This window comes from Hypomesus transpacificus, chromosome 15 (genome assembly GCF_021917145.1).
Source record: "Hypomesus transpacificus isolate Combined female chromosome 15, fHypTra1, whole genome shotgun sequence".
In the NCBI taxonomy this organism is placed as follows: domain Eukaryota; kingdom Metazoa; phylum Chordata; class Actinopteri; order Osmeriformes; family Osmeridae; genus Hypomesus; species Hypomesus transpacificus.
Window position 1 is genome coordinate 11,769,772 of NC_061074.1, and position 230,000 is coordinate 11,999,771.

General features: G+C 47.1%; 17 protein-coding genes across 24 annotated transcripts in view; 8 read left to right on the forward strand and 9 right to left on the reverse strand.

Moving 5' to 3' along the window:
• The window catches only part of dscamb (Down syndrome cell adhesion molecule b), a 44,978-nt gene extending 23,694 nt beyond the window's left edge, over positions 1-21,284 (reverse strand). Inside the window, exons 1-3 of the mRNA XM_047036038.1 lie at positions 20,575-21,284; positions 7,426-7,743; positions 6,992-7,138 (exon numbers count right to left, since the gene is read on the reverse strand). Coding sequence (XP_046891994.1) covers positions 6,992-7,138; positions 7,426-7,743; positions 20,575-20,617 — 508 coding nt within the window. The 5' untranslated portion in view covers positions 20,618-21,284. The remainder of the gene's footprint in view (positions 1-6,991; positions 7,139-7,425; positions 7,744-20,574) is intronic.
• An 8,526-nt stretch (positions 21,285-29,810) lies between these two features.
• Positions 29,811-40,080, forward strand: bace2 (beta-secretase 2). The gene is made up of 9 exons (XM_047036652.1): positions 29,811-30,373; positions 32,862-32,950; positions 33,214-33,430; positions 34,510-34,641; positions 35,176-35,310; positions 35,941-36,042; positions 38,179-38,328; positions 38,539-38,707; positions 38,929-40,080. Exons 1-9 carry the CDS (start codon positions 30,083-30,085, stop codon positions 39,171-39,173), a joined length of 1,530 nt encoding a protein of 509 aa, XP_046892608.1. The 5' UTR covers positions 29,811-30,082; the 3' UTR covers positions 39,174-40,080.
• On the reverse strand, positions 39,959-45,564 carry LOC124477961 (transmembrane protease serine 2-like). Its single transcript, XM_047036039.1, has 14 exons — positions 45,125-45,564; positions 44,913-44,958; positions 44,552-44,699; positions 44,233-44,319; positions 43,973-44,083; positions 43,662-43,789; positions 43,405-43,538; positions 43,227-43,270; positions 42,430-42,592; positions 42,059-42,231; positions 41,737-41,832; positions 41,450-41,592; positions 40,691-40,840; positions 39,959-40,610 (listed from the first exon to the last, which is right to left on the reverse strand). The coding sequence occupies exons 2-14, from the start codon at positions 44,925-44,927 to the stop codon at positions 40,551-40,553; spliced, it is 1,452 nt and encodes a 483-aa protein (XP_046891995.1). The 5' UTR covers positions 44,928-44,958; positions 45,125-45,564; the 3' UTR covers positions 39,959-40,550.
• A 603-nt stretch (positions 45,565-46,167) lies between these two features.
• On the reverse strand, positions 46,168-67,195 carry atm (ATM serine/threonine kinase). Its single transcript, XM_047036650.1, has 53 exons — positions 67,060-67,195; positions 66,880-66,981; positions 66,469-66,703; positions 66,181-66,312; positions 65,845-65,970; positions 65,660-65,749; positions 65,330-65,531; positions 64,980-65,173; positions 64,679-64,761; positions 64,390-64,545; positions 64,204-64,279; positions 63,965-64,095; positions 63,741-63,858; positions 63,394-63,564; positions 62,794-62,969; positions 62,329-62,572; positions 61,895-62,013; positions 61,500-61,626; positions 60,859-61,058; positions 60,508-60,685; positions 60,168-60,326; positions 59,766-59,898; positions 59,471-59,566; positions 58,647-58,818; positions 58,133-58,274; positions 57,810-57,989; positions 57,521-57,698; positions 57,216-57,324; positions 56,964-57,122; positions 56,747-56,855; positions 56,527-56,615; positions 56,189-56,291; positions 54,252-54,400; positions 54,029-54,133; positions 53,705-53,824; positions 53,244-53,478; positions 52,721-52,894; positions 52,451-52,570; positions 52,030-52,250; positions 51,071-51,278; positions 50,509-50,634; positions 50,113-50,253; positions 49,648-49,786; positions 49,134-49,216; positions 48,818-48,958; positions 48,148-48,264; positions 47,827-47,976; positions 47,528-47,693; positions 47,292-47,378; positions 47,014-47,128; positions 46,795-46,858; positions 46,568-46,713; positions 46,168-46,381 (listed from the first exon to the last, which is right to left on the reverse strand). The coding sequence occupies exons 2-53, from the start codon at positions 66,912-66,914 to the stop codon at positions 46,198-46,200; spliced, it is 7,413 nt and encodes a 2,470-aa protein (XP_046892606.1). The 5' UTR covers positions 66,915-66,981; positions 67,060-67,195; the 3' UTR covers positions 46,168-46,197.
• A 4,924-nt stretch (positions 67,196-72,119) lies between these two features.
• LOC124478368 (serine-protein kinase ATM-like) lies at positions 72,120-73,588 on the reverse strand. Its single transcript, XM_047036653.1, has 4 exons — positions 73,188-73,588; positions 72,716-72,860; positions 72,505-72,626; positions 72,120-72,273 (listed from the first exon to the last, which is right to left on the reverse strand). Exons 2-4 carry the CDS (start codon positions 72,785-72,787, stop codon positions 72,120-72,122), a joined length of 348 nt encoding a protein of 115 aa, XP_046892609.1. The 5' UTR covers positions 72,788-72,860; positions 73,188-73,588.
• Positions 73,589-76,010: 2,422 nt separating this feature from the next.
• prss16 (serine protease 16) lies at positions 76,011-86,272 on the forward strand. The gene is made up of 9 exons (XM_047036395.1): positions 76,011-76,374; positions 76,474-76,655; positions 76,963-77,195; positions 80,319-80,454; positions 82,716-82,830; positions 83,922-84,123; positions 85,367-85,457; positions 85,531-85,733; positions 85,945-86,272. Exons 1-9 carry the CDS (start codon positions 76,165-76,167, stop codon positions 86,064-86,066), a joined length of 1,494 nt encoding a protein of 497 aa, XP_046892351.1. The 5' UTR covers positions 76,011-76,164; the 3' UTR covers positions 86,067-86,272.
• Positions 86,273-87,581: 1,309 nt separating this feature from the next.
• serpine2 (serpin peptidase inhibitor, clade E (nexin, plasminogen activator inhibitor type 1), member 2) lies at positions 87,582-92,762 on the forward strand. Of its 2 annotated transcripts, none has more exons than XM_047035542.1 (9): positions 87,582-87,851; positions 88,523-88,805; positions 88,990-89,217; positions 89,361-89,558; positions 90,613-90,808; positions 91,221-91,318; positions 91,670-91,756; positions 91,895-91,978; positions 92,193-92,762. In XM_047035542.1, exons 2-9 carry the CDS (start codon positions 88,544-88,546, stop codon positions 92,228-92,230), a joined length of 1,191 nt encoding a protein of 396 aa, XP_046891498.1. In that variant the 5' UTR covers positions 87,582-87,851; positions 88,523-88,543; the 3' UTR covers positions 92,231-92,762. The 2 variants fall into 2 exon arrangements, with proteins under 2 accessions (XP_046891498.1, XP_046891497.1); XM_047035541.1 differs by having other exon boundaries at positions 87,583-87,851; positions 88,528-88,805.
• A 101-nt stretch (positions 92,763-92,863) lies between these two features.
• wdfy1 (WD repeat and FYVE domain containing 1) lies at positions 92,864-100,729 on the forward strand. Its single transcript, XM_047035540.1, has 12 exons — positions 92,864-93,088; positions 94,097-94,164; positions 94,253-94,326; positions 94,535-94,589; positions 95,638-95,788; positions 95,889-96,001; positions 96,497-96,623; positions 97,065-97,170; positions 97,485-97,586; positions 97,697-97,827; positions 97,999-98,107; positions 98,284-100,729. The coding sequence occupies exons 1-12, from the start codon at positions 92,952-92,954 to the stop codon at positions 98,341-98,343; spliced, it is 1,233 nt and encodes a 410-aa protein (XP_046891496.1). The 5' UTR covers positions 92,864-92,951; the 3' UTR covers positions 98,344-100,729.
• A 56-nt stretch (positions 100,730-100,785) lies between these two features.
• On the reverse strand, positions 100,786-106,986 carry dhrs12la (dehydrogenase/reductase 12-like a). Its single transcript, XM_047035543.1, has 10 exons — positions 106,881-106,986; positions 104,945-105,078; positions 104,612-104,694; positions 104,432-104,527; positions 104,198-104,279; positions 104,045-104,106; positions 103,455-103,559; positions 103,139-103,229; positions 102,549-102,686; positions 100,786-101,736 (listed from the first exon to the last, which is right to left on the reverse strand). Exons 1-10 carry the CDS (start codon positions 106,982-106,984, stop codon positions 101,621-101,623), a joined length of 1,011 nt encoding a protein of 336 aa, XP_046891499.1. The 5' UTR covers positions 106,985-106,986; the 3' UTR covers positions 100,786-101,620.
• Positions 106,987-107,440: 454 nt separating this feature from the next.
• Positions 107,441-110,505, forward strand: ap1s3a (adaptor related protein complex 1 subunit sigma 3a). The gene is made up of 5 exons (XM_047035981.1): positions 107,441-107,563; positions 108,374-108,552; positions 109,232-109,340; positions 109,752-109,889; positions 110,067-110,505. The coding sequence occupies exons 1-5, from the start codon at positions 107,561-107,563 to the stop codon at positions 110,100-110,102; spliced, it is 465 nt and encodes a 154-aa protein (XP_046891937.1). The 5' UTR covers positions 107,441-107,560; the 3' UTR covers positions 110,103-110,505.
• Positions 110,506-110,991: 486 nt separating this feature from the next.
• LOC124477878 (secretogranin-2-like) lies at positions 110,992-114,384 on the reverse strand. Of its 2 annotated transcripts, XM_047035947.1 has the most exons (3): positions 114,308-114,384; positions 112,867-113,372; positions 110,992-112,818 (listed from the first exon to the last, which is right to left on the reverse strand). In XM_047035947.1, the coding sequence occupies exons 2-3, from the start codon at positions 113,362-113,364 to the stop codon at positions 111,349-111,351; spliced, it is 1,968 nt and encodes a 655-aa protein (XP_046891903.1). In that variant the 5' UTR covers positions 113,365-113,372; positions 114,308-114,384; the 3' UTR covers positions 110,992-111,348. The 2 variants fall into 2 exon arrangements, with proteins under 2 accessions (XP_046891903.1, XP_046891902.1); XM_047035946.1 differs by lacking the exon at positions 114,308-114,384 and having other exon boundaries at positions 110,993-112,999; positions 113,039-113,201.
• A 13,375-nt stretch (positions 114,385-127,759) lies between these two features.
• On the reverse strand, positions 127,760-128,899 carry kcne4 (potassium voltage-gated channel, Isk-related family, member 4). The gene has a single exon (XM_047035575.1). The coding sequence runs from the start codon at positions 128,863-128,865 to the stop codon at positions 128,341-128,343; it is 525 nt and encodes a 174-aa protein (XP_046891531.1). The 5' UTR covers positions 128,866-128,899; the 3' UTR covers positions 127,760-128,340.
• Positions 128,900-129,762: 863 nt separating this feature from the next.
• Positions 129,763-151,033, reverse strand: acsl3a (acyl-CoA synthetase long chain family member 3a). Of its 2 annotated transcripts, none has more exons than XM_047035573.1 (15): positions 150,880-151,033; positions 146,797-147,336; positions 144,666-144,843; positions 141,872-141,981; positions 141,188-141,326; positions 138,815-138,965; positions 137,948-138,071; positions 137,613-137,684; positions 135,798-135,937; positions 135,306-135,478; positions 134,204-134,278; positions 133,519-133,710; positions 132,881-132,995; positions 132,530-132,687; positions 129,763-132,226 (listed from the first exon to the last, which is right to left on the reverse strand). In XM_047035573.1, exons 2-15 carry the CDS (start codon positions 147,160-147,162, stop codon positions 132,069-132,071), a joined length of 2,151 nt encoding a protein of 716 aa, XP_046891529.1. In that variant the 5' UTR covers positions 147,163-147,336; positions 150,880-151,033; the 3' UTR covers positions 129,763-132,068. The 2 variants fall into 2 exon arrangements, with proteins under 2 accessions (XP_046891529.1, XP_046891530.1); XM_047035574.1 differs by lacking the exon at positions 150,880-151,033 and adding an exon at positions 148,839-149,108.
• A 3,502-nt stretch (positions 151,034-154,535) lies between these two features.
• On the forward strand, positions 154,536-162,864 carry farsb (phenylalanyl-tRNA synthetase subunit beta). The gene is made up of 17 exons (XM_047035641.1): positions 154,536-154,655; positions 155,237-155,292; positions 155,393-155,547; positions 155,696-155,768; positions 156,065-156,180; positions 156,611-156,761; positions 156,855-156,963; positions 157,053-157,123; positions 157,219-157,280; positions 157,494-157,545; positions 157,640-157,701; positions 158,028-158,232; positions 158,319-158,399; positions 158,499-158,591; positions 159,184-159,301; positions 159,415-159,567; positions 162,251-162,864. The coding sequence occupies exons 1-17, from the start codon at positions 154,598-154,600 to the stop codon at positions 162,400-162,402; spliced, it is 1,767 nt and encodes a 588-aa protein (XP_046891597.1). The 5' UTR covers positions 154,536-154,597; the 3' UTR covers positions 162,403-162,864.
• A 541-nt stretch (positions 162,865-163,405) lies between these two features.
• sgpp2 (sphingosine-1-phosphate phosphatase 2) lies at positions 163,406-173,846 on the reverse strand. Of its 2 annotated transcripts, XM_047035643.1 has the most exons (6): positions 173,684-173,846; positions 173,506-173,550; positions 169,243-169,395; positions 166,272-166,451; positions 164,499-164,588; positions 163,406-164,135 (listed from the first exon to the last, which is right to left on the reverse strand). In XM_047035643.1, exons 3-6 carry the CDS (start codon positions 169,249-169,251, stop codon positions 163,590-163,592), a joined length of 825 nt encoding a protein of 274 aa, XP_046891599.1. In that variant the 5' UTR covers positions 169,252-169,395; positions 173,506-173,550; positions 173,684-173,846; the 3' UTR covers positions 163,406-163,589. The 2 variants fall into 2 exon arrangements, with proteins under 2 accessions (XP_046891599.1, XP_046891598.1); XM_047035642.1 differs by lacking the exons at positions 173,506-173,550; positions 173,684-173,846 and adding an exon at positions 169,852-170,197.
• On the forward strand, positions 170,455-173,672 carry LOC124477686 (E3 ubiquitin-protein ligase RNF182). The gene has a single exon (XM_047035644.1). It carries the CDS (start codon positions 171,267-171,269, stop codon positions 172,029-172,031), a length of 765 nt encoding a protein of 254 aa, XP_046891600.1. The 5' UTR covers positions 170,455-171,266; the 3' UTR covers positions 172,032-173,672.
• Positions 173,847-180,756: 6,910 nt separating the features above from the next.
• pax3b (paired box 3b) lies at positions 180,757-202,957 on the forward strand. 4 transcript variants are annotated; one of them, XM_047036594.1, is made up of 9 exons: positions 180,757-181,188; positions 181,808-182,043; positions 182,252-182,309; positions 182,834-182,977; positions 194,763-194,962; positions 196,317-196,482; positions 196,759-196,976; positions 199,893-200,177; positions 201,245-202,957. In XM_047036594.1, the coding sequence occupies exons 1-9, from the start codon at positions 181,104-181,106 to the stop codon at positions 201,260-201,262; spliced, it is 1,410 nt and encodes a 469-aa protein (XP_046892550.1). In that variant the 5' UTR covers positions 180,757-181,103; the 3' UTR covers positions 201,263-202,957. The 4 variants fall into 4 exon arrangements, with proteins under 4 accessions (XP_046892550.1, XP_046892549.1, XP_046892548.1 ...); XM_047036593.1 differs by having other exon boundaries at positions 199,893-200,172; XM_047036592.1 differs by having other exon boundaries at positions 182,252-182,381; positions 201,245-202,955.
• Positions 202,958-230,000: the final 27,043 nt, after the last annotated feature.

The window sequence follows — 230,000 nt, forward strand, 5'->3', positions numbered from 1 at the left end:
TACCCATTTTCGTTTTGGGTTTCTAGGTCAGGCAAAGCTACCGTACATGCCAGTGAAATGAAGGCTACTGTTCGGTTGACTATGGATGACAGCACATTTTGTTGGATGCATTCTTTGCTACACAGGATGAAAGAGAAACAGTGACACACTCCATGTGATTAGTTTACTTCAGTGTCCTTAATACCTTGACTGGTTCCAATCTGGGCTGAGGGACCAAGTGTTGACATAATGGCACTGGTATTAGTGTGAAAGTTTAAGGGGCTCAATGCGATTTACTGTATGTTTTCTTCTTCTAGATTTATTACACTGAGTGGGGAATAAGATGATGCCTTAATCTCAGATTGGAAGGGGGGTTTGGAAGGTGGAAAATCCATTTGGTCAGCGAGCTTTTGGATCTTTAAGTGACGTTATTTCTTTTTCTAAAACACACATTTTTAAGATGGGATCAGACGCTGTTGCATAAATGTGTCCCTTTTCTTCTTCACTGTTCATCCAAAGCTCCTTCTGGGACACATGGTTTCTGACCTGCCACCTGGTCTTTCAGCCCCGCAAGACACACTTGCCCCAGGGCATCATGGGTAAACCCAACCCTCACATCTTGGGGAGTTTATAAACAGAAAATTAATTGCTTGTTCTGCCCGTAATTAGCTCACACTGTGCTTATTACTAATCTGTTCTTTGGCCCGCAGCCATGTTGGGTTCTGGACCAGTTCCAGACCAAACGGGCCCTGTCATCCATAAACCCTGTGAAGGGGGCCTGTTCAAACGCCTGGCGCCAAAACTAAAACGCACCACCTATCCCCCACTTATTATAGATGGAACTGTCTCTTACTCCCACAGCGCAACCACAGATCAACGCCTAATCATTCTCCTCCCCAACGCGCCTAATGGCCGCCATATTGCTCTTATTTATCAGTAAACATTGAAGTGAAACCGGCTGGCACCGGCTTTGATCAACAGTTGTTTGTTTTTTCCGGAGGCCGTGTGGAGCAGCAGGCTGGAGAACAGCCACTATGCCGGCCTGATATCTGTTGCTTTATCTCCTCCAGAAAAAACAGGCCCGGATACGGTTTGACTGATTTTTTAATGAAGTATTTGATGTCGGAGATGATTGTCTGCAAACCCTTATTTATAAATGTGGGGGAGTACGTTTTCCTTTCATTGTTTTTATGATAAGAAAAAAAGGAATTCTAGATGAATTCACCGATTGTGAAAAACATACCCTATAAAGTCTGTATCATATTCTCTGTAGCGGTTTGATAGACAAAGATGAAATACTTTTCTGTGCAATTAATATACAATTCTGACAGCTGAAACGCACACAAAACGATAACATTTGACTTCAACATCAGAACAAAAATCATTTCACACACTATTTCTCAAGAATACACACGACACACCCTTTTTCAGACACAGCTCACATTTGCAGGATTCTCCGTCGAGTAGACAAACGGAACTTCCCTCAGTTCTTCCTCACACAGTCATAAGAGGAAACCAGTCTCCCGCCTTAATTCCCAAAACTCCCTATTTTTTCTTCACAGCACTCACGCTGCAAATGCACAAATGCATCCTTCAACTCATGTTCCCATAAGTCACTCTGGCAGCCGAGTGATTAATGCTCACAAGTATTGATTTTTCTTGGCTCTTTTTTTTCTGGACGGTATCCTCCTACACCACCATCCCCCATCAACACATTCACACACGCTCTGTCACTCACTCACACCTGCACGCACGCACACACACACACGCACGCACGCAGGGAACATACATGTACTAGAGCAAACATGCACCCAAACTGTTTCTTGCGGGAGCACGTTCAGGAACCCACACCGCACAGAGATGGGCAGACGACACACCCGTAGACACACGCGCACACGTGCGTTCTTCTTAGCCGACGTGCATGTGTAGACTAGGAACTGGGACCTTGTGAAAGATGAGGGTCAGCATTTCCGTGGCTGCTGCACTGACTGGAGCAGCAGCCGAGTGATGTGCTGTGTGCTTTCATAAGGCTTTACCGCAGGGGTGGGACCCACTCATTCGCCAAGGGTTGCCGCCCAGTTGCTATGTGGTGAGATGAGGATCGTGCACTACCTTCTGCACCCGGTTAGTTCGAACCCCAACCACAAGACGTGTCAATCCGTGTGAGTGTATAGTGTGTGTGTGAGCATTTGCGTGTGTGCCATGTGAATGATGTGCTTGTGTTCCTGTATGTGCATGCGACGGACGGACGGGGGGAGGGGGGGGGAGAGAGAGAGAGAGAGGTAACAATGCAGCCTGCACGATGCAGTCTCCTGTTTACCAAAAGAAGAAGACTTGAGCCTCACCCACTTTTTATCCTCTCCTCGTCTTCCTCCTCCTCCTCCTCCTCTCTTTCCCTCCCCAGTAAAGAGCTTATTTCTGCAGCTCTGCCCTCCTTCCAAGGTTGCCCTGACTTTGGAGCTGCGATCCGAATGGAATTTACTGCTCTGTCTGTGTCTGCCCGTAGGTGCCCTCTCTGTCAATCCAAGTGAAAAATGGAGAGGTGCCACATAGCAGCCTTGATGAATCCCAGTTATGTGCTGGCTCTTTAGGGACACCATGGATATTACTCTGATTGAGCCAGTGGCTAGCTGTAGCTAAACAAGTGAGATCAGAAAGAGAAATCCCAATGACCAAGGCTACAAACTAGCTTGTCCTAAACTAGTCCCTACTTAGCGACAAAAAGGAGGTGGACTTTGCAAAGGTTCAGTGCCCGAATTATGGGTGAGGTTTGGCCCCAAGCAGACCAATGACACAAGAGATTGTTAGAATGTTTGTTGTTTTCTAAACAGTTTGGGATGCAAAGGGTGCAGCTGTCAAGCCGACCCCTGTGAAAAGTACGAATATTAACGAAAACATATCCAGGGATGTTGGAACAACATACTGTGCCCGTATTAGCATAGAGAAAAGAAAATACTGTGTTTTTGCAGCCAGCAGAAAATTGACTCGGGCCCTGGCCCAAGCATATTGTGCAACTTGGAGGAGGCATTACAGTAACAGTCAAGGCCAAAGGAATGAAAAGAGGCAGGAAAGAGAGAGAGAAAGAAAGAGATAGTTTGAGAGTGTGTGATAGATAGACGGAAAAAAATCGAAAGCAGGAAAGAAGGAAGGAAAATAAACAGAGCTGACTTGGTAATCACCCAGGACACTGACTTAAGCTTGTCTTCCTAAAACACTACAAGGCCTTCTCATTTCCTTGACCCTGCAACGGAGGTTTGATGCCGGCCAGTGCAACGCAGGGTGTCCTCATATTAGTGCGTTGAAATGTGAGGTAAAGAAATGATGAGAGAGAGGGAAGATGCACACCCACACAGCAGAGAGGACAGAGGGAGAGAGAGTAGTGAGAAAAGAGAGATAGAGATGAGACAGAGGCAGACACCGAGATCGATATAGAGATAGAGCATGAGCGACAGAGAGCTGAGCGCAAAAGAGAGGGGATGGAGAAGAGAGAGAGTGAGGCTTACAGTCATTCTTCTCCCTCCAGCCTTGCAGTAAGCCTGTGCCCTAAATGCTCGAGGAACAGCTTCCCCACCACCATCTCCAGCTTAATCTTCAGCTTGAAAAGATGAAAGGCGTGTGTGTTTGTTCTAATGAGAAAGCCCTATCTGCAGGCAGCAGATGACCCAGTTCTACCTCCTCGCCCAGCAACAAGCAGCCCCAGACACTGGCTGTCTCGCCCATACACACCCCCGGGTCCCTCCGTCTGTCCCTCTGCCTGCCTGTCTGTCTTCCCGTCTGCCTGTCTGTCTTCCTGTCTGCCATGACTGTCTGCCTGTCTGTCTTCCTGTCTATCTTCCTGTCTGCCTGACTATCTTCCTGTCTGTCTTCCTGCCTGACTGTCTGCCTGACTGTCTGCCTGCCTGTCTGTCTAACTGTATGTCTGACTGTTTATCTGTCTGTCTGTCTGTACACTCAATAGCCTTGTGACAAAGATGTGACGTGTCCGTTGAGCATGCAGCCACGAATCGTCAGACGCAAACCCACGTGTGAACACACATGTAGAACCACATGCAAATGCACCCAAATCGATGTGTCAAAGGCAAACCATCCATAGTGTAGCATGTGCTACCACAGAGACGTCCGACACTGTCAACCACCCAGTAAAGGCTACAGTAGGCGTTAAATGAATAGGACTGTGATGAACAGCTGATGGTGGAAAAACAGCCCTCTTAGCCCTGTGGAGCCAAGATGAGACAGATGAGAATGTCTACCCACTGGATTCATAATTGCCCTCCACGACCCTCACCCCTCCTCCGCAAATAGGAGCATACACCTCTGTATGACAACATGCTGTACGAGCCCCATTGAAGAGTGGAGAGCCCGAGTTTTGATCAAGGCTTTTCATCGCATCAAGGACATCTCATTAAATTGGCTCACATGTGAAAGGTAGACAGACAAAAGCCGGGGCAGATGCAGGAGACAAAACAGATGTGCCTCCCTGTCCGTCCCCATTCAACAGCCCAGACACTTGATACACACACACACGCACACGTACACAAAACCAGAGATGCATTAGGCCTGACATACAAAAGGCCGCTACATTGTAGAACGTTGCTGCTCCCCTCATCTATCCTTCCGATCCTTCCTTCCTTTGCTCTCTCCCTCCTCTCCCTCTCTCCCTCTCTCCCTCTCTCCCCTCTCCTCCCTCTCTCCCTCTCCCTCTCCCTCTCCCTCTCCCTCTCCCTCTCCCTCTCCCTCTCCCTCTCCCTCTCCCTCTCCCTCTCCCCCCTCTCCCTCTCCCTTCCTCTTCCCCTCTCCCCCTCTCTCTCCTCCTCTCTCTCTCTCTCTCCCTCTCCCCCAGTCCTCTCCGCTCCTCTTTCATCTCTCTATTAGCTCTGTCAATTGTTTATCAAAAGCCGGGGGAGAGGGCGAGGCGCGGCAGCGCATTTGAACAAGCACATGCGGCGAGGTCCATTTTAAAATGCATGACGGGTTAATGGTAAGTTAGTGGCGACATTAGGGCACGCGAGTGGCGTCGCTCTTTCACATTGAAAACAGGCCGCTTCAAATGACTAGCGAGCGGTCCTTATTCTGAGAGGTAATTCATATTGTAATTAACTTTTCAATCACAGTTGATTAATTAAGACGGGGCCTTGTCTGTAATTATGCATCTCTTCTCCTTCCCCACATGAATCACTGGAATAATAATGATTTTTTTATAAAATAAAAAAGAACTGTGCTTCAAGTGAGCTCCTTGTTCTATGAAAAGCTTTTTTTTAAATCAGTTCATGTAAAATGCTGCTTATTTGATGGGTTCGTTCGGAAAATGATTCAAGGAGCTGATAATTAATCCGTAAACCTACTGTAAGCACACATATTTTGAGCTCTATTTTGACTTAGAGTGTCGTGTACAAAACCATCCGTGTACAGAAGAAACTATCCATAGACGGAACGCTCAGCATTTGGCTGAACGCTTTCAAATGTTGCAGCCAATGTTTTGAGACGGTGCATTGTGATTCACAATGGAAGAGGCATGGATGTGGGCTTGATGTTACTGTACCGCTCCCAACAAGAACCTAGCATTAATAATTGAGTGTGGCGGTGGGATAGCTTTATTTTGCGTCCACCGAGACCAACACTTCTTTCATGAAAAATTGAAAGAGCGTGGCTGCAAAATCCTCAAAGACGAAGAGTCAGAAAACAGGTGGGGTCAAACTAATCAGCTTTTCCATCGTCATCGTTGTTGACTAACCTTATGCCTTTCTCTCTTCATCCTCTCTTTGTCCTTCACTGTCTCACGCTCTCTCTCTCGCTCTCTCGCTCTCTCTCCATCTCACACACTTCTCCCGTCGCTTTCTCTCTTTCTCTCTTTATTTCTCTCTCTCTTTCGGACACACGCACACACACACACCACACACACACACACGGATACAATTCCTGGCCCTGTCTTTGGAGTAAACACACCCGCTCCATAACACTACGAGGTGCATTTGCTCATGCAGCACAATCCATCATCTATTATTTATCAGGAGGAGAGCAGTGATTCTGACCGTGCTCATGGTCTTGACAGCCCCAGTGTTACACACTGGTGTCTAGAGCTCGCAGGTTTTCCTCACTCGCTAAAACGCTCATTTAGCTACTTACTGTAAACTGGAAAACCGGGGTTTTTCCTTTTTCTCAGACAGCAGATGAAAGTGAATTAGCATTATGGCTGATGACACTGAGAACATTCTGAGTAGGCTGACATGGGTGACCCCAACTGTGAATCAAGCAGACATGGATTCATGGGAAGGAAATCCCAGCGGGAATACGATTTGTCCCCCCCCAAATATCACTTGCTGTAATTTCAACATGAATAATATGCAATGAAGGCACTAATTATAGACGCAAGCATTTTAACATTTGACGTTGATGTGGTACAGCACAACTTTTGCTGCCCCCCCCCCCCCCTCACCCCCCCCGTAACTGATAACATGTCAATGTAATTGCGCCCCCAAAAGTTGATATCCGATTTATGCCCCTGCAAGGAATAAAGACAACCTCTACCTACTTGGAAAGACATATCTCCCTAAAACATGCCCCGGAACTTGTCCTTGGTCACACAACAGTCTCCTAAATGCTCCATAGGAGATAGAATCACCCAAAGGGTAGGGGAGAATGGCAGAGAAAGTTCCATTTAGCATTGACCACCAAAAAAATCTACCTGTGAGCTCAATGGTTTCAGTAGAGAGGGCAAGTAGGTCAATAAGACCATGTAAACTGTCCCACTTTACTGAGCTAGAGATGGATGGATGTTTGGGGCGGAGAGAGGGAGGGGGCAGGGAAGTAGGGAGCTTGCTAGGCCACATGGTGATTCGATGTGACAGACACTAACCTCCTCTGGCTAGCAAGAGGACTGCATAGAGCTCCAGTAATATCCACCATGGACAACAAGCAGATGAGTCCGAGGGAAGAGGGAACATTGGCCAGAACGATGCATCCATGCATGTGTTTACAAAACCTTCCGAAAATGGAAATGGTGATAGTGCCTTACCTGAGGTGAGAGAGACCGTGTCTTTCTCCCAGGATACAACAGTGACGTAGGCCTCCACGGAGGCAGGGATAATGCACTTGAAGACCGCTATGTTGCCTCTCATGGCCTTCTGGTCCTCCACGCGGACCGTGTAGGGTTCCCGAAACACTGAGGAAGAGAGATGGCTTTGTTTCAGGAAGATGGTTTACACGCAACGACCGACCACCGCTCCCAAAACTCCTTCAACGCTGCACCCTTGCCACCTGCAATCTAGCATTAGCGATGTGTAGCTTCGCTCGAATGACGGCGACTCGTTTAACGACAAAGACACGACCAAACCACTCCGTTCTGACTTATTTCAAATCATCTTCCTGCACTGCCCATTTTCTTGGGCATGTTCAACGGTACAGCATCTATCCAAGACTACCCTAGACAACGTTTTCAGTTTTGCTCACCGGCTTTGATGTGGACATCCTGGCTTCGTATCTTCCCTGAGGGGTTTTCAGCAGTGCAGTAGTACGTGTTGTCGTGGATGAGCTTGCTGAAACTCGAGGGCAGGAAGTTGAAGATCTGGAGGGTGCCATTGGGGTGCACGTGCCGTATCCCGGGCACATCGTAGATCTCCTCGCCCGTGGCCAGGTACCAGCGCGGCGAGGCGGGGGCCGCGCCCGCGGCGGGACAGGGCACCGAGGTCCCTGTGGTGCTGGCGAACACTACCTCTTGCACAGATGCATTGACAAAGTATAAGCTGGAATGTAGGTCTTCACTGGAAACTGGCAGAGAGGGAGACAAAGGGAAACAGACCGTTTAGAGAGAGAGAGAGAGTTCACTTCAAAGTAGGAACCGCGTCACAGAACATCCATTTGGGCCAAAATCGAATCACAGCGTCTGCGTCTTTCATGGTGAAGGCCCCTTGTTTGTGTGGGCTAATGACACCCAGCTGCCGCACCATGTTAACTGCTCCAATAAGGTCAACTACTCAGACGGCGCTTTGATCGCAAACCACACTTCACGGCGAACACGCAAGAGAGGATGGCGGCTGATGATGAACAAGTGTGTGCCGGAGCGTTTTCCTTTAGCTCGTTATCGAGAGGGGGGGGATGTATGTGTGTGTGTGGAGGGGGGGGGGGGGGGGGGGGGGGGGAGAGAGAGACTACGACAAAGTGGGACCAATTAGCATCAGTCGGCTCAGTGCTAATTGCTAGGTGTTTGATTTCTGAGTGGTGTAGATCATTTCTCTTGGCTGAGCAGGGCCCTGTGTGTGTGTGTGTGTTTGTGTGTGTGTGTGTGTGTGTGTGTGTGTGCATGTGTGTGTGTCTACCCCACCACAGTCTCAGTCTGATGACAGAGCCACAGCCCCTAGCAGTAAATGGCTTACAGTACCACTGACAGCTGGCTGGATCCCCCTGGGAGAAAACATTTTAGCACTTCATAAATTTCTAACAAGGTTTCCAATCGCTGCGGTTTCCAACCCCACCCCCACCACCCCCACTCACCCATCCCACATCACCTCCCCCACCACCTCTCTCTCTCTTTCTCTTTCTCTGCCTCATTGGCTTTGAACCGGCAATGAGACACAGATTCACACACATGCAAACACACGCACACAAGCAGGTCTCTCGGCATACACAATCATCATTAAAAGAGCAAAAGAGCAACGGCAAGTGTCGAAGGTTCCCTTTGTTTTGGAGAGTTTCGTCACAAAAAGGCATCCCATTGCAACTGTTGTTACACGGAGCAAAAGCTTGTTTATGCAGTTTGGAAGTCACAGCAGTGACAAGCAACAGGGTGCGGAACAGTTAGACCTTTTCAGACCTCAAATAAATATGTATCGTCATGAAAACGTGTTGTTAGTAGTCAGTACCACTTCCCATGCCGATCAAATAGGGCAATCGAACCAGTGGTTCTGGGATGAAAAATAAACCAACAAACGGATGGTGCCTGGGAACTCCCTCTCTAGCCTTGTGTCGTAATACGACACAGCAACTATCAGTCTCTGTTGGAAAGCACTGAACCACGTGGGCACATGGGACTCAGCCTGGCACTCAAGGTGGCAGAGGCGGTAGAGAGAATCCCTGCCTGTTCACTACTAAACAGGCAACACAGTCCCGACACCTAGCTCCATATTAGCCTGCCAGAGAGATACAAGTGTGAATGGCAGCTAGCGAGCTAGCTAGCACTGGGCAGGACAGGCCACTGAGATGAGTCATGATGAACACACACCCACACGTTCTCTTTCCGACACCGAGGGGGCTGTCGTGGAAGTAACAGCTTAATACCAGGAGAGTCCAACGGCACTCCCCCCTTCTCCACCTCAGGCCCTCCCACTCTGTCTCATTCCATTCATTAAGATTTGGTCAATCTCTAATATACAGGAAGGCAAGCATGCATTTATAGTAGACCTGTGGGCCATAAAAAGTCTCAAGGTATTCATCAAATTCATGTCTTGGCTAGTTTTTTGGTTGCGCAAGTTAACAAACCTTAGCTCACCTCATAAAATGGAGTACGAAAACAATGAGAGCTCTACTTCTTCATTCAAAATAAAGCTGTCTATTTGATTGGTGGGGCAGAAAAAAGAATATAAAAAAAGTTCTAGACCACGTGAACAGCTTCTTTCTCTGTGAGGGTCTTTGGCGACTAGATGAAAATAATACATCAAAGTCATATTAAATTCTAATTCATTCCCTTTTCCAGCTGGGGCATCCAGTCTCACCCTACCTAGCAGTCTATTGATATTACAGCCCAGAGACATGGTGAAAAGATCAAAACCCACCTTTAAAGCAGGTGTGCTGAATAACATGAATCCAAAATCCTCTTTGAAATCGTTAATGTCTGTGTGTCTTAAGTCGGTCATCAATTATTGGCAAGATTCTTCATCTTCAAGAAACATGTATGTCCCTATTGTATTGGTCAAATGTGAAATTGGAATGCGATCAAAATGATCACCTCGTCTGCAAGGCTGAGGTGAGATTTGACTGATTCTAAAGAGAAATTTCAACCCATGCGTGAATGAGAAAACGGTTTAGAGGACTTAACGTTCCGAGAACGAATGAGACTGAACACATAATTTGTAGTCATCTCACAGCAATCTTTAACCCCCACTAATTAAAGTAAAGCCACTGACAAATACACTTCCCAAACATCAAAGCCCACTGAAAAATGGGATTGGAGTACTTAGCTAATTGACACTCAGGAAGCAGAAAATGCTACAATAGCAAAATATGGCTGGAGAGAATCTGTGAAGTTTTGGAACACAAATATAAATATGCTCCTGTCCTGTGAGCGTATCGTGACATGATAGATTGGAAAGTGTGGTTATGGTTTGACTAAATACCCACCTTAAACGTAAAACAGTTCTGAAAATTGGTTTAATGAAGCTACTCGAACCTGCCAACAGCAACCAAGGTTTTCGTGTATCTAGCTATACTGGATGGCATGCCACTGCACTTACCTACCCAACCCTGACTGCACAGGTCATTGGTACTTTCCCTAAAAAGGCTTCCATGAACCGAAGTACACCTTCTCTTCAATTACCTCACAGAGAGATCATGCTTGTCATGCCCAAACAACTCACCTCAAAACCAGAACGCTTTCAAGACCTCCTGGTGAGGAAATGTATAATTGGCATAATTGATCACAAGCTGAACGAGGCGAAAAGAGTGACACTGTTCAATAATGTATTAAATGCATCTATAATTAACCAAGCTTTCGCTTTTTCAATTGGCAAAGCCAGGGGCAGAAGAAGGCCATTTTATCTAAACCTGTCTCTTGTAGAGAGAGAGAGAGAGAGAGAGAGAGAGAGAGAGAGAGAGAGAGAGAGAGAGAGAGAGAGAGACAGAGACAGAGACAGAGACAGAGACAGAGACAGAGACAGAGACAGATACAGTAAGAAACTCTGCAATTACGGTATTGTTTGCTCATCCAGAGTATGGTATGAATGGCCAGTCTCTTGAAGGCATCTTGTGGTTCTTGAACATCTAAATGTTGCTGTGTCGAGAAGCTTATTTGGACAAAACTGACGTGCAGTGACATTAAGATAACCACACTGAGCAGTAAGCATGTACAAACAGCATTTTCTGTGGATAATAATGCCAACAGTGTGTGTGTGTGTGTTTGTGTGTGAATATGTGTACGTGTATGTGTAGAGAAAAGACCAAATGTATATCTGCCGAACATACCATTGTGTCAGCATATAGTCACATAAATATTTTTTCAGTAAACAGGAATGCAACCTTCGTTTTCAGAGGAGGACTGCCTATACAGTATGTTGCACTTGTTCAAATGTGTGTAGAATTAAGGTTGGATCACTCTTTTGAATGTGTGCTACGATAATACAATTAACACAATAACTTAAACTGATACAAAGTCATGCAGTAAAAGTCTGTAATTGTAAAAGCGTCCCACTTCTTAGAGTCAACAGCCTTTTGCATTGCATTATCAACTTATGTTATTGCTGTAAGCCAATTACTAACAGGATCTTCTACAGTAGCTGTTGATAGTCACACTCATTTGAATACAAATATCATTCTCTATTGTGATGAGAATGCTAATTTATCATGGATTGAATGAAATCAATAACAGGAATATTTGTCAAGAAATATTGAACAAGGTCATGTGGTTTGCTCATATTTGACATTTAAGTATGGCATTGAACACCTTGACACCGCCTCGAGTACAGTAGCATTAAGAGAGCGATCCCTCGAACATAATGATATTCATCACCTGACAGTGTGCAACCAACCATCACCCACTGCTTTCAGAGCTACTGAGGCGCGTCATCCAGGAAAACGTGCAATCGATGCTGATGGAGCAAACACCAGCCAAATGAATGCTTGCTTTAACCAATAACGATTCTACCTGAGACGCAGCCACACCACACCAACGGCAGGCAGTGCACTCCCTTCAAAGAATGCTTCAACCCTCGAAGACAGTCGAAACCTCACATGTTTTCCTTCGAGCCGGTCACAGCCCAGAGGTAGAATCAAACACATCCAGACGGAGAGGATTTTGAGGGGAATTTACCAAAGGAGGAAAAGGAGGGCACAATTCCGCCTGTCGTCCGTTTTGTCATGAACCCGTCCTGACGGGGAGACAAAGAGCAAGCGAGACGCTGGGACGGGTGAGGGGGCGAGAAGCGGGAGGAATCAGAGAGAGAGAGAGGGAGAGAGAGACCTCGTGGGCGTGTGGGATGGATTGGGTTCCCATATGTTATAGGGTCCTCGTGTCACATGGGGGGGGGGGGGGGGGCATGTAGGACCACAGTCTGAGTTGTCAGCCCCGCGCGCTGGCTCCCAGGACGTCTGCTGCCTGCCCGACAGGCTGTCAGGAGCAGGGCGTCGTTAAGGCAGGATTCTGCAGAGTGCCTGCAGGGCCAACTGCCGGGCACCTGGAACTGCTACCTGGTCTCGCAAGCGTCTCTGTGGATGTCAGGTGTTAACGGGCTGCTATTTAAACAGAACCAGATCACGGCGTTTCAGATGCGACTGCTGGTTTAGGTGAATAGGCTTAGGGAAAGTGTCGAGGCGACGTCCTCCAAATGTTTTCGGCAAAGAAGCATTTGGGCAGAATTGCGAGTTAAATGTTGAATAAAGATTACAGTAATATCAGTCGAGGGAGGTGCTGCTCACCAATGGGAGGAAGCGTTCGGTTCCACTTGGCCTACAGGCTACAGTGCAGTGTGCTCAGGAACTCGCCAAATGACTGTCTCCCAATTTGCTCTCATGAATATAAAGCAGGACATGACAGGGGGAAGCAGGTCTCTCCGCCTGCTCGCTGGTGATCTGCTCCGACAGATCCCTCTTCTGATGTGAGAGCGGGAGGGGCCCTCTCCCATGCATGTGGTGCGGCTTCCCATTCTATTTTCATGTCTTAAACGGGCGAGACTGGCTGTCTCATTAAAGAGCGAGAGAGGGGCCTATCTCGGTGGGATAAGGTGAGCTGCGGCAGACGTTGATGTCTGAATTAGGGCCATTGACGAGCAGGAGAGTGCCGGCGTGATGAGGGATCATGGCTAAGGCAGCTCCCTCTGCTGCAACCAAACAAGTCTAAAACCTACCCAGGGTGCAATGGCAAATGACTGGTCAATGATGGAGGTGAACATGCAGAATATTGTTGTTGTTGTTGCTTTTTTCAATTTTCTACATGACAGTTGAGGAATAGAGTGGTATTTTTAAAGGCAACTCCTACTCGTTCATTTGTTTCTTAGAAAAGGTGACTATTTTTATTAGAATATGATATTATTGAGACAAACTGACTGTATGACATATGGATAATGGAAAGCATTATTTGGCACTCTTGGCAAGTCATTGAAAGTGGGGCATTTGTTCACTGGTTGACTGGGCACAACTAAATACACTGACATTACAACAACATGAAGTATTCAAGGCACGCTAATGCTAAAGGTGATGCTAACACTAATCCAGTAAAACAGCTGAGAGATGACAGGGCTAAATTTGGGGGTGTATAAGTTAGCTCCACGCAGCCAAAAACTAAAAGGCTTTAAATAAATACAAGTGATTTAAGGACAACATGTGCATGACTTTGTAAAGTCTGACAAGATTCAAGATTCAAGATTCAAGCTGCCAACGACCTGCTCTGAGAACCAGTACAACTAATATACTGAATGATACTGAATTATGTGAGTCATTTTAAGTTTATTACAAACCGTGCAAAAGGTACACTATTTTATACTTTCAAGTCTAAAGGTTGCAGGCTAATCCTTAAAGTAAAAAAAAAATCCTGTTCACACTGGATCGAACTAAAGGGGCATCTGTCTGACTGAAGGAGGATGACTTGAGTTACATTGAGAAGGAATGTGAGCAACACCATGAATACTGCATGTCACAGCAATGCAACACGGTTGAGGTGAGGCTAGCTCCTAATTGGACAGTGTTCTTACCTGCCCAATATTGGCTTACTACCATGAACCCTTATACTATCCTATTATCGATGTCAATTAATGATCCGATGAGTTATTTATTAACCCTGTCCAACGCCTCCACACAGGGTGGTATGAAGAACAAAGAAATAAGGATGGAAATGGGTGCGCGCAGAGAGGGAGAAAGATGGATGTGGAGAATATTGATTTTGAAACAGTATGGGTGATCTTGTTAGCATGTTTTTTTTATGGTCAGATTTCTAGTTGACATCTCGCTATCCTGGTGCGTTTGCATGTGGTAGATTCCATGTAGGGCCAATGCACCTTATAACAGAAGGCCTATGTAACCCAAACATTGAGGAACTAAAGGCCATATGATTGTGACTGTTCCACACAAAGCCTTCTGTACCCAGACGTCGACAACCACCATGTCATTGCGAAGACAACGGAAAGTTCAGGGACGTCGACCGCACACGGACCACGTGGGGGAGAGCGCTATGCCTCACGAAAGACGAGCAAACGTCGAGCTGTTCGCCGTACCATGTCTGTTTCAAGGCGTTGACAAGATGTCACGGTTTGATCCTCGTCACGGCGATGTCGGCCGCGACGTCTGTTGATGAGCAGCTGGCGAAGTGTGTCCGAGCTGATGTCACAACAGCTGGCCCTCTCTGCTCTTATTAGCACGGCCCGTAATCAGGGCCCCTTAAGAAGCTACTGCATGCCACACTCACTTAAACACCGCCACCACGCTGGACCTTCTTTAAGGACTTATCATATTAAACATTTATCACAGCCAATCCGTTACCCAGAGCATGTTTATTCAACACTTATGGAAGCACTGCATGCAGTCTGCCAAAGGCCCCAAGACAACACCCGCCCCCTCCTCTCTCCTCCTCTCTTCTCTCCTCCTCTCTTCTCTCCCCCTCTCTTCTCTCCTCTTCTCTTCTTTCCTTCTTTCCTCTCCTTCTTCCTCCTCCCCCAGGTTTGCCTTATGCCCCATGTCTCTCTTCCCGAAGACACGCCTCTACAAAAAAATGAAAAAAACTGTTCCTTCTCTTCTCTCAGGTCATCCCTCTCTCCTGTGTGCTGGCGGGGCGACAGGGGACAATTGCTGTGTAAAGCTAAGCAGCCAAGCAGACCCAAATGTATTCACAGCATTTAGTACTCTGGATTAATCGAATTAAAATTTAATCATCTGATCAAACAGCAATTAGCATAATCACTTCTGGGGAAGGCCTGATAGAGGGAAAGCAACATACTGTATAATATAGGCTTGCAACATTATAATGAGAAATTTGCCACCATTCAAACTGTTCCATGTTCAGGGAGATGTTAAATGTTCATGTACTGTAATTTTCTAATATTTCTGCTACATCCAGCTACAGAAATACTTCCTTTAGCATAGTGAATTAAATTCTTATAACACCTTACTGCAGGAAGGTGTGTATGTGTGTGAGCGTTTTTGTCAATATGTGCCCGTAGGCCTCTTTGTGGATTGATGTGTGTGTGTGTGTATGTGCTGGTGAACTCGAGGGATTCTACAAAGTGCAAATATATGGTCAGTGAGTGGTGCATATGGAGAGAGCCAGCTGTCTAAGAGGTCGATAAGAGGCAAGGGGAGCATCAATCTGCTCGCCGCACACACACACACCTACTCACACACAGTCACACACACACACACCTACTCACACACAGTCACACACACACACACCTACTCACACACAGTCACACACACACACACCTACTCACACACAGTCACACACACACACACCTACTCACACACAGTCACACACACACACACCTACTCACACACACACACACCTACTCACACACAGTCACACACACACACACCTACTCACACACAGTCACACACCTTCGGACGGACGAACACACACACCTACTGATGCACAAACACCCCCCCGCACATGACACACCTTTTCCTCAACCCAACAAGATGACAGCACTTTAAAAATGGCCGGCTAAAAATACCAGCCACTAACTTGGTCTTAAATCTTACCGTCTGTGCCAGGTTTAAAAATAAAACACAGTGTCGAGAAACCAAGCTGGACCCATTTGTCTTTCTGTCACTCCGTCTCTCCATCCCTGCCTTGCTATCCCCTAGCCTACTTTACTATTTGCACTACGCATGTGAGGCCTGGGGAAGCTCTGCAGCACCGAGGTAAGAACCAGTCTGGCACACCCAGGGACCACACTGCTGGGAAGCAACCAGAAGGAGGAAAGAGGGACTGAAAACCATGCATCAACGGGTGGTGGCGGGTTTTGGAGAGAGACAAAAAAACGAGACGAACACGTGAAACACGAGAAGGAGGCTTGGACACACGTCCTGAATGACAGTCTCCACGGTGATCCAGAACCCGAGCATGTGCCATGTGCGTGGTGGATCGTGGGATCAATCCGACTCTGGCTCTGGGGTGTGGGAGTTCAAAGCATGGCCATGACAACGTTCAGGGACTGGATTAAGCAGCAGAATTTATGAGGTGCAAAGTGAATGTTGGTCACTGAGGATGACGAGCAGCAACACCAGGCACACCTCCAACCAGTCTGGTCATCTGTCGGCTACAGTCATTTAAATATGCATTTGAAAGATTATTCAACTGATATCACTCTGCTGTAAGAGAATACATCTATGGCAGAATTTTCTTGAACACAAATTATAAGTGACTAGGAAAATCCTTCTGAAAAAAAATATAAACACGTCTTTGGTTTCTCAAATAATGCTGTGTTTCTCTCATAGCCTCACAGTTGCACTGTAGTAATATGACATGTCACATTTTTAGGTGCTTACTGGATTAAATAAATCCATTATAGTCGCTTATATGTCAAGTAGGAAACCCTTGTGCCAGATGTACAGTACGGTGGCATCACGCCTCAGGCATGATCAAACATACATCTGGGGGAGTTTTTTCCAATCTGATGCTAAACGATATTGTTAACATTTGAATGCAAAACCCATTAACATGGACTCACCCAATTACGTTGCTCTGATTCAGCAGAATCCGTGAGGACACAGTGTGATTGGTAATTAGATTTCACATTGAAACACACCGTACATAGTCTCAGATGCCCCTGCTACTAATTAGAGCACTAGGCTTCAGCAGAACATCTTCAGTAAGTATCTTCATTATGTAGTCTGGATGTGTGAACCAGGACTATCCATTACTACAAATCAGGGTAGCTATTACCCAGAATTAGGGACTATTCCTCTGGAATAACAAGGGAAGAACCTTCTTTCTACAACCGGCCTCTCAGATTGAGCAGAGACACACAATACAACAGAAAGATGTCAACATTTGGGAACTCACTCGGATCAGCTGAACAGGAAGCGGAAGTACAGCATCACGCTGGACAAGCTTGCCGTACGATATCCTCTAACACAGACAGATTACACAGACTCTAATACCCAGCAAGTGGAAATAAACCCTAATTGTTAAATGGACTTCCGAATCGCTTTGTTAACTCTAATACTACTGATCTGATTTGAAGAGACTGCCAAGCCCTCATCCAAAGCTCGCATGAGGCGAATGCTACAACATAAAGGCCTGCAGCTCTTTAAATAGATATGGAGAATTCAAGGACAGAAGCCTCGCAAGGGGAGCACCTCACCACTAGGAACAGATGGGTCCCTAATCAGTGTACTGCCTTAATTGCCCCCAGTAGATTGACTCCCAGGAAAACTCAGGTTCCCACGTCCAAGTTTAGTGAAATAAATTAGCTCGTCGGGCTCCTCATCCCATTCTCCCTCATTTTCCATCATCCCAGGTTGCTAATAATGTAGCGTCATGCTAAATTGGCAGGCTAAGTGATGTTGGCAGCTATTTACAATACTGCAGAAGCGCTGAAAAAGGGCTTTCCTTGATGATGGGGGCTCGTTGAGCCTGCGTATCTCTTTACTTTGAAAAAGGTCAGGGTTGATTGAGATGGAAGTGATTTTTCGACGTGACCTTTCAACCTTAATGTAAATCAAGTGGAAAAAAAAATGATTTTTTAAATAATAATAATGTGCAATATTTCCAATGTTTGAGTGAACCAGTAGGAGCTTGCATTGGTTTTGCCTAAAGGCATCTGTCAGGAAGCCAAATTAACCCTTCTACTTTGCTATCCTTTAAGAAACGAATGCCTCTTGATTTCATTTCAATTTTAATACAAGGTCTACAATGGAAGTATAATAGTATAGTTAATAGCAATGAGCCAAGTAACTCGTCATGATACGGATCTTTCCAGGCATCCTTTTGAAAAGATATAATCTGATAATAGTGATGGTGAAATGTTGTGCCTGTATAAATGCCATCAATGTATTTATCATCAAGTTATTGGGTGAAGCAACAGAAGAGAGATAGTGATGTACTCAGCTCAGAAAAGGCTTCAATTTATTTGTTCTAATTCCAGATTCAGATCATTATCAATATGCCAGGAAAGGTGTGCTGGGAGGTCACAGGAAGTAATGAGATCAAGAACTTCTGGGTCACCTGCTCAAGCATTAAGCCAGTAAAAAAACTCGTACCTCCCCATGCCTCCCCATGAGGTTTCCATAGAGACAGGCCAGTGAGCATGTGATAGACCTAACAACAACAAAAAAGCAGAGAATTTTCTAGAAAACCAAATTGCTCCGCCGTGCACAAGGTTATTCATTCTGACTCAGATCTGATTCTGTAAGCTCAGCCAATAAACTGCTAATTTTCCTAATAATCAACATCTTCTGGAAGCAAAGCAAAGACTTTGTGACTGAATACAGGAGTGAACAAAATACAAGGCTAGAGAGCAACATTTTTACTTATTTGCACACAAATATTGTATTTAATATCAGCTGCCATTCACTGTCTACATCCCGTGCAATAAATGGACACTGTCTGGCATGGCAGTTAATCTAATGTAACTTCAGGATGATTACGATTAACGACAAATCCTTATTGTTCTTTTATGAGTTTCCACAGAAGCTGGGCTGAGGGCGATACCATTTTATATGGAGTTGAGAAGACATACCCCTGAATGTCAATAAACAGCAGACACTGATTTGCCAAAGCAATGAAAAAGGAATAATACTGAAACAAGAATTAGTTTCCCATTCTCTTTTTATCAGCCAAGGACAGAACACATTGATGGTGTATGTATGTTTTGGGGTGCATAGGTTTGATTTCTGTTCTCTGTGTCGGTTTAAAATGCCGGTCTTTTGATGCTGTAGTGTTCTTTCCAAACCCAGGGTTTCAGTGTCTAATGCAGAACATGTTACGACTCTGAGTACATATAGCAGATATCATGTTGGCCAACAAATCAGTAAAATATATTTCCCCAAAATCATTCTCTGAGAGATATGTTTCCCTTTTTCTTTCCTTCCGCCTCCCTGTGCGTTTCTTAAGCTCGCCGCACACACCCAATCTTGTCATAATCCCCTCCCATTGGAGAGGATTCGACCAATAAGTGTTTGTTTATTTGAGAAACACATTTTCTCTTTTGGTTCCTAAACCTACTTTGAGCACATACTTATACAGCTTATCAACATAGATACAACCAAAAACATTAAACAAAGACCACTGATAAGTGACAAATCCAATACCCACATTCACACACTCACTCATTCACACACTCACCCTCACACACACTCACTCGTTCACTCACTCATTCATTCATTCACTCCCACCCCCCGTCCTCATTCCAGTCCCACCCTCCCACACACATACACATTCTATTTCAATCACCTTTTTCAATTGTATTTATGTCCATGGAAATAACCACTCACTTATATTTTTGTATTCATATGGATGTATGGGCTCTCAAATCTACCGGGCATTCATTTGTATAAGAGCATTTCTCTCTCATTTTTCTGGATGCTATGACCAACATGGCCTCTTCTGGTGGACAATTTCTCTTCCTCTCTCTCTCTCTCTCTCTCTCTCTCTCTCTCTCTCTCTCTCTCTCTCTCTCTCTCTCTCTCTTTCTCTCTCTCCCTCTCTCTCTCTCTCTCTTATTGAGAGCAATGCTCTGATTACAGCAAATATACAAATCTCTAAACCACAGTGTGAAGAACAAGACATTTCTGCAAATCATGTTAGAAAGTTAAAAAGCAATAATATATTTAAAATAGATTATTTTTTGATGCATTAATTAATTGGATTTGTTTTTAGATTTTTCATTGAATGTTGGACCTCAGTGTTCCTTAGGTACCTGTCCCTCATATTCGTTTGTCACACATTGATCTTGGAAAAGGCACAACCCATGGGGGAGGGGAAGGGTGTTCAACCAAATGTTCAGTTATATCAAATACGTCACTCACTATTAAGGGGCATAGATATTAATAAAATATAAATATAGGCCTAAACCAATCAGAGGCAAGCTAAATACTGGTTGTTTGAATTGAAAACAATTAAGACTTTAACCTTAAGGTCAAATCTATTCATATATGATCAAGCATCTTGACAGTCCGTTTATGAAGCAATGAATCATATCCAATTTGAAGTATTTTTATTTTGCGTGTACTCTAATAATGTGAAGGCCAACGTCAGCTTAGATGCGAGGAGGATTGCTCTAACGATTAAAACGCAGTTCTTGCCTCGCCCGTCCCTCTTTTCCTATCACGGGTGACATCCTAAAGGCAACCATAAAATGTTCTCATGTGTAACACAGGTGACCTCCATCCCTCTCTCTAATTTACGTTCCATGATATATTACCCTACTTGCATCATGAATATTAAATTGAGCAGATAAAACTTACCATTCAAGATGCTCTGGAAAAAGATAAAAGCCAATATCCACATGCCCTGCTCCGTTCAATCCCCCAAGCTATGCTTTCTCGTCTTCCTCCGCACACTTTGACCGCTGCCTCCCTACAATTCTCTTCTCTGTGTCTGTTTTGAGGTTAAACATTTGCCACTATATTGGAGAGACCCGTCCAATTATTCGCTGGTAATAATGTGTAAACCGTCTCCTCTCTATAAAACTCCTTTGCGCATGGAGGAAATGTGCCTCTGTGATTGTCTTGTTAAAGGCTCTGATTCGACTCTGCGCGGTACACAGTGCCTTGCTGCTTCTCCCAGTTCATTCAGAGGGATGCTGGCGGGGGATTCGGCGCTCGCCTGCAGCTCAGGTGTGATGCTGAGTCAGGCTAGTGGCGGAGGGGCAACGGCAGGTCCTCAAATATGTCCGATGATATAAAACGTTTTCTATTTAGCTTTTTAAAATGTGAAATCCCAAAACATCAAGTAAGAACTAAATTATGAAGCATGTTTGAAAACAAATTATTAAAAAAAAGAACTGAAACAAAGAGTTAGGTGGTCAATTCAGCAAGAATTAAAAGCAAATACGAATGAACTGAAACGGCAGAAATATTTGGCGTCCAAAGTCAAACCATCTTCACCACCTCTCTCCGTCCAGCAAGAGGCAAGCACGCGCATCTTCCCACTGCCGTTTAATCGCATTGGTCCTTGCGCTAACCCACACTGCCTCAGAGCATTACAGAATAACCCTCTTCCTGCCTCTGCAGCCGTTTTAATTCCTCATTGCCTTAAAGGAGCAGAGGCGCCAGCCAGTCCTCACAGGCGTTGTAGGTGAGAGCGTACACAGCGAGGGCGTATTTGCATAAAATAAATTATCTGCACCTGACGCGCGGTTTGCCAAGGATAGCATTTTACGCACGGTGATACACTGGCACATAGCCTTCATTACGCGCGTATGTTTGCTGCCCTTATTAATAAGATAAACAGTGAATTTGTTATTCAAAGGTATTAAAGTTAACTCCGCATTTAACAACGAGTCCCTTCTAAATTACAATCCAAAGTTTAATTCCTCTCCGTCTCATTCCAGTCATAACATTTAAAACTGGTCTGCATAAAAATAGATCAATTTATATGGGATTTTTAAGGCAAAATTATGTTAGTAATTAAAACGACATAATTTTTTTTTTAATTAAATCTAATTTGTATATAGGCTAATATACTTTAACAATTTAAAGATTGTAAAAAAATGCATTTTACCCAGCTAGAATAGGGTTAAAATACCACCACCTTTCCATACACCTCTTTCACCCTTCTAACCCCTTCATCAAGGATCCATTTTTATGTTTGCCTCGAAGTCAAGAGTATGTCTCTGGTCACCTGTTCAGCCAAATGCGTTTCTTATTATTATTTGTTGGCAGGATAGTATGACAATGCAGTATACTTGTGAATACTTAGATGGCTCATTACTGAAAGCATAAAATCAGATTTTCTCTATAATACAATTTATATGGCCAAATGAACCTTATACCTTCAACTCTGGGACTAATAGTCTAATGACAAAAATCTCAAAACGAACATGGAAATCTCTGATCTATTTCGAAATGCTTTGTTACCATTATCAGATGATCATCACAGAGTTGGTATTTACGAATGTGTCTGTGTGGATGGCAGACAGACCTGGACTGGCTCTGGGTCCTCTCCACACCTCCTGTCTTGGAGCAAGTCAGAGAAGCTTCACATCCTCCGCAGGAAGCAGGAAAGGCCCCTTTGCTCAGTCACTGCATCGGAGAACATGAGCCGTTCGTTATCTACATTGTGTTTGCTGGTGGGGAGGGTGGGGGTGGGGCTGGTGGTGGGGGGGATGGGGGGAAGGTAGACTTGGCAGTCCCTGCTCCAGATTGCTGTGTTCAGTTCATCTCAACACTGCTACTGGACATGGTCTTCCGGTCTGCTCACAGAAATGGTCACATCAGCCCTTATCTGTTCAGTACACTCAGTAATACATTCTACATATTGTACACAGTTCAAATTCTTCTGATTCTGGCAACACCCACAATATCTCAATATCTTCATAGCTTGGTATCTTTTTATGCAATGTCATTTTTACTCACTGTTGCACACACAGTGCCTAATGTATGTGATGATAAGGCATCTTGATCTGACAGCGTGTTTGTCGGAGAATCTTAGCATCCCCCTTTCCACTGTCACCCGTGTGCCTTGTTATTTGGTCGGGTGTGACATCACTGCAGAACATGTGGTCTCAATCGGAAAGCAATTTTGATCAATGATACTGTCAGCCATGAACATTTACCTTTGCATTTTTAGAATCAGCTCCAGAACAACTTTAGAGGCCAAGTCTTTGCTGGTGGAACTTACTCCTCCATCTGTCACTGGAAGCATAGATCCTTTCAACCAGCATCAATTGGCAAAGGATGGAGAGGATGACGGGCAGAACTCCAGTTCAGCGTCATCCACAGGAAGACACGTCCTTGTGGATCTCACCAATGACACCTTCTCTTGGTGGTAATGTTCAGAGGAAATGAACATTGCCAACCAATGTCCCTTGGTCTCCCTTGGACTATCATTGAACCTAACGTGTGTGCATCCCTGTAATTGCATAAAAACACGTGCATTGTTTCAGTGTAATGGTACTCGACTGTTAGGACTGTATACTGTAGTCACTACCACACCCTGTAATGTGTGTAAGGCCAGTATTTGACAAACAGGACTTTGGCATCTCTAAGTAACACAGTTGCAAATGAACATACAATGTCTCGCAAGCTTCTAAACACTTAAAATGATTTGAAAGGATTAATATTAGGGTTTTCACGTGATGTTTAGGCTACTGCTAATAATTCCACAATAACCGGCAGTAGGACCCCGCCTCTCCACCATCACAAAACGTCACTGTCCCGACTCACCACCTATGATTTGTCTATAAATAGTGTCTGACATATGGTTAGCAGGGGGTAAATTGGCCTTTCACTTTGAAGGCTATAATTACTGGCATAATTACATACGTCCCTGGTGTACTTAAAAATGTCACAAGTTCTAGAGGAATTTGGTGAGTGGGTAATATGTATAAATATCAAATGTTGCCTCCATGGCTATGTTGGAACTGAAGCTGGATTGGTCTACAGAGCAGGTGCATTCACAACATGCAGAGTGGCTGCTGTACATTTCAATGACGTCTTCCATCCCATTGTGAAAGACAATACCAGCCTTCACACGTTGAGAACGGGGCCCTTGGAACGTATGCCGGTCCCTTAACGGTACAATGGCGGTCATTCTGCCTTTGAGAAGCAACATGAGAAAGGCATAGGTTTAACCATTTACATTTACATGAGCAAATGACTGTAACACAAATAGGCATGTTCCTGTACAACCTCCCCTGTGGATTTTCTGTCCCACAATTAAAACATACATCCTTCTGTTGTTCTTTTTCATGTTTTGAACGTTACAGCCTCTATTTGGTTGGGGGATGGGTTGAGTTTGGGAGACTATTTGATTCCCGCTAGCTAGCAAGTGGCCTAAACACTGGTGAACAAACCTGACTATGATGCCCCTGGGCCAGTGGAATGCTGCTGCTGTTGTTTGGTCATGGTGGGGGGCAGAGAACAGACAATGGAACTGAGACAAACACCCTCCATATTCAAGGTCATGACTTTCCTAAACACACACTCACTCACACACACACACACTATCTATACTCTCACAGTATGGCTCAGTATTTGGCATTCTAGAGTTTTTCTTACAGAAACAGCAACACCCAAATCTTGCACATAACAGTACCTGACCATGACACCAAAATGAGTTTTTTGTGTCTGTGTGTGTTTGTGTGTGTGTGACAGACACACGCGGGGGGAGGGGGGGGGGAGTAATCCCAAAGGCCAGCCCCGTTGTTTTGACAACTCCTCCGAAGCACGGTGTCTCTTACAACAAAACACAGACTCGCCTCTCGTCAGCAGACTGTCCGACCAGCCTTCTTCTCAGCCACCCAGAGTGGGATCAGGTTGCATGTGCACTATGTGACCCATTAACTCAGAATAGAAACAGTTCACAACATGGGGTAAAGGATCCCCTTTGTGAGGTAAGACAATGAGACTGATAAGAGCCAGGCTGCTCCCGCGGCTCCACAGAGGAGTGTGTAGAGTTACATGTTTGGCCGGTCTGGAATGGTGTGACACCTAGCAGAGTGTCTGTGGTCTTCTGTTACCGCACTGCTCCCAGGGGGGAGAGAAGGTCGGCAGCCACTCCCCAAGCAGAGCCCTCTGCAGCGTGGAGGCTCTGGATGATTTGATACTCTGATGCTTCTGTGTCTTGTTGTCATTCAGAAGGTTGAATATTTCGTTGAAGACGATGGTCGAGCTGAGGCCTGTTGGTGTGGGCGACGGATCAGACAGGGTGGATTCATTTCAGGCAGGAAGCAAATTCGAAATCGGGATTCAACTCACACTAAAACCAGAATCTTGATACATCTCCCCTTTGATTCGTTATTTGAAAACGATCTGGAAACAATGAAAAGAATCATGTCCTACTGGATGCGTGACAGTTCCCTCTTTCTAACTTTACATCCATTCTCCTCCTGCCTCCTCCCCTCCTCCTCTCCTCTCCTCTCTTCTTCTCCTCCTCTCCTCCTGCCTCCTCTCCTTCTCTCCTCCTGTCCTCTCCTCCTCTCCTCCTGCCTCCTCTCCTTCTCTCCTCCTGCCTCCTCCCCTCCTCCCCTCCTCCTCCTCTCCTCCTCTCCTCCCCTCCTCCTCTCCTCTCCTCCTCTCCTCCCCTCCTCCCCTCCTTCTCTCCTCCTCTCCTCCCCTCCTCCTGCCTCCTCTCCTCTTCCCCTCTTGCCTCCCCTCCTCCCCTCTTCCTGCCTTCTCTCCTCCCCTCCTCCCCTCCTCCTCTCCTCCTCCCCTCCTCCCCTCCTCCTCTCCTCTCCTCCTGCCTCCTCTCCTCCTCCTGCCTCCTCTCCTCCTCCCCGTGTCCTCCTCTCCTGGTCTTTGGGAGCTACCCAGTACCCCTTCTGGATGCCGACTCCCCACCCTGCTATGGCAACCGTAGACTGTGTCCTATTGGCCAGCCCCGCGGCCCAGGGGAGTACGTCTGTAGCCAACCTTGACGTGGTGAACTGGGGCACTGAGGGGACTGGATGGAGAGGGGGGGGGAGGGGAGGGAGCTGGAGGGAAGTGAGTGGGAAGGGGAGGAGGACGAGGGAAGGGAGGAGAGAGAGCCACAGGGTCTGTATTTGGTGATTTGGTTCTTACATCTACACAGCCTGCTCTCTCTCTCTCTCTCTCTCTCTCTCTCTCTCTCTCTCTCTCTCAGCTTGAAGACCACAAAATCAATATATTCTCACAGCATGTTTTTTCTCCTTAGATGGCATTAGCATTATCTCAAAATAACAGCAATGTGTATTAAAAAGACAAAGTCATTATCGTACACGTGCGAGAAGATCATTTCACTGCCACAACGTTATAACGCTGTTGCACGTACTGTAACGATATCGATCCGATATTCTAGCTACGGTTTAGTTCCCATTAACAAGCAGCACAGCTATTTTTCGGGTCCGAGTCCACAGAGCTGCGAGGCGCCTGCTTGCTTGTTAACAGTGGCAGAAGCTGCTCTGTAATAAGAAGGTGGGATTTGACTTCTCGCCTTCACAACTCAATCCAACACAGGGTCGCAGTGTTGCCTAGTAACGATGGCACACAACTGACCTTATCTATGTGGTCATAAAAATGTATGAAGGGCCCCCATTCCATCCCACCCCCTCCCACCACCACCCCCACCCCCTCCCTCCCACCACCCCACCCCACCTCTATATTCTTTATCTCCCCCCTCTTTGCAGCACAATCACTAGCTAGCAGCCAGGGGGCAAGCATACTCTGCAAATCTCTTACTCTGGCTGGGGCAGCACTGGGGAGGGTGCGTTTGCCTGGGAGCTCCATTCTTTCATTATGGAGGGGGTCTCTGAAGCAGAGAACATATACTACACTGGTGGGCGGGAGATGGTGAGGATACGGATTGTACGCTGAGAGACTGGCAGGGCTATAAGCGCAGAGACATGGAGAACGGCAATACCTCCGATAGTCCACACTCTACCGCAAAGCTTGTTGTTGCATTGTTCTTGTTCTCTCATGTACATTGTTGTTTCTAGGAATACGGGATGGAAAGAGCACTTCATTGCCTTGTTGTCTCAGCTAAATGAACGGTTCAAATTAAAGAATCATTTTTAGTCGATAACAAGAAGGAATGGGGAATGCAGTAGAAAGGGATACATTTGCTGTATGCAAGTAGGACTTATTCACCTGGCCTCAGAGCAAATATATCACATGGTACTTTACTGCAAGTGTACATCCCATATGTCCTTTGGAATCACTACGCAACTCTCTCACCACCCCACATGGCACGCAGTACTGTATAATACACCATACACACAGACCAGGACTGAGCCACTAGCCCCGCCCACCCGCCACCATGGGAACATCTGTGCCCCTCTGCTGTGCACATCTGCCAGGCGCCGTGGCAGGGAGGGGAAACAGATGGAGTGTGTGGGTGACACCAGCGAGATGAGAGAGGGTATGGGTTGGGCCAGGGACATGAGGCCCTGAGGGCAGCAGGGTGGCAGGCATCATGACTCCCACAGTGAAAGCTTTGACTCATTCTGCATCCCAGTGCTGCTCATAAGAGTCAGTCATGACCCTCTACTCTGAAAGTAGCTAAATGTTGCCCGTGGGAAGTCTTAGTCACCAGTGTCTAGAGTATGTGCACCATACAGTATCTTTCCCCATGAAATGTATATGATGTATCCTCTGTTGCCAGATGTCTAAGCAACCAGGGGCTGAGATATTAAATTAATGAATCAAAGTCAATTTATCCCTATAACGGTATTGTGTTATTGCTGTGCGTGTCTGTCTGTCTGTCTGTCTGATATCCTATCTGTCTGTGTATCTGTCTCGTGGCCTGAAAAGTAATGAACAAAAAACAAAGTAAATAGTGAGTGAATAGTAAAAAACTCAAATCACACTGACTACAACAAGAGGCTGCGTTGCTAATGCAATTTTGGATCAATTACTTCAGTGGCAAAGGTTGTTTTCCCATTCTCCACTTGTATGTCATGGCAGAAACTCGTGCATTGACCTCCATCACCACACTGACAGCCAGAAAACAAGACAATTCCATTAACCATCCCCCTAATCAAAGGAGTCTTGGGGAGCATTGGGGCGCGGGGAGAAAATGAGATTTGCTCCAGAAACATGTGGCCAGGTCATTATAGCCTCCCCCTCCCCCTCCCCACCCCCCACCCCCCTTCTCCCAACACCCCCCAGCCCTCGACCCCTTAATCCTTGATTGTCCAGCTCTTCCCTGGCTGAAATGACACGGTATCCAATATCGCATGGAAATGCCAACAGATGCACTGTCTCAGATGAGCATTATAGACTTAGCCGGGGAGCAGGCATTAAGCCTCCGCGAGACCTGCAGGATCGGGGCTTGGGGTGTGCCGAGATGACGGGGTGAGGTGGACAAGCTCGGAAACAGTCGGGCAACTCGGGGGCGAATGTGATCCCATGAGCAGGTGGAAGCATTCAGACGCCGCCGGTGTTCATGTCAAAGACGAAACAAAGAACACGAACGTCACACGTCAGTTGGTGTTACACTGTATCGAGTGGAGACATAGGTGTGCCCTGACAACAACAAAGGGGGGGGGGGGTCTGGATGGAGATGGAGGGATGGTAAAAGGAGGCACATTTTCCACCTTGTCGTCTCTCTGTCCCTCCACTCGGTCGTTGGCAGGATCCCACACGTGTAATCACGTTTTGAGAGCTATAAAGGGATTACAAACCCAAACTCCCAGTGAAGTAGCCTTGCCCTCCAAACCGTTGGACTGTTCATATCACACAATCAGACGTATGTTTTTTGCGCCAGTATGCCAAGTGTCATTGCTTGAGATCTGAAGAAGATAATGGCAAAGAGTACCCTCTTATGGACACTAGTGGAAGTGCATCTAAATGAAAATCAGTGTGAGAGCTTTGTTTGTGTAGGGCTAGGCCTACATGTTGCTAGAGGCTGTCAGAAGCTATCTACTGCTCCGGGTCTATACAGGCTGACTAAACCCTTAACTTGTACTGGTAACCAAAGCTGCTACATGATATGTTCATAAAACCTGTTATAAAAGACGGGGAAATCTGTCTGACCGAGATTTCTTTTTTTGACCTTGTCTCATATGCAAAATGGAGAAACCTTTCTGTTGATTGTTCAAGTCCTGATGAAGGAGGTTCAGGGGAAATGTTTATCTTTGATTGTTATTATACTCCAAAAAAGAACACAACCAATGTCAACAACGCAGATCCTATTGTATGTCAGTCGGTTTTTACGATGTGTCACTTGAGGACAGCATTTCGTCTCGCATTGAGACGAAGGTCCTCAATTCTGATGCCGTTTCCCAGACGATAAGGTCTAAGGTCTAAGGAGGGGATCCTTGTTGAGAGAGCATGTGACATTAGAAGTGTGGAACACATGGGGGCTCTGGAGACAGAGAACAGTAGCTGCCTCTGTGCTGCGAGGAGAGAGGGAACTGTGGAGATTGTGGTGTGACACATCAATCTTCTTAACCGCAGGGGGCTCATTCCACCCTCACCACAAACACACACACACACACACACACACACAGAAGCCTTCCAAAAGACTTGACTGTGTGGTAGTCATCCCCACACCACACCTTTACAGTCACGTGGGCGAGACAGCTCTTGAGGGGCCAGTTCAAGAGGTTTCAGAGTTGAGGACATTCGGATAGAGATGTACTGAGAAGGCAGTGATGAATAACATGATCTTCTTAATACTCATACACAGTTTGTCAGCACCATTTTGATGGTTTGACCTCATTGAACATACCACGCTTCAGCTAATCCACACACAAGGGTAGTTTCTGTTACTATACACATATACATTGGTTGTTAGGGACTCCTAGCTCGATAGGATATCCTCATAATATGTATGCAAGTCTTTTTCTCAAGCAATTAAGCTTTTTCACGTCATACATAATGCTTATTGTATGAGAATATTTCCCATTTCAAATTAACGGCGAAAAAAACGACAATTTGTAAATTGTTGCAAAAAAATGTATATCTTACAGTAAAGAGCACTCCAACTCCAATGGAGAACATGCAAACGAGGTGTAGCGCTGGCACTTTCTGTGAAAGTTCTGTGAAGTCGTCACATCCGACCTATGGAATTCAGGAAGTCATTTATGCTGCAAAGTGAAAGAGAGCAGAGGCATAACATCAGTTGAGAAGGGCGCTGTGACTGCAGAAAGTACTCTCTTCTTCAGCAGTAGCCTATCAATGATCATTTCTCATGTTTCTTCTACTGTTCGGTAGGGAAACGGCCAATCCATGATGCTAATCACTGGAGTGGAGTGGCCATGATGGCCAAGTTTAAAACTAAGGAGCAAACTTTGAACAAGTCGGAATTGTAATACGGTTTCATTCGTCCTGGGCGCAGCCAACATTTGCAATGGCACACTTTAGCAGTTATATTCCCATTGGGACATTCCTTCTCATTGCCTGCTTTGGAATGTCGAATTGTTACTTTACCGTTCCTCTGAAAATTTTCACGGGAAAGTTTAATTCTTCAATGGATTTGGACTTGACTCCTCTTCAACTAAAGCAAACCTCTGGAAACGAATTGGCTTTGGCATCTGATCCGAATGGAATCGTCAACTTTTTGGACATGGTCAACAATTTGCAAGGGGATTCTGGAAGAGGCTATTACATGGAGATGTCAATCGGGACTCCCGGTCAGAAGGTATTTTCTTTCAGCATTTAAAATGAGTGACCCGGCACAGCCTCTTTATTTAGTTTTATTATAATGTTTCTACTCATGGAATTCAATGTCAAGAATACAAACACAGCTGAACCATATTTCTATGAATTCATAAATGAAAAACTCTACTGTGAGGATGCATTAACCTTCCTGATATTCTATTGTCTTCAGTCACAAAGACAGGTTGTCTCAGCCAGCATGTGATGCAGGGAGAGATTGAGGAGGCAGTGGGCCCTAGGGCATGGGGCAGGCAGGCAGGCAAGTGGGGCATGTGGGGGAGGCTGCATCCAGCCCTAGGACCTGGGCCTTTGGGTAAGCCCCTACTCACATGAGCTCACATGATGCAGTCTGAGCACCACCAGAGCTCCCCTAGCCGAGCAGCTGACCAGGATTAGCTCGGACAAAGTCTCCGTGAGAGCAGCCTCACACAGAACCCCTCAAAACAACTCGCCGAATCTGTGGGGGTGTAAAGCTTCAGTACGGTTATTAACTGTACTTGCACGTTTAGTGAAAGGTTGAAATGTCTCTCACATGACGTGTTACAGAAAATATTAAAAGGTCGGTTTTGTAGTCTAAGAACTGATGACAGGAATTGGTGAAGGCATCAGCTTCCTTGAGGTGTTCCTCTGAAACAAGCTTAAAACATTAGTTAATTAGTTAATCAGTAAAATGCCCTATGGCACATTGGTCTTTGGACTAAGGGTTAGACGATTTGGGGCTTTAAGACTTAAGGGTTTCAGCTTAGACTATTTGGTTCCCACCAGCTTATCGGGCTCATTTCTGCCTCCTCACTGCCTTGTGGCCTATCACAGGCATGTGTGCACGCTGCACAGACTGCCGCTAAGTCTGACATCATTAGCTTACAGCATCAAACACTTCCCCTGCTACACTCCTGACTATCAACAGTAGGGTGGGGTGGGAGATACAATATATGAGAGAGAGGGGAGAGAGGGGAGAGAGAGAGAGGGAGAGAGAGGGAGAGGGAGAGGGAGAGGGAGAGAGGGGGAGGGGGAGGGAGGGAGGGAGAGGGAGAGAACACAACCTCCAACACAACCTCAAACAGGCCTATCAGTGATGTAATTAAGGACCTCGGCGTTAAACGAGGCACTATTCAAATGAGCCACTAATTGCCACATCTGTTGGCTGGCGTGGCAGCCCGACGGGCTGAGGTGTCGTCTGGAGCGCCTCACATCTGCTAAGTGCTACAAACAGGTAGCAGATGCACGCCGCCGATGTGCCTCTGCCAATGACGACGGGAGAAAGCTCGCGCGGGGCGGGGCGGGCGACCACATTGGCCGGCTGACAAGGAGAGGGCCGGAGGACGCTCTGGGGTCCAGGAGATGGGAGGTAGAGGAGAAATGCCCCGGTCCCCCCCCCCCCTTCTCTTCCTCCCGCTCCCCACCACCACCCACCACTCCCACCCCCGCTAAGCTCCGGCTGCCTGGGTTCTGGTGGTTTTGGCCCGGCGCGCGTAGAGACGTGCCATCTGTGTGGTGGCTGTGGGGGGTTTCGGGGATGGCACGGTTACAAGCGCTGGGACCGGGGCCAGCCCCGACGAGGAAGCACACTCAGATAGGGCGCTCGGTGGCTCAGTCCTGGCCTCGCAGGACCAGGAAGCAGATGTGCTGGGTTTCCCCGGGGACGACCGTGTGTTATGTTGTTGTTACTGATGTTGTCTTTATTTTGGAAGACCGCAACTTCCCGCTCAGCAGGTTGTGACACACAAGGGCTCCCCGCAGCAGAACCAGGGAGAGGGAGAGCAGGAAGGGAATAGGCGTTCTAATGCCCGACGTTTGGAACTCGTTCTGGCATCAGCCACAAAGAAAGACTTGACCGTCTCTTGAGTTGAGCTGGTTATGGTTAAACCTAGCTATGTCGAGCTATGGAACAAATCAAAACTCCAAAAATCTGTCCTGTTACATCTGCCGTAGGGTGTCTATCCACCTGTCCCCAAGCAAATAAGCATCTCCCTGCTTCACGTAGGCTACAATATTCAGTAAATAAACCAGTTTGGCATGAGTGGTGGCACTGTAGAGGACTAACTCATGCCCCCCTAAATGATGACACTAAGTAATGACCCTTGTGTGCCTGTTGCCGAGGTTACAGAACACTGTTATCTCATTAGTTCCCCGTCGTTGACTTGACGCTGTGAGATAACATTAGTTCAACTGATGCTAGGCACGCACGCACACATACACACACACACACACACACACTGGTCTGGTAACACACAGGTGACAAATACCAGGTCAGGTCTCTACACACAGGAGAAACATGTGGGAATGGTCACGTTTGCCCAGGTCTTTAATTAAAACCCAATGTCAGACATAGACCCATAGAGCTTAGCCTGAGTGCTAAGGAGCTGTCCTTTACCGGTATATTTCTGTGTCCTGTGTGGATGTTTGCCTTGCAGGGAGGGGTTGGGTTGTGTTGACAAATGACTAATAACGTTTTCCCTTTTGTCAACCAGCTGAACATCCTGGTAGACACAGGGAGTAGCAACTTTGCCGTGGCGGCCTCAGCCCATCCCTTCATCACACACTTCTTCGACACGACACTGTAAGTGTGTGTGTGTGTGACAGATCCAGGCCCCGTGATCTCTGTCTGGAACGTCAGGTTTTGTGTTAAGTTCAGAGAAGATCACCGCATCAGGAAGTCAAACCAAACTAAAAGGGAAAGCATCGATTAACGTCGACAACAACAATGAGTCGGCCTGTTTGACCGAAATGTGCATTTATGTGTGAACACTCGTTTGACCGGATATATATCTCGCTTTGTCTCTGAAAGGCTGGTTAACCCTGCTTCTCCAACCGTGTGTCCAGTTCTAGCACGTACCAGACCGCAGGCAGGACGGTGTCTGTGAGGTACACCCAGGGAAACTGGGAGGGGGAGCTGGGCATCGATCGGGTTTCCATCCCCAAGGGCCCCAACGGCACCTTGAGCATCAACATCGCCGCCATCCTGTCCTCTGAAGGGTTCTTCCTCCCCGGGGTCAATTGGCAAGGCATTCTGGGACTGGCTTACCCCTTGCTGGCACGGGTAAGGCTGGGAGAGGGCACGCCTCGCACCCTCTGGTGCAACCTTGATATGAATCAAGGTGATACGATACAGACTTGCCCCAAGGTTTCCCTGGGCCCATTGTGCTACTGGATGTTATCACAAAGCAGACAAACCCAAGCGGAGTAGGTGCACGTATGATATGGGTCAAGGAAGGTGTCTGGGCTGACTTGAGTTTAGACTTCGCCGACGGAGGACTTTCGCGGATGGTAGCGATCCAGGAGTTCCTCGGTCGTGGGCCATTTCCGACCTTAACGCTCCGCTCGCTGCCCAGATAAGATCGGCTTTCGTTCAAGTTCTGACATTTGTCACGCGTCACATGCATGACTCTGACCCTAGACGTGACCATACAAGGTTATGAAGATTTGTCGGAAATGGTTCAGTCATGGGAGGGGTGGGGAGGGGGAGGTAATGGCGCGAGTTATTCCTAGCGCTCACGGGAGTTCCACGCTTCAATTTGAAAAGCACAGCTATTTATTGTGTTGTCTGACCACAGTGGCCCTACGCAGGGTTTCCCGCTGCACTTTTCAGTTAAGGCGGCCGCCTAAGCAACACTTGCCTGCCGCCTTAACTACGTGGTAAAAAACGCGATAGCCGCCGTTGTCCTGTTTTCTCCCTTCTATTACAAACCGTGACCAACGCCAGTCTCCCTTCTCTGCAGTACTCATTAGTCTATCGCACCAACTAGGTCTCCCGGTCTGAAAGCAAACCTAACCCTACCACCTTAACAAACATATTTTCTGCGGGAAACTGGCTTTTAGCCCTATGATTGTTGTGGGGGAATTTCATTTGTAAAACGCAAACACCTTTGGTGGTTATTGGTGTCTTAGTTTGGGTGTTGTTCTGACTTAACTGAGCAGTTGTTGTACATTTGCTCCAGGCATTTGCCAATTACAAATACTGTATAGCAGTATACTAGTCTTCTTTTAGTTCACAAACAGAAATACTAAAACAAATGCGTACAGATTGAGCGATACCATTTTATGGAACGTCTTCATGTGACATTTACATCTGACTCGAGCAGGTCAGGGACCATCATATCTTCTTTCCCGCCTTTCCAGCCCGATTCGTCCGTGGAGCCTTTCTTCAACTCGGTGGTGCGACAGACGGGCATTCCAGATGTCTTCTCGCTCCAGATGTGTGGAGCTGGACTGTCGGCCAGCAGCTCCGCCGACCCCGTGGGGGGCAGTCTTGTGAGTAGTCAGCAGGGCTGGGGGGGAGCGGGGGGCGACGACGACGACAAAGGAGGAGCTGTTGAGTCCCACACTAGATGTGAACCGAGGCTGTTCCCTCCCAGGCACTTGAGGCAGAGGCAGAGGCCCTGCTGCCTCCAGATCCGGTTAAACCTTCCAGGGGAAGGATGAGGCTTGCTTGAGCAGCTTGATGCTTCTTGGAAACATGATCGCTAGCTGCTCCCCCTGCCTCCCCAATGTGCTTCCTCTACAGGACGCCCAATCTAGTTAGCAAGTGGCTAATGAGGCTAAGATCGCACCCTGCCGACAGCAGGTCTGTCGGCGTCGCGGAGCCGCCTGCCGCTCGCCCGCCACGTGACCCAGTGAGAGCGGCAGATGGGCGAGATGGCGAGATGCCTCGCAGGGATAAACCTGCTCCCCCCCCCCCCCCCCCCCCCCCCCCCCCCCCCCCCTTAAAAAAAAAACCTGTCCCTGTTGTTCTTGCTTGCTATCTGCTGTTTTCACCTAGGTGAATGACGGTCTGCTCTGTTTCAGGTCATGGGAGGTGTTGAACCAACTCTGTACCAGGGGGCAGTGTGGTACACCCCCATTAGACAAGAGTGGTATTACCAGGTGGAAGTGTTGAAGCTGGAGGTGGGCGACCAGAACTTAAACCTGGACTGCAGAGAGGTATGAGAATATCCGACTGAGCTCCGAGCAAAAACGATTCCGTTTCACAGGGTCCAAGGTTATGATGTTGACTCGTTCTATAAATCCAACTTGTTCTATAAAGCCAACCGACAGCCATTTTCAATGGAGAATAAACGTGTTTTTTTTTCTCTTTCTTTCTTTCTTTCTTTCTTTCTTTCTTTCTTTCTTTCTTTCTTTCTTTCTTTCTTTTTCTTTCTTTCTTTCTTTCTTTCAAATGTATAACTAAGACTCGTAGATGTTTGGGAAATTGGATTTTAGGTGCCTTGCATACAGAAAAACCAAGGTGGATTTCACAAGACATCTGGGCAGTAGCACTTTGCAAACTGGAATGTTTGCTACATGTTTTTACTGTGTTAGTTATTGATATGTACAGTATGTTTCTCTAATGCATGTTATGCTGCGCCAGAATTGCCCTCTGGAGACAGTAAATATTCTTTGAATAGAAAAAAAAAATCGAATCGTTGTTTGAAGAGATATGACAGGAGTGTTTGTCAGCCCTTCCAGGAGGAGGGTCATTACGCCTGACCAAACGACTGCTTGTTCCGTCAGGGTCGTCTGAGGATCCCAACAATAACATGCCCTGTTTTTGCGTCTCACCCTGTCTCGCAGTACAACATGGATAAAGCCATAGTCGATAGTGGAACCACTCTGCTGCGACTGCCTGTCAACGTGTTCGATGCCGTGGTGGAAGCCATTTCCACCAGCTCTCTGGTAGGTCCGCGGTGGCCATGAGCAATCATACACACAGAGAGAATCAAACGGCAGGTTCTTTGTTGGGCTGTGAGGACGAGGTTGGCTGAGGACAACCTTTGAAGCTGTTATCTTTAACAAAACGCCCATGGTTGGTACTTAACAGGGTCTAAACATTCATATATATATATATACTGTATATATATATACTGTGTATATATATATATATATATATATATATATATATATATATATATACAGTGCCCTCCAAAAGTATTGGAACAGTGAGGCGAATTCCTTTATTTTTGCTGTAGACTGAAAACATTTGGGCTTGACATCAAATAATGAACGTGAGACCAGAGATCAACGTTTCAGCTTTTATTTCCAGGTATTTACATCAGGATCTGATGCACAACTAAGAAAATATCACATTTTGTTTGAATCCACCCATTTGTCATGTGATCAAAAGTATTGGAACAGATATACTTAAAACATATTTAAGTGAATAAGACTTAATATTTAGTTGCAAATCCTTTGCTTTCAATAACTGCAGCAAGTCTGTGACCCATTGACGTCACCAAACTTTTGCATTCTTCCTTTTTGATGCTTTCCCAGGCTTTCACTGCAGCCTCTTTCAGTTGTTGTTTGTTTTGTGGGGTTCCTCCCTTCAGTCTCCTCTTAAGCAGGTAAAATGCATGCTCTATAGGGTTTAAGTCTGGAGATTGACTTGGCCAGTCTAAAACCTTCCATTTCTTGCCCCTGATGAACTCCTTTGTTGTTTTGGCAGTGTGTTTTGGGTCGTTATCTTGCTGCATGATGAAGGCTCTGCCAATCAGTTTGGTTGCATCTTTCCTTAAATTGGCAGACAAAATGTTTCTGTAGACTTCCGAGTTCATTTTGCTGCTGCCATCATGTGTTACATCCTCAATGAAGATTAATGAGCCCGTCCCAGAAGAAGCCATGCAAGCCCAAGCCATGACATTACCTCCACCGTGTTTCACAGATGAGCTTGTGTGTTTGGGATCATGAGCAGTTCCTTTCTTTCTCCAAACTTTAGCCTTTCCATCACTTTGGTAAAAGTTAATCTTTGTCTCATCAGTCCATAAAACTTTGTCCCAGAATTTGAGGTTCATCTCTGTACTTTTTGGCAAATTCCAGCCTGGCCTTCCTATTCTTCTTGCTAATGAGTGGTTTGCATCTTCTGGTGTAGCCCTTGTACTTTTGTTCATGAAGTCTTCTGCGAACAGTAGATAGTGATACCTTCACTCCTGCCATCTGGAGGTTGTTGCTGATCTCACTAACAGTTGTTTTAGGGTCTTTCTTTACAGCTCTCACAATGTTTCTGTCATCAACTGCTGATGTTTTCCTTGGTCTACCTGTTCGACGTCTGTTACTTAGTACACCAGTAGTTTTCTTCTTCTTCAGGACATTCCAAATGGTTGTACTGGCTATGGCCAATGTTTCTGCAATGGCTCTGATTGATTTTCTTCTCTAAGACTCACAATTGCTTGTTTTTCACCCAAAGACAGCGCTCTGGTTTTCATGTTGTTTTCACCTCTGAATACAGTCTGCATAGACAAAACCTATCTTACCCAATCTGAACCTGAGTGTAGACATTCAGTGGTATTTATTGATTGAATAATGTATGTAATAGGACACACCTGGGCAACAAAACACACCTGTCAGTCACATGTTCCAATACTTTTGCTCACGTGACAAATGGGTGGGTTCGAACAAAAAGGTGATATTTTCTAATTTGTGCATCAGATCCTGATGTAAATACCTGGAAATAAAAGCTGAAACGTTGATCTCTGGTTTCACATTCATCGTTTGATGTCAAGCCCAAATGTTTTCAGTCTACAGCAAAAATAAAGGAATTGGCCTCACTGTTCCAATACTTTTGGAGGGCACTGTATATATATATATATATATATATATATACTAATAGCCGACACTAATTCACCTTATTTCTTATTAATGAAGATACCTAATTTACATGAAGCCTTTGAATCACGTCGAAGTACAATAAGTAGATTTTCAGCACGTTCATCGATGAACGCGAGTACATTTCAATGACAAATAGACGGCACGTTTTTGCCGCCCTTATTTCTCCACTGTCCCTCACGCCCCCCTTCACTTCCTGCCTCTGCCGTCCAGATCCAGGATTTCTCCTCGGGGTTCTGGTTGGGCACGAAGCTGGCCTGCTGGATGAAGGGAGAGACCCCCTGGAGGTTCTTCCCCAAGCTGTCCCTCTACCTGAGGGCCACCAACACCAGCCAGTCCTTCCGCATCACTATCCTCCCCCAGGTGAACGCACTACCACGCTTCGTCTAAGTTTCCCCAGGCTCAGAACAAATACATTGACACGCGCAACTCATATTTATGTGTACCTTATTTCTATGCCTTTTGTCGATATCTATTATATGTTTGTGTGTGTGTGTACCACTGAGAAGCACAGTTGAGCAATGACGATAAAGGTATTGATTACATCCGCGCTTCGGCCTGCCCCTCCCCCAGCTGTACATTCAGCCAATCACAGACGTCGACGGCACGCTGGACTGCTTCCGATTCGGCGTGTCGTCTTCGGCCAACGGCCTCGTCATCGGAGCCACCGTCATGGAGGGCTTCTACGTGGTTTTGGACCGCGCCCAGAAGAGGGTGGGCTTCGCGCTCAGCACCTGTGCAGGTAAAGACTCGACACATTCATCTGAGTCCTCATCGTCCTGGAACCAGAACATCAGAGGCACTGTCTCTCCGGAACCTTCTGGTGTCTATGTTCGACCTCGGAAAAAAAAGTGACGCCCTACGGATTTGGGGGTTCTGCATACGCGTACACGCTGCCTAACGTTAAATCTCTGCTCTTGCTCGTCCCTCCCTTCGGTTCGTTTTTCTCCCTCCCTTTCACAGTGAATGGAGGGGTGGCTGTGTCCGAGATTTCCGGACCCTTCTCAGCGGAGGACGTGGCGGCGGACTGTGCCGCCGGAGGCCTGCTGAAGGAGCCCTTCTTCTGGGTGATCTCCTACGCTCTCATGGCCGTGTGCGGCCTGGTCCTCCTGCTCCTGCTGCTCCTCCTCGTGCTGCCCTGCCGGCGAAGCGACCGTCCGGGGGAGATCACCGACGAGTCCTCACTGGTCCGACATCGCATCAAGTGACTGAGACGAAACCTGGGGGGTGGCGAGTCGGGGGGGACACCGCCCGGGCACTCTGCGGCGCCGTCGTCGGAGGGGGCGATGGGCTCGCACTGACCGATGAGATGATTCACTGGATATTTTTGGGACGGGACTGTTGGCTGGGATTGGTCAGCTGGCGGTACTTCCTGGTTTGACGAGTAAAGACAAGAGACTAGATGCATATTTATTCCCCTTGTGCCCCATCAAAACCACAACCACCTTAATCTGTGTTTAGAGGACAATACAGGAAAGAAAGATAGGAATAGTTAAGTAACTCTGAAGTACATGCCTTCCCTGTTGAAGTCTGTGTTGAGGAGCTGAATATCTTGCTGTACAAAGGCCAAATCCCTGTTTCGTGACGGTCCCCTCCAATGTCCTAGCTATGTATTATATAGGAAATATGTGTGTGAGATCTTCTGTTCAAGTGCACTTTGTTTTTCTAATACTGATCACAACATTCAAATTCACAAAGATCTCAATCACTCAGTGTGTAGAAGGATGGAGTATTTTGAAGGAAGACAATTTGTTTGTTAATTATGTTGTGTACAATTACTAATATATATACATACTGTTGTTTAAATTCATTCATGTTTGATTGCACGCTACTACCCCAATACCCTGATAATGTACGACACTTAAAGGTTGTTTGTAAGGACACATATTTATATTTTAGTATTTTTATTGAAAATCATTGAATATGTTTGTTAGCTATTACAAGCCAAAGTCCGTAATGGTCAATCAAAGATGTACTGTTATTTACTGTGTCTAAAACAACGTTGTTACAGGTACAGAATGCTTTGCCATGTTCATCTGGTTTATTTTTGTGTGTTTATATGTGCTGAATTTGTGATCTGTACATACGTAATTATATGAACCTGATTAAACATAACATTCCTCTTGCAATTAATATGGATATTTCATATGCAATCATTACAAAATATATAAAATGTGAGATGTGTGTGCTTTGAGTGACATCTAGTATTGAAATGTAGTACTTCACCTCGAGATTTAGGATTCATGCAGTGGAAAACATCCGGAAATGTCCATCCGTCTCCCTTAATGATGGGATTTCCAAAGATAACGACAAGCGCTACACTGATGTTCAGTACTTAGAGATAACTACACGTTCTGTAGTAAAGCGCAGTAGAACATGACCAATAAATAAGGATAGCGCTGAATCATTCGAAAGCAGTAGCATTTAGACATTACATTTACATTTAGCAGACGCTCTTATCCAGAATTTCCCAAGGACACAACGTCATTTTGGCTTGGCGGGGAATCGATCCGGCAACCTTCGGAATACTAGTCTGACTCCCAGTAGCATATGTCTTTGTACCGTAGCTGTTCTGATATTTGTCTTCATTCAAATTCAAAGACGTATTGACCTTCATCTTTGTGTTGTTCCTCATCTGGATATTTCTGGAAAGGAGAACAACTGGTCCAAACTTCCCATTACACTATTCATGTCCACCTGTTTTAAACAGGCGTGTCATCAATACCTGCATCTGCTCATAGAGCCACTGTAGGTAGAAGGTGACGTTTCCATAGGCTGCCGGGATGCCCGAGACACATCCGTACGCCCAGCTTCTGTCCCCAATGAGCCACCATACAGAATCCTCCTCTGTCACCAGGGGGCCACCTAAGTCAACCTGAGAAAAAGAGTCCATAGTGACAGAATGGAACTATAACACTCATAGCTCTGGCAGTTGGTTAGGGTCACGGTAAGAAACACATCTGTTATTTGCTGTGCCATTGCCCTGGTTTTGCTTGGAGTAGATAAGATTCCTAGATAAGAAACGTAGATTAAGATAAGTGGATTACTCCTGGTCATTATGTCACATACATAAAGGTTACTTTCAAGCCCGAAGGCACGCACAATGGGGGTTTTGTTTGGCCACGATCTGTTACATTTGAAAAGCCTCATTCGACGATTATTAAAGTCTTCGAATGTCAATTGCTATGTATGCACATGAAAAGCTGAATTGTATGAATGGGTGTTTCGACAGGCTGACCGATAAGCACTGCGGCGTTCAAACCTTTTCTTTTTCCACTTCTCAGCCTTACCATTTTCCAGTTAGGGCAACACTGAACGAGAATGCAAATATGGGCATGCCACACTGCACAGACTTCTCTCATCCATTTCCTTCAAGTTTCCAGTGTCTACAACACATCCACAGAGTGCCCATCGGCTCTGCTCTACTCAGTTGGAAAGGCGGTCGGCGAGCGTTTCAACCACGACTGCGTGTCTTCTGCATTACCTCACACGGCTTCTCCACCGCCCCCGGGGTTCCAGCACAGACCCCGTCCCGGGCGGAGGCCCCATCAGAACCTGGGAGGTCGCGGCAGGCCGCGGGGTCCAACAACGTCACCTCCGCCTCCATCAGGAACTCCGAGCCGCCATCTTCAGAGGAAGGACGCGAGGAAGGAAACAAGGAAGGGAGAATGAAAGAGGAAGGGACCCGACGGATGTGAGAAATCCAACAGGAGACTCCCATGAATTATGTGTCGTTTTCCAAACCGATGAGAAAATACAGTTGTGACTTACGCTTGAGTTCTGTGCTGCCAAATCCTGTTGTCCAGCATCGCCTGGAAGCTTTGAAGTCGAGCCCGACATTGGTCAGACACACAGGCCTGATATTACCTGTGTGCATACAACCCAAGGGTTAGTGTTGAAAGCGAGTGATTCAATGGGACGTCAGAGCTAACCTTTACTCAGCTCTGGCATCAAAAAGGAACAGGAACACATCAAAGCAAGTGAAATGATGTTAATGAAATGATAAGAACTAAAAACCATGTTTACAATTGTTTTATGGTTTGCTGCTATTGTGACAAAATGGGATGAGAAAATAATGACGTCACTTCCTCACTTGTCATCACGAGTGGTTTGGTGAGCCTCATCAGAGCAATGTTGTTCCTCCCAGTGTTGGCTTGAAAGGCCTCGTGGGCCAGAATGTGGCTGACTTGAAAACCATCATGAAACGCAGTGGTCCAGGTATTTACTACACCTGCAAACACCTTCCAGGCCTGAGGGCTGGAGTCCCTGTCGAGAAAACGCAAAACAAAAACAAAAAATGTCGGTTCCGGTTCCGATTCACCCATCTTCCCCGATCTCTAGAAGGTCTGGACAGGCACAAGCAAGATGGAGGACGCTGGGTGCTACTGCATCCACACGACTGGGCTTGTTCACAGCTCTCCGTTCACAGAAGAGCGGACAGGGACAGGACATCAGGAGGCTCACGTCTGCACGCAGCTAGCTGCCGTGACGATCCAATAGGGGCTGATGATGGTGCCGCTGCAGGTGACGGAGCTGGTCAGCAGGGCGTGCCAAGGCCACGCCCCCAGAATGGCGGGCTGCTCCTTCGCCGTACGGCTAGACGCGGAGGTCACTCTGGTCCCACAGTCTACAGAAAGAGAATGGTGTTTCCTTCTGTGGTGGACCAGTCTACAAGGTACTCTGGTAACATAGTCTAGAGGGAACAGCCCCTGTATACCAGTGTCTCCTAGAGACCGTGTTAACAACAGGGGACACAAAACATTTTAAAAAGGTGACGAAAGCAAGGTGCAGTGAAAGCTATGCCGTAATGAATCAGCACGTGTGTACATTGAAAACGTGATCGCCATTCGAGTGACCAGGGGCGAATCTAGGTTCCCACTTTTGAAGGGGGCTAAGCCCATAGATAAAACCTTATTATTTTTCCTGTGACCCAGCAAAACTAGGGGGGTCTGAGGGGCATGTTCCCCCAGAAGACATTTTTTGAAAATATCCTTTTAAATATTGTCCTCTAGTGGGTTTTAGGAAGAGAAATTAACAAATTTAGATTTAAAATATGAAAAAGATTAATCTTAAATTAGTTTTTTTTTTAATGAAAACAATTTGGGGGGGCTAATGTAACTTTTGGGGGGGGGGGGGCTGGATACGCCCATGCGACTGACTAACTTGTCAACTAGCTTTTCATCTATTCAATCCGGTCATGTAACCAGATCACTTTGGACGGATACATATTGAGAAATCCGAAGAGCTGAAGTTTGACTGACCGACGCATCGCAGAGTAACGCCACTCCCACTGGAACAGTTGTTGCTGAGGAGCAGAAGCAAAAAAAAAACACCAAGATGGCCGTCACTACCAACCACACTGATCGCCCGGCATCACTAACCACCATGGTCACAAGACCCTCTAAAACAGGGCTGGGCTGGTGTTGCCTCAGGTCATACCTGTTGATGAACAGCTTCAGTATGTTTGTGTCTGGGCTTGACCCCGTCTTCACCTGGGGGAATCCGTTACTCGCGTTGATCTTCATTTGTCCAGACCGCGCTGAGGTGTACCTGTTCGTAATACTTCGGTCAAGTTAAAGTATGATCATTTTTCTCCGGAACATGCTCCACTTAAAAATGCACATTGGGTACAGTGGTCCACAGCAGTGCCACGACAGGAATTTAAAAAGCTTCTGTATAAACGCATCATCTCAAACACTGTATCCGATCCTCTGGCAAGCGGTTTGCCCGAGGTTCGTAGTCCAGCCTTCTGAGCACACTGGCTTCCAGGAGCGGTCCTCAGACCTGTAGATCTGAAGGAGAAAACCAGAGCCAAACACCCTGACTGCTTAAGCACACACACACGCACACACACACACACACAATTGGATGTATTAGTGTCCGATAAGGACAAGACCACAAGACTGTCCCCCTTGACTAAATAACGTGAGGGCACAAGCCTGTGACAGACGAGTGTAGGCCGAATCTCTCATGTGACATGTGGCCGTGGAACAGGAGGGTCACCTACAGCACGTGGCTTCATCCTCCCCCCCGGGGCAGTCGGCCACTCCGTCACACCACTGGGAGTGGAGGAGACAGACGTCATCCTCGCACCGCACCCCAAAACACACGGAAGACACTGGAAAACAGTGTGAGGGTGTGTGTTTTTAGGTTGATAAGAGACACAAATAGACAGCCGTGATATATTTCCTAGCAAGAAATACGAGTTGAACTGCTGCCCGTTTAGGGACGCGAAGCAACGTGTGACGAGAGGCTGTGGTTCCGTACGGTGGTAGCCCAGGAGGATCCCCGCCACCAGGAGAAGAAGCAGGGCGCTGACCGCGGCCGTCACTGCCAACCTCCTGCAGTTCCTCCCTGCTAGGACAGATCCACACTGATGAAGCGCTCGACACCTCAGCCTCAACCTTCTCCATACGTCCCAGCAGTCGAAAATCGACGTCAGCGTGTGCAGATTTACCCATTTAAACAGCAAACACACCCTCAAGCATGTACAGCGATCGATGAAATTATAATCCAAACTAAGAGCTAAGGACAAACTATCCTAGTTCGTCCTAGTGTAGTTGATGGGTCTGGAGAGCCGTTCCACCTTTTGGAGGGAGGGTGGCAGGGGTTTGTGGTGGGCTGGGAGGGTGCAGGGCCACCTTGTGGACGTACTGGGGCTCCACAGGGGGGTTATCAGGTGAAGGTCTCCCCATCTCCTCCGAGTCGCCATAAACACACACAACACCAGGGTCCTGTGCATCCACGAGTGTGGAGTATGAGGAATAATTCAGATAACATCACATATACAGATGTTGGAGTTCGGCAGTCTCTCTCCTGAAGGCTAGTATGAGACGGGTATAATAGCTTTACAGGAGGTATTCAGAATAGAAAGACATTGTTAAATACAAATGTATAACGCTCTGAACTTCACATAGCAATTCACTACAGTAGGCAACATAACATACCGAATTGGCAGACATTCTTCCTTTCAAGACACCTTGGGCTCGAAGTCTACATGGAAAGCAAATGCATTGTCATCCTATAGAGCATAACAATCACACAGCATGCCTCGCTAAGCTTCAGTAGATATGCTTACGGCTTACAAACACAACAGTGACCATTGAGTCAAAAAGGACACATGGATATAGTCCAGAAGGCATGTACGCAGAATACTCACAGTTCATATAACTTCCACCTGATCGAGCTCACATCTGAAGCTCATTCCATGGTCCTCACATGCACGCCCTTTCCAGGAGAGCAGACTGGAGCAGCCGTCTGTGCCTGGACACTCCTTGGTAGTGGCTGTGGGTGGGAGGTTGTTTACCCTCTCACAGAAGCTCCAGGGGTGACGGAAGAACACTGCCCTCTCAGCAGGGGGAGGTTAACCCCTCTCAGGGTTCACTGGCACGTTTTTTAGTATTATTCTGAGGTTTGAGGTGTATTAGGAGTCTAAGTACAAGTGAAAGAATGGTAGTCACTCTACTTTGCTTGAACTAGCTGAATCGACTGTACAGGCGGCGATTTGTCACTACGTAGCTAAGTGAATTTTCATGTCGATCTAGTTTTGGGCACACAAACTTCAGCTCTCTGAGAAGAATATCTAGTTACCCCTGTGGCGTAAGACTGTTTGTCTTCTTGAGATGTGGTCATACAATTTTCCAAAATGTACTAACCTATATGACTTCCCTGTAATATAATTTAAGTGTAAAAAAAACGTTATTCATGACTTTGGCATAACCATGTGTTTTATCATTTTTATGTACATATCATATTTATATCTTACAGTTTATCATGTGACAGATGATGATGAACAAAAACAAAAGACGGATTCTAAAATATTCAATATCAAAATGAGATAAGAAAGTCTGTGAATGTGTGTCTGGTTATGCATCAATGTAATGTAGTAAGTATTGTAAGTATTTGATTGCATCATGCTCCTAGTACAGTCAAGTTCAAACACATGCATCCCTCGGACTAGAGTTCCAATCCAGCACAGAAAGTCAGGACATAATAATACAGTACATCCTTAATTCCCTACAGGTCATGGCATAGAATGACGACGGGTCACATTTGTTATGAAACTGCGTAGCCTAAAAGTAAAGTCTCTTCGGTGACTTTTGCATATTCAAAGCCGTGTTGATGTGAATCCACTGAAACAGACCCCTCGTCTTACTCCTCCCTCCGCCCCCCAAACCCTTTCCACCATCCCCCACGCCCTCCAGCCCCCCCCCCCCCCCCCCTCTGGGGACCCTACACCCAGGCCTGCCAGCCGGGGAAGAGGCGGCTGAGGTTGTTGGGGTCCAAGGCCTGCTGGATGAGCAGGTTGACCTGACCCCCCACGCTCAGCACCGCCCCCTCCTCCACCCCCTTCAGCTTCTCCTGCAGGCGCAGCAGGACGCGCTCCGCCACCTTGTTGAAGCTCTGGCTGTCGCAGCTAAACAGCCGTGGTGGTGGAGGAGGGGGGGTTCCGGAGAGACCGAGGGAGACAAAGAACAAGGGGGAGCGGTTAACGCGAATCGAGCGTTCGTCAAACGAGGGGGCTTAAACCCGACACTAATTCAAACCGGCGAAGGAGCGCCCACCGGTGACCGGGGAGGGGGAGGACGGGGAGGGGGGGTACCTGGCCTTGCGCTGGGCGTCCGGCTCGTCCCCTTCCAGGGAGGCGTTGAGCGTGGCGTTGAGCTCCGCCTGCTCCTCGTGCTGCTGCAGGTAGAACGCCTTCAGGGGGTTCATGGTCCAGTCGAACAGGGGGTCGTACAGCAGCACCTGCCCGCACGCAAGCCCAGTGTGAGTGCGTCTGTGGACGACGGCGCGTGCGTGTGTTTGTGTGTGTGTGCGGGTCGCTACCTCCACAATAGTCAGCAAGGCCTCCTGAGAACCTCTCATGACCTCCATGGTCTTCTCGCAGCATCTGAGCACAGGGAAAGCAAGAGTCAACGGCTCGATCTCCCCCACCCTCGCTCCTCACCGTCACGGTCCAAAACAGCCACGGTGCCAGCAGACTTGACTCGGACCACCGTCGAGCGATTTGAAACGTCGGCGCGCTCCCGGAGCGTGGCGTCTCACCTCCTGAAGACGCCCTCCACCCCGGTGATGCCCATGCCGTCCACAATGTCCCGGGACAGTCTGAAGGGGACGGTCTCAGGAGTGGGAAGAATCTTGCCCTGCTCAAAAGCAACCCCTGCCGAGGTAGAGACAGAGAGAGACAAAGAACGACAGATAGATAGAAACGGTTAGATGTATGGGTCGAGGCAGAAATGACCTGTGACAATCCATAATGTCCCGTTCCAAAGTGAACAAAAAACACACACGTTTATCCCGACACCCTGTTGAGCAGTCCTTACCCAGGTCTATATGGACCAGCTCCGCCGTCTGTTCATCGATCAGAATGTTCTGGATGTGTCTATCCCCCAGGCCCACAATGTAGCCCACTGAAGAGACACACACACACAATCATTTCTTTGCGACTTGTGATAGTGCCAGGTCTAACTACATGTTGTTTAATCGGGGTGGGTTTGTGACGATCCGTGAAGGGTATGTTAAGATGCAGGACTATGTGTGTGTGTGTGTGTGTGTGTACCAATGGAGGAGGTGGCCACACTGCGGGTGTAGGCTAGTCGTTTCTCCAGCCACACGGCAGGATCCAGGAAGCGCTCCATGCAGAAGAACCTGAAGACCGGCCGGAAGTTCGCACACACCTCGCTGAAGGCCTGGACCTTCTCCTCGAAGCCCTGCCGCTGAGCATCCTGGGAAACCACACGCAGACGGGACAGCTCAGAGAAAAACGCTCCGTGGGCGTGCGGCTCGACACGTGCGCGTTTCGACGCGTCGCGCCGGGGGTTGGTTCTACTGGGGAGGGTGGTGACGAGGGTGGCTCACCATCATCTTCCTGCGACAGGCCATGCTGGTCCAGTCCTGGGGCCGGAAGCGCTTGTGGGCGCCTCTCTGGGTGTCCACCAGGAACTCTCCGATGGGCACGGTGCCCGAGCACCACTCCAGAACCCCGCTCCTCTGAGAGAAGGGCACCACCTGGGAGGGGGAGGAGAGAGGAGAGAGCGAGGGGAAGAGAAACAGAGATCGAAAGACAAAAAAGGTCAGAGTCCAATCCCCTCTCATTGTTCGTGCACAAACCGACCGTATGTCCCCACGCACAGAATCGTTGTCTTGAGTCTGGTGTGTGTGTGTGAGTGTGTGTGTGACCTTGTAGCGCCGGATGTTGAGCTTCCTCTTGCGTGTCTCGGTGTTGCGCTGCAGCAGAGTGGAGCACATGTGGAACACCTGCTGCATGACGGCATCCTGGCGAAGGTCATCCTGACCCTGAACCACCCAGAGGACAAAGGTCACACGAGGAGAGCATACGTTCTCGATGTTGTGTCATTCAGATTTGAACACTTTGCTCTTTGAAACACTTTACAACATATAAATAGATGCATTTATTTTGACCGATGATACTGTGCTTGAAAACCAAGAGAAATGAAACTTCGGAGGACACAAAAAAAAAAACAAGCCCAGTTGATTCCCTGTTAAAATGTAATCGCACCCTTTCATTTCGAATGGAGAGGATTAGAGCTGAAGAACAGGGCTCCCTTGATGTGATGATGAATGACCAGCTTGGTAGTGACACGTACTCAGGCACAGAAACGTAAACGTTCCCACAGGAATGTTACCAGGAACAAATCAAACAAAGTGTTTGAACCTTTTTGTTGTTGCACAAAGCCCGGATTAATCATTAGCTCCGAAACCAACATGGAAAATAACTCTCATTGAACAGAACTTCGAATCATTGGTTTGGTATGGAGATGGAAGGGAGATGTTTTGAATGAAGCAGGCACGCACACACCCACCCACACACACACACACACACACACACCTTGACCAGTTGTCGTCTGCTCTTCCCATCCGAACCCACACAGTCGATGATCTTGGGCAGGTTGACCCCTCCGGCCAGGCGGTAGTGGGGCATAAATGACCGGACGGTCACCAGGTCGTCATAGTTACCGGAGGGATCCACCTGGATGAAGACAACCAATGAACACGAGGATCAAGACGCGCACGTGTCGCTCAAAAACACCAGCCCGGGCTGGTGAGACATTAGAGACGCACGGCGCGTTTAACGTAAACATTCTGTTTCGATTCTAGATCAGTGGCCCCGTTGAGAAGGCATTATGGGATGGCCCCTTCTATACCCTGATCTCCATGGTGGGAATGACGACATCATCCAGGTCCTTGATCTTCATGATGGGCTGGTCAGCAGGGATCGGGATGGCCTCTGTCACGGAATGACAGCGGAACCATGACTAAGCATATTGGGAGTCTGTCTGTTAGCATATATACAGTCATATAGTCACAGAAACACGCCCGCTTAGATGTTCATGTTGTCTTATTTTACGGGTTACATATACGGCAGCATAGCAATGGGATGCTCTACCAAAGCACGAAACCGTGTGGGTAGTCTGTATGCTGATTGAGGGTTTTTAAGTGTTTCTACGTAGTGCAATGTAGCGTAGCATAGCGTTGTGTCATAGTTCAAGTATCATAGTGTGGCATGGTGTCATGGAGCCCAGGCTACAGCAGAGTAGCCTAGCCTAGTCTAGCCTAACCTAACCTAGCCTAGCCTAGTTTAGCCTAGCCTAGTTTAGCCTAGCCTAGTTTAGCCTAGCCTAGCCTAGCCTAGCTTAGCCTAGCCTAGCGCCTCCTCACTCTTCTCGGCCTTGTGGCGACTGGCGTCCATGTAGGCCAGAGTGATGTAGGCGTCACACAGGAGCTCGATGCCTCGGATCATCGGAGCTTTCCTCTTCCTGATCTCGTTGATGATCTTCTTGGCCACCTCCGACCGCTCCTGGAGGACAAAAGCAAAAAAACGACATGGCATGGTAACACATACCAAGTCTCTCAGCGAAGGAGGAATCTTGCTACCAGTTCAAACTCTGTGTGCCCTACACTTCCAGTTCCTACTTCCTATGCTGTTCTAGACCCAGTTCCTACTTCCTGTGCTGTTCTAGACCCAGTTCCTACTTCCTTTCCAGTTGTATACAGAAGAACCAGAAATACACAAGAAGGGTAGACTGCCCCCTCAGAAGAGGCTATGAGAGCAGGGGTGTGAATATTTGCCTGTGTGTTGAGAGTGCGTGTTGAGAGTGTGTGAGTGTGTGTGTGTGTGTATACCATGTCTAGCTGGGAAGGCTGGCGCGAGGCGGTCTTGGACAGGCGGCCACTGGAGAAGCTGTCGTCCATGTTGGCGTTGACCAGGGCCAGGATGATGAAGAGGGTGTGGTGAGGGTGCTCCAGAGACGACCGGCACATCAGCTGGAGGACAAGGAGGAGCTGAAACATCTACCCTCGGACCAAAAGGAAACTCCCTGAAGTGTGGGGGCCTTTGGGCTGTATCCAAGTCGGGTGGTCGGTACGACAGGTCGGTAGGAAGGTATGGTAGGTTTCGAATTTTCAGCAACATGGTACCATGTGCCTGAGGAATATTAGACTATCTGACGGATGAAGCTAACCGTTTTACTAAAGGGACACAACTCGTTCCTAGTAGCTCCTGCACACGTGCTTGGCTACCTGGTTTAGCACCTCGTGGAAGCCCACATCTTCTGCCCCGCCGGCCGACATTTTGGTGCCCATCCTGGCCGCCAGCTGGTACATGAGGGGCAGGAACTTGTAGGAGGGGATCCTCTTAATGCCCGCCTGGGGGGGGGGGGGGGGGGGGGGGGCAAACACAAACAACCAGGGCATGGAGCTAGGCATCAAGCCGTGTCAAGTCTGATCTTAAAATAAATGACTGGGACGTTTGTTTTCCTTTTTCTTTCTTTATATAACCTCCCCCGTCGCCCCCTCCACCCCCCCCCCCCCTTGACTCAACCACCCCCTCGTCTCCCTCTCACCCTTTTCCCTGTGTCCCACTCCGCCCCCTCTCATTCTCCTCTGTCTTACAGCCCCCTCCCTGTCTCCCCCTCCTCCTCCCTCTCCCCCTCCTCCCTCTCCTCCTGTCTCCCCCTCCTCCTCCACCCCCCCCTCCCCCCCTCCCACTCCTCCTCCCTCTCCTCCTCCTCCCTCTCCTCCTCCTCCTCCCTCTCCCCCTCCCGCTCCTCCCTCTCCTCCTCCTCCCCCCTGGTCTCCTCACCCTCATCTTGTCGTTGACCTCCTTGACGTGGCCGTTCTCCAGCCAGAGGGAGGCCAGGCGGAACACCCAGGCCTGCTGCTCCAGCCCCTGCTCCAGGCACAGGATGTAGTTCTCCACGGCCTTGCACAGGAAGCGCCGCCGGTCCGCCTGCAGGCTGGAGAGAGCCTTCTCATCCAGCTCCAGCTCCCGCTGCACCTTCACCGTGTACCTGAGGGGGGGGGGGAGGCACTTTATTTGCGCATTTCCTACACAAGGCGGACAATATGCTTCACATAAAAACAAGGCCTACAACGAAACTGGATTTTAAAAAAAGAATGCTTGAAAAGACATTTCAATGAATGGGTAGCGTTAGCGGTCCCATTATCGTCCACCAAGCTCGCGACGCTCGTTAGAAATCTTGATACGATACAAATTAAAAACGTTATGTTACAGCATGGTACTTTAACATATAGATACACACCTATATTATAACATTCCGGTTTTAAAATCCAATAAGGATACGCCTAGAGACGTTATTTTCCTAAGAGCGCATTTACATACTCAAATCTCAAAGTAAGAAGCTGTAATTTGGTGCGCAGGAAATGAAGGTGTGTCCATATCAATGAGAGACTTCCTTTCGTTGCGGCTGCATATCTCCTTTAAAAAATGAACGGAAGAACCTGTCGCGGACGATAGAGGGTTCTGGAACGTTGGCGAGTTTGAACGGACAATAATGGGGCCGCTCACTATAAATAGAAACCAAACAAGCTCACCACCAATCTCCAATCAATCAATCGGCAATCAAGCACTCAATCAACCCAGCGCACGTGGGATAAACACACACAGACACAAACTCAATTTGGCTGGCTCACACGCACGCACACCTCAGCGCACACATACATCCCCCACCCCCACCCCAAAGCCCACACAAAAAAAACCCTCCTCCCTCCGGCCCGCCGCGCCCAGCCTCCTCCTCTGACCTGTTGATGCCGACCTTGCACTCCCTTATCAGGCCCACCTCCTGCTTGGCCTTGTCCAGCAGCGCCTGTTTGGTCTCAAACTCGGACGACTTCATGTAGTTGTCCATGCTCTGGTACTGGGCGTCGGAGAAGCGGGCCAGGGACAGGAAGGCCCGGGTCCTCTGGCTCTGCAGGGGCCCCGCGGGGCCCTCCACGGCCTGCTCCTCCATCACCTCGACCGCCTGGGCGCCGCACACACCAGAACACACACACAAGAACACACACACACACAACAAACAGACACACACCATGAGCGGAACGCACGCCAAACGGTCCCCCTTTGGGTCGTTCTTTCAACAGGCGCCAGCGCCGCTAAAGCGCTCCCATGTTCAGCCAGTCAGACGGTGTTGTGTGGCGCAGAGCGGGCCGAGGGGCGGGGCACCTTCTCCAGGTACTGTTCCAGGACGACTCCGGGGCTCTCCAGACACGTCTCGGCCAGCCAGGTGCCGCACAGCCTGAGGCCCTCAGAGAAGACGGGCACCAGAGCGGGGTTGAAGTCCACCTGCGGAGGGCAGAACACAGGCTTGTACCCTGCAGGGTGAGACACTGGGAAGAGGCAGAACACAGGCTTGTACCCTGCAGGGTGAGACGCCTATGGGAAGGTGACGGGGCATGGGGCGTGCGTGCATGCGCGTGTGCGCGTGTGTCCGACCTGTCCCTTCAGGTTGTGGATCATCCCTCGGAGCAGGTCCAGGGCCAGACCCTGCTCTCCCTTCACCCAGAACACCTGCGCCTCCTCCAGCTGCCAGCGGGACGCCGCCGCCGCCCCCGCCCCCGCCCCCCCGCCGCCGCGCTGCCGCATCTGGAACACCGCCCTCTCCGCCAGCTGGGAGGGTTCCCGCGTGCACTCATTAGTCATTAACATGAGTTGTTACCTTACATTTTCATTTTTTTGGTCATTTAGCAGACGCTGTTATCCAGAGCGACTTACAGTAAGTACAGGGACATTTCCCCCCCCCCCCCCCCCCCCCGAGGCAAGTAGGGTGAAGTGCCTTGCCCAAGGACACAACGTCATTGGGCACGGCCGGGAATCGAACCGGCGACCTTCCGATTACTAGCCCCATTCCCTAACCGCATGGTTGATACCATTTAGTGATACTGAACATGAAGAACGCCGGCTACTTACGGCAGTCACACACACACACAGTCACACACACACAGCCACACACACACACCTGCGTGTTCCCGGCTGTGCGGGCCAGCTGACAGACATCCATGAGGTGGTCTGTGAGGACGAGGCTGAGGTACTTCTTGGTGTCGGGGTCTCCCTGCCGAGCTCTCAGGGTCTCCAGGGCGACGGAGCGCAGGGCCAGGATGGGCTCCACCAGGCTGAAGTCACTGTCCAATAGGAGCTTGGAATGCTGTTGCCATTGGCTCCACACCTCGGTCAGCCCTGCGTCTGTGACGGGCCTATCAGGGGAGGCCAGCCCACACACACGCACCCAGTTACACACTCCACCACTGTCTACGTCACACAGCGCGCTGGACGCGGGTGTAGAACGCAAACATAAAAAATATATAACAAAAACAGTTATGCAATTGCTTGTTGCAGGCTGAATACGTGTGTACAGGGTAGGCATGTGTGTCCAATGACAGTGCAGAGGACGAAGGGAGAGACGGGGAACAGGACGAGCACCTGGAGAACAGCTGTCGGAGGCCGTCCAGCTCGCTGATCCTCTGCAGGTTGCAGAGCGCTGGGTAGAGCGAAGACACGGCCTCCAGGCTGCCTCTGCACAGCTCCTCCACCTCCACACCCCTGGGAACACATACCACACACACACACACACAGACACACACACAAGAACACACACACAGACACACACACACAGACCACACACGCACACACACCCACACACAGACAGACACACACAAACCCGGTCAACTTTCTTTTACTTGTGCAGTGGCTTGTGTACTGGAGGTTGTTGAGTAAGGCGTTGTGCAAATATTCCATCTTATTTACCTCGCATATTTCAGGGTCTGGTCAAAAGTCGAGAACTCTTTGTCTCTCAGAGCTTGCAGGGTACAGTACACAGACTCGTTGAAGCCTGGCTTGCATTTTTCGGAGCTGTGACAAAAAAGTAGGCATGAATATGATGTCAAATCTGGGGAAAAGCACAACAACAACAAAGGCCCATTCCTTGACAGACGAGTGGACGAAGTGAAATGAAGCCCCTCCCCCTGACCTCTCTGATAGGTCACAGTCCCACTGCATGTTCCTCCAGGCCGCCTGGAACCTGAGCTCCCGCAGCTCCGCCCCCCACTCCACCCCCTCGCTCTCCAGCCCCCGCAGGTAAGTCGCTAGGACGCCGCTCAGGCCAAAGTTCTGCAGAGCCTGACCGCCCAATAGGAAGAGACAGAGAGAAAAAGCTTTGGGTTCCAAACGATAGGGTACATACACCGTAGTGTACAGTGCCCTCCAAAAGTATTGGAACAGTGAGGCCAATTCCTTTATTTTTGCTGTAGACTGAAAACATTTGGGCTTGACATCAAACGATGAATGTGAAACCAGAGATCAACGTTTCAGCTTTTATTTCCAGGTATTTACATCAGGATCTGATGCACAAATTAGAAAATATCACCTTTTTGTTCGAACCCACCCATTTGTCACGTGAGCAAAAGTATTGGAACATGTGACTGACAGGTGTGTTTTGTTGCCCAGGTGTGTCCTATTACATACATTATTCAATCAATAAATACCACTGAATGTCTACACTCAGGTTCAGATTGGGTAAGATAGGTTTTGTCTATGCAGACTGTATTCAGAGGTGAAAACAACATGAAAACCAGAGCGCTGTCTTTGGGTGAAAAACAAGCAATTGTGAGTCTTAGAGAAGATGGAAAATCAATCAGAGCCATTGCAGAAACATTGGCCATAGCCAGTACAACCATTTGGAATGTCCTGAAGAAGAAGAAAACTACTGGTGTACTAAGTAACAGACGTCGAACAGGTAGACCAAGGAAAACATCAGCAGTTGATGACAGAAACATTGTGAGAGCTGTAAAGAAAGACCCTAAAACAACTGTTAGTGAGATCAGCAACAACCTCCAGATGGCAGGAGTGAAGGTATCACTATCTACTGTTCGCAGAAGACTTCATGAACAAAAGTACAAGGGCTACACCAGAAGATGCAAACCACTCATTAGCAAGAAGAATAGGAAGGCCAGGCTGGAATTTGCCAAAAAGTACAGAGATGAACCTCAAAAATTCTGGGACAAAGTTTTATGGACTGATGAGACAAAGATTAACTTTTACCAAAGTGATGGAAAGGCTAAAGTTTGGAGAAAGAAAGGAACTGCTCATGATCCCAAACACACAAGCTCATCTGTGAAACACGGTGGAGGTAATGTCATGGCTTGGGCTTGCATGGCTTCTTCTGGGACGGGCTCATTAATCTTCATTGAGGATGTAACACATGATGGCAGCAGCAAAATGAACTCGGAAGTCTACAGAAACATTTTGTCTGCCAATTTAAGGAAAGATGCAACCAAACTGATTGGCAGAGCCTTCATCATGCAGCAAGATAACGACCCAAAACACACTGCCAAAACAACAAAGGAGTTCATCAGGGGCAAGAAATGGAAGGTATTAGACTGGCCAAGTCAATCTCCAGACTTAAACCCTATAGAGCATGCATTTTACCTGCTTAAGAGGAGACTGAAGGGAGGAACCCCACAAAACAAACAACAACTGAAAGAGGCTGCAGTGAAAGCCTGGGAAAGCATCAAAAAGGAAGAATGCAAAAGTTTGGTGACGTCAATGGGTCACAGACTTGCTGCAGTTATTGAAAGCAAAGGATTTGCAACTAAATATTAAGTCTTATTCACTTAAATATGTTTTAAGTATATCTGTTCCAATACTTTTGATCACATGACAAATGGGTGGATTCAAACAAAATGTGATATTTTCTTAGTTGTGCATCAGATCCTGATGTAAATACCTGGAAATAAAAGCTGAAACGTTGATCTCTGGTCTCACGTTCATTATTTGATGTCAAGCCCAAATGTTTTCAGTCTACAGCAAAAATAAAGGAATTCGCCTCACTGTTCCAATACTTTTGGAGGGCACTGTATGTAAACCACAGTGCGTAGGGGTTTGGGCGAGGTAAGATGTGTACCGTACCTCCACGATGCCCACTTGCCGCGTGACCTCGGGGAGGTTGGCGTGGAGGTCGTACGAGGTCAGAGCCTTCCCCCACGACGCCTCGTGCTCGTACGTCCTGATCCTGAGGACGTGGCACACGGCACATGACCTGGTACTGTCTGGGTACACTGTAGGACTAGCACGATGGATGCTTCCTATCTATGGGATGTCAAGTTCATACGGGCTAGAGATAGTCAGAAAGACACATGACTTTTACACTGATTCGATTAGATGAATGAACCAACAAACCAATCCTAGCCAGCGCTGGAAGGTCAGTCAGAAGGGTGGTGGGGAGGGGGTGGGGGGGGGGGGTTTACCTGGTCAGAGGGCTGGTCATCTTCCCTCCTCCACAGCCGTACAGACTGTCTGGCTCTCCGATGCTGCGGTACACCTCGATCAGCAGGTCCTACACACGGGTCAGAGCGAGCGGCTGTGAGGGGGAGGGAGGGCTGCCGGGACAGGCCGAGGGTGGGGGGCGGGGGAGGGTGGGGTGAGGCGGGGGTGGGGGAGGGTGGGGACTTGGCGGAGCGCCGTCACCTGCAGACTGATGCCGGTGTCCTCCAGGCTCTTCTCCATCAGACTGGAGAGCGTGACGTTCTGGCTGCCGTCGTCAAACGCCAGCCTGCGAGACGCTCTCGCCTGGGCCCTGTGTCGACGGGAAACGGGGGTGGGGGGAGAGGGAGGGGGAGAGGTCAAATGTAAATGTGTTCCGAAAGGGGTCCATGAAAAAACAAACTCCATTTCCCATGAGTACCGGCGGCTCTCCTCCATGTCCGACTGGATCTTGTCGACGTAGACCTCGGCGTAGAGCAGGGCGGTGAAGTGGGCGGAGCAGGCCTGGGCCGCCCTGGCCACCTCCAGGTAGTTCAGCTCCAACCAGAAGTTGGAATCGCACACCGTCCCACACAAGTCCCTGACACGACCACAAACACACTTGGATAAGGATCTGCAGAGAAACAGCGCACGTCCAGTACCCAGACACTCGAGAAATGGATTTTGCACAAACCCGTCCCCGGCTATTGGCCTCTGCTGCTGTCTTAGATAGTCGACGACAGACAACATCGTACGCAGGGAGGCCTTGTCCAGGGAGCCCTGGACGCCAACGTCCGTTTCCCCTGTTAAAAAACACAAACAACGCCAAATGAGATCCAGATCTAAAATACTGGCGGACTCACTGCTAGTGGGATGAAAGTCAGGGGAATTAAAAGCACGTTTCAAGCTCGGACGGCGCCATGGAGGGTCTAGATGAAACCATCCAGATCATGAAACGCGGGCCCCCCCCCAGACCTCTGAGCACAGCTGGGGACCCACCTGAGTCGGGGGGGAGCGGGGTGGCGGGGCGGCTGGCGGCCTGGGCGTGGCGGGAGCAGTGGGTGAAGAAGTCCTGGATGCGGGAGGACAGCAGCGTCCTCCAGGAGCCCTGCGCGTCGCCCCGCAGGATGTCGTGGATGATGAGGGGCAGAGCCCGCTGGCAGAAGTCTGTCCTCACCTGGCAGCACGGGAGGAGGGCACAGAACCGGGGCTTAAAAAGTGTGTGTGTGCGTACACACATCCATACTCCAGCATATCAACATGAACATCCTAAGAGCCACAGCCTCACCAGACACAGGGGCCGAGAGAGCAGCAGGGCCTCGCTCCTCACTCCCCCGCTGTCCAGCAGGGTGGAGCACAGGGTCCTGAGCCAGGCCTTGTCGCCCCCGGCCTGGGGCACCCACAGCTCCTGGCTCTCCAGCTGGTCCCGGGCATCCGAGCTGGTCTCGGCAGGCAGAGCTTCCGGCTGCTAGGGAGGAGAACACGTCCGTTCAGGCCCTCAAACACACACACACACAGGACACACACACAGTACACACGCACACAGGACACACACACACACAGGACACACACAGGACACACACACACAGGACACACACACTCCACACCCACCTTCTTCTTGGCGGATCTGAAGGGGTTAAGGTGGGTCAGCATGGGGTCACGGTGGTCTTTGTGCAGGTCCCAGAAGTCAGCCCCAGACCGCGTGGCCAGGATGTTCTTGACACACTGAGCCGCCGCCTTCCTCACCTGGATACTGACGAGCCACAACACGACCCGCACATTGGTTACGTGTTCCTGCGGGCGCCCGGCTAGCTGGCGGGATGAGTGCGCGGGGCATGTAGGCTGAGGTCTCATCGCCGCGGCCTGGGTTCGAATCTGGCCCTTGTCTGTACCTATCGCTCTCCCTGTCTTTCCTGTCACACTTTACTTAACTAAATAATCGTCTCATAAAGAATTAAAAACCTCCCGTGGGAGTCCACTAAGTGGCGGTGTGGTGGCTGAAAGTCTGCATGGCTACTGGACAGTACAGTCATTTGAGTATTATTTAACGATCGGAACATGTATTGACCTCCCGTGATGTCCCGTTTAGCGGGGCAGTTTATTTGGGACGGAGGTGTGTGTTTACCTGTGGTGTGTGAGAGCGTTGTTCATGCAGTTGAGGATGATGAACAGGTTCCGGGGCTCCACGGAGGAGAAGAGCGAGGCAGCCCTGGTGTGGAGAGGATCTCTGGCCTGGAGGAGGGCGATGGTGGACAGATCGACGGGGCCCAGCTCCCCCAGGCAGCTGCCTGCAGCCTCTGCACACACACACACACACACACGCACACACAATCAGAGAAAGGAGAATGGGGGTGTTTCATCCAGCTGACCCCGTGTGTGCTGAAGGTGAGGTCCAGCTGACCCCGTGTGTGCTGAGGGTGAGGTCCAACTGACCCATGTGTGCTGAGGGTGAGGTCCAACTGACCCGTGTGTGCTGAGGGTAAGGGCCGGCTGACCCGTGTGTGCTGAGGGTGAGGTCCGGCTGACCCCGTGTGTGCTGAGGGTGAGGTCCAGCTGACCCCGTGTGTGCTGAGGGTGAGGTCCAACTGACCCATGTGTGCTGAGGGTGAGGTCCAACTGACCCGTGTGTGCTGAGGGTGAGGGCCGGCTGACCCGTGTGTGCTGAGGGTGAGGTCCAACTGACCCGTGTGTGGTGAGGGTGAGGTCCAGCTGACCCGTGTGTGCTGAGGGTGAGGGCCGGCTGACCCGTGTGTGCTGAGGGTGAGGTCCAACTGACCCGTGTGTGCTGAGGGTGAGGTCCAGCTGACCCCGTGTGTGCTGAGGGTGAGGTCCAGCTGACCCGTGTGTGCTGAGGGTGAGGTCTAGCTGACCCCGTGTGTGCTGAGGGTGAGGGCCGGCTGACCCGTGTGTGCTGAGGGTGAGGTCCAGCTGACCCCGTGAGCCGCTCACCTAGGATGTCGGCTCCTCCTGGATGGTTGGATGCCAGCTTGCACAGCTGCAGCAGGTTGAGGACCAGCTGCACCAACACACTGTCTGCTGGCTCCGCTGGGAGGGGACAAGGCAACACGTCATTTCACCTCAACACACACACACACAAAACACTCTAAATAGAACGCGGGGCACTTGGTAAGTTCGCATCTCAACATTGTTGTCCGTTTATGGTAATATGGGTAATATGCATCTTCGATGGCGGTCGAGAGCGGGCGTAATCCCGTGATGAATCCCGGGGGGTCAGCGTCCGTACCGTGGCACTCCCGAAGCAGCTCTGCGACGTGGGCCTTGTTGGTGCGCAGCTGTCGGCTCAGGTCCTTCAGCCCCTCCAGTCGGGTGAGAGGCAGCGAATCACAGGAGGCCACAGACAGGAAGTGGACTATCTCCTGTGAGGGAGAAAAGACAAAGAGGATTGTGGGGAAATTAAAAAGGAGGAATTCAATTCAAATTCAATTAAAAAAGAGATACATTTTTACTTAATTGTCCATCCCCATAGGAGTAGATCATTGACTTTTCGACAGAGGCTCAAACATAAGTGTCCAAAAGTTGAAATATTTTTTGTTTCGGTGTTTGGTCACGTGGAGAGAGGATATGTACTGTTTTGAGTGTAAGTGTGTGTGTGTGTGTGCGTGTGAGTGTGTGTGTGTGTGTCCACCTGTCGGAGGGTGAAGTTCCCGGCGCTGTATTTGAGTGTGCGCTGGCCCCCCCTCAGCTCTCTGAACTCGGGCCGGTCGGGGAAGGGCTCCAACCTCTGGATGGCGCTCTTCAACTTGTCCCGACTCTCCACGACCAGGAACTTCAACAGGCCGAGCACCTGACGCGGAGCGACAGACAGATACGGGCGAAGAGAAAGAGTGACAAAAAGGGACTGCAGCCATGGAGGAGGAGGGCGAAAAAAAAGGAATCGAGACGGGAAAACGACCAAAAAAGGAAGACGAGACGAAACTCCTCCGCGTTGGGCTCCGCGAAGGTTCCCGCGTGGTGCCCCTTCCTACCTGCTGGGAGACGGCAGGGTCCCGCTCCGTCACCTGGGCGGTCAGCGTGCCCACGATGACCTGCAGGTGGCTCTCCAGCGCGTCGTCGCAGAACTGGACGGCCGTGCGGCACACGGAGGCCAGCAGCTGGCAGCACAAGGAGAAGGTGCGTCTGGACACCTCCTCCAGCTGGGCAGGCCTGGGGGGGGACAGACAGGGGGACAGCTATTGGGGACACCCCGGCTGGAAAACCACGACGATAGCGCGGCGCGGGGATGTGTCGGAGCACTGTGACCCAGAGCAGAGAGTTTGTGTTCAGGGGGGAAGGCAAGATGGGGATGTGTGTGTGTGTGTGTTCCACCCTGCTCCCACCTGCCGTTAATGTGGTGTATGAGCGTGTAGGTGATGTCGCGCAGCACGAAGGCCCAGGCTCCGCCCAGGCCGTCGCGGACCTCGCGGAGCAGCAGGCTGACGAACAGGTGGTACATCAGCAGGATGCGGTGGCGCTCGTAGGGGTTGGTGGTGTCCGCCGCCCTCTCACACACTGCCAGCAAGATACGCTGGATGGAGATCTACAACAGAGTTCACACACTGTGACCGGGCTTGTCCAATTAGAATCATTACAATTCAATATTCCAAACAGACTTTTGGGGTCAGATGGCTGAGCGGTTAGGGAGTCGGGCTACTAATCAGAAGGTTGTTGGTTAGATTCCCGGCCGTGCCAAATGACGTTGTGTCCTTGGGCTAGGCACTTTGCCCTACTTGCCTCGGGGAGAATGTCCCTGTACTTAGTATAAGTCGCTCTGGATAAGAGCATCTGCTAAAGGACTACATGTAAATGTAAATGTCTTCAGCTCCCACACCCAAAAGAGAACCAATGCGCCACGGGATAAACGAGCGACGGGCACAATCTGATACGTGCTGCACAACCAATACGGTAACGGTTTCAATTGGACTCAATTGGAGCCAGATTAGGGAATCTTGGACTCGACTGGGCGCGTCAAGCTACTTACCGGGGTCTTGGACAAGATGGCCACCAGGGACTTGTGGTTGGTGCTGTGACACTTGCTGAGGTAGTCCAGCGTGGCTTTGATGACGTAGGAGCTGAAATAGGGCGGGTTTGGGGCCGGGTCCAGTTCCCTGAGGAAGGAAATGGAACGGCGCTTGCTAAATGTGACATGGTAGGCTGATATGACCTTATGGCATTTAACGCAGGGTGTTACACTCTGTGGGGACAGGTGACAGGCATGGCCAACGAGGAGAAAAGTAGACTGGCGGTTAACACTAACAAAGTTAGAACTTCATTTTGCTCTCTTGCGGTGGTGTCTTATTAAGTCTTAAGGGGGTCCGGGGCTCTTTCCTGCCCCCCCTTACTGTGAACGTTGGCTGTGTTGGATTTGAGCGTTACCCTATAAAGGATCTGAGCTCTCCCGAGGGCTCTCCCTCAGTGCCCGCTCCTTCATACAGAGTCATCAACAGCTCCACCACGATGTCGGCCAGGTTACTGTGAATCAGGCTGTCGATTTGCTGTGGGACGTGAACGAATATTTCAAAACGTGGATATAGCTGGCAAACGATAATGTTCGAATTTCAAAATTGTACGAGAGACAGATACTAGACTGCTACTTTACAGCACATCTGCCAACCAATTCAAGCTAACTCTCTGTAGGTAACTTAGCATTAAGTTAGCATGTAGCGAAGGATTTGCTACATGCTAGCAGCCAACACCATTGCTAGCATCCACCTTGCGCTAGCATCCACCCGCCATTCTACCGTAGCACCCACCCCCTTCGCTAGCACCCCGTGCTATGTAGCACCTACCTGAGTGCTAACATCCCTCACCTGTTTGCCCAGACAGTTGGCGTCTTTCAGCAGGTCGTAGACCCGGTGGGCCTTCTCTCGCCGCTGGGCCACCTGGGCGTCCTGGCTGGACAGGGCGAAGTAGGGCAGGATGTTGACCACGATCCTGGGGAAGCAGTCGGCCAGCAGGCCCTTCCAGTCCTTCCCCAGGCGCTCCCCGATGGAGCGGACCTGCTCAAAGTCGTCCAGGAACACCAGGTGGGGGATCAGAACCTGGTAGGAGCAGCTGGGAGCGACATGGCACGCGAGGAAAAAGAAGGAAAAAACGATTATATCGTCGGTGAGATGACAGTCTGGTAGGAGGGAGGTGGAGAGTGGTGTGAGCATTTTTACAATGATGACACAACGATATCTTTAATGAAAGAGCCAACGTCATCCAATATGGCATTTCTAACGAGCCCGCGTTCTCAACTGAAATGACCCCGTGAGGTCGGGTCGAGCGCTGACCTGTAGAAGTGGGTGAGGCTGGCGTGGTTGAGGAGGGCGTAGGGGAAGGACTCCAGCGTGTAGCGGGTGTCCTTCTGCCTCTGGCCCAGCCACTTGGCCACCAGGAAGTCCAGGTGGGAGGAAACGAAGCCGTCCACAGTCCTGTAGCCCAGCGCCCTCGACACCCCGCCCAACACCTGGCGACAGAACAGGGGAGCGGACACGCTCACTTTCAGAGGATCGACGCTGTTTAAACTTGGAGGTCCTTAAGGGCTAGGTCATATTTACATTTACGTTCAGTCATTTAACAGACGCTCTTATCCAGAGCGACTTAAAGTAAGTACAGGGACATTCCCCCGAGGCAAGTAGGGTGAAGTAGACAACGTCGTTTGGCTCGGCCGGGAATCGAACTGGCGACCTTCAGATTACTAGCCCGATTCCCTAACCGCTCAGCCACCTGACTCATATAATCATGTCACAGAATTCTTCGTTGGCCACCTATCTTTAGCGTCTGAAACTACGACTTATTGCCATCGGTCTCTCTGCGGTAGCAGACCCGACGCCCTGACAAAGGTGGAACTGCGATGGAACGGTGACCAGACGAGTGAGAACATGGAGCACCTTCTTGATGAGCCGCTCCTCTACGTGGTTCTCCTTGTAGGACTGGAACAGGGCGAAGAGGGCCTGCTTCTCACACACGGGGCTGCAGCGCAGCACCACGGACAGGCTCCTCAGCAGAGCCGCGTGGCCGTTGACCGTCTCGTCTCCCTGCTCCTCCGTCGAGCTGCCCCTCTACACACGCACACAAACGCACAAACAAAATACGATTGTTTTCCTCCCCACGACTCGTTCTGAGATCCGCGCGCGAGACGCGTTAGCGTCGGCACGCGGCGGGGAACACGGCGGGAGTCGGAGAGGCGCGGACGACCGCCCGCCCGACAGCCAGAGCTGAGAGTCGCGACCTGTACCTGGGCTCTCATTCCCTCCTGGGCCTTCAGGTAAACGTTCTCGAACGCCGCCTGCTGTCGTCGCAGAGGGAGCATCTTCCTCTTCCCCGAGACGCCCGGCGTCATCTCCAAAAACAGCCTGAACGAGGACAGACGGAAGAGCGGCCGACACAGGGGGGTCAACTCAGGAGGCGGCAAACAGCGCGGACACTCTCGCGACGACGCAGCCGGAAGCGCGCACGCACCTGTCCACGGACGTGGCGGCCAGCATGCGGACGTGGTGGTGAGAGTCCGCCAGGCTGCAGGGCAGGAGGTCAGACACGGCCAGCTCCTCCTCCCGAAGAGTCAGCGCCGCCCACTCGCCGCCGGGGTCCACCTGATGGGCAGAGAGGGGGACGGCCATGGAGTGCGTCGTCCTATCGGCAGTGTGCTACGGATGGGGGAGGGGGGTGGCCTCTTAAGCCCGACGGTCTTCAAAACTCACCTCCAGCAACGCCAGCAGACAGCGGACCAGCGCGGCCCTCACCGTCGCCGTGCACTTCCCCGTCCTGCCTAGGATGCTGAAAGGTCGAAAAGGTCAAAGTTCAAATCCCTCCCCCCCGTTCGCACAAAAACGTCATACCCCGCGACACTCGTTTATCGGGGGGAGTCCCGGAAGCGGCGCCCTCACCAGAACCCGGACAGCACTTGCAGCAGACTCCCCTGGACGTGCCTCATGTCCTGGGCCGAGTCCTGGCTGCGGCCCAGGCTCCTGATGGAGGGCAGCAGGCCCAGCAGCACGGCGGCACACACCTCCTGGTCTTGACGGTACAGCGAACACAGGTCCCTGCGCGGCACAGCACAGCCGTTAGCGGGAACCCCCCACCCCCTCAATCCTTCCCAAAGGACTCCCCCCAGTCATGATTGAGCTGAGCAGGGATATTATTCTGTGAGGAGTAAGAGAGGAAGTTGCTTCTCACGCCAGCGGTCTGAGCAGAGAGTCAAACTCCTCGGGAGGCAAAGACGCGTCTTCAGAGGGCAGCTTCGTGAGCAGGACCAGGTACTGGGAGAGACGACGGCAAAAAAGACAAGGACAGAGTTCGACCCGAGACCAAGTCAAGCTACTGCTCACGAACTGGGACGTTGGCTCCCAGTTTGTGCTCATCGGAAACCATCGCTTCCTGCTTGGAAACGGCTTGCAGCGGGGCACCAATAACAGCCCCACCCCACCCCCTAAGCCCCCCGTGACCCCCTCAGCCCCCCGCAACCCCCCCCCCTCACCATGCGGAGGTGGAGCGGCTTGGTGAAGTCGACGTGCTCCACCAGCAGCAGCAGCCTGTGTCGCACCTCGGCCGGCTTGAAAGCGAGGCCGTGGCTGGGGGCGGCCGAGGAACACGCTGCCAGCGTCTCCAGCGTGTCCAGGAGTGCCCAGTCCTGCGCCCGCAGCCCCTCCTCCGCCAGCGGGCTCTTGGCTCCTGCGGGAAGGGAGAGGACATGCTGACGACATCTTCAACCCAACCCCGCCCACGTAGTCAAAACAAACAGACCCCTCCGCTGACCCGGTGGGGATCGAAAAGCAACGCTAAATCGACAGATGCCGCCCACCGGGCCGGACCTCCCCCCCCCCTCACCCGGTCCACTCTGCCCGTCTTGGGAGGAGTCCCCGCCGGAGCGGAGGGGGGGCCGGGCGCTGGCGTGGGCTCCGTCCCCGTCGTCAAACAGGTCGATGTCCCCCGCCTCGGGGGCCTGCTGGGTGCGGCTCCCGGTCCAGTCCTCCTCGCCCTGCTCCTCCTCCACCGCCGCCCCGCCGCCTGCCTTCCCCTGGCTGAGCAGCTGGGAGCCACGGCAACCACGTGAAGAGGAGATTTACCAGAGGGGAAAAGAGCAGGTTATTCGAGACGGGCAACACCGGGGAATCATGTGACGTGCGGGAAGAGTACGGGGGGGGGTCTGCCGTGTACCAAGAGTTTGCAGATTTCGGCGAGCTCGCTCAGGAGTCTGGCCGAGAGAATCTTCAGGAACAGGCCGGAAGCGACGGCGCTCATCTTGTTCTGAGGAAGACAGACGTGGAGGAAAGGCGCCCGTGTCGAAGTCGACCAAACATGCCTGTCACATAGGACGAAGATAATGATGACGACGCTCTTACCGTGCCGCCGCGGCTGACGCACGCGGTGCACAGCCTCATGATGGACCTGAGCGTCGCCATGGTGCCGTCCTCCGCCATCTTCACCTTGACGGTCGACACGTACTCGCTGAAGTCCTGGGCCAGCGACTGCCGACGCGAGACAACACAACACACACCCGTGGATTCGAACCGTATACCCGTCATCCGGTCACATATTTAAGAGGAGTCGTAGACTGACAGGTGTGTGAGTGTGTGGCATGTACTCAAGTTATTTGCTTGAGAAAAAAAACAAACAAGACGGTCTGGGAGACCTCTCGGGGGAGTCTGAGTGTTCAATGAGAGACGAGAGAAGGTCACCTTGGCTTTGAGGAAGAGTTGGGAATGGCAGGCGTCTTCCTCGCTCAGGAGCCCGGTGGTGACGTACCCGGCCAGGAGCCCGGTCAGCAGGGCACAGCAGCGGAGGACGCACTCTGGGGGGGTGGTCAGAGACTGTGTGTGTGTGTGTGTGTGTGGGGAGGAGGGCGGGGGGTGAGGGAGGGGGGAGATGAGGGAGTTACAAACCAGACCAGAGACTGCTGACTGACTGACTGACTGACTGACTGACTAACTGACTAACTGACACACACACACACACAGAAAGCTCACATCCGGGGAGAAGCAGTTGAGCAGATTGTCGGCCACAGCCAGCAGCGCCTTCTCCATCTGGTCTTTGAGGCCGGCGACCACGGTGAGCTGGGCCTCGGCTGGGCCCGCCGCCCCGCCCTGCACGGGGGCCGTGAGCTCAGGGGTCACGTCGTTGAAGGTGAACTGCAGGTAAAGGCCCTCGACCTCCCTCAGGGTGGCATCGGCCCCGGGTGACACTCGGTAGCAGGTCGAGGCACTTTGTAGAGGGGGAGACAACACTCAGAAAACGCACTACGCTTTTCGATTCGACGAAACCCGCTATGTCGTTTCGACGATGGCGAGGACAAAAACACGACGAAACACATTTCACGAAACACATTTCAAACGAGAGGAGAAGGGCCTGAAATAGAAACGAGATGTGATTCCTCCCACCACTCAGTCTGTGGAGCTCCGGAGAGGAACCTCATGCCAGCTCGCGTGTCCTTCAGGGTCAACGCCACCAGGATCCTGGGCACCAGGTTGGGAGGAAGATCCCTGCACAGAGAACCAAACAGCCATCATGAACCACGCCAGGGAAGCACCGATCGTACTAGTCAATGAATAGGACTGCACCATGAAAGACTTCCAACACTGATCTACGTCTCGTCTATCGGCATCCGTCCATCCGTCTTCCGGACAGACTTGAGTTGCTGTCGATCCGCAAGAGGTGCAGTAGTCCTGACCTATGTGCCTGTGTAGTCTTTTAGCAGATGCATTTATCCAAAGCATTTACTGGGGGGGGAGGGGGGGGGGGGCAGCAAGGCCTTCTCTGCTGGCCTAAACATACTCAGAAAAGTACATATGTAAATATAATTATAAGAAAATGTTGCGGTTATATATTTTCTCTTCATCATTTCCCCCCATATTAATGTCATTCAATAAATACACTGACATAAATAACAAAACAAACTAACAACTCTCCATAGTCTGTTCTCCATGTCATATTATATCCACTTGGTTGAGCTGCTGAAAGTGTTGTATATTATGGTAGTTTTTATCCAATCATATTTCAGCGAGCTTGTGTTGTCAGGTTCTATGGAATCTGCCTGAGGCCTTCAGAATCAACAGAGCAGGCTCCCGTGCGCTGTAAGTGAACGGAGAGAGTCAGATGCGATAGCCAATCAGATCTCGAGTCTGCGACACCAAAGGCCAGCTAGAAAGGTCTTACCAGAGAATGTATAATAAAGAGAGAACTCCCACTCTCGGGAAACTTCCGGGTTTTGAACTGGTTGCAGTTCCACTCAAGTTCCATATGAGGGCGCTAACGGTCGAGTGCAGAATGAATGGAGGTCTATGGAGCTATACCCCTCAAAATCCACTTTTCTCAGGATTCCATTTTTTGTCTGGTAATTTGAATTCTGAAATCGAAAGGGGAGGCAAAAAAAATACACACCACTGGGTGTTAGATTTTTTTTAAAGTCGCCTTTCTATTCTAAAAAGCCTTTGAAAATGGCATTGACGTCATACACATCGTACGACCAGAGCTACTGCTTGACGGCAAGCTCTGGTTACTTCCACTTTACAAAAACTATAATCAAATCTGAGATTTATCAACGACAATCAGGCGAAAGAGACAAATTTAGCCGTTTAGCTCCATAGACTCCCATTGATTTTGCACTCGACCGCGATCACTCCCAGTGGAACTCTGGTGGAACTGCAACAAAATTCGGTACAATGGGGCTTAATAGGTAGTGGGCAGGCTCTCCTTAAACAGGCTCTGGTCTTACGCTGAACTTGACATGTACTCGTCCTGTGATTGGATAAGCACCCGTGAGAGCCTGAAAGAGGGCAATCCGTTAGCGACAGAGATAAATAACGTGGCGCATTGGCACAGCTGACACGTTCGATTGTTTTGCTGTTGCATATTCTCAAAAACAAATGCAAATAAAACGTAGATTTTCAATGAATAGTTTGTTTTGTTATCGTCTCGTTGGTGCCTTATATCAAACGGCGACAATGCACAGTTTATCGGACAAACTTTTTTTTTAATCTCACATAGCGTACTTTGGGTGGACAAACTTGGTTGACTCGTCTCTTAAAATCGCCTTTTATTTTTGAGTTTCGACAGTATCCGTGATCATAGGTTCCTACTCTTAATTGTGAATGCGAGCATATCGATTTGAAACGCTCCCGAAACGAAGTGTTGCTCGACAAGCCTATATTAAGGTGATGCAATGTTTAAGAGTGATTCTGTATGGATTCTCGAGCCGCGGTGTCATATTGATGCTATGATGAGGTGTATCCATTTAGGTAGGACTAAGTAAGACGTCAGTGAAGACCTAGGAGTGAAATGCACGGCCCGCCACTGGATTTGAACCTGCCACCTCTTGCTCCGTAGCCCAGATGCTCCACCACTGAGCTATCCCCGTCTCTAATGCCCATCCCCACCAACACCCATCCTTACTCCCCCTGCCCACCTGCAGATGATGGGGTGAGGCCTGAAGCTCTCCTCGGCGTCCTCGCTCTGCTCACTCATCAGCAGCCAGTTCCTGATGCTCTCCTTCAGGTTGGGGGGCCCACAGCCCTCCGCTGGCCCCGGGGGCTCCCAGCCCCTGCCCAGGCTCTTAGGGACCGGGCCCTTCAGCAGGGCCTGGGCCAGACAGAGTGTAGCTGCCCTGCACACACACACACACAGAGAGAGAAAATGTCAAGTCATGTCACTCCAACGTACATTCAATCAATCTCTCCTCCATGCCTCCCAATGTCACTGAGGTCTGAGGGGCATCAAGCGCATCAGAACAGGCAGGAAACAGTCAACGCGGGCCCCCCGTAAAACCAGCCCCCGAAACCCAGACTCACGGCGAGGGCTTGCAGGCGGACCCCGAGAACAGCTTCCAGAACTCTCTATCGGTGGGGATGAGCCCCCCCTGGACGACGGTGGCCAGCAGCTCCAGGCTGAGGGCCTCCGTGTGGGGCGAGCTGACGGCGCGCAGAGCCAGGGCCCACACGCGTGCCCACAGCCGGCCCAGCTCCGCCCCACAGGCCCGGGAGCGCTCCGGGTGGCCGGCCTGGCAGCGGGCCACCTCCTTCAGGCAGCGCAGCACGTAGGGGCCCCTCTCCCCGCGCTTCTGCTCCCCCAGCAGCAGGAGCAGCAGAGACAGCAGGGGCACCAGCTCCTGGCTGGGCACCATGGATGGGTACTTGGAGGTCAGAACCGAGGTGATCTGTAACCTGTGAAACGGAGTGAGCCGCATTGAACAACCAGGTGGAAAGGTCGCGAGGCGAAGTTTATCGTCCGCCTGTTTGGGGTTATCGGCTTTGCTGAGGGGAGGCACACTCTGCTCACCATGGAACGATGTCGAAGTCGTTCTGGTTGGGCTGCAGGTGGTTTCGGAGGACCTCCCAGCCCAGCTCGATGCGCCTGCGCTTGCTGGGCGTGCCCTGGGGGCTGTCCTTCTGGGTGGCAAGGAGGTACGCCTGGGTCACCTCCATGATCTGGAGGTTGGAATCCTCGCTGAAGAGCTGGAACACAAGTCATTTTCCTTTTGGTTCATTTGGCGGACTCTTTCATCCAAAGCGACGTATTAAACGAAAGTACAGCAGAAGTATGGTCAGGAGTTCGTAGGAGTACAGTATTTTGGAGGTCAGAGTCAAGGGGTGGTCTGTATTTGCGGGCCACGTCGCACAAACTGGACATTCGGTCAAGACTGAGTTACTAGTGTGTTGTAGGGTACAATGAACACTTTCTTTGACATAAGGATGATTCTTATGTCTCACCTGTACTGAAAAAAAAAATAATAATAATTTTTAAAAAAGAAGGCAATTGGATCAGCAGTACCTTCGAATTAGTACGTCGCCATTTTAGACTTTGAAGCCCTTCTTCTCAGTTCTGCTCACAGAGAAACACCTGCCCTTTTACTTGGAAGGGCAGTACAATCGGTACAGTATCAGGCGGAGGTTAGCTTAGCTTACAGACGCGTCGCTACCTGGTGGCAGATGTCGGCGGTGAGCTCGATGAGGTTGTCCTTGACGGCGATGTGGCGTGACCCTGTGGCATATTTCCCCCGGCTGCCGATGTGGCTGATCTCCCTCACCAGCGCGTCGTACAGGTTGTACAGCAGCCTCGGCCACCTGGTCCAGTCCTCGGCATGGGCCCCTGGGCAAGGAGAGGGTGGCACAACCTGAACACTGGAGGAACCTACAGTACTGAACTACAGATGCATATTCAGACACCTACATGTATCTTAACCCTTGTGTTATCTTCGGGTCGTTCTGACCCATTGGTCATTGTGACCCACCCTCGTATTGCGACAACTTTACCGTATGCAAAGCATTTTCTTTTAACAGTTGGGCTGTCTCAGACCCCCCACATTGCGAAGGTTAAAAGAAAATAATTGTTATTTGTTTTTGTATTGGGTAAAATTGGGTAAACACAATGATGGTTCGTTATGAACCTTTGGGTCATGTAACCCGAAGGCAGCACAAGGGTTAAATAGTTTGCGGGTCTAAAGAGGCATATTATTTCCCATATTAGGGCTATCAGGTACTAGGATTGGAAACTATACCCTTTGCTAATATATATATATTTTTTTATGGCAACATTAGGCAACAAGATGACAGCTGACATTCATGTCCCAAACAGGCCACCGTACCCGTTTCTGCTGTCTTGGCACCGTGAGGGTGGTGGACACCCAGCTGCAGGTTGAACAGCTCCACTAACTCCTCCTTGAGGGCGGAGCTGGGCCTCATCTCCGTCCACACGTAGAGCGCCGAGGGCAGCAGCTCCTCCCCCAGCCGACACACCCTCATGCGACAGTTCATGGCCGCCGAACGCAGGAAGACGTTCAAAGCCGCGACCAAGTGCTCCACCACCGCCAAATGTTTCTCGTGCCTGCGTGATGCAAACCCGACCAATGACCGTTTACTCCACGAGGAAACGGATAGGCTTGTGTCGTGGCTTTTTCACCGGGCGTGTCGGCGAATGGTGGTACCTACCTGGCGTTGAGCAGTGCTTTGGAGAAGAAGCTGAAGAGCATGCTTGTCATGCCGTCGGTTTGCACACAGCAGCCCAGCACGGCCGTGTGGATGATTCTGCTCAGCAACACACGGTTGACAGCCTGAGTGGTGCTGGTGAACAGGCCACAATACAGCTCCAACAGGCCTACAAGGACAGCACATGACATGAATACAGTGGGTATTTTGTGGGGTTTTGTGCGCAATTTGTCTCATGTTAAATGTGAAAAGCACGAGGATATCTGTATTGACTAAATAACAGCCTGCTACATCATATGCATATTCATAACAATACCACAGCCTAATAACAAACACCTGAACACTTACTGTGCCATTGCTGCTGGGTGAGTTCACACCAGTACTTGCGTACGGACAGGAAGTCTTTGAGGAGGATACTGCTGTAGTCTTCTCCATAGGCGGAGCAGCTGAAGGAGACACTCAGCACCTCCATCACATGGTTCAGGACCTCACTGCACTTAAGGCGAGGCCCTCCTGCAGAGGGAGAGAGCAGATCCCCTCAGGACTACACTACCCACAATGCCTCCAGTAAACACCTTCTAGATGAAACTACAGCTTCACGTGAATAGAGCACATCGAGGATAGGCTTGGGAATCATGCAAGGAATCAGGACCAGGCTAGCGAGAGGCAGACACTGTGGGAGCTCAACGGATCTTTCTAGATCATTTACTTTTGTTGGCTGAGCGGATGAAGTATTTGACGAGGCTGCTGATCTCCCGCATCTTCCTCTGCCGGATGGTCAGCGTGGTGGCCGACACGTTGGCCTTGGCACCCTTGAGGAGCTCGGTCTCCTTCTGAAGGTACTTCTGGAGAAACCTGAGCGCACAGGAGAGTTCATCGCTGGCTTTGTTACAGGTCGAGTCATGGCGTGTCGATTGTAGTTAATGTCACAGTATAACAGATCCGGAAAGTTCTGACATGCAAACTTGACTCCATGACTATATTAAGTATCATATACAATCAAGCAAAATAAACATATATATATATATATATATATATATATATATACATACATATATATACATATATATATTAGCATGTTTATACCTGAAGACAGCATCCCAGGTGAGCTGCCTGGAGCCTTGAGCTGCTCTGGTACCGGAGGTCCGGTCCAGCTCCTCCACAGTGTCACTGGACCGAATGAGCCTCTTGAAAGTCTCAACTTCCCTCTGGAATTGTTGACAAAATATGTTGCTCAAGTCAACATGTTGTTGATACAAATAGCGTGTTGGGGTGCATTGTTGACAGACTGCCTCACTTTTCTCTCTGTAGCCTTGTTATTTTCCAACCCCCTGCAACACAGCAGCAGTTCGTGTAGAGCCAGGCTCATTGTAGCTCGGAATGGGAGGTGGGTCTCTCAAAGTAGGGGGGACGAGGGAAAACTCCCATCAACACAGAAGCATCTGAAAATAAGAAACTGTGTTGACAGGTGTCATGAGATACTAAAGTTACTGTAAGTAAGATGAAACATCAACAGGCAACATGTCTCGGTTATTTGTACAGTACTCTGACTTTCATGAAATAGTAGATTGGCTACACTGGCAAATTTTACAAATCACATCACAGTCAAAGCTAGCTTGCATAGTTAGCTAGCTAGTTTGCTTCTAATGCTGAAACACAACAGGAAAGTAACAATGCATAAATCATACTGTACACGCATACATATAACAGAAACGTTTCAAAGCGATCACAGAGCGACATTGGAATGGCCTGTCTGATTATTGTCAAACCTTGTTGTGCAGCTATTCTTGTTTGGAAAATGAAACTTATACAGGCATGGGGAGGGTAGAGATCAGGATGGAGAAAACGCGCCACCCTCTGTTGAAAGTAAAACATCCCATCCGGGTTCCGTGCGTCTTCTTCGTCAGCTTTGAAGATCTAATGTTTGGGTCAATCTTTTACCGCCACCAGCCGGATTGGCATGAATGACATATAATGTCTAATATAAGACAGATTGATATATGCACAAATAGCAAGACTGAAATGTGATCTATACTGATTGATTACCACGAACACATAATAAATCAATTGGCTTCTCCCCTGAAGGCAGGTCAGCTCCGCCACCTTCCTGGAGAGCTGCGGCGTGGCGAGATCTAGGGATGGGCGAACGATGCCTTGTGAAGCTTTGGTGGTTTCTTCCGGATTGTGCCGGCCCAAAGAGCCGAACTATCGGCGCATTGAAAATGAACAGCGTCATCTAGCAGCCGCTTAAACTGGCTGAATGAGGCGTAGTGGTTGTCTCCGACGGTAGACTACCCTACGTTATTCAATATTTAATTAAGGCTACATGTGTTCATTTTGATCTGATATTAGTTCTCACACATTAAAATGTTGTGATACATCCGTAGGCCTTTAGAATTATGTCATTTTCTCACAGTAAAAGTTAAAGAATGTCGTACGAGGGTCCCTGCATTGGGGCGCGAACTCAGGATTCCAGATTCGCATTAACAATATGTTGGCGTACAATGCTTTAACCAACTACACCACCGAAGAAATCATTACTTTTTGTTGCGGGTGGACGTAGTTTATACGATATGATCTTTATATCAATTAAACTAGATAACACCCATTTTTTCTTAACATTTGTGATATGTAGGTCTATTGTGAACTGGGGGAACTTTATTTTTACAAATTATTATTACTGTTGACAATGTTGACGAATCATCAACATTTGTTTTCTGGGCACTGTATAGACCTACCTAGTCCTATCATGTTACGTTTCATTTCAATAAAATAACACAACACAAATGCACGGATTTATAATTATTACTATACGGATTTGGCTAAATAATAATGACTGATGGAAGAAACTCTAGCGATGCCTGGTGCTGCTTCTCTGACAATGTGAGATTTGTCTTTAACAAGAAGCGGTGGCTTCGTTCCTTCCATGGCTCTGGTTCAGAAGAGCGGCAAAACTTCGAACCAGTTCGTGACGTTTGAAGCACTGAACGTCATCTGTCAAGTGGTTTCGTAATTTGATACAAGCTCCAAAACACTTTTTCGAAACTGTGCGTATTGGTTTTGCGACACAAGCATCGATGCGTCAGTGCCATACGTCCCATCCCAAGCGAGATCACCTGGGGCGAAATCAGCTGGGGAGTCTGAGGGTCCCCCCTGAAAACATTTTACGTTTAGTTTATGAATATTATTACATATGTTATGATAATTTTGGACAGCGTGCATGGTTGCCTGTCGTAGCGTAGCACATTTATATTGCATTTTATAATTGTATATCAATAGGTATGGGGGGAAGGGGGGGGGGGGAGGGGCATTTTGACCAGATTTGAATAGCCCAAAATCTATAATGACCCTGGTGTTGGTCTATTCATAAGGTGCATTCGACATGGACTGCGGATACATGAAACGACCGGCGAGAGTAGCCGCTTGCAGTTGGGTAGGAGTTAAAAAAGGCTTTGTGAAGTCGGACATTCCAGCTTCTCGTGGCTTGCTGCGTTGACGTCAGTCACGGCCGATGAAGTGCTGTTTGCTTATTTTACTTTATTTATAATTAAACGTAGTCTTTCCGTTAGTGAAAAGGGGGACTAAAACCCTTTCTTCAACTGATTTTTTATTCAGTTAAACTGTTTGGTCCGGATTTGAGCATTGGCGAAACTGAAGGTGTCAGAATCAGACAAATAAGGTCTGTTTGACTTCATGCAGCACCTTGAAGCTGCAGCCATTGGCTGCTTCAAGTCAGCTGGGTTGCAGGCGACGCCGGCGCTGCATGAAGTCGAACGCACCTATTCCAGAGCCTGTTTAAGGAGAGCCTGCCCACTCCCTATTAAGCCCCATTGTACCGAATTTTGTTGCAGTTCCACCAGAGTTCCACCGGGAGTGATCGCGGTCGAGTGCAAAATGAATGGGAGTCTATGGAGCTAAACGGCTAAATGTGTCTCTTTCGCCTGATTGTCGTTGATAAATCTCTGATTTGATTATAGTTTTTGCATGTTCAACATGGATTACAGGTCAAAAGTTGAATGAACGAGTATTTATATCCTTTCGACTTCTTACGGGGTAAGTCGTTGTTGCCCATAACACACTAGCATTCTGCTAACGAATGTTGATTGGTTAGTGAAGGACTGACTACGACCAGAGATCCCGCTTGATGGCATCCGAAGCAGAACCAGAATGTCAGAACATTAGCAACATTAGCAACAACATTAGCAAGCCAAAACTCTTTCTAGCATTTGTATTGACAGGGAGAGCCTAACCTGTCAGCTGTGTTGTCGATGCCTCGAGAGTAAAGTGGAAGTAACCAGAGCTTGCCGTCAAGCAGTAGCTCTGGTCATACGATGTGTATGACGTCAATGCCATTTTCAAAGGCTTTTTAGAACAGAAAGGCGACTTTAAAAAAAATCTAACACCCAGTGGTGTGTGTTTTTTTTGCCTCCTTTGAATTTCAGAATTCAAATTACTAGACAAAAAATTATATCCTGAGAAAATCCTTATAAAATCCTTATATCCTGGATTTTGAGGGGTATAGCTCCATAGACCTCCATTCATTCTGCACTCGACCGTTAGCGCCCTCATATGGAACTTGAGTGGAACTGCAACCAGTTCAGAACCCGGAAGTTTCCCTAGACTGGGAGTTCTCTCTTTATTAAACATTCTCTGCCAATTCTCTGGTAGAAGGCTAATCTGGATGTTGAATTTGTCACATGATCATATTCAAAAACAAAGTCACATGCCTCTGTTCCCATTTCCAACATGGCTTTTCTACATTCTAGGCACCGTCTATCTTATCCAGTACTTATTGTCGCATTTTTTGCATGTGGAACTTGTGTGGCTAGATTGAAAGGATTTCGCAAATTTACCAATGTGCTAGATTACAAAACAGATGTCGGGGTATCCGATGAACAGTGGTTTGTTCAAAAACTAAATCACTTCAACGGTGCAGACAGTCGAGAATGGAAACAAGTTAGTATCTTTCGTTAACATAACAGCGCAGGTGTGTATATTTTTCAACCGTGTGCGTGTGTAGTATATTTTCAATGAACCACACTATTTATCTTTCAGAGGTACTTTGTGAACGACAACTTCTACAAAGCCGGTGGTCCGGTGTTTCTGATGATTGGAGGAGAGGGTCCTGCCAACGCTGCATGGATGCAGACAGGGTCCTGGCTGACATACGCCAAGAAGTTTGGTGCTTTGTGCCTGATGCTGGAGCACCGCTTCTACGGCAAGAGTCACCCCACAGCGTATGTGTTGGTTTAGCTGGTTTAGTTCCTGAGAAGAAGCAGGAAACTTAAAGTAAACCTTAACGTTTACAAGTTACCAGTCATATAAAACCTGTTGTGAAGCCTACAAGTCGTCATGTGCACTGCCTGTCAGCAGGTGGCAGTATGTTTTGTTGTGATACATAGGCCTACCCTCATCCCTAATTCAGAATATCTGCTATTAATGGAAATGTTGAGCATATTTCAAGAAGATCTCTGGACTCTCACTTTGGCATTTATAAAGTCTGTCTAGTCTGAGTAACCCGATGCCTCCTGCCTCCCTGCCCAGAGACCTGAGCACTGAGAACCTGCGCTTCCTCAGTAGCCGCCAGGCCCTGGCCGACCTCGCTCACTTCCGCACCGTCATGGCCGCCGGGCGGGGGCTGGACAACAGGAAGTGGGTGGCGTTCGGGGGCTCGTACCCGGGATCGCTGGCTGCCTGGTTCAGACTGAAGTACCCTCACCTGGTTCATGCTGCTGTTGCTACCAGTGCACCTGTCCACGCCACGGTCAACTTCCCAGGTAATGCACCAGTACAGTACAATACTACATAGTATAGTATTACAGTAATTATATACAGTAAGCAGGACATGGTATACATCACACAGGTGGCGTGTGACGGCACATTGTTTGTGTGACTGTTATTTAACTTCTAAGATATATTCTCTGCTTTGACTCCCAGTGTTGCCATAGTTCCACATAGAATGTGAATTAATTTATTTATGTCTCTGATATTTCTTTTCATTTTCCATTCCTTCGGAAAAGCACAGAACTCAGCCCTCCAAAACCGACCCCCGTTTATGCACTCCCTCAAACCCTCAGTTAAACTTCAGGGATATCCATCTATCCAGTTAGGAAGCATAACTGATTGTGAATCAGTGTCACCTGTTTTGGGGCAAATGAAAGTGACCGGTGCGGTGCACTGGACAGCCAACCGCAAGACAACACCCAAAAAGGGAGTGGTTTAGCAGCTGGTGGGCACAGACAATTTCTCTCTCCTTATCCTTCCTGACTGAGTCTCCATAGTTTTGTGTTTCCTTGTCACTACTGGTAGCATGAGGCGGTACCTGCAGCCCACCCAGGTTGTACAGGTAGTCCAGCTCCTCCAGAATAGCACACCCATACGTGCCGTCAGACGCAGGTTATGCTGCTTCTCCCAGCACAGTCTCACGAGCATGGAGGAGATGCCAAGAGGCTGTTCATCGAGGAGAGTTGGACAGGGCTGTAGAAGGAGAGCTGGACAGGGCTGTAGAAGGAGAGCTGGACAGGGCTGTAGAAGGAGAGTTGGACAGGGCTGTAGAAGGAGAGCTGGACAGGGCTGTAGAAGGAGAGCTGGACAGGGCTGTAGAAGGAGAGTTGGACAGGGCTGTAGAAGGAGAGTTGGATAGGGCTGTAGAAGGATAACTGGACGGGGCTGTAGAAGGAGAGCTGGGCAGGGCTGTAGAAGGAGAGTTGGACAGGGCTGTAGAAGGAGAGCTGGACAGGGCTGTAGAAGGAGAGCTGGACAGGGCTGTAGAAGGAGAGCTGGAAAGGGGTGTAGAAGGAGAGTTGGATAGGGCTGTAGAAGGAGAACTGGACAGGGCTGTAGAAGGAGAGTTGGACAGGGCTGTAGAAGGATAACTGGACGGGGCTGTAGAAGGAGAGCTGGGCAGGGCTGTAGAAGGAGAGTTGGACAGGGCTGTAGAAGGAGAGCTGGACAGGGCTGTAGAAGGAGAGTTGGACAGGGCTGTAGAAGGAGAGCTGGGCAGGGCTGTAGAAGGAGAGTTGGACAGGGCTGTAGAAGGAGAGCTGGACAGGGCTGTAGAAGGAGAGTAGAAGGAGAGCTGGACAGGGCTGTAGAAGGAGAGTTGGACAGGGCTGTAGAAGGAGAGCTGGGCAGGGCTGTAGAAGGAGAGCTGGACAGGGCTGTAGAAGGAGAGCTGGACAGGGCTGTAGAAGGAGAGCTGGACAGGGCTGTAGAAGGAGAGCTGGACAGGGCTGTAGATGGAGAGCTGGGCAGGGCTGTAGAAGGAGAGCTGGACAGGGCTGTAGAAGGAGAGCTGGGCAGGGCTGTAGAAGGAGAGCTGGACAGGGCTGTAGAAGGAGAGCTGGACAGGGCTGTAGAAGGAGAGCTGGACAGGGCTGTAGAAGGAGAGTTGGACAGGGCTGTAGAAGGAGAGCTGGGCAGGGCTGTAGAAGGAGAGCTGGACAGGGCTGTAGAAGGAGAGTTGGACAGGGCTGTAGAAGGAGAGCTGGACAGGGCTGTAGAAGGAGAGTTGGACAGGGCTGTAGAAGGAGAGCTGGACAGGGCTGTAGAAGGAGAGTTGGACAGGGCTGTAGAAGGAGAGCTGGACAGGGCTGTAGAAGGAGAGCTGGACAGGGCTGTAGAAGGAGAGCTGGGCAGGGCTGTAGAAGGAGAGCTGGGCAGGGCTGTATAAGGAGAGTTGGACAGGGCTGTAGAAGGAGAGCTGGGCAGGGCTGTAGAAGGAGAGTTGGACAGGGCTGTAGAATGAGATCTGGGCAGGGCTGTAGAAGGAGAGTTGGACAGGGCTGTAGAAGGAGAGCTGGGCAGGGCTGTAGAAGGAGAGCTGGACAGGGCTGTAGAAGGAGAGTTGGACAGGGCTGTAGAAGGAGAGCTGGACAGGGCTGTAGAAGGAGAGTTGGACAGGGCTGTAGAAGGAGAGCTGGACAGGGCTGTAGAAGGAGAGCTGGACAGGGCTGTAGAAGGAGAGTTGGACAGGGCTGTAGAAGGAGAACTGGACGGGGCTGTAGAAGGAGAGCTGGGCAGGGCTGTAGAAGGAGAGTTGGACAGGGCTGTAGAAGGAGAGCTGGACAGGGCTGTAGAAGGAGAGCTGGACAGGGCTGTAGAAGGAGAGCTGGAAAGGGGTGTAGAAGGAGAGCTGGACAGGGCTGTAGAAGGAGAACTGGACAGGGCTGAAGAAGGAGAGATGGACAGGGCTGTAGAAGGAGAGTTGGACAGGGCTGTAGAAGGAGAACTGGACAGGGCTGTAGAAGGAGAGCTGGACAGGGCCGTAGAAGGGCATGGACCCAGCTGCAGGAGCCGGATCAGCTCCTACGTGTGAGGAGTCACAGGAGGAGCTCTGCCAGAGCCCTACAACATGACCTCCAGGGGGCTACTGGTGTGCGTGTTTCTGACCAAACTGTCAGAAACAGACTTCATGAGGGTGGCATGAGGGCTAGATGTTGTCAGTAGTGCATGCAGGCACCTGGGGGCCACGCTAGTCACATCACGAGTTGCCGTGATGAAATTCAAACAAGTTGGAACAGCTTTGGATTTCAACTGTTGACTTTGATTTTCGGTGGGAGTTTAGCTCCAGCCCTCAATCGTTGGTTATATTGGTTTCCATTGACAAATGTTACATCATTTTGTTTTCATTGAATTGCACAATGTACACTCAAGATTTGGTCCTTATTAATATGTTTTCTTCATCAAGACCCAGTGTGTGATTTAGGTGTTCCCTTGATTTAGTTTGAGCAGTGTGTGTTTGCCCAACCTTTCTTGATTGTCCTTCAGGATTGAAAAGTGAAAATAAACATGGCTTGTTTGGTACGGTGTTTTGCTCAGTGAATACAGTCAAGAGAAGTTCACGAACAGAGGATGTATACCTCTATGGACGTTTTTTCCTTGTTGTTTTTTTTCCTCAGAGTATCTGGAGGTGGTAAGGCGCTCACTAGCCTCGGAAAGTCCACAGTGCCCCCTGCTGGTGAAGAGGGCATCTGACACGCTGATGGATCTTCTCAAAGACCCCCTCAACTTCCCCAACATCACCAAAGACTTCAAGTATGTCCACCATGCCCATACACAAACAATTACACGCACTGCTTACAAATTGTATTCCTAAGTAACTGTTTGCACTTACATTGTGATGACGTCCAAAAAGATTTGATGTCTTGACTCGTATAGTGTTGTATGATACTGTCTATTGGATAACATAAATAAAGAATAGTGGTTTATATACCCTGTTATGTCATGGTTCAGGGCAGATAAGAGGGGTATGTTGGTAAAACGACGGAGAAAAGGCTGTTCTTGTTGTGATGGGTGGAGCTAGGGATTTGAAGGGCTAGGGTGCAGGTGGCTCGTTTTAAGAGCTGGTGGGTTTCCGATTGGCTTACCTGCTCTGGTCCTTTTTGGATCAGGCCTGACATATTGGATTGTCTGACATGGCCTTTGAATGGGTGGAAATGCCGTCTGGTCCTGTCTTCTTGAGGCTCACTGGACATTTTAGTGCACCCACACTAAAGAATCGCAACATCTCATTCACCGTATTGTCTTTTTTCCTTGCCTTATTTCTCATCTACCTTATTTAAGTCTTAACAGTACGTTGTTTTTATTATCGTTTGTCTTTCGGCTCTCAATGTGTGTTCTTTGTATTGTTTTTTTTGTATGTATTTTTTGTGTGGGTTTATATAAGTGGCATTAGCTTTTTTGTTCACATGGGTTGTCATAGTTACTGCAGGGTCATTTATAACGTTAGAGGGGTGGGGCCCGATCTGTTTTACAAGTCTGTCTGCAGAATATGATGTCACACAAACACACAGACCATGGCTTTGTCTCTGCACTGTTCCGACCGCACTGGACATCTTTCATCTCAGCCACTCATGCACACGCACACGGAAGCACACGCATACACCACGTCTAGAGCTCCAACCACACTGTCTCTCCATGTCATGGCCCAGCCCAACCCCTCTCTCTCACACACACACTGTCTCTCCATGTCATAGTCCTGCCCAACCACTCTCTCTTACACACACACACACACACCAACCACTCTCTCACACACACACACACACACACACTGTCTCTCCATGTCATGGCCCAGCCCAACCACTCTCACACACACACACACCCATGCTGTCTCTCTATGTCATGGTCCTGCCCAACCACTCTCTCACACACACACACACACACACACACGCACACTGTCTCTCCATGTCATGGTCCTGCCCAACCACTCTCTCACACACACACACACACACACCCACACACACACACACACACACACACACTGTCTCTCCATGTCATGGTCCTGCCGAACCACTCTCACACACACACACACACACACACACACACACACTGTCTCTCCATGTCATGGCCCATCCCAACCACTCTCTCTCTCACACACACACACACACACACACACACACACTGTCTCTCCATGTCATGGTCCTGCCGAACCACTCTCACACACACACACACACACACACACACACTGTCTCTCCATGTCATGGCCCATCCCAACCACTCTCTCTCACACACACACACACACACACACACACTGTCTAGGTTTCTAACCAAACTATACATCCATCAGGCACTTGCCCACACACACACTTAGGCCCAGAGAGCCAACTTGTGACCTCAGAGGTAGTGTGCAAGAATACTTAAATAGACACTTGGATATGTTTAGAGGAACAGTGGGGGATGATGAAGACATATTGTACAGCAGTAAAGACAGAAAACACACATTGTGTGTGCCAGCATACAAAAAAACAAACTGGCAACCACTCACAGGATGACACACTTTGCCTTAACCGCTGCCCTCTTCACACAAGCCCAATTCCAGCTTGTTTCAAATGTTTTTATTTTATTTTTTTATCTTGCTATGTCCCTCTCAGTCAAAACATCAAGCCATTCTATTGACACATCCTAAAAGTGTCTTCCAAACTGAAATGCAAAAACACTGGTCAGCGTTGCTAGTTGTCCTTGTACAGTGCTAGTTGTCCTTGTACAGAAGACGAAGCACAGCCAGAGGCAACCGCACCAGCTGGGAAGACCTGTGCTTATATTGTACATAGGCCAAGGACATTTAAACCCAGTGCTTCACTCAGTGATATTTGTGAATATTATCTCATGGTCGTCGGTAACCCGCTTGTTCTCTCTTTGTCTCTCTTTGTCTCTCTTTCTCTCTCTCTCTCTCTCTCTCTCTCTCTCTCTCTCTCTCTCTCTCTCTCTCTCTCTCTCTCTCTCTCTCTCTCTCTCTCTCTCTCTCTCTCTCTCTCTCTTGCTCTCTCTCTCTCTCTTCCACTTCACCCCCACCCCAGTCTGTGTTCCAAGCTGCAGATCCAGTCGGACATGGACTCAGCCTACCTGCTGGAGACACTCGCAGGGAATTTCATGGACGTGGTCCAGTACAACGAGGACAACCGAGAATTTGAGGTGAGGGAGAGTGTGTTTGGTGAAGAGTGAAGGTGGAGAGAGGCCAGGTCGACCTTGTGGGGGGAGGGGGCGTTCTGAGGTATGAAGTGGGGTGGGGACCGGGGCAGGTAGCTTATTGAATCCTTCCAAGGAGGACACAAGGGCGCTGTTGTTCCCAGTGCAAGAGGCCCTGCAGTGGGGTCACCAAAGAGAGGTCTCTGGTGGTTCACGGATTTGTTTTACACCATGCAAACTCAATCCGATATTTGCTCCGTTCCCCCTACACCCGTCATAAGACGAGATGGGTTTGGGCTTGTTATGTCCGGGTTTGTTTTTTCTTTTCTTTTTCTTCGTCACAAAAGCAAGCCCTTCGGTCTATCTCTCTTTCTCTCTCTGTTTTTTCCCCCATTGCCCTGTAGTGGCGTGAGTCTGGTTACCAATAAGCTGGAGTGAAAAAAGCAACAAAGGGTCTTTTGGACCGCTGACAGGCTTTGGTTTCTACCTCTCCTCCTCCCCCCCCCCCCCCCCCGGAGGGGGTGCACACTCCCCCCCACACCTCACATCTCAGAGCTGAGAGCTTCTTTTAAACAGGTGGGGGGGAGACATGAACAGACACCCTTGCCTGGCCAGAGAGAGGTGGGGTGGGCCGGCCGGCCACCAGGGATTTCAGGTGATTCCAGAAGAATGTGGATGAAGCGTAGACTGGACAGGAGGACATGTAACAGTAGCCTGACAACCAGTCTGTACGCCAGGGACGAGAGGGCGGCCAAATACCCCCTCTGTGAAACAGGAAGGAAATGATAGAATGTATCTTCTGAAACGAGACACCCAAAGTTCCAATTTGCCCCTCAAATGAAATGAAAAAGATACTGCCCATCCTAGTGTTAGTTATTAGAGTTGTATGCGTAGGCCTAGCTAGACGAAATCACTGCTCAGTATTATAAACTCTCTGGCCACCTTGATACGTGGGACAGCAGTAGGCCTTCTGTACCAAACACTTCAGTATATCGTCCTAAAGGACGCATTCTCATGTGAACGGACACCCTTTTCCTCCGTTTGGAGAAGCTCCCGTTGGCGTCTGCCTAGCATGGGTGTCACTGTTTCCTTGGCAGGGTGCGGTGGGCACCAACATCACCATCAAGGTGCTGTGTGGCGTGATGGCGGACGCCTCGCTGGGCGAACCCTACGCCAGGTACGCCTCCGTGGCCCGGCTCCTCATGGACACCTTCTCCGTGAAGTGCCTCGACGCCAGCTACGCCAACAACCTGAGGGACATGAGCAACACCTCCTGGAGCGGACCAGCGGCCGGCGGAGGTGCGTGTGTGTGTGCGAGGTGTGTGTGTGCGAGGTGTGTGTGTGCGAGTGTGCGCAGGATTATTTGTAGCAGGGGCGTCGGTGGCATACAACGAGGCCTCCGGACACTCATCCTCTCCCTCAAATAGGTTTTATTGTGAAGCTTCCTAATCCAAATATAACGATCAGAAAAATCCACATGCTTCTTTTGATTATAATCATACATGTAACATACCCCCCTGTCCTCCCAGACTATCCTCTCTGCCCTCCTTCCCTTCCAACCAAACCCATCCAGGTCCCCTGCTCCCCCACTTTGTCCCTCCCCACAAGTGCTACTCCAAGTGTTTTCCCCTTCAAGGCCTCCAGTTACATCCTAGTGAACTCGTCTGGTTTGGCTCCTTTTATCCAAAGTGTGTTTTATGGGCCAATTAACAGTGTTATTCAGCCATAAAGCTCCCTCCGTGTGTGTGTGTGTGCGTGTGTGCGTGCATGCGTGTGCGAGTCATTTGTACATTACAAGGGTGACGCAAGGATAAGACCAGAGCTTGTTTTCCCATTGATTCGTCTAAAGAAGGAACTGTTTGAACTCCCTGGAGAAGTGCATTTCACAGAACACAGCATTGTATCCAAACCAAGTTTTGTTTCTTAGTTTTACATACACATTTGTACCATTTTAGGAGCTACTATTGTAAGTGAAGCTCTTACAAACTAACACCAGTGAGAAAACAAGATAGGTTTACATAGCACTACTTTTGGGTTGAGTTATACAGTCTTAGCTGGGAAAGAAAACGTAACATTTCAGGAATTACTGCATGTTCACTGACAAAAGCTGTTTTGTCAGTTTCCATGGTGCTCCTTTGCCTCTGGCTGCTGTTCTCTTTCCCAGATCCGCCTTCCTAAACGGAGGGGGCTTATTGGTTTAATAGGGATCACTGGGACAGGAAGTGGGCTTTTAAAGAGCCGCAGGGGTGCATCTGTGTAAACGGTCCCCTTCTTTGCCTTCCCTGGTGGATTGGGTTCCTCTCACTTTCTTTGTCCTCTCCAGGCCAAAAGAAAATAAATATTTATTTTCCTTGGAACAACTATCTTTGTTCTCATTGTTGAAAATCACCTGTGTTGTTGCAAGTTTTGTGGTCACTGGCAAACCAGCATGTTGTCTCAACACTTTTCCTTTTTGGCTAATTTAGGATTGTTTCAAACATTGTTTCCAACATTTCAAAATGTGAAGTATGAAAAATGCTTATGCGTGTTATTGTATACACAGGGAGACAGTGGGTGTATCAGACCTGTACTGAGTTTGGGTTCTACCAGAGCACAGATTCCCCCGACCAGCCATTCGGTGGTTTTCCACTCCCGTGAGTACAAAACGCCAAAGAGGTGTTCATTTGGTGTGTGTGTGTGTGTCTCATGCCTACACGTCCATGTCAGGTACCATGTGAAACAGTGTAGCGACTACTACAGCGTGAGTGCCCAGACTCTCAGAGACGCCGTGGCGCAGACCAACGAGTACTACGGAGGCTACGGCATCCACTCCTCCAGGATCGTCTTCCCCAACGGCTCCATCGACCCCTGGCACGCTCTGGGGATCACCCGCGACATCTCCGATGACCTGCCCGCCATCTTTATCAAGGGTGAGCGAACCAGAGGTGTATACTGTATAGATTTCCACAGAGGGAAAAGTTTGTAACTTAACGTTTCATATTTTTCCGTCCGCTAACATGGAATCCCAGTGTCTGTGTCTGTGTAGTCTGTCGTAAATATAATAATGGGGAAAAATGTATCTGTATTGGTGCGCATTTTACGCGTGACTTTCAAGGATGTGTCTTCCTGTGTGCGCTGCAGGGACGGCCCACTGCGCCAACATGTACCCCGCCAGGAATCAGGACCCTCCTCAACTGACCCTGGCCCGGGACCATGTCCTCATGCTTCTTCAACGTTGGCTTAGTGAAGGGCAATTACACTGACCAATCAGAGACCTTGGAAAACAGTTTTGATCACCTCTGCGTTCAGTCAATGACTTTGGAGTGGAGCTAATCAATTTGCCCAAGCACTGACGACTCGATTTTTCTCCTGAAAAAGGCACTTTAACCACTTTGAAATGAGTATGCTGTAAGAAAAGCTTTTTGTCAATAAGAAAAAATAAAGATTTTTCCTTACAGAAATACAATGCAATTCCAGTTTCCTTTTCGTATGTTTTGCTCCAACATAGGCAGTAATGAGTCTTTCCTCTATCTTTGTATGTTCTTTATCAGTGTCATTCTGGTGACGGACTACTGTAAATCATAACCCCCATGGCTCCTCAACAATTGAAAAACCAATGATATCCACACAAGCATTGAGACACACGGAACGTCTTGAAATATGGTCATCCACGAGGGAACGTGCAAACAATGAAAAGCACATCTTGCTTCCCTGCCCCATCTCAGCCTAGGTCGATAGTTAAGGGGTTGGATTTAGTGGTTGGAACTCTTGTGGTTCCAAATACCCTGTACAGGCCATGATCCCTACACAGCTGTGTGCTTGTTTTGATTCTCTCCACACACAAACACACACACACACTGTATTTGCCCTCTACTGTGTTTATTTTCACAACTATTGCCTCTCGGCATCCCAGCTGGACTAGCAAGACCCCCCTCCAAGCCTTAACAACAAACCCCCACCAAATCCTGCCCTGGGTTCAACCCCCCCCCCCCCCCCCCCAGTGTTCATGAAAGAAGAAGTCTGACAGCTTCAATAGCCCACATAGAAGCATAGCTGACTACATGACTGTATTGGTCTATTGAGTCTTTTCTCTGGCAAGCAGGAATTTAATTCAGGACAGCATGTCTTCCCTGTCTGATTTAATAAGCACATATGCTCCCCTTCACACATGATTACATGAACACTCTTACTTAATCTCCTGTAACCCAAACCCCTGTATATCTACTCCTATGTAATCCTCTCTAGAGCATGAGAGTAGGATGTAATCGAGCCTCATCCCTTCACATTGATGTGTGTGTGTGTGTGAGTGTGTGTGTGTGGGGGGACAAAGAAAAAGACAGAGACCACATAGATGAACGCAGGTGGTCCTTTTGTCCAACGTTTCTGTCATATAAGGGGCCCGTCAAGGGGTAACAGGTGGGCTTGACCTTGTGTCCATAGCAGCAGTGCACTGCTATGGACACAAGCTGTTGGCATTGTCTATTGCGTCATTTAATTTCCTTTGCTCTTCTGCGACTGCAGTCAACACACTCCTTACTGCTTCATTTTCTACGTCTTTAAAATGTTTGTTGGAACACGTATTCACAGTTGAAAAACTCCGGTGGTCTTAGACTGTAGTCAGACAGGTCATAGAGTAAAAATAGACAGGGTCACTCGAGTCTTTAGTACTTTGTAAAAAATAATTCAGCTCCAACGCTCATATGTAGCGTAACATGTTTCAAGGAACTGCCTCTTCCTGTTGACATAAACAGCTTGCAAGTTGCAACTTGGAGTCCACGTTTGTCATATTTCAACTCAGTGGCAAATTGAGCTTGAGTTATACGAGAGGGCGGAGTTCAACTAACAAAACCCCTCCGTTCAATAACATTGGAGTCAGTATAGCCTACCTGCAACTTTGATAAGGAAACACAACCGCTTCGACGGAATTTCGTGCTTTTCATTGGATACAATCTATGCATACATTGCACATAAGGACAACAGTGTTTTTTTATTTGTCGACTGACGCTTCCGCTGAATGCTGAAAGATATTCCTCATCCAAATCATTTAGGTAAGAACATAACAGAAACCTATTTACACGTATAACGGTAAAATTAATTTTAAGTGAGTAAGCTTGAGTGGTAAGCAGTTGCTACATTGTATCATGCGTACAATTCACCTTGTATGCCAACTAGTTAAATGGGATCCATTCATTAGTTCTTAGGTATTACTGGAACACTCCACATGTGGAAGGCTTACATTTAGTTCAACTTCTTCAAATATAAACATTGGACACACGCACACACACAGTAGACTAGTAGGTAGACTACTATCTGTTATATTTAAATCGCTGTGAGTTAGAGAACTGCATGTCAGGACTTAACTTACATAGCCTTATGAAGGCAGTGGTCTGTCATCACCCGCACATTCCTCTACAGCAGAACAGTGTGACAGAAAAGAAAAGGAGAAACAAAACTATAAACATAAAAAAGCCACAAATGGCCCAAAACAAATAACCACGCACACACATTCTTACTTGAGTTCTTGAGTTTCTGTTAGGGGCTGTTAGTTGTTCTGGAACTGTCATAGGCATTTAGCACCATTGCTTGTTAGGCAGTGTTGAAACCTCAAGGTGCAAACACTTAACAGCTCCACTCCTTGTTTCTTTTTCTCTTTTTTTTTCTCTTCCAATTTTTCTTTTGTCTTCTCTCTCCCTCGTTCTTTTCCTCTCATGTGTGCTAGTACAGTCAGAGAGACCTAACAATGGGACGCCTCTCCATTGTGTGTCTATGTGTGCTGTTGGCCCTGTGTGGCCACCCGGGGGCGCTCTCCCTGGCCCCCTCTTATGGCGAGCGGGGCTCAGACCTGGGTCTCCAGGTGTTCCAGCAGGTGGTACGTTCTAGACCCCAGGAGAATGTGGTGATCTCTCCCCACGGTGTGGCCTCCGTCCTAGGCATGCTAATGCCGGGAGCACATGCAGAGACTAGGAGACAGCTTCTCACTGCACTCCGCTACAAGAAGAACGGTATGAACGATTTAGATATGCCAGAACGTATGCGTTCCCCACTATTGTTTTTAAATGGCTAACATTATTCATATGACTACCATGTCAGTCTGAATGCAGCTTTACAAGAATGTCCATCCTGAATGATTCAAGGTTCATTTTGGAACCAGGGTTTATGTTCCGCTGATTGTTTCTCTTCCTCCAGGCCCTTACAAAATGTTGAAGAAACTCCACAAGACTCTGACATCCAAGTCCAACCAGGACATTGTGACCATCGCTAACGCCATGTTCACCCAGGAAGGTTTCCCCATGATGGGGGACTTTGTAAACACCAACCAGGAAAACTTCCAGTGTGAGGCTAAGAGCATGGATTTCAGCAACACAGAGAGGGCCGCCAATATCATCAATGACTGGGTCAATAACCGTACCAAAGGTTTGACATATCAAATTGCCTAGTGACTGTTCTGATCAATGAAAGCAGGATGATTATTTGAGGGATGCTGTTGGATCAGTGTATCTGTATAGTCATCATGCATGATCTCTTACTTGGTTGTATCGTTTGTATGTTTCCCACAGGCCTAATCCCAAGCCTGTTGAAGCCAGACATGTTGGACGGAGCCCTAACGCGTCTGGTAGCGGTCAACTCCATTTACTTCAAGGGCCTGTGGAAGTCTCGCTTCCTGCCTGAGAACACCAAGATGAGGACCTTCAATGGAGGCAACGGGAACACTTACAAGGTCCCCATGATGTCCCAGTTGTCTGTCTTCAATATAGGTCAGTTTCCAGGGGTCTTCTGTCATGGTCCAATCTCTACAGTCTTTAGAACTGGAGAGACGTGAGACCATAAAGCATTCGCATTACTTGGTGTTTAGCTACATTTTGTCATTGTCACTGTGTCTGACAGTTGGGCTAAAATGTGTTTCCTCGACTTATTCCTTGACCAGTGTGGTTATACTTGCAGTATGTGTCATAAAGGGAAGTTGGTACAGTACATGTCAGTATTGTGTTTAAATGTCATAATTCCCATGGTGCTTTGCTCTGGGCTGTTTGAGGGTTGTGGATGACTTCCTAGTTGCTGGTTTGGATTTATGAATGACTTAAGATGGCTTCTTAGAAACAGATTAAGCTTTGTACCAGACTAAAATGACTTCCGATAGAAGATTTTCATCTAAGATACTTTGAAGTTCAAGATTAGGCTGCTCAAGTATTTAAGTACCTGGGTGTATATTTAACTCTTCAATTTCCAGCTTCTCTGAAATCAATAAATCTTATATAAAAAAAGCATTTATCTAAATCTTTAAAACCTCTATAACACAAATGACTGCAATAAAAGACCTATGAACTCACAGATCAAAGTAATTAAATTCCTCAAGTGATTTACAGAGAAATCCATACAGCCAACTTTGATTTACTTTACATTTATATACAGAGTTGACTATTTATTAGTTTCCATTGCCATTTGTTTTAGGTATATGCCATCTTTGTAGTTGATGGATACATGTTGCACTCTGATTTTAGTCTTTTGGGAATTGAATGTATTTAAGTCGAGAGTTCACTCTGACAGTGCTGTGTGGATTGATATCACTGTTGTTTGGGTGTTAGCCACCTCCGCACCACAGCGAGTTATTGGCAGGGCATGAAAACTGGTCATCCAGGTTGTAACCAAAGCCAAGCAACAAGGATGTTGGAGAATAGCAAGTCACTGTGGAGCAGTTGCATTTACATGCATGACAAAAGTGTTGTTGTGTTTGAACACAAGCTAACTAGCTTTAAGTCTGAACGTTACCAGTGACCCCCTGAACTTTGGTCTGATCCCCTTCTCTGATAGGTCTAGCCAGCACCCCCCAGGGCCTGAAGTACATGGTTATTGAGCTACCGTATCACGGCAACAGCTTGAGCATGCTGATAGTCTTGCCCTCCGAGGATGTGCTCCTTGCAGATGTGGTTCCACACATCAGCACAGCCACTGTACAGAGCTGGACCAAACTGCTGCACCTGGGGAAGATCCGCCTCATGCTTCCTAAGTAGGACTCACATACGCACAATCGCACATACACACATTCATGTTTGGGCACAAAACATTTACACAAGTAAACAAACACACACTCACTGCCGTGTCATAAATGCCCTGTAATTGCCTCTCGTGATGTACAGTACACGACACGTAGACTCAGGATAAAACAGTGAGTCACTTTAATCTTTTCTGTTTAACTTTCAATGGTTTAACATTACGCAACCCGAAAAACTTCTTGCATAAGTGAATACGGGTGGAATATGACGCTGTCAAATTACCTCATATATTTCCACATCCTCTTTGAACTGATTGTACCCCATTTAAATGTTGTCTCCACAAAATAATAGCGCTTAAATGTAAATAAAAGAGCATTTAAAATCCGCCTACCTGAGAATTTGAATGCTAACTTACTATTTGTGTAGGTTTACTGCAGACGCAGAGGTGGACCTTGGAGCTCCCCTTTCGGCACTGGGGATAACAGACATCTTTGATGAGGGCAAAGCAGACTTCAGACACCTGAGTAAGTAATGTTGGCGTCGTAGAAGCCACATCACTCGCAACGGATTTGCATCAGTCTGAGTCAGGGTGTCGATGAAACTGTGACTGGAGCCAATGCGAAATTCCGTTTCACTGCTTACTGTGATGAGGGCTTCAAATAGCCATGAGTCATGTCTCGCTGTGCTCTGTGAAGTGGTGAATCATTTTCTGGTCATTTCCTGCCCTCTAAAAAAAACTCCCATACCCTGATTGAGTCAGCAGATTGAATGGTCCTACATTTTAATGGTTGTCTTGCGCTACTTTGTGGTATGTGTCATTTACCGATGGAATTTTACACCACTGATGATGATTGGACACAAAACCTCTCCTTCAGGTTCCGAAGCCGTGTATGTATCAAAGGCTCTCCAGAAAGCCAAAATCGAGGTCAATGAGGATGGAACAAAAGCAGCCGCTGCCACTGGTGGGTAATGTGTGACTGTTAAGTAAAATGTGTATTTTAGAATGGCAGTTGTGTGTCTTTGTACCATTTTTATCAGCTCTGGAGAGTTTTACTACATGCTGTATGTTTTACTTTTGGATTTCCTCCTTCTCCCTGTAGCGGCCATATTGCTCGCCAGGTCCTCTCCACCTTGGGTTGTCGTGGACAGACCTTTTCTCTTCCTCACCAGACACAACCCAACAGGTATGCCCAAACTCCAGCCTGGCTAGCCTCTCACTGTGCTCTGCTGACCCTAATGCTTCCTAAAGACTGAGAGACTTCTCAGCTCACGTAGGTGTATGAACCATGTGCACAGGCTTTGGAATTCTTTACACTTTGTAACTTGTAAGTTTTGTAACTTTGTAGCATTGTTTAGCAAGTGTGCAGTAAAACTGACCCTCACTTCCTTGTATTTCAGGTACTATTCTGTTCATGGGTCAGATCAACCAGCCTTGAGTTTGCTTGAAGAGATGACCCTCACTCGAGTGTACTTTCTCAGCTTCACAATAACAAGCATATAGTATACAGGAGAATCTGACTTAAGACTTGCCTACTTGTGCAGTTGAACGCGAGTTCAACACCTTCATACATGCTTTTACACATCTGAGACCACACACAAACCTTTTTTTGCCTGAAAACTTGTGGACATATATTCAAATAATTATTTGTTGTACTAAGACATTTACTTTTGTGTTGTATATTGCCTTTGTTCTTTTAGGAATGTGTTTTATAACAAGACCAGGAATGTCATATGTGTATATTATATGGAGTACATTTGAGTTAAAATTAATATTGGTCCTTTATACAGTTTGTGTTTGACAACACTCCAAGTCTAAACTTACACGTATCTGCTGTGCAACAGTTAATTTTCACAACGCCTTAAGAAGTATGAAGCGGCAGAGTTATGAATATGAGTTAGTTTACAAAATTATGTTTGTATCACAATTGCATACTGCACAACACGAATAAAATACACATGTAAAACGTGGGTTTGCGACCACTTTCAATGGCAGAGACATTTGAATGGATTTTCAACCTTACACAAATAAAAATATTTTAGACATTACGGTAATCCTTGACAGCGCCTCTGGGCTCTAGCTGGCTAAAAACTGTCAGCTGAGTTTTCCTTGCAAGTCTACAGGGAAAAAAACACAGCTCAACAAAAACACGTCAAGCCATGGCAGCGGAGATCCATTCAAGGCCCCAAACATCAAGACCAGTTCTTCTTAACAAAATCGAGGGACACTCAGATGCTGTCAATGCTGCTGTTTTGATTCCAAAAGAGGACGGAGTCATTACGGTTAGCGAGGACAGGTAAGCAGGCTGGCAGCACTGGCTGTGTTGTTGCACGCCATCTAGTTAGCTAGCTGGCTAGCAGCTATAGCTGGTGGATTGGCCGAATTTCTAACATTCCATGGAAAATGTAATCGACTGGTCTAAAGTGATCTTTACCTTATTCGTAAACAAGAATACATCATTCCTGTTACCTAGCATAAAAGGCTTAGCTAACGCTACTAACGTAATCAATAATAAACAACATTAGTTATTGGAAAATCTCAGAACAGAAGGCTTGAATCCTGTCTGTGTCAGGTACTGTAGACTAGCTAGCTGCTATAGTTTCATTAATATAACTCGTACAGTACCAATCTCTGTAGCAAGATGTGGACTGTTACTGTAGCCAAAAGACGTTTTGTTGTAGTGCTACAACGCACTTAGTTGCCTGCTTTCCCTGCTTGCTTAGCTACGTAAACTGCTTGCATCTAAATGTTAGCTACTGTAGATTAGCTATCCAGCTAACAGTAGTTGCCAAGTGAGTGACAAAAGACAGACTGGAATCGGCTCACAAGAATGTGTGTCCTCAGGGCAATGTATTTGATGTGAGTGAAATGCACGTCTACAGTAGCTGCCATTTCTGCATGCCAGACAATTGTACATATTAGAGGATGTGAATCGAGGTAATACTCTAATATCAGACAGTCAAGTAAGGAAAGTAAGGAAACGTCATTACTAATTTGAGGAAGCTCCTTCAGTGTAGGAAGGACTTAGCCTACGACTTTTGAAAAAATCGACTTGAGTGCTCATGCTTCTTTTACCCAATACTAAGGTTGTTAATTAACCAGGCTCAATAAATGTAGTATCCTGACTGAATAACGAGGCACAATAAATGTAAATAATTATATTTATGATGTCATGATAACTTAATGGTATGACTATGTGGACAGTTCTTGACTCGTCCATTAGCCTATCCATATCATTCCATTGTCACCTCAGTCGTTACTAAGGCATGTTGAAGTATGAATATGTAATTTCCTGTTTCACCAGAACAATCCGGGTATGGCTCAAGAGAGACAGTGGCCAGTATTGGCCCAGCATTTATCACACCGTCTCCTGTAAGTATAACATTTGGCTGAAGTAGCTTGTTTTGAAAAAGTTGATTTGAAAGTTTTTTTCATGTGTATGTGTGTGTGCCTATACTAGCGCCATGCTCCTGCATGTCCTACCACCATGACAGCAGACGCATCTTTGTAGGCCAGGACAATGGTGCTATTGTGGTGAGTGTAATATGAGCTTACAGTGAAAATACATCTGTATCAGAAGATATCTTTGAGAAACCCAAAGGCTAAATATGAAAACTTGTAATACTGGTTGTCACTGACCCCATGTTTGTTCTGTTTTGAATGACAAACCACATGTCTACATTTCATGGGCAATGTAGAAAAATCCAGAATGAACTTGCTGTTGTTTTGGTTCTATTTGCAGGAATTTCTCATCTCGGAAGACTTCAACAAGATGAACCTTGTCAAGACATATCCAGGTGAGATCGGAGGGCCTTTCCTGCCGTTCTGTAGCCATGGGTAGTTGTGACGAAGTGAAAATGTGTCGAATTATGTTATTGTGGTGTGGTACGCGTGCTGGAGGAGACGTCTTGTTTTGAGAAGTCCCACCCTGTCCCATGAGAAATCGTGTGGTCAACTCCCAGCACGGCACTGGCGAGCATTTCTCTCCTCTGTACAGGAGGCAGAGGCTAATGTCACTGAAGCACCAGAACCAACACACACACAAAGAAAACCCGTTCCCCCAAATTCAAGCGGATGAGAAGTCATCCAAGATTAGGCAAATCCCCCGCTAGATTACATGCTCCCTCAAATTGGCATATTGGGTGATTTTGATCCCCCCCCCCTCACCACTGTGACTGACGCTCAAGCCACTCAGCCTGGTTTCTTCTCTCATCAGTGGAAAAATTCTGCTTTGGAAGGTATTAGAGCCAGAACACCAGATATCCCTATAGAAGTTTCCATTTGCTTTGGGAGGATATGTGCTCCAATGATTCTCCTCCAACTAAATGAATCCAAAATGGCTCCTCCGAGTGATTCATCGTATTTTTGATGCTGAGACGTGAAGAGTGAGGTTGAGAGATGATCCAAGAGGGTGAACCTCTCTAGGGACAGAATCCTTGACCTAGATGAAGCCTTCTTCTTCTATTAGAAACTGCAAGTGGCAGCTCGGATCTAAGACGGATTTGAGAGACCGCAGATAGAGTGCGGCTAGTTTAGTTTGTTATATGTTTTTGTTGATTTTATGTAAAGCACTTTGAGCTGCAATTATTGTATGAAAAGTGCTATATAAATAAAGTCTTACTTACTTACTTACTTCTGTAGAACTAGGAAAACATCTTCAAGGTTCAATCTCCTTTAGATGGCAAATGAAGCCTTTTTCTACATTTTGAGGACTTCTCTTTGAATCTCGATTTAATGGAAGAAAATAAGGATTTAGCAATTGTGTATGTTTCTGAATATTTGCCTTATCTGTACACAAATCATTTGTGCTTTTTCTCTCTCTCTGCGTGTGCGTGCGTGTTGCAGCCCACCAGAATCGCGTGTCAGCCTTGGTGTTTTCTCTGGAGAGTGAGTGGGTGGTGAGCACCGGACACGACAAGAGCGTCAGCTGGATGTGCACCCAGAGTGGCACCATGCTGGGACGACACTACTTCGGCTCCTGGGCCTCCTGCCTGCAGTATCCTTCCGTCCGTGCGTGTGCGTCTGTGCGTGTGCGTGTTTCCTCCCTCCGTTCTTTGTTCCTCCTCTTCCAGCCTTTCCTTGACCTCCATGTCCAGGTATGACAACGCCACGCAGCATGCCTTCGTGGGGGATTACTCCGGGCAGATCACCCTTCTGAAACTGGACAGGCAGTCCTACTCTACCATCACCACACTGAAAGGCCATGAAGGTAACACCGCACGCACACACACACACACACACACCCACACACACATACATACTCACAACAGATACTGCGAATGGAAACCCCAGAGCTTAATGTTATTCAGCTGATCAGTTCGGAAAGGGAAACACTCAGTACAGTCTCTAGTATACGGCGGACTGCGGCGCGCCGTCCTGCTACTACCGCGTCAGACGGTGTGAGACGCACAGCTTGCACTGTGTGGTGCTGGGGTTCTTCTTCCATCACAAGGTTGGCTTGTGATGTGCCGCTCGTTTGCCCGTGACTCACCGCAAGCCTCCATCCATCACATGACTCCATCCCTCACGCTTTACCTCGCACTCCCCCTCTCTTTCACTTCTCTGTCTCCCCCTCCCCCTATCTGTCTCACTCCTATTTCACTCTGTTACTCTCTCTCTCTCTCTGTGTGTGTGTGTGTGTGTGTGTGTGTGTGTGTGTGTGTGCGTGTGTGTGTGTGTGTGTGTGTGTGTGTGTGTGGGGCAGGTTGTATAGGAGCTCTGTGGTGGGATCCTGTTCAGAGTTTGCTGTTTTCTGGGGCGTCAGACCACAGCGTCATCATGTGGGACATCGGCGGGCGCAAGGGGCGCACACTACTTCTGCTAGGACACCAGTAAGTCCGGTCTCTTTGTCGGTGTGTGTGTGTGTGTGTGGGTGGATGAGTTGTCTACACAAAGACAAAAGGTCCAGCATGAGAGGGAAATAAATCCAGTTTTATTAGCAGCCTTTGGAACGGCAAACAATCTCCTAAAGTTATCTGTGCTCACCCTGCTTCTGTATGTTCCACACCCTTGTCGTTTCCCCGACCTCCTTCCTCCTACGTTTGTCTCCTCGGCGAGGCTCCTCCTCTCTGCCAGTCGACGGCTAGCGCAATCCATACCAAGCATTATTACTATGCTGAGCATATTTCAGCGAGCTCTTCCTCTTCCCACGTGTCAACCCATGTGACGCGTGACTCCTCCCTCTGAGTCCAAGTCCCCCTTTCTCACACGCGTCACGCTTTCCTCCCGTGACCTCGGCCACGTCCCAACACGGTGTCCCTCTCCGTCCCCAGCGAGCGCGTGCAGGCGGTGCGTTACCTGCAGGTCACCCGGCAGCTGCTGTCCTGCTCGGCCGACGGAGGCATCACCGTGTGGAACATGGACACGCACAGAGACGAGGTAAGCCCCCCCCCCCCCCCCCCCCCCCCAAGGCACGCTGCCCTCTCGCCGGCCGACCGGCTCAGTCGCGCGCACCACACTCCATCTCGAAATCGAGTTTTCAAAGTGGCTGCACCCTGACGAGGGAGGACGTGAAAGGTGGTGGGAGCTGAGAAGGTGTCCCTTCGGCGGTCACTGTGCGGGGAACGCGGCGCTTGTGGCGCTGCCTGGGTTACGTGGCTGGCTGCTCGCTGCTGCCCTCTGGTGTTGGACCGGTGGGGCTGGAATTTAGTGAGCGTTTTGAACACACTGCTTTCCGTTCTTTCCCCTCCCAGGCTCCTCAGTGGCTGGAGAGTGACTCGTGTCAGAAGTGCGAGCAGCCTTTCTTCTGGAACATCAAACAGATGTGGGATAGTAAGACCATGGGGCTTCGGCAGGTACGGACAGCTGGGATCTGTAGTCTTACTGCGATGGTTAGAAATACAGTGGTTCCCTTTGAGGTTAACACTGAACCTGAAACGTGTGTGTGTGTGTGTGTTATATGCAGCACCACTGCAGGAAATGCGGCAAGGCGGTGTGCGGGAAGTGTAGCAGCAAGCGCTCCACCTACCCCGTCATGGGCTTTGAGTTCCAGGTGCGGGTGTGTGACGCCTGCTTCGACACCATCAAGGAGGAAGAGTGAGTAGTTAGACAGGAAGTTCCCCTCCGTGTTCTGGTGTCCTCGAAACGTCTCCGCCGGCGCGTCGCTTCCTTAATGCTCCTGGCATGCGTTCCACTCGATCCAGCGGAAGGAACGCTTGTTCTCACGACATGCTTCCTTGTGCGTGCTTGCGCGTGTGTGTCTTCTAGTCGGACAGCCCTGGCCACGTTCCACGAGGGGAAGCACAACATCTCCCACATGGACATGGACCCTTCCCGAGGCCTGATGGTGACCTGTGGCAGCGACCGCATCGTCAAGGTCACGCTCTTCACGGGTTACACATCACACACACACACCACCACACGCACATTCTGCATGAGGAATGCGGGTATCGCTGGCATCCTTTGTCCGGGTAACTTAACGACGGCAACGTGTTTCCCACCTCTGTGTTGTTTGACTTAGTTTGTTTTCGGTTGGTTTCTTTTTTTCGACAGATCTGGGATATGACACAGGTGGTTGGCTGCAGCTTAGCAACGGGTTTCACTCCTCGCTGACTGGCCCCTGCCCCCCTGTTGGTCCCAAGACTCCGCCCCCCCCATTCAGACCAGAGAACTGCAGTCGCCATGGAAACTATCCTCTCATCTGTCCGACTCCTCCCCTTCTGCTTGTGCTTTTTTAACCCAATCTGGACGTATGGAAGAAGTAGTTTGTGTGTGTGTGTGCGTGCGCATCCTTGCATTTCAATTATGTGTGTGTACGTGCGCCTGCATGTGTGATTGACATGGGTCTCAGGTCTGATTTGCAGCGTGTATTTGGCTAATCTTATTCTAAGCACAACGTAAGTTTGCGAACGGCTGGTCGTGTGTACGAACACGTATGACTGAGTTTGCTGTACAGTACTGATTGGGAAGATTGATATTGATTGTGGTTTTGTTTGGCTTGTGTTTGGTTCTGTCAACATAGTTGGTCGGCCCTTATTTCTCTTGCACTGTAACGTGGGAATGGTAAAGCGACCCAAATCCACCATTCCCCTCGAAACCATTCCTCGCAGCAGCATCCATCTTTTAGCATTCACTAAACACTACCTGGATGTAGTCTTTCCCGGCCACTGTAACGTAGAAACACGACGTCCGTATGCCCTCGTGTGTGTGTGTGTGTGTCATGTACACTGCTCGGTGTTGTCCCCTTGTTTACGTCTCCCACGGAGGGAAAGAGCGTTGGCTTTTGCTCTGCGCTCCCTCGCCGGTTCTCGTTCTCTCTTTCACTAGTCGGCCTTAAAATCTCGTGTTCGTCTCAGGAGGCAAACGCAGAAGACTCTTGTCAGAGGGCGGAGCCAGATGTGTCTGCCATCGGCCCACTCTGTTACGGTGTTTTTTTCATTTATATATATATATTTTCTTTTCTTTTTTCTGTCAACTAGTCCACTCTCACCCCGCATATGTACAGACACCACGTGTAGCACGGATAAGTCCACTCTGCTGCCTTTTGTGACAAGTTGTATGAGTATCCTGTCAAATAAACTGCATTAAGGTTTGCTCAAGAGGGTTTTCTTCTTTAGACAGGCACTTGGTCATTGAAGCGGTACGTTCTATTGTAAATGTAGCACTAAACATGGTCATACTCTCTTTCTGGTGAAGTCATTATTTGCTGTGGAACACGAGGCTGTGTGTGTGTTTCCTCCGGGGCCTTAAGATCTCAAGCCTTCTAGATGTTTCTAAACGCTCAACTCACGACTGTTCACGCGCACACTCACTCCACTCTCTAACTGAATTTTTTTGGGGGGGTTGGTGGGGTGGTCATTTTCTCAACCTTCTTTTTTGAAAGGTTGACTCATTAATCTTAGTGCTGTACCGTCCCCATCTCTCCGTCCTCCTCTCTCCCTGGCATGGCTTCCGGAAGGCTCTCACCTGCACTGAATGCACATTTGGTGTTTTGTTTTCCAGGACACGTTTTAACACCATTTAGATTTTGTTTCCTTTAAGGTGTATGTGTCTTTAAGGGTGTCAATGTTGGTTAACGTATGATAGGATAGACTCACACTTGTTCAAGGTAAAAAAGAAAAGAAAAAAAAAGAGTTCAGTTTCGAGAACTTTGAACTGAAATTCCTGATAGCAGTCACATTCCAGTTTGGGTCGTGTAGTGTGTGTTTATATTTGTAGAGATTTGTAATTATGACGATTGTGTTCATGGTATCCGTTTGTTGATTTATACTGTGAGTAGGACAGGTGCAGGATGGTCACATTGAAAGCAGTTTACTGTCACCCCCCCGCCCACCTCCCCCCCACACCACCTCACACAACACCTCACACAACACCTCACGCAACACACACCACCATCAAGGATGTTCAGGGTTCTTGGCCATACTTTGCTACAGAACAATCAGGAGCTCAGTTGTTTGTTTTTTGAATGATCATCTTATCCCAAGTTCCAGTTCTCTTTGATCACAAACTGTGGGTTTACGCTATGAGGAGGAGCCATTAACCAAAAGAGGTCTGTGTAGTTTCCCTCGCTGAAACCTCCAATTGAGTTGAATAATCTGTTCATCTGGAATTAAGTAGGTAACTCAAACAGTCTCCCTTGAAGAATTTATACCTTGTCGTTATTCTGTCCATGTCAGCTTATAGATTTTTAGGTCAGATACATTTTGGTTCGTTTTTTGTTTTGTTTTTAGAAGCCAACAAAGATGTTTTGTAACTATACTTTGGCGATGCCTCATACAGACACCATACCATGTACGTTTGTAGCTTTGTTTCCCTCGTTTTCATCATGTCATATCTGTTCGTAAAAGAATCTGTCCACAATGTTGTATATCTCTAATAATTGTATTTTTAAACTGAACCCTTGTTGATATTACAATACTGACTTTAGCCTCCCTGTGGCTCATGTCAGCTTACGGGGAGGAATTAAATAAAAGCTTAATAAAGATATTATGACCTGTCATGTTTCGTTTTTTTCTTTCAATTTGTTATCACATTCAAGAATAAAAAAGACTTGGAGGCTTTTCTCACCAAGGTGTTTTTATTCAAGCTTGGACGCCCAGATAACACTGCAGCATGTCACAGTAAGTAACAGCAAACCATAGAAGTGCTTTTATTATGAATCCCTTAAGCATAGTATCAGTAGTTAAACACATAGGCCATTCTCATAATGCACACGTCAGGTCATACTGTAGGTTGGCCCTGTCTCTGGTCAGAGGGGCATGTTGGACTGATAGAGAAGCACTTCTCAAGAATGGGCTCAATCGAAGATGCGCTGTGACTCCTACTGTTTTCAGCTCCTGGCTCTCATCATTAATCACAGTTGTATTTTTAGTATTGTAATTTGTGAGGAAAACACATACAGTTGCCATAGTGAAGGAACTTTCAACACCAGCCCACCCAGGCAAGTTAGATTGAGCCCAATCGGCCAGTGACTGCATGCGATTGGTGGATAGGGTGAGTGACGTGACTTAGGTCAAATCAGATTCCCATCTGAGTGACAGCTTCCATTAAGTCACTGTGTGAAGGGCGGGATACAAGTGTTCTGTCAGTGTGAGTGCTTAGTCGAATGCGTAGTGTACTTTCAAAGAAGTGCTTCTTCCATCAGCAGTTTGACCTCATGACCTCTGAGCAGAAAAGACAGAGACGAATCAGTGTCACCATCACACCGTTCATTGGCTGTAACACAAGATTAATAACGCATTAAAATACTCTCGAATGAATGCTACAATGGGCCTATAGCTGTTCACAAACAGCAAGATGTGTTAAAAAGAGAGTGAGATCGAGAAGTGTGTGTGTGTTTGTGAAAAGGGGGGGGGGGGTGTTGGGGAGACTGTTGACTGGATCGGGCAGCTCAGTGGGGTTGGAAGGTCTTGCCAAGGTCCTCCATCACACTCATGAACTTCTGCTCCTCCATGGGGGAGCAGTGGGTCCAGGCCAGGGGCAGGTGGGCAGACACCATCTTCCGGTCTGACACACACACACACATATGCACACACACACACACACACACACACACATGCATTCAAAACAGATCAACTGTCAAATGTATAAAACAGTGGGCTGTATCTGTGCACAAACACAGTTCCTGACATTCATCCGTTTACCGTTTATCTAGACAAAGGTGTGGTGTTTGTTTTTGCAGTTTCCGTGGTGCTTCTCTATGGGGAAGGTCACTGAGGTCACACATTGTGTGTGTCCGTGCGGGTGTGTGTGTGTGGGTGCGCGCGCGCGCGCTCGCGCTCGCGTCCGCTGTACTCTCTGGTAGTATCTGGTACCGAGAGCTGTGCACTCCAGCTGTGGTAGAGTGAGGCCAGCGCACGCCTCTCTACAGCCCCTTGATTCACTACACCGACAAACCCTGCACAGAGCCAGCTCTCTTCCCTCTCATACCCTCACACAAACACTTCCAAACACACACATACCCACACACAAACACCCATCCAACCTGACTTGAACACCCTCCCGCCCTCAATCGTATCTATTTCCCCTCATCTCTCTCTTTGTCTGTTTTTACTCCGGCCACCATTAGTTCTTTGCGCTGAGAGGTCCACTGTGCTGATGAGACTGTTCGTCTTAAAGAGCCCTCGTTTCTCTCCTGGAGCTCTGATGGAGAACTCGTTGTGAGGATAGAAAGAGAGAGGTTGGAGAAAGAGAGCGAAACATCGCACTCCACTTAAACTCCCAACATCCAAGGCTTCAGACAATCAAACAACGAACGTGTCACTGTCCATTCAATCCTGGAAATACCAACTGAAGGGTGTACAGGGACCCGGGCCTACCCTGGAAGAAGCGCCCACTGGGCCCTGCAGCAGCCGCCTCAGAGATGGCCAGCCACACCACGGTGTCGGCCCCTTGCTCCGGGGCCCTCAAACTGTCCTTCATGGACCGATGGAAGTCAGGCATGGCGTTGGCCACCGCTAGAACCACACACAGGGAAAGGGAGAGAGAGAGAGAGAGAGAGAGAGAGAGAGAGAGAGAGAGAGAGAGAGAGAGAGAGAGAGAGAGAGAGAGAGACAGAGAGACAGAGAGAGAGAGAGAGAGAGAGAGAGTAAAAAGGGAGAGAAATAATAAATTAATACACAGGTTATGTGTGCTTTGGAAAATAATAAACAGATGATATCCAGTTTGGCAACTCTCTTCTAATCTTCAGATCATAATAGTAATGATCATTGTTGATCATTACAGTTTACTGTAATAATAACATTTATTTTTATATAATTACAGTTACAACATTTGTAGTAACATTACTTATAGTAAGAGCAATTATAGTAAGAGGACTTATAGTAACAGTATTTATAGTAATAGTAATGGTGTAATTACAGTAACAGTAATGATAGCAATAATAATGGAGTACCCATTTGTAAAGTACCTGGGGTGTCCACCCAACCAGGGTGCATCACAGAGAAGTGAATGTTGGTATGCGCTTTGGCCCACTGCTCTGTCATCACCACCTGCTGCCTCTATAACACACACACAAACATGCAGACACATGCACAGACACGCAAACATTTTGGTACTGTTTCAAACTTAATATCCACACACAAACCAACAAGCTACGCCAGGCCATGTGATCGTGTACACCTAGCAGTATATCCCCCTCTACTCGTCAGCAATCAAAACCAATGGGTGCCTTTCAACTCTGTGAGTGACCACCAGTGCCCCGAATCAGAAAGCTGCGATCACACCTTGTTCTGGGCGTACACCATGGTGCCGTCGTAGTGGCCCCTCTCCGACTGCAGGTTGCCTGACCTCAGCTTCTGAACGAGCATGCCCCCGGAGGACACTGTAACCTGAGGAAGGGAGGGAGGGAGGGAGGGAGGGAGGGAGGGAGGGAGGGAGGGAAGGAAGGAAGGAAGGAAGGAAGGAAGGAAGGAAGGAAGGAAGGAAGGAAGGAAGGAAGGAAGGAAGGAAGGAAGGAAGGAAGGAAGGAAGGAGGGAGGGAGGGAGGGAGGTTTAGGAAATTGAAAGAGGAACTTGGTGTTTTGGTGGAGCACAGGATGCATGAAATAATGATTAAGAGTGAAAGGTTGTTTGGTTGTTGTTCTAGTTCAGTCAGTTGGAGCTGACTGATCATTAATATTAAAGAGATATCTTTGTTTGCGTGACTGTGTGTGTTTCTGTGTGTGAGGAACAGAGATTGTGTGCATCTGTGAGAGAATTTAAAGAGGACGAGAGAGAAATAGAGAGAAAGTAAGCGAGGAGACAGAGACAGAGATATTTCCAACATACGGCAACACATCTTAAAAAGTAAGCTAGGTTGGACTTTCTTACTCACCACTCTGGGTTCAGCACTCTTCTCCAGTAAGGGAATCAGAGCCTTAGTCAGTATGTACACTCCTAAAAATGTAGAAGAGAGTTGGGAAACAGGGAAATCAATACGATTGATTTTAAACGCAATATTTAATCTTTCTCTCTGGTTTCCACTCACCAAGAACATTACTGGCAAAGCTCTTTTCCAGTCCCTCGGCATTGACCTCCCTCTGGGTCATTATACAACCAGCATTATTAATCTGTACGGATCAATCGCACACAAAATTGGAGATCAACCTCACACGACGAAAACACATGAAGTCCTACAGAAAGCCCACATGAAGTTAGGTGAGAGAGAAGAGCACGTTTGGGTGAGGAGGGGGAGAGGGGGACTAGAGCTTCCATCACTCACCAGGACATTGAGGGCTTTGTACTTTTTCTTAAAGGCCTCAGCAAACTCCCACACCTTCCTGGTCTCAGAAAGGTCCAGAATGTGAACGTAAACTTCCTGAGAAGACAAAACTCATCGTTCGGTTCGGATGCAGTCTGGTTTGCCGGATTACAGTGTGGCATTGGGCCCCTTTAAACTCACCTTGTTTCCTGTCTCCTTAACGATGTCGGCCCTAGCCTCCTCTGCCTTGTCTTTGTTCCTGCACACCATGTGGAGTGTACCACCTGTGAAGACGTGGGGGGAGTTATACAGGTCACAGAAGTCTATCCACAGTGCAAGTGTTCCTGTATAGCTATATTGGCTTTCACTCTTTAAGGGAATGGATCCATGATGAAATCTGCTGTTAGCATGACTGGGATACCAATGCTCAAAATCATGCACAACTGATTCGAAATCCCACCTCATCCCCTCAGCCCCCCCCCCCTCCTCCCTGGTGTTTTCTGTTTGTCTGGAAGCATCATAGGCGTGGCATACCTCTCTTGGCAATGGCCATGGCAGTGGCTCTCCCTATGCCACTGTTAGTTCCTGTGATCATGAAGGATCTACCCGCCAGGGCCACATCGATGTCTTTCTCCACGAAGCGCTTGGCTGCCGTCAGGAAAGCGCTTCTGCAACACATACACACATTGGTCTTAGATGTGTATGCGAGTGTGTGTGTCAATCACCAAGCACTAGCTGCAGAGCTTATGTAAGGCCAACGTGTGTTTGAGGTTCACATGATGGCCACGCTGTCCCATCAGGACAGCGTCTCACACTTACAGCCAGTTTCCCTGACGTGGATTCACCCTAGTCCTAGACTAGAAACCTTGGTAGAATTCTCCTCTTGCTTCAGGACTAGGTTTAATCCATGTCTGGGAAACTGGGCCCTAGTGTTCAGCAGTAAGATAGAAGGGACGGGCCACCTTGCGTGATCTCTGAACCAATGACAGACAGACGGCGTGTGGCGGAGGGAGACACAGCCGAGCAGCTCTTGTGTATGGGTCTTTGAGCACCTCAATGATTGGCATTGTTCGACGGCTCTCACCATTGACAGCAAGGGGGGTACAAGAGAGAAAGGCGGCGCCGCACTGAACGATTATTTTGGGCTAAATGCGGCCTCTGTTCCATCGTGTCACCCAGAGAGCCATTAGCGAGGGCCGGGGTCAGGCCGGGTAGAGAGAGGGAGAGAGAGAGGGAGAGAGAGAGACGGCTTTCTGGGTGAAAAGATGACGTTGAACAAAGGAACGAGGAAGAGAATGACAAAAGCACCTCTTTAGAAGGGTAAGCTTTGTTGTTCAGGACAGTGAGAGCGTCTCAGACGATCACAAACATTTTTTCTCATTCACAATTGATGGGATTGGGGACTGGTGCACAATATCTAGTCCAAGGCAAATAGTTCAACCAAACCCGACTGAAATAATGTCAATTCTTTTGAAAGGGTATTCTGTGTAGATTAGATCCATGTCGATTTGAGCAACTAAGTGGATCATTACTAGATATGCTCTTCGAAGTGTGATGTCTCAAACTTCCAGTTAGGTGGCTTAAGAATTTCAGATGGAGGTTTCCAAGTCAACAACCTTGTGACCTGTGCAAGGCATATCAATCTGAGAAAGATCTCGCTGTTGTGTTTTACGGCTCTCTATGGCCGCTAGTCATTCCACTAATGGAGTAAACCTTATGTGACAAAAGTGGGATGTTCATCATGCATTGCATAGATTAACCTTGAAGGCCTTGCTGTCACCAAGAACCTCCTATAGAGATCAATCTTAAATAAATTTCCTACTGTCATACATATTTCAAACATTACATGAACAGTCAAAAGCAGGATAGTCATCATGCAACCCTCTACCAAGCATTTTATTAAGTGGTCTAACTCTGATACATCCAAAACTATTGCTAAATAAACACGAACAAACATACGATGACCATGAAAATCCTGGACAAGGATAGAAACACAACTCAAATGTCACACTTCTGCTTAAATCTATGATTCTCCAATGAGAATTGTTTTTACCCATCCTAAAGAAATATTCCTTGTTTTCTTTGAGGGTTTACATTGACTTTAAATTGGCATATGTTAAGGCTTTTGTGACATTGCATGAAATAAGGCCTATAAAAATATGGTACAAATTCTTACATATGACTTGTGTATGATATGTTATGTGTATGCACATGCACTTACATGCAAACACAAACACACATACACACACAATGTAGGATTTTGGGGAAACAAAAGGATGTAATAAGGGAAGCAAAATACTGTTGGATCCAATTAGTTGGCACATAGAAACAAGGCATAAAATACAGCTGACAAAACTATTTCAAATGACAATTTATTTAATAGTTGTTAGCCCAACAAGTTGTCTCTAGGATCTACACAGAAGAACTAACATAGCTCAACAGTGGAAAATAATTGCCAAGTATTTCTTACCTTGTAAATTCAGTCAGGCCTTTCAGAAACCAGGCAGAGTTTCGGTAAAGAGACATTGTTAGCTCTGGAATCCTCTCGGCCGTTACTGTGAGTTCTGCTCCCATTTTAACATGGACCAAGACCACGTGTGTTGAATTTACATTGTACCGGGTGACACCTTGGGTCACCAAGCGGCAACAAATGAGGGGACTGTTGTGGTTCATTCAAGTTCAGCGATGTGCATTTGTTTGTTTGTTGAGTGTAATGTCGTGCCCAGTTACAATACCTACATCACACATTTATAAAAACCCTACGCTCATCTGAATTCATTTTATAATAATTAATTCCCATATTATTCATAGTTTAATATACATTCACAGTATTATATACATCCATCCCAACTCTACAAACACAATTACATTAAAAAGTTGTATTTTATTACTGATTGAGAGGGGTCTAGACTTCTCTGTGTACCTTGCCCAGATCGAGCTGATAGGTGTCAGCCAATCCCGAAGCAGTTTGATGAAAGCAGGGCGCGGTGCTCCTGAAGAAGGTGTGGTCTGTCCACTTTACGCACAGTAGCCTATTCTGGGAGTGTCGCCGATGTCTCATCCCAAGATACCGGTTTTAGTCGAGAAATAACTGAAAATAATATACTGTTCTCAAATTCAACAGAACTTTCCACTAACTGCAGTGGCAAGATGGTAAGTTCTTGAATAGAAATCGGTAACTATTCAGGATGTGGCATTCATATGCTGAAGAAGCTATTATAATAGCCTAACACCTGTTCTATATGTGAGGAAGGATCTGTTCTTTTTAGACAGGTGATAAAGTCTGCGGTGTTTTCACACCTTGGCTAGTTGTGTGTACGGAGTGTCATCTCCACCTGTTTTAGTTCCTAATGTTGGTATAATCTGGAGTGCGAATGGGAAATTATAAAAGAAACGTATAGGTCAAAGAGCACCACTGAAAATCTTTCCCGAGAATGAATGGCTTCGTTAAGGCGATAGTGTATCCTCATCCAACAAAGTAGCATATATCATAACACTCGTTTGCTTTTAAGAACGTATTGTGGATCTATTGTGTCAGTAAGTACGCTTATGTCTTTGGCTGATAGTTAACATGAGGTAGGTTGTGTTCCACTTGTGTGAGTATGCAGTGGGCAAGGCTTCATGTCCTATGTGTTTATGTGAGCGGTGCATTTTTCTCCAGTTACTGATTAACTGCACGTTAATTACAACGTTTGTAGACTTAGACCATGGCCCTCCAAAAAACTTGTCAGGCACGTTTTTATCTGTCGCTCTAAAGACAATATGTTCATAACCACTGCCAGCCATTTTATAACCATCTTCCCAATTGTAAATTAATTTCCTATAATTCACACCATAAGATACTATTTATATCTGCCATGATCTAGCCTGTATTCATATCAAATATGGTCTACTCTATATAATCACATGGTACTAAATCGTAAACCTATGACTCAACTTTACCTAATTCTTGTCCCGCAACAGATGCACTTCCTGTTGCTCTTCAGCCGACAGGGGAAGTTGCGGCTGCAGAAGTGGTTCACCCCGCTCCCGGATCGAGAGAAGAAGAAGGTGATCAGGGACATGACCCTGATGGTGCTGGCCCGCCCACCACGCTCTTGCAACTTCCTGCAATGGAGGGACCTCAAGATCGTCTACAAGAGGTGAGGAGGGTGGTGGATGGGTAAGTGAGGAGGGTGGTGGATGGGTAAGTGAGGAGGGTGGTGGATGGGTAGGTGAGGAGGGTGGTGGATGGGTAAGTGAGGAGGGTGGTGGATGGGTAAGTGAGGAGGGTGGTGGATGGGTAGGAGAGGAGAGTGGTGGATGGGTAAGTGAGGAGGGTGGTGGATGGGTAAGTGAGGAGGGTGGTGGATGGGTAAGTGAGGAGGATAGTGGATGGGTAAGTGAGGAGGATAGTGGATGGGTAAGTGAGGAGGGTGGTGGATGGGTAAGTGAGGAGGGTGGTGGATGGGTAAGTGAGGAGGATAGTGGATGGGTAAGTGAGGAGGATAGTGGATGGGTAAGTGAGGAGGGTGGTGGATGGGTAAGTGAGGAGGGTGGTGGATGGGTAGGAGAGGAGAAGAAGGCAGAACTCACTTTCATCCTCACACTCAAACATAAACACACACAAACACAAACAAACATATGACCACAACTCACTTCCACGAAACACAACAGTGAAACACATTATAAACTCACAAAGCCAGGGGCACAGGTTAGGGGCTAAATAGTCTCTAGACCTCATTCGTTCCACAGAAATGGGTATAATGTACAGGACCACCAATATACGCCTCTTCAGTTAACTTTGAAGAACTTTGTTTGACCTCTTCCTGTGTACTGTAGGTATGCCAGTCTTTATTTCTGCTGTGGTCTGGAAGACCAGGACAATGAGCTGCTGACCCTGGAGGTGCTACATCGATATGTGGAGCTTCTGGATAAATATTTTGGCAATGTAAGAGTGATAGGGGATGTAATCTAAGTGTAAGGGGAGTCAGGTGGCTGAGCGGTTAGGGAATTGGGCTGGTAATCCAAAGATTGCTGGTTCGATTCCCAGCCAAATGACGTTGTGTCCTTGGGCAAGGCGCTTCACCCTACTTGCCTCGGGGGAATGTCCCTGTACTTACTGTAAGTCGCTCTGGATAAGAGTGTCTGTAAAATGTTAATAGGACTGTATAGTCATGTTTTCAGCACACTTATCTTGCAAGGGTTTCTTGAGAAAATGTTCTTTATATCAAGAAGTTCATTTTAAAAATGTACATTTAATTTAAGAGGTGTTTGTTACACAATGTGTGTTTTTTAATTAATGATTTATTTTGCTGCTCTGACTGATAAGGACATTTGATGTGTTTGGTCTTGCCTGCAGGTGTGTGAGTTGGATATCATATTTAACTTTGAAAAGGCCTACTTCATCCTGGATGAGTTCCTAATGGAAGGGGAGATCCTGGAAACCTCCAAAAAAGCTGTAGGGACCTCCATAGAGGAAGCCGACTCCCAACAGGAGGTAGTTTGGAACTGACCTTCTTTAACTAAGTATTTTCATAAAAGAATTTGCCCCTTACTGCCTACTACGAAAAGCCAATATTATTGTTATCATGCTATTTGATGTAATTTCCTGTTGTTTTGAAGGTAGATGAAATACATTTGGATTTAAATCAATATTCTCTTGGTCTCTTCACAGACAATGGAGGAATACATGAGTAAGCCTACATACTGACATACAAGAACATTTAAGACATATCGAGATTAAGAATTGAGAATACTTTGTCACAGTTGTTTTTACTATTTTTTTCTACAAACATTTGACTTTGAATTTACATTTGTATCTGTTTGATTATTTGTATCAAGCAAGTGTGTGTTACTTTCAGAGAATTACTGTGCAGGGGGAAATGTGTCGCGAGAATTGTAATAGGAGATATATCACTGTTATATTCTTCTGTTGTGTGCGATACCTGTGAAAAGTTGATTATCTTAGTGTCTTTCACGTTTAATTCGATTACTGCCTCTGCATTCACTACATTTGTCAAATGTCTCAGGGTTGATAACTTACCTTTTCAAATGCTTTCATTTAAAAGTGTTTTACTTCTTAGTGTCCTCTGAATACTATAGGTTTAATAAAATAATATCAGTGTAAATAATGTCATACTGATGTTTTTGCTTTAGTTTGTCTCCACCTGTTGTTGATAAAGGGAATCCATGAATGTGGGGCCTGGTGCTAAAACACCAGTCAGTAGTAGATGGTACCTCGTTATATATCCAAAGGCAAATTGTGGTATCGCAGCAGGTAAAAGATGAAATAGGACTAGGCAATAAAATACAATACAGATTACCAATACTATAATGCTAACATGCAAAACCAAATTGCCTACATAAGTATTCTAGCCTAGTATATTTAGCCTACAAAAGTGTTTTGTTTTCACTTTTCCAATTGTTAACTGGATTGTCCAACAGGTCCATATTCAGAATACAATCTGCTCATTTCCATTATAGATTCCAACTTGGTTTGTGTTCTCTAAAAAAGGAAACATTACGCAGTAAGGAAAAAATAAAGTCAATGCTTTATTAATCTCAACATCACACATTACTGAAAACACGTAAGAAATATAGTTAGGAACACAATACTGCATCTGAAGGATCTGACAAGTTTGGCTGTACTATGTGCATTGAAATGGCTGGTGAAAACTTGAACTATAAAGTGGTCTATTAACTAGTGTTTTATTAACTAGCCTATATCAAAAACATCGAATATACCACAAACCCCAGTTGCTAACATTAATAGGCACTGCCCTGAAGCTACATCAGTCCATAGAGGTCTAAAGAAATTTGCTACACAAGCAGGAATTGTTGTAAATCTACTGAATACACTCTTGCATGTTTTTAGTTTTCAAAATACTTTATTATGATTCTCCCCCATCAAAACAATATAATATGTACCATATATCTACATACTTCATCTACACCATCTACATTCCTTTGACAGATTTGGCATTAAGGTCCTTGTCTTCACTCTCGTCGGTCTCTGGGTTTAAGAAGCTCAGAATTTTCAGTAGTGCCTCATCATCTAATGGTTGCGTTTGAGTTGCACCTCCCATGTCTTCGGTTTCTGACTGCCTTTTTTGAGATTTACTTTTGTCTGAGTCCATATGGTCAAAGTAGTCCTGTATCGCCTGTTCAAACGTTCCAAGGGCGGGCTGCTCCTTCTGCGAGAAAGGCTGAGAAGATCGCTTTGGGCTTGCTTTGCTTTTAATTGGCTCCGGATACAACGCCAACATTTGGCCTGTTAAATATGTTGCTAGCTCGTCTTCGTCAACAGAATCGCCATAGTCATCCTTTATTTCCTCGGGAACGCCAGCATGAGAGAATGTGCGGTCTCCTTGCCTTGCAGCTGGCGCGGGGGAGCTTTTATGATGTTTGACTGTGGTCGCCTTCTGATTTCCCAGGCTTCCCAGTCCGAGGATGTTTAGAATGTCATCTGTGTTTATGTCTTCTGTGATATCTCTTGCTTGGGCCTCAGGCAGCTGTCTGTTGTAATAATTTGCAGGGGGGCTTTTATACTTTTGGTAAGAGTTCAGCTTATCCTCAACCTTGGCTAAAATGTTGGGCTTGTGTGTCTTTGCTAGAATCCTCTGCGGGGTTCGTTCTTGTTGAATGCCCTCTCCAGACTTAAGCATATCCAACAGATCATCTGGAGGTATCTGTAAATTCTGGGAGATTCTGATAAGCTGGTAGATAGCCTCGGGGTCGATGGACTGAGTCGCCCTTCTAACAGCCCTTTTCTCTTCCTCTTCTAGCTCTCTTTTCTGTTGATCCTCCTCGGTTTTCTCCAGCACCTTTAACAGGTAGTAGTCCACCAGCTTTGTGAGGTCATCTGAATCTTCTCCTGGGCCAGACTGTGTTGACCTTTTTGCCGGGTAATTGCTCTCATCATCATCATCATCCTCCTCTTCCTCCTCCTCAACATCCTCGTCATCGTCAAGGCCTCGGTCAAACTCTTTCCCGTTGCCTCTCTCTTCCTCCTCCATCCTGATCTGTTTCTCCAAAGGTGCCCAGTCCTCTTCTGCAGGCTCTTCATCGTAGTCCAGGTTCCTCATCCTCAACATGCCATCGTCAGTGTTATCATCCTCTTCATCTTCATCATCCTCAGCATAGGCTTGCCTTTTGTGTCCCGCCTTGCCATTGGCCAGCCGCCCTAGTTCCTCGAACACAGACTGCAGAGTGGCCAAATTCTGGGGCGTGTACTTCTCCTCCACGTTCTCATTGGTGCGTTTGAAGGGGCTCTCGCGGTCCGAGCTCCTCTGCCTCTCCTCCTCCTCTCCCTCGCCCTCCTCCCCCTCATCTTCAAACATCAGAGGGTACTTTCTGGGAGGTTTGATACTGCCATGCTGCTGCCACTCCCACGGATAAGCCCCGCCCTCTACCTGGCTGCCATCCTCCTCCAACTTCGCCGGTCTCCGCCCAGTTCCTGCCCACACTTGGCTTGCAGTGTTGCGTGCCGGCGCCGGTCTGGGACTTTTTTCTCCCTGTTCGAGGGTACTAAGTAGAGCTTTTAGCCACTCCTGGGTCTTGTCCTCAGTATTGCTTTCTCCTTCATCCTCCTCTTCCTCCTCCTCCTCTCCATCTTGAGCTCGCCCAGGCTCTCTCTGGGTTTGAGATGGAGAGGTTAGTTTCAGCATTGAGCGTAGTTTTTCTGTGTTCACGTCTGCGACGTCGTTGTTTGGAGAGTGGCGGTTGTCATCCTCGGGGGCCGCCCCGGTCTGCTGGCGCAGGGTCTCGATGTACTCCAAAGCTTTGAGCATGTCAGCGTTAGGGGGCATGTAGGGGGTCCCCCTGCGAGGGTCCGGCTCGCTGGCTGACAGTCTGTGTTCTCTAACTGACGCTCCCTGAACGTCAGCGGAGCCGAGGATGAGGATGAAGAGCAGCGGGATGAAGGTGAGGAGGAAGGCCATCCATGCCGTAAAGAGCTTGGGTACGGACGGCATGGTTTCACCTGGACAAGATACGAGTAGAGACATCATAAGGGACCTTTTGGAATTACTCTTAACACATTTTTACTGTTTAAAACTGTGGTATTTCCATCATATTGTCTTATGTTAGCCTATATGTTGCTCAGGTCTGTTAACCTCTTCTTTGTCCTCTATCAGACATCTGGATGTTATTTTGAAAGGATTTTTTTTTTATATAATCAAAACAGCAGGGTCTGGAATGTTATCTAAAGTCAAAGTAGTTTCATGAACTACATTTGTTTCTACAGCATGTGTTCTAATAGTAGCAGTTCATCTGCTAGTTATCTGCGATAGGCTGTTTTATAACCCATCTCTATTGAACAATTAAAAAGATTTCAGTTCACAGTCTTTGCCTGTTGCTTGAATGTTTTTTTCTGTTGGTTGCTGAGAATGAAAATGGCATCTGTTGAACGCCCTAATGACTGTTTGCCGACCAGTAATAGCATGGGCATTCAGCTCGCCTGTAAATCTCATTAGTTTTCAAATTGCTGTTCTCCGGAATGAGTCACACAACCCGTTGTCTTGGTAACCCTTGGACGGATGCTCGCTATAGGCTATATCCACGACGGTCTAGTGTGTTATAATAATAGGCAACAGTAATATCAAGTTTTCAATGACAACTATTTTATAGTGTCATGCAGGACTGCGAAACTAAAAATAGTGATGCATTTGTACAGATCGTCGATTTATTTTCCACTTTAGCAAAATTGCTTATCTAAAGAGTCAATTTCTCTGCAAACCCACGAAGCAAAGCTAAACACCATAGCTCTAACTATCAAATAACACTGCAGTTTAAGCAAATGCATCAGGTTGCTTCAAATGTCCAAATTGAAAAAATCTCAAATAGCCTTATAACCTATATTGTCCAAGCGCAGGATCAGCATAAGCAAAGTTGAACTTTATAAGGTATTAATCTTACCTTGGCAATTTGTTTTAGTTGAGAGTTGTGAGCGGTTTTAGCATCTCTGTCTCATGAGCGCGTGCAGAGATTCTCTGGTTTCAGCACCGGGGACAGTTCCTCCTTCTATAAGAAGCTCCACATGACTCGTGCGTCAGAGGGTAAGCTACGCAATATTGAAATCACACACACACACACACACACACACACACAGACATATACACACACACACACACACATTATGCAGGTCGTCATGATTTTAAAGGACCTGTATGGCGTGCATTGTTTTCGTTAAAATGTCTGGCACTTGTTGTTCACGTGTTGCATTGACTCATGGTTCTTTAGTTCGAGCTGAGGAGATCAAGGCCTACTATTTAAGTTGAAGTAGGACATACACTATTAAACATTTCTGTCCACTCTTTATGAGATGTATAGGCCTATGGTTGAGAAAGATGGACGTCACCTTAGATGTTTGGTAGGGAGAGGCAATACAATGAGATGTCATTTTGCATCACCACTACGTAAGGCTTTTGACGGCTGAGAATTGTAGTTAATTCTGGGTTGCACTTTTGCTCCAATAACATTAATGGGATACTTGCACTCGTCTTTTCCAGCCTAGAAAGAGTTAAAGTCCGTCGATGACTCACACGTTAGATCCGCCAAAGAATGAGGCGGGGTAAGAAGACTGCGGAGGGAGACCTTGCGCCACGGGAGATGTGTGTGACGCTGCCCTCGACAGCCAGGACAGGCTGGTGTTATATTTGTGGTTGCCTGTCAAGTTTTAAGCGCAGGTCAGAGGAGGCGTCGTCCGTTTTCATTCATGCATTTTTTCTAATCATGTTGAGTGGATGAGCTTACCTAGAGACTGACTGTTTAGTTAGATATTTTGACTAGTGGGTGTCATCCCAATGTGTTTATTGTGCAGTAGCAATGGGCATAGAGAGTTTAAAATGTATCCTAACTGATAGCGATGAAATGCTATTCATTATACTTGTGTCTATCTAAAACATTGTATATTATGTTTGTTTAACCCCTAATCACAGACACACACGCGTACACACACATATTAAGAAACACACATACATACACACTCATGCACACAATCGAGGCTGCAAGCAGTAGAAGACAGATAAGACTCCAACTGACTTGCTAATTGCTTGTGGCTGTAAGCTAGTATGTCACAGACGCCAATAAAATAAACCAATTACAGCTCTTTTTGGCACCCTTCTTGACACATGACCCTTTGGCACCCACTACCCAACCAACAGAAATATGGAGGTTGATTGATCAATTGCATTTATTCCACCAGAAATGATCTCTTTGACCCTTAAAATACAAGTTCAAGTGTTTATTGTGGTTGTAAACATGTAGAGGCATATGATCTGTTGGGGGAGTAAGCGGACGGCTATGTATCAGCTTACTACCAAGCTTTAATAATAATAATACATTTTCTTTGTAATGCACCTTTATTGAACGAAAACTGCTCAAATCGGTGCTTTAACCAGCATGATATATCTGAATGTATGTGTGTATAAAGGATGTTTCAATCATATCTTGTTACACATTGTTAATGGGATCTTCTCAGTTCCACATGCACCAGTGAATTCGATTTTCACCTGAACCCAAGATAAGCTTCAGAGAGTCTGTCCATCTTTCTCCTCTTCTATCTCACTGCTTTGTCCTGCTTCCCTCTTCTTGATTCTGTTCTGTCCTCTCCCCTGGTATGTTGTCATGGGCTGAGCCTTGTTCTCTTCTTCTCTCCTGACTGTGCTGGCAGTGGAGACAGGGAGCTAGTGGGATTCAAATCTTACTTAAAGGGCAACAAAAGGTAGCTAACAAATACACATGTTTCACATGCTGTAAGTCGATTCATTACAAACACAGCCGTGTTTGTTGTTTATCCAGCCTACTTATATAACTGTGCCAATTTTCTTCTTCTCTTTTTATCCCTTGTTAAAAGAGGGAGGAGGGACAGTATTTATCTCTTTCTACAGAGGGATGAGTCACACTTCAGACCGGACCAAAAAAACATAGGATGAAAAAGCTACCACTGCAAAGATGCAAAATGCAGAAGAAAACAGGAAGTTGTTTCCATTTTTGAAAGGGTAATTGCAACATCGGAAAAATGATGAGCGATTTAATGTAGAGCTGGAAAATGGCTTCGTATTAAAGCGAAATAGCAAAAGTGAATGCAAAGAGATAAATTAGGAAAATGCAACGTTCCCATACTGCATCCTTGTGGAACACCACCACATCATTCCTGCATATCTTTCAAAAGTCAAAAGCCAGGGAAAATTTTGCTGGGGACAATAGTCCACATCTTGTTCTTCTTAAAGTACATCATTAAATCATAAATGAAATTCACTCTATCAAATGCTTTAGAAGTTGATGTTCAGCACAGTTTGTCACCTACACACATTTATTTCAGGCTTCACTCTCGCCCACTGCTGTCACAAGACATCACAACCTACCGACATTATACAAGATCATACCCATACTAGAGAAAGGCCCATATTTCCCACACATTACATGAACATATTCAATGTTTCCTTGCCTGAAGCTCTTAACAAACCGACAGAAAGTCCGAAAGAATCAACAAAACAGCAAAAAAAGAGATGTTGTGAAAATAGATTTTTTCTCTAGTCCCCTTCCCCCTTCATGTAGACCATTGCAGGCTATGGCAGCATCAAACTGAATCAGTTCTGCCATGCTACACAATTCTACACGCTCAATTTTCTTGGTAGGGTATAAATAGCCTGAGTTTCTTGTTGTTCTTATTAGGGAAGGCTGACATCTGTATCTATGTTAGTTGTGCATTTATCTTGAGATTGTGTGTCTGCCTTTGTGTGCTAGAGTGTACATGTGTGTGTGTGTGTTACAGGTGGTGCTAGCATGATGCTCGACATTTTTTAAACCTCTACCTGTCTCTTTCACTGAAGTAAAACAAAATCGTTCATTTCATTGGTACATGATAGGGAGCTGTGTCTAGCTTGTTTACCTCTTCTGAAAGATGAGGCTGTGGTAAAAAAAGGAACCTCCCTCTGCCTAAGCTGGCAGTGTCTCAGAAACACCCGCGTCCTGCAGCGACACCCCTGCCACGTTAGAGAGCAGGGAGTAAACAGATGCACGCTACCGGGGTGAAACCGGAAACCTCTAAATGGAACAACACACATTACCATTTAATATCTCCCCAAACAGGCAGAAGGCAAGGATTCCCAGAAGAAAGCTGCAGGAAACCATCCGACAATGTTATTTCAACACTTCCTTCCACCAAGGATGGAAGTAAAGTATGTTTGATGGAAGAAAAATAAAGACATGCTTGATTTCACAAAATGTTTTGGCTGACATACACACACTTGCGACAGTTACCTTTTTTTGTCTAATTAAAGTCATCTCCATGAATCTGTAACATTGATTCTCCCTTCCTCCTAACTCTCATGACTCAGTTCTCTTGAATCATTCATTATCAACTTTCCTTCACTCAGGTAAGATTGTTCAGCCACAAACTTATTGGTCAGGAGAATATTGATCTTTACTGAAACCAGAACAAATATCAATACCCAAGACAGGTACTATTCACTATACTTATACTCCAGATGACCTGCGATTTGAACTGCAATTTCTCACATGGATCAATTATTTCCATGTTAAAGTAAATGAAAACACTGACTATATCAAAAGATCTGATCACAACATGAAGGCAAAGCATTAATTCATGGTCATTTTAAACTCCTTCACTTTGTTCACATATACTTCCATGCTGACGGATGCCTTCAATAACATTCTGTGTTGTGAAGTGCCCATGGAGACAGGAAGTTGCATAGGTCACGGCTGTCTGCCCTTGTGCATGCTGTCTGTTACATCCCTCAGTCTTGGGATACAGAGGGAGGGAGGGAGGGAGGGAGGGAGGGAGGGAGGGAGGGAGGGAGGGAGGGAGGGAGGGAGGGAGGGAGGGAGGGAGGGAGGGAGGGAGGGAGGGAGGGAGAGGGAGAGGGTGGGTGGGTGGGTGGGTCGTGGGTGGGAGAGAAAGAGAGAGGAAGGAAAATAGACAGTCAAGGAGAATGAGGGAAACGGGATGGGGGATGGAACAAAAGAGAGGGAGGAAAGGAAGAGGTGTTAGAGGAAGAGAGACAGACAGAAAGGGAGACTGGACGTGAAGCCAGGATGACTCATAGGTCAGTGTGCCTGCCTGGACAGTCGTGACAGTCGTGTTTGCGGCTGTGTGTATTTGTTTGCTCAAGAGACAAACCACCACTTAATTTAGCTTTGTCACAGTCCTTCCCTAAAACAGTGAATCATTGTCACCAAGCTACCAAAACTGAAACACACACTGCCCAAACAAAAATATAAATGGATTCAGCAGCTGCAGTCAACATTTCTCTGGACCCTAGCCTGAAAAAATAGCCATTACACCCTGGTCTTGTTTTATACAGATATTAGCTGTATACAAATCTTTCCTAAGAATATTTCCATTCTTTGGCATATATGAAGCTGAGGAAAAGGCCAAGTACATGTTCAAAGAAAGACAGAAAGGTCAGGACAGTCCCCTTTAGGTAGACTGTGCCCCCTCAGTCTCTTCAGGGCTCTCCTCTTTGGGAGCTGTTTGGGAGGCCAGTGTTTTTGAGGCTGAGAGAGTGGAGAGTTGACATACGTGCCAGACTACCGCCACGCTTCGAGGGAGCAGAGGGTTTGAGATTCAGGCACTGAGCCATCAGGGACGGGGTCTCAGGGCAGGGGAAGTCTCAATCGATGAGGCATCCAGTCAGATGAAAGGGTGTGTGAGGTGTGTGTGAGAGCGAGAGCGAGCGCGAGCGAGCGAGAGAGAGAGAGAGAGAGAGAGAGAGAGAGAGAGAGAGAGAGAGAGAGAGAGAGAGAGAGAGAGAGAGAGAGAGAGAGAGAGAGAGAGAGAGAGAGAGAGAGAGAGAGTAGAGACCACAGTAGTGGGTGGTCGGGACGAACAAGGCTTTAACGAAGGAATATCCTTTAAGACTGTGGATTTATCATCGCCGGGCCGGCCTTGACAAACACACATACACACACATGCAAGGACACACGCAAACTGCCCCACACACACACAACATGTCCCCAGGGCCACTCACACACACACACAAACGCTCAGAAATTCACACAAACACACACACACACACACAAACTCACACTCATGCATAAACACCTGCTGATATTGAATCTCTTTGCTCTTTGCCACTTCCCCCTGCTGAGGACGCTTCTTGCCTTTTGTGCGCACTGCTGGTATCCATGGCGACAAAAGAAGTAACTCCATTGGTGGATGGACCCCTCAGGAGCAGGTGAGATGAAGTAGCGATGGCTTGCTTTTTAATACGTTGTCAATAGAGTGAGGATGGTGTGTTACACTCATAGCCACATAGCGACAACAGCGGGTCACTGTTGACATGCCAATATGTCACACACAAGACCACACAACATGGTAGAGCATAGCACGCACATTGCAACACAACACAACATCACAGCTGAGAAAAACCCAACCCAACACAAAACGTGCCAGATTCGTACAGTAGAACCTTATAACGTCCGCTGTGCTTAAAACACGGTCAAATGTCGTGTACTTCATTTTGCATGGATATCGCATAGTGCGGCACTTTCTCACCGCAGTATTTTAAGGAGACATCTCATAGACATATTTCTCTCCTCGGGGCAGAGAGAGAGAGAGACAGGCAGAGCGGCCCGCACTCCAGACGATGGAGAGAAACTGATAATAAGAACCAAATGAGCACCCCCTCAATGACACACACATCCCATGCTCTGAAGGGCAGCCAGGCCTGCACAGCACTCAGCATCGGAAATGCCAAGAGCATGTATGATAATAGACCTTTCATTAGGGAGAGAGAGAGATGAGGCCGTGTCCTTGATCAGGAGTCACTTGCATATCATTCTTTGTGTGTTTTGTGTGTGTGTGTGTGATTGTCTGGATCGTTTTATAATGGATTCTGTTTTGCCTAGTTTTAATGAGTCTTGTGATTAACCTAACCCTGGCAAAAGGTCATTGTCAGCATTAGGTAACAGTCTAGAAAGTTGGAAAGCTTTTCCGAAAAAGTGAAATGTTTGGAAATGAATGATGTTCCCATGTTAAATTTTTTGGCTTGTCATTCTTTCTCCAGTGAGATCACGTGTGCGATTAGAATTCAGCTGTGTTTCCTTTCTGCTCTGTCTTGTACCCCCCCAGACCCTCCCCACCCCTTCACTGGCCCTTCTATAAATACTCTGTTTGGTGACTCATCATCATCCCCTCATCCCCCCCTCCCTCCTTTCACTGCGTCGGATCACTCTCATCTCCTTCTCTCTCTCTTTCTCTCTTGATATCCGTCTTTCTCTTCCAGTCGTTCTCCCTGATTATTATGACACAGCCTGATTCCAGAGCCCTCAGCACGCAGTGTTTGTCACGCCCCTACACCCAGCCCGTATTCAGACCTCACACCAGCCTCCACCATAACCAGACCTCACACCAGCCTCCACCATGATAACCAGACCTCACACCAGCCTCCACCATAACCAGACCTCACACCAGCCTCCACCATGATAACCAGACCTCACACCAGCCTCCACCATAACCAGACCTCACACCAGCCTCCACCATAACCAGACCTCACACCAGCCTCCACCATAACCAGACCTCACACCAGCCAACACCATGATAACCAGACCTCACACCAGCCTCCACCATGATAACCAGACCTCACACCAGCCTCCACCATAACCAGACCTCACACCAGCCTCCACCATAACCAGACCTCACACCAGCCTCCACCATAACCAGACCTCACACCAGCCTCCACCATGATAACCAGACCTCACACCAGCCTCCACCATAACCAGACCTCATACCAGCCTCCACCATGATAACCAGACCTCACACCAGCCTCCACCATAACCAGACCTCACACCAGCCTCCACCATAACCAGACCTCACACCAGCCTCCACCATAACCAGACCTCACACCAGCCTCCACCATGATAACCAGACCTCACACCAGCCTCCACCATAACCAGACCTCACACCAGCCTCCACCATGATAACCAGACCTCACACCAGCCTCCACCATAACCAGACCTCACACCAGCCTCCACCATAACCAGACCTCACACCAGCCTCCACCATAACCAGACCTCACACCAGCCTCCACCATGATAACCAGACCTCACACCAGCCTCCACCATAACCAGACCTCACACCAGCCTCCACCATAACCAGACCTCACACCAGCCTCCACCATGATAACCAGACCTCACACCAGCCTCCACCATAACCAGACCTCACACCAGCCTCCACCATAACCAGACCTCACACCAGCCTCCACCATAACCAGACCTCACACCAGCCTCCACCATAACCAGACCTCACACCAGCCTCCACCATAACCAGACCTCACACCAGCCTCCACCATAACCAGACCTCACACCAGCCTCCACCATGATAACCAGACCTCACACCAGCCTCCACCATAACCAGACCTCACATCAGCCTCCACCATAACCAGACCTCACACCAGCCTCCACCATGATAACCAGACCTCACACCAGCCTCCACCATAACCAGACCTCACACCAGCCTCCACCATAACCAGACCTCACACCAGCCTCCACCATAACCAGACCTCACACCAGCCTCTAGCTAAACCAGACCTCACACCAGCCTCCACCATGATAACCAGACCTCACACCAGCCTCCAGGTACTTCAAACCCTACATGTATATCCTATATATCCCCCGACTTCCCCTGAACACTTTGTACAGCCACCAACGTCTAAAAGCCTGATGGATTCTCAGTGTTGTGAGATAAAGAATCTAAAGAAATGGCCTAATAAGGTATGGGTCTCACCAAGTTTAGTCCTAACCCTTCTTACAATGTCTTTGTCAGACACACGTTGAGAAACGCCTTTGCCTAAACACCAAATGGCTGATGTCTGGTTGTCAAGGCAACACATCCACATAAAAGTGGGGTGGTAAATAACTAGCTTCCCACTCAATTTGCAATTTGTTAGGCAGGTGTGCCTAAAGCTATCTTCTCCATTTGAATATGCAGTTGAATTATGTCAACAGTGCCACCAATAATGTACAGTACTGTGCAAAAAGCACAACTAAACATTTTTATAAACTTAAGTAAAAATGCTTTGAGAAATAACAAGGTGAAAAGACAAAACAAACATTTGCACAAAACTGCAATTTCATACTGCGCACAAATACAATAGACAAACAAATATGGGAGTCAGATGGCTGAGTGGTTAGGGAGTCGGGTTATTAATCAGAAGGTTGTTGGTTTGATTCCCGTCCGTGCCAAATGACGTTGTGTCCTTGGGAAAGGCACTTCACCCTACTTGCCTCAGGGAGAATGTCCCTGTACTTACTGTAATCCGCTCTGGATAAGAGCGTCTACTAAATGTAAATACACTCAAGACAATATTCATGTAAAAAAACACTGCTAAGACTTTGGCACAGTACGAAATAATACCATATTTTTTTGGACATCTGCTTCATTCTAACCTAGGTGACTCTCATTCATTCTACCCAGGCTGGACCTGCCAATACACCTCCCACACCCTAAACGAGGCCGCAGAGCAAGCCTCAACACAGCCTCAGCTAAGCTGCTCTGTTGAGAACAGCGTGTGCTGATGACGTGTGCCCAATAGAAGTGATCATAAACAAACAAACACAGGTTATGGTGGTCTTTGGAGGCGAGAAGAGTTTGCGATGTGTCTCGCAGCAGGTGACTAGCCTCTGAAGCAAGGAGACACAAGTCGTTATTCTCAGTGACATTGCAAGAACAAATAAAGTTCAAGAGAAAAACACATGTCAAAAGATGGACGTCTATGAAAAGATGTTTCTCTGTGCTTTGTAAAAGGCCACGTAGGCTATAAGTTGGCTCCGATGATCATTCTATTATTATAAGCCTTCTGAGGGTGAAACAGAATGGATCATTGAATGATGTCCTCTTTACATATTTTGGATAGTTGTTTTATATAAGTTAAAGATGTCCATCAACAGTAAAAGATTAGGGGAATTTTCTTAGTGCCTTTTCCTTTATTGGGTGTGCTTGCCTTCGGCTAGAGCACAACCTTTGTTCTCTCTCATATATTTATTAATTTATTATTTTCCCACCCCTAAGGATTCCTCAATATTTGGACTACACAGACAACGTCGGTGTCAAAATGTTCGTCTTGGTCAAGATTTTGTTGCTTGTATTGGGATTTACGTTCCGTTGCATGGTTTAGGAGCTTACAAAGTTTTTGTGGCAAAAGGTGCCTTGAGCCACTTCAGTGCTAGCCTAACGTCACAACATTAGCACACCTTAGCAACGACGCATAGATACAACGTTCTAGTAAGACAGACAGAAATATCAGCATCGCGAGACCTCAGCCGTTAGTATCATAGCTAAAAGTCTAGGAAAGCTGAGGCTACTTTTCGCTATTTTTTGCTAGGTACCTACGAACAAGTCTTGTCTGCCAGACAAGTGGGCTCCCCTTCATTCTTTTGGTGAGCAGTCTCACGAGCCCTTCTGCCCCATCGTCATGGAGCCAAGCAGCAACATTTTGGGTTTCTTGGTCGCGTCATGTCACAAAGTTCATAATTTGACACTTCTGTCAATTCTACACCAAAAGTTTTATACCCAAAAAGTCACGCAGGGTATCTTTCAAGAGATATAGGAGTTCTGCTTTTAGCCAGCTGTATCAGATTCAAGACCCTGGTACTGACCTTCCGAGCAGTGAACGGGACTGCACCCGACTACATCAAGTCTCTCCTGCAGCCTTACACCCCCACCCGTCACCTACGGTCTACTTCAGACAACCGCCTGGTGGTCCCACCGCTCAAGACCGCCCGGTCCCAACACAAGCTTTTCTCCTGCCTGGCCCCCCAATGGTGGAACCAGCTCCCGACTTCCGTCAGGGACACTGAGTGTCTCCCCACCTTCAAGAAAAGGCTCAAGACGCAATAGTTCCGGGAGTACAACGGCACTTAAGAATGCTTGGCTGGACTTGATGTTAGTTTCCTCCAGGATCACAATGAGTCTTATTGAGAGACTTGTTGCTCTTTTAGGTTAGTTATAACAAAGTTAACTCTTGAACTCGCTCTAAAATATTTTACTGTTGATTGTTCTTCTACAGGTACAGTCTTTTACAGGTACAGTCTTGCACGTTTTGGGGTTCATGTTGTTCTAATTTGTAACTTGTATGACTGCATGCTCTCATGGGTCTTCCCTTTGGCACATGTTTAGTGTTTCACAATGTATACTTCATGTTTTGGCTGCTTGCAATGTTTGGGACTACCTCGTTGTTATGTTCAGTGACCTATGCTCTTTTGTAAAGCTCTCTCTTGGAAGCTGCTTTGGAAAAAAGCGTCTGCTAAATGCATAAATGTAAATGTAAGAGACCCCGTCCAAGAAAAACTGTAAAATCGGGGTAAAAGCCGCGGCTTTATTTCCGAAAAATACGGTACTAACCTGAACTTCAATGCCACTGCCTAAAATGTGTCAATCCGTTCACGAAGATCTCAGGAAAACGGCTAACCAGATTCTTGTTACCCCCAGTTTTCTTTTGTCCCTTATTATCTGCCCCAGGCTTGCCCCAATGGGCTTTCCATGACAGAGCTATAACAATTTATATTGTGCATAACTCCTCCCCATACAGTGGGGATAGCTTGAAGGCTTCGGATGCTTATCAATATGTTGTGACCAGATGTGTAAATGACGTGAAACTCAGTGCAGGCACTAGTTGCTGCATTTTATCATAATCCTATAAAAATTAGTGAAATGACAAATACAAATGTTATGAACTATTGAGCCTATATTTAACACAAATGTAGGCCTAATAGGCTACACAAGCACTATACGGCAAAAGTTTATAAAATGTTGCGCAAATAATACCAGTGTTGTCATACTGCAAGTCAAAGGTATTACACATTGTTCAAGAAAACACTCATCTCAATCTTGCGTTATAAGCGTTCTTCGGATTGATAACCAGCCATTACTCAGGCTCTGCATCTTGTTTGGCGTTGCCGCGCTATTGCTGTTGGTACACAGCAACGTAATGATATGATGGCTCTCTAGCTCTTGGTAAACAAACAGTCCTTAAAAGGCTTGTAAATTGAACCACCGTCGGAAAAACGCCATTCAGGCTGAACACTTGAGGAGGCCTTAAACTAAAGTAGCCGTACCACTTGGATAGTGATTTAACTAAACAACATCCCCAATCAGGGTGAACACTCAAATTATTTAAACTACAGACCATAGCATTATTCTTTTCCAAACAAAACGAACACAACAATAGAACTCAAAACAATGCTTATCTGACTGACTTCGTAGCTTTGCACCTTACCGGGGGCATTCTGGGTAAAAAGAGCATTGTCCTGTTTAAGAGCCTGTTTAAGGTTCTGACACATATCAGAGCCTTAAACAGCCTTATACATGCTATCAAACAGGCTCTGACACAAATGCAATATGAGTACATGCTTAAAAATATCACTAGAAGGGAAAAACTTCAGGGGAAGTTTAAGTGACATAGGTTAAGACCAATTTTACACAGGATTCCCCAATTTCTTCCTTTTCATGCGACTGTTTCAACTATGTGAGACTGCCACAGACTATCACCATCCCCTCTTGCAGGGTATGAGAAGAAGCTCATGGAAATGACAAAAGAACACTGTCATTATACACTCTTATTATTTTAGAAGTGTAAATGAGCAGCAACAAATGTAAACGGTTGAATTTTCATAAATAATAAGTATGCATACTTAGTATAATCACCCAAATATGACTTGTACAAATTTAAATTGAAAAAGTGCACCCATCTGCAACCGACGCAAGAACACCCCCTCAATAGTTTGATCTGTGACCTGTCTTGATTTGGGCGGACCTCAAAGCAGCAACGGCTACAAATTACCCGCTGCTTTCCACAAGGTCGCCATAGAAACGCTCATTAGGCAAAGGGTAAAACAGGATCTGCGCTGTTTGTTGATGAAACGCGAGGATGTCCCTGCTTTCAAACCCAAATTTGATTTATTCACAAACCTCTGAACCATTTATGGACAATTCCAGTTAGCTGACTGGAATGTCTTTAGTGGTAAGATGAACTATATAATAGTCTTTGGGTACAGTCTTTGGGTATCTTCCTTGACATCTATTTGCTGGAAAGAATTAGAGGTCAGCCTTACATTAGAGAGAAAGGGGGGAGATAGAAAAAGGCAGACAGTTAGGGAGAAATAAATAGAGAGTAAGAGGGAGGGTTACTGTGAGAAAAGCAGACTGGGAAAATGAAAGAGAGAAGGAAATCAAGCATCCAGAGTAATCCATAGTGCTGGGTCAGAGGAACTCATTTCCAACCTCATGAATTGTTCATATATTAGGCGGGCCATAGCGTAGGACACAAGCTCAGATACCACTGGAGGGTCCTAATGATAAACATCCTGTCTGCTAATGCTGCACTACTGCATGCATTGTCTCTGCTTCTCAGTCTCTGGCCCGTTCCCTCCTACCCTCTCTGTCACTTCTGCTTCTGTGCTTCTCTGTCCTCATGGACTCCTCTCTTGGTTCTTCACACACAAGCGAGCACGCACATACTCGCTTTCTCCTAAGCACAAGTTTCACATGAATGATTTATTCAGTGACACGTGGAGCACAGGAAATTCAATTCATCATCCATGCTTTAAAAACCCTGTATGTTAAGCTTTCCAGAAAGAGAGAGACAGAGATAAAGAGGAAACGAGGAAGGAAAGATTGAGAGGACAAATGTTAATCTACCTCTCTATTTGGTACAAATGTATTGTATTGTATTACAGTACAGGGTTGCAAGGTGTGGCTTATGTTCTGTTTGTCAGAAGGATCGGCTCTGTCATTTGGAGGCTCATCAAGAAGACCCTGTACAATGATCTCGACCCAGAGATTTTCCCCGCAGAAATAGCAGAGAAAAACACAAGGATCGAATCTCTAAAGGGGAAATGTGTTCTCGTCTAGACAACGTGAGAATATCCAACGGTAAACTTTAGACTGATAAAACAGTACGCTGTGCGAGGATCAATGAATGTCGGACTTACTTTAGATGAAATTGCTTTTGCAGTACAGTTCATGATCCCATTTGTAGGTTACAGCAGACCAAGTGAAAAAAGGATGGCTGTTCTTTCAGGCTATTGTTTGACTTGCACTGTGGTGGGGCACACTGTCAACAAGGTGAGCTGTGATGCTCCTGGTCAATGACTGTGCTGATAAAAGGGTGTGTGTGCATGGCTGAAAAGGGATGAGCTATGGTAAAGCTACATGACAAAGCTTACTGGAAGTTCCAATAACCATTTATGTCTATTCCATACAGACATGCTAATTGTACTCCTGGCTAGAGTACTTCAGCTGAATCTTGTGTTGTTACATTCATGCTCAGTGGTATTTGGGTAAAGATCGTTTTAATTGTGGATGGCAGTACTAAAGATGCAACTGTAAGATTGGACACTACATAATTGATCAGCCACTGCATCTACTACTGTAATTAGAAGAATATCAAATGTATATAAGTACAACATTTAGCCATTCATTATATATGGATATGACTATAAACCAATGACAGACAGCAATGAAGTTTCAACAGGCCATGTAACTAGCCTCCAGCTAAATTCTGGTTTCTGGCATCATTACTGGAGTCTATGCAGATGCAGGACTGCCCCCTTCTGGTAAATTCAGATAATGCAAATCCCGATAATCTCAGTCATTGTCAAACTTTTTAAACATTTATTATTCTAGAGGAAAATAGTTTAACCAATATTTACAGTACATATTTTGCATCAAGTAAACCTACAGTTATTGTATATCAACACTGATCAGTGTATTTTCTAAGTTACAAATTGGCATTATACGTCAATCAATAGGAACAAAACTGCCAGTTTCTTTCAAGTGGGTTCCAGGTATATTTCAATGCTCAGGACTGTTTGACAGGAGCAGTCAAGTTCTTCTCCAGCTAAACGTTGGCCAGTCAATTACCACGCTTCGGGTAGGCTATATGAGGCGGACAGCCATAAAGTCTCCATTGTTATCAGCTTTACAATTATTTCAGTCCTGCTGAGTCGTCGCTGTTGTCCGAACTTCCTTTCAAAACTTCATCGGGACTCTCCACAGTTCCACTATCAGACTCCTCTTCTATAGCAAAGTGCACGTCGGCGGAGGAGCATAGTGAACTGACGCTGCTTTGCTCCATGGAACACAAAGCACAAGCCAGCGGGGACAAGACCTTGCCCTCGTAAACTCCTGGGGAGAAAGGGAGCGATGCCTGTCCTGAGCATAGCCCCGAGATGGCGGGCCAGGTGATGCTGTGCTTTTTCTTTAACGCTCCCCATTCCCGTTTTTCCTCCTCGTGCAACAGGCGCCTGAATATATTTGACCTCCTTTTCTCTCGCCTTTTTGAACGAACATAGCCCAGCATTATGCCAAAAAGGAATACACCATAAAAAGACATGACTATCAAAATGTATAGGTAAGCCTTGCCATCACTTTGGTCGCTTTGGGACACCACATTTGCCTTCTGCAGGAACAGAATGTCAGGTGCAGTGGAATTGTCGGACCTCTCCATCATTAGTGCAGGTTATGAAGAGGACCGCTTGAGTTTCCTACAGGGGAAAATATACAGTGTCGTTAGGCTATGATTTTGACAACTGTGAGGTTTAGTCCATTTAGTTCACACGTGTGTGTCTTTTACGAAACTGAATTGCTGTGTTTGTAAAGGTAGGATCGGGACACCTACCTTAGAAATGATACCATGTGGGCCTTTTGGATCCCTGTGCTCGCTAATGCCCCTCTGATGTTTAGGGGAATTGTGAAGTGCAGGGACTTATATAGCGACCTCAGGATGTCATAAATCACGTGAGGAGTCTCCGTGGTCAAGAGCTGGTGTGGTCGGAAGAGTTTTGGCTCTGTCTTACTGGCTGAGCAGGAAACTAGACACTAGACATAAACGTGGCAAAACCATGCTTATTCGACTTGTGGACGGTAGCTTTAACTAACAACATCGCGTCTCCAACAAAAAGGATCGTTATCCTAAAACCATGGTACCCAAATCTAGATCCACTTTTACAGTGTATCTTTTAATGAAAATGCACCGTGCATGTGGCCCTTTATTTGAACTAACTTATTAGTTAGCGTGTATAAATTAGTGTGTGGGGGCTGCAATTCAGTTTAGTTATAACTAAACTGAATTGTCATAAGTAGGCCTATGAGCCTATAGTAATATAGTGCGGAACGAAAACAGGGTAATATCGTCACTAGAAATATGAGGTGATGGCATACGTTGTTAAATTTGAGGTGTGGTCGAAACTGTGCTTATTAAATAAACCCAGTTGAAACAGTTAGTCCTCTTGCAGACTGAACTCCGTCACCAGTCTGCCGGAATTCGGTTTATAATCTAATCATTTTATCATCCTTATTACTGTGGATAGGCCTACTTCACTGACTAAAATAATAACACAAGGCAGGGTTTCTAGACCAAACACAATCTTTACTTAATCATTCAAGGCAAATTACAAATAAATATAGTTGGATGCGCTTATAATACAAGGCAGGTCTCCCTACAGATAGGAGCTCCAAAACCATTCTATGTAATATCTTAAATAGATTCAAAATACAGATTTTAAATTTGCTTTATCCGGTGACCATTGCCCACCAACATATGTACAGTACAGGACAAAGTAGGCCTATTCTGTACTTAAAAAGGCATGTTATTTCAGGGAAAAAGTACCACACATTCTCTCAAGAAACACTATCATTGCTGTGTAGTATCATATGAAATGATTTACGTGGTGGTTAATGTCGAAATAATTAGAAATCCCCAAAAGGCAACGTGTCAACTGTGAATGTACAGAACACGGTCTGTGTCAAGGAGAGTTTGGATGCCATATATGCTTGGTGTCTTAGATATCTATCGAAGCATAGGGAGAGGCCACACCCAGACACGCGTGTTTGCATAAATACACACACATCCACAATTATTACAGATACAGTATGACTGATGACAATCCTTGTCAATAAAGGTTGGATGTAAAGACGCTACACAACCACACACACCTTCTAAAAAATTTGATCATCCACCATACACAAGTGCCTACCTCTTAAATCTAAAAAAGGGGCCTTGTTTGGATATATTGCAGTGTTCAGTTTCATGGTAATAACAACAGGAGCTGAGTATCCAGCACAATATCTGTAAGTGCGCACATACAGAATCCTACAAGAGTTTACAAACATGTCCTATACTGCAAATATGTACTAACCACACCCTAAACTACACCCTTAAAGCGGGCACAGGTTTAGAAAGGATCATAAACATTTCATTTTTCAGTATTTTTCTAAGGTGTTAAAATGGCAGTATTTCACTGTGTGAGAGGTTTCTGGTTTTTTGGACTCTAATGTAGCCCTGACGGTTCTAGCGCTTGAAGGATCTAAAGAGCTGACACAGTAAGAGGAAGATCTCATGTGAATAAAAGCCAAAAGATTTTGTGAGGGAATCCCCAAAAAGAAACTGAAGATTCAAAACAAATTTAACAACAAAAAAAACAAATGCTAATAGTTTCCTGTCCTGCAGGAAGATTAAAATCTGGACGTCACAAGTGGATGCTACTGGTTATAGGACATGGCCAGAGAATCAGCCAATGAGAGCCCTGGACAGCTATAATGTAAAAAAAAAAAAAAAAAAAAAAAAAAAAAAAATCCAGAAACCGTGACAGGAGAAAATAACAACTCCAGGAGAAATATGGAAAACAAAACAAAAAAACAAGCCGAAGTTGTATCCTATCAAACTACTTCCTGTTGTGCTTCATTTAGGGCTAACACAGCATCCTGTCTCATTTCTGAAATGTTTCTGGTAAAATGGGCTAGGCAAAGACAGGCAGGGATAAATCAACCGTATCTTTCCAAACAGACATATCTACTTACTATTATTTGGAGAGAAAGTACTATCTAGATAGGTAAAGGTAAGGTATTAACAGATATGACATTGCAACAACGGCCTCCTTTTTTCCGGTACAGTAATGCAGCTTGAGCGAAACTTCAGACCTCTACATGCTTCGGCACGTTATTTCTCATACTATCCCATTCACACCTCTCTCAAAAGCTTACTCATATTTTTCTCGCTGTCGATGCCTGGGCTGTCAACTGGGATATCAGCTGGTCACATCTACCCAATAGCACATTGACACACCTTCACCGCTGGCCAATCGTCTCGCTGCCGTCTCGTTAAATAGGTTTCTCTCTCTGCCTTCGGTCCGTTCATGTGCTGTTGTGCGCGCCCCTCCACCTCCCCAACGCCACCTTCCTTCATGGACTCACCAGCTCCACCTTCCCTTCAGCAGAGTCATCAGCCATCACCACCAGTGTCTGGACTCTAAGGGGGGGGTTATCATGCTGTTGCTCAGGGCAGAAGCCCCTCGATCACCAAATCTCCCTATTGTGTCTTACCGCCAAACCCAGTCTAATCACCACATATTGCTTGTTGAATAATCAATTCTATCATCTTCCTTCACTGTCCTCTCCTGATTGAAATAGTTCCCACTCATTCTGTATTTTCTTTTTTTGGTCTCAGGAGAACAAAATGGATTCAAGTAATGATGGTTTGACAGGGGTCGTCTTTTCAGGGACAGGCAGATGGAGAGAGAGGGAGGGGGGGGGGGGTCTTTGAGGCAGGTGCTGGCTCTGTGCTTGGACAAACATTTGACTCGGGTGTCACACACATGGACACGTGAACCTACGTAAAACACACACACACACACGCAGATACCCTTCCTCTCCACGCTATTTCCCGCCGTACATCCTCTCGATGTGGCTCAGGTAGTGCGTCTTCAGCTCCTTGCGTTTGAGCTTGAAGGCGTCCGTCACCAGGCCCGTCTCCGGGGTCCAGGGGTCGGGGCTCAGGCAGATCTTCTGCGGGATCTCGAAGCGCTCCAGCTGGGCTGCAGAAACCAAAACGGCACAGGAAGAGGAAACGCATCATCGGCAGCTCTCGAGTAAGGAAGGAGCGCGACACGTGCTCTATCCAATCGAACTATGAGATTCGCTGGAACGAGGAACCACGGAACGGTCAGAGGAGTCATAGGCGTGTGCGGAACGACGGCAGACCCGAGTCTATCCGAGGAATCTTCCACTGACGTGGTTATGCCCATGTCAATATCTAAATCGGTTCTACCCATCTTCAAAACCCCTCTGAGTCCCACCTCACCTCAGCTCAGGTGATTGTAACCTAGGAGATGTCTGACCTGCGAGGGCAGCCTTTGTGATGACCGTCAGCACCACCTCCTCCATAGCCAGGTTTTCGCACAGCTCCTCGAACGAGCCCCGGATACGGTACTGCTCCGCCAGCGCCAGCAGCTGCTTCTGATTGGGCACCACAAAGCCAATCACGTACGTCTCGTCGCTGCAGGGGAGGGTCGAGGGACGCAGTTCACATTGTTACTTTACCGAGACCCTGTCGTATCACTGGCAACGTTCTCGCGCACAAACAAAAGGGCATGGACAAAGACAGGACGCTGGTGATGAAGTAGAGGCTGTGTTGTGGGGAAACGGATGGGATTATTGAATACTCATACTCCACACACACACACACACACCTGTTGGCGTAAGCACAGATGTTGTCGATGAGAGAGCAGTTCTTCAACATGGCTTCCACTTTGCCCAGTGACACATACTCTCCTGCCTGAAGCTTCACCAGGTCCTTCTTACGGTCTGGAGAAAACAGAGACACACACTGGATGAGTGTGTGTGTGTGTCGAACACCCACAAGGCAGAGACTGGAACAGCGACACATTTTCCACTACATTGCTATATCTGGGCAGACAGAGATAAAAGAGAAGGTTTTCTGGCCGACCACAATACACAAACTGGAGAGGAATTCTGGGAAGTGGTTATGAAAATGTGATTCTGACAAGCTCGACTAAATGATGGCGGGTAAGAGAGCAGAGTTGATGAGGATGTGGGAGAGCTGAGTGCACAATGTCGAGGGCAGCTGTGTCAGTTCTCAGACACTTGAGGGAGGAGCTCTGAAGTACGACTCGTTTACTGTGTAGTTTGTGTGAGAAGTCTAGGCTTTCCCTGGAACTAAGGCGAGGCTTTCCCTGGAACTAGTCTCAGGGTAAGGTTGGTGAGATAATACTCGGAGGTTTCCGGCAAAAAAAAAAAAAAAAAGAAAGTTCCCCCCGTTCACTGCTCTGAGGTCCGACGGGTCCCGTCGTGGAGCGCGTCCCCTCACCGATGATCTTGAGGCAGCCGTCAGGCTGGAACTCTCCAATGTCCCCGGTGCAGAACCACCGCTGACCCCCACCGTCCACGAAGAAGTCTTCCTGGTTCTTCGCCTCGTTTTTGTAGTAGCCCATGGTTACGTTGGGCCCGCCAATCAGGATCTCTCCTCGGGGATGGGGCGTGTCCGTGCTGCTGTACCCACCTGGAGAAGAGGGCCAATAAAAACCCAGTGGAGAGTCAGTCGGAATCGAACAATCGCAGAAAGGACCGATATCATCTGCGGTCATTCTGTGGGAGGGGAACAAGAATAGACTCGAGTCGATCAGATGACACGATAGCCACGGAGAAATGATAAAGCGCGTGATGGATTCGAAAAGAAAAACAGAGCGAAGAGAACATGGAGGAGGGAGAGAGGTTCACCCCTACAAGGCTCGGTGGGGAGGGGGGGCTCTTTGGGATCTTTCCCCTCACATGCTGTCCATCATTCGTGTGAGGGAGGCCATGTGCGGAGATACCGAGGGAGGGATTGATAAACACAGCGACATTGTTTTCATAAGTGTGTGTGTGTGTGTGTGAGAGAGAAGAAGAGATGTTGAGAGAATGTGGGTGGCTGGTTGGGGTGTGAGGGCACAAAGCTCGGTTTGGGGTGTGTACGTGTACATTGTCTTTGGTGTGTGTGTGTGTGGCCTACTCACCCTCCATCCAGTCCTTCAGCCTGATCTCAGAACACACCAGGGGGCCTCCCACTCTGCCAGTGCTGTAGTCCCACACTGGAACACACACACGCACACACACACACAATTACAAGATGCCAGGGGCCGTCACACACACACACATCAAAGCAGCTCACCATCACAAGAGGCCTTCCGCATCCCGTCAGAGAAACCCCTGGTTACCGTAGCAACCTGACCTCACTTATCCCCTCACTATGGCAACGCTGCTGGACCCATCTCAAAGCAGGGACTAAACGAGAATGCTACGGATGTTCTGTTGGTCCAGCTGCTGGGAGCGGTGGGCAATGGGCCACCGTGCAGACGGGATTGTTTAGGAAAATGACTGGGATTATATTAATTCTTGCATAACACCAAATATGGCCTTAGTTCTCAATACATTGTTTGGATAGTGAATAAGATTCATGTTCTATTCCTCTTCCCCTCTCTCCCCACTCCCCTCAGTCACTCCATCGTAAGGCTGGCAGGAAAACAGACTAGCTGCAACTATGGCAAGGATTTTCAAAGTATGATAGCCATCACAACCGTTTAATGCATTATGGTTTAATACATTTTAGAATATGATCTCCGTTAAATGTTCAAAATAGTCTGGTAAATGGACTTCAGTTTAATTCAGTCATGTTTACTTTCAGTTTAAGTAGTTGGTGCTAGTACAGCACCAAACACGGGTATTCAGACAGTGACCAGTCTGAGGAAATTATTGCCTATAAAATGCTATTAGAACATTCTAAGATGCCAAGCAATGCTCTGTTTCTCCCTTGTTTACCCACTCCCCCCCCACAACCAGCCTCTCTCGCCCCCTCTCGACCTCTCCCTCCCTTAGTCTTTCAACCTAACTCTCTCTTCCTCCCTCCCACCCCTTCGTTCTCTCCCTTACCAATTTGTCCTTCCTTCCTTCCTTCCTTCCTTCCTTCCTTCCTTCCTTCCTTCCTTCCTTCCTTCCTTCCTTCCTTCCTTCCTTCCTTCCTTCCTTCCTTCCTTCCTTCCTGCCCCCCTCTTCCACTGTTGACCTCTTCCCCCTAGCCTTTCAATCTAACCCTCTCTTCCTCCCCCCCCCCCCCCTTACTCTCGCTGATGGTTCCGGCACCGCAGGTCTCCGTCAACCCGTAGCCCTGGCCCACGGGGCAGCAGAAACACACGTTCATGAAGCGCTGAGTGGCGGCCGAGAGGGGCGCCCCGCCCGAAAGCAGCACCCGCGTGCGGCCCCCCAGCAGAGAACGCACCTTCCTGAACACCAGGCTGGGGGGTGGGGGTGGGGGTGGGGGTGGGAGAGGGTTATTAATCTGCTATGGGAAAAAAATGTGTTTACACCACAGGCGGATTAACTGTGCTTAAATAGCCCGTTTGTTTGTGCACAAGGGTGAGTGTGAGAGAGACACTGTGTGTGGGGGTGTGTGTGTGTGTGCGCGCACGCGTGTCCACGCTCGCCAATGGAGAAGTTGTGAAGGATGAATGAGGAGTTTGCATAAATTGTGAAGGATTAATGAGGAGTTAGCATACGGATGTTCATCTGTGTTCATAAGCATGTCGATACGTGTGTGTGTATGTGTGTTCGTACTTGTCACACAGCGGCGTGCTGTAGCCTTTGGCCAGCTGCTCCAGCTTGTAGGTGTAGGCCAGGATGAAGAGAGTCCGCTGGAGACAGCTCATCTCCTCCACCTTGGTCATCACATTCTTATAGATACGATCCATGATCTCCTGCAGGAGGGAGGCCGGAAAGAGACAGAAAAAAGAAAGAGAGATACAGAGAGAGAGAGAGAGATACAGAGTGAGAAAGAGAGATACAGAGAGAGAGAGAGAGAGAGAGAGAGAGAGAGAGTACAGGAAACAGGGAGAGAAAGAGGGGCAGGACAGAGAGGTGAAAAGAGAGAAAAAGAATGGGTGAAAGAGTGAAAGGAAGAGATAGGAGAGAGGTGAAATATGGGTAAATACCTCAGGCCAACCTGTCCAATACCAAGTTTCACCGTGTAAGAACTAGTGGGCTTGGGTAAATCCAAGACATATGGCAAGAAGTTACCGTTGCATAGCGGTGTTAGCCCATGCACCCAGACAAACGAAAAATTCTCCCGAATCATTGATAGACTCTGGGAGGGGCAGTCCAAAGCTGCCGGCATGGAAAATAAGTGATCTCATTCCCACAGAGATGGATAAAAAGATAGACAAAAGAAACCAAACAGGAAAAAGTGGTGGTGAGGATCGGAGGAGAGGGAGAGTTGGAGCAACAGAATAAGAAGTAAGGGTTTTAATAATATAAAAGTGCGCTAATCAAGCGTTCCAGCTTGTCCAGATTTTCCGTCGACGGCGATCAAGCTGGCATCGTGTGCTAGTCGTGACCCCAGTGACCCCTGTGTGTGTGTGTGTGTCACTGAATGATGTCTGGTTCCTACTGACTCTAGGGTTGTGGAGAGAGAGACTTTGTTCAAAACCGCACTCCAACCAAGAACACTTAATTATTGAACCGATCACTGTGTTCTTAAAACCGGGTTCCAAGTCTCAATAGGGTAAAGGGCACAAACAACAAACAATAAATAGCAGCTGGTGTGTGTGTGTGTGTGTTTGATACACTACTGAGAAAGGAAGCAGACGTGGGACTCATGTAGCCTGTTGACAATGTCAAAGAAAGCTACACACTCACTTCATGTGCGTGTGTGTGTGTGTGTATGTCATGGGGAAAACCACACAGGGCTTTCTCACGTTCTGTTTCCAGCTGTGAATGGTTCCAGACACTGGAGCCCTCTGACCCCTGGACTCATGACCCTGGGAGGGGGAGAGGGGGTCCTCATGGGGGAAGAGATGATGGAGGGGGGTGGGGGGGTGGGGCTCTTCTCACAGAGAGAGAGACAGAGAGAGAGAGAGAGAGAGAGAGAGAGAGAGAGAGAGAGAGAGAGAGAGAGAGAGAGAGAGAGATAAAGGCTTTCTCACTGACCCATGGCTTTCACACAGGGGAGGGAGGGGAGAGGGAGGGAGGGGGGACATGGAGGAGTGAGTCATATCAAAAGGCATGGGCTTGTGGGCCGGCCGGCGCCACGCTGCAATGCAAAGCTCGAGCGAGTGGACGCCTTAATGCTGTGTGTCAGTGGTACCCCAGTCCATCACCGGAGCTGGGCTTGATGGAACCCAGTCGAACAGGAGTCCATTAGGGAAGACAGTGAGATGGCACAGGCCAGGACAATACGTCACACACCATACGACATCACTACGCGCACGTCTCTGTAAGACTTGTTTAGGTCTCTATTACACTTCGTTCTGGGTATTCCGGACACAGTTTCAGGTGTCAGGAAACGAACGTGCATGAAATGGAATTCGACACGTTAAAAAGGTTCCCAATTTCCCGTCTAGACGACGCGTTTGTTGGGTGGGGGTGGTGTCTTACCGGAACAGCGGCCATGAGGGTGGGCTGTAGCATGCTGGTGTCGCCTTTGGTGCCTCTTTTGATCTTGGTCGACTGGTGGAAGAGAAAGAGGCCGTGCAGAGTACAACAGTCAGATGGCTTCTGGAGCACATAGTCCTGTTTGTATATCGGGTGTTCACACCAGGACTCCACAGAAACGGCCACAGGGAGCTGTTCATTTTGGAAACGGGTCAGCCAGCCAGACTGTCAGTCAGTCAGTCGACATCATTTTTGTGAGACGTGTTTAGTCCTACGGTCATTCCAGTGCTGTGTGTGTGAGTGTGTGTGTGTGTGTGTGTGGGGGGGGGGGGTCTGACCTGGTCCGCCAGAGTCTGCGGGGAGGAGTAACCGATACGACAGCCGTGTGCCACGCACACCAGCTCGGCGCTCAGCTCCAGTACGTGGGCCAGTGGAAGGTACCCAATATAGGTGTCCTCCTCCCTAGCAGGACAGAGAACACACGAGGCATGGTTAGCATGGGCGTTCAGACAGAGTGGGGGTGTGGAGGGTCGAGCAAAGGGCAAACGTTGGGAATTTCCTGGCGGGAAAATGCCGGTGGTAAATCGGGGAGAAATGTTTTGTTAAGATTGTAAAAAGGAACGGGAGATATATTTTCGGAGACATGGGACAGCGTGTGACGTGCGAGATATCCAACCGTAGAAACGGGAACATTTCAGGGAGAGAGATCCCATTACCAGTAGTTGTTTACGTTCCAGAACATTTACGCCAGAACTAAACAAACAAAGAACGGCCATCATTTTCATTGCGAGTCTAATCAAGATGGCAGTGAGTGTTTCTTTCCCCTCCATTCCTCTTTCTGTCCCCCCCCCCCCCCCTTCTCCCCGTCAAGTTATGGGAGTTTAAGGAACCAAAACAAATCCGCTGCGACGACCAATGAGACGGTGCCAAGCTGTTGCTAGGAAAAAAACTTGGACCCTGCGTGCCTCTGCACGTGCTCAGTTGATGCTGAGAGGCCCCTGCTGTGAGGTGTGTCACAGATCACTCTGCCAGTTTCCTCCAGCATCGACATGTGACTTTAACCCTGCCACTGTACCGTGCATTATACCGTCATGGCATCAGAGTTCAACCAAAACAACCAAATACTTGTTTGACTTTTCAAATACTTGTATGTGCAAAATACATCCAAATATGTGTGACTTCCTTTAGGGGTTAGGGACACCTACCCCAGGTTGGGTATCCTCGCTGCCATGCCTGTGATGCTGGCGAGGATGTTGCTATGGGAGATCATGACGCCCTTGGGCATGCCTGTGGAGCCACTGGTGTACATGATGACGGCGATGTCCGAGGGGAGGGGCTGGGTCCGACCTCGGGCCACTGGACAGGTACACACACACACACACAGACAGACACAATAATTGTTAGACTGCATTTATGTCCTGGGAACGGAAGGAGAGGATGCAGAGAAGAGCTTGTATTGCCGGTTGTAGGGCTGTGGTGCTGTGGTGCTGTGGGGCTGTGGGGCTGTAGGGCTGTGGGGCTGTGGGGCTGTGGGGCTGTAGGGCTGTGGGGCTGTGGGGCTGTGGGGCTGTAGGGCTGTGGGGCTGTGGGGCTTGTGGGGCTGTAGTGCTGTGGTGCTGTGGGGCTGTGGGGCTGTGGGGCTGTAGTGCTGTGGTGCTGTGGGGCTGTGGGGCTGTGGGGCTGTGGGGCTTGTGGGGCTGTAGTGCTGTGGTGCTGTGGGGCTGTGGGGCTGTGGGGCTGTGGTGCTGTAGTGCTGTGGTGCTGTGGTGCTGTGGGGCTTGTGGGGCTGTAGGGCTGTGGGGCTGTGGGGCTCTGGGGCTTGTGGGGCTGTGGGGCTGTGGGGCTGTAGTGCTGTGGTGCTGTGGGGCTGTGGGGCTTGTGGGGCTGTGGTGCTGTGGGGCTTGTGGGGCTGTAGGGCTGTGGGGCTGTGGGGCTGTGGTGCTGTGGGGCTTGTGGGGCTGTAGGGCTGTGGTGCTGTGGGGCTGTGGGGCTCTGGGGCTTGTGGGGCTGTAGGGCTGTGGGGCTGTGGGGCTGTGGGGCTTGTGGGGCTGTGGGGCTGTGGGGCTGTGGGGCTGTGGGGCTTGTGGGGCTGTGGGGCTGTAGGGCTGTGAGGCTGTAGGGCTGTGGTGCTGTGGGCCTTGTGGGGCTGTGGTGGAACAGAGGGCACAACACTGTGTGGTGAAGGTCAGCAGGCTGAAGCCATGGAAAAAGAGCCATTAAACAGGCCCAGCACCCTTCAGTAAACCTCCTTACACTGCCGGGCACTTACACATGGGGAGAGTCTGAGAGCTGGGAGCTACTGCCAAAAACACCATCAACGTTCCCCCTCTCTCTGTCTCCATTTCTCCCTCCTCCTCTTTTCCTTTTGTCCTCTCTCTCTCTCTCCCCCCCCCCACATCTCTGTGCTCTAGATTTTGACAGTGGAAAAGCTTGGCTGATGACTAATGGAAAGGTCCCACTTTCAGCTGGCTTTGAAGCACCTTAGTCCAACTCGTTCACGGCTCTGGTGGCATGCACAGGTTCCCAATGGCCGGCCAGTAAGCGCTGGAACATGTCTCACACCTTACACGGAAGAATCCGGAACACTGTGGAAGGTTCCTCAAATATATACACAGAGAACTAAATGATATTGCGTTGGTCCTTGTGTGAGAAAGACATGAACTTCTGTGCGAGTGTGTGTGACGGGGCATGAGCGTCGTGTGGAGAACATTTCCAGGACATTCACAGCGAGGCCTGGAACACAGACGGCAGCCCAAACAGAGCACGCGCCGAGGGCCAAGGAGGGCCGAGGGAGAGATGAGAGGGGGAGAAAACGCGGTACTGGGAAGAGTACGAGCGGGACTGTCCCCGAGGGGGAGGGCTCCTGGCCTGCCGTGGACTGGGACACACACGCACACACTCAGACAGACGAGGGGAGGGGCTCGGCGATGCGAGCTGATGTCATGCGAAGGGAAGTCGCGTCTGTGTAAACACGACCCCTCCCCAATCCCAACGGCATGTCTGCCCCAGCGTTGTCGCGAAGGAGGACCCGCGCGGGCGCGCACGCACACACACACACATCATGTCACGGAACTGAGTTGTTTTGGGTGAAAGGGTACCAAGGTCCAGTGACAGCTGGAAAAAGAGCGGCAGGAAAAGAGACGAGAGAGAAAAAGAAGGGCAGTTTAAGAGGCAGTAAAGAAGGGGGGAGGGGGGGGGGGGGTTGTGGAGTAGGAGGGTTTCCTCAATCTTAATCCCCCCCCCCCCCCCCCAATCTGACCATAATCTGACGCAGATGTGATCACTTCCTCATTCACATGACCCGACTGAGCCCCAGGAACCATGAAGACTTCCACCAACAACAGATGAGTGTGCTGTATCTAGTCAACAAGCCAGCGCAGCCCGACAAGCTGCCCCAAATCGAGACTCGATAACATGGCTGAACAGTTGCCCTGGACCATCGTTTGAAGGGGAAATCACAGTGAACATGCGGCAGACGGGTCAAACAGGCTCTGGGTAAAGGTCTTTTACAGACGCATGCCACAAACACGGCTTTCATTTCACACGCAGGGATTGTTTTGTGTTGTTGTTTTTTTTACCGTTCTCTGGCTTGGTGCCCAGCTCCTGAACGGCGGCCATATTGTGAACAGTGATGCCTCGTGGGTAGCCTGGCCACTTGGTGGGTGTGTCATCCACGACAATGATGTGCCTGAGCCTAGGGACCTCCAGCAGAATGGCCTGACCGGAAAACAAGAGAAAGAAAGAAAAAGGGAGGGAGAAAGAGAGAGATACACAGAGAGAGAGAGAGAGATACAGAGAGAGAGAGACACATGTGAACAGTCCACAGAGAGCTTATCGTCGTCCGCGGGAGGTTGAAGTCAACATAACTCCCGTTACACATCAATATTTATCACAAGTGACTCGGCGGAAGAGAGGGAGAGAGCGGAGAGGCATCCAATGGCTGATTGTGTGCGCGTGTACTTGTGTGTGTGTACTTGTGTGTGCTTGTGTGTGCTTGTGTGTGCTTGTGTGTGCTTGTGTGTGTGTGTGTGTCACAAACTGATACGTGTACGGGTACGTTGACGCCGACCAGTCTCCATGTGAGCCCGTCCCTTGCACCCCTCCTCTCCTCTCCTCCTCCCATGATCTCCATCCACCCTAGTCTTCCTCGCAGTCCTCCTTCACGTTAACGACCATTTTGGTTCCCTCGCTTCCAATTATTTCAAACGGAATACTCTTGACAAAAGGAAAAGTCAGTGTGTGTGTGTGTGTGTGGTCCATACCTTCAGTCGGGTCTCCAGCAGCTCCCTGCTGATGATAATGTGTGTGACCTCTGTCTCATTGAGCCCGTGAGCGATGGCCGGACCACCCAGAGTGGAGTACAGGGTGACCACTGCATCCGAAACAAACAGACACACACGCAGTTTTGAAATGTATATTCACATTACAAGGCCATTTGTAATGTCTGATTCCAATCTGTTCTAAGTGATATACACCAAAACATCCAAATGGCCGGCCTAAATTGTGCTTCACAAATCTGCCATCTAAAAGATACAAACGTCACATGACGTTTCCTTTTTGATTGAGGTCACAAATAAAAGAACCCTCTGAGGTAGAGTTGTTTTCATCCTGCTGCTATGACGACGTCAGCAACAACAACAGACTGTTGTGTGACCCTGTGTGTTTAGCTCTGGGACAGGGCTTAGCCAGGCAGGGCTAAATTCAATTAGTGTCAGACTGGTAAGCCTGGGTATCAGACCGATATGCATGTGTGTGTGTGTGTGCGTGTGCGTATGTGTGTGCGTATGTGTGTCTGTGTGTGTGTCTGTCTGTGTGTGTGTCTGTGTGTGTGTGTGTCTGCCTGTGTGTGTGTCTGCCTGTGTGTGTTTGTCTGTGTGTGTCTGTCTGTGTGTGTGTCTGCCTGTGTGTGTGTGTGTCTGCCTGTGTGTGTGTGTGTGTGTCTGTCTGTGTGTGTCTGTCTGTCTGTGTCTGTCTGTGTGTGTGTCTGCCTGTGTGTGTGTGTGTCTGCTTGTGTGTGTGTGTGTGTGTGTGTGTGTGTGTGTGTGTGTGTCTGCCTGTGTGTGTGTGTGTCTGTGTGTGTGTGTGTGTCTGTGTGTGTGTGTGTGTGTGTGTCTGCCTGTGTGTGTGTCTGCCTGTGTGTTTGTGTGTGTGTCTGCCTGTGTGTGTGTGTCTGCCTGTGTGTTTGTGTGTGTGTTGTTGTGTTCCAAGCAGTGGGACCTTTCCCAGAGCCTTCCTGTCCACATATTTTGAATGTTTCCCAGGAATCCATTGTGGATGACACGTATACCAGCATGAACTGACACAAACGTCTTTGGCAGACCACACGATCTGCCTCTCAAAAACAACATTTGGTTTGTTGCCCCTTCCTGGAATCCTACGTAAGTGCAGAGGGGCTGTTAGCAAAGATACAGCCGTCGAAACCTTTGTGAACTGTCTGTTTCTGGGATGCAAAAATGATCCAACTACCTGAGAGTGTGTGTGCATGTATGCGTGTTTCTTTGTGTGTCACGTGTACATGTGGGTGGAAAATCTTGAGTGTGTGTGTGCGTGTGTGTAGACTCAAATACAGCACACACTGAGATGTGTGTGCGTGCGTGTGCGTGCGTGTGCGTGGTCCCCGGCGCGCCACGCGGACAGTAGCAGCGGGGCTGTGAGGAGGTTAGAGCAGAAGCCAGCAGGGGTCACGTCACCTTGGCCAGAATCCACACACACACACACACAACCTCTGACAAAACACAAGAGGGGGGAGGGGTGGGGGAAGAGAGAGAGAGAGAGAGACAGAGAGAGAGAGAGAGACAGACAGAGAGAGAGAGAGACAGAGAGAGTTCGAGCGAGGTCGCTGGAACCGGGGGTGAGCCCCAGAGCGTTTTGGGACCGGGGCCAGTGACATCATTCCTTTGCGTCACGGCGTCGGAGACATCCTGCAGGGTGAGGACACGGGGCGTGACACCTCGGCCTGAGAGCCAAACACAGGCTGGGCCTCGGACACGTCTCATCCACACGCACGCACGCACACAGGGTTCAGGTGCTGGGTGGTTTGGGTTAGCAGACATACGAGGCCCCCAAAAAGTGGGAGAGAGACGGGAGGAGAGAGAACAGGGAGAAGAGGGCCGATAAAGGTATCAAAGAGGAATGGAGGGAGGGAGGGAGGGAGGGGAGAGCTCTACGTGAGCGTCTGATGTTGACAGAAGCGTCAGGGGGTTAGCCAAAGGCCTTGTGTATATATACAACCTCTCTCACAGGGTGTGTGTGTGTGTGTGCGTGTGTGCGCGTGTGAATGAGTACGTGAGCGATGCTCAGCATGGATGTATTATGTGCCCATGAAAACATACCTCCGTCAAACATGGACATGCACGTGCGCGCAGACTTTGCGCCGTAGCGGAAGGGCCGTGAGTGCAACACGCTGGGTTCATGCGAGCACGGCTGCATGTTCAATGGCCCGTGCGAGCGCGTCCATGAACAGTGTGTAGGAATGCGTGCGCGAATATGTATAGTATTCTGTGTGTGTGTGTGTTTACAGCCAGGCTTAGCTGTGGTGGGACATTGACGGTGTGCACGTCTGCATGCGGAGGAGAGGGGACTCCACAGGCGTCGGGCTGCCAGGAGGAGATGACAGGAGGAGGGGACAGGAAGGAGGGGACAGGAAGGAGGGGACAGGAGGAGGGGACAGAAGGGAGGGGACAGGAGGAGGGGACAGGAGGGAGGGGACAGGAGGAGAGGACAGGAAGGAGGGGACAGCAGGGAGGGGACAGGAGGGAGGGGACAGGAGGAGGGGACAGGAGGAGGGGACAGGAGGAGGGGACAGGAGGGGACAGCAGGAGGGGACAGGAGGAGGGGATAGGATAGGAGGAGGGGACAGGAGGAGGGGAAGCAGGACGCTTGCATAACAGCAGAAAGAGCAGAGCGGGACAAACTGACCTTCTTGCTCAGCTGGGCTCTGCATATTTGTAAAAGCTGCCTCAATTCCTCCGTCTCCCCCGCGCGTATGTGCATGTGAGCACACACTCACCACAGTATGTGTGTGTGTGCGTGTGTGTGCGTCCTACTCCTACTCACGGGGGAAGTTGTACATGAAGCAAGCCTGGGCTGCGATGAACCACTGCGCCCTGGTCTCACAGAAGATGGCGATGTTGTTGTGGGGCCTCTGTCCCAGCGCGGCCAGGCCACAGCCAAACCTGGAGGCTGCTCTGTGGGTCTGCTCATAGGACAGCCAGCGGTACTCCCCCAGGACCACCTGCAGGGGGGAGGCAGAGGGGGGAGGGAGGCAGAGGGGGGAGGCAGAGGGGGGAGGGAGGCAGAGGGGGGAGGGAGGCAGAGGGGGGAGGCAGAGGATATGGAGGGAAAGAGATACTGTGATAAGGAATTGAGAGACCAACAAGATCAGGTGCAATTGTGCGAATTAAGGACATTTGGGTGTGGGGGGGGGGGTTGTTTTGAGAGCGATGGAGATAGTTAGTCATGTGTTTGTGCAGCCTTGAGGACCTACTGTTAAAGCTTGCTGGTATTTCATCAAATTGACTAAAGCCTCGAGCATGATGATGCATGATCTCTTCTGAGTTAACTCACACACACACACACAGTATCTGTGATGAAACACTGTCCTCTTCTGGTGCATTGTTGCTATTGCAAGAAAGAGGCTGTGAACTCATAGCTTGGCTTCGTCATACCAAATAGCAGCAAATGCATATTATTCTGGAACCTCTTAGTTCCAATTTCCATTTCCTAGGGGCATTATCGACGGGCGCCGACCAAAATGCCTCCGGACACAATTGGATAGCGACCAATCAGAGCAACACAATGTCATCTTGGATGTTGACCAAAATGTCTCAACGGGGCTCCTCTCTGTCCGTCAGTCATCGTATTAAGCCAGCCCCATGTTCCATGTGCTGTGATTGGCCTGGCCCCTCTCATTCCAGAGGGACATTAGTTTGAATGGGAGGTTGGCCAAACCAAGCCCTCACCTCAGCTCAGTTGTTTTGTGGTTGAATCTGGCTGAAAAAGAATCGTTTTTTTATGGAATCTTTTTTGGGAACACCGATTTGTTTTAAGCAAATCTTGAGAAACGAACACCCCATTTTTGGTCTTTCTCATGTCAAAGAAGGCACAGACCTAACACTGAAAAAGGAGCACAGCCAGCCACACCAGACCAGCAGGAAGTTCCACATGGCACAGACCCTATCTCGCTTCTGGAAGCTTCAATGCACCTCTGAACACTTTACATAGAAACTTACCGGAAGCCGTTAAACAGCATTGATGCTTGGTTTCCTTGATAACAGGTCTATGGGCTAGACCCATCTGCCTGAGCAAATAAACCAGAACCAGATTCCTAGGCTAGTGGACATATAATATACAAACACAAAGAAAAGGGATTTTCTTTCAGTTTTCTGCAGCCCCATTTACGTATAGTCAAGGATGATGACAAAACAGGTTTTGTGCAACGTGTGTTTCAACAGAAGCGTAAGTAGATTTAGGAGATTAACATGGTGCAATTAGCAAGGTCATTAGGGTGTTGTCAAAAGTGTTGCAAGTCAATGATGACAACGTTTGACTAATACACCTGCAAAATTGCGACAGAGAGGTACACAGTCCATGTGAAGACTTAAAGTCTGTAGAAAACAATGATCCTTTACATGTCCTCTGGTTAGAGTACAGTAGAGCTTTATGAATCCATGTGGGGCTATTACACTGTTAACTGTTCGCAAACTTTGTGTATTTGTGACACGCGTACCAATTCCACCATTGACTTGCGATACCTGTGAACACCTCGACTCATCCCTCCTCGTCAGTTCTATCCTTCCCTCCCCCTTCTCTTCCCATCACTCCATCTTTCTCTCCTCCCCTCCTTGAACAGCTCGCCTCTGGCCTTCCTCTAGCACTACTTTCTGGTGTTCCAATCCCAGGACTCCCATCACGACATTCCCCCGTTTTGCCATCAAGTCGAGTCAGATGGCTGAGCGGTGAGGGAGTCGGGCTAGTAATCAGAAGGTTGCGGATCGATTCGCCGCCGTGTCACATGATGATGTGTCCTTGGGCAAGGCACTTCACCCTACTCGCCTCGGGGGGGAATGTCCCTGTACTTACTGTAAGTCGCTCTGGATAAGAGCGTCTGCTAAAATGACTAAATGTAAATGTAAGTCCCTCTGCATCTTTCATTTCCCTTTTCTCCACCCCTCCCCCTCCTCCTCACCTTCTTGAACACCTTGCCGTTGACTTGCCTCTCGTCCTCCTCCTTAACGAGCTCCCTGGTGCCCAGCAGGTCTCTCTCGGGGAACCTCTTGGCCGCGTCCTCAAACACCTTGTCCAGCGAGTCCATCCCCGGGCGCAGTGACGACATGAGCCTCTTGGTGGCGCTCATGTCCCGGTACGGCCCTGCGGGGTCGCCGGACGCCGACTGGGCCTTGAGCCTCAGGGCCCGCTCCTGCTCCGAGCCGAAGCCCTGGTCGGAGACGGAGCCGAGCAGGAAGGAGGGGAGGAAGGTGAGCAGAGAGTACAGCCACACGGTCAGCTGGAAGAGCAGCAGGAGGATGGGGTTGAGGTCTTCCTTCAGCTTCATCCTGTGGGTGGGTGTGTGTGGGGGTGGGGTAGGGTGGAGGCTGGTGGAAGGGGTGGGTGGTAGGGAGCGTTGTGCTACTCAACCACAGGCAGAAGACGGTGCTAGAACTGTTTTCTTTCCTTCGTGGCGGCCTTCTGTCAGATCTCCTTCCGTCTGCGTGTCACCCGCTCACTCCTGGGAAACACAAGGACCAAAGCGTACACCAACGTCAGCAACGGTCGGCCCCTTTCTGAAGATACAGCCGACACCACCGACAGAATGGGCTTTGCTTCCTGCCTCTCCAGCTTGTCAGCCCATCACTCGTAAAAGGCACTCTTCTCAACGGACCCGTTAATGGATCCCCCATGAGAGACAGCCCATCTCCATCCAGGTTTATCCCGTCACTCACCAATAGGAGGGCAGCATGCCTGCTGGGAGTGAGACCTGATTGGCTGGCCTAAATAAGATGGATACATCTGTGGCTGAGTACTTTTCCCCCTCACTCCCCCCACCCCCTGCCCAGAGCTAGCACTCTGACCACTGATCTTTAGGATAGGAGAGACAGAGAGAGAGAATAGACGACAAACAAAGTCCGAGGGTGAGATCCTGAGGAGAGCGGGAGATGAGAAAGAGAGAGAAGGAGAGAGCAGCAGAGAGAGTGTGGAGGGGGACCTAGGAAGCCTAGCACTGTGGATTACTGGAGAGAGCTACAAGATGCAAGGAAGTAAAGGATAAAAGAGAGAGAAAGGGAAAGGGGGGGGGGGAAGGAATGTCAGGTTCTAGAAAACAAGTGTTTTCAATGTGTTTCCAGGATGGAATGATCTCTGGGTGGATTTCCACACAGGCCTAAATCCTTGGTAATAGGGGCTGTGTAAGATTCTACACATTCTATAGGCCCAGACTGGAGATCTCTGGGTCCACGTTTCTGAGAAAGCCTCGCATTTCATTACAATTCAGCCTAAGGCTAATGCCACTAATACCCAACGTGCAATCTCCTGTAACACCTGACAATGTGCAGTGTAGGGGAACTGTCCATGGTGCTGACGGCCAAAAGCTAATCCCTATTGGTTTGTTAGAGAGCAAAGGGATTGGTAGTCAAAGCGAACCAAAATGTGCTAGCATGGATATTCTGTTCCCGTTTGCAGGTTCGTGCTAATGTTTGTCGCGCAGCCCAGTTCACAGCCCACAGCTAAAGATGCGGCTCATTTCACAAGCGGCTGTTCCACGGTACAGTTTTGAAGTTCAGCCACACTTTCACTCTCGCTCTACTCCATCAAGGCCACACAAGCAACCTTCATAGAAAACAATGAAACACACGCCCGAATTAGGTGCCCTTAGAGACTAGTTTAGAAGTGATTTATTATTCATTTCGAAGAGCAGCTCAACTTCCTCCAAACAGCACGCCATCCTACAATCCCCCCCTCCCCCCCACACACACACCTCCAACACTCCTGCAAAAATGAGTCATGACTAAAACAACAGGTTACACACCAACACTGCTGCCAGCCTGCCAAAATCTCCCAGTATCTTCTCCTCCCCTATCAGAATACTACAGCACAGCATTTCTGAAGGAAGCTGATAAGAAACCAGTGGAGAGATTATAGGGGCAAACAAAGCATGCCAATTGAAGACAGTTTCCTCAACCACATTTGGCATATAGGCCCACAGTACTCCAACTACCATTTTATGACTCTTACCGTCAAAGTATGTTTTTGTCGCATGTCTGCTGATTGAGAGGGCAGCCCGATAATCTGAAGTGACCTTCTCTCAGTGTCTCCTTCCCTTAGCAGCTGAAGGAACAGAGAAGCTGCAAAACTATAGGGCTAGTAGGCGAGTAGGCCCGACTATTCCTCTTACTGCCTCTCCACCAAAAGTGTGGGCTCCTTTGTTCTCAAGAACAGCTTTGCTCGTGAAAATGCACACTACCACCACACTAGACAACTTCTAATTAGCTAGTCTGTCAGCGTAGTGGGATACAGGTAGCAATAGGAATCATATTTCCTCGCAACAGTGATTCATAACTGAGCCATTGTGGACCTAGACTACCTGACATTGACAGAAGTGGGATTCACTGCAAAACCAGCTCATTTGAGAAACCCGCCAAGCAGGTCAAACTGCTCTCTCCAATCTTCCCCTTCTCCACAGTTGATGGGCGAGGCTGCAACGGGTTGTGAACTTTACCACAGAATTCACACCTGGCTCGCAAGCGGAAGCTTACTGATAAGTCCATTACGGCACGAGGTTGGCCAAGCCAAAAGAACAAACCCAAAGACGAGAAAACAAGCAGGGGAAAGCAATGCAGTCGTTGCTCAATAGAGCTTTGTGAAGCAAGCCTGGACTTTGGAAAATGGCGTCCACACAGTGGATTAATTGAGTAATATCTGCCCATGCCCTCACCATGGTTGGGTGGGCAGGCGCGCAGGCTGGCAGTAAGAGGGGAATCACTGCTTCCTTAAGGGATTGTGAATGGGTCCTATTGTGCGGTGAAGCCACCGCTCACGCCCTCGCTACAGCCTCCTGGAGAGCCGCTCAACGTGGCTATTGTGACAGAAGAGCACGCAGCGACACACGACACAGGGCCATCGCTAGGACGACTGGCTCTGGAGTGCGCGTGTCGCGTTGCCCGTGTGTGTGTGCTCGGACTGTGGGTTTGCAAGCACGTGTGTTTTCACTTTTTTTCTTTTTTTTTTTTTACATTACTTGCGTGGCTTTAAGTAAACATGACTTCACTGAAAGAGGGCACACAGAACCCTGGATTGTGTGGCGCTCAGTCCACAACAGTTAACAGTCTTTCTTGGTCTTGATTTGAAGCATAGAGTACCTGAAAAAAACACACGGCCAGCCTGAAATCTGAGTGACATTCTTTTACAAACCTGACAAACCAGAGATGCTCGTCTCTTTGCCTCTTTTTGTGGTGTCGATCTCAGTCATTGTTCTGTGTTGATATTGGCTAACCCTACCGTTGCTAAAGGAACCATTACCATGCCGTTTTAAGTCACCACTAACTTCACTCCACTGACCTAGACTCAATAACCAAAATGTATTACTGTCAAGATCTCGACTATGTCAAAAGCCAACTTCTGCCCTACCAAAGACATCACAATGCACATAGAAACATGGCTCGATATAGTGGAGACACAGCATGTCTGTGTGCTCAAGTGGCATCGCACCACCCTCCAGAGACAATAGTTGCTCTGTGTACGTATAGGCAGGCGCTTCCTAATAGACCATCCTGATTTGATTGCAGTTGCCATGGGCAGTAGGCTGCACACAGACATAGGCTGTCTGACATGAAGTGTGAGCCAGTTGTGAAGTATAGTTAAGTTTTATTGATTTATTTTTGTCTTTCGTCTGTACGAAACACACTGTATCACAACTGCAATTTCAATGAGATTAGGTTGAAGTATGAAATAAACCAACAATAATTATTATTTTGATTGAGCTCCATGTCCCAATTTCAGACATGGTGTTTGCCTTTCTCAAAGCTCGAAAACAAAACAACTTGTAAAACCGGTTAACCAATACACATGCAGAATATTTAGGCAACATAGCTGAACACAATTTGAAGAAATACTTGTCAGAAGTTAACTTTTTTGTCTGACATTAGCTAGAGACGCTCTAGTCTACATATATGGCATTCTGGCAGCGTTAACACGCCTTCAACTATCTCGCACATCTGGGCAGGAGCATTATAAACAGCAGCACACGAAGAGCAATTCACGCATTAAAAAAACTTACCTTAGACGTACTGTGTTTCTTGTCAATGGCCAGAGAAAAGCGCCTGTTTAATTTTCTATTTTAATGCACAATTGCACAGTTTGCAATTGAATTCCCGCATTAGAGTCTGTCGGCTGATATTGGTCGCCGCTTTCCTTCCGGAAGTGACAGGCACGTCGTCATGGCATTATTTCACAGGGGGCGTTCTTTGAGTTTTGATTGGGCTCATTGGGGTGGCGCGTGGTGGGGGCGTGTCCGTGATGAAATTACGAGGTTACTGGCGTTCAGACATGGAGCACACTGTACCACTTAATAGTCTCATTGACAGAATCACAAAGTAGTGGCATGTAAAGTCTTGGAGAAACTTTACTGTCACATACATACAACAGCCAAACACATAAAAAAGCTTAATGTAGACTAAAATAACGTCAGCTGTCTGTATCATTTGTTCACTCCTGTCATGGGTGAATCAGTGAGTTTGAACATCAGTCAAATGCATAATTAGCACATACAAATAAATCTGACAAAAGTAAAAAATAAATAAATGGAATAGCACTATAAAATACAATTGATTGTTTCATATCTGACCATTTAATATCTATTTGCAGTATATTACACAATGGTTGACTACAAAATACAGCCATTGGGGAGCCACTTTTATAAAATAATACATTCTCCAGTCATAAAATCTGCAATTCCCCTGCAGTTAAATCCTAATCACATTTCTCAATGCAATCTGTTTAATCCTCCTTTCCCACATGTTTACACAAAAGCTCACCCATATTAATGCTTTGAGAAATGTCCCGACACAAAGAAACTCTATTGAAAACTTAACATCATAGCATCACAGTACCATGACAAAACTTCTTCCGAGCATCTTCGGCACAGCTCCCTGCTAACAGCATGGTTTAAATTGAACCCTGACATCACATGACTCAGATGGCTCCTCTCTTTTAGCATCTGAGAGCTGTACCTCCCAGGCACAGAAGCAGACACTGGGGACAGAAACCTGACAATCCCCGAGTTCACAAAGACGAGCACGCAAACATCAACCATGCACGCGACACTACATTCTCCATCTCGGAGAGTACAACATGACATGACCTTGTTGCACTATTGCTGCTTGGTAACAACGTCCAATTGGGCATTTTGTCCAAACCTATTCAACATTTACTAGACGCGAGATAGACTTGTTGACTCTTATCTGTGTTAATAAGACCCTTGCACCTTCGGGTGGAGGTAAGGTTTGTGTGTACAGCTTGTACTCAGTGTTCCTGACTAAGTTGGACAGTCCAATCCCTATGTTCTCATGAAGCACAGAAGAATGGAAGTTTATCCAACATTGAGGGAACCTTGTCAAAAAATCTTCTATTGGGCGCCTCCAGGAAGAGACTACCAGTCCTAATTTTCAGAGGCTGCCTCCTCAACCAATCACAATGATCGACCCATTGTCTACTCTCTTGGTTTACAAACACATCTCCAGCTCTTCTCGGAGTGAGAGATGACCTACTAGGAGCTGGTACGCATACAGTAGATTTAAAACAAAATTTGGGACAGGGATTGGAGGTTTAGTTCATTTAAAAGATTTGTGGTCGTGTTTGAAACAGGTAGACCATCTTGGAGTTCAGCAACAAGTTTATTTGCCATTTGTAACAGTACAGATATAATAAGTACATTGGAATTATTTGGTCCTGTTCTTCATGACAATCCCTATTGGCCAATCTAAACCTATAATTAATTTGAAAAACAAATGTTTATACCTCACATAACCTAGTACAAATCGTACACACAATGGTTGTGTTTTCAACAGTTGTCATTGTTCTGATACAGTTGAACCCTTAATCCTAAACATCAAAGGAAACGACCAGTGTGGTTGATAGTATCTAGCAATGACTAATTCAAGTTGTGAAATTAGTTTGTCACATCAGTCTTTGCCAGACCCCTGAGGCTCCAGGCACAACTGTTAACAATCGAATACCTATACAGTACATTTTCTAAACTCTTAGCAACACACTTTCATTACACAATTAGCCATACAGTACAACTTTCAAAAGATTAACAGTTGATTACATTACAAAAACATTTAATGTTTTGTTTCTATCTGCATACAAAAGACAACATGACATTTATTGTCTTTTCCATCATTCAGTTTCCTTTTACTGTGAACAACTCCATTTTTGGGGGACGAGTGTGAAATGTGTATGTTTTCTCGCAATACCAAACTATAATTCTAGGAATCACTGTGCATGTGTTTGTCTGTGTGTCTGTGGTTCTATTACAGTACCTTGTAAACCCGTTCACTATATGAAGTCAGCTGTCTTCTTCAGGTCCTAGACGTGCAGTGCCACGTGTGACACTGTTTAGATTAGCTGTTTACATTCACCTGGACATATTGGTGCCTGGGTTTCTTTATACCGTTTTTTTGTGATGGCTAAAGCACTATCTATCTAAACTATTAGTATTGGTATGGAATTGTGTAAGCTGGTATGTAAACAACATTTAAGCATTTTTAAAACATTAACTGACTTAACATTCTGTGAAAACAACATGAATTGTGTTACTGGCATGGTCCAAAACAGATGTTGTGCTGATTGTGTTTAGAGGTTTGAAAACAGTGCTTAGGAGTTTTTATGTTGTCCACTTAACTGTCTACCTACAGTACAGTGTCTGGTAGATAGTTTTACTAACTGGCTATAAAATGTAAACAGTTATTTATTTGTTTATACAAATACAATCTCTTTTAAGAGAACGTTTAAAATCTAATTGTAGTCTAATGTAGTGTGGGACTGGGTGGTTTAACTGCAGAGGAAGGAGAGACACAAATGAGAGGGAAAGAGTATCCCAGTAAAAGAGATATGAGATCACGGTATTACAGTAAAAGAGATATGAGATCATAGTTGTTGCAATGCGACCATTGACCATGGATGGCAGTGGTCAAGCACAATCCACTCGTCCTGTCCTTTCCATTCTCTTCTCCTCAGCCAAAGAGCCAGCTGCTGCCACACTGACCTCTACCAAGCAGTGTCACTTCAAATCTAATCAAATCTTATTTGTACATCTGTTTTCATCATCAGTATAAGACCAATATCCAAGCTGCAACTTCAAACAAGATCAAAAGACAAAAGTATGGTCACACTCCTCACTGGGTAAACATCAACCACACACACACACGCACACACACAACACCCCACAGCCAGAATACGTTTGTTAGGGACTACTGAGGGGATAATTTAAATGCGAGTAGGGATGAGGTCAACTGTCGTGACATTTTCTAAACTAGTTTTAATTGGTTAACTACAGATGGGGATGAAAGACCCATTTTCTGTCATTACTGCACCATCTTGTGGTATAAACCAGTCCAGTAATACAGTAAAGCAGACCTGGTCTAAAGTAGCCTTGGATTCAGACCTTAATGGATGAAACACATGTTGAGCTAAAACACGAGCTGGAGAGTGACATTTTAAGCATCACAATATTTTTTATTTTGCAACCAAGATTATTGCCTAGGTGTTTAAATTCTAACTGGCGTAACAGTTTCTGTATTTTTTTTACCGAGTAAATACATTCATATATACACATAAATATATATGTATACGTGTATAAATAATTATAAACGATAAATTATAAATAAATATAATTTACCACAGGCAATCTTAGACAGCTGTTCCCGGCTTGTTGGGGTCCTTACAGACGAGAAGTGTCAGCGGCTAGCAGTGGGCAGTCAGTAGCAACTAACATCATGCCGACTGTCAGCGTTAAAAGAGATCTTCTCTTTGAGGCTTTGGGCAGAACTTACAGTAAGTAGACATGTTCATGCCTATTGCAATGGAAATTCAGTCTGTCTTACGGATCTCTTGGTCTGTTAGAGTGTTGAAGATAGTTAGCGACATGTGCTATCTTAGCTAGCTATAGTATCAGTATAAACTGCTACCCGCTAGCTAGCTCACTGCATCCTGAATGCCATTTTCTCTGTTTAGTTCATCTTAATGTGATTTTCTAATTGCTAGTATTGGTGTGATTATAGGTTCTCATGTGGCTGTACAGTGAATGAAACGTTGTTCTGACAGTTCTCTGCAAAACTAGTCTGTAGTCTAATTTCAGGGCTATTGCATCATTTCCTTGCAGCAGCAATGCTGTTGCGAGCTAGCCTGTAATGCTAGATTAATACTGTATGAGTGATGAAGTCACTACTGTCAATAACTTCAACCAAGGAATTATTTTAGGAACAAGTCCCTTAAGACCCGAGAATGTATAGTATAGCTAGATAACTAGTAGTAGCCATATTGGATGATGATCCAATACTATTTATCCAATAGAAATCAATTTAATAAATAAGATGAATAGTAACAGAATACATTATCTTTCCTTCTTTTTGTAGCTGACGAACAGTTTGATGAGCTATGTTTCGAGTTTGGTCTGGAGCTCGATGAAATTGTAAGTGTAAATTAATCAACTAATATACTTAATGCACACTATGCACCTTTGATGATTTAGTGTAGCTGGCGAGTTGCCTCAATCCATTCTAATCTTCCAGACCTCGGAGAAAGACATCATTAGCCGTGAGCAGGGGGACGCCAAGGCGGAGGGCGCTTCGGATGTTATCCTGTACAAGATAGACGTCCCAGCTAACCGCTATGACCTGCTGTGTTTGGAAGGGCTCGTCAGAGGCCTGCAGGTCTTCATGAAAAGGTGCGTCTTAAGACCAAAAGCAACGGCCAACAGATTAGCATTTCCCCTTGTTGTTTTGTGTTAGCCTAAAATGCTAACTCATATTATTGTGTTCAAGTTGGGCACTTTCTCATTGATGTGTGTGTTTGCCGGCTGGCCCGTCCTCCAGGATCGAAGCTCCTCGTTACAGACGTGTGAGACCAGCCAGCGGTGAGCCCCAGAGGCTGCTCATCACTGAGGAGGTGGGTGGAGTCAGGAACACGGCTCAGGGGTGACACGTCAGTCCAAAATAAACAGATTTAAAGGTGTATTCCGCTGAGGTTAACATACATTTATTAGTAGTCGTAGTAATAGTAAGCTCCACTATTATTAGACAGTAGCTACCATTATTAGACACTACCTAAGTATCCACTTATATTTCACCTTGGTTTTTGTGTCACCTTCAAAATGGTCGAATTTGTATTTAAAGAAAGATGAGGGTAGATAAGTATTGATAGGGTCTGAATCAGATGTGTTGCCCTCTCTGTTGGCTGTCCAGACTGCAGCGGTGCGCCCCCACGCCGTGGCCGCAGTGCTGCGCAACATCACCTTCACCAAGGAGCGCTACGACAGCTTCATCGAGCTGCAGGAGAAGCTGCACCAGAACGTCTGCAGGTCAGCCTTCCACGCGCGCGCACACACACACACATACCCGCACACACACACGCACACCACATTCAGAAGATGTTTGTTAGGGACTACTGAGGGATTCATTTCAATGGGAGTAGGGATGAGGTCCACTGTCAATAAATTTTCTGAGCTAGCTCTGGTTGCGTCAGATGACGACCCCTGATGGTTAGCCCACCAGCCCCCCACCTTCGGGCTCACAGCAACTGACCTGCAACTCAAAGTGACACGCTTCCAAAACTCAATCCACAAAACACTATCAGGCCACCTGGACTTTGATGAGGGCCTAGAAGAAGCTTTCTTCCGAGGAGTCACAGCGTATGGATGTTGGGATGAATCGAGGTTCAACATAGTCTGTTCCCCCGGTCTTCGTGTTGACCGTTATTAAGCTGTTTTTTTTTGGGGGGGGGGGGGGCAGAAAAAGGACACTGGTGGCCATTGGAACTCACGATCTTGACACCCTCTCTGGTCCCTTCATCTACACTGCCAAACCTCCCGGGGACATCCGCTTCAAACCCCTCAACCAGGCCAAGGAATACACCGCCACCGAACTCATGAGCCTGTACAAGGTGAGCAGCGATTGGGCGAGCGTCTGTAAGGTGACTTGCAATTGGCCGGAGAGGCTTGTTGTTTTAAAGAGTATACGTCTTTGCCTCTCGCAGGCGGACAGCCACATGAAACACTACCTGCACATCATTGAAGACAAGCCCGTGTACCCCGTCATCTACGACAGCAATGGCGTGGTCCTGTCTATGCCTCCCATTATCAACGGTTATCCCACATTATACACACATGAGATGGACGCTCGCTACCTGCTTGACAAACGGATCGACAAAACCAATATGTTCTCTCTCTTTTAGGAGACCATTCCAAAATCTCTCTAAACACAAAGAATGTTTTCATCGAGTGCACAGCCACGGATCTCACCAAGGTGAAGTTGGGGAGGGGGGGATAAAACGACCGTGTTTCTCGTGATGTGTTTATTTAAAGGGGCTTTTCCTCATGTTTGTTCACTTTTATTCACAGGCGAAAATTGTGTTGGACATGGTTGTGACGATGTTCTGTGAATATTGCGACGAACCATTCACGTGAGTCAACTTTCAAAAGGCCGTTTGGCTCTAATTTCCCGCACTGCATCTGAACAGCATTGAACTCAATGTGTGATTTGAAGAAGAAAGGAAAAATACAATAAAAAATCTCTCTTGCATTCCTCACTTGCACCCCTTCTTTCTCCTCCTCTCTCTCACACCTGCCCCTTCTGTGTGTGTGTCTCTTTCTCTCTCTCTCTCTCTCTGTCTCAGGGTGGAGGAGGCTGAGGTGGTCTATGCTGACGGCAGGACCTGCATGTACCCGGTAAGATCCACCACTTAGAACGCATTCCTTCTTTACCACAGATTTAGCCTGTGAGCATTTCCGTCAAACGCATCACGTGTCGTTGGGTCTTCAGGAGCTGGCTTACAGGAAGGAAAGGATATCTGGAGATTTCATCAACCGCAAAGTGGGAATCAAGTGAGTGAAATACAGTTACATTTAGTCATTTAGCAGACGCTTTTATCCAGAGCGACTTACAGTAAGTACAGGGACATTCCCCCCGAGGCAAGTAGGGTGAAGTGCCTTGCCCAAGGACACAATGTCATTTTGGCACGGCGGGGAATCGATCTGGCAACCTTCTGATTACCAGCCCAACTCCCTCACCGCTCAGCCATCTGACCCCCCCCCCCTGAAATAGGAGTGGGCAAAAGTTTAAAATATTAATATTAGAATATTACGATTGGAATACCTTGTATAACGGTGACTCTCTCTCTCCCCCCCCCCCCCCCCCCCCCCCCCCCCAGTGAGACAACAGAGAGCATCGCCCAGCTGCTGACCCGGATGTGCCTGCTCTCGGAGGTCACGGGCGAGGGCGAGATCGAGGTGGAGATCCCGCCCACCCGCTCCGACGTCATCCACGCGTGCGACATCATGGAGGACGCCGCCATGGCGTACGGCTTCAACAACATCGTCCGCACCACGCCACGCACCTACACCGTAGCCAATCAGGTGAGGGAGGGGGGAGCGTGCGTGCGTGTGCGGATTTGGATCGTCTGTGCCTATTCATGTACATGGGCTTTCTCCGGTGTGTTTAGCTTCCAATCAACAAACTGACAGAGTTGCTGAGGCAGGACCTGGCTAATGCTGGATTCACCGAAGCTCTCACCTTTGCCCTGGTAAAGACCCCCACACACACACACACACACACGCACAGTCAGTTTCTCTTTCACGCCACTGTGAACTCCGCTCATCATTCCGTCTCCATTCTCTTGCAGTGTTCACAAGAGGACATCTCAGACAAGCTGGGGAAGAAGATCAGTGAGACCAAGGCAGCACACATCGCCAACCCCAAGACCGCAGAGTTCCAGGTGAGACGCACAGCCGCCCAACTCGCCCGTCGTGTCCTTCCCCATGTGGTTGGGATGACGTTCTAAAGATGGTCAGAAAATGTACTGAACACTCAATGTTACCCATTAACCATTCCAAACAAATGTAAGGAAGGAACCAAACATTTTACAAATGTATATGTAAGGAAGCCTATCATAATTGGCAAATCTGCTAAAAGCACTCGGTAAAACTAAATGACGACTACACTGATGCTTTTCAAAAATGTTCCATCTCACACAAAGGTTTTAGTGCACAGTCACCTGTAGTTATAGGTTTGCATGGTAGTGTTGGCAGCTCACTCATCTCAGGGGAGGGTACAACCTAACCCTCTCATCAGAGTACTTCGAAGAGGAACAAATGTCTTCAAAAGCTTTCAACAAGACACAAAGGCATCAATGAGAAACGATTAACAACCCAACATTTTGGGGGGGGATGTTTATGTACACTTCAAAGGGAATTCTGGAATTCTCCGTCATTCGGGGTTGTCTCCCTATGGGGCGCACGGCAATGCCGCGAGTCAGATGCCGGGCCCGTCGTAAACTGCAGCTCTCTCTCTCTCTCTCCGTCCACCAGGTGGCGCGCACCACCCTCCTGTCGGGCCTGCTGAAGACCCTGGCTGCCAACAGGAAGATGCCTCTGCCCCTCAAGCTGTTTGAGATCTCTGATGTGGTGCTGAAAGATGAAACCAAAGGTGTGTGTGTGTGTGTGCCTCCTGTCTTCTTGCGACCCCCTGCAACACTCACCAGGCCTCTGAGTGTGACCTCCTGACCTCTGCTCCTCCTCCTCCTCATGGTCTTCACCCAGACGTGGGCGCCAGGAACAACCGGCGCCTGTGTGCCGTCTACTACAACAAGAGCCCCGGGTTCGAGGTGATCCACGGGCTGCTGGACCGGGTCATGCAGCTGCTGGAGGTGCCGGCAGGCCAGGACCAGGGCTACCACATCCAGGCAGCGGACGGTGAGGGCACACACGCACACGCGCACGCAGATTTCTAACAATAGTGTGGCCCCCCCCTCGTGCTGTTCAATAGCTTTTGCCTCTGGGCTTTTTCTCCACGTAGCAGTCCGGAGGTCTGTCTTGTAAAGAGCTTTAGTGTTCAGGGGGCTCTGAAGGGGGCACTGTGTTGGGACGGGTCCCTGCTCCGAGCCTATTGTCTCGTTAAGGACACGGATGACTCGCGACGTGTCCAAGCATATACTACACACCTATTGCTGCAGTTATCTTCCAAGACATAGATATACAACTTTCCCTCGTCGACTGTAACTTTTTGTGGGCTTGTTTTTATAAGACAAAAGGTTTTCACTATTGAATAGACCAGCAAATATTGGGGGGGGGGGGGTGATATAAGTAAGAAACAAAATGTCCACGGAGGAGTGGTAATGGTAGAGCTTCAGACTCACCCCTTCTGTCTTCCTCCCCGTCCCTCCCTTCTCCCCCTGCCGTCTCCTTCCCTCTCACCAAGGTCACACCACAGTCAGGCTGGAGCTCTGGTGTCCCCTCCTCAGACACCAGCTAATCAATGGGGCTTGGGTATCACAGAACGAGAGAGAGGGAAAGAGGGAGAGAGAGAGAGAGCCAGAGAGAGAGAGAGAGAGAGCGGGGGAAGTACAAGGGAGAAGGAAAGAAAGGAAGGTGTGAGAGGGCTTGGGGAAGGAGGGTGAGAGACAGAAGGGCTGGGGGTGGAGGGGTGTGCAGGGGGTGGGGGGGTGTGCAGGGGGTGGGGGGGTGTGCAGGGAGTGTGCAGGGTCTGCAGTGAGAGGCTGCATGTGAGTCACGTCGTCTACTGCAGCAGAAAGGAAACACGCGTTCCCGTCACGTTCGGCCTGGTCCTCTGCACTCGCACACACCCGCACCCTTCTTTTCCGTAGCGCACTCGCACAGGCACTTAGGCCATGAAGTGTGCGCACACACACACACACAAACGCTCATTCCCAGGACACACTTATCACTCTCAAACACACTCAGGAGCCTTCGCGCACCATTAGCACTATATGTCAGCGTCCTTGACCCTGACACAGGGTCATTGCTCCTAAGAGGTCACCTGTACATCCCTGTCCCAGCACTCCCTCTACACACACACACACACACACATCCCTCGGGACATGCACGCCGGGAGGGTGAAATGGCAATGTTCCCCCTGCTCCTTTCCCCACCCTCAGTGTATCTGCCACCCAGGCTACAGTGAGCCGGGCTGGGTAGGGAGGGGGCAAGGGGGGGGGGGGGGCAGGACTGGAGCTCTGATGGAGAGTGGATGGGAGACCCGCAGAGGGAATAGCCAAGCTGTCACTGAGAGCCTCCCTGACACACACACACACACACCGTCTCTCTGTTTCTCAAGGGCAAATACAGAGCTAAGAGGCGAGGGAAGAGGCTGAGGGGATTAGAGGGAGCAAGGAGGAAAAAACCAGATGCCCAGGTTTCACTTAACAACTGTGTCAAATGGGAGCTCTTCCCCAGTGCTGTTACAGACCTGCTCATATTGACTCTGTTTACCTTTGGCTGTGGAGATGTGCACATCCCATTAGGTGTTATATATATATATATATATATATATATACATACACACACACACTAGGGATGCACAGATCCAGATTTTTGTGTCTCGGCCGAGTACTAAATCCACTGGTTAAGATTCTGCCGAAACCTAATACCGAATCCTACTCCCATCCTCAGTCCATTAACACAGTAAACACATTAATGAAGTAAACAACGTCTACAGCAGTGTTTTTTTTTTTTCAATTTTCTTTCTTGTTTTTTTTTTTTTATTAATTTTTTTATAAAGGATAGGCAACATTTTGCCAGGAAGACAAGTGGGAAAAACTGTTTTGACAATTACCATGCCTGTGTTTACCCTGTCTCAAGAGCCAATCAATATCCAAAATATTAGCCTTTTAGATTTCTTGAGTTTCTTTCGGATGTTTCATACGCAAATGTTTTAACAGCGGACATGTGTATTGTTTAGGGTCCTTGCCACCACGAGACAAATCGGCATTTCAAACTGAACATGTAACTCGATTTGAATTGCCTTCTTTTGACTCAAAGTACTGCCAAACAACACAAGTTGCATTTTCACTTTCTCTCAGCCTACTGCATTAAACAGTCAACGTAACCTACGTAAACACCTTCTCGTAATCAACGCCCGCGCCATTATGTCGACCAGCGTAGCGCGCGTAGGGTACGGTTCGCCGAATCTGAAACCGAATCCTGGATTCGGTGCATCCCTAACACACACACACACACACAATGACTTTTTGCTTAGTGGAAAACGCCATACCCGTGTGCGCGTGTTCAGACACACACGCAGTCGTCTGAAAATGTTGGAAGCATTTCATTTTTCATAGCAATGAGCAAAACATCTGAATGGTGTGCTTGAGTAGGAAGAGGAGATGCACTGGGAGTATAGCACATCGATATACACTGGATCTGGAGTCATGGCAACCTTGAGTCTACAGTTTCCTGTCTGTGTGCTTGTACTGTGGTTTTGCTCCTACCACGTCAGTACGGCTCGAAAGTCGTCGCTATCCCTACACATCGTTTGGTTCTATCTTTCAAACGTTTGGCTCTGTCAATGGACCTGCATCACAGACGGATGTCTGGCACGTCATCTAACTTGTCGTTCTTCGTTTTTTCGGCCCTGCAGACTCCACCTTCTTCCCAGGGCGCTGCGCCGAGATCTTTGCGCGAGGGAAGAGCATCGGGCGGCTCGGGGTCCTGCATCCCGACGTCATCAACCGCTTCGAGCTCACCATGCCCTGCTCCGCCCTGGACATCGACATCGAGCCCTTCCTGTGACCTCCTCCCCCGCCCCCCCTCCAACACACACACACACACACACACATTTAAACATGGTCCGATGAAACTTCAGTGGTTCATGCACTCATCTAATAGTCTCAACTCACGCCCAGTGTGTGATGTCATAACCCGGCCCAGTTTGGCATGGAATGGCACGGCCCGGTCTGGCCCAGTGCAACGTCGAACGCGAACCTGGCTTAAATCATGAGTTGTCAATCTCAGTGAAGAATATGCGTGACCAGTCGTGTACGGTTAAACAGATCTCTGTCAGTTTCGGCCCTAAAATAAGTCCACAGTTGATCGTCCAGATGAAATACTCTTGGGGGGGGGGGGGGCTTTATTTAAAAAAACTAACATCAAGAATTTGTTGGTCGGTAAATTGTAATATCAATAGACTATGTATGTATGGATATGTTTTTATCACTCACGATCTGTACCGCCATTAAACTGAATGACACATGGCCTCTGACTCATCCTTTGCAGTATGTCATTTGGGTTAGTTACTCAACTGGGTAAAGGATGGTATTAAGTTCAGTGTTCAGGGGTCCTACAACTGTGTACGACTTTGTGTTTTCGATTCAGTTTTGGGGGTTGGACGTTTTATATCGAGTTAGGATGGCTCTGAAAATACGTGATGTATTCACCCTTACAAGTGGGCCAAATTGTAGGAAGCAGAAAGGGGTTTGACTGGTGGATCTGCATTCCTCAAGGCAGACTACAGGAAATAGAGACATTTCCAACTGAAGCCACCAAGCTGTGCTTTGGCAGGTTTACAGAATAGGGTTCACTTGCTCTATGACTGCATCATTAAGATATACTTTAGGTGCTGTTTTCTGTCAACAGTTCGGGTGGTGTGGGGTGAGGCTATCGGCATAAGGTTACAGAACTTTGACATGCTGTATGTGTGTAATGATCTGTCTTTCTTCTTTGAAGAAGTGACCGTTTTGTAGCATGCATGCTGGCTGAAAGGTTTGTAGCTTGCAGATATAAAAGCTTTTTGCTCTTTTCCTTTGACAGTGTTAAGTTAACTTTATTTGTACAAAATAATAGGTCAGTATAAAACATTATTACACGTATAAAATAGTCCCCTTAAAAACAATATATTCTTGTTATACATAGTGATAAATATGTGGTACTATTTTATAACAGACTATCTAGAAGCTGATTTGTAAGTCTCTAAACTAGTGTCATAGCAACCCTAGCAGTATAAAAAACCTATTGACCACGATGCAGTTCACCAGGCCGACCAAAGTGTAGGTGATGAATTTATACGGAACTTCGATTTCTTTTCTTCTTCTGGCTTCTCTGTCATGAACAGGCACTCTGTACCACGAACACAGCACCCTCAAACTCACTGTTTTTGCCACTTGCCGTGTGAGGACCAATGCAGCCACGCCCAGCGTGAAACGGGCGGTGCCCATTGCCAGGCCAGCTAGTGTCAGGGAGGGCAGGGGTACGGGCAAAACCCCCTGGGGTTCAAAAGTCTCCCCCAGCTGCTCGTTGACCCAGTAACCCACAGAGCAGCCAGCGGCCGATCCAAAGATGGTGGTGGTGTCCCCCCGTGTGGTGCTGTAATGGTCCAGCTCGGGGTATGTGTAGCACAGGAACAGGGGCAGCGCCAACGCCACGATGGGGGACAACGGGCTGGTGAGCTGGAGGACTTCGAAGGTTTCCCAATATGGGTAGGTGATCAGCATCACCACAGCAGAGATCAGGGCACCGCAGATCACGTCCTGAATCCAGAAAGGGAGTCACGCATTACCACCGGAATCCCATGGCGTTGCTCTGAGTATAATTAGATACTGTCCACAAATAGAAACTATCCAATAGAAACTATCCACAGTGAACATAACCAAACGAATGAATGAAGAATATCGAGCACTGTGTTCTCAGGACACCTCTAGCCCAGTTTTCCTTCAGCCCAGACCCTGATGTCATCCCTCTACGGAGTGGATGTCAAAATAGGTGGTAGGTTGCCCTGCTTTAGACTTCCAGCCCGCCAGCCAGACATAGCATGAATAATAAATCCGCCATGGGCTTGAATGTTTCATCCAGTGGTCTATGGAGAGCAGAGGAGAGAGAGAGAGGGGACTCACCAGAGCTGAGTGCATGCCGGTGTAGAGGCGGCTCAGGCACACCAGTCCGGACATCACCACTGCCACCAGCAGACCCACCTCGAACTGGAACTGGGACACACACACACACACAGAGACACACACAGACATTTCCTAGGATATCCTCCATTTCATCCTAAACGCAAAACATCTCTCTTTTCCCTTTTTGTAGACGATTCATTGTCCCCTACTTTTGTTTCTGGGATCGAGCTGACCATTCATCGAGCCCCGCAAGCTAAGGCCACTACATCTTCTGTGTGCCGATCCTTTATTAGACGGGTTTGATGCATGGACTGTCTCCAGGCCATCCTTCCTTTTGACTCATCTGTCCGTCCATCTCCCCTTCCCTGATCCCTCCTTTTCCATCATCCACCTATTGGTGGTTTTGTCTCCCCCCTCCATTTCAATGACAGTGAGGGGAGAGTGTGTGTTTATTCATTGACCCTCCCTCCCCTGCCCCTCCCTCCCCCCCCCTCCATCCCTCTTTCTCTTTCCCTGTGTCTGTTCCTGTCTTTGCAGCTGGAAGCCTTTTCAGAGAGAGAGTTCATGAAGGGAGGCCCCCTAAATGGACACAAAGGATCCTGGGGTGGAGGGGGGGGGGGTTGGGGGGGGCGCTGTGTGATTGACTGTCCTGACCTTTGACACCACCGCTGCTTAAAAGACCTAAAAGTCGCCCCGAGGCCTTTTCAGAGCACTGTTGAAGTTTACTACAGATCTATAGGTGTTTGTTTCCATTCACAGACTCATGTCAGTGGAGCTTCTGTGGAGTGAATTCACTGTATTTGGGATGTGTCTTTTGTCTCGAAGTTGGAAATATTCAAGTTGGGGTTGTGAGAAATGAGGTTGAACTGGAATGGAGTGAAAGTCGCATTTAGGAGACAACTCTGTGATTGAGTCAAATGCAGTGTTTGGGTCACTTATTGAGTTCTCTGCTGTTGGCCCGAATAAGAGAAAGAGAGTGTGTGTGTGTGAGAGAGAGAGAGAGAGAGAGAGAGAGAGAGAGAGAGAGAGAGAGAGAGAGAGAGAGGGAGAGAGGGAGGGAGGGAGAGGGAGAGGGAGAGGGAGAGGGAGAGGGAGAGGGAGAGGGAGAGGGGAGAGAGGGAGAGAGAAAGGAAGGGGTGAGAGGGAGAGATGGGGAAGGAAAGCAATAAAAAGACAAGGACAGAGAGAAAACGAGAAGGAGAGACAGAGAGTAAAACAGAATGAGAGAGAGGGAGATGGAAGGAGAGAGAAATTGAAAAGGAAGAAGAGAGAGAGTGACAGTCATTTACTCAAGACAGTCTATCAGAGGAACAAACAGCAGCTGGGTGGGTGTGGCAAATGGTGACTGATGATGACTGGCGACTCCACCCCTCCCAGTTCATTGTCCAACTGGTCGGCTAGGACTCAAGTAAGACAACATTGACACACCCTCCTCCTTTATAAAGGGACAGGCATCCTTCTTGCTGTTTTAGAAGATTTAAGTGAACTGTCCACTATGTAGTCTTAAAGTTAAAACCTCTACCTACCATTAAAATGTGTACATACATCCACTGCAAGACTGTGTTAACCTACTAAGCTAGAGCCCAGATAAATGGACAAAACAGAAACCTGCAGGCCTCGAACAAAGGGGCAAACCCACCCAAGCTACATCAACCCCACTGGCACAACAGCAAGAGCCATCCAGTAACCCCGAAGCTGCGGTGGACACTGTTTCCTGGAGATCTCGTAACACCAGATGGTGTTGGTTTGGAGTGCGTGTGCGTTCCCACCTACCTGCACCCGGGAGGGGGCACTGAGGAGCAGGGTGAAGAAGATGGACGTGGCGGCGATGGCGTGGGTGGAGGGCAGGCCGTACTCCGCCTCTACGCGGCTCTCCAGCTTCACCACGGGGGGCGACAGGGGACGGGGCAGCTTCAGCACGTCCTTCAGGACCTGGCCGATGTACATCACCAGCTGGGGGGGGGGGGGGGGGGGGGGGGGGGATTAAACAGTGGTGATCCTGCATCCTGGCGCCACGTTTTAAATATTAAAATGAGCACTGAGAGGTTAGCAGTACACTGGAGACCGACACTCGATATCGCCAAATGTAATCACACACATGATATTCCATGCCTGTATCTCTCCATCTTCTCGACCGCGTGAGCAGAGGAGAAACAAAGAGAACTTCAAAATAAGAGTTCAAAGCCTGATTGTCTACCATTCTCCTGCTCTCAGGCGCACAAAGTCTCCTCGAAATAAGTCGTCATGGTCCACACCACAACAGTTCCCCCCGCGAGACTGGGGCTGCTACGACAGGCTGCAGGTAGTTACACAGTAACATGAGCTATAGACCAGGCTGCTCTGCTGAATCTGTCTCCAATAGACAGTGTCTGGAGTGAATCTGTGACACACACACACACTGTCTTTCTCACAGCCACATACAGTTCTCCATCACTCTTCATCTGTTGCAGAGTCACAACCACACACACTACAGACCTAAGCAGATATGGAATTTGTCGTGTGTGTGTGTGTAGAGACACCGTCTGGGTCATTCTAACTGAGCCATCTCCGTAGGGATCCACAGGGCCAGACGTCGCAGACAGTGATTTATTTAGAGCTTGGGCCTGTATATTTTATGCGTCTTTAATGGCTGTCGTTGCAAGGGAGTAGTGGGGAGGTATTTTTCAACAGGGAGGCCATGCTGTTAAAATAAAGATAGTAATGTAGAGGGAGGGAGGGAGGGAGAGAGACAGAGAGAGGGAGAGAGAGAGAGTTATTTCTGTTGTCATGGACGTAGTGTGGGATTGGGTAATGGGTGAGTGTTACCATGGCAAACGGAGATAAAATTGTTCTCTGATTTTTTACCTCATAGTGAGCCTAGCAACCAGAGACGATAAAATAGAATCAGAAAGAAAAAGATAAAGACGGTGAGATGTGTGTGCATGTACTACTTTAAATGAATATATATTGTAAGACAAAGAAAGAGAGAAACAGAAAGAAAACAGACTTGTGTCTCTTTCATAACCAGCATGTTACATTGGCTTTAGTTTTTTTTTACACTTAGTGAAGTTGGTTTAGCCTTACTTTACTTGAATGATGTCAGTCGTTGACAACCGCAATATTAGCTTATTCCACTGTTGTGCATTCGGACACTGGCACACAGTCAGCAACAAGGCAGAAAATGAAGGGGAAATTCTTAGGGGAGATGAGGGAACGTTTTTAGGCACCAGCCCAGGAGACAGTGAGTGGCCATGGAGAGAGAAACGTCCCATGAATGAGTGTATTGATCGAGCCCAGAGTGTGTTTGGACTTTGGTCTGTCAACAAATGTAGTGTGGGGGACGGTGTTGGTGTATGTGTCTCGTCATGTCTAATAAGTGTATTATTCAGCTCGTACGGGATTTTGGTTTGTCAAATGTAATTCAAAATGTAGGTTAACTGTTTAATTAGGCTGCTAAATTAAAAGCACGTTTGGGTTAATTGGAAGAAAAACTGGCTAACTCAATTCTTACATTGGGGGAGTGCTCCAGTATAGAGGCTGTTATCTCATGGATTTAAGGACGTTATCAGCATTAAGGGGAAGTGTATGTGTTTGTTTCTGCGTGAGTCCGAGGGAGAGAAAGCTTCTGTGTTTGTGAGTGTCTCAGTGTGTGTGCGTGAAGGCATGGTGTGAACTCTAGATAACTTCATCTCCACAATAGGGAGCAGGGCTTTAGAAGTGCAGTGCAATTTACCCCCGGGGCCAGACAGGCCAAATGAGCCTATGGAGGAGACAACCTCAAAGCAATGAGGAGGTCAATAAACCAGCCTGGCGAGACTTGGAAGTGCAGAATAGACAACTGAGCTTGTAATGTCTAACTCAGAGTAATTACAGCCTGCCTCTGGCCACTGTGTGTGTGTGTGTGTGTACGTGTGTGTGTGTGCGTGTGTGTGTGTGTGGAGGGCCAGTGTTGAATCATACAAGTGTCTGAAGACCCCCTGAGGGCCATAATAAGGGGTTCAGTCAGAGGACACATGCCATGCACTGGAGGAGAAGACAGGCATGCAGGGCACACAAACACATTGACACTATGTGCGTGTGTGTGGGTGTGTGTTTGTGTGTGTGTTTTTATTTTCGTCCAAATGGAGTTGTCCAAATTCCGAGTGTGTGCCGAGCACGTGGGCTACCATTCACTTTGACAGATGTAGAACCTGGATGTGCGAGCTTGTCAAGTCCTCTTTCCATTCATAAGACCGGACCACTTGAAAACTAGAGTTTGTCATCGTGAGTTCTAAGTGTTCAGGCTTGACCCCCTCGTGTTGCCTCCTCCTATTCGAGGCTCCGGTCAGCCTGGCTGGGCCTGGACCTCGTGGTCTGGGAGGGTTGCGTGAGAGGCAGGTCAGGGTGTGGGGGTTCAGGGCAGGATGAAAGAATGTGTGGGTCTAACTAGGAGCGGGGGAGGGGTGGCGGGGGAGCTCCATTGTCACACAGACAGTGACGCGACGTGGAGGTTGTGCTCTACAGAGGCGGCTGTCTGTGACCTCCCGCACGCACACAGGCACACGCGCGCTCAACAAAACACGTATTCGTTTGAGGACACACACACACAGCGGCACACATTCAAAACACAAATCACATTCTGATACACACACGCACACTTCAGTGTCACAGGTAATGCAAGTGATCATTTGGCGCCGGAGAATGTGCTGATCCCCACTGAGGAAGTTTAGAAGGCCTCTTTATCTAACAGGATGCACTGGGACTGGCTGAGAAGCCTGTGACTTACAGCCCACATGTTGACAAGGCGTCGGCACAGGAAGGGGTCCAGGTTCCAGTGGAGGCAGGGCAAGAAGGTGATGTAGAAGATTTCATGTCCTAGACTCGCCGAAACCAGGAAGAGGATATGGAGCAACCAGTTCCGGACCTCGTATACCTGGGCCTGTGGTGTGTACAGTAACACAATGATGACCCATGGTATACAGTAACACAACGATGACCCATGGTTGGGGTGACTAACAGTAACACAGCAAAATACCTTATTTAGAGGCGGAGTCGACTGTCTATGATTAATTATAATTAGCTTTTGTAGGCTATAGTGACAATTGTTCTATTGTGGCATTCCTAAAGTCTGCAGTGTTGCTTTGTCTAGGAATGAGTTTTCAACTTTAGAACATTCTGGGCTGCATTCTCAGAATCAAGCAAGCTCATTGAGTTGGCCTCTAATACAAGCTACCTTTTTTGCTTTTGCCTAAATGTCAAACGACATTTAAATGAATGTAAACATTCTGCTTATCTGCGGAGACACCTGCTCTGCCTTCAGACATAACACCCAACAAGAAAAGCCAGTTGTTGCCTACTTTGTCATATTCTGTCACTCATTTCTATCAGAACTTACATTAGAGGTAAATTCATTTTCGTCATTTGAATTATTGTCCAATGTTTCCTTGGTTATAACAGAGTGTCCATTGAGCCTTATGCAACGCTTTCGAATGTGTATCTCTGTATCATCCGTGTCTTGAAGTGGGTTATCCGTCTTTGGGTGAGCTTCGACGAGGAACAAACCGCATTTTCTCTGGAACTTTGCGACAAGTTCTGAATCATACAAGTATGCTACAATTTCAAACATGATAACTGAACTAAACTAGGTGTTTCAGAATAACATACTATAGTCTAGGTCTCGTTTATGACAGTTGTCAGCCCAGCGCCCTCCAACTGAAGTGAAAAGCGCCGTACAGGTGAGGTCTGACAGGTGTGTGAGAGACGCACATGACTTCGACTTAACGCCCGCCCTTTATGAGACCTGGACATTCCTGTTAGGGTGTGTGCCTTTGTGAATAAGTAAGGGCGCTGGTTTTAATTTTTTTCCACACGTTAAATGCAAATCGTGCCACAGATTCTATCTTGCCTACCTTTATAGAGATAACTGGCTATTTGCTATTGTGTGTCTATTTTGTAATCGATTCGTCAGTTTGAAAAACGAGGTTTTCGTTTTCGGCTTTAAGTTTGGGTTTTTAACATATAGCCTAGGCTTTGTGTAAAGGTCAAAGTTGAATTGTTAAACTGTGACGTGTGATAGGCCTATAGGCCATTTTTCATTACTAATTTAGGCTAATTTAGGCCACATTAATCTAAAAGAATAGCATAGACCTATATGTAGGCTACGTAGGTCTATATGATATACATGGAAAATAATGTACTAGCTATGCTATTGCGCTTAGCCTATAAGCTACATGCAATATTGTACATCACAGTTTTGAGTTCAATGTTGACCTTACAAGTTTCAACAAAGCTTGTAATTTGACCCAAACCGCTTTGATTTAATTAGAGCATACTTTTGTGTATGTGACGTTAGTGTGATGGCGACAGTCAGAGCATTAACTTCTCCCTTTTCTCAGAACGGAAAACAATGTTTCTTTCTACCGAGGTGAATTTTGGTCAATCGGTAAACAACGCGCGTGATCTAATGTGCCGACCGCCGCCTCCTTGTCTTGGTGCGCCTCTTTGCTGGATGTGCACAGATCACTTCGCTGGATTAACCTCGCACTGAAGTCGCATTACATCACCGAATCCCACTCCCGAAGCGTAAAATGAGAACCGTTTAATATTTAAAGGGAAGATCCGAAAATTAAAGCCACGGGAGAGATGCCACAGCTGGATTTTTACAACGGGAAACGTGATGATTTTGGAAAATATAGTGTAGCCTATCAACAAAGTAGACAATTCAACGGAGAGCTAACGCTTTTGTTAACGGGGGCGTGCACCGTCATCAGCATCAGTCTGTCCTCTCCTTTGTGTTTACGGAGAATGTGAATGGCGAAAGATGACATGGCAGAGGTAGACTTGGCATCAAACGGAGCGGAGCCCCCGGGCGTGGCGACAGCATTCCCCTACGAGGAGTATGAATGCAAAATTTGTTACAATTATTTCGACCTTGACCGTCGCGCACCCAAGATATTGGAATGCTTGCACACATTTTGCGAGGAGTGCTTGAACACGCTCCACCTCCGTGAAGAGCGTCCATGGCGCGTAAGCTGTCCTATTTGCCGCCACAGGACGCCCGTACCTGACTATCGGATACAAAACCTGCCCAACAATACAAAAGTGACGGAAGATTTTCCGCTCTACATTGACTTAGACCCATTGCCTCAAGATGCTTTGCCCCCGTATCCTCCACCATTGCACCCCGCGCTAGTCGCGCTCAGACGTGAGGAAACGGGGGCGTCAACGAGTCAAGCGACCCCGTCCACCACCGTGTCCACCGCCACGACCCTTTCGCAGGACTCCGTGCGCTACGACAGCTGTCAAAGTTGTAAACGAGTGGCGTTAACCACGGGTTGCGTGTGCGTGATATTCTCTTTTCTGTCCATGTTAGTTCTGCTGTTCATGGGTTTAATCTTCGTCCACAGCCACAGCAGCAGCCCACCCTCGCCAGCAGGACCTATCTGCCTGTCGATAGCCAGCATTTTAGCCATGTTTTCGGTGGTCGTCACGTGGCTTATCTGCTGGTTAAAATACCGACCGGATCACGAGACAGGCCGATCCTCTGCCACCAGTAATTCCCGGAGAAACGCCTGATGATGATAATTATAACAGTGATTATTGGGGTCAGTGGTGTGAGAGATTTATGTACATATATTCTTGTCAACTGACACCCACTCCCTTTACTTTTTTTGTAATTAATACATGGCCTTTTAGCAGTAGCCTATCGCAAACACCTAAAGGGCCTTCACATGTTCACTGAACAATGGGCTTGCATACATACAGGCCACCACTGATAGTCATATTATGCACTGTTCTGAGAGAGGATTTTATGAGTGTAAACCTGACATGATTGACCTCTCTGGATACTGACATTGGCTTGTATCTGGTTTGCCTGGTTGTGGACTTAATGTGGAGTGCTGTGCCAGTACTCTGCCAAAGGATGCCCTTAGCCTATCTCACTATGCCTCTTACTGTATGTTAAGAATCATTCTCTTCTTTATCCCAAGCACTTACTACACTGTACAGCCTATTTCACCATGTGATGTCTATTTATAGTTGAAGGCTTTCGCAGAAATACAAGGGTTATAAGCTTTTAATAATAGTAATAATATATTCATAGGCCAGAAAGCTTTCCTATATAAGTATGGAAAGTAAATAATCTATCAACATATTTGTACATATCTCACATAATTGATGTGATAATTAAATAGGTGTCACTATTTAAATATGCATGTTTAGGTTAAACTGAGAATATAGGTTTAGAACAGGAGAAAATAAAAAAACTGCCTTTATTCATACATTCAAAATGCAAGTCATTGTCTTCACCCAAGTCCTGGGACAAATATTTACAAATGCTTGGGTGCTTGCTTGATTTTGTTTACCCACGCAATGCAACAAAACCAATGGGAACAGTCTCAATCGAGGCAAATCAAACACACCCGAAAGCCAAGTGAATCAACTTGATACACTCGTTTGTCCAGCCCCTAGCAGAGCTGTCTGATCAAAACCATCCTATAGGCCTCCCTCTCCTGCTCCCTGATCATATTTCACTCTCCTTCTTCCTGTCAACTGATATTCCTGGTTCTGACAGAAATAGGAAGGAGCCATCCATATTGGTTTCAGTGATGGTCCTCATCATGGAAAGATCATGATGCAACAAGAAATTCTAGAAATTCTAGAAAAACGAAAATCCTGCCTTTGCTGATGTGTAACTAGGGAAACAGGCTGGCCAAGAAGCGAACGTGCTCAGTTGTCTCCTTAGGTTCAGCAGTAACCTCATGCACTTCACAAGTTCAGTGTGTATTTCAAGATGTAACAGTCTGAAGACCACTGTGTAAATACCAATGAAGAAAATAGATTCAGTAATCGGATAGATTTGATCAAACCATCAGACATATACATTACTGTATACATTACAAGTATACTGCATTAGCTGTTGCTACACTGTGCTACCAAAAACAACCACAGTTTTACACTTATTAAAACTCAAACTGCAGGTAACAAAAATATCCGTAAGTTTTACTTAAAAATGTACATAGAACGATAAAGCTTTATAGCAGTTACTTACGTTTATAAATTCCTTTTTGAATCGATTTGCAGTAGGATATTGAGACTGTGGAGGGGAAATAGCACTAGGAAGTCATGTACAGACCACAATCATTTTGGCATAGAATACAAAACCTAACATTAGACAGGGCATAGATGGAGAGAGGAGGGATCCATGGATGATCTCATTTGCACATTACCTGTAACTATGCCTCCCTTTAGGGAACTGCAATCTAATCAACAAGTAAGGATGGAAATGTGCGAAACAATCTTCCTCCTACTTTAATCAGTCTGGGGTGCGTTTCCCGAAAGCATCGTAAGCCTAAGTTGATCGTAGAGTCCATCGTACGATGGATCTTAGTTGTACGGGCCGTTTCCCGAAACCATCGTAGCTAAAGAGGCACTTGAAAATCGTCGTAGATCAACGAGAGCTCCAGACCAGTCGTAGATCGCTAAGTGCATCGTAGCACAGAGACTCAGTGGAGACACGCGTAGGCCGACCATGAAAACTACATTAAACTCATGCTGAAAGTTAATTCGGATGGAAAATAAGATTTTTTTGGTCCTCTTTTTACACCAGTTACGCTGGAACTGGGATATTTCTTAGTGAACCATACAAGTTTAACTGCCGAAAAAATATCAGAATCCGGTTTATCCTCAAGTAAATTTAGGTTACACAAAATAATTTGATTTAGTGGGTTTGGCGCATGCAATGAAGGTATTTAAAAAACAAATGTCAGTCTTATTCAAAATACTATAACATTGAAATATGGCTATTGTAATGTGCAATAGAAACTAGAAATGCATTAACGTAACGCTTTTACGAGTACAATAACACAACAACAATTGAACATTGAAGATGTTTATTAGAATTATAGGGCTGGTAGCACGCCAAGCCCGGTGGATGAAGAGGCTGGTGGCAGAGCCGAGCCTGATGTTAGGAGATGGTGGCGCCCAGGAAATGGAAAGACTCCACAGGGTTGACCAGGAAGTCACACATGGTGAAGGGGCTGGGAGGGAGTGAAAACTCGTACGAAAATCATAAAAGCCATTGAAGATAGCCTAAGTCCTGCACTGCAGACTTGTCCCCTCTGATATGGGGAATTGGATGTGGTCTGGGATGTGGCAAAGTAATGCAGTTGTGACAGCCTGCACAGATCTTGACACTGAGGCCTTGGCGAGCCCATGTCCATCTCCAATAACCTCCAGAAAACTGCCAATGGCATAGAACCTTAACACTGCCAGTAGTTGGGTTACAGGGGTCAGTGCAAAGGACCTCCTTGTTAGCCTCTGCAGGTCTGCTTCTATGTGGTTCAGGAGCATCATGATATCATGATGTCATCTGACATATCTTACACTCATAATGAGTATAATTGATCAACCATCAATTAAAGTAGAGTTGATTATTCATGTCAGAAACAATGATTCCATGTTGAAGACATGGGGTATTCATTACTTATGTGTTTGTCATTTGTCACAATGTCATTTGTGGCCAATATGTGATAATTATGAGATTGCAAACATGGTCTTGGGAAGCTGTTGGCCTATGCAAGATTGTAGATATATTCAGCACTAGAAAATAAGACAGTAAATATGTTGGATTGAGATGCTTGTATTTGTACATTGAATTGTTTAGGATGCTAGCTGGGACATGCCATGTGTGATACCATTCATATGCATGGTTTTTAACCTTGCAGTTCAATCAAGTAGTAAATATAGGACTCATATATATATATGCCTATGGAAAGTGGAGTACCAAGAAGAGTTAAAAACCAAGGCACAAGTAGTTTGAGAAATAGTTGTTTTATGGGAGTATGTTCTCCCTGCTCCTGCTCCTCACATGGATCTATAAGGTAAACATGTAAGGATTGGACAGGCAACACTGAATATATGATACAATACACAATTCAGCCTTTACTTAATTTAAATAAACATGGTATGCTTTAGGCTATAAGGTAACCTGAATGTGACACTACCTTGTTGATTGGGCAGAAGAATAGGCACAGAAATGGAGGGCCTTGTGAACTTCATCTCTTCAAACAAAAGCTTCCTCACCTCAATTTGGAGACGAGCCCACTTAATTTCCAAGACCTCCTATTGGTATTTAGCATCCTGTATCGCTGATTGCAAGGTCCTAACACCGGTGTAAAACTCAGATGCAGCATAGTTTGCACGTTCACCTTATTGTCTTTACCTTCATGTAGCATCACATTGAAAAGTACTCAAATAAGTAGCCTATAATAAATGTAAAGTTTTCTGTAGCTACAGAAAATATTTTTTGTGTACCGTAATTCGTCAAATATTTTGGTTAACGTTTTAATTTTAAAGTCTTCAAGTTGCGTCAGAAGAATCACATTTCAGTGCAATGGACAGCGTCTTGTTAAGTGCAACTTAAGAGATACGTACGGTGGTTCTCCTTACGAGCATGTTCGGGAAACGCACGTAAGAAATAACGATGGATCGTTATTTTCATCGTAGAGAACCCTCGTAACAGCTACGATCCATCGTTATCGGGAAACGCACCCCTGGTTGGGATCAACATTAGAAGATGCACTTTCACCCTTTATTTGAGGTAAAGGGTATCTGACTGAATCTGAATATTATTGTATATATTTCAGAGGAACTAGAATTGTGAGGGTATTGATTTTTATGATGAAATGATCCATTGTTGTCAATTTATCTAAATGTATTTGCACAGAGAACTGTTCTGTATGTGGCGTTTTACATACATAACACATTTCAGTAATAAAGTCAATATTCAATGTGTTGCATGTGTATTGACTTTCTCATTCATAAATATGTATTTTTATTGACATAACATTTTTCACAATAAAACAGGAGACTATACTATGATGATAAATATGGGGTGCTATGTCGGCTACATCATCATTTGACTCAACTGATGTAACACCCTTTGACGGCACAAGGTCAGACATGCCCTCTAGTGGTAGACACAAGATCCATCACACTGTCTGAAAGCAGACTCAACATGTGGGGATCCAAAAACTAGGAATATTTCATCTCGATTTATATAAATGTCTGATCTCAAAGTGTATTATTTGTCAGCCGAGTAAACGTCTGTAGGTGGCTCATTTTGGTTTGGTTGTTTTGTTTCTGTTAACTGTAAAGTATATCAGCTGACTGAGTATGCCAGAAAAACTTATATGAGCATCAAAGACTGGGACAGTATGGTCAGAACCATTCGACATTTTCATTTTTCATCATACATGCTCCCCCATATGACTCCTGTTCACTTACATGGCACGTGTATTAAATGACTGGTGGCTGAAGCGAGACAAATCTTCATAGCTCTTATCTCCAAAATCACTATAATCTATAAAGTATGCGCTAGTCCTGGGAAGCCGTTTTGAACTTCTCCCATTTTCTCTCCCTCAGCATTAACTACAACACAGTAGATTCCATGTGTACACTCTGGCACTCAGGGTAAAACCTCATATGAGTATTTTCACATTAACAGGTCCAGTATTGGGTTACTGGACTCACACACACACCCACATATCCACCCACCCACACAGTCACACCCACCTACATATTCAAACACATAAACACACACACACACACACACACAAATACACCCACACACATTCTCTTACATCAATACCATTCCCCTGCCTAGTTCCTAATACTATAACCCCCTTTCTGAAAGAAAAACACATAGGGGGCCGGTTAATCTGTAACTGGCTGTAGGAGAACCATCACTGTCAAAGGGGGAGGGGGTGGTGGTGGGAAGGTGACACCTGAGTACAGGCCTCATAGACTGGGTTCCTGGGGAGAGGAGGCGGGTAGGCCTTAGTAGAGGCTGGGAGGGGTAGAGGCGGCTGGGAGGCCTGGGGAGATGAGCCCTGGTCAGAGGAGGCTGGGAGCCTTGGGGATGTGGGCTGCCTAAGGAGATGAGGCTGGGAGGAGAAGAGGCTGGAAGGAGGCTGGGGGGAGAGGAGGCTGGGGAGAGGAGGCTGGGGAGAGGAGGCTGGGCGGAGAGGAGGCTGGAAGGAGGCTGGGGGGAGAGGAGGCTGGGAGGAGGTTGGGGGGAGAGGAGGTTGGAAAGAGATGAGGCTGGGAGGCCTGGGGAGATTAGGCTGGGAAGAGATGAGGCTGGGAGGAGATGAGGCTGGGAGGAGGTGAGGCTAGGAGTTGAGGAGGTTGGAAAGAGATGAGGCTGGGAGGCCTGGGGGGATAGGCAGATATGAGGCTAAGGTGAGGTGTATGAGGCCTGCCTTGGGAGATGAGGCCAGGGTAGAGGAGGCTAAGATGCCTGAGGAGATGAGGCTGGGAGGTCTCCCGTATGTTTTAATATACCTACCAACTCATATAATCACCTGGAGGCCTTGTGGAACAGATGGGTGCCCCGTATTCACCATACGCACACACATGGTTTCCTTTAGAAATATTTTGTCTCTATCTAGTTTCGAAATATCTTATTTTCTTCCATATCAGATCATTATAATGAAGGAATAATGTGCATTTATTACAGTTGTAAAACACAAAGAGACAATTCCGTAATAATAACTTATTTAACATAATATGTTATATAAGGCACCATTTAAAAAAAAAGAAGATACATTTGGCTGTAAATTAAGAAGCGTTTTATTAATCTGGGAATAGTAATACATAGCTCTAAATTACAATATAATTTCACAGATGTGTACATAGATGTGATGACGTTTTATCTGATGCAACTAATTTATTTCTCATCAAGAGAAATTTCTGACTTTGAATTTCATCCCCGGTAATGGATTAGATACGGGGATTCTGTGTCGCTTTTAAGGTCGCCGAGGTATGCATCTAGCTTCGTTCTGTTTTTCTTCGTTCTTTCTGTTTTCTTGGGGTGTAATATCCTATTTCAATAAGTTCATTGACCCTTTAAATCGCCACCTTCGTAAATATAAGATTGATGCAATTTTTTTCTTGAATGACCGAAAGGAATGACTGAAGTGTGAATGAGTGAAGCAAAAAATGTGAAAAAGAAAGTTCTGCTATTATTTTTAACAAGTCAAGCCCGGTCTCAAGATGCGTATTCATTTGAATCCCTAAATATTGGATACAACATTATACAGCACAATAGGCTAAATTTGATCATTTTATGATTTTTGTTGATATATTTATATCAACAAATTGTAGGCTATATGAAAAGAATCATAATTACCATCAACATAATTAAGTCGCAATTTTGTTATTAAAATGTAATGTTTCGTCGACTTCTAGTTCAAACAGAAGTTGTTACGATTGTCCTTAATATCGCATGAAAGTTAAATTGCCTAATTTTACAATTTAAAATAACTACTAGATTTTAGTTTTTCCATAGCAAAGGTTTATTTGTGTTATACTTATAGCAATAGTCCTGTGAATTTACGTTTTATCGTGAGATTTATTTAAGATTAGTACTTTTGGGGAATAATGTAATCCTTTCAATGGAGGAGAGTAATTGTCTATTTAGCGCGTGAAAGGACCCCCGTTTCCCTTGCTTATTTTCTTCCCCACTAGCCTATTTTTCATTGTCCGCGCGCGTTCCGACAGAAAGACAACATTTGAAGTTTCTTTTCAAACTCACAAAAGAGGTAAATGTTAATTGACTCCAATTTAGCCAGTGGGATACCTATTTTCCGCGTAAATAGAGGTGTATGAAGGTACTCAGGTTCAGATTCCCCCGCTGCTCGCTTTCTTCAGAACTGAAGGAGGCTAAGGATGACAAGAAGGCCTTTTTAGCATCAGGTGCTTACTTGAGGTAAGCGACATACATATGGCTGGTAAGGAATGAGGCCAGTTGCCCAGCAATTGAAAACAAAAATACAAAATAAATACAAAACAATACAGAAATACAAAAATGTTTTACACTTGAGTTTTTAACTTCTGTATCCCAATCACTCTGTTCTTCGAGGATCCATGTACTCCAACAGTGGTTTTAAGGCTCCAAACATGAAATGTGTGAGACTTTAAACAATAATTATTAGCCAATATAAAAAAATGCATGGGTACTATAATTACAGTGCATTGCTTCGGTGACAGTTTAGCTCGTAAACGTTGGATTTTCTCCTCCGGCAAAAGTTCAGCTATTGCCAAGATGCGCGAGGTAATCCGGTTAGGATCACCTGGATGGGGTAACGGCTGCTCTGTAATTATGTTCGTCTGAAGTGCCTTGCGCACCATGAGTGATTCACCTCAAACGTAAAGCGATTTGAAATAACGAATTGATTACGATTTGGTTAGTGCACAAGGTGGCTACCGAGCAAATGTTGGCACGAATGAAAAAACCGTGCCCATATTCTCGTTTTATGTCGTTTAGGCCTATATTGATTTGATAGGCAAACTTGTTTATAAAATAAGCCATAAAACGAAGTGATTTTTTAACATCTCAACACATGGGGGCCTATATTACTTTTCACAAGATCTGTTAGTACCTATATGCCTTGGCTTACTTTGTTGCCAAGGCCTTTAGTGAAACTTCAAAGAAAACGTGTCCAAGAGGCCAGTCGGTTGTTTTGGGTGGACAGTGGAAGGAAGAGAGCTTTTGTACGAATTCAAAGGTGGGGACGGACCATAGCTCCTTTGATTGATTGTAAATAGCAAGGTTGCTTGACCTTCTTCGTCGGCACACATATATGCACACACGGTTAACGCCACTATCCAACCTGTGCGTGTCATCGAATGCAGGCAATCATACTGAGAGAATTTCTACATTTGAACAAAACTGGCTGGTGGTAAATAAATGCAACAACACATGTGTAGCCGGTGCAATAGACTCTTTACTACTCTCCTGGCGTCGTACCCTGCTGTGGAGCACGTCCCCCTGGACGGTTCGGGGGCTTGGTATAGTGCGCAATCTAAAGGGACAATAAATTCCTCAAGACACAACTTGTGTAACATTTGCTTTATGTTTGAGATCATAGAATGTGGACAAATGGTTGGATGGGAAACAAAAATAGAACCAAAAAACGACATGTTCTAAAAAGTCCCATTTATGATCAAATCTGTGAGATATCTGAATCATCTTCATATATATATATATTTCACCAACATCTTATGTGTACATTTACGACTAAACATCAGTCAACGTAGTCATTCAAGATATCTACGCTGTCCTGGAGCACGGTCCCTGGCGGTAACTTTCAGGGTAAAAGTTTTTTGCGCCAGCCAATCATTGAGCACATGCGAGGACCGGGTGTACTTCCTCTAAACCAATCACAGAAGGCGGAACACTTATGGGGAAAGAAGTGCAGCACAACTAATAAATGATGCTGTAGTTTTGACCATCTTCTCTCTTTGAACGTGTGTCAACAACAACAGCTGCAGGGACATCACGGCTAAGTTCTTACCTTCATGACTTCGCTGAACCGAACACAGCATGTTGGCTGAAGAAACAACGGCAGATTCATAATAAACTTTTCCCTTGAGCTTTTTCTTGGGGAGGCGGGAGTGCTTTCTCTCCCGGGACACAACAGTGCCTGGCTGCTGAAGTGGCTAATTTACTCGAATCAATCTTACAGAAACTGGAATACAAAGCATTTATTGTCCAAATACCCGCAGTTCGTTGAGTTTAATCGCCGGTTGTTCATCTTCCTCCTCTCCGGCGGGAGGTTTTCAGACGCGTAGGGTTGTAGAGGTATGAATGCGTTGGCGGGGGCTGTACCCAGGATGATGCGCCCCACGCTGGCTCAGAACTACCCCCGCAGTGGTTTCCCACTGGAAGGTAAAATCCAAAAATACAATTGAACTGTATGTGTGGCGATGTTAACTTCGATGTGCTTACATTTCATGTCATCTTGGAGCGAAAACTGCGTCGCCTAATGGGCCGTTTCCTATAGGCTTCCTTTAACTCTGTAAACTAACCTTTGTTTGCAGGGTTACATTATGTGAGTAGTAGCCTACAGGGGATAGACATGAAGACATTTAAATTTTCCAAGGCAATGAATGAATGCAAAATATGCCGAATAATACTTAGTTGCTGTGTCTGCTTTGTTTTGATGTAATTATAAGTTGGTTATAGGTCAGGGCCTATATGTTTTATATTTTCATAGATGAGACAGGTCACTAACCGAAATGAACAAACATCAACATCTGAAAGAGAGCAACCTTGTCATTTAAAATACTTGGTGATTATTAGATTTTCAAACCTTTCAGCCTAAGCAACAGCTATTTTAATGCAACAATTGACCTCTTATTAGATAACAAAATGCATGAATATGAATAAAAAAGAGTTTAAATAATAGGCCTATATGTTAATAATTCCATATAATTGTAGTAATGCTATTGTTTCATATTAACATCCTAAACTAACGTGGTGGTGAACTTTTTCCTTTCTTTAACAGTCTCTACCCCTTTGGGGCAAGGCAGAGTGAACCAACTCGGGGGAGTATTCATCAATGGCAGACCATTGCCCAACCATATCCGACATAAGATTGTTGAAATGGCACACCATGGCATTAGACCATGTGTGATCTCTCGTCAACTACGGGTCTCTCATGGTTGCGTATCCAAAATACTGTGCCGGTACCAGGAAACCGGGTCTATCCGACCCGGAGCCATTGGAGGAAGCAAACCCAAGGTAAGGGAAAAGGAAAAGGGGGGAATTCTTAACTGCCTCTTTCTCTTGTACATAGGCTGAAGCCTCCTCAACAGGTTGGCTCAAAATGATTGAGTGAGGCCTAAAACCTTCATACCGCTATTCATGTATTCACTTAGCAGGCATTTTCACCTGAAGTGATTAGTCCTGTTAAGTGTCCTACTAATTACACGTTGTGTTGTTTCTAAAGCAGGGGACAACACCGGATGTGGAGAGGAGAATAGAGGAGTACAAGCGAGATAACCCGGGTATGTTTAGCTGGGAGATTCGAGATAAATTACTGAAGGATGGCATATGTGACCGGAACACCATTCCTTCAGGTAAAAGGAAACAGAAACACACTACGCTATACTTGTTTGCCATCAAATGGGTGCAGAGAGGCATAGAAAGATTATCAATCGTCACCACCACCATATCCTTCTCATCATCGCCATCACCACTTTGGATTATAGGGTAGCATATTACCAGAATCATATAATTGTTCTCATAATTTGCTTTCTTCACAGTATTTTGAAGTAAAACCAATGTAATTATATTATCAGATTTTATTTGGTAAACTTGACTCTAGCACCTGATAGAAACAAATCTGCTCAAAATAGCACCTATATTCTAATTTAAGTATTATTTAAAAAGTTTTTTTTATTTGATAAACAATTTGTTGATAACAAAACTAGGCCTAATTAAATGGCTATTTAATTATTTAAATTAGAGTTACAACTTTGATAGCAGCTATACCAACTGCTAATTTCATATTTAACTTCTTTTATCATAGTCAGTTCAATAAGTCGCATCATGAGGAGTAAATTTGGAGGAAAGGGAGACGATGATGATGATGAAGACGAAATCGAGAAAAAGGAATTAGAGGACAACGAACGACGGGCCAAACACAGTATCGAAGGCATCTTGGGAGATCGCTGTAAGTTTTAATATTTTCAAATTCGCCGACGTGGTTTCATGTTGAATCTGGGTATTATTCACTTGTGGTAGCTTAATCCATGCTCTGTTGACATTTTGTAGAAAACTAGCGTTTGTTTTGCCTGGGATGACCTACTGTAAAAAAAACACACACACACACATATATTTAACCTATATTTTAAAGACCGAAACAGTTGTTGAAGCTTTTATTTTATCTGCAATAAGTGACTGTTATGTAGTTCTTGGGAGGCAGTTGGATATGCACAGCACAAGGGGAAGTGTGTTCTCATTTGTCGGCATAGTCACAAAGTGCTTGCGTTTGTTTTCAATTCTTTATCGATCATATCTGTCCGGCTAATGGTTTTCCCATGAGACCTTACCGTAAATCAAACAGCAGGTGATAGCTTTTGTGGGAAAGGAGGATCGTGCGCGCGCGCGTGTGTGTGTGAGAGAGAATGAGAGAGATGCGTTATGGCTTGGCATATAGACTAATGATTACAACACTGAAAGTGAAATCATATATTATATGACAACATGACACATAACTCATCGTGTTATAAAAAGTTTCTTTGTCAACATAAAAATGTTTGATAAAAAAAATTCCAGGAAGTTGTTTGGAAATAGTCTACATTAATATGCTACGTTGTTCAATTGCTCCGTTACTTTTCTGGTTTATTCTATTGCGCATGCTTAATTAATATAGGCTTCTTGATACATATGCGCCAATATTCAAAATGCTACCTAATCAACTTAATAATACTTCTTGTTTGAGAAAGTCTACCTCCAAGGTTATGTTTAATGTAACAGGTTGTGAATATGGTTTTGGCTGTAGGCTATCAAACAAAGAAATCTCACAACTTTCCCCCTTGTAGACTGACTTATTGGTATTTTAAATAAATGAATTCCAATTTCCATCCCAATACGCCAGTTTGTTCTCTTTCCGTCCGTATACTGTAAATCTCAGGACAGTAAAACGAATTGGAGGAAAAAGACGGGGAGTTTGACGAGACAAAACGTGCCAAATGACTTGATCAAACATTTGTATAACAGTTCCATCCTTCACAAAGCCAGGCCTCGCACACACAATCGGACACTTGAGGATGAACTTGGGAGACAAAGGAGCGAGAGTCCATTGAGACTCACGCTTCGGTTACGCGCGGACAAAAGCCAAGCTTCGCAGCAGCTTGGCCGCAATAAAAGAAGGCAACCTGTTTATAATTCAGTCAGAAAGGGAGAGGGAGCTGTGCAACAAAAGCCCAAGAAAAGACATTATGAGCCAGCAATGAAGGATGAATTATTCAGCGTCCGCTATAGCTGCTATGCGCTTAGGCTTAGAGACTGTTCACCATGGAAAAATGGCCGTTTTCACCTACAAAATGTTTCTTTTTGAGTCTTTTTAAACGTGTAAAGAAGCCGACTACTATTCAGAGTAACAATTGAAGCATCTGAAACCCCCTCATTTTCTCTTACACACACACACACACACACACACACACACACACACACACACACACACACACACACACACACACACACACACACACACACACACACACACACACACACAAACACACACACACACACACACACACACACAAAAGCAAATAATGCAAAAATAATGGACGAAACCACGTTTACCTGTTGCTTCAGCTCTTAAGGTATTTTTCGTGTTCTATAGTATAAAAACCTATGTAGTTGATCATGTATAATAAAATCTAATGATCAGGCTATAGGGGGTACTTCACAAATAAATATTTATAATATATATATAAAATGGCTGTTTTGTTCATTTGGCCAATTGCATAAGCTAATGTAGGCTACTGCATTGAAAGACCATTGCCATTTGCAAGTAGTTAGAATAAAGGCCAAAATGTTAGTACCACTGACGTATGTCTATACATTCAGTTATGGATAGTATGATGTTGACTTGAGGCTTTCATCGTTAATAATTGTGTTGACGACAACCTGAAATGTTTATGATGAATTTTTACCTCTAAAATCCGTAGCATCGTTAACTATATGTCAGAAGGCCTCGACATGATCTATTATTACTCTCTTTGATGCAACCCGGTCTTGCCCTCTCGAACATTAATAATGTCTTCTAAATGATTCTGATATAGCGCTGTGTCACATTTAATGATCTAGAGAGAGTATTAAATAGTGCTTTGGTGAATGGGGACCAATGTTCTCCCCCAAGAGGCGCGCCTGGCCTCGAGCGTCAGTCACAATGGGCCTTGCCACTCGTCATGCGCATAGCTTCAAAACTCACCCATCGTGCTCACCCCCTCGCGCTCTCAAAATCTCTTCAAGCGGATTAAATCGAGCCCTTTATTTCAATTTACTTTCATCTGGAGGGTGAGCCCGCCCTCTCCCTCTGTTTCCTTCTCTCCCGCTATGCCTGCGGCGCGCATTCGTTTAATATATCTGGTCCATCCACTAGCAAACAAAAGAAAGTCAGTCGGTTGTGGGAACGTTTCTAATTAAATTCCAGGTTAACCTAATAAAGAGGTCTCTACTTTATTTATCCCATCTATAGATATCCAATAAATGTTCCACGTTGCTTCATTGTTACAAAAGTGGGTGAAATGGAAACAAACTTCAGTTTAGTTTCAGTGTTCTTTTTTTAAAGTTACCCCGGACGCACTGGCATTTGCTTTATTCACTATTAGGCCTAAATGTGAATGGTCTTCCTATAAGCAAATGCCCGTCCACATTATTTTATGAAATTTAATTGTTGTTGGTCTGTTGAATGCAATGTCTCTCTGCCTATAGCAATATCCCACAAGTGCTGTTAAAACATAATACATTTGGTCGTCGCTAATATCCAGTTTCAGTTAATGATATGATGTGTCAACCCGAAGCTGTTGCTTTAGTTTACAGCCACGAATTAAAATGTGAAAGAGACTCTTTTTCAGTCAAGCAGGTCAAACATAGATTAAGTAGATGTTTGTTGAGACCATTGTTGTGCGTAGGAGGAGCACTGGTTCATCCCCTAGATGTTAAGAATTCATTGTCGTTTCCCCCAGTGTCCCGATCAAAGGCTACTCGTTTAGATTTATTTGTCTGGGAAAAGCAACTTGAGGTGCTCAAGGAAGGATATAGCCTACCCTTGGAACGTCATCTGAACGTGCGCCATCCCAAATTCCAACCATACGTTGCTTTTGTTATTGGTGCTTGTGGGCTAAAGTGCATATTTAAAATGATTCAATTTATGAATTGTTTTTCATATTTCGTATTCTGTGTATTTCGCAATCGTTTGAGAATAACTTTTTTCACTACTTTTTTGTTTTGTGTTGGTAGCAATTGGCCACAGCTCCTCCAATAACGCGTGCAAGTAAATAGTTGGCACTTTGCATATTTGGCAGGCAGCGTGCTGCACTTCCAAAATGAGTTAATGAACTCATATGAATCAATTAATTATATGCAATGTATGCAATGTTATGTTTCTACCCCCTTACATATCTCCAGAGCCTATTTCCAACCTTTACTTTGTTAATTAAAATTAACCAAATTATACAGAGAAACCATTAAGGTGACACACACACACACACACACATACACTTACGAACGGACACACACACGCACACGCACACACACACACACACACACACACACACACACACACACACACACACACACACACACACACACACACACACACACACACACCTCTGAAACACAAATAGTCAAAGGGATAACTTTATTTAGTGAAAGAGAATCCTGGAAAGGGCTAATTGAATAAGCCTGGGATCTTTGAAAACCTGCCATGGTGAGTGCAGTCATCATGTCATAATTAGGTTTATTGAGGCGCATTCCTACAATCTGCTGCCATTCTCCAGGCCTCATTGTGTCAATTGCCCGGCCAATAGCCAGAGGACAAAAGGGAATCAAGAGCTGACAAAACATGAAAGGCCCAAAAGATTTAGCTGCCTTTGTCACAGAAACGGAGCAGGACTTTGTTTGTGTAAATAAAGTGAGGAACTTGGGGTCCCCTGCTACTCAGGCGCAGGATGGGGTTCTATAGAATGTAATATGTGGGCACATACTGGAGTTATGCCAGGAGAGGGAGTGTGTGTGTTGTGGTGTGTGTGTGCGAGAGAGAGAGAGAGAGAGAGAGAGAGAGAGAGAGAGAGAGAGAGAGAGAGAGAGAGAGAGAGAGAGAGAGAGAGAGAGGAGAGGGAGAGAGGAGAGAGAAATTGTGACAGAAATGCAGAGAGCGACAGAGATCCAGAGAGGGAGAGAAAGGGGTTGAGAACAAGTACGGGAAGGAGGAAATGTATAGACGCAGGGAAGAGGGCTGAGAAGATGAGGCGGAGTGAGGGGGCTGGGTTTGTGTGTTTAGTGTAATGCATGTTTACAGAGATAGGTCTCGGTTTCATCAGTTTGTTTGTGATGCTTAAAGACATCCCGCAATATAGGGGGGGTCTTGTTGGTACATGTCAGATCATGTGAAAGTTTACACATGTTTACAGAAAGTTGTTATAAAGGGATGGCATTTCCCTTCCAGTTCCAGAATGGGTTACAGGGTTCATAAGGTGTAATGGTGCTGATGGAAGATATGTATTGCATGTGTAAAGAGGTGTAGATGTGTAATCCAATGCAAGCATGTCCTTTTCAATTTTCACAGTTGAACGTTTGTGAGCGAAAATGTGAAAACGAGGACGCCAAATTGACGTATTTGAGAGCAATCACGCTCAAATTCTCAACCAGTGTATATAGCACAATATCTGCTTGAAAACCTAAAGGCTCTGAGACTTCTATTTAAAGTATGCTTGTTAGTTTTGCTCAAGTTAGCAGCATGGAAATGTAATAGTCAAGTACTTGTTGTGATAAACAAACTGGCCACTGGCCTGAACATCTTGATTTATGTCAGTTAGAGGGCTGGCTTTTCTTCTGCAGAACTTCTATGTCACTCACTTTGTCCCTGGGCACAAGGGCATGGGGGCACAGGGGGCACAAAGGAGAACACCAAATCTCTCCCATTTACCCTGGGGCAGTCTCCCTCACTATCCCTCTCTCTGTCCCATTCTGTCTCTATCTCGAGCTCCGACTTGTGTCTACTCTCCCCTCTCTCGCAAATTCATTTTTTTTGGTTGCAAGATGCCGTGCGCGACGACTATCCAAGCATAAAAAACATAGTTATCTGCAGATGAATGGGGGCTCTATGCTTCATTAAAGGGTCTTTCGCCGTCCACACCCCTATTGTGACCCTCTGATATCAATTCAAAGGGCAATTAATGAATGCAGTCCCAACTTTGAAGTGAGGAGGATTGGGGTTGAGCGGAGGGGGATAGAGAATTTGGGGTTTCCCCCTCTCCAGACCCCACCCCCCCACCCCCACCCCTTTGCGTCACCCAGTGATGGACTTGCCACATTCAGCTTCAGCGAGAGCGCCCCACAGACGGGTTGAAGTGAGAGAAAGAGTGAAAAGGCCCTGGAGAAGGTCAAGGAGAATGGCCACCTTAGAATAAGGCCCCTCTTTATCTGATAGAAGTCTTCGCCAAGGCAGGCACAACGATTAACGGAGAGAGAGACAGAGAGAGAGAGAAAGAGGTTGTTTTTATGGGTGTGTGTGAGTGTATACACGAGTGTGTGTGGGTGTATGTGTGAGTGTATTTGTGTGACCAGAAAGGGGATAAGGGGTGTCAGAGTTGAAGAGACGCTAGGCAAAGGCTACTGAATGTGCTGGTTGAACGGAAGGCAGACAGAGAGTTGTCAATCACTTGACTGATGGAGTCTGACACTTACATTGAGCCCTGTTCACTAATTACATCTCCTGCTCCCATGTCACACAGGGATAGCTCTTCAGGAAAGGAGGCTATAGAATTCTAGGGAGAGAAATCTAGAAATAAACTAGAAATATACATGCATTGATGTTCAGAGATCATTCAGAGATTCAGAGTTGTTCCCGATCGATTTCTTCACAGTTCTGAAAGTTCAATCCAAAGTTACAATGTCCCGGTTTTCTTGAAAATGACAAAGTCATGTTTAATAGATTTAGAGCTACGTTGACATAGAAGTCCTTTGTGGCGTTGTGTACCAGGGTCTCTACAAGCACAACTTTTCGATGATCTTTTTCCTGAAGCAGAATTCAAAGTTCATGTAGCACCATGAACAGTTAAAACAAGCTGGCCAGATTGAGCAATGGTTCTGCTGTGAGTTTGTTTCTCAGCAGCCAAAGCCTGTCTCCTGCCTTTGCTATGAGGCTTAGCGGGGGTCAGAGAGCAACACGGGGTCACTTTGCATCAGTGCTACAGGAAACAGGGTTACAATCATATTTGGTTGAAAATGGCAGGTAACTACTTCCTGGTAGCTGTCTCGCATCATTCTCTTTCAGCCTAACCGCTGGCCTTGCCATTCCAGTTTTGCCCCATCTCTTTCTTATGATATTGTGATTGATGAGCTGTTTTCCATCTGGGGCGACATCATTCCTCACACATTCACACCCCCAGGATAACAGTGCAAAGAAGCGGAGCTTAAAAACAGTCTCCCTCTCTCTCTCTCTCTCTCTCTCTCTCTCTCTCTCTCTCTCTCTCTCTCTCTCTCTCTCTCTCTCTCTCTCTCTCTCTCTCTCTCTCTCTCTCTCTCTCCGTCTCTCCGTCTCTCCCTCTCTCTCTGTCACACAAACACACACACTCAGTAAATTACAGGGCAGCTGTAGAGGTCGAGTCTCCTCTTTAGCAAGTCAAGTGAGCAGCCCTCCTCCCCGGTCGTAGTTTTTTTAACACAAGGCGCAGATGGGCCCATAAGCTGTCAGTTAACCATTATCCTGCAGGCATCTGCCTGGCTTCTATATACTGTTTAATGCAGTCGGGCAGTCACTTAGTCGTCTAGTTCCCTGAAAAGGACCAGCGTTGCTCCCTCCCCACCTCACATAAACGTGTCATTTGTCTCTTCTGTCCTTTGTTTTTTTGGAGGGGGGCTGGGTGCGTATGTGTATGAGGCGATGTGTGTGTGTGTTTGTGTGAGGAGTGAGGGGGAGATCATGTCATTGGCTCATTTACCCTCCTCCTTCGCCACCCCCCACGAACCTCCTCCTTGTAAACAGCACACATATGGTCAGTCTCATACTCCCCCCCCCCCCCCCCCCCACACGCACACACACACCACCACCTTCAACACAAACACACACAAACTTGATCTCCAAAATCCCTACCCACTACAACCCATCTAGCCCTGCCCCGATGGACCGCCATAGCCCCCCCCCAACGCATACATACAAACACACAAACACTTGCAGCACACACACACACGCACACAAACCCATATGCTGTACAGTTTCCAAGACCACAGTCTGTTAAACCCTCTTTTCTTTCCCCCTCTTCTTCCTCCTCCTCCTGGTGGCATAGCGTGAGCCATTTGGGGTATTTTTTGGCTCTGGGAAGGTTGTGTTGGCGCAGGCTAACTCGCGCTGTGTGCCTCTCAGGGGCTGGAGTTTGGTTAAATTAAACAGGTTTCTTTTCTCCCAGCTACTCCCCTCTCTCTCTCTCTCTCCGTGGCTTAAAGAAGCCAGCGCTACCCCGCTCCCAGGCGGTCCACTTTCCAGGGCCTTAGACACTCAGATAGACTTGCCCTTTTAAAGATTTCCCTCAGTCTTGTTTTGTTCCACAGACTGCCAAGCGTTTGCGCCAACAACCCCCACTAGAAAAAAAATGTACGTTTCGCTAACAGCTGAGGTGAGATAAAAATTCATGGAAAAATGTAGTTTAGACGAATGTTTAGCTAAGGGCATGAATGAGACTATATTAAGATATGGTTTATATATACACGTAGAAAGAGATATGCAGGATTCAGGTCGGTAATTTGATTGAAAATGCTATTCGTCAGTGCCAAATATAGGCGAGGGCATCGTTGGATAGCGAAGCGGAGCAAGTTAAAGTAGCACTCAGTGACCACAAGTTTACAGTACAGAGGAGCTGTAACATATATGGCTTCTCTTTCCTCCGTCTCTCCTTCCACTCTACAATCTGAACTAACCAGCGGTTTAACATTTTTTTTTAAATTTCCCACAAAACTTTTCTTAACCCCGATGGGTGATGAATAACGCGATGCCATGCTTAATTTGCTCTGCATACTGTGTGTCTCCTGTGTATGTTGATTTGTGTGTAAGGAAGATCATGTTCTCTTGAATTTGGACATTTGAAAACATTTGATTGGGATTTCTGGAAAGATGAATGTGTAGAGGAGTGTGAGAGAGTGTTTTTGGTCTGACAAGCCTAATTACGTAACCAGTGGAGTACGATATGGTGTGTGTTGGTAATGACTAATACAATGCCAGTCTGTACTATTACAGTTGACAAAAGCATGGCTGTATGTATTGTTAATCTATGAAGATTTATGTCAGTGTATGTAAGTGTTAGAAGTGATCAAGACTCCATGGGAGGTTTACCCCAGGCTGGGAAACAGCAGATGTCTGTGTACTCTGTGTGTGTGTGTGCGAGTGTGTGTTACTCTGTGGTGGTGCAGCAGGGGTTTGCAGGTGGCGGGGGCACTGTGATCTGTGGGGGTTACACCTTTGTCACTTCAACCCCCTGTGTTGGACTCCTGGGTCTCTGGCCCCATATCTCTCTCTCTCTCTCTCTCTCTCTCTCTCTCTCTCTCTCTCTCTCTCTCTCTCTCTCTCTCTCTCTCTCTCTCTCTTCCACTTTTTATTTTTCTCTCTTTCTGTGATCTCTCTCTCTTTCCATTGCCCTATTTTCGGCACGTCCACACGCACGTATGCTAGCCTGCACACAAACACACGGACACACACACACCTTTGGGTGCCTCCATGCTGAGGCAGCTTGTGGGGGGGTGGTAGTCCCCCAGCTGTGCCCCCCCCCCCCCCCTCCTGCCCCCCACCCCCCTCCCCCCTACCGGAACGCCTGCCCACCCCCTCAGCCCTCTCTGGCCCTCATTGTGCCCCCCGCTACCCCCGCTGCTCCCCCGTGGGGCATGTGACAGGCCCCCTCCTCAGCCCTCTGTGAGGGCCATGGCAGCCATGACGGATTCCACAGATGGAGCGTGCAAATCGTCCAGCAAAGAGCCCGGCCTTAGAGCAACAAAGAGAGACGGAGAGAATGAGAGAGAAATATAGGGGAGAGAGAAAGAGAGAGAGAGAGAGACATGTGGGGGGAAAAGAGAGGGATTGGTGGAGGAGGGAGACAAAGGGGGACTTTGAAAGAAAGAGAGATGGGTGAGAGGGTGAAAGAGAGAGGCAGAGAAGGATGGTAGGTGGTGTTTGGTTAAAGGGGAGGGCGCCGATGTTTTTGTTTCACAACGTGGAGATGCCGATTCTTGGGAGCATTCCAGTTTGACGCGAGAAGAGTTTTACAACCGTTCCATCCAAGTTGATTCGATGTTTACGCATATCATTCCGTCCTCGTAAAAACGGTTATCACAAACAGGACATATGTGTGATTTACGAGGACGGGAGTTCAGATCCAAGGTGCGGTACCAGGCCGGTTCTCGTCAGAGAAGAGGAGGATCCAGAGATTCCCAAAGCAGTAGGGATGTAACCTATAGGTAATTCCAAAGTGATTAAGGATTTTCCCCTACCACTCCGCATTCTCAGAGTCCAAATCCCTGTGAAATGCTTTGAAATGTGCATGCTGATCGCAGACTCCAGGGAGAGGAGGGATCCCACACGGCCCTCCACAGGCTTGACTAGAAAGCTTCTTCCCTTGTTATTCTGCGAAACCCTGTTTCGAATAATACCCCCCCCCCCCCCCCCCCACCAACCTCCTACCCACAGTACACATCCCAAATTCCTCCTTTAAAACACCAGTTAGAACACCACTCAGTTGTATTCTCGTTAAAGTCTTGTTTTTTCTCACAGTGATGTGGTTTGAAGATAAAAATTAGTTGGTGATTTGACAGTTTGGCATACTTGGGTTTAGTATTTAGTAGAAGATTTATTACACATTGAATAGATGTAGTAAAAGTTTAACATCCATTGGGGACTAACTGTTGTGGCCATTTTGACTTTTTTGCGGTCGGACGTTTGAAACAGTTAAAACAATTTGCGTCTGGCCTCGTGAAAAATGTTAAGCATTCAATAAAAGTGTAAAAAAAAGCCCCCAAACGCCTTGAACTGTAGCAAAATCGTTCTAAATATTTTCTCTCTCCACCTCTCTATCATTGTTTCAAGTTTTTAACCAGTTTTACTGTTAATACGTCGGATGTTTCCTCCCAACCCTGTGGATGCTGAGACTGACCAACCTACCGAGGGGAGCGTATCAGTTTCACATGAGAAGCCCCGAGCTATTTGGGTTTCCTTGTATTTTATTGTTGCTTCTAAGGGGGGGAACTAATACAGTGTTGCACAAAAACTTCCCCTTCGCTCCAGGGAATTCATTAAGTGTAACACAAAAAAAAAGTCGGCGCGACACCCTCAATGAACTTCTGAGGTAGCCGAAAGCCTCGGTACATAAACACAGCCTATAAGCTCAGAGTACACAATAGTATTAAAGTGATCCAACCCAAACACGAAGAGTGGACCCAACAAAAGCTGTCAAGACTTGTAACTTTACAGCAACTCAATCACGCTAATGTGCTAAATCTGAAATATGTTTAGCACATTGTGAGCTATTCAACCATTTTATTAAAATAAAATGGACGTTTCTGACTATGGCCTTTTATAGATCTAAACTGGTTTCCGAAACGGGATGTGTGTGTGTGTGTGTGTGTGGGGGGGGTTCTCAGTGTGTCTCATTAACAGCATGTGTATGTGTCGGTAGGTATGTGTGTGTGTGCGAACAGCCAGCCTCAAAGGTCAGAGAAAGGCTAATGAAAGCTTCTTTATTGGACACACACAAGCCTGAGAAGAGAAAGTCTGGAGTGTGGCCCAGGCTAACCACAGGGCTAACACAGAGAAGGTGAATACCAAATGATATCATCGCCTTTTCTGGTGAACGACCTCTTCCAAATGAGACCAGCATGCACCTGGCTGGTGGGGTGTGGCAACGGAGAGGACCGACATGACAGCCATCTATCCTATTGGAGTTTCAGCAAGCCTGGAGATCCAATACTTGTTCCTCCTCTTTCTCCCGCTAACCCCCACACCCCCCCCCCCTGCCCCCAACACACACACACACACACCCTGTCTCGGGCAGTTCCAAATTAGGCCTTTGTGTCCGACTTAGTCCTCCCAATCGTACTGGCGCGCCTCGGGAAACCTTGTCCTGTGGGATTAGGTGGAAAAGCAGCGAATATTCCCTGTGAATGGAAGTCTGTTCGGGCACAACACGGGAGGGGTTTGGGAAAAGAAGGGAGGGAGGGGGGTTGGCGTTGCGTAGCTGGGGGGATGGCGGGGGTTGGGGGGGGGAGGCTGTGTACTCCCATGCAGGGTTTAAGCAAACAGCGCAACGCGAAAAACAAGTGTCCCCCTTCTCCATCTTCCTTAACCTCGACCTGGCCTCCATGTCGGCGCACAGACGCAGCCGACCTTCCGTATCTCTGTTAACGTTCCTTGTCAAACGTGTCGAATCGAATGCCCTCGTGAGAGTGGTGCGTCGCGTGGACAGCCCCGTCCGACCCTGTGCACCATCTCCCTCAACCCCCCTCCGCTCCTGACTGACCCCCGACGGCGGGACAGCAGGGTGGGATAGATGCATAGGCAGAACCTCGTGCCGCAGACACGTCCTGCACGGTGTGGCCGTGTCTCCTTTCCTGGCGTCGCTGCTCCCTGCGCTCACCTGTGCTCACCTGTGCGCACAGCGCGTCGTCGCCGAAAGACTAAGAGAACATTCTTCTCCCTCCCTCCCTCCCTCCCTCCCTCCCTCCCTCCCTCCCTCCCTCCCTCCCAGCGAGCCACTCGGACGAGGGCTCGGACGTGGAGTCGGAGCCCGACCTGCCCCTGAAGAGGAAGCAGCGTCGCAGTCGCACCACCTTCACGGCCGAGCAGCTGGAGGAGCTGGAGAGAGCGTTCGAGAGGACGCACTACCCCGACATCTACACCCGGGAGGAGCTGGCCCAGAGGGCCAAGCTCACCGAGGCCAGAGTACAGGTACGCACACAGACGCTCGCACGTGGAATCCTCCCTCTCGCACGCTTTCACACAAACACACTCACGTACACACACACTCACGTACACACGTACACACACAGACACACACACTCAAGTACACGCGTACACTCACACACAGACACACACACACACTCACATACACGCACACACACTCACACACACACACAGACACACACACACTCATGTACACACACACACACACACACACAGACAGACACACACACACTCACGTACACACACACACAGACAAACTCTTTCACTCACACAGTATATTTATGATCCATATTTCTTTCTGGGAAGATTGGAAGCCTTTTGACTCTGTTGACAATGGGGATTTTTCAAACGGGGGGGTTAGAGATTTGGGGCAGTGTTATGTGTGTATCAGAATGTGTGAGTGTGTGTGTGTGTGTGTGGGGGGGGGTGATGGAGTGTTTGGGAACTGACCGAGGAGCGTTAGACTTAGAGCAGTGTCCCTAAAACGCCAGCTCCTTTCTTAAGCACACACACACTCTCTCACACACAGACACACAAACTAGCTCTCACACACACACATACATGTACAAAGACATACATACATACTCTCTGTCTCACACACACACACACACACATTCTTGACCCCTCTCATCCTCGAGTCCCGGGGGCCCAATCTCCAGACCCAGCTCTGATCTACAGCCCGGCAAATTCTCCCCTACGGTTTCCATGTGGAGTGTGTTCCTGGCCCAGCGTGAGGTCATTACACATGGAAACGGCTTTGCTACCACCTGCCAATCACAATCCTCAAAGTGAAGGCAGCCAACCACAACCTCCCACGTCAGACACGTTTCCCCTTAAAATGCGTTGCTGGCTTGATATCTGTGTATTACGTATCGCAGTATCAACACGTTACTCTTATCATTTGTACTCTCAAGAGTCGGACGCGTAATTCAATGTTTGTTTTGATGGAAGGATTTCCCGGTTTGATCCTCTTTTCAGTGCGACTGCAGTCAGTTGGTGTTCGTGTGTTTCTGTGTGTGTTTATGTGTGTGTAGATGTGTGTGAAGATGTGTGTGTGTGCTTGTTATGGGGGTGTGATTTGTAGATGCGCAGTTACAGATAAAGAGGGCCTTGTTGACTGAGGCAGTCACATGGGCTAGTCTGGAGGGAACCACATGACCCAAACACACACACACACATTGACACACACATCAAAATAAGGGATAAAGGGATGACATCAGAGTAATGCTACCATGGCTTGGAGATGACTATCTCAACAGCCGCGGACAATACACCGAGACACACACACACACAGTACACACACACACACATGCTAACATTGCTATACTATCTCCTCCAGGTCTGGTTCAGTAACAGGAGAGCGAGATGGAGGAAACAGGCGGGGGCCAATCAGCTTATGGCATTCAATCACCTTATCCCAGGAGGGTTCCCACCCTCCGCCATGTCCAGCATTCCACCCTATCAGCTATCAGACACCCCATACCCGCCCACATCCCTATCACAAGGTGGGTCATTTACTGTCAGTAACAGGCTACAACAGTTATGCTAAGTGAATTACCTACACCTCAATGAAACGCTCACCAGCACGGTTCAAGCCAGTCAAACACTTTGTCTGTTGTCGCGGAATTCACCGTCTAATTCGTTTGGCCACTTTGTAGCAACATATTGGAATTCCCCGTGATGCACCGCTTTCTGAACAGAGACCATCCCTTGTTTTGTGAGTCGTGAGCACTAGCCGTGCCCTTGTCTGTGGTTCTGAACTGTTCTCCGTACCCCTGCAGTGGTGTCCGAGCAGCCCGGCACAGTGCACCGCCCCCAGCCCCTGCCCCCTTCCTCCGGACACCAGGGCTCTGGGGGCGGGGGCGGCCAGGAGGGGGGGTCGGCCTACTGCCTGGCCTCCGGACGGCACGGCTTCTCAGGGTACTCCGACAGCTTCGCCCCTCCCGGGGGTCCGCACAACCCCATGAACCCCGCACTCGGCAATGGCCTCTCTCCACAGGTACACGTGTTACCGTGCACGCACCCCAACACATACACACGTATGCACACCCCTACACATGCACACGTATGCACACACCTACACATGCACACGTGTGCACACACCTACACATGCACACGTATGCACACACCTACACATTCACACGTATGCACACACCTACACATACACGTATGCACACATCAACACATACACACGTATGCACATATCAACACATACACATGTATGCACACACCTACTCACACACACGTATGCACACATCAACACATACACACCCAGGGGCATGGTTTTCATCATACTTATTGATATCTATTATGTTTATGTTTATTATATGATCTATTCCCCCCCCCCACACACACACACACAAGCACACTTTTTATCAAGAAAACTATATTTAACGGCCACATCCTCAGTTATTTCACAAAAGCTGCCCCGCCCATATTTGAAAACAAACCTCTGCCCCTCCACACAAACACAAACACACACACATACATATACACACACACGCGCACACCATGCAGGATGAAAAGGTTGAAGGACAGATGTAGTTCCGGATAATCGCTTGATTGGAAGAGCGGAAGGACAAGGACAGGGAGCGAGGGAATGATCTTGAAGAGACGATGACACAAATGAAAACTGAAAAGACAATTACAGTCAATTAGACAAGCATGACCAGCTCCCATCCCTCTACCTACACATAAAGAGCTGTCCTAACAGGCAGAAAATGAGATTTCTGCTACCCTGAGTTAAACGGTCCAGAGCCATGATAAGAGTTCTGGGCATACACACGTGGACACACACACACACACACACACACATAAGCACAGTTCCAGGGAGTAATTATTTCACAGAGTCCTTTCAGGAATACGTGATGATGAGTAACTGACACAGGCTTAATTACGTAGTATGGAATTATGAACTCCCGGAAATTATTCTATATTAGCAGATTGTTTATGTCATCAATTAGTGTGGACTCTGTATGGTTAATGTCAGTCCGCCTGGATAACAACATGTGTCCTTTTCAATCCAGCTCATTTTATGGACACATAAAGCAAACAATAGATATGTTTCCAAATCACCAGAGATGAACAAAAAACAATAAAATACATTTACACATCTGCAGCACAAACCTGTCTAGCCACTGGGGAGGCGTCTCGTGATTGCATTCTTAAACATGTTTGTCTCCACATTCCTCCCGGTTCAAGTGATGTCCTAATATCTTGGTAAAGAACGTCTATGAGGGATCAGGAATGCCCTGTCTCAGATCCCCCCCCCCCTCCCCCTCATGCCGACATTCCTAGTCCTGCTCATCTCCCGCTCGCTGGCTGTGCCTGGGCAGACTGTGCCATGCCGCTGGCGACGGCAACCCCTTCCAACATGAAACACCCAGCCCGACCTGGCCAGAGAGTCTGTGTCACGCTACAGAGACCAGGGAGGGAGGGAGGGGAGATATAGGGCAGAGAACCAGAAGGAGGGAGCTGGTTATGGAGGAAAGGCCGAGAAAGACAGTGAGAGAGTGCGACCGATGGAAGAGAGGACGACGTGGAGGGAGGGAGAGGGAGAGAGAGGCAGAGAGAGGGGCAGAGAGGGAGAGAGAGAGAGAGAGGGAGAGAGAGAGAGATAGAGAGAGAGAGAGAGAGAGAGAGAGAGAGAGAGAGAGAGAGGGAGCGAGAGAGAGGGAGAGAGAAAGAGAGATAGAGGGTGAGAAAGGGAGAGAGAGAGAGAGAGAGAGAGAGAGAGAGAGAGAGAGAGAGAGATAGAGAGAGAGAGAGAGAGAGAGAGAGAGAGAGAGGGAGAGAGGGAGAGAGAAAAAACGATGGTAGACCCCAACAACCCTCCACATACATATTCTATTCAAACATAACCCAACCAAACGCAGGTAATTCTTTAGAAAAATGTTACTGGGGGACAGGGAACACAACTCCCCTCTCAGAATCAACATGGGCTCCTCCGTCCTCCTGCCTGGGAAATGACTTAAGCGGGACCATGTGTGTGTTTGGATGTAGAATAATATGTCACTTATAAGGCCAGCGGAGCCCAAAGTGCAGCATACCTGCTTCTCATTAGAGCACCAGGAGAGCCCCGAGGTCTCTGCTTAAAGAGGATTTGATGCGTTCACAGTCACCACCAGGTTTGGATGCGTTTGCGTTCACCAAAGCTCCCAGCTCAGTGATGTTGATTCAATGCAAAGACGAGATGTTTACGGAACATTCGGAGACACGTTTTGACCCGTCGGTCCCAAACGGGTCACGTCGATGTGTTGCGGTAAGGTCGGGTTTTGACAACCTGGTTGGGGGTAGCTGATGCCCCGTGGCACTTTTCCGTCCAGGGCTCGCCAAGAAATATTCCCCCAAATTTGATTATTTGGCCGCTAATCAACAACAGGTCAAAGCCTATCCTGTATCTCCATCTGCAACTCTCACTGCTGTGGTCTGTGTGCCTATGTGTGTGTGTGTGTTATCTGTGTTGGTATATCTTTGCAGAGAAGTCGTTATCTAGCCCCCATGCTTTCTTTGACAGAGACGGCAACGGGGAATTGCAGAAATAAGTGGAGTCGTGGTTCTCAGACAAATTGCTTAATTCTTCCTCTCTCGCGCTTATCTCTCCCTGTCTGGGGAAGGCTAGCCTTCAGCCTTTTGATGTCAGCCACAGGGAACTGAAGTTAAACAGACCATAAGTGGGGGGAGCAGAAGTGAGTGTGTGTGTGTGTTTGAGAGAGAGGGAGAGCCAGAGATGTCACCCACAATGCCTCATCCCAGTCTCAGACTCACCAACTGTCTCGCCACGTTCAAACCACCCAACACCCCAGCCTGCACATTCTGCCACACGCTCTCCCCTGTTACCCCCCTCCCCTAACCACCCTCCCTACGACATCACCAACACCCACACCCTCTCTTGCTTCGCCCTCCCTCCCCCCAGGTGATGGGCCTGCTGAACCCGGGCGGGGTCCCCCACCAGCCCCAGAGCGACTACGCTCTCTCCCCTCTGACGGGGGGCCTGGAGGCCCCCGGGGGCCTGGGCACCAGCTGCTCCCAGCGCTTGGAGCACCTCAAAGGCCTGGAGGGCCTGTCCAGCGTGCCTAGCCTGCCCTCACTGCCCTCGCTGCCCAACTCCCAGTCCTACTGCCCGACCGCCTACGGCTCGCCAGGCTACAGCGTGGACCATGTTGCATCCTACCAGTATGGGCAGTATGGACAAAGTAAGGTCAATACCCTCTCGTTTTTTTTCCCCTTCCCCCTGTTTGGACTGGGTTTATTTGCACCGAACGCACATAGAATAATGGCTTATAACATGATTTGGGAATGTTGTATAGCAACGCTTGATTTAACCGCAGGTTTAAGCTATTAAACTGTTTCGATAAAATGTTTAACCTCTGAGTAAATTCCCATCCAACAATCTATGCTGGGATCTTCTGGAGGAAAGCAAGGCCCTTCAGTTCAGATTAAGGTTAACGTTGACAGGTAACTTTAAGGTGACGTAGTCCACAAGCTATCTACAATGATTGGGGAAGGGGGCGGGGGGTCGTTTTCAATTTCGGCCTGTGGGGGGGAAGGGAGGGGGAGGAGGGGGGAATCACACGAGCCAGCCAATTAGGCCCATCCGCCGACCTCCTGGCAACCTCTCGGTAAACGTTGCCCTTCAAAGCCATGGAGTGGCTGAATGGAGTGGCTCTGCAAGGTCAGCAGGTATCGAGTGAATATCTAACCTCATATCCAAGAGGAGAAACGACTAATGAAATATCACAGGGAAATATCTAAGTGGACAATAAGAGGAACCACCTTTTAGAAGTGAGCTGACACACACACACACACATACACTCACACACAAGCTCACAAACACATACACCAAACACACACACACACACACCCATCAGAGGGACTACATCTTGATGCCATTAATCACTTAGACTCGATACCCATGTGCAGTTGGGACTGAAGGCTGAGGGCTCTTTTTCTGGGGGTGGAAGGATTCTAATACCCTCTGGCAGGACGGCTATTGGAAACAGGTGCGCTGGGTAGAGGTCAGTTTGGGAGCCAGTATCGATCGCTGGGCCTGATTCCAATTCTCCAGGCGCTACATCAAGCCATGTCCCAAGACTCTGGTACGCCTGCCCCCCTCTCCAGACCCCACACACTATGGGCTGGGACTGCTTGCTGATTGGCTGGGACCCCCACCCTTACACCATGCCTGATGCTCTTTCAGCGGTCCTCTCACCCTCTTTATTTCTCAGCGCGCCAAGGTGATCTGATGGTTCCTTGTTGTTCTTTCAGGTGCCCTTCATTATCTGAGGCCAGAGATCACCTGAGTGGAGGGCTCCGCCCACATCCTGCCCCGGCGTCGCTTCAGGAACGTGTATGTTTGTCCACGCTGTGGGAAGTGTTTGAGTATCCCGGACCAAATTGACAACTTCCCTTCCTTCCTATCCTAACGGGCCTGAACTTCACTCTGACATGGAGACTCCTTCTCACTTGATGTAAGGAGAGGGAAGATAAGATATGAAAAGAGACTATTAGGAGGCACCGCAAGACCAAAACAAACAAACAAACTGTGTGGAGGGTTTGGGTGACTGGTGGAGACTATTGTGGGTGCTTTCCCTAGGTTGTGATGTGGTTTATCCCACATTGATCCGCAACTATATTCAGGAACAGGACCACGTCTATCCCATATCAGTCAAAAGAGTCCCCAGGGGCCAAGCACCCTCACTGGGGAACATCTCGCCATCAAGGGCCTGCAGAGGAACTCAACAACAACACATAAATCACAGAGTAAAGTTTTAGATCTTAAATCCTGTTTACATGCTTAAGGGGCCAAATAAATACAGATGCATTCCATTGAATTTCAGAAAGCAACATGAGGGATAAAGAGGCCTTGTTTTATTTGTCATTTCATTTATAGGTTTTTTTGTTCCCTGTAAGATTCCATACCACACAGAGTGAAAAGGAAACAAAATCTAAGCCATAGGCAGCATATAAACAAATAGATACAAGCAAACGAGAACAAATGAAAAAAAAGGAATCCATTAATCAAACTATGTTTTGAGGTAGCAGAAAAAGAACTTTAACGTACACCACAGCTGTTAGCTGACTTCCAGTGAACTCTGACTGGATCTCTCTCTCTCTCTGTCACTCTGACGAAGGAAGATTCTAACCTTTTGTGGGTTTAGTAGGATTCCCTTAGAGGTCAAAGGTGACTGAAGAAAGTGACAAGGAGAGGGCGGGGGGCAAAGTGGTTTTTGGTGTTGCGGGGTATGGAAAAAAATGACTAAAGGGGTCTGAACCCAGTAACAAATCCTTATAACTAAGAGTTACTGGGTCACGACAAAGTGAGATTCGAGACACAATGGAAACCAGAGAGCTAGGATGTCAGCTGACCAGAAGTGCAATATCACCACGTACCCAACAGTCAACCATGCAATTAGATTCCATGAAGCCAACCCTATCGTATGTCTTAGCAACATTGGATTTACGCTAAAATCACATTGCAGCCCCACAAAAAAAGAATTACAAGTACCTTTGAAGGTATGGTGGGCCAAACAAATAGAAAACATTGTGAACAGGAGAAGGTAGTCAGCACATGGCCATCTTTGAAGTAATTACGACTTGGAAGTTATTCAAAGACCATGTGGATACAATTAATACAAGGGAAAAACAAAGGCCAACTAAAAAACACGTAGTATAAAGCCAAATCGTTTTTTTTTTCTCAAGTGTGTTTTTTTTTGTAAGTCGCGCAAAAACATAAACTCTATTCGTTTTTTTTGTCATGGGTGTATTTATTCTTAAAAAATATATGTCAACAACATTATTCAGAAATGACTGTAACATTGTACAGACCACAATACGTTTTTCTATTATTTAGAAATTCTATGTTCACTTAACGATAGCTGCATCTCTCAACAAACCTTTGTTCAATGAGCACTCAGTGGTAAATTGTACATATGGCTGTATCTGATGGGAATACAGTGGTTACAATTACAACGGTTCCGTTCATTTTTTTATATGTATTTTTTTGTATAATTTGACAGAATGTTATGACGTACGACCTTGCACACAAGCTCAGTACTCTTACTATTTATAATAAAAAATGAAAATACAACCCCGAAAATAGCCTATTTTTTTCTGAAATGAATGCGTTTAAGACTCATTAAGTATGAATGCTGTGTTTGTGTGTGATATTTTGACCATCAGGAATAGGGCTCGAAATTGCAAGTGACTCATCTCGATCTAACTGCCAAACAAATATGTACTTTTCAGAACATTGATCTGAACTCGAAAACCTTTTAAAAATAGCAGGTCCACAAAAGGCCCCGGACATTTGAATTTGAACACAACAGTCTTATAAATAGCTGGAGACATTCAAACATCTGCATGAGCTATTAATACTCACCAGGCCTGACTACTGTAACAAACTCACTTTGTTTCACAAGCTCTCAAATGAGGAGAATAGCCCTTAGAGCATTTGGACAAACAGAAACTCCCCCTTGCAAGCACCCCCCCACCCCAACACACACACACACACACACATTCTCATCTCAAGGTTTGGCACCCACACAGGGCCTTCTGTGTGTACGTGCATGAGTGTATGAATATTAGTGTGTAAGAACAAATTGTGTATGTCCATGTGTGTGTGTCCACCCTGAGGATATCCACCCTAATTAAAGCATTTGTCTCATTAATTGAGTCTCCTGTCACTGGTTAAAGGGCTGCTGTGCTTGTGCCTGACCAGACTGTAGGCTTCATAAACGGAGACTATGTCAACAACAAGACTGGATCATCAAACCAATGTCACTTCTATTTGCTAACCCTGAATAATCGGGCCAATATGAGGGCACACACACACACGGTCACATTCATACACACCACTCAGCCCCCACACACACTGTGAATGTCATTAAAATAGTTTCATTTAACTACACTCTGGGGAACATAAACAAAAATAAACCTTTTTCTATTCACGAGGACGATTCATTAATAAAAGTAATGTCTGTGGTTGAGGCTTAGACTGGGAGCTACAGGTACAGTGATTTGTCTTGGTAATGGCATCGCCTGATTAGGAAAGCAAACATGATCTTCATGACTATACTGTGCATTTGAGTTTGTGAGAATGTGTGTGTTTTTGGATGTGTATTCATGTGTGCGTCAGCGTGCGTGTGCTCACCTGTGTGTGTGTAAAAGTACTATATGTGGGCACGCATTCTCAGACATATAATGATCTGGAAGCACCTACATTTTTATGTTTCAGTCCTTCAACCAAAACCAGATGCATTCTCAAAAGAAATCGTCCAAACCTAAACGTTTTTAATCCAGCACCTTTTTAACATTGTTGTCTGTAACTTATCTCAGGGACCTTTAGACCAACCCTAACCCCCCAAAGGCAGAAAATTTGTTTTTCAACTCAGGGTGGCAAGCTAACATGACCTTAAGATCACAGCAGCAGCTGCTACTGTCACTCCAACACTGTGTGTGTGTTCATGGGTGTGTTCACGGGTGTGTTCATGGGTGTGCAATCATGTGTGTGTGAGCCTGCGCTTGTTTTTCCGAGTGTGCCAGCACAAAAACAAAACAAAAAACAGCTCTTATTTACACAACTGTCTTCTGTAGGCATTCAGGCCTCATGGCGAAAACAGGTTTCTCCTGTCTGTTTAGATTTTCATTACATCTACGGATGTGTTTTTCCCCCGTTGTTTTTGATGTCTGGGCAACCCCCCACCCCAGGCCCCCCTGTCCAGCCACTTAACCTCCTGACACCTCTAGCAGTCAGACGGTCTCTCATCACAGGCTTCCAGGAGGCCTGACCAGGCCTCTCACTCACACTGGGGAGAACTTAACCCCCTGACACCAAGGAGGTGGAAGTGACAGGAAGTGAGGACTGAGAGAGAGAGAGAGAGAGAGAGAGAGAGAGAGAGAGAGAGAGAGAGAGAGAGAGAGAGAGTGGAGGGAGAGAGAGAGAAAGAGAGAGAGAGAGAGAGACAGAGAGAGAGAGAGAGAGAGAGAGAGAGAGAGAGAGAGAGAGAGAGAGAGAGAGAGAAAGAGATGGGCTCAAAGACATGGTTAGGGAGGGAGAGAGAAAGGCTGGTCCCCCTACCTCATGTTTTCGTAGTAGAACAATATGACAGATCATTGAATGGTGGATTTGTATGCCAGTGCCTGACTGTGTTGTACATGTAGGTTATCTGAGCCCGCTCCGTAACAGCTGGTCTGACGTCTGCTTGAACGCCCTCTTTGAAGAGCGCCGGTGTTGGCTCGACATGTGGAGGCAGCCAGAGATGTTTTGACAGTGGTGGAGCCAGGCTAAATATCAATATGGAAGACTGGGGGTCGCTTTGGCTCAATCCCTCCCTCACATGGTTTGTGTGTGTGTGTCAGTGTGTGTCTGTGGGGCTAGGCAGGGGGTGAGGGTGTGTATGTGTAAAATAAGTGTAGCAATATGTGCATGTGTACAGTATTAGTGCTTGTGTGCAGTGTTTGCACATGTTTACAGTGTGTGTACATAGCCACCCTCCTTGTGTGTCTGCCTTTGTCAGAGAGCAGCGAGGAAATGGACAGTGACACAAACCAGAAGGAAAGATATCGTCTCGGGGAGCTGAAAAGAACACTGTCCATTGAAGAAAAGACAGATCCCAAAACAGGAACAATGTGACTGCAAGTAAACAAGACCTTTTTCCCCTGAAGACATGCTGCCACTGCTGGTCTGGGAAACCACTGCAGGGCTGTCACATATCTCAAATGCTGTTATTAGGGTGGGCAAAAATATGTTTCCCTTGTGCTATTTTGTTACAGTGCAACATATTGTCATCTAATAATGTACTGTTCAGATACCTTTTGGAACACACCCCAACATGCTAGCTCCTTGTGGGGGCATCCCCTTTACATACAAATGCTTAATTTGGTCAAGATTTATTATGAAAATATCCACTCTATTGAACTGACTGGATTGATTTTGCACCAACAATTATGATGCTGTTCTGACGTAAATTAAAACATGAATTAAATAAATTAAATTAAAGAAATGTGACAGTGACAACTCAATAAAGACTAATGTTATTTATGTTGGACTGACCAAACAAAACAAGTAAAAAGTTGTTCAAAAAAATAATGCTAAAATAGCATAATCCTGTGTCTGCTTTGCGATGTGGCCAGTAAATACAACCTTAGATCATCCACTCCGCCAAACTAAATCTACATGTCCATGTCATGTAACAATAAATGCTCAAATCTAATACGTGATTGTCTTGACTGAACATTCATTACTGAGGAGTTGGCAACACTGCTGGAGAGAGGAAAATCATACTAAGCTAGGCACGTGTAAAGTATGAGAAACAGGGCTATTCCGGAACCTTTTTATTGGATACGGCACCCTTGTCATCTTGTGTTTGCATTTTCGATGCGTTTTGAGGTGAATTTTCAGGTTAAGACAGAGGGGGAGCCACTTCAAGTAACACTTAAACTTGTGCTGGTTGAGTAGGCTAGCTGTTAGCCTTCTTTTCCTCAGGGGACAAATGTCAAAAAGACAACAAAATGTGCTTCACTTTTTCAATAAGTTCCACAAGTATCCTGTGCGTTTTTTGTTTAATTTAATCTGATGGCTAATTGCTGCTTGTAAAAACGATTGTTGCAGTGTTTTTTTTATTTTACGTTTCACACCCATGCAGTGCATGTTCTGAAATTAAAATATACATTGCCCTGATGTACAAGCAGTGGCGGTTCTAGACACATTTTACTGGGGGGGCCAAGGGGGGGGGGGCAGTGTTTAATCAGAGGGGCACATAAAAAAATGGAAACAACTAATATTTAAACTTTAAATACTTTAATTTTGCTTTACATTAAAATCATACAAACGGCTCTGGCTCTCCCTCTTCCAGCTCCTCAGCTCTTTCAATACCTTGATATGTCTAATAACTTTACTGGGGTAAAAAAGTCTGCAATGTCCCTTCCTCATTTCATGATGACTACTGGAAAAAGAAAAACGTGTAAAAAAAAGTTTTTGATTCTTATTCAGTCAGCACAGGGGGGGGGGGGGGGGCAGGCACTGTGTACAACCAGGTTTTTTAGAGTCAGAGAAGCTATGTAGGCAGTGTATTTTTTTGTGTTCAGTTTTTTGTTTTCCTCCAACCCACGTTTCCAGTCGCTGGATCCACCCCCCTTCTACGCTCCGGGACCTCCCACTTCCATGCCAGATATACAGAAAATACAACGAAAATAAAGAGAGAACACTGAAATGGTAACGTTTTTTCTTCCCCCTAATTTGCGAAACAAACCGATCCAAAACCGTGACCCAAAAAAACGAACCGAACCGTGGTCTTGTTGAATTGTTGCACCCCTAGTTAGCAATAGGCTAGACTGTTATTCATTTTCTGGCTATTTTTTCGGAAGCTTCCCTTCTAATGCCTACTACAGCTAGTCTATCTAGTCATTTGCTAGGTAAGGTATGTTGATGTGTTTTGAAACGTATTTAGCATTCTACCTATGCTAGATAGGCTACAGGAGACCGAACTTCACAGGGATTTTCTCATAGAAAAACATCAGCCATGCCCGTCTGGTGTCTGGTTCCTTGGTAAGATTATGAAAAGTGTCAGCATTCCCAGTACAGCCTGGAACATTGCATTTACGATGTTCCATTTTCAATATACTTTAAAAACTTTCAAACATTTTCCTTTGTTGTTCGCATGGAAGTACACAGAGCAGCGAGTAGCTAAACTAGTGTCTGAGAAACCTGGGCCAGAACACCAGAGGGATGGTCTTTATGTAAATGCTGGGGCGTGACAAAGGTGATGCGGAATTTGTGATGTCACAAACCTTTTCAAAACCAATTGTTTTACAGCTGCAGTTTAAAATTGTGAGATTTAGATAGGAAGGTTGAGGTTTACTGTATGTCCATTTTACCCACCGAACTGTCGTTATTCAACTACGACAAGGTAAAATCAGTTTTGTAATCAATGACTCCTTGAATCTTGTAATCTGCTTCATTTTGTGCTTTGAAGGATGCGTAGAAGCACATGAAGATTAACTTCCTTCCTGTCTAAAACTATCCTGGAACTACTGACTCTTTTATTAAAACACTAATGTTGAATATTGAAACTCATTCCCCATATCCCTTTTACTTGCTGTCCTGTAGGTCTGGGTTGTAGCCTGGCTGCCAGCCCAACTTCTCCCCGCCCACAAAAAAATTTGGTCGGGAAGTTGGGTCTGGAGGGTCTCGTATTGGGGACAACTACAGAAAACTAGAATCGGGACGGACCAATGAAATTGCCAGGGCGGGCTTTATACGATGATGGACAGATGATCAACAGTAACATAATCAACAACGTCACGAAAGAGCGCTTGGGTTGAATTTGTTTTCAATAAACAACATATTACGTTACTCTGATTGGTTGTAGGTCTATCCAATTGAGCGAAGAGGCATTTGTTTTACGAGTTCGGTTGAAACACGCCCCGTAGTCACAGCCCAACAGAGAGTTTTCAGACTCATATTCTGACTAGAATTATGAGTATGACAACGTCAGGCTAGCTGGGTTGTATGGCCAACAATGTTTATCATGGTATAATTCGTAAGCACTGACGATAAAAGGTATATATCACAATATTTTAGTTATTCTTAAAATGTCATGACAATGCAATCCGCACCGCAGCGACTAATCTACCGCACTCTGACGGATTTGGATTGGGTAACTCCAGTGTGTCGAGTTGAATTTTCCAACTTTTGCAGTGATTTGATAGCCTGACGTTGTCATGCTTATAATTCTAGTCAGAATATGAGTTTGAAACCGCTCCGTTGGACTGTAAGTATGGGGCGTGTTTCAACCGAACCCGGGAAAAAATGCCTCTTCGCTAAATTGGATAGACCTACAACCAATCAAAGCAACGTAATATGTTGTTTGTTGAAAACAAATTCAACCGAAGCGCTCTTTGGTGATGTGGTTGATTACGTTACTGTTGATCATCTGTCCATCATCGTATAAAGCCCGCCCTGACAATTTGATTGGTCCGAACAGCTCCTGTTCGGAAATACTTTTTTATAATCTCGTCATCTACAATACATGCATAAAATTGCAGCTTTGCGCTTCTTTGTCCCCGTGGACCTTTAGTAGCCTATGCAAATGGCCATTGATATTAATGAATGGAGGTCAGTGATATCACACTTGATGCTCATCTTGAGCACTTCCTGCCGCCTCAATTACTTAATTGTTGTAGAAATATAGAAGTTCAGATTTGTCTGAAGCAAGGCCGTAGCCGTGGAGTCAACATTGGGGGGGACTAATTACATTTTTTTTTACGAATGCGGACAGGGTGCGTGGTTGCCTGTCTTAGCGTAGCACATTTATGTTTTTATATCAATATATTGGGGACTTTTTGACCGGATTTGAATATTGGGGGGGGGATGTGTGTCCCCCAATATGTATTATGGTTATGGCCTTGGTCAGAAGACTTACATTTTAACTTGGCCAGTGTTCAGAAGGCTGACATTTTGTTAAGAAATAATTTTAAATATTAACTGTCAGAGCTGACTTTCCAAGTATGAAATCAAATATGGCCAGTGTCCAGAAGGCTGACCTTTTGTCCAGATGTAGTTTCTGAAAATGTTTGGCTCTGAATGGATTCAAACCTTTACCCTTCACTTACCAGCACAACATCTTATCCCAGTGATATATTCACAATGCTGTCTTTGTTCATGTTCATTTGTATAAAAAAGGTTCTCCAATGGAGATTACCAAGGAGATCTTGAGTTATTGGACCAAATAGGTTACTAGAATAATACCAACAAACACAATAGGCTTCCTCCTGATGGAAGAATCCTAATAAAGCAGACAAAAGTATGTGAGGAAATAAGGTACACACGTCACACATGCAGAGCAGGCATTCAGTCACCCGCACACAATCACTTACTTGGTTGTGTACACTTACAGTACACAACCACACAATCTGTAATCAATCCCAAAGTCAAAGGTTGACAGTTTTTCTGAATTGCTAAAACACTAAATCCCATTCTCTGAATCTAATATTCAGTGGCCTAAACCTATTTGTCGAATCAGACAAAATGTTGGCGAAAATCATTCTCACTCACTAAAAACATTTTGCACTGTGATGCCCTTGTAAAATGGTAAACACATGCGGCAAACAGGAAAAACATCTACAACATTGTCATCTGTAAAACACAATGACTCAAAATGGGTGACCGTTTCAAGAAACAAATTTGTAAAAATGTTGCATGAATAACCATTACATACAGAGACAATTTAAATGTTTATGTAGACAATTATATTTAAATCACCTTATTGATTCTGAAGGACATTCAAGGTGTGACACTACTTTACCGCTACATAAACTGAGTCAAACTTGTTTACATTAGTGAAGTTTACAGTTTTTCACAATTGCTAAAACACTAAATCCCATTCTCTGAATCAAATGTTCAGTGGGCTAAACCCATTGGTCGAATCAGACACACTTTTGGCTAAACTAAACACAGTCATTCACTTACAACATTTTGCACTGTGATGCACTTGTGCTGCAAAATGGTAAGTACAGGCAGCAAACAGTAGACACAACTACAACACAGTTGTCATCTGTAAAACACGACTCAAAATTGTGTCTTTCTAATGGTGGTTTGGGACAATATCAGCTTTCATCGTGGTGTCCGTATACAAGAATAGTTCAACATCAACCAAATTGTTTTGCCTCCAACCATACAGCCCTTTTCTCAACCCAATTGTAGTTTTTCTCTGTGTGGCGGTGGAAGGTCTCAAATCAAATACAATTTACAGTATTTGTATAGCCCTTTTTACAAGCAATGTCACAGAGGGCTTCACATACGCCCATAGAACTGCCCCTCAGCCAACCTCAACCCTCAAGGAAGACAAGGAAAAACTTCCAGAAAAACTCACTAGAGGAGAAAGAATTGAAGAAACATTGGGGGGAGCAATTCAGTGAGGGATCCCCTCCTCCAGAGACGGTTGGTAAAAGAGAGGTGCAGAACACAGGCTAAACATAGTCATACATCAGGAAAGTGTCAATGGGTGTGTAGAATCACAGGTCTCTGACCGACACCCATTTACCAGGAAAAATCTCCTACAGGCAAAGGAATTGGCCTGTGGTGACATAGGTGTGGTTTTCAAGGCTGGATCCAGCACACCAGAGGGTTTTTACCCCGTTTTTTATTTGTTCATGTTAACTGTACTAGGTTGTGATGGTTACTGTAAGATTCAATGTTTTTGCTCAATGCATTTGCTGTGTGTACATACACATTTTTCTTTAGATATAACTACATGCCCTGGATGCTGTTCTCCATTTTTTATGTTGTGTCTAATGATTGCTCCATAGTGTTTATATATTGATTTGTTGTGTTTTTGATCTGAAAGCCTTGTTTGATTTTTATTACAAGTTAAATGGCTTAGGTGTGAGTGTTTGATTTTGCCAGAAGAGTCAGAGGTTTTGGAAATAGAGTTTGAAGATTTGGTTTTGTGTTTACAGTTTTTGAGAAAATGGGTGACTGTTTCAAGAAATGTGTTTTAACAATTGTGACAAAATGTAAGACCCTACCATCAAAACAGTCACACTGTGTCACAACTGTGATAGCGTATGCAACCTTACATATATCAGCAAATGTGAGATGACAACTGTCAATTTTGTTAACATCTCGAACAATACTGGACCCAGATATAATATCCTGTATTTGCCTTGATACCTTGAAACCTAAGACTGACAGTAAACTAGTCCCACACGTCAGTGGTCTCGTCTGTCTGTCAGGGGAATGACGGGTCTAGAATGGGAAGTACTGATGTCATCACAGACCTTTAAGCTGTTGAAGCAAATGCCAAATCTCTTTTCACACTTTATTTGTTTGTCATCATGCCTTTAACAGCCTCCACCCCATTGAAGAGTTGACCAAGACACAGCACCACTAATCAATGATGATTTCACATGAATAAATTCACGCATAGTCCTATGTAACTTTAGACCTAAAATATCATTGGGACTATTTGAGAAAACCTTCCTCGATATCTCTTGTTGTGTCAGTGCTTTATGACTGCATACTGCATCACCACACTGCTTACATAATTCAGGCTTGAGGTGAGCGCTGAGATGGAAATGCCACAGCAGCAAATGCAGCCATGAAATTGTTCTGTGCAGTGATGGTGTTCCTCTCTGCTAAATACACTGGATAGCAGAGAGGAAGAAGGAGAGGAGCCAGTGGAGGCAGGCGGAGATGGAAAACAGATGTACGGAGAGTAAAGATGTTGTGGAAAATTTCCTTTGAAACAGGGTGTGGTTGAAGAAGACAAATGATGATGTAAGTTGTTTGGAGTTTGTGGGAGATCAGGGACGAGGAAAAGGAGAAAGTTGATTGGGGCCCAGATATCTGTCATATACATCATTTTGTGTGTGTTGTTGGTAAAACAAGATCTGTATTGGCTTTATTTAGCCTCATTACCGTTTTTTCCGATTGCTTAGACACAACATTCAAGGAGCGAAACAGCAGCCCAGATCTGGACAACTGTAATCACATTCTCAGCCTCACACTATTGGCCAAATATTACACACATTGTTTTGCAAATCACTAAACACACTTTTCTACATTAGACACAGAAATATAAGATTGTCACTTCATTGTCTTTTCAAGACACTACCTTGTAAAATGCCACACGTGAACAAATGGATCAAGCACGGGCGTCAGGTGTACACGCACTAAAGTGCTTAACTGTAAACATACCAATCAGGTGTAAGCACTATAAAAAGGCAACAGGTCAGTGTGCCTATCCTCATCAGAAATGGAAGTCAATGTTGCAGGGAGAGGGAGAGTGAGGATGAGAGAGGGAGCACGTGGGGGAAGAGTGGTAGGGAGAAGGAGAGGTAGACCTGGAGCCTTGGAAGAAAAGGGCCACATTTACAGTATCTCATGAAATTTGAACAAAATTGGTTGACCATGTTGTGAACCATGGGGCAACATTGAGAGAGGCTGGACAGAGAGTTAAGCCCAACCTCAGCAAATATACTGTTGCAACAGTAATTTGGACATATTGACAAGAGCACAGGTGAAAACTACTATTCTCTACTGTATCCAGTAATAGGACAGTAAAATGAAGCCGTCTATATGCACTACATCAGTACTTTTTTGTTCACAATCACTGCCATCCATGATTGAAACAATGTTCTGTATTTCATTTGTGGATGCTTTCTTTTGTCTCCACAATTGTATTTGCTGTGTTTACAGTATGTAGCCTACTATACAGTATTTGATTTGAAATATGTTCTGATTTTCTGCACAAAATGCAACCTTTACGTAGACAATATGGAGAGTACAGTACATATTTTCATCAGTGTGCATTACTGGTCTTGTGTGTTGTGTTTGGTCAACATATTCATGTACTTTACGTACTCTACTGTAACAATATCTCTGACAAAATCAAGCAGGTTATATCATTAGAAAAGAATAATTAGTTTAAAAGTGTTTTACATTGTGCACAACAGTGTGTAACTGGTTCAGACAGTCACATTTCATGAACCATGTGTGTGGCATACGGTGACAGAATTGAGTTTGTATACATGATTGTATCGTTTTGAACGAAACTATTTTCATTGTTTCATTTTGCAAAAGATTGGAGGTGTTCTGCTACTTGTGTGTCTGGTTGTGTGAATCGTGTGTTTTGTTTTGACAAAGTGAGCCCTGTTTTCAAAATTGTGCTTAAGCAATTGGAAAAAACTGTAAATCAAGAAACTGTGCCATTAGCTGTCATACACACCCGCTATGGAACAATTTGCCCTTTAACTCCTCCCCCTTCAAGTACAATATTTGTCGGACTTGAGGGTATAAGGAAACAAAATGACCTACCTAACCAACATGCAATCTACCACCTTATAAACACAATTATTTCTACTCTCAGGGAATATGCACTAGCAAATTCTGGACACATCCAAGTGAGGAAGGGGTCTGAGAATGTAAGGTATAAAGGTGCAGTGGAGTGTGTGTGTGTGTATATATTTCAGGGGGGGGGGGAGAGAGAGGGACAGAGACATTCCAACGACATGTGAGTGTTAGTGAGAGAGAAAGAGAGAGAGAGAGGGGGAGAGGGAGGGAGGGAGGGAGGGAGGGAGGGAGGGAGGGAGGGAGGGAGGGAGGGAGGGAGGGAGGGAGGGAGGGAGGGAGGGAGGGAGGGAGGGAGGGAGGGAGAGAGAGACAGAGAGAGAGAGAGAGACAGAGAGAGAGAGAGAGAGAGAGAGAGAGAGAGGGGGGGGGGGGGAGAGGGAGAGAGAGCGGATCTGGGAGGTGTGTGGGTGAGGAGAGTTTTTGGGAGGTATGTGATGTAAAATGGTTGAAGTGGAATACCAGCTGAGACCGGCCAGGGCCATGAATCAGGCTGAAGCACCGTGACGCAGCAACTATCACACATGCCAGATGCGCCTGCTGTGAAAGACCTGTGATGACACACACACACACACACACTGGTAACACAGAGCTTGAACACACGCATACACGCACACACACACATACACACACGCAGACACACACACACACTGGTAACACAGAGCGTGAACACACGCATACACACACACACACACACACTGGTAACACGGAGCGTGAACACACGCATACACACAGACACACACACACTGGTAACACAGAGCGTGAACACACGCATACACACAGACACACACACACTGGTAACACAGAGCGTGAACACACGCATACACACAGACACACACACACTGGTAACACAGAGCGTGAACACACGCATACACACAGACACACACACACTGGTAACACAGAGCGTGAACACACGCATACACACAGACACACACACACTGGTAACACAGAGCGTGAACACACGCATACACACAGACACACACACACACACATACACACACGCAGACACACACACACACACACACATACACACACATACGCAGACACACACACACACACACACTGTGAACACACACTTGGACCCAAACACAAAGAAACACTCAGTAACATTAAAAGACACATAACACACACACACACAAACACAAATTGTAGGCTTTAAGAAACTGTCACCACAATAATTAGATCTCATAAATCGTACTATATGATACAATGATATTAGCTAAGGCTAGCGCATTTCATGTAAAACTATCCACTGGGCCCACACACACACACACAAACACACACACACACACACACATACAAAGGAACATTACATGTTTTTAGCAGTAGGAGACTGTTTAGAAAACAAACTCACTCTACAACATAATTAACGTTTTGTGTAAAAATGTAACCACCATTTAATCTTCATTATGGCCTTGTTACTGTTTAATTGCCCCTAAAAGTGTAAGGGTTTTAGACCAATGAATGGTTTCCTCAAGCAAATCGTCCCTGTCTGCTTGCGTTACGTCACCGAGACTCTGTGACTGATTTTCAAGTCAACCCAGATTGAACCCACATGATTTTAGTTTATGAGCCACAAACGAGATGAAGCGCAAAAAATGACTCTGACTTTATGGAGTTGGAAAATTATGGATTTCAACACGATGTTCTTGGTGAAGGTCGTTGACGAAAACACACCGATATTTGATATTCGTTTGGTTTGGCAGTTTGGCAGTCAAGAGAAAGGACGATAACTGACAGGGGAATGTATGTCCACGTGTCAAAATGAACATATGTTCCTCCTTGAGCAGTAAGCTGCCAGCTCATGATACCTTACTTTTATTGATGTACTAAAGACAAGGCCGTGCAGTGTTATAAGCCTTCACATTTGGAATTTCGATTGGTGTTGGCTCGTGTAGGCTACCCTACTGTAGCCTACTGCCGACTTCGTAGTAGGCCTAGGCTGCATTATTGTACACAGTTGCGTACACACACGCTCACACTCATGCAGTCGGGCACATTCATTTAAATGGTTTATAAATATGAACTCTGATCATCTACGCTAACGAAAAACTGTAAATACAATAAGCTCAGCTTTTGGTCCATCTTGAAGTATTTTAACATGGATATTCTAATTCAGCCTACATCATTTTGTTGTTGTTGTTGTGTCTCATGATTTAGGTCACATTTTTAATTCCCGAACTTGAAAGGTGCAAGACAAGATGCGTTGCAATGGATTCAACGGACGGATGTAGGCCTACGTGATTAGTTACCTGATTAGTTACGAATATTTTATTAATTAGTTTAAACAAATCCATCTTCGCCTGTAGTACTTTTTGTTCATTAAAACAAGGAGTTTGGGCCCACTAGGGATCGGGCTGAAACGGATTGTCGAAGAAAAAACAGCTTGCTTAATCGTAACGTAAAGTCGTAAAAGTCAGACGTAATTATTTTTTACAAGTTTATGTATGGAATTAGTTATTGTGTAGGCTATTACATTAGTAATGATTTGTAATTTAGGCAATATTATTATGTGTCAATTTAAATGCCGGTAACTGGTTGAGAATGATTTTCAAAAGCCTCTCCAAAAGAAGGTAGCACTACCTTAAGTTATAATGCTGCTTGTCCTGAAAAACAATACATTTACAAAAAACGTTGGTTCCTAATTTGCTTAAATTGAAAAAACATATAAAATCTAGATTTTTCACGTTGTCCGACCACCAAATTATCAGGCGTAATTCCCCCTATTACTCGAGATGGTGCGTCATGACGCATGAACAACTGGCTACGCGGAACGCAATGGCCAAAATAGAAACACTGCTCAACACTGACATCTTTTGGCATGTTGCTATAACTGCAATTCTACCGAGTCGGAAAGTATGTTCAAATAACACATCATCAAAATAAACCAGGCGTGTAATTGAACCTCGGGTTTGTTTAGAGATGTGTAAAAGTCAGTGGCTTTTCGTATTCACTTGTAAACTTGTTGAGGATCCTGTATCCACATGATAGCATTCATAAACTTACCGAAAGCCCGTCTTCTGAACAGTATTCTGTCCGGCCACTAGATGGCAGTATAAGACTGCAACTCAATCAGGAGGTCAACTTCCCCCACACATTTGTACCCACAACGTATAGGAACACCTGATTCCATCCAGAATCCATCCCCAGAGTAGTAAGCATGTTCTATGCAGCTCTGCACGATATACTGTCTGCTGCTGCCATAGAGCTGTCAAAGCAAAAGTCCACCCTCCCCTCACCACCGACCCCTCCCTCCCTCATTTGATCTCCCACCTACCTTGGCATCCCATGCTGCACCTGTGTGTTCCTCTCTCCCGGTGCTGCATCCCTGCCCGGACTGCTAATACCTGCCTTGTACCTCATTAGAATGTCCCGTTTGACTCCGGCCATCTGCGCCAACCGGTGGCGCCGTCTCTGCCAAGCGTTTGATGTGACGGCGCTCTCAGACGGAGCGCAGGCTGATGCGAACCAGCTAAAAAGGCTTGAAAAGGCCAGGGTTTGGTTTTGAAGTTTTAGCAGGGGTGAAAAAAAAGTCTGATGTTTCTCATGTAGGATGATGCTGTGTGGCTCTCCTGTCAGCCTGCTCTGGAAGTGGCACTTGGGGAAGAGGGAATGAGCAATGGAGATGTACCTGTCAGACAGGCACGAACACACACACACACACAGGCACACAGGCATATACACGTGTTTGCCGATAAACTAACACTCTAAAATACATCCTCCCCCACTCCCCCAGCAGACCCCCCCCCCCCCCCCCCCCCCAAACCATCCCATTTACACCTACCCCCCCACCCCCCCACCCACCCCCGACAAGTAAACAAAGCGATAGTCGTATAAACGTGTGGATGTATGTGGGGCCCAGGCCATCCACAAATAATGGAGCGAGGGAGAGGGAGGAGGGGGAGAGAGCACTTTAAACACCATAATGGCCTCCACTCCATCATCTAGCCTTCCAGGGCCCGCCGCTCCATGCCTCGCAGCACGAGTGTCCTGCAGAAACATAAAACCCCATAAATGATCTCCCTCCCCCCCTCCTCCCCTTCTCCCCTCCCTCCCTCCCTCCCTCCCTCCCTCCCTCCCTCCCTCCCTCCCTCCCTCCCTCACCCCTTTTCTTCCTGATGCCCCTCTCTCTTTTTCTATATCGTCCTCCCGCGATGCCTTCCTTACAGTTTTGGTTCATCCCCTACTCCGTCTCTGTTCCCTCTCCCTGTCTGCTTTGGTTTCGCTCGCCCACTCTTTCCGTCTCCACCGCGGTTCTTACCTGCTCCCACCAGGTCTCAACTTCCTAGCCCCCCCCCCCCCCCCCCTTCCCCTGCCATTCCCAGTGTTGACTAGCCGCGGTGTTGACCCACTTAGCCGGTGTTGGGACGCGTGGGGTCGGCCGGTGCGACGTGACCGCGCGTGTTCGACCGTGCACTCGCCGTGAGTAGCCGTGTGTGTGTTGGGGGGGGGGGGGGCACATGCTCCCCCCTCTGCCAACACCACCCCCACGCCCCCTGCCCCGCTTGACTCCGCTGACGCCAGCTGCTCTCATGTTCCACGGCGCGGTGTTGAAGGTAAATATTTTTACAGCCCCGCTGATCACAAGGACTTCTGGGACGGCACCTCCCTCCACGGGATGAAATATTCATCTCTCCCTCCCTCCCTCTCCCTCTCCCTCCATCCGGATGCAGTCTTTCGCTCTCCTTCCGTCATTCTTTTGCCCTCTACCTCTTCTTTGGTCCCTGCTCTTTTCCGGCAGACCCTCTCTCCTTTACTTCTCTCTCTGTCTCTCTTTCTCAGTCCATCGAGTCTAATTCGGGCCCATTTGTTCTCTTTCATCTCTCCCTCCCTCCGTCCTTCACTCACGCCTTATTTATCCCCAGTACTGCTACACAATGCACTGACCCGTGCCTTTGATAATAACGGTCCGTGTGTGTTTCCCCCCTGCGGATCTACTTTAACCACAACCAACCACACTACACTGCTTACATATTTACATCCAATTACAAGTCATATGTACATAAAAAAGGAACATAGAGAAACCCTGTGTGGATGGTACGAGAGAGTGTTCCCTATGCCGAGAGAGGGCTGCCTGGGATGTGAATCTAAAACCTAGGTGTCATCCTCCATGTTTTCCTCCCCTGTCATCTTCAGTCAGTCCCCTTTCGGCATCAGTTCCTCCTCCTCTCCCTCCACCCCTCCGCCGTCCTTGCCGCCGCGTTCCCTTCCCTCCGGAGCAGAAGAGCAACTTGACCCGCGTGGTTGGCGGGAGAGAAGCGGGGGACACGAGGGAAGAGAGGGCCGACATGGGAGGCGAGAGGGTGAGGACGAGTGGGGGGGAGGGGGGGGTGGTGGCGGAAGTAGGGAGCGGGATGATTGACAGGAGAGCGCAGAGCCAACTTGCCGCCCCCCCTTCGCCGTGTCATGAATATTTGATGGGCGGACTAAAACCAGCGCGGTGAACTCTGAACGAGTGTGACAGCTGGAACTGCTCGGAGAGGAGCGTGTTACCGCGGAGACCAGCAACAGGAAGAGCGGGGGGATTTGAGGGATAAGGGGCCCTTACAGTATAGGCAAACCTACAGACTAAACAGTGTTCTAATGTAGACCCAAACACCTGTTCAGAAAGAGAGATGGGACGAGAGAGAGAGAGAGAGAGAGAGAGAGAGAGAGAGAGAGAGAGAGAGAGAGAGAGAGAGAGAGAGAGAGAGAGAGAGAGAGAGGGAGGGAAAGAGAAAGGAGAGAGAGCAGATGAGGTTAGATGAGCAGATGAGTTCATTCTCTGTTACCACTGCCCTCAAAACAAACTCTTAAAATGTAGGAACACATCCACATGTCACAGACACGCACTACCCTCAAGAGCAGGGTTGGCTGGGTGGATGGTGTTGCAGCAGGAACACACACACTATACACACCACACACACACACCTCGGTATGGGCACATTGAAATATTGATGGAGGCTCTTTCGTTGCCTTGATGAAAAATCACCCCACAATAAATGTTTCATCACCCCCCATTTCTAAAATATGAAGCAATTCGCTATGGAAACACAAACACTAGGGGGGGGGGGGGGGGGGGATGTGTCTGACCATGTGACCTGCTCTTACTTCCTGCAGCCTGAGAGAGGGGCAGTGGTCATAGAAAACAAGAAGTAGTGTATCAGTATGCCAGCTAGCCGGCCAGCCAGCCAGCCATCTTGCTCTCTCTCTTTCTCTCTCTCACACACCCAGATACAGTAGTTCTACCCAAATAGAAGTTTGCTTATTCCCCCAGTATGCCCTAAGAATGAGTCAAATATTTATGACTGGAAGTATTTGTTTCTGGGGTGTCTACAAGACGTTCAGTCAGACTCTGTTATATATCTGTCAGTTAACCTGCATAAATATAATCTCATTGCAACATTCTGATATGGTTCCAGATAAGTTGTAGAAATAATTAAAGGGAGAAATATGCCCATGTTTGTTGTGATAAACCGGCAGCATGGCTTCATTTCCCCGGTTCAGAACGAACACCAACTTGAAGAAATAGACGTAGGCATTCAGGTTAGTACAGTACTTAATAGACATCAAAGCTGAGCTTATTTTCAAACCATTCTTATTCAAAACTTGGAGTGAGAAGACTGATTATGCAAAAGTTTGAAGACAACTACGTTCCTAATCGTAATGTCATTCATGAGCGCGCCTGCTTCTACTAGCGAGTTTAACAGCCCAGGGAGAGGGTGGAAGTTTACAGGGTTAGTTGATGGATCACTGTGATTAGGGGGCGCACTGGCATGAGTGCTTTCGCGACAGAATTGTGATGATGGGACTCGTGGATTCCAAAAACTGCAGTTAATGTCCTCGTTCTCTCTGAAATAAACTGTGCGCCTGTGGAGAGAAAGCAGCTTGTCACTTGCAACATAAAAAATAAGAAAACCAGAAGCCTGCCGCAAAGACGCACAAGACGACCGCTAGGAATGAAATCTGAACACTGACCGACCCGAAGGCACCTGTGACAGGTGCGGACGAGAAAGGCACCAATAGCAGGACATGTCCCACATTGAAGCGTACTTGCGGTAGGCCTACGTTTTAGAAAACCGGACTCAAAGCCTATTTTTCTTTGACTTTCAGAGATTGTCGAGAAAACACCTTGCTTTGAGGTTCAACTAGATACACTACACTGTGAGATGCTAAGTCACATTAGCCCTAAGTCATGTCAAATGTTGTAGGCCTGTTGTTTGCCATTTTGTGATTTGAACATGTTCTTAAACGCAGTAGCCTACCTTAGATGGTTGTTTTGTGTTGTTTATTGATTTCCGATATTATACAGTCATTTGTAAAAAGCCTATTTTGTATACTCCCATGTTGATTTGAGTATTAAAAACATTTCTCCTTACAATACATTTTGAATACATTCTAAAAAAAAGTGAGATTGTTTCACGATTAACTATAGACAATCATGCGAGTGATCTTGATTATTTTTTTTAATTACTTGACAGCCCTACTTTAGATAAATCAAAGAGAAAGTAGTCACACATCAAATGTAGTTAATGTTTTGAAACTCTGTATGTCCTTTGCTATGCAACCTGTACTTTGCCCGGCCATGGCATGTCCACATGCTATGTCATGGAACATTAGATGTTTAACATGCCTCATGCCAGCGACACAAATAGCATCTGTCACCTTAGCTCTGGGGACACTCCATTAGAGTCAACACTATTGAGAATTTGAGCATGGCAACAGTCATTCAGGAAAACAAAACTGGCCACTATTGTTATATTGGCCCCATAGAAATACATGTAATAACTAAATTGGCACATTTAATCCTTCATAAGATTCCTGCAGAAATGACCAGTGCATTTGGCACTGTTATGTATGTATTGGGCAATTTGTCTAGTTGTGAAGTGCTCTGCAGTTAGCTCACTGATAGCTGCTTCAATAGATACACATGTATTCTTAGTTTCCCGTTGGGAGTCTTGTAAGATCAGTTCAGGGTTAAGTGAAAAATGTCTTAGAGTAATTTTGCTGTGTGGTAACAACAAAACACAGAGTAAAAAAAATATGCATTCCAAAATATTTAATTGGATATTCATCAGCACCATTTGTGCTGTTTTAGAACATGTGTGTTCATGCATATACACTTATACAGTTGATGGAGTGGTCAGCGAAGGGGTTATCATATTTCTGTGCTTTGAGTGTTTGAACTTGGTCTACCAAACATGCCAACTATCCAGTGGTATTTTAGAAATGTCACAATGCTGATACAAAATTGTCCAGCCATGGAAATTCTTCACTCTCCAGTTCTTGTTTGTGATCATAACACACATCGAAGCAAAATTATTGTGTTTGTGCATGATTGGGTGCTCTTGTTTGAAAAAAGCCAGAACTTGGGGAATATTTCCATTAGAACTGGCTGCAAAAACGAGAAGTTGGCACCCTATTTGCCCCCCCCCCCCCCCCCCCATACATATACACACACACACACACACACTCTGCTGACCGTTTGCCCCCTCTCTCTCTCCAAATTGATGAACTGGCATCTTTGTATGAGCATTCCGGGAGGACAGCATTGCTCTCTACTCAAGACTATATTGTTCTGTATTAGGATTCACAAAGCATTAGCTCTGTCTCACTATAATGCTCTATTTGTCATTCATATAGAGCTAAAACCCATTAAAGCCCGGGCCAAGAGTTGGCAGACTGGAAGACGTGAAAAATACAACTCTATTGACATTGTCTATACCCTTGATATCACAGAGACAATATTCATATTATATTCATATTATTTCTATACATACAGTATATATATATTAGTTTTTTACATATTGAATTTTCATTTTCATATTTAACAGGTTTCCTTTGACAAAAGATGGGAAACTATACCGGCTGTGAGCTCACACAATAAAAGGTTGATGCTGAGGACCTTAGCTAACTAAAAATTATACAAAAGATTCCCCAGGCATTTTCACACACAATGACACCATTCAGGAGAGGTCCTACAGGCACAAGCGAGGACGGGCCAGTGACAAAAGATGCTCCCCGAATGTCTCTAGTTCTGGGAACGTCCCTGCAGCCAAAGGACTTAGCTGCTCTTACAGCCCTCCCTGCAGCCCTGCAGTCAGCCAATTACATGTTTATGCAAATATGCTGAAGTTTATTCGTTGGAAGGTCACCAATGACTCTGGTGCATAACTGTCTTGTCACTGGCTGCAGATGCATGGACTCCGCTGGATGTGCCTAGCTGTCCTTGTGTGTTCAGTTCAAGATTAACTGTCAGTTATCTTACTCGGTCCCCCTATTCCCATTGCTAATCTCCATGGTGATAGGCATGCTGCCTTGTTATCGACCCCTCTCAATCCCGTGTTGATGTTAAAGCCATCACAGCAACAACCTGTCTAGACAATGCTGTGTCATTGGAATGGCATGTTCTGTGAGACAGTCAAGCACCAGTACCGCTCTGGTCTGCCAATCACTGCTGCTGTGGCAGCTCTGGTTCTGCCTCTGTCTTGGCCCAGTGTGGAACGACACACCATTCCTTAGATAGCAGAGGAGGATATCTCTGGCAGAGAGTGACAAAATATACGTGTCAAAAGTAATTTGTAGCTTACATTGACCTATGCGATGACTCTCTCTCTCTCTCTCTCTCTCTCTCTCTCTCTCTCTCTCTCTCTCTCTCTCTCTCTCTCTCTCTCTATCTCTCTCTTTGTCTGTGACTGTGTGCTGTTTTCCAAAAGGGCCTCCGGGTGGTGACAAGCTGCATGTGAGTGGTGTTGTGCAGGAGGTGGGTGGAGCCATGGAGATCATGTGGTCGGCTGAGGGAGGAGCAAAAACTTTCACTCAGAATCCTAATTCCAGTGCCCCAGCTGTGCTTTGAGACTAGAACATATATGAAAATACGCTGAGGATAGTGCAACAAAGTATGCGAAAGCCATAGGAAGGTCAATAAATCAGTATGTGTTTGTAAACTTGTAAACAAGTTTACAAACTTGTTTACAACAAAAGTACAAACAAAAGTTGTGTGGTGAGTAAGTAAACACCTTTGACTTATTTAGCTCGTCAAAAAAACATGGTCACAAACTAAATCTTATTACATGGAACTCTCTTTTTGGAAAAGACCAATCATTGTCCACCCAAGAAGCTGCTAGTTATCCAATAGGCAGCAAGGTCAGAGGTTATCACTAGGCAGACGTGGGAGGTGAAGGTAGCTGCAAATGGCCCCCCAGCCCCTCGCATGGTCTTCTCCTCCCTGCTCTCCCACCTTCCATTGCTTTTTCGATCACCTCTTTCTCTTCCTAGCCCTCCCTGAAGCATATCTTCTGTCTCCTGTTTTTTACCGAAAAAAGCATCTTTGCACCTAGGAATCCCTCGACTTCTTACAAAAGAGCAGAGAGGCAAGAGAAGGGGCTGTGCCGTGTGCATGGCCACACTTGGCATCCTTCACAGACTCAAATAGAAAAGACAGCACCATATTTAGTTTTGCTCAACACTCCTGTCTTACACTGAACACTGACATATTTAGATTGGGACTAAATGTCTCCTTCCAAAGCATAGCTGCAGAAACCTTTGTGAAGTAACAAAAAAGTTAATGCTATTGTATTGCTGTTTTGGGTCAAATAGTTGTGGAATACAAATCAATGCAGTGTTCATCATCCATCCATGCTTGTTGTCAATTTCAACAACTAGCATCCCCATATCACACATCTTTTCATTCATAATTCAAACCATTTCCAACAATCCCTCAATGCAATCCAAAACCTACATCTCCGTTCACACCCCAGCCTGCTATGGAATGAAGGATCGCAACATTGGCCGCAACAGACAGTTTTCCCTGAGGGGGGCAAGGTAAGTCATCACCACAGACAGAACATAGGGAAGCGATGCCCACACAAACTGCATGCCAGCGGCAACCCATGCATCTATTTATTATATTCAGCAGCCTGCCTATTGACACAGGATCGTTGGCAGCCATGTTGCTGGGTTAGGCCTGGTATGGACCTGGGTTAGGCCTGCTATGGACCTGGTTTTGGCCTGGTATGGACCTGGGTTAGGCCTGCTATGGACCTGGTTTTGGCCTGGTATGGACCTGGGTTAGGCCTGCTATGGACCTGGGTTAGGCCTGCTATGGACCTGGTTTTGGCCTGGTATGGACCTGGGTTAGGCCTGCTATGGACCTGGGTTAGGCCTGGTATGGACCTGGGTTAGGCCTGGTATGGACCTGGGTTAGGCCAACACAAGCCTGTTGAAGGGCCTCATGGGCATACTGCAGAGCTGGGCACAGCCTGGCATTCATCCCACTGGTGTAATGAGTGTGTGATTGATTGGCTCCACAATAGGGACTTGTGTACTCACACACACAAACAGGAGGGCCCAGGGCTAACGCTAGCCGCTTCTAGATTACAGCTCCCCTGGGCCTATCCCCAGATTAAAGGGGATACATTAAACAGCATGAATAAAAGATTAAAATGATTCTCTTTGGAGCGTACCCTGAGGAGATGGGATTTTGGTGAGCCCGCTGCTCGTGTACTGCCGAGCGGTGGTGGCTTTGGCATTTGATGTGTTTCGAAATGCTGACACATAGCGGATGTGTAAATCTGGTTTATTTCGCTTTCAAGGGCAAGGAGAATTTAAAGTGTGTAATCAGTGACTTCAAATTGGACAAATAGAATGTTTTGGATGGGATGCCAACTGAAGAGGTGGCCAGAAGCATTTTGGCTGATTACATTTACAAGCCTGGGGCTAAGTTCCCCTTGGAAAGACTACGGCGTGACGAGGACGAAAGCGTCAGCAGGAAGGGGCTGAAGAGGAGCGTAATGTTATCATCATATAATGGGGACATTTGCACCATGGTCAACATCATTTTGCTTAAACCTTCAAAAGGAGCAACGGCCGTGGGCCGGCTTTATGATTTTAATCTTTCTAATTGGCTGCTCGGTTCACACGTTAATGGAATGAAAAGAGATGCACCGCCTTAATCAACCCGGGGAGGGGGGGATTGTGGGTAAGGCTTTTGGGCGTGCCACCGTCGGTTGAACTCTGCCACTATTTCATTCTCAACTCTCCTCCCACTTAACCAAATGAATAGCCCTCGGCTAATGTCGACATGGCAATATTTCACACTTTCTTTCCCCCCCCCCTCTTCACCAGCTCCATAAATACTATAGCCCTTCTTCTTCTTCTTCTTTTCCTCTCTTCCCTGCCAGGTGGCCCTAATTATTTATTTATAAACCTCCGCGGCTTAAGCAATGTTTTACAGTTATTTTACGGCTCTCGGTGCCCGCTGTTGCCAAGTTCTGAGGAAACATCCAGCTTTAGATTCACATAAAAGTGATTTAGCTGTGGAAGCTCAGGTCCCATTAGGTAATCAGATTTACGACAATGCCAGGGAGCGTCGGCGAAGATACAATCCCCATTCTTCGCCATCTCCGATCAGGGATTTATCGATCTCTGTCCTATTGATCGACTGTCCATCGCTAGACAGGGGAAGCCGTGGGGCTAACGCAAGCAGAACGAGACAAGCCTCTGGTTCAGATAATGTCGCATGCCGAATCAATCGAACGATCACCCTGGAGTCTCCCATATTATTGACAATGGGGCTCTAAGCCCCACCCCTTCACTCACACACACACACACACACACACGCACACACACGCACACACACTCTCACACACACTCTCACTCACACACACTCTCACACACCTCCCCACCCGTCAACTGACTGGGGGATCCATTTCAGAGCAGCAGCAGCAGTTTAGATTCCAGACAATTACAATTTACTCATTGGTCAGACCAGGGGGGCTCTAAGATCCAATCCCAGTGGACAGTAAGAGGTCACACCTCTGGGATTTGGGCCTAAGAGTAGTGGATTAAAAGAGCTCCTATCAGAAGCCCCAGGTCTGGATATCCCTGTCCATAGAGGGTCTGTGTTCATGTGACTACTGTCACCTCCCCCCTACGCCCAGCAGGACTGTGCGTGTCTTCCTCTGAACCTGGGGCAGAGGTGTTACGGCCCTCCACCCCCCAACCTTCTGTCTCTCTTTTTCTAGAGCTCCAACCTCTGAAGACGTCTGTGTTACAGTAACACGATGAAACCGTTCCTGTTCTTCCCCCTCTGTTGTGCTCTCTCATGGAAAACCTTCAGCGAAAGCATTCCAGACATATCTGTTTTGGGCTTGTAACAACAGAATTTCACCATGGAATACACACTAGGCCCATTACCCCGGCACCTAGGGAGCTAGGTGGGGACGTTTGAAATCCCAAGGGGAAATGGCAAAACCTGTCCAAACGCACTGTGCCTCTGCACATACATGGTAATCCTGCATCCTACCAAACGTGAGGGAGAATCTATTGCACATACTAGGCCACTCACCCCCCTCCCCCCCACCGCCTCCAACCCCAAATGTAAAGCACCCCCACCTCTGAACCAGAGGCGTTCTGACCTCTGAGCACGACCAGGTGACCTCCAGAAAAGGGGCAGGATTGCCTGTGACCCAGTTTACTGAACTCCAGCGCCCAGTCATGATTCACTGCTAGCCGACACGGCTGAACTCTGTCTCGCTCGTGAAGGACATTGATCACGAGAGGAGGCCTCTGTTCCTGTTCCAGTGGGATCGTGTTGACCATCTGCCACGGCGCAAGGTTGCACAAACTCGTGGCCAGATTCAGTCATAAGTTAAGATCCAATCCTAAGGATTCGATATTGAACAAGAGCGATTGGATTTTCCTACTACAGCTTGGAAAGGAAGCTTCGCTCGCCTTATCAGCTTACCTCAGTGAGCTGTAAGAAAAACATGCCACTGCAGCTGTTAGATCTAAGTCCTCCATTTTAGATAAAGTGTGTGTCTGGTTAACCAGCACACATGTCCTGCAGACATATACATCTTCATGCGCTCAAGTTATTTCAGTGTAGTATTTCAAATTCTCCGTCCGGTTTGAAATGTGTCCTTTGATATAATGTGCAGACGAACAGTGATCAATAGACTGCAGTCACCAAATATAAATATTTAGATGTTCAGCTGTGTGACTTCTCATGTTAACTTCACCTGCCACCACCACCAAGCTGGCCTCTCATTAGTCTGAGGGAGGCCTATCTAGGTACAGTCTGACCTGCTCCCACTCTATCAGTGGGAGAAGGTGCACCTGGATGCAGGGCCAGAGGTTGTGTGTTGTGTGTGTGTGTGTGTGCGTGTGTGCATACAGGCTTATGTGTGTCTTAGGCCAGTGTGAGTGTTGTGCGAGTGTGTGTCTGAGGTCAAAGGTCATTGGAGGGAGTGTGTGTGAATGGGTGCAAGGCAGCCACATGTAACCCCCCCCCCCCCCCCCCCCCCCCCCCCCCAGACACACACACACACACCACCCAGCCGAGGGGAGAGAGAGGAATGCTATTTGTCACCTGCGTTCGACTTTCCTGTTTGAGTTTGCGGTGCAAACATGGACCCCCTGTGATAAATGGTGTTTATCCAGCCTCACAGGATCAAGGTGACTGTAATACTAATGAAGGAGAGAGACAGAGAAAGAGGGAGAGAAAAAGAGATGGAAAGAGAAAGAAAAAGAGAGAGAGAGGGACGGAGGGAGGGAAAGACAGTAATAGGAGAGCAGGAAAGAGAGAGAGAGAGAGAGAGAGAGAGCGCGAGGGAGACAGGAATAGGAGAGCAGGAAAGAGAGAGAGAGAGAAGTGGGCTCTAAACCTCAGACAGAGGGTGAGGAGGATAAGGGGGAGAGGGAGAGAAAAGAGAAATCCACAAGGAGGAAAGGTAGAGAGGGAGGGGTGGAGTGATTTCCAGGGGGACAGAAGACCGTTGACCGTCCTCGGGGACAGGCAGGGGGCTGGAAATGTTTCAGGGTTGGGGTTGGGGGAGGAGGCAGTGGGTGTGGGGGGAGCATTCTTATCTCCATGAATGAATGGAATCCACACACACAGCTGAAGACCAAAACGTGCACTGAGAAGGAAGCAACGCCACGTCAATAGGCAGGTCTGACTCTCCTCTCTTGTCTTCGCTTGGCGGACTGAGGGAGGGTGGAGGAGGTGGGGTGGGGGGGGGGGCTTTTGTGGGGAGGAGAAAGAGGAGAACGGGGGGGGGGGGGGTCTCCTGGTGACCTGTAGAATTCAACCAGGCTTCTTTTTGGGGTTGAATCCCCCCCCCCTCCCCCCCCCCTCCTTGTCTTCCAGCCAGCCCAGTATGTCCACCCACATCTCCACAGGACTGCATTCATTGTTTGTGTGTGTGTGCGTGTGCGTGCGTGTGCGAGCGGCCGGACCCGTGGGTGTACCTGGAGGAGTTGACAGTGAATAGAGCCGTATGCTAATCCTGGTCAGTGGGCTTGGTAAGCTGAGAGGCTTTGTGAATGGAACCAAGGCTCCCAGGGCCTTAGCCGCTCCGACCCTGCCTGAAGCCAGGCCCAGCACCATAGGGTTGGGGCTCTAGCTAACGGCATTTGGGAAAAGGATTGGAACTGAAACAAAGGCATGAATGAGCAGCTCAACGATCGCCCCTTAGATTGGCTTTCCTTGATCCGACATACTCGGAACAATTGTTCCTTTTTTTCAGTCCGTATTGAGTTTCTGTCGACGATTTGTTCTGTTGCTGTGCTCTATCAGGTTTTGGGTTAGGGTTAGTCATGTCTACGCGGACACATATTTCTGTATTGTGTGTTCGATCGGCTTTGAAAGGTTTGGGTCAAAGTTTGTGTACAGCTGAGCTTTGTCATGGGACTGAAGTCTGTTTTGCTAAATTCGCACACACGCACACAAACACACGCACACACACAACCAAACACACACACACACGCACACAAACACACGCACACACACACACAAACACACACACACATGCACACACACACACACACACACCTTGGCTGACCCCTTCCCAACCCTTTATCATCATCCATTAGTAATTAGCCCGGACTTCCTGTGTGTGTGTCCACAGGCTCCATGAATAAAGCGTTTCAGGAAAAAATAATAAATAATCATCATACTGAACCAATTAAGACTAATTACTGCTCACATGATGTTCTCAGCCTGTTCTCATCTTACACACACAAACACGTACACACACATATACACGTATATACACACAAACACGTACACACACATATACATATATATACACACACACACACACACACACAAACACACACAGTGTTACAGTATCTTTATGACCCATATTTCTTTCTGAGAAGATTGGAACCCTCTTGGCTCTGCTGACAATGGGG

What these genes read in the sequence shown, in the direction of transcription:
- LOC124478368 (XM_047036653.1), bottom strand. Translation starts at nt 72,787, where the DNA reads ATGAGCCTGGCTCTACACGAACTGCTGCTGTGTTGCAGGGGGTTGGAA. An exon ending in ACAAGGCTACAGAGAGAAAA is followed by an intron (nt 72,627 to 72,715) that starts GTGAGGCAGTCT and finishes CAACAATTCCAG; the next exon opens with AGGGAAGTTGAGACTTTCAA. An exon ending in ACCTGGGATGCTGTCTTCAG is followed by an intron (nt 72,274 to 72,504) that starts GTATAAACATGC and finishes CTGTGCGCTCAG; the next exon opens with GTTTCTCCAGAAGTACCTTC.
- prss16 (XM_047036395.1), top strand. Translation starts at nt 76,165, where the DNA reads ATGGCTTTTCTACATTCTAGGCACCGTCTATCTTATCCAGTACTTATT. An exon ending in GGCAAGAGTCACCCCACAGC is followed by an intron (nt 76,656 to 76,962) that starts GTATGTGTTGGT and finishes CTCCCTGCCCAG; the next exon opens with AGACCTGAGCACTGAGAACC. An exon ending in TTCGGTGGTTTTCCACTCCC is followed by an intron (nt 85,458 to 85,530) that starts GTGAGTACAAAA and finishes CGTCCATGTCAG; the next exon opens with GTACCATGTGAAACAGTGTA.
- kcne4 (XM_047035575.1), bottom strand. Translation starts at nt 128,865, where the DNA reads ATGATGGAGAGGTCCGACAATTCCACTGCACCTGACATTCTGTTCCTG.
- LOC124477878 (XM_047035947.1), bottom strand. Translation starts at nt 113,364, where the DNA reads ATGCCGTCCGTACCCAAGCTCTTTACGGCATGGATGGCCTTCCTCCTC. An exon ending in CGGCGCCGGCACGCAACACT is followed by an intron (nt 112,819 to 112,866) that starts GCAAGCCAAGTG and finishes GCGAAGTTGGAG; the next exon opens with GAGGATGGCAGCCAGGTAGA.
- LOC124477686 (XM_047035644.1), top strand. Translation starts at nt 171,267, where the DNA reads ATGGCGAAAGATGACATGGCAGAGGTAGACTTGGCATCAAACGGAGCG.
- atm (XM_047036650.1), bottom strand. Translation starts at nt 66,914, where the DNA reads ATGAGGTTCCTCTCCGGAGCTCCACAGACTGAGTG. An exon ending in AACTCTTCCTCAAAGCCAAG is followed by an intron (nt 65,971 to 66,180) that starts GTGACCTTCTCT and finishes TCGCGTCGGCAG; the next exon opens with TCGCTGGCCCAGGACTTCAG. An exon ending in GCACAGCCGGGAACACGCAG is followed by an intron (nt 52,895 to 53,243) that starts GTGTGTGTGTGT and finishes GAACCCTCCCAG; the next exon opens with CTGGCGGAGAGGGCGGTGTT.
- LOC124477961 (XM_047036039.1), bottom strand. An exon ending in GATCCTCCTGGGCTACCACC is followed by an intron (nt 44,084 to 44,232) that starts GTACGGAACCAC and finishes ACTGTTTTCCAG; the next exon opens with TGTCTTCCGTGTGTTTTGGG. An exon ending in GCAGCTAGCTGCGTGCAGAC is followed by an intron (nt 42,232 to 42,429) that starts GTGAGCCTCCTG and finishes TTTTCTCGACAG; the next exon opens with GGACTCCAGCCCTCAGGCCT.
- sgpp2 (XM_047035642.1), bottom strand. Translation starts at nt 170,082, where the DNA reads ATGTTTGAAATTGTAGCATACTTGTATGATTCAGAACTTGTCGCAAAG. An exon ending in AAAATGAATTTACCTCTAAT is followed by an intron (nt 169,396 to 169,851) that starts GTAAGTTCTGAT and finishes TACACACCACAG; the next exon opens with GCCCAGGTATACGAGGTCCG. An exon ending in CCGGCATGCACTCAGCTCTG is followed by an intron (nt 164,136 to 164,498) that starts GTGAGTCCCCTC and finishes TTCTGGATTCAG; the next exon opens with GACGTGATCTGCGGTGCCCT.
- bace2 (XM_047036652.1), top strand. Translation starts at nt 30,083, where the DNA reads ATGGCACACTTTAGCAGTTATATTCCCATTGGGACATTCCTTCTCATT. An exon ending in TAAACCTGGACTGCAGAGAG is followed by an intron (nt 35,311 to 35,940) that starts GTATGAGAATAT and finishes CCTGTCTCGCAG; the next exon opens with TACAACATGGATAAAGCCAT. An exon ending in CGCGCTCAGCACCTGTGCAG is followed by an intron (nt 38,708 to 38,928) that starts GTAAAGACTCGA and finishes TCCCTTTCACAG; the next exon opens with TGAATGGAGGGGTGGCTGTG.
- wdfy1 (XM_047035540.1), top strand. Translation starts at nt 92,952, where the DNA reads ATGGCAGCGGAGATCCATTCAAGGCCCCAAACATCAAGACCAGTTCTT. An exon ending in CATTTATCACACCGTCTCCT is followed by an intron (nt 94,165 to 94,252) that starts GTAAGTATAACA and finishes TGCCTATACTAG; the next exon opens with CGCCATGCTCCTGCATGTCC. An exon ending in AGACCATGGGGCTTCGGCAG is followed by an intron (nt 97,587 to 97,696) that starts GTACGGACAGCT and finishes TGTTATATGCAG; the next exon opens with CACCACTGCAGGAAATGCGG.
- dhrs12la (XM_047035543.1), bottom strand. Translation starts at nt 106,984, where the DNA reads ATGGGAGCAGAACTCACAGTAACGGCCGAGAGGATTCCAGAGCTAACA. An exon ending in CATGGCCATTGCCAAGAGAG is followed by an intron (nt 104,695 to 104,944) that starts GTATGCCACGCC and finishes ACGTCTTCACAG; the next exon opens with GTGGTACACTCCACATGGTG. An exon ending in TGGTGTACGCCCAGAACAAG is followed by an intron (nt 103,230 to 103,454) that starts GTGTGATCGCAG and finishes TGTGTGTTATAG; the next exon opens with AGGCAGCAGGTGGTGATGAC.
- ap1s3a (XM_047035981.1), top strand. An exon ending in CTCAAGATCGTCTACAAGAG is followed by an intron (nt 108,553 to 109,231) that starts GTGAGGAGGGTG and finishes TGTGTACTGTAG; the next exon opens with GTATGCCAGTCTTTATTTCT. An exon ending in AAGCCGACTCCCAACAGGAG is followed by an intron (nt 109,890 to 110,066) that starts GTAGTTTGGAAC and finishes GTCTCTTCACAG; the next exon opens with ACAATGGAGGAATACATGAG.
- pax3b (XM_047036591.1), top strand. Translation starts at nt 181,104, where the DNA reads ATGAATGCGTTGGCGGGGGCTGTACCCAGGATGATGCGCCCCACGCTG. An exon ending in GCAATGGCCTCTCTCCACAG is followed by an intron (nt 196,977 to 199,892) that starts GTACACGTGTTA and finishes CCCTCCCCCCAG; the next exon opens with GTGATGGGCCTGCTGAACCC. An exon ending in GTATGGGCAGTATGGACAAA is followed by an intron (nt 200,173 to 201,244) that starts GTAAGGTCAATA and finishes TTGTTCTTTCAG; the next exon opens with GTGCCCTTCATTATCTGAGG.
- farsb (XM_047035641.1), top strand. Translation starts at nt 154,598, where the DNA reads ATGCCGACTGTCAGCGTTAAAAGAGATCTTCTCTTTGAGGCTTTGGGC. An exon ending in TATGCCTCCCATTATCAACG is followed by an intron (nt 156,964 to 157,052) that starts GTTATCCCACAT and finishes TCTCTCTTTTAG; the next exon opens with GAGACCATTCCAAAATCTCT. An exon ending in CCACATCCAGGCAGCGGACG is followed by an intron (nt 159,568 to 162,250) that starts GTGAGGGCACAC and finishes TCGGCCCTGCAG; the next exon opens with ACTCCACCTTCTTCCCAGGG.
- acsl3a (XM_047035573.1), bottom strand. Translation starts at nt 147,162, where the DNA reads ATGAAGCTGAAGGAAGACCTCAACCCCATCCTCCTGCTGCTCTTCCAG. An exon ending in ACGGCAAGGTGTTCAAGAAG is followed by an intron (nt 144,844 to 146,796) that starts GTGAGGAGGAGG and finishes TCCCCCCTGCAG; the next exon opens with GTGGTCCTGGGGGAGTACCG. An exon ending in CGCAGACTCTGGCGGACCAG is followed by an intron (nt 137,685 to 137,947) that starts GTCAGACCCCCC and finishes CTCTTCCACCAG; the next exon opens with TCGACCAAGATCAAAAGAGG.
- serpine2 (XM_047035542.1), top strand. Translation starts at nt 88,544, where the DNA reads ATGGGACGCCTCTCCATTGTGTGTCTATGTGTGCTGTTGGCCCTGTGT. An exon ending in ACTCCGCTACAAGAAGAACG is followed by an intron (nt 88,806 to 88,989) that starts GTATGAACGATT and finishes CTCTTCCTCCAG; the next exon opens with GCCCTTACAAAATGTTGAAG. An exon ending in GGTCAATAACCGTACCAAAG is followed by an intron (nt 89,218 to 89,360) that starts GTTTGACATATC and finishes TGTTTCCCACAG; the next exon opens with GCCTAATCCCAAGCCTGTTG.